Below are 288,358 nucleotides of genomic sequence, written 5' to 3' on the forward strand. Positions count from 1 at the left end.
ATGTCGGCTATTATTACTCCCTGTTGGTCTCCAATGACCGTCATCTGACTGTTTTCTGGAAAATGCTAATCGCGACAAAGTAGGACTGCACTGGATATCTGATTGTAGGATTTCTTTCTACTTCCAGATTTTGACTTTGGCTGGAGTCCTAAGCTGAAGTTCTATTCCCTCTCCAGAAGAGGAGTAATGGAGCCTGAAATCCAAAGGCTTCCTTCTATCGGTCTTTTAGAAGGGCAGCACCTTTATACAGTCATCAGAATGAGGATTAGGGAGGTGGGGGAAACTATGTGGGATTTCCTTCCATAAAAAGGATCTATTTCCAGGTCTTGGTTAAAATAGAAGCTTTCTCTAAAAAGGGAGATTCCTCACCCCTAAAAAGCTTATTATAACACAAAATAGTCCCAGATATCCAGTAGATGCTGGCTTAAATCTACTTTTTTCCCTCTGTTTCTTGATCACTAAGGGCAAGCAAGATATCTCATAACCCTCATTCTAACTTAGAGTTAGAAATTAGAGGTGTGAGCCCTTTGAGTGATTAACACTATACATGTTATAGAATGAGGTCACAGTATTGGTTGGTTTTCCTTAATTAGCTTTGGGGGGGGGTTGGTTTGGTTTGGTTTGGGTTTGGGGTTTTTTTTGTTTTTGTTTTTCAAGGGATAGGGAGGGAGGAGAAAAGATAGAAAGGAGTATAACCAACCAACATAGGGTTATCCTGCAGCATATACAACATCAATTACCCATAGCTCTTGCTTCCCCCAAGAAACAATTTCCATTGCATCTTCTTACATCCATTAATACTCTTCTCCTTCTACCATGTACCACTTAGCTGCTAAGTCCTGATAGTATCCAGTATACCTCTGGAAGCTATCAGTGTCTTGTCAGGAGATAACAACACCCAGAGCTCATGGAGAGAGCTCCAGAGTTATCAGGGACCCAGTCAAAGTGAACTTCCTGCTTCCTCAGGTAGTGATGCCAGCAAAGGGCAATTTGGCCAGATTGGTATTAGAGGCATGGAAGAAATAAAAAGAGGGACAGGAAGTCTGGGACTAGCCCATTGGCTGACAGGGCCATGATTATATGTATAAAAGATATCTCTAGCTGACAAGTAAATGCAAATAAAGGCTCTAATCTTATCTTATATAATTTTCTTTATGGGGTATTGATTCCATTTATCAAGTCTTTGGTATTATTGGTTTATAAATAAATGTATGAACTTTTTACTTGTCAGCCACACATCTTTATGTTATTTTTGTATTTGTTTTCCACAAATTCCAGAGTGACCAGTCTGCTTAGTCATAGCTACCAAAACACTTGGGCACCTATCAGCACAGAGGATGAAGTGTTGAGTCAAGAATGATTCTGAGGCTACAAAACTAGGTCAGTGGAAGGGTAGTAATACTCTCAACAGAAATAGAGAAACTTGGGAGAAGTTTAGGGAAAGAAGATAGTGAGTTCTGGTTTGGACATGCTTAGGCTAAGATGCACACAAGATATCTGGGTGAAGATGTCTAGCCAGAATTTGGCAATATGGTTCTGGAATTCAAAAAAGAAAGATAAGCTGTCTGTTTGGACCTGGAAGTCCTTTGCTCTGAGATTCTGATACTAGGATTCACACCAACCCTCTTTTCCCCTTACTACATCATCATTATCATCATCATCATCATCGTCTTTGTCGTCATCGTCATCATCATCATAGCTGGTGGCAGAAAAACATAAGGGGATGTGGTCAGATTCTCAGATAGGTTTAGAAGGGCTTAAATAAGAATTACCTCAGGCCTCTTAACAAGAATAATAGAACACTGGACACCATTCACAGTGCCCATTAGTGACAGGCACCACAATAGCAAATAAGGAGATATACATTGGAGAAGATAACCTTTCAGAACCTCAGTGGCCTCATCTGTAAAATGAGGATGTTGATTGACCAACTTGTCATCTGCAATCCCTTTTCCTCTCCCCTATCCTCTCTCCAGCCAGTTTCTCAAGGAATGACTCCCAGAGACACACCAAGATACAAAATTGACCCCCTCTCCTCTACTGCTTGCCTACCTGTCTACCCCAAGCATCCTTCTGCAGCTTTTTACAAAAATAGCAACTGCATTTCAAAGCAAAATTCTCCATGAAGAATAAGTCCCCAGTTTTGCCCATGGGAGCACTGAGAGAAAGAATGCCCTCACCCAAATCATTGAGTGGTCCTTCTTGTTGTTTGAGCCATGCTCCTGTTGCCAAGGAATAGACCCACCTAGAAACAGAATAGACTGGGAACCAGTGCATGTGTACGTATGTGTTTGTGTTGGGAGTGGAGGTAGGGGATGCAAAATGTCTCCAGAACCTTACCTGGAAGAGGAACCTAAAAGGAAAGGTTTGGAAGACAGAGTGGAAGGCAGCCAGACCTGGTCCTCACTGGCTCAGAAACTCAAGAGTTTTTGTGACTTAGGTTCTCCAAGGGTGATGAGAGACAAACTAAGTAGCCGTTGGGCTTTGACCTAAAATTGGTGACCTCCAGGGGAGTGCAGTACATCTGAAAAATTGCTTCAGAGCACTTCATATCAATAAGGCAAATAATTTAATGGGCCTCTCAGCTTCAGGAGGGGGTACAGGAGGCAGGGTATATAAATAGGGCTCCGGAAGCACTGAGATAAATCGGTGAGCCATCAATCCACAGTAGGGGTTGAAGGAAGCCAGAGATACTTGGGATACCTCCAAACTTTTTGCTGTCAATATCATAGAGGACACTTTCCACATCCTCTCAACTCTCTTGATTTAATTCAATTCAATTCAAAGAGCATTTGTTCAGCATCTGTTATGAGCAAAGCACAGTGCTAGACTGGAGACACAAAAAGAAAAAGAAAACAAACACTTGCTGTCCTCAAGGAGCCTACGGTCTTGGACGGAGAAGGGGGGAAGGGGAGAAAGTCAGCCTATAGACAGAGAGGGTAAAGATAAGCTCATTTGAGGAGAGACAGAGAGCAATAAAAAGCAGAGTAGGGACTCAGGAAAGATAGCACCTCAGTGCAGCCCTGGGGGAAGCTGGGGCTTTTAAGAGGCAGAGGGAGGGAGACAACACAGAGGTGCTTGGTGGAATGTCAGGTCCAGGGAACAGCAAGTTGGCCTGTTTGGCTAGGAATCAGAGTGCGTGAAAGAGAGTAACAGGAAACAATTCTGGGAAGCTAGCTGGCAAACAGCTTATTATGGCTTGCAAATGTCAGGCTAATAGTTTGTGTCGTATATTAGAAGCAATAGAATTTTGAGAAGGAGGATGATGTGATCAAATCTGCATTCTGGGAAAATTTAATTTGACAGATTGTGGAGAATGGAATGAAGAGTAGAGAAACTGGAAGCAAGGAGAACAATGACGAGGCTACTACAACAGTCCAGATGAGGGGTGATAAAAGCCTGACTAGAGAAGTGAGCAGGTGAGTGGAGAAACAGAGGACAGGAGGGAAATACGGTAGCAGCAGCAGAAATAAAACTTGGCAACTGAATGGCCAAGAGGGAAGAGGCAAGGATGCTTTTGAGGCTGAAGTGGAAGGATACTAATGCTCTCAACAGAAACAGAGAAACTTGGAAGAGAAGAACATTAGGGAAAGAAGATAATAAGTTCTGTATTAGACTTGATTAGGTTATGATTTACACAGGACATCTAGGTGAAGATGTCAAGTCAGAGGTTAGCAATGTGGTGCTGGAATTCAAAAAAGAAAAATAAGCTATTTGCACCTGGAAGTCATTTGCTCTGAAATTCTGGTACCATGACTGGCATCTACCATCTTTTCTCTTTACTGCATCATCATCACCATCACCACCACCATCATCACCATAATCATCACCAACATCACCATCATCACCACCACCATTATCATCATTATCATCATCACCATAATCATAGTTGCAACTTGGGTCCCACAAATAGTTACAGATTGGTTTTCATACAACAGCTCATTTGATCTACATAACAACTTTGTGAAACAATCTGGAAGGATTATTATCGCCATTTGATAAATGAGGAGACTTGAGCCAAGAAATGGTAAATGATTTACCAAACCAGTCATACAAATAAGAGACAGAGTCAGAACTCAAACACGGTCCTCTAACTCCAAATTTAGGGCTGTGATTAAAAAAATCCTCATCTGAGGCTCATTTGAGCCATCTTGAATACAAGTAAGGATATTAAGGTCCTGCTAAAGCAGCAGGAATTCAGGGCAGAGGTTAACAGCTCCAATTTAGTTCCTCCAGTATTGCTAAGTGTCCTCTTTAGACTTACCTAAGTTTCCAGGGAACTTGCCAGGTTCTAGAACTAGCTATCAGGGTGTTATGGGAGTCAAAAGGCATTTACTAGCCTTATCCTCATGGTAAGAAAGGCTTAGAAGGCTTCCATTGATAGGGAGTGAGTGAAGTCAAAAAGCAGGGTTAGGGTTTTGTAGTAGCAAAGAACTAGAAATAAAAGAGTTGCCCAACGTTGGGGAATGACTAACCCAGTCATGGTACATGAATGTAATGGAATATTACTGAGCTGTGAGAAATATTAAATATGATGAAATCAGAGAGCATGGGAAGACATATAGACTGATGCAAAGTGAAGTAAACAGAACCAGGGAAAGAATATAACTACTGCAATAATGTATGTGTAAAGAAATTGAATGTGATGAAATTCTAATGATCAAGGATGGCTCCAAAGGAAAGAGAGGAGAAGGTACCTCCCTTCTTTTTAGAGGTGGGTGACTATGGATACGGAATATGCAGACATATAGATAATGTCAGCCTTTTTTTCATACATTGGTTAGTTTTTCTGAATTGCTTTAAAAGTTTTTTGCTATGAAGCAAGGGTGGGCAAACTGTGGCCCACCAGTCATCTGGCCTGCCACCTGTTTTTTGTACATCCCCAGCTAAGAATATTTTTTACATTTTAAAATAAAGGTTTTTTTGCATTTTAATATAAAAGATGCCTCTATAGGAGATGGGGGGGACAGGTCTACATTACAAAATGTAAGTGATGTAAAAACAAAAGATATCAATCGAAATTATTTTTTTTAAATCTAAAATACAAGACATAATTTTTAAAACCCCTAATAAGCTTTTCATTTGAGCTTTTTGATTCAAAAATTTTTAAAGGGAGATCTTGGCAGCTGTCTAAGGGGCACTTTTGTGTCCTGGTTGATCATAGCTATAGGCCTGGTATTACCTCCTAGGCCTCTTGACAGGGGCTGTCTTATAAAAGAATGATAATATTTCCTTTAAAAAAATAAGAAGCTCCAGTAACAGATGACAGTTCCAGCAGCAACACCTTGCTAGAGAAGTAGTAAATGGCATCTTGGGAGGTGGAGTGAAATAGTTGCTGGGAGACCAAGGCATCGCTATGATGCAAGCAAAGCAGAAAGAGTTCAAAGCAGGAGTTGTCATAGGATAATAAAAGCAAAATTTAGAGCTAGAAAAGATCCTCATTTCACACATATAAAAAGCTGATGCTCCGAGTGATTAATCATGACCTTTCTCAAGGTCACACAGACAGTAAATGACGAGGGTAGGACTAGAATTTCAAATCCAGCATTTTTTCCACTATACCATACTGATTAGGGAGAGCCCAGGAGTGTTCCCTCTCCTGCAGATGCAGATCTGTGGGAAATTATACCTCTTTGTGTATGGGTGGGTGGAGAATAATTCTAATCTTTGATTTCCCCTTGTTATTTACTTTACTATTCTGTCCTAATTAAAAGTTCTGCTATTTGCTTTATTATTATTCTCTGATTTGTTGGTAGAAACTGCACGGGGTGTTGTATTCAAGCTGTACTTGCTTAACCATGATGAACCAAAACCCTCCCTCTCCCCTTCCCCCTCCCCAAACCCGGGAGAGTAAGCCATTATAGAGTCATATGGTAGCCAGGTTGCATGTATTTACAGGAAAGTGCCCTTTGTAAGCTACATAAGTGTAAGCTATTATTGTTAACAAAAGAAAAGAGAATATTAGTTAAATAATACACTAGGGTAAGGTAATTAGGAGTGCATTTAAAAGAACTCTACTCAACCTAATTAGAGTTTGCAACAATGGTGGGGGTGGAGGAACATAGCTGGGGCTATGCCTCAGAATTGAGCTTTCGGGGCTCCCCTCCGAACAGGTTTAGGTTTAGCTAGTTTGTCTTCAGTGCTAAGGTACCCTGCTCAGACTGGCCTGTCTCCTATGAGAAGCACAGTATGGAGTATGAGTGGAGAGGCAAACGGCAGGTAGACGCTCACAGAAGCTTGTGATGGCTTAGCTGTGACTGCGCAGGTTTCACCCTTCCACCTCTCTGTTTGGCCCTAGCTGCTCTATCTTTGGAGGAGGCAGGCAGGAGCTCGTGGGACATGTTTATGACTATCTTGTGGGGTCCACATTTGGAACTTGTGCCATTCTAGAATATGGGCACAGAGAATATCTAAGAGAAAATAAGACATGGCCTGCAGATTTGACATAAGGACTTTTATACAACAAAAATCCACCAGCTCCCCACCTGGGGAAGATTTCTCAGCAGTGGGCATCTTTATGCCAACAAGATGGCTTCCAATTTGCTAGTCTCACCATCTCCCTAAAGTTACCCTGGCGGAGCCCATGACTAGGATGGCTCCCTTCTTTGTGCAGAGCTCCTATAACTGTCATTCCTTTGTGGCTTAAGGATAACAACAACAGCCTGTGTGCCAGAATGTTTCCATTCATATTTGGAATTCCTTCACCTGGACACTCTGACTTAAGCTCATTTGCTTTCACTCGGAACCAGGGCCTGCCTGAAGATAACATCTTTTGGGATATTCTACCCATAGCCTAATCACTGGCTAACTTTCCTTTCCTTAAGACCAAAGGAAATAAAAACTAGCAAATAAGACAATGTTCTCATCAACTCAATGATCAGATAATCCAACATGATCCACTGTCCTCCCTAAAATTTACAAAAGATTTTCAGTTACAATGTTCCACAATGAAAATCTGCAGCCATCCCATCCCTCCCCACCCCCAGAGCCGTGGAGCAATCTAGGGGCACCCCACATATGAGACTGGGATTGAGTATGAAGGCAAGAAGAGTAATGGGAGGGGCTAAATATACTTCTTAAAATATGGTACCCATTGTAGCAGCAATCGTCACAGCACCAGATATTTATTTAGCACTTCTAAGGCTTACAAAGAACTTTAGACATCTTATGGCTTTTGATTTTCACACCCTTGAAAAGTAGGTGTTGCCAGTATCATCATTCACATTTTACAAATTAGAAAACCAAGGATCAGAGAGGTTAAGTGATTCACCCATGCTCACACAGCTAGTAATTAAGGGTCAGAGACTGGATTCAAATCCAGATAAATCCTATCCCAAGTCCAGCACACTTTTCACTACAATGAGCAGACCACAATAATCTACTTATGGTCTGACCAGGGCAGAGTACAGTAGGATTACCACCTCCTTAGTCTTGGACACTATGCTTCTCTTAATACAGTCCAAAAATCTTTTGGGACTTCCATATCACATTCAACTCAAGTGCAAATTACAATCCACTGAAAGCCCCCCCATTAGTTTTTCTTATAATTTGTTGGCTATCCTTGCCTCCCCATTTTGTTTCCTCATGATGTTGGTTTGTTTTTGTTTTGTTTTGCTTTGTTTTTCATCCCAAATGTAGAGCTTTACATATATACCTATTAAATGCCATCTTATGATGTTAGGCAAGACATTAACCTCCTTGGGTCTGTCTTCACATCTATAAAATGAAAGGGAGTAAAACTCAATGGTTTCCAAGGTCCCTTCTAGTTGGGTCAGTCCCAGCTTCATGTTTTCTGTATATTTGATAAACAAGGTAACTATGTCTTCATCCAAGTCATTGATAATAATGTTAAACACCACAGGGCCAAGGACAGAGCCTTGAAGCACACCACTGAAGACCCAATTGAAACTTGACATTGTCCTATTAATGCCTACTCTTTGGGTCCAGAGATTCAATCAGCTCCAAATGTGTGCCATCCACTAACCCATGTCGTGCCATTTTCGCCCCACAATAACAGCATGGGAGACTGTCAAATGTTTTGCTGAAATCTAAGTGTACCACAGCTAGAGAGAATTTGCCTACAAATGAGGTCAATACAACATGACCTGCTTTTGATGAAGTCATGCTGCTACTTAGTGATAACCATTTCCCTTTGTGAATGTTCACGGACCATCCCTTTAATGAGATGTTCCTGAGTTTTACTAGGAATTGAACAAACTCACCGACTCCCTGAAGTTTGAAGGCTTCGCTCATTTCCCTTTTTGATCACTGGTCCAACATTCAACCTTTTATTATAGTGCTCTGGCACTTCTCTGGCTCTCTGCAATCTTTCAGAGGTCACTGACAGTGAAGAACCAATCACGCTGGTCAGTTCTTTCATCGTCCTGGTTCTTGCATCTGGGGCTGGTAACTTAGAATCATATGATGATAGTTTTTTGATACAAAAGGAACTTTAGAAGTCTTCAAGTCTAAACCTCTCATTTTACAGATGAGGAAAATGAGGAACAGAGAGGTTAAGTGATTAACCCAAGGTCACATACTTAGTAAAAATCTGAATATGACCTCGTTGAAGACAGCTCTCACCATCCCTCACTTATCTTGGGTTTCCATTCCAAGTCAACTCTTTTCCTCCCTATTCTTCTGTAACATTCTGACAGATTCAGCAAAGTGCTAACCATGTCAGCTATGCTAGTCCAGTTGATTGTTTGCTAAAGATTCAGCCAAGGGAATAATGCAAACTCATCACTTGGTTGACCAAACCCATTAATTGGCAACTCTAGCTCAATGATCCCATATATTTTCATATAATACGTGTGTGTGTGTGTGTGTAAATATATATAATTATATATGATATAAACATAGAAAATATATAAATATATATTGAGGATTCTAAAGTAAGTCTCTTTATTATTTTGATATCAGAGACCAAAATAAGAGTTAACAAATTGAGACACAATGGGGAGGCTGCAGACCTACTGTGTTGTTTATTTTAGGTTAATAAATAGCTGCTTCTGTAACTCTTATCAGGGAGGCATGGGCTACCACTAATAGGTTCTTCTTCCTCTGAGCATTATGAAAAGATCTGTCTTAACGTTCTTGGCAGACACACTCTAGCACTCCTCAAAGCACAAAAGGCTGCTTCTTCCAAAGGTGGTCTAAGTCCTCCCTCCACAGAGAGAACCCCAGCTCCTTTCCTTTCCCATTCTACTACCCTCCAACCTCCTGACACAGGTTAGGACTCCTTTCTTTGTTTTCTCTTTGAAGCACTCCTTTCATTATTTCAAGGAACACTCCATTCTTGCTGATAATAGGAAAAATAAGAACGTCTTTCCCCTTGTCCTGTGGGAGGGAGACCAGCCTATACTTTGTGCATGTGTATGTGCTCACTCCAGCCTCCACATTGAGACTGATGGACGGAGGGAGAGAAATTGACTTGTTTTTGATGAGTACATCAGGAAAGGTAAGATCAGAAGAGAACTTATCAAGACCCAAGGACGGCCAGTCCTTCTTTATGTGGAAGAGAGATCAGAGACGCTCTGCTTGGACCTAGAGGAAGGAATGAGGAACTATGGGCAGAAGTTTCAGAAAGACAGACTTGAGCTCAGTATTAGCGCAACATCAATAAACCTGGGAAGGAGAGGTCCCTATCTCAGCTCCCATTGTCACTGGCAAGTAGGTCCCCATCCCTAAGCAAGCTTAGGTGTAGACTCTAGGATCCCAACTCCCACTCACTAGCCAGTTGGGTTCCCAGAGCAAGGCTCTATCACCCCTTCAGAGTTTTCGAGGTATCCTGAGCAGCTGGGGTCCTTCTTTCTAATGCTATCAACTCAAGTCCCCGATAAGAAGTGTTTTCTCCAGTATCAATTATCTAATGATTAGAGACCCAATATCATTTAACCAATTAATATCAAGTAGCAAGAACCAAAATACAAACATGCCCCAGGTGTGGGGTCCATTCTTCCCCAATACTACCTCAGGTCCTGGGGAGGGTAAGGTCAAACATAAGGCCTTCTCCACACCAATTTGTTTCAGAGTCACTTTACAGAATCAATGCCTTACTGTTGTTACAGGCATCTTGGTGTCAGTCGAGTGCTGAGCTGTGTCAAGCAGATAACTCCTGACCTTGCGGACACCTCACCAGGCTCAGATAAAGACAAACTGTGCTACACACTCCAGTTCCTGGACTGCTGATGGCTCTCTCTACTTTTCAAAGCTTACGAGTCACAACTTAATTCATCCTATCTCCTTTACCTAAGATGGATTCTTAACCATTTTTGTGACATGGACTCTTGGCAGTCTGATGAAGCCTCCTCAGAAGTGTTCTTAAACACATAAAAGTAAAATACTTCGGACTGCAAAGGAACCCAATTATACAAAAATACACTTACGGAAACGTTTTCAAACAAGCTCATGGATCCCCAGGTGAGAAAGACTAAATGTAACAAGGCAAAGAAACAGAGGCCATGTAACAGTTCAGATGGGGAGAAAGGCAGCAGGTGGCCATTGCTACTACGGCTACTACCTCAGTTCCCACCTGGAGGCTTATTCCCATGTTGCCTCACTCACTACCAGGGAAGAGAATGTGATTTGTATAGTTAGTGTAGTGCATCACATTCAATTTTGGCTCAGCAGCTAGAAACAGTCAAAGAACAGCTGTGCATGTCTTGAAGTAGAGAATGGGGCCCTTCCACTACAGGTTATCACACGTTTCCAGAAGGAAGTTCATGCAGCCGCCCCATATGGTCTGGCAGCAGATAGAGCACCCTTTGCATGATCTGAGATGGGGCTCCCACTGGTCAGTCCTCATTATATACGGGATAGTTTCCTAAAAATTAGTGCTGTCCCTAAGTGGACCAGGCTGCAATTTGAGGTGGCAGTGGGTTCCTTTTTCACTGGAAGTCTTCAAATAGACGTGATAGACAGACTTCATGCTTGGGGTATAGATGGCCTAGATAAGTTCTGACATTCTTTTGGTTCTGAGATTTGGGGACTCCATGATTCCATCACTAAAGTTCATTGAACCAACTGAAGCCTTAAAGATTGTGCCATCAATGAGGTTTGTCTGTGCCCCCTTTCCAGCAGTAGTCCTGACCCTGAGGAGCTCTTTATATGCGTCCCTCTTTTGGGGATCTGCTCTTAGCAGACACCTAGCACAATGGCTCAAAGGTGTCCTTTCTAGAGGCACCTGCTTTGTCACTAAGACCTCAGAAAAGTGAGAAGCAAGAATGAAGCTTTCTTTGAGGGATTTCAGACAAGTGGTAGGAGAGATCTGTTTCACTTTAAGCACAGGGATTTTCCTTACAACCCTCACATCACAGCAGCCAGCCAGAACCTCCTCTGCCTTCCTATAATATGAGCTTTGTAGCTGCAGCCCCTGCATTCCCCAAGGACCTACAAGAGAAGAACAGACTTGTTAAACAAGGTTGCCCCAATGTGTTGAGGGCTCAGATGCACTAGGCACTAGTCAATAGAGCACTGGGCAGGCAGAATGTGATGTTGCCACAGAAAAGGGAGAGAGCTAATTGTATATATTGCATTTATTTGCATGGGCACATGTTGCCTCCCCTATAGAATGTAAGCTTCTTGCGGGCAAGAGCTGTTTCATTTTTGTCTTTATATCCACAGTGCCTAGCACAGTACCTGGCACATAATAAGAAGTTAATAAATGTTTGATGATTGATTGACTACTTCTAGGCATATAAGTTACAATGGACCACGAAGGGAAATTTCTAGCACAATACAAACATACAAATACATAAATAATTGACTTCAGTGTGATGAAAATTGAATTCTTAATTTATAAACATATGAGGAGCACAATTATTTTTTAAAGAAAGATTTATTCTATTTATATTTATTCTGTATATACTAATGTAGCATTAAGGCTCTGACCCTTCTCTCTCAGAGCTTGGCCTACCACATCTTCTCCTCGAGGTCCGATGGCAAGCTGAGTGGTTAGGGTTTTTCTTTTCTTTGCCATTGGTTTAAGCTCCTACCAGTCATGATCCCTCCAATTGGAAAGGGCCAGTGACTGGCATACTGTTCCATTTAACCATTTAACGCCAGATACCTTTTACAAAAATATATCAAGAACAAATGTTGCCCTCAATACCTTCAGAGCACACTCTCTCCTACACTACCACCTCAATCTCTGAGAGGGTAGGCTCAAAACTTAACTCAGTTCCTACATAAAATTTGTCCCACCAAGCTCATGTCCAGGTGTGGCATGACTGCAATGTGAGTCTTCTTACTGGGATGGCATCTCAGAGGTCTCTGCTTGATCCTCAGGGCCTTGGTGCTGAGCTGGCTGTGATACCCAGCCTACGCTCCAATGGCCAGATTCCTTTGGCTCATTCTCCAAACATCAAGTCTAGACACTTTGCTCTCTGCATATAAAACAGAAAAAAATGAAAAGGCCAAGAACCCAGGACCATTTTGGGGGGGCCGTATGGTCTCAGAGGGGATGAAGGTCCTGAAGCCTTTCCCCTTTCACTAGAACCTCTCCCTGGATAAGAGAGAGGAAGAGTCACCAGGCTCTCCCAGATATGAATGGAGCAAATAGAAGCACCCACAATTGCTTTTTGAAGATGCCAACAGTTTTGGCTACATAGCCATATGGTTAACCAACTAAAACCAGTTACAGAATGTCCACATATGCTCCACAGTCTCTCCAAGGCCCTTTCTTTACATGGCATCACTATTCTCCTAGAAGTCATCTCCCTAGTGTCCTCTATGTGGAGAAATTGCACCAGCCAAGTGAGCCGATGAGGTCTGCACATGTCCCAGACCCCCATTACGCTTATACACATACTTGCTGCCTCCCCATTAGAATGTGAGAATAAGGATTATGTCCTACTTTGTATTTATAGTCACAGAAACTTGCACAGTGTTTGACAAAGTAGGTGCTCCAAAGTTTGTTGATTGACTGAACTTTGTTCTCTAATGAATGAGAAATGAAGGAGACATGAATGAGATGAAGTACCCAGAAAGAGACTATCAGTTTGACAGAAATGACAGAGGTCAAGTTAAAGAACATAAGGACAGGTAATTATTTCCAGGGCCTTCCCTCTGTTAATTATTTCCTATTTATCGCATATATCCTTGCTTTGGGTATATTTGTTTGCATGTTGTCTTCCTCATTAGACTGTAAGTCCTTCGAGGGCAGGGACCATCTTTTGTCTCTTTTTGTATCTCCAGTGCTTAGCACAGTGCCTGACATAGTAGATATTTAATAAGTATTTACTGATTGATAGATACTAAGTCTATGAGATATAGGGATCTTCCAGATGAGGAAACTCCTTTTACCAATGCCAGTCATCAACTTCCCTGTAACTTTTAGTCCTAGGAAGCTGCCTAGAACACTGAGAAAGAGGTAAAGTCACATATCCAAGGTCACACAGGTGTTATGTTATCAGAAAGGTATATAATCCAAGGGGGGGAACTGAACACAGGTCTTCCTGGTTCTGAGAACAGTTCTCTAGATACTATACTACACTGTCTCTCAAGGTAAAGAGAAGACAGCAGAAAACCTGTGTCTTCAAGCCCTATCTGCTACTTCTACCCCAGCCACTTTTGTCTAGCCTTCTTGCTACAACCTGAACCTGATCAGATATGATGATTTCTTAAGTCAAAATTGTGTACCTTCTACATTTCTATTTTTGCTATATCTGAAAGTCAGTATGCCTCCTTTTCCAAGGAATAGTAATCTTTTAATCATGAGAATCCTGCCTTATTCATAAAAAGCTGCCCCTCCAATTCAGCAGAAATGGCTCCATAAGGCCTACATGTTGTTCTGTCTCAAACCCAGTGGGGAAACACTGAGGCATTATGCCCCACCCCTTTCCAAAAAGCCAGAAGGTAATTGGATGTCAGCTGTTAAGTTACCATATTGCCAAGGGTGGCTGAGCAGGCAGGTTCCTAACTCATGCCTCCAACCCACTGGTGGGTTGCTAATGGCTAATCATCATGCTCAGCATATCATAGAAAAATAACCATGTTCCTAAAATATTTTGCAGGGGACATAGTAAGCATAATTTGGCTTGGAATCCTTAAATTTGCATTCTCTCAAAAACTCCTCTATCCATGGAGTTATACAAATTGGAATATGAAGGAGAAAGACATAAAAGGTAACATGATACAATGAGAAAGACCATCTAGAAAGGAATCTAGATACTTGGTTTATAGTGCCAGCTTGGGGGTGGGGGCTGGGGGTACAGAATAAGCATTTATATAAGCCCTAGTATGTATCAGGTTCTATGCTAAGTGTTTTTACAAATATTATCTCATTTGATTCTCACAACAACCCTGAACTCACTCATTCACTCAATCATTCAAGCAATATGCATTTATTAAGCACTTATTATGTGCCAGGCATTATGCTGTTTTAACAAATATCTCATTTGATCCTCAAAACAAACCTGCACTTAATCAATTAATCAATCAATTAACATTTTATTAAGCACCTACTATGTGCCAGGCACTAGGCTAAGTGTTGGGGATACAAAAAGAGGCAAAACACAGGCCCTGTCCTCAAGGAACTTACAAGGTAGATGCAATTCTAATCCCCATTTAACAGTTGAATAAACTGAGAAAAAAACCATACAAGTGACTTGCCCAAGGTCACACAGCTCGAAAGTGTCTGAGGCTGGATTTGAACCCCAGTCTTCCTGACTCTAGGATCACTGTTCTATCCACCACACCACCTGCTGGGCCACTTGCTTGCTAGGTGACCCTGGGAAAGCAATTTCCTCTCTCTGGGCCTCAATTTCCTCCTCTATCAAATGGAAAGATGATCCAGCTAGATGACCAGTAAGGCCATTTCCAGTTCTTGCATTCTCCAATGTCTTATACTGGGGGTAGGAGTTTATCTTTCCTGCTCTCTTGGTGCGTGTCTGCTACACAGTTCAGCTCTTCATTACACAAGCCTTTCTATCTCTGTTCCAAGAATATATCCCAGCGATGGGTGTGGAGTAAAAAATGTAAATATTTACTTTTCAGTGTCTCCAGTGATTTCACTCCACTAGGAAATCCTGATACTTTTCTCCCCATGACGACAGACAACCAAAACCTTTGGTTATTTCACCTTGAGATTAGCAGGCTAATGCCTGCCCTACCCTGGTGTTCAGTTGGCATCACAGGCAGGGTGTCAATCAACCAGAAAAGCTCCAAACAAGAAGGTGGCACCCTCCACCATTGCAGGTGGATTTGGCCAAAGCTTGTCTCTTTCCAATGTCCTTGGCTGTCACAAGGAAGAACGGTAACAAGGAAATATAAGGCCAGCTGTGAGCTCTTAATTATGGGAGAAATGTCCTCCCCCTTGAAATCAAATGTTTCCTGCAAAGTTCCTGGTTTTCATCCTTAATATTCACAACCATTTCTGTCCTGTAAAAGACCCTGAGCCTTGAGCCTTGCTGATCACATCAGCTTCCGGAGGTATCAGGTGCTTCTTGGGACTGATCCAAAGGACTCCTGCCCTTGGCCTGAAGGATTCCTCCTTTACTATTTTATGAACCTCTCTGATTCCTAACCTCTGACTGCACCAACCCCCATCTGGCCTTCTTGGTCCTTGAGCCTGATCAACTCCTTAGCTTTTTAGAAATCAACCCCACTTATTTACTGATGCACTAACCCAATTGTCTGCACCGACAGTATAAGAGCATATCAAATTATAGCACTCCACATTTTGCCTTCTTCACTCTGAAGTCGTGCCCTAGCAATAGACCACAAAAAGCATATTTTATAGGAATGTTCACATCCAGAAATAGCAAAACTTAAAAAGATGTGCAAAGGCTCATACCCAACCTTACCTTACCCAAGGGGCTGAGTGTGCCTGAACATGCTAAGTTATTTTCAATCTAAAGTTTTCCAGGCCTGGCATGGTACTCATACTCTGCCATGCTACTTTTCTCATCACCCAACACAAGAATGTCATCTTTTAATGAAACTAATATGGAATTCACTCCTACTTGCCGAATTCCCTCTCAACCAATCAGAAAGCCTTTTGAGCGTGGCTTTTGGTCTTATGCTTCATATTCTTATTTAATTACTGGCTACCCTCAGGAGTGATTAACCTTTTCTGGGTCATGGACCCCATTAGGGGTAGACTTGGCAATGGCACACTCTTAGTTCAGGTTCAATACTGTGATGAAACTAGATATTCATAAATCATTGAACAGTTAACAAAACGTTTACTTAGGCCTGGCCTGGAAAGATATACATTAGCACACCACCTACCCTCTCAGTTCCCATATGGAAATGAGTCAGGTCAGCAAGGTAGGGTATGGATGACTCACCTGACCTTGGGGCACCTGCCAAGTCTGAAGGGCAACAACATCTCTTGGACGGGACCTTTTACGCCCCTAGATGACCAACATCATCCAAGCCAGAGGCTATCAGGAAGCTGCATCAAAGGAAGTATAGCTTGACCCTTGACCCTGATAGTGAAGAGCTGGCTTTCCTGCCTTTTAGGAAAAATCTAGCGTAATCTATCTTGGGGGCAGAGACTAGGGTAGATATTGGTTCTGTCACAAACAGAATATCTATAATGGAATACACAGATATTGGCTGGATGTTGAATAGTCTGATGAAGCCTATGGCCCCTACTCAGAATAATGTTTATAAATGCATAAAATAAAATACAGAAGATTATGAAGGAAATCAAAGGTTAGTGAAAATAAAGACAGAGATAGACAGACCGAGGAAGTAAGAGACAGAGACATAGCTGTTCCTTTATCCCCCTCCCACCAGTACTTGGGGAGAACTTCTAATCATCTACTTTTGACCCAGGGAACAAGTCATAGCAGTAAAGGAGATTGGACTTCTCCAGAGGTAATTGAGAATCTCCCTGGCACTCTTTGCAGTAACTATCACTACACTTGGGGTGGAGGAGAGAATTAAAGAAGAAGCAGTATTGACATAAACTCCTGGAAAACAACTCCAGTGGGCTGACTAGCACACTTCAGTTAGGAGTTGGGGGAAGCCCTTCTTCTCATCCTCCAGGAAACCGAAGCCTAGGGTGTCTTGCTTTCTTTCCTGTTGCTGCTCCATCTCCTTCTCCCAACCTAGAAAATCACCCTCAGGACCGAACCTTGCAAAGTGATTCCTTCCTCTCCCCCAAAGTGATCTACTCAACTTTGGAATCCCACCTTGAGGCTGAGCTGCTATCTTGACTGGTGAGTGAGATAGTACAAACTCACTTAACCCACTCTATCTAGCCAGTCCCAGACCATGCTTCATATCTCAACCACTCATTTACCAGGAAACCCAGGCCTAGCTAAGCATCTTGCCATATGCCCTGCCTCTTGATTTCTCACCCTACCCACCTCCATTTTCCACCTCTTGCTCTGAGGACAGTAATCAAATCAGTATTGCCATGCTACTAGAAAAATCAATAGACTGCCATATGGCTTTGCTCATAATCCTTTTGCCCACAATCCATACCAAAATTCCCCTGCCTAGCCACTCTTCCCCTCTATGTTTCCTTCCCCTATTAGAAGGTAAGCTCCTCAATTTGGAACTATGCCCAAAGGGCTATAAAACTGTGCACACCCTTTGACCCAGCAATAGCACTTCTAGGGCTATATCCCAAAGAGATCATAAAAATGGGGAAAGGACCCACATTTACAAAACTATTTAGAGCAATTGTTTTTGTGGTGGCCAAGAATTGGAAATTGAGGGGATGCCCATCAATTGGGAAATGGCTGAACAAGCTGTGGTATATGGATATAATGGAATACCATTGCTTCATAAGAAATGATGAGCAGGCGGACTTCAGAAAAACCTGGAAAGACTGACATGAATTGATGCTGAGTGAAGTGAGCAGAACCAGGAGAACATTGTACACAGTAACAACAACATTGTTCAATGACCAACTTTGACAGACTTAACTCTTCTCAGCAATACAATGATCTAAGACAGTTCCGAAAGACTCATGATGGAAAATGCTATCCACATCCAGAGAAAGAACTACAGAATCTGATACAGATAGAAGCATACTATTTTCTCTTTTTTTTTTCTTCTCTAGTGATTTTTCCCTTTGGTTCTAATTCTCTACAACATGACTAATGTGGAAATATGTGTAATATGATTATACATATGTAGCCAAATCAGATTGCATGCCGTTGCGGGGAGGGGGACCGGAGGAAGGTGTAGAAAATTTAGAACTCAAAATGAATGTTGAAAATTAAAAACAATAAATAAAATTAATTTTAAAAAAAAAAGAAGGTAAGCTCCTTGAGGGCAGGGACAGTCTCACTTTTCTATTTGTATCCCCAACACCTAACACACTTCAAGGCACAACACAGTCAACACTTTTAATACTTTTAATTAATTGTCATTCCTTTCCTGGTCATTTTCCTTTGTTACTTTCCTACTCTCCATTATCCTGTCCCATGACTTGTTTCTCTCCCCACCTACTTCCACCCAGAAAAATCTCTATAATCTCTTGACCTTCCCTGGATCCCCTCCAATACGTATATCAGCCAGGGAAGAAGTGGAAATGGAGTTTCAACTTGGAATATCTTGTGAGCAGCAGGTGGCAAGTGACAGAGACAGCTGGTATGATGGATAGAGTCTTGAGACTAGGAGATTCAAAGCCCTTGATTCTAGATACAGCTGTGCCACTGACTCACTGTATGACCTTAAGTGAGTTACTTTATCTATTGGCCTCAGTTTCCTCATTTGTAAAATGTGGTTACTAAGACGTGACTTAATAATCACCCTTTCATTAATGTCTTTCAATGATTCAGCATTGTATGGAGGTGAACCTACATTTTCCAGTTCTACCAGTTAAGTCAGTTCTTACCAAACTGGAAAGACTTCAGAAGCAGGCCTGGCAAATGTCCTTCAAACATCAGATTGACTGAGCATGGAAAGATTCATCAGGAGAAAGGGAAGAAGCAGGTGATGGATTTATGTTTGCCACAGCAACTCATGAGCCATCTTCTAAGACCAAGGCAGAGCATCTGCACCAACATAATCATGGATCTATTGAAATATGAAAAGATTAAAGCATTAACAATCTCATAGGTTTGCCTGTGGATAAAATGAGAAATTGTCTGTGTCAATGTTTTGCAAACTGTAAAGCCTCATACAGAGTCCAAGGATCCTTATGCACTGATTAAGCTAGCTTTGGGGAGGGGAGGACAGGGAGGTAGGCCGGTCTGTGAACAGCTGGGTTTGGGGTTCCCATACATACTGAAGCCATTTTTGTCATTGTCACCTGGGGCCAAAGCCAGAAAGGCGCAGGGTGTCATGGGACATGAGTCAAAAGGAAGGAGAGCTCGAAGGTGGGAGGAAACTTCACCTCCTTTCTTTGTACAAATAAAACAACAGCAATGCTTGAGTTTCCTCTAGGCCTATTAGAATGCCGGGGGAGAAACTGGGAGAGGTCTACATTTATATATCACACGACAAGCATATAGCACGCATATTGAAGTGTGTAGAAATGTGTAAAGGTAATGCGTTACTGATGTGTCCAAGTCCTCACATAGAACGTATACCTGTGCGTCTGTGTGTTCCTGTCAAATTCTACCTGCTTGAAATTCTCTTTATACCTGCCATACCCTTTTTTGCTCATCATTCTGTCCCTTCCTGTCCCATTCTGTAACTGCGCGTCCCGTTCGGTCTTAGGCTACTGCAGCCTGGGGCCCAGAAGGAAAATCATGAATGAAATGGATGCTCCAGTTCTCACCCTATTCAGGAAAACGCGGGTGCGGGGGCGGTATCTCCTGTCGCTCAAGGCAGAGAGAAGAGGAAGAGGGGGCGGCTCCGGCCCCAAGCCCAGCCCGGCCGAGGGTCCTGCCCTGGGCTCGCTCTGGCCAGAGGACCGCCTCTACCCCATCCCTGGCCCCCCAACCCAAACCCCACAGTTCCTGCGCAATTCCCCAGGAGAAAGGGAGGTGAGGAGTGCGCCCGGGGGCGGGGGCGCAGAGACAGCCCCAGCGGCTGCGCCGGCGAAACCCGCAGCTGAGCCGCCGCGTCCCCGCTGTGCGGAGGGGCGGGGGAGCGCGCACGGACACCAGGACCCCCGGAGAGACATACGGCACACGCAGACGCACACAGCTACACACGCACAGCCGGTCGGACCCTGTCGCACACCGCAGCTCGCTCTCCCTCTCCCTCTCTCTCCCTCTCTCTCCCTCTCTCCCTTTCTCTTACACACACACACGCGCACATACATAGATACGCACAAGCACACACACACACACACACACACACACACAGAGATGCGCACACGCACACACCCCCACTCTCCCTCCCTCCCTCCTTCCCTCTGCGCCTGGAGCCCGCTCGCTCGCTAGCTCTGTCCGGTGAGTGCTGCGCTTTCCTCTGCGCCTTTGTGTCTGGAGCCTGGGGGCGGCGGCGGAGGAGCCTTGTGGAGGGGAGGAGAAGGGAGGCGAGGGGAGGGGCTGGGGCTCGGGCTGGGGCTGGGCTGAGACCGTAGGGGACTGGACGGCGGAGCCCGTCCCGAGGGGCCTCTCTCTTTTTTTTATCCTAGGGCGATGCCCGGGGAGGAAAGGAGAAGGCGGCACTCCTTTGGTTCCCTTCCTCTATTCCAGCCTCGCCCTCGGTGATTGCTCCGACCCGGGGCCAAACGGGAGCGTCTTAGGCTGTGGGGGAGGGAGTAGAGGGACTGGTTAGGGACTGAGCTCGGAACCCGGGCGCGCCTGCGGCTGTCCTCCCCTGAAGCTGGAGCGCGGGGGCGGCCTGGCGGGGCCGTCCTAGCTGAGCTCCTAGCCCCGGGGGAGTCAGCTGCTCAGTGGATGCAAGGAGGGGCCGAAAGAGACCAGACAGGACAGGAAAGCGAGTACTCCCCCGACATACATGCTGGGGATGGGGGTGGGCGGCACGGAACAGAGACCTCTGAGGCAGCGGGAGCCCAGACAGATGGGGAGGGGAAAAGGGGATGGCTTTCGGGGTCTTGAGGGCCCCAGGTGTTTCCTAAGAAATGGTATCAAAGAGTGCCCAGCCAAGTGGGAGGGAATGGCAGGGCACCCAGTGGGGAAGTAGGGATCGCTTTTGCGGGGCAGTCTTCTCAGGTTGCGGGTTGTGGGACTCTCCTAGATGGCTGTGAAGATGAGTGCGTGAGCAGCTGCTTCTACCCACTGAGCACGCGTGGAATGTCCCCTCCATTGGACTGTTGGCAGGGACTGCCCTGTTTCCCCACGGATGTGCCATCCCCTATTCTCCCACCTCATCCTGGGTCTGTCCTGAGCCCAGCCTGGCTCCTTTTGGGTTCGTGGTGTTTTCCAGGCTAAGCTGCCTGCCTACCAGTTAAAAGTTATACTTCCAGCATTTCATGCGCTTCAGCTCCTGCTGTCATTCAAGCTCTCAGTCAACCAGGAAAGCTTCAGGGCTGATTGTTCAGCGATCACTGGGGAGGTGGCCTGGCCACAGCAAAGGCAAGAATTGTCACCTGGAGTCAGATCCTTGGTCCTCCCAGCCCAATGTCCTGGGCAGGACGGCAGCCAGTGTGTACGAGGGTGTAAGGGAAGGGGAAGTGGAAGGAGGAAGGAAGGTTCAAGGTTAGAGCTGGCCTCCCTAAAGGTAGTTCATAGCTTAGGGACCCATTCCCAAAGCTTCCAGGTTTGTTTGTTTTTTAAATAGGTAGAACCATACAGAGATGAAAAGGAAATTTGATCCAACCCCTAATTTTATTACATTTGAAGAATACCATGTCCCAAAAGGTCAAATGATTTTGCCCAAGGTCACAGCAAGAAATAAGTATTTGAACTTAGGATAGAATATAATAGTTGGAAAGGAATTTCAAAGCCATCTAATCCAGTTTATACCTGTACAGGAATTTATAACATTCTCAACATACCATTAATAACTATTAGATTTGGCAGTTAGATCATTGGAAACTTTAGAGAGAATAGTTTCAGTTGAATGGTAAGGTCAGAAGCCAAACTGCAGAGGGTTTAAAAACAGTGAGAGAAGAGGAAATGGACACGCCAGTTATCCATGGCTTTTTTCAAGGAGTTTAGCTGATAAGGGGAAGAGAGATATAGGATGATAGGATCCAGTAAGAGTTTTTTAAATATGGAGGAGACTTAGTCATGTTTGTAGGCAGTAGGGATGGCCAATATAGAGAAATGAAGATTGGAAAGATATTAGGGATTATGATTGTGAGAACAGTCTTCCGGAGAAGACAGCAGGGGATGGGATCAAGAGTATACCTAGAAAAGTTGGCCTTAGCAATCAAAGGGCCACTTTATCGTAAGACATTGGAGTGAAGAATAAGATAGTAGACCATGATGTCAGAGGTACGTGAGATAAGAAGAGGGAGCGCTCAGAAAATGACCTCAATTTTATCAGTGAAATATGAAGTGAAATCTTCAGCAGAAAGTGTGGAAGGTCAAAGTAGCATGGGAGACTTGAGAAGAAAAGATTAGATTTAGAACTACTGTGGTGAGTGGGATAAGGGATCACTTAGAAGTAGTAGATTGCCTTGCTGTAGTGAGGGCCCAATTAAGATTAACTTGCATAAATTTATAGTGACCTTAGTAGGAAGTTTCCTGATTTCCTTCAGTTCCATTCCATAGAAACAAAGGAGGCAGATGGTGGGAGTAATCTAGTTGGTATTTGGCAAGGTGGGATCCATAATAGGATAAGGGAGCAAGGGATTCAATAGTAGAGCATAATGTAGTATTGAACTCTTTCACCAAGAGGTCAAGATTGGGAAGATAGGACAGAGTAACAAAAGTCAGGGTGAGAGCCTAGTATATTACTGAAAGATGGAGGGATTGTCGGTAAGGATGGAAACTAGGGTCAGGAGAATGAGGCATAAGGAAAGATAAAGGGAAGTGCAACAGTTGGGGGTAATGGCAGGATCAAGGATATGGTCATCCCTGTGTGTAGCTGAAATGGGGGGGGGAGGAAGAGGTCATGGGAGTTCAATAGATTGAGGAACTGGGAAGTTAGCAAATTTGAGGTAAGATCAACATGTATATTGAAGTCTCCTAGAATGAGGGAAGGAGTTGGGGTTGAGAAGAAGACTGATCTAGGCACTGAACTCATTGAGAAAAAAGGGGAAATATTCCCAGAATTGGTGGATAACAGCTGCCAGAATCTGGATTGGATGATAAATTTGGATTGAATGACCCTTAAAGGAGGAGAGGTTACTGAGTAATAGTGCTAAAGGGAGAGTCTGGGGGTGGCAATGGGGAGCAAAGAGTATTCTAACTCATAAATAGAGGAGGGAGGATTATATGAGGGAAAGCCATGTGATCTTGGAAAAGTCACTCTAAACCTCAGTTTTCTTGTCAGTAAAATGAGAGAATTTGATTCAACTTCTGATGTCCTTCCTAGCTCTAAAAGTCGAAGACAGTGATTTCAACCTCATCGAGCATCAGACTAAATGGAGACCCTAGCCTAAGGCATACTATCCAGCCCTTGATCTCCCTATTTAAATGAATATCTTTGCTAGTCTAAACTTGTGGATGTAATCCGTGCAAAATATATTGGTGATTTGAGTTGGTGATCACGAGTCTAAGATTTCCTAATCCACGCTTGTCTCTAATCCTTTTAATATAGAAGGGAAGATAACCACCATCTTCCCTTCAGTGTTCAGTATGATGCTGAATATGCTACTGAGGACTAGATATGGCCCTGAATATCCAGTTCTGAAACCTCTTTCTTTCTCTCTGTCTCTGTCTGTCTGTCTCTGTCTTTGTCTGTCTGTCTCTCCCTCCTCCTCATGTCCCCTTTCCCCTTTCCTTATCTTCCTGTTCTTTCCCTTCCTCTCCTCCACTCACCCTGTGTCTCCTCTCTTTCTCTTTTATTTCTCCTTCCCTTTCTCCCCTCCTGTGTCCCTCTCCTTATCCTAACTCTCCTTCCTTACCCTCTCCCCCTTTTTTCTTCTCCCTTTCCCTTCTCTCCCTTTTCCTTTTTCCTCTCACCTGCTCTCTTTCTCCTCCTTTCTTCCCTCCCCTTTTCTTTCCTCCACTCCTCCCCTCCTCTCTCTTTCCTCTTACCTCTCCACTTCTTCCCCTTTAGCTTCTCTTCCTTTTCCCCCTCTCAACTCACTTTCCCTTCTTTCCTTTTTCTCTTTCTTTTACCTTCTTCCTTTATGCATCTCTTCTTCTCCCTGTCCTTATTCCCTTCTATTCTTCTCCATTTCTCTTTCTCCCTTCCTTTTCTCTTTCTTTCTTTCCTTCTCACCTTTCCTTCTGCCTCTCCTTCCTCTGTCTTCTTTCTCCTTCCTATTCTCCTTCTACCTTACCTTCTCCATCTGTCTCCATTCACCTCTCCTACTCCTCTCTTTCTTTCTCTCTCTCTGTCTCATCCTCCCCCTCTCTTCCTTTCCATTCCTTTCCCCTTATCTTTTACCTCTCTTCTCCCTTTCCTTCTGCCTCTCCTTTTCCCTTTCCCTCTCTTTCCTTTCCTCTTTCCTTCTCTTTTCCCTCTCTCTTCTCTTCTCCCTTCCCCTTCCCTTCTCACTTTCTGTCTCTGTTATTCATTCCCCCTCTCTCCTCCAGTCCCCTCTTCTGACCTCTTCTCTTTCTTCCTGTTCTTCCTCCTCCTTCCCTTCCCTACCTCTCCTTCTGACTTCCCTTCTCCCTCTCCCCATTTCCCCTTTCTTCTCACTCTCTTCTCTCCCTTCTCTTTCTTTCTCCTTTCTTCTTTCATCTCCCCATCTCTCTCCCCTTCTCCTCTCCATTCCTCTCTCTTCCACTTTCTTGTCCTCTCCCCTTCCTTTCTCTTTCTTCCACCCTCCCCTTTCTTTCTACCTTTTCTCTTTTCCCCTTCCCTTCTTTCCCCTTCCCTCCCTCCTTCCTCTCTCTCACTCTACCCCTCTTTTTTCCTCTTCCACTTTCTCTCCCTATTCTACTCTTCTCTTTCTCCCATCTCTTCCCTTTCTCCCTCCTCTACTTTTCCCTTCTCCTTCCCTCTTCTTTCGCTCTACCTCCTCTCTATCTCTCCCTTCTCCTCACTTTCTCTCAATCTCTCCCTTCTTCTCTCACTCTTTCTTTCTCTCCCTTCTTTTCCCCTTTCCCTCCATTTTCCCTTCCCTTCTTTCCCTCTCCCATTCCTATAGACTCTCCCTCTCTTCCTGAGGTGAAGTATGTCTATTACCCATCTTTCACCTTCATCCTTTACAGAATTACTCTCCTAGGACCAGCCCAGCCAGGTCAAATTTTAAGGCCCCAGAAGGTCTCTGATAGCCCCAAATACCTCCTTGTTCATTCCTTTGGTTTAAGAGTTTTTTTACAGATGTCCCTGAGAAGAAGAACCTTTCCTGCCTTTTTTTCATTCACTCAATTACACAAGCCATTCATTTGATCAAATACTTTTCTAGAACCCAGATCTGATAGAGGGAGGAGGGAAAAGTTAAAACCCTGGAAGAGGGCAAGAAAAAGAAATCCTAGAAACTCTGACTTAAACCCACTTTACAGTTTTGCCAAAGGCCAGCCCTCTTTCCATTCCCCTGTCCCCTCCCCCCCCAATTTAGACCTTCCGTTTTAACCCCGTCATGCCACGTGTGGACCTCAACCCCTCTATGGCCTCTGCTGCCTCCCCTGCTTCTACATAACTGTGTTCAATGGCTGGAAATTACCCTGGTCCCCCCAGCTTTTTCTGTTCGTTGTTCCTGTGTCACCTTATGAGGCATGAAGTAATCATTCCATTCCTGAGAATCCAAAGTACATGTAACCCAAAAAATACAAAACCACACTCACAGACACACAGGCACTTCTGAGCCTATAATTCAACAGATACTTATTATGAATCTCCTCTATACAGAGCATTATGTTAGAAGTTGAAGGTGATACAGCATTTAAATATGTCCTTATCCTTGCCCTCAGGGAGCAGATACACAGAGGTTTGTGCATACTTAAACATGCACATGCAAATATACACCTATATTCATATCTTTACATCTATTTATACTTATGTGTGTATACACACACACAGTGACTTTCATAAATGCAAATACCTTGAAAACCTCAGTAACTACAGGAAAAACTGCAATGACAAAAATTCCAAAAGGAAGGCAAATTCTTTAGAAGCTTTTCTATTCACTGAAATGGGGAGGTGTAGGAGGGACAAACTGAACCGAATGGTCCTGTAATATCTAAAGAGCCCTGGTCCCAAAAGTTTCATCAGCTAATGTGGTTGCATTTATGTATTCGCCAAAGGCTTCTAGCATTAACTCACTGTGTTACAAATAGAGGGTAGAGGAGGGAGGGAAGTATAATAAGCATTAGACTAGATTTGAATTCCAAGGTTGGGGAGAGAAAGAGAGACAGAGAGATAGAGACAGATAGATAAGAAGAAGAAGGAAGAGGAGGAAAAGGAGAAGAAAGAGGAAGGAGGAGGAGGAGGAAAAGAAAAGGGAGAGGAGGGGGAGGAAAAAGAGGAGAGGAGAGAGCATTTATTAAGCTCTCATTTTGTGGCAGGCAAAGGCAGCTAGGTGGCTCAGTGGGTAGAGTACTAGGCTGGAGTCAGGAAAACCTGAGGTCAAATCCAGCCTCATACATTTACTAGCTGTGGGATGCTGGGCAAATCATTTAGCCTCTATTTGCCTTAATCCATTAGAGAAGAAAATGGCAAACCACTCCAGTATATTTGCCAAGAAAAGCCCATAATGAGGTCACAAAGAATCAGACATGAACAACATGACAGGTACTGTGCTAAAGGGCTGGGGACAGAAACATAAGGAAACAACCCAGTGCCTGTCCTCAGATAGCTTACATTCCAATGGGAGAAGACAACACATATAGGTGAGCTGGAAAGTGGCAGAAGGGAAGGGTAGCACCACTGAAGACACGAAGAGGGAGGAGAAAGTCCAGATATGAACACAACTAGGGCCCTTCTCTAAATGGTTACACTAGGGAGTGAGTCTCTAGTAAGGAAAGCAGTGCCTCAGGGCAAAGATTTTTCCAGGATGGCTGGACAGCAGGTGAGTAAATCATTTGCTTTCTCTGGGCTTCAATTTCCCTTTCTATAAAATTAGATTGGACTAGCTGATTTCCAAGTTCCTCTCAGATATTCTAGAGTTCTGGACTAGACCTAAGCCTGAATCCTTCTTCAGACACTTACCAGTTCTGTGGTCCTGGACAGGTCACTTAACCTCTGCCAATCTATTTTCCCATCTGTAAAAAGGGATAATAATAGCACCTACCTCAAAGAATCAAGTGAGATAATACATGTAAAGTGCTTTACAAAACTTAAAGCACTATTTAAAAGTTAACTGGTAGTATTATTACTGCCATCCCAGAAGTCAGGAATCATGTCTTTACATTGTTGTACATAGTCCCCAGGCCAGCATCTTCTGTACTCTGTGCAGAATCCAAATGCCTGGTGTGAGGAAGAAGCTATAGCAGCAGGATATCCCAACATTGGAAGAATCTGGGAAGTTGGGGTCACATCATCCAGGTTTGGGGCTTTATCCTCTGAAAGAAACATATTGATAATTTCTTTTGGTCTCCTTTCACCTAGTGTTTTGTCAGACAAGATTAGTCCCCATTCCCAGTTTTCCTTTGGCCTTTTCCCATCCCTGAGATGTGTTAGTAACACATCTGTCACTGGGGTCCAATCTTTTTATTCCCCTAAGGGCTGGAGTTTTCCAATCAAATTTGATTGAAAAGACATGAATAAATGTGTCCATGCCTGTGGCCTGGAGAATGTGGGTGGCATATTCCCGCTGTGGTGAGAGCTGTTTACCTTAAGTGGAGCCAATGAAAGGGATTGAAAACCTGCAGATGCGGACAGCTGCATAAAAGCAAGAATCTTGTTCAAGGAAAGGCAGGCGGCTGCTTAAAGCTCCCAGGGAAAAGTGTCAGTGAGATGGGACAGTACCCTGCAAAATGAAGCACATTGGAGTTAAACAAAATAGGAAAGCAAGAAGGTCGGATTTCCCAAGTTTTGCCCTAGAAGGTTTGCTTCTAGAACAGAGGTTTGCTCAGAAAGGCATTCTGGAACATTGTAAGAACCGGCATAGCTGAAAGTAATTATACCCATGCAAGTGATGAAATTCTAGAACAAAGGAGCTTGGAGGTATTAGGCAGAAGAGATTTTGGAGACAAGAGTTACCTATCCTAAAGTGTTGTTTTGGAGGGAGGAAATTCTTTTGAAATTAAGTAATTAAGTGTGTGTGTGTGTGTGTGTGTGTGTGTGTGTGTGTGTGTAGATATAGATACATTTCATCATTTCTGGGAAGGAGAAAACTCTAACTTCAGCAATAATCATTTTTAAGGCATCCTTGGGACAAAGTACTGTGGATGACTGGACCAATTATGAAAATTAATAGGGGGGGAAAGAAAAGAGATGGAGAAAAAAATGTGGCATCTGTGCACAGATGGTAGCTGATCTCAGGGAAAGCATAGATTCTAGCCTAGAGTAGAGACCCAGGAAGGGCCAGTCTGGCCTGAGAGGCCTCCAGGTCACTGACCAGTGGTTTCTAAAGGAGATGCTAAAGAAAGAGGGACTCATAGAAGGAAGAGGCTTGGGAAAGCCAGCAGTAGCGGATAATCCATCACACCAAAAATTACAGAGATTGAGAAAAGAATGGTTAGCATTAATGGTTAAGCACCTAGTGGAATGCTTAGCATAAAAGAGGTAACCACTGGCACCATCCCCAAAAGTAGCTCCTGAGAAGTGAAGGTTCCAAAAAAGAGGTATCTGTAAGGTAATGCAGACTGGGGCACCTCCAGGGCCTGGGAAATGATGCAGTAGGAAGGAGAGGAGTTGGGAGAAGGGAACGTAATTAGAAATACCAATGTATCCAACCTCAATTTCTGGAAAATTGGTATGGTTAGGGGAACACATTTGTGAATAAGAGAAGGCCCTAGAGGGGGTACTGTCAGTACTTTTAGTAGGTGTTAATTCAGATGTTCTAGTTTAAACCTGTAGAGTTCTCCTCTACTCCATGAGTCTAAAAGGACAATGACCATCATCAACCATTTAGCAACCATTAAGCACCTACTATATACCAGGCATTGTGCTAGGCCTGGGACTACAAAGAAAAAAGTGAAACAGTGAGAAATGAGTGGTTTTTGCAAAACCAAACATATTGGAGTTAAGACAAAGTAGGAAAGCAAGAGGGTAGGATTTCCTAAGTTTTGCTCTAGAAGGAAAACTCCTGGCCCCGAGAAGTTTACATTCTAAGTGCATGCAAAATATATACATATGTCTCCACTTGGCTTTTGGTTCAGTTCAGCAATTATATATTAAGTGCCTACTGTGTACAAGACAGTGAGGATACAATGGAAAACAACATTTGAAGACTCTAGTATGAAGATGCAGTACTTACATGAGTAATGCATGTTAAAAAGATTAGTGTATAGAAGAGGTAGCAAGAGAATCAGAATAGAATGAGAGTCAAGGAGGGAAGGCTATACTTGTAATAATCAGGTAGGGCAGCTTTGAAAGAAGGGAAGGTCACTAGGAGATGGAGGTAGTGTGGGAATATGTTATCATGTATAACCTATATCAGACTGCTTGCTGTCTTGGGGAGGGGGCAGGGAAAGGAGGGAGGGAGAACAATTTGGAACTCAGAATTTTACAAAAGTGAATGTTGAAAACTATCTTTACATGTAATTAGAAAAAAATACTATTTAGGAGGAGATGACAGTGAGGGGAGGGGACTGGTAGGAGGAAGTTTGTTCCATTCATGGGGAATGACAATGACAAACGGAACAGAGGATACCATGAGATTGGGAAAGCCTGAGTAGTTTGGCTGGAATATCCAGTGTGTGAAGGGAAGTATTACATATTAAGAGTGGAAAGTCATAGACTACTTGGCCACTCCTAGATCCGTCCCATAGGCTTTCTGTATATAAGGTCCATCTTGTCTCCATTAAGATGCTTAGATTCTTAAAATCTAGCCACTGTTCATTCATGTTCGGACTCCTCAAGAGTCTGCCCAATATCTTGGTTCTAATAAACCTTGTCTTTGGCTGAAAAAAAAAAAAGAGTGGAAAGGCAGGTTGGAGCTAAATTGCAGAAGACCTTGAATGTCAGCCCAAGGAGTTTGCATTTTCCTTGATAGGCAATGGAGAGCAAATGAATATTTTTTTTTAATTTTAATTTTTTTTATTTTAATTTTTTCCATATGCTTTTGAGTTGAAAATTTTTTCTCCCTTTTTCTCCCCCCCACCCTCCCCAAGACGGCACAATCTGATAGGCTTTACATTTTACATACCCATTAACATATTTTCACATTAGTGAAGTTGTAAGTAAAAATTAAAACCAATAGGAGGAACCATCAGAAAGATGAAACAAAACTCAACAGAAGGTAAAAATAAGTGAGAGCGATTCGACTTCCATAGTTCTTTCTTTGGATATGGACAGCATTTTCCATCCCGAGGCCTCTGGAGATGTCTTAGATCCTGGTAATGCTGAGAAGGGCTCAGTTTAACATTCTTAGTCATTGCATAACGTGGCTGTGTTTATACAAAGTCCTCTTGGTTCTGCTCACTTCACTCAGCATCAGACCATATAAGTATTTCCAGGTTTTTCTGAAGTCAGCCTGTTCATCATTTCTTATAGCACAATAGTATTCCATTACATTCATATACCACAACTTGCTCAGCCATTCCCCAATTGATGGGCATCCTCTCAATTTCCAATTCTTTGCCACCACAAAAAGAGCTGCTATGAATATTTTTGTACATGTGGGTCCTTTTCCCATTTGTTTGATCTCTTTGGGATACAGCCCTAGAAGTGCTATTGCTGAATCAAAGGGTATGCACATTTTTGTAGCCCTTTGGGCATAGTTCCAAATTGTGACCCAAAATGGTTGGATCATTTCACAACTCCACCAACAATGTATTAGCGTTCCAATTTTCCCACATCCTCTCCAACATTTATCATTTTCCTGTTTTGTCATGTTGGCCAATCTGATAGGTGTGGTGTGGTACCTGCGAGTTGTTTTGATTTGCATTTCTCTAATCCATAATGATTTAGAGCATTTTTTCATATGACTATAGATGGCTTTAATTTCTTCATCTGAGAACTGCCTGTTCATATCCTTTGACCATTTATCAATTGGGGAATGGCTTGTGTTCTTATACATTTGTCTTAATTCTCTATATATTTTAGAAATGAAGCCTTTATCAGAGAGACTGGCTGTAAAAATTCTTTCCCAATTTTCTCCCTTCGTTCTAATGTTAGTTGCATTGGCTTTGTTTGTGCAACAACAAATGAATATTTTTGAATATTCAGCGGGAGAGTAATGTGGTCAGGCCTATGCATTAGGAAGATTACATTGTGATATGTAAAGTGGGGCAGGGAGGGAGTGGAAGTGGAAAGGCTGGATAGGAGGCTGGGGCAGTAGTCCACATGGGTCCATCCTGTGTTAGGATCCATAAGAATAGAGAGGGAAGGACAGATGTGAGAAAGATGCTTGCAGACAGACCCACCCAGCACAGACACCTCTTGGAAAAGGCATCAGGATAGTCAGAGTGCCGGATTAACCATCAGAAGTACTAAAGAGAGAGCGGAGGTGGATGCAATGATCAGTGTCAGACCTTGGGTTTGTCACAAAAGGCTTCAGGGAAGAGGTGGGTTTTTAAGAGGGGTTTTGGGGGGAAAGAGGACCAGATTTGGCACAGGGGTAAAAGCAAGGCATTCAAAACTGGAGAAATGATGCATATGAATGTACCGTCTCAGGAATGAGCAAGAAACAGAACCGTGAGGCACGGGAGTGCTGAGGAGGGGAGGAAATTAACTTGTCATGTGGCTTAGAAGTAAGTCAGGACTTGGCTTCCATCCCTGTGTCAGATTTCTGTGTAACTTTCCCTGAGAGTAATCTGTTCAATGACATCTCTCACATGGGGACAACTAAATCACCTTCAGGAACTATATAAATATAATAACTCATACATAAATGTGACAAGTCATATATAAATGTGAGTTGCTATTGTTGTTACACCTTAGCACATTTTTGCTCCAAACGAATTTTTTCTGTTACCTCACACACTATCAAGATGTAGCAAATTTTGTGTGCTCAGTGACTATTAAAGATCTCCAAGCACCCGCTGAGCTCCCATGCCCGTCCAGTGTGTTGGGATCAAAGAGAATGAATCTCAAGGCACATTAGCAAGCGTGCTTTAAACGTCTCCTGTGAGCTTGTGCTAGGCTCAGTGCTGTAGGGATACAAGAGAAGACTTGGCTACTGCCTGAAGGAGCTGACAGTTTCCTTGGGGATGCAGAATTTAGCAGAGATGAAAACACTCAAGAATGCCGCATGACAAAACAAGCTAGATGATTAGATGGGATTGCACAGGACTCAGGAAGTTCAGAGGAGAGAGAGCAATCACTGGGGCCTGGGGTCGTTGGAGAGGGCATCATGGAGGAGGTGAGGGTCAGGCTGGGCCCAAAGAAAAGGCAGGGAGGGAAGAATGGGAAGGGCATTCCAAGTGTGGGAAACTTTGTAAGCAAAGGCACCGAAGTGGGAATGAGCCCAAGATATTTCTCTAGGTCCTCAAGCATGGCCCTTTGACTGAAAGACCCTTGACACTGAAAGACACTTGAGGACCTAGAGGGCCACATGTGGCCTCAAGGCCTCAGGTTCCCTACCCCTGATCTAGACTCAGGGACTTGGGAGAGGGAGGAGAGACAGTTTTGTAGCTCGTAGTGTCTCTTACCCGGAGAAACTTTCATTTATTCATCATTATAAGTACCTAAAGCTCTTTACAGAGCCTAGGTTAATAGGAAACCATGTTTTAGTTAGTTATTTGCCCAGTGGTGCCGACAGAAGTAGTTTCATTTGTGTTGAATTGAATAGAATAGAAAAACTGAAATTAAAATGTGGAACCGAATCACTGATCAAAGCACCTAGAGCTTCCAGCCAGTGGAGGCCTCACAGCTTTGGCCTACGCCAAAGGGAGCTCACATCCATCAGAGCTTCCAAGTCTAATGGAGTTAGAAACACAAAAGAATCTGCTTTGAAGGCATTTGCATTCATTACAAATCCTGACCAGACCCAGTGGGGGTCCTAAACCTCAGGGCACCAAAACCACTAGAAGGCCTGTCATTCCAGGGACTCAGAGACTGAGAGCAGAATGCGAGTGCAGCAGACAAGATGTCTTCTCATCTTCTGCCATCATGGGATGAGACTCTGGGTCTGATGAGAGATAGAGATGATAGAGTGCTCACTTAGCTTGCAAAAGGTAGCAGGAACATTGCCCACATCCCCTACTTTAGAGGCAGCGTGGTATAGTACCAAGGTCCACCACACTCCCAAGTGCAGCCTGAACCAGATTAAAATGTAATTGGGAAATATTTAACAAAATAAATAAAAATACAATAAAACACAGATAATGTTAGTGTGTAGTTTTCTAAGGCAACATGCAGCCTGCAGGGATCCTTAGTTGCCCCTGTTTCTATTTGAATTTGACACAACTGGTGTAGTAGACTTGGAATCAAGAATAACTGAGTTTAGATCCTACTTCAGGTACTTACTAGCTTTGTGATCCTGATCACATCATTTAACCACTCTGTGCCTCAGTTTCCTTATCTGTAAAATAAAAGGTTGGATTCAATGGCCCTGGGGGTCCCTTTCAGCTCTAAACATATGATTTTCTGATGCCAGCTCTAAGTTCAGTCCAGCATAGTATACCTGAACAGCATGTGAGAATTTCCTGGTGCCTGCACTGGTTACCTAAACCCTCAGCTCCCCAGGGTTTGGAATGGTCAGCCACAGGAGATGGATGACACTAATACACTGGGTGGGCATGGAAGGGTTGGGGTGCTTGGGGATCTTTAATATTTACTCCTTATACCTTCTCTGCTTTCCTTGAGCCCTGTCTGCCAGCTCCTTCACTCCCCAACAGAGGACTTTGCCTTTCTTTAGATAAAACTAAAACCATCTGCAGTGAGCTTTCTCAGCTTCCCTCTTCTGCATTTCAAAACTTTCTCTGTCATTTCATGTTCTCTCCTTTTTTTCCGAAGTTTGAACAAAAGGTGGCCCTTCTTATTTACAGTCCCATTCCCCATCAATCTCCCCTGGGAGCTGCTTTCGTTCTCAAAATATTCCTTCTCATCTTAAATCTCTTTGTATCTTTTGGCTCCTTTCTCCGTTTTCTACAAGCATTCTCACATCTCCCCCACCCTAACAAAAAAAAAAACTTTCATTTGACCCAGACATATTCTCAGGCTTTCATTCTTTATCTCTCTTCCCTATTAGCCAAATTCCCAAAAAGAGCTGTCTATACTCATAGCCTCTAGAGCTCCTCACCTCTCACTTATCTTTCACTTATGACAAGATGAATTTCCTTTTCTTTCTTTTCTTTTTTTTTTGTGAGGCGATCGGGGTTAAGTGACTTGCCCAGGGTCATACAGCTAGTAACTATTAAGTGTCTGAGGCTGAATTTGGACTGAGGCCCTCCTGACTCCAAGGCCAGAGTTCTATTCACTCTGCCACCTAGCTGCCCCTAACAAGATGGATTTCCAAACTGACCTTTTGGAGCTAGAGGAACAAAGTTCACACCTGAGTCTCCTGTCCCTGTCCCACCTCCCCTTAGCAGTACCTGGCATATAATAAATGCATAATAAATGCTGGTTAACTGACTGAGCTAAATCCATGTTTCCCTACATCCTGCCATGGCAGGATGTGTTCAGTCAATCAACACGCATTTATGTGCTAGGCACTAGAGTTATAATAAATATAAAAATGGAAACATTTGGCTGGGAAAGAGCTAACATTCTATTGGGGGATACAGTGTGTGTGTGTGTATGTGTGTGTGTGTGTGTGTGTGTATACGCATTATCTATGTATGTGTGTAGGTATGTACATGCCTGTAAACATAAGGATGAGCCCCTTTCAGATTTGAGTGTATTGTTTCGCACCTTGTAAAGGCTGATTTTGGCCTAGTGGCTGAAGAGCTAGCCTTTGAGCCAGGAAAATTTGGGTTCATTTCCTAACAGGCACACAAGCTGTGTGACCTGGCCAAATCTCTCAACCCCTCCATACTCTAGGCAACTCACAAAGATTATAACTTGCAGAGAAGGTGGCAACCTGCCTTGGCAGAGGGAGTTTTCCATTTGCATATGATTTTCCAGACAGATACCTTGCCTCAGCTGCCTCCTCATTCCACTGGTGAGTTCTTCCCAGGAATCTCAGTTTTGGAGTAGGGTCCTGACCAGCCCCCCTCGATTCTCCAGACCACCTTGCACATCCCAACCCCCCCACATACATACCTCCCCCCACCCCAACTAGATGTATCCTCTTCAAGAATAGGAACTTTTCCCCCCTGTATATCTGTCCTCTGCACTTACCCCAGTGCCTGGCACATAGTAAAAGTTTAATAAATGCTTGTTCACTGACTGACTGACTGACCTGGGCCAGATTGCTGTTTGATCCATTTCCCATATCTTCATCTCTGCAAGCTAGGCCGTAATCGAGCAATGGCCACTTGCCCAATAATCACCAAACAGCTTCAGGGTTCGGGGCTTCCTAGTTTTTTAAACTAAAATCTCTCCTCCCCAGTCTCTGTAAGTAAGCTGGCAGGAAAAAAGATAAGGTAACTGTCTATGCCCTAAGGGCAAGTTCATTGTCTTTAGCTGCTGGAGCAGCAGCTTGCCTGGTCTTTTCATATGCAGATGAGCCAGTCAAAGCCTTCGATCCTTTACTAGGTGCAAAATGATCCACTTTCCTCTGAAAGGGGCTCACTCTTATATAACTACATACAAAATATCTGTAAAATGAATTCAGTGTAACGTGGGAGGGGAGAGGCACTGGCAGCTGAGGGATCAGGAAAGGCCTCGTGTAGGAGGTAGCATTTAACTAGGAATTCTAAGATGAGGAGGTGGGGAGGGAGTGCATTCCAAGCACGGGGGACAACATGTACAAAGGCGTGGAGATGAGAGATGAAAGGTTGAGTGAGGAGCAGCAAGCAGGTCAATATGGCTATTCCTGAAGGGATGCTATGTACATTATGGCTGGAAAGGTAGGCATAAGCCGGGTTATGAAGGGCTTTAAATGTCATCCAACTACATAGAGACAGAGGTGACTTTTGGCCATCTGTACAACATAATAATGTCCACTATCTGGGATTTTCAGGACTTAATATGGTAGAGTAGAGGGCGGCTAGGTGATGAGGTGGATAGAATGCCAGCCCTGAAGTCAGGAAGACTCATCTTCCTGAATTCAAATGTGGCCTTAGGCACTTCCTAGCTGTATGACCCTGAGCAAGTCACTTAACCCTGTTTGCCTCAGTTTCCTCGTCTGTAAAATGAGCTGGAGAAGGAAATGGGAAACCACTTCAGTATCTTTGCCAAGAAAACCCCAAATGGGGCCATGAAGAGTCAAACATAACTGAAAAACAACCGAATAACAACAACATGGTAGAGTAAGAGGAAGCCACATGGCTTGGACAAGCAAGGTCCCGTCCCAACCTACAGATGCTTCTTCTAACAGACTGAATGACGACTTATCGGTGCTACTGTAATAACAATAATAGCTAATATTTATATAGCTCTTACTATGTGCCAGGCACCGTACTACACACTTTACAGTTGTCTTATTTACTTTACAGTTGTCTTATTTAATCATCACAACAACCCCGGGAGGTAGGTGCTATTATCATCATTTTACAGAAAAGGAAACTGACTCCAGGCCAGGTACTCTATCCATTGTACTATCTAGCATGCTGTAGAAGGTATTCTTACAGTAAATGGGAGTTGGACTATATTATCTCACCTAAAGCAGGGATTCTTAACCTTTTTTGTGTCCCGGACCCCTTTAGCAGTCTGGTGAAGCCCGTGGACTCTTCAATAAACGAGCATTTATTAAACACGTGCTATGTGTGCCAAACTGTACAAGCCACTAGAGATCCAAAAAAAAAGATAAAACAGTCCTTGCTGTCAAGGAACTTTTAAATGTATAAAATAAAGTACATAGGATTTTAAGGAATACTAATTATTTTGAAATATAGTTATCAAAATATTTTAGAAATATGTTCACAGAATGCTTCTTCTGTGGTTCCTCCCAACTCTGAGATTCTTGGAGCCAACTAATCACTGATGTCAGCATCCATTGAACTTCAACCCCTCTTCCAAACCTATCTCACATCCACTAGGGAGGAGAGAAGAGCACAGAAAGGGGAGGATATAAGTACCACGCTGGTGGTTGGGTGCATTGAGGTTCTTTAAAAATGTGGGAGAAGCCAGGACCTTCAGTTCTGAGATGGCTTCATTTCCTTCTCATGGTGAAATGGACTCTAGGGTTGGAGCTTGCTGCTAGCCCTAAGGAACTATTCAATGAGAAGTGATGCTTTTCGCCCCAGGCTTCAATCTGAGGCATCACAAGTCTCCCCAGGATTCTCTGGCCGCTGGACTGTCTGACAGGTGTCTTCCCTGAAAGCCTGAAGCCCAGGCATTTGTGAGCCTTCTTTGGCCTCCTCCTTGGCTCACAAATTCTCTGATCCAGGAATTCTGCTAAAAAGGCAATCCTCATACTCCCATCAGTGACGTGGATCCAGGATGAGCTGGCAGCCTCCTCCCACTGCATCTTAATTCAGCCAAATGCAGGAGGGGGATTCAGGACTTTGGGGATGTCCCTGAAACAGATGAGTCTCTGAAGATGCTGGAAGCTGTCTTTGTGCCTGAGCAGGAAATACCCACTGCCGGAGAGAAATAACAAGCCTGCTGACTTTGCCCCAGAAATGCGCTAGTACCTTCAGCCTCAGAAAACCAACTTGAAGTTTTGAGTCTCCCGGCAGCAAGCTCAGGGCCATCTCTTTGGGTATTCCAGGGGTTCTTAACCCTTTTTGTGTCAGGGAACCCTTGGGCAGTCTGGTGAAGCTAATTAACCCCTTCCCTAAATCATTTTTAAATAAAATGCATAAAATTACAAAGGAAACCAATTCTGTTGTGATATAGTTATCAAAACAGTTTTTTAGAAAGGAGTTCATGGATCCCAAGTTAAGAATCCCTGAAAACCCAACCCTCAAACCAGACGACATCTCACTCTCCATCAGGCTAGCTGACAGACACCAGCTGTGAGACTTGGCCTCTCTGGGCTTCAGTGTCCTCATCTGTAAAATGGGGATAATACCAACACCTACCTGACATGGTGCTTGTGAGAATCAAATGAGAAGATATATGTAAAGCCCTTTGTAAATCTTGAAGCTCTGCTACATTCCAAGAAGGACCGTGAATGCAGGTGGCACAGTGCCTACTCTGAGTGTTTGTCTTACTGACAGTGGGCCATGTGCATACTGGTGGGTTCACTTTCCATGGGACCAGCTTGGCCTCTGCCCTCATCCAAACTGTATGGGCTCCCACATATCCCTCTGTGTGTCTATGCAGAAGATAATAACGAACCAGCTGGCATTCGCACGGCCCATTGGAGTTACAAAATAAGTGAGTTTTCACATCCATCTGATCCTCACAGGATCCTAGTGAAGTTGGCAGGGCAAGAATCATCATCTGCATTTTAAAGATGATGAAGCTGCAGTATAGAAGGATCCCGTGACTGGCCCAGGGTCATACACCCAATCGATAACTGAGCCAGGAGAGAGCTTAGACTTCTGACTCCTAAGTCCCGTCCTCTCTTCCCTCTGTGCCATCATACTGTCTTGGCCAGGTCTCTCTGGCCTTTTGCCCTAAAATAGGAAGCTCTTTAAGGTCAAGGATAGCACAAAGAAAGGGCCTTGTGACCCCGCAACCCAGAACCAATGAGGGTGACAGAAAGGAAAATCCATAGCTGGACCCAAGGCATGGAGGACATAACTTCACACATGTTCTTTACCCTCACCCCATTTGTGGCAACAGATGATACTGGGGATAGTGGATACTGGTGAGCATAAGATAGGACTGAGCGTTATGTGCAAAACAGAGGAAATTGCATTTGATCTTGTGCAAGCAAGTGACAGACCCAGGCTTTCATTCAGCAAATATTTACTGAACACCTACTGTGTTTAAGGCCTTGTGCTTGACACCGTGGGAAAGTAAGAGAGGGAGAGAGTAAGATAGTGTCCTTCAACTTTGTGGGAGCTCTAACAAGACTTATCCAGGTGAACTGAGGTTAAATACTTAATGTTAAGTAGAGAACCTAAGAGTAGTAGGAGTTCAGGACAGAGAAGTCAGATGATTGGGCAATGAGTTGACCAGGGGAGAAGGAAGGGCATTCCAGGCAGGGCCCACAGAATGAACTTTCTATGATCTTAAGACAGAGAGACCTGACTAGAGCAGAGGGCCCATCGTGGGGAATCATAGGATTATGGTTACATGGTTCTCATCAATTCATCTGGGTTCATCAGTGAGAGCTGCAGGTGACGCCTCTCAGGGTTTATTGAATAGATCAACTGTTGAAGACAGAATACATCCTTATAATTCAGTGTCAATACATATATATCTATACTTGAGCACTCCACAGATCTTTGATGCCTTTGGTGTGGGCACTTCCTTGACCAACACAGATGGTGTTCCATGAGGAAGCAGTTTTTGAGACTTGCTAGGATGGAAAGATTCATCTTCCTATGGCCAACCTGGTGATGAACCTCTCTGAACTTAGCTCTCAGAAACAATAAAAGAATTTCAGAGTTGGAAAGGACCTCCGTGGCCAGCTAGTATAAGTCATACCTGAAATGAGAAATCTCTCTGCAGTGCACACGCACCAGGTGGTCATCTGGCTTTTGCTTGAAGGTCCCTAGTAAGGAGGAATCCAGTATGATTAGCCCCCTCTTCTCCCACGGCTATTGTTTCTCTGGAGAGAATGGTATTATTGCCTGTTGACTAGCCAGAGGATTGTAAACATTTCTGAAAAGGCCCGAGAGGAGTGTGGAGCTGTGACAGGTGAATGTGCTTGGGGAGTAGGGAGATCTTTTTTGGCATGGGCACCTTCATTTTTCAAGAATCAAATCCTGCAGTCCATCAGCTACAAATGGAGGCAATTTATAAAGAACAGAGGAGTGGGGTGTGGAAGGTGGCTCAGGAATGTTTCACGTTCACTCGGAGGCATGATCTTAGAGGAGTTCTGGGGTCCAGAGCAGACATCCCCACATCAAATCCACATCACAGAGAGCACAGAGCCGGTTGGAGGGTGGGGTTGGAATGTACACGTCTCTGCTCATCACCAGGTCATTTCTCTGCTATTATTATGAGACTAAGTGAATCCAAAGAAGTAGTCTCCTGCAGTAACCTAAGGAAAACAGCTATTATAGCTCTTAACACAGGTGGGAAATGGGGCCAGGATTGAACCTTGCATTTTAGTTAAGGGTGAGAGCATCTGTTCTTCTTGAAAAATTAATAGATTTTTCAAACCATTGTAGGCAGGGACTAAACATCCACCCAATTGGTCAGGGTTTGAATACACCCAGCTGCAAGGGGCAGAGATAACCAAGGCTTTCACTTCATCTTCACTGCTACTCTTTCTGCCTTTCTGATAATGAAAATAGTTCTTTTCTAGGAAGCATGTTTCTAGAGAGGCAGCTTCCCTCACTGCATTGTTTTAAGTACTTTTTGTGCCTGGGAAGCACTCCTCTGACAGATCACTTAGATTGTAGGAGAACCCATTGCAAAGAGTATGGAAAAAGAAGATAAAGTAGAATCCCCTAACCCAAAAAGCTGTGGTAAATCTGCCTGATGGGAAGCTCTCATGAATGGCATCCTAACAACTCAAGTACAAACAGTTCAGATGAGGAAGAAAAGGGGGAGATGACCAGAGAGATGAATATGGATACATGGAGAATTCACTGGACAAAAGGCGTGCATAGAAGACACACTCAGACATAGGATGGACACAGAAACATAATACAGCCCTGGAAGGATAATGTCAGAAGTGCCAGAGCTCAGAACCAGCCAGGGTTGGCAACAAATGCCAAGGAAACACAAGATACTTTTTAAAGAGCTAATATAGCTGAAAAAAGGAAGAACAAAGAATGGGTAGGACTGTGGAAAGGAGGGGATGCTCTTCAGGATATGAATGCCTTATCCTTTTAGGAGAGGAACGTTTTTTGTACATGTGCAAAACAGCATATGGTCTGAGTTGATCCTTTAACCAAAAAGCTGTTATCTGAAAAAATGCAATTCAAGTGTGTCCATACTTAAGTTCTTATTTTAAATGAGTGAAAATAGTATTAAACATTTTTAGAATTAAAAAAAAAAAGAATAGGACTTCTGTTTAGAGTGGGTGGTATGAAAACAGATGATGGGTGGAGAGAAATCATACTTATTTAAGCTCTTAATTTGGTTTTGTTTTTTCTCCTAAGGATAATGATCTTCAGACTCAGAAGGATAGAGCAAAAATGGTTAACAGGGAGTTGAAAACCCAAATCAGTGAAAAGGTAAGAGTTGTTTTCAATGAGCTAAAGTCACTAAACTGCAATGAACTCTATCCCAGAAAACTAAATAAACTGTGTATCATTGCTGAATGATGTTAGTGATCTTTGAAAAGCATTGAAAAATGGGAGGATGCCACAGGACTAGAGAAATGGGAATGTTTCCCAATATTCTGAAGTGGAAGAGGGCAGGGGTCTTTAAAACATTTACCAGTGAATTTGACTTCAGTTCCTAGCAAAATTCTAGGATATTTTGTGAGCAAGGAGAAGTCATGATCACTAAGAGCCCAGGTGGTATTGTAAATAGTGTTGGATTTTGAACCAGGAAGACTTAAGTTCAAATCCTCCTTCTAACGGCTAGCCTTGTGACTCTGGACAAGTCACAGTTTCCTTATTTATAAAATAAGGCTTACAATAGCACCTAACATGTGCTTTGCGAGCCTTAAAATGCTACATAAATGCTAGTTATTGTTACTCTTGTTATTATCGTCATAATCGTTATCATCAAGAATAGCTCATATCAAACTAACCTCATTTCCAGGTTTTACAGAGTTGCTAACCTCATAGAGCAAGAGAATCCCTATGTAGAGTATACAGTGTTTTGGCAAAGCGTTTGCCAATATCTCCTGTTAGTCTTGAGGAGACGATGGGGAGGTATGGCCAGATGATAGTATAGTTAAATGCATTTGAAAGCATTTGTTGAAAGCAGTTTTAAAGAGTAGTCCCTAATAGATGATTGTCAGCTTACAATGAGAATTCTAGTGGATTGATCCAGGGACCTATCCTTGACTTGGTGCTGTTTGTCATTCTAATCAATGACGCTAATGTAGTCACTGGAAGTATAACTTCCATCATCAGATTTTTAGATAACACAAAGCTGGAGGTGGGCGTAAGGGAAGGAGATATCTAATGCTGGATGACAAAGAGATTCAAAACAAAATCCAAAATAAAAGGCTAATCTAATAAGGGAAATTTAATAAGGGTAAATATTGAAGCCTATATCTGGGTTCAGAAAATCAACTGCATAAATATAGGATGCATAGAGCAAGCAATAATTGGTATAAAAAAAAAACCCTGGGTTTTAGTGAATTGTAAATTCAGTATGAATCAACAGTGTAATATCACAGCCAAAAAAAAGGTTAATGTTAGGTTGCATTAAAAGAGGCATAATGTTTATAATCAGAATGCGTCTGGAATTTCCAGCCTTCACATATCAGAACAAGCAAGAGTATGTCAGGAATAGATTGGCCAGAATGATACTGAATCTAAAGGTGATTCCATAATGGCATTTGGTAGGGGTTTAGAAACTATTGTCATAATGAGGTTGGTTGAAAAAACTGAAGATGGTTAGCCTGAACCAGAAACACGTAATAGTTGTCTCCAAATACTTAAAAAACAGGCCATGTAGAAGAAAAGGAAGGAAGGAAAGAAGACTTTCTTAAGCATTTGCTATGTGCAAAACATTGTGCTAAGTGCTGGGGATGAAATAGAAAAGCAAGGCAGTTTTTGTTTTCAGGGAGCTCCTGTTCTCAAGAGGGAGGCAACAGAGAGCAGGTTTCAGCTGCAAGTCAGATGGAAAGGTCCCATGGTCCTTAGGGTGCAATAGCAAAGCAGATGGTGATGCATCTTCTTAAATGTCATTTCCTTGATAAATCATCTCCATTTTGACGTTGAACCACTTGACAATGCCAAGGACTTCAGTGGTGAGGACTTTCTTATCCTTGTAATCAATGAGTGGCTGAGGAATTAAACTTATTCTGCTTTCCCCTGGCTAAGAATAACAAATGTTTGTTCACTTAAAATGATGGGTAGGAGTTGCACAGAGGCTGATGATTAATGTAAGGAAATACGTGTAGGTATTTGAGCTACCAAAAAGTAAAATGGGCTGCTTTGGGAATTAATGTGTTCCCCCTTGGAATTTCTTCCAGCCAAAGCTGAAAGACCACCTGTTGGGGATACGGTAGAGGAGATTCTTGTTCAGGTATATTCTGAGGTCCATCCAATTCTAAAGTTCTCTCACTCTGGGATTGTGGGAATCCAGAGTTGAGTCATAAGGCCTATCCTTTATAGATAGATGATGAAGGGGAGGAAGGAAGGAAGGAAGGAAGGAAGGAAGGAAGGAAGGAAGGAAGGAAGGAAGGAAGGAAGGACGGAAGATCAGCCTGACAGCCTTATATGAAGAAAGGGTTCCTCTACCTTCTTGGAATAAGGGGAAAAAACTGTCCTGGGGAGAGGATATAATATTTTCATCCCCTTTCATCCATTGCTTAGGTGAGATCTAAGAAACAATCTATAGGATATGCAAAGAAAGAACTGATAAAAGAATAACTGAAGGCCCCTCTACCTGTTGAAACACTAATGCTACATTGCATAGGTTTAAATAGGCCAAGAGAGCACCAGTCTTTCTGCCAAAGAGAATAGAACTCAGGGTACTTGGCTATTCGAATTCTATACCAATGTGGTATGAAGACTTATAAGACCTTAGAATTTTAAAGGATATAATCCTAATTTATCCAATCCAACAAGTTTTTGTTAAGCACATGTTCTATATGGAATTCACTTTACTAGGTTTTCTCAGTATAAAGACAGAAAGAAAACAAGCCCTCCCCTCAAGGAATTTACATTCTACTGGAGAGATAGGACATTTGAACAGATAAATACATACGTGATGACTTGAGAAGTAGGGAAAGAGCAATAATAACCGAGAGGATCAGGAAAAGCTTCTCATAAGGCATGGTGCATGAGCTAAATTTTGAAGGAAGCTGGGGCTTCTAAGAGATGCAAGTGAGGCAAGAGAACATTCCAGGCATTGAGTATCACCTGTGTAAGCCCAGAAGCAGGAAATGGAGGGACAGTTTCAGAGCAGAATAAGTAGAGAGCTGGGCTAGAAAGGAGACATTGTAAAAATTAATGATATTTGGCAAATCAAAACAACTCGGAGGTACCACATCACACCTGTCAGATTGGCCAACATGACAAAACAGGAAAATGATAAATGTTGGAGAAGATGTGGGAAAATTGGAACACTAATGCATTGTTGGTGGAGCTGTGAAATGATCCAGCCATTTTGGAAAGCAATTTGGAACTATGCCCAAAGAACTATAATAATGTGCATACCCTTTGACCCAGCAATAGCACTTCTAGGTCTATATCCCAAAGAGATCATACAAATGGAAAAAGGAACCACATGTACAAAAATATTCATAGCAGCTCTTTTTGTGGTGGCAAAGAATTGGAAATTGAGAGGATGCCCATCAATTGGGGAATGACTGAGCAAGTTGTGGTATACGAATGTAATGGAATACTATTGTGCTACAAGAAATGATAAGCAGGCTGACTTCAGAAAAACCTGGAAAGACTTGTATGGTCTGATGCTGAGTGAAATGAGCAGAACCAAGAGCATGTTGTACACAATAACAGCCACATTATGCGATGACTAATATTGATAAACTTAACCCTTCCCAGCAATACAAGGCTCTAAGACATCTCCATAGGCCTCATGATGGAAAATGCTATCCACATCCAAAGAAAGAACTATGGAAGTTGAATTGCTATTTTTTTTCTCTTCTGTTGAGTTTTGTTTCCTCTTTTTAATGGTTCCTTTTATTGGTTTTAATTTTTACTTACAACACCACTAATGTGCAAATATGTTTAATAGGAATGCAGATGTATAGCCTATATCAGATTTTGCGCCGTCTTAGGGGGGAGGGAGAAAAATTTTAAACTCAAAAGCATATGGAAGTGATTATTGATAAATCAAAATAAATTAATAAAATAAAAAGATTAATAATATTTGATAAGCCAAGAGCCAGTTTGGGAAGAGCCTTATATGCTATATAGTCTGTTCCCCACACCATACAGGATTCCTTCCTACAACATCTTGATATTTTACCTTTCCAACAGAGAAGTCATCATGTAATAAGGCAGCCCATTCCATTATTGGGCAGATCTGATGGTCAATTCTTCCTTAGATTTGAACCAAAATGTTCCTCTGTGTGATTTTATCAATTGACCCTAGTTTTAACATCCTTTGCACCTTTGTTTATGCCTTACTCCATACCTAGAATGCCCGTCCCTGTCCTTTTACCTAATCAAATTTTACTCATCTTTCAAAGGCCTGGAATTATTTACTTTTACGCTTTGGGGATATTTAACCTGAAGAAAAGACAACTGAGGACATGATTGGTGTCTACAGATAGGGCAGTTATGAGGAAACAAGATAAAGTCAGTCAGTTAAAAAGCATTTATTAAGCACTTACTATTTGAGTCATTGTGCTAAGGTATAGCTAGGGCTACAAAGAAAGGCAAAAAATGCTCTCTGCCTTCAAGGAGCTTATCATCTAATGGAGATGATAGCGTGTAAATAACTAGGTATATCCAAGATATAAATGGGATAGATGGAAAGTAATCTAAAATGGGAAGGCATTAGCAGCCAGAACAACCATAAAAAGCCTTCTCCAGCAGATGAGATTTGTGTTGAGTCTTGAAGGAAGCCAAGGAGACCAAAAGGCAAAGATGAGAAACAGAGCATTCTAAGCATGGGAGATAGCCCAGGCAAAGGCACTGCTGCAAAAGTGGGAGACAAAGGGACATGTTCAGTGTACTGCAAGTGGTCTGGTATAGCTGAATCATGGAAGGGAGTGAAGTGGAAGAAAGACTAGAGAGGTAGGAATGGCTCAGGTTAAAAAGACCTTTAAATTCTAAACAGAGGATTTTATATTTGATCTTAGAGGTAATAGGGAGCCAGCGGAGCTCCCTGAACAGGAGGTTGATGGTTGGACTGCGCTAGTAAAATTACCTTGGCATCTAAGTGGAAGATGAATTAGAATAAGGAGAGACTTGAGGAATGGAGGTTGATTAGAAGGCTGTTACAAATGGCAGAAATGGCACTTGAACCCAGGTCTTCCTGACTCTGTGGTCAGTTCTCTGTCTGCCATATCATAACTACCTCTCACCTTTGAAATTATATATTTTAATTTTTAAATTACCCATATTCTTTAAAATATCATTTCACTGAAAGTAAGCATTACTAGAAGGGCAGATTTACTTCTGGTTTGTAAGTGACAATCTGTTTTTAAGCTCTCATACAATCATACAAACATTGTTAATTCAGGAAGAACCAGAAAGAAAATGACCATAATATTCCTCTTCTCTGATCCATCAGATGAAAAAGACAAATCCTAGAAAAAGAAACTGGAACTTCTAAGACATCAACAGAAAAACCCATTCCTTAGAAGACCTTACTTAAGAACACCAAAGTTGGCAGAGCCAAGATGGCAAAGTACAGGCAGCAATCCAGCTGAAATTTCCCAACATTACCTTCCAAACAACTTTAAAATAACTCCTCAAATCAAATTTTGGAGTGGCAAAGCCAACAAAAGATCAGAGTGAGATATTTTTCCAGCCTAAGACAACTTAGGAGGTCAGCAGGAGAGGTTTGTGACATGAGGGTGAGAGCTGGTCCAGAACATGGCAGGAGCACCAATTGTGGGCCTTGGATGGGGGCAACAGGAGCAGCAGTTTGGGGAACTCTCAGCCCAGAAATGGCAAGGGAATCAGACAGTTGATCAGAAAGAGATTACAAGGGACTCTGCTGGCACTGGCTGCAGCTGGTGCTGATTGGCACCTCTATTGCCCACAAGCAGTTCTGGGTCACAGTTCTAAGGCACAGGGAGCACTAGTGCTTGTGATTGCAGGACAGCCAGAGACATAGTCACAGTTTCAGGGCATAGAGGAGTGGCTTCAGAGGAGCTGGGGCCCTTCCTGGGTAAACACCAGAGCACAGACCAGAAGAGCAATGACCATATTTCTCCATGAATCACATCATCTTGGAAGCACCCAAAACTTACACACACACACACAACACACACACACCCCAATACTTAGGACAGTGCCTGCCCACCCACAGGTGAGCAGAGCCCAACTTTAATATGAAGTTAACTTTAACATAAAGTTCAATGTCAAGAAAATTAACAAATAACAAAAAAAGAACTTGACAGGGAAGACCAAGACATAAACTAAGAAGAAAATAACAATGTGAAAACAGCTACAAACAAAGCCTTAAAGAAAAATGCTGATTGGACCCAAGCCCAATAAGAATTCCTGGAAGAGTAAAAGAGAGAGATAAGAGTGGTAGAAGAAAAATTGGGAAAAGAAATGAGAGTGCAAGAAAATTATGAAAAGAGAATTGACAGCTTGGTAAAAGAGGCACAAAAATACTGAAGAAAATAACACCTTAAAAACAATTAGCATAGTGATAAAGAGACATAAAAATTCAGTGAAGAAAAGAAATCCTTAAAAATCAGAATAGGCTAAATGGAGAAGGAAATACAAAAATTCACTGAAGAAAAGAACTCTTTAAAAAGCAGAAGATGGGCAGAGCCAAGATGGCAGAGTAAAGATAGGAACTCATCTGAGCTCTCCTCCAAACCCCTCCAACTATCTTTTAAAATGACTCTAAACAAATTCTAAAGCAGCAGAACCCACAAAAAGACAGAGTGAAACAGATTTCCAGCCCAAGACAACTTGGAAGGTCATCAGGAAAGGTCTTTTACACCAGGGTGAGAGAGGAGCACCTGGCCCCAGAATACCTGGAGCAGGCCTTGGAGCATTGAATTACTGGCATCAGTGGTGGTTTCCAGACCTCTCAGCCCACAAACAACAAACACAACTTGGAAGGTCAACAGGAAAGATCTGTCACACTTGGGTGAGAGTGGAACACAGTCCAGTGCAGGCCATGCCATCACTGCCCTAGTCATAGCAAACCAGGAGCAGGCTTTTATAGTGACTGAATCAGCAGCAGCAGCAGCAGCAGCAACAGCTGCTTCCAAAGCTCTGAGCCCATAGGCGGTAAGGGGGTAAAAAAACTGGTCAGAAGGAGATTACAGGGGTCTCTTTGCTAGCACTGAGGCAAGATTCTGTTTCTTTGCCCATACTTCCATCCAGGTCTCAGTCCTGGGTGGCAGTCCCGGGATGAGGAGGAGCATTACCATAGCAGAGCTTGTAGCAGCAGTGAAAGAGGGACTCTTCTCACAGTTCCAGGGCACAAAAGAGTGTTTGTGGTTGCTCACAGACCAGAGCACAGGCCAGGAGAGTAGTAAACACCTCTCCTTAGATCATACCACCTTGGAAGGACTGAAAACTTACAGGCGTTTAGAAGGATCTCTGGAAACAGCTGCACAAAACCCCTGAAGCTTGAGACAGTTTGCCCTCTATCCTGGAAGCAGAGCCCTACTTTGACAAAAAGTTAAAAGTCAAGTAATAGGCTGGGAAAATGAGTAAACAACAGAAAAAACCTCTGGCCATAGAAAGTTATTATGGTGACAAGAAAGATCAAAACACACACTCAGAAGAAGACAAAAAAGGCAAAGCTCCTACATCCAAAGCCTCCAAGAAAAATATGAATTGGTCTCAGGCCATGGAAGAGTTCAGAAAGGATTCTGAATATCAGATAAGAGAGGCAGAGGAAAAATTAGGAAGAGAAATGAGAGTGATACAAGAAAATCATGAAAAACAAGTCAACATCTTGGTAAAGGAGACACAAAAAAAGACTGAAGAAAGTAACACCTTAAAAAACAGACTGGGCCAAATGGTAAAAGAGGTCCAAAAAGCAATGAGGAAAAGAATACATTAAAAAGCAGAATTGACCAATGGAAAAGGAGGTCCAAAAGCTCACTACAGAAAAGAATTCTAAAAGCTCACTGAAGAATCCTTAAAAAGCAGAATGGGACAAATGGAAAAAGAGGTACAAAAGCTCAAGAAAATAATTCCTTCAAAATTAGTGTTATGTAAGTAGAAGCTAATGATTTCATGAGAGATCAAGAAACAATAAAACAAAATCAAAAGAATGAAGAAGTAGAAGAAAATGTGAAATATCTCATCGGAAAAACAGCGGGACCTGGGAAATAAACTGAGGAGAAATAATTTAAGAACTATTGGACTACTTGAAAGCCATGATCAAAAAAAGGGCCTCGACATTATATTTCAAGAAATTATAAAGGAAAACTGCCCTGATACCTTAGATCCAGAGGGTAAAATAGAAATTGAAAGAATTCACTGATCAGCTCCCAAAAGAAATCCCAAAATGAAAACTCACTGGAATATTATAGCCAAATTCCAGGGATGCAGTGGTCAGAAGCAAAACAGATTATTGAGGAGGGACAGGATAAAAAGAGAGAGAGAAGGGTAAACAGAAGAAAATAGGGTGGAGGGAAATAGACAGTAATCATAACTAAATGTGAATGGGATGAGCTCACCTATAAAACTAAAGTGGGAAAAAACCCAGAATCCAACAATATGTTGTTTATAAGGGACATAACTTGAAATAGAAAGACAGAGTTAAAATAAAGAGCTAGAGCAGAATCTATTCTGCTTCAGCTGAAGTAAAAAAAAAATCAGGGATAGCAATCATGATCTCAGACAAAGCAAAAGCAAAAATAGGCCTAATTTTTTTAAATAATAAAGTTTTGAGTTCCAAATTCTATACCTCCCTCCCTCCCCTCCCCCCTCCCTGAGATGGTAAGCAATCTGATATAGGTTATACATAGGCAATCATGTAAAACATTTCCATATTAGCCATTTTATACAAGAGTGGAACCAAAAAAAGTGAAAAACAGTATGTTTCAGTCTATATTCAAACAATATCTGTTCTTTCTCTGGAGATCAATAGCATTTTTCATCATAAATCCTTTTGGATTGTCTTGGATCATTGTATTGCTGAGAATAGCTAATTCATTCACAGTTCTTCATCATACAATTGTTACTATGTACAACGTTCTCCTGGTTCTGCTCACTTCAGTTTGTATCAGTTTATTTAAGTCTTTCCAGGTTTTTCTGAAATCATCTTGCTCATCATTTCTTATAGCACAATAATATTCCATCACGATCTTATGCTACAACTTGTTTAGCCATTCCCTAAGTGATGGGCATCCTCTTGATTTCCAATTCTTAGCCACTACAAAAAAAGCTGCCATAAATATTTTTGTACAAGTAAGTCTATTTCCCTTTTTTAAAAATCTCTTTGGAATATAGACCTAGTAGTAGTATTTCTGGGTCAAAGGGTAGGCACAGTTTTATAGCCCTTTGGGTATAGTTCCAAATTGTTCTCCAGAATATTTGGATCACTTCACAACTCTACCAACAGTACATTAGTGTCCCATTTCCCCCACGTCCCTTCCAACATTTGTCATTTTTCTTTTTTGTCACATTAGCCAATCTGATTGGTGTAAAGTGATACCTCAGAGTTCTTTTAATTTGTATTTCTCTAATCAACAGGGATTTAGAGCATTTTTTTCATATGGCTATAGATAGTTTTGATTTCTTTTTCTGAAAACTACCTGTTCATATCCTTTGACCATTTATCAGTTGGGGAATGACTTGTATTCTTATAAATTTGATTAAGTTCTCTATTATATATAGAGACCTGTATATTTAAGAAATGAGGCCTTTATTAGAAATACTTGCTGCAAAAAATTTTTTCCCAGTTTACTGCTTTCCTTCTAATTTTTGTTCCATTGGTTTTCTTTGTGCAATTTTTTAAAATGTCATATAATTAAAATTAGCAATTTTACATTTTGTAATGCTGTCTGTATCTTGCTTCATCTTAAATTCTTCCCTTATCCATAAATCTGATAGGTAAACTATTCCATGCTCTTCTAATTTGCTTATGGTTTCACCCTTTATATCTAAATCATGTGCCTATTTTGACCTTATTTTGGTATATGCTGTGAGATGTTGGTCTATGCCTAGTTTCTGCCATACTGTTTTCCAATTTTTCCAGTAGTTTTTGTCAGATAATGAGTTCTTGTCCCAAAAATGTGGATCTTTGGGTTTATTATGTAACGGATTACTGTGGTCATTTACTACTGTGTATTATATACCTAATCTCTTCCACTCATCTACTACTCTATTTCTTAGCCAGTACCAGCTTGTTTTGATAATTACTGCTTTATAGTACAGCTTGAGATCTGATACACCTAGATCAATTTCCTTAACATTTTTTTGTTGATTACCTTGGTATTCTTGACCTTTGTTCTTCAAGATGGATTTTGTTATTATTAAAAATAGACCTAATTAAAAGAACTAATCAGGGGGACTACATCATGTTAAAAGGTACCATAGATAATGAATTTGTACAGCGAGTTTCTCAGATAAAGGCCTCATTTCTCAAGTATAGAGAGTACTGAGTCGAATTTTTAAAAATAAGAGCCATCCCCCAGTTGATAAGTGGTAAAGGGATATGAACAGGTAGTTTTTAGCAGAAGAAATTCAGCCTGTTTCTAGGCATATGAAAAAAATGCTCAAAATCACTATTAATTAGAGAAATGCAAATTAAAACAACTCTGAGATACCACCTCATACCCATTAGAAATGACAAATTTCTTCTGGAGGGGGTGAGGAGAAAACAAATACACTAATGTAATGTTGGTGGTGGCAAAGAACTGGAAATTGAGGGAATAGTCACCAATTAGGGAATGGCTGGACAAGTTGTAGGATATGATTGTGATGGAGTACTATTGTGCTGTAAGAAATGATGAGAGGGAAGTAGTTTCTGAAATAATCATGGCAAGACTCATATGATGCAAAGTGAAATGAGAAAAACTGAGAGATCATTGTGCATAGTAACAGCAATATTGTAATGATGATCAACTGTGAAAGACTTGGCTGCTCTGATCAATACAGTGATCTGAGATAATTCCAAATGACTCATGATGAAAAAATGCTATCCACCTTCAGAGAGAAAACTGATGAATTCTTAGTACAAATTGAAGTCTGCTTTTCTTGCTTTTTTTTTGAGATATAATTAATATGGAAGTGTTTTGCATGATTTCATGTGTATAATTAATTTTATCCCTCTGCTTATCTTTTCAGTGGGTGGGCAAAGAGTAGGAGGGAGGGAGAGAATTTGGAACTAAAAATTTAAAAAGAAAAGACTTCTAAAAATAAATATTTTTTTGAAAAAAGGAGGCTATAGGGGCAGCTAGGTGGCACAGTGGATAGAGCACCGGCCCTGGATTCAGGAGGACCTGAGTTCAAAATCTGGCCTCAGACACATAACACTTAACTAGCTGTGTGACCCTGGGCAAGTCACTTACCCCCATTGACTAACCCCCCCCCAAAAAAAAGAAAGGGAGCAAATACTAAAATGAAAAAATGAGCAAAAGTTAAAAAATTAAAAATAATTAGAAAAAGAAGAAATTGTATAACAATGGGCAATTCTCGTAACATCTCAGTTCCCCAAGCAACTGTCTAAGATATTAGGTTACAGATGAGTAGCTGATATCTATATCATTAGAGGAAATTTCCATACAGGGAATTTCTTACACAGGTGTTATAATAGGTTCAGGACTGTCCCTTAAAAAATGTTCTAAGTAAAAGATCCACCTCTACCTCAGTTCACAGCTGTAACTCAAATAGCTTTTTTTGTGAGCTACCATTATCATTAGAGTCAGAAGGTCACCTTGGAATCTCTGTTGCAATCAGTAGTGGTCGCTGAAAACCTGGAGAGGTAAACCCTCTATCCGCTTGGCCACTCATACCCTCCAGGATGGCTAAGTCCAAGGCATGAGACTGCTGATCATTTTTCAGATCAGTAACCCTATAGTGCAACTGCTGCTGCTGCCCTGGAACACTTGAGCTCCATTTGCAGAGCCTTCACTGAAAAGGTAGGATCTGGACTGGACCTTGAAGAATAAATAAAATCTGGACGTGAGGAAAAATGGAGGGCACTCTTCCTTTGTGAGTATCCAGGGTTTTCTCATGAGTGATGGGAAGCCAGTCTGAAATTAGCAGCTTTCTCAAAGCATGGTCATGAGAAATTGAACATTGCTTCAGTGAACCTTCATAACCTCAGCTGATCAATTAAATTGCTATGTTAAAGAAGTTTGAATCATAACAGGGTAGAATTTTAAAGGTAGAAGGGACCTTGAAAGTTACTTTTAAGTTGATGATACGTTATAATGACCCATGGTCCAATTGCTAGTCATAATGGTTTGGTTTTTTTTTTTTTATTACCTATTTTATTGTTTAGTAGGCAGCAGAGAGAGAAAGAGCTGGCTTTGGAGTCAGTAATACAGATTTAAATTCTACTTGTGGTAGGTACATACTAGCTGTGTGACATACAGTAAGTCACTTTTTTCTCCCATCTTATTTTTCTATTGTATTTTCATTTTTATTTTCAGTTCCAAATTCTCTCCTTCCCTTTATCCCTTCCCCTACCTACTGAAAAAGCAAGAAATGTGATTCCCATTATACATATGAAGTCAAGCAAAACATTTTCACATTAGCCATGTTATGGGGTGGGGGTGGGGGCATGGAGGAAGCAAGAAAAATAAAGAAAGTGAGAAAATATCCTTCAATCTGCACTCAGAGTTCCTCAAGTTTTTTTTCTGGATATATACAGCATGTCTCGTCATGAATCCTTTGAAATAGTCATGAATCGTCTTGATCAGAGTAACTAGCTGTTCACAGTCGATAATCGTCACAATATTGCTGTTACTGTGTACAATGTTCTCCTAGTTCTTCTCCCTTCACTTTACATCAGTTCACATAAGTCTTACTAGATTTTTCTAAAACCATCCTCCTCACCATTTGTTATAGCACAATAATATTCCATCACAATCATATACCACAGCTTGATCAACCATTCCCCAACTGATAGGCATTCCTTCACTTTTCAATTCTTTCCCACCATGAAAAGAGCTACTATATTTTTATGCATATAGGTCCTTTTCTTTTTTCTTTGATCTCTTTGGGGTACACATCTAATAGTGGTATTGCTGAGTCAAAGAGTATGCACGGTTTTATAGCCTTTTGGGCATACTTCCAAAGTGTTCTCCAGAATGGTTGAATCAGTTCACAACTCCACCAAAAGTGCATTAGTGCACCTATTTTTCCACATCCTCTCCAGCATTTGTAATTTTTCTTTTCTGTCATGTTAACCAATCTGATGTGTGTGAGGTGGTACTTCAGAGTTGTTTTCGTTTGCATTTCTCTAATTGTTAGTGATTCCAAGCTATTTTTCTATAACTATTGATAGCTTTAATTTCTTCTGAAAACTACCTGTCCATATCCATTAACCACTTATAAATTGAAGAAATAAATGGAGAATGTAGAACAAGTAACTTAACTTCTCAATACAGAAGGCAGCTTCTGGACTGTAAGTTACATGATTGTGATGATCAATTTGAAAGATTTAGCTAATCTGATCAATACAGTGGTCCAAGACGATACCAAAGGACTCATGATGAAAAATGCTCTCCACCTCCAGAGAGAGAACCAATGAACTCTTTTCACTTTCTTCCATTGCTTTTCATTTATTTATTTATTTTTGCGATGTGGCTAATATGGAAATATGTCTTACATGACTTCACAAATATAATCAATATTATAGATACATATCTCTACTTGTAGATAGATAGATAGATATAACTATAATCAGTATATTTCTTGCCTTCTCAATGGGTGGGAAAGGAGCAAGAGAATTTGGAACTCAAATTTTTTAAAATTAATTTTTTTTTAAATTAAAAAGGACTGTAAGATACAGAGGATTAGCCAGTTTGTATCAGTTGAGAGAATTTCTACATTGGAAACTGTTAGACAAATGACTTAATTGTAAAATAATAATAATAATAGCTAACATTTATATAATACTTTAGGATTTGCAAAGCATTTTACATATGTTGTCTCATTTTATCCTCACAACAACCCTGGGAGGTAAATGCCATTGTTAATCCCATTTTACAGTTGAGGAAACTGAGGTTAAGTGACTTGCCGGGGGTCACATAGCTAATTAGCATCTGAGGTTGTATTTGAACTCAGGTCTTCCTAACTTTGAGAAAACAGGTCTAACCATTTACATTTTATTTTATAAAACTAAAGCCCTATGTTGATACTTCCTCAAGACTCAGGGGTAATCCTGAGTTCCTGAAGACTAGAGTGAAAAGAACAAGCCCTAGTGGGGCCTACCACAGTAGAAAATCTTCAAGTATGTGTCCAGTGATAGCCCATGCATCCCTGTTTATTGACTGGCCCAGCCAAGTTCAGAGATGCTAATCTCCAGGTGGGCTATTGTCCAGAATCTTTTGGCTGTGGGTAGGTGGCTCGGTGGATAGAATGTTGTACTTGGAACCAGAAAACCCTGAGTTCAAATCCTGCCTCAGATGCTCACAAGCTATATGACCCTGGACAAATCACTGAAGCTCTCTTTGCCCCAGTTTCTTCATCTGTAAAATGGAGGTAATGATAGTAGCCACCTCCTAGGGTTTTGTAAGGATCAAATGAGACAACGTGTAAAATACTTTGCAAACTTTAAAGCACCATATGACTTAGCAACTTTCAAAAAAGCACTAACTCAGTCATGAAAGGCTGTGATGTCTGTTGAGCCAGGGAGTTTCCCATACCAATGAAATCATAGTTCTTTAAGTATTGAAGGTATAGCTATGTATTGTATTTGAATAATGGAAGTTCATTGCTTTTTAAGTAGTCAGAGGTTGATTGTTTCCTACTATGTGGGAGGGCCTGTGCAAAGCACAGTGGGAACAGAATCACAACCTTTCAGAGTTAGAGGAAACTTTAGATGCTGTCTATTCTAACCGAAACCTGACTTATAATGCCTTCTGTGCCATTCCCACCAACAGGCACCCATTCTTTACTCAAAGATGTCAAGTGAGGGAGAACCTCTTGAAGCAGTCCATTCCATCTCTGGATAGATGAGATTATTAAGAACTTTTTCTTTGTCTCCAATTGAAACCTGCCTCTCTATGCCATAACTTCTGGTTCTGTTCTCTGTTGATAAACAGAATTAGCCAAATCCCTCTTCCCTCTGATAGCATAGTAAATAGCACAGGACCAAGGACAGGTCTGGAGTCCTTCCCTAAAAACATCTTTCTCAAGCTGACTTGGGTTTCAAGTTCTTCAGTCATTAATGACTAGTCTTTGGGTCTGAACATCGAATCAGTCTATAAACCACATAACTGTACTATAGTCTAACCCAGGGGTTCTTAATCTGAAATCCAAGGGATCCGTGGATAGATTTCAGGAGGTCTATGGATTTGGATGGGAAAAAAATGAATTCTCTCTTATTCTCACTGTCCCTAACTGAACGTGAACATTTCCTTCAGTATTTAAAAACATTCTGAGAAGGAGACTGTAAGTTTCTCCAGGCTGCCACCAGGGTCCATGATGTAATAAAAGGGTAAGAACCCCTGGTCTAACTCATTTCTCTATCTTGTCCACAAGAATAATATGATGGATAACATCAAGGGGCATTCACCTGATCTACCAGTCTAGACCCTATCAACGACGAAATGAGATTACTCAGTCATGACCTCTTCTTGATTCTGGAATTGCTTTGGACTTTAATTCAAGACAGACCAGGGTTTGTACCCTCCTCTGACATTTAATAGGTTTGTGGGCAAGGGCAAGTCACTTAAACTCTCTGTATGTCAGCTTCCTTATCTGTGAAATACAGAGCTTAGACTTAATGGCCTCCAAGGTCCCTTCCAGGTCCAGATTTATGATCCTCTAGCCTTCGGTACTTAACCTCACAAAGCTTTTTGTGAAAATAAAATGAGAGTGAATGCACGTAAAGCCTTCTGAAAAACATTTTCTAAGTACTGTAGAAATGTCAGCTGCTATTATTATTAGTTGTTCATAAACCATCCCTTTAATAATACCTCCTAGAGTTTTTCCAAGAATTTAAGATCAACTCACTAGCCTATAGCTTGCAGACTTTTCTCTTCCCGTTTTTGAAAATCATAACATGATAAAGTTCCGGGCTTACTCTTGCAACCCACATTCACAATCGCGAATCAGTTCATCAGAGCAAGGCTGGCTACATCCACCCCTCTGGGTTCTAGGGATACCCCAGGGGCAAGAGAGTTCTGCTAATACTGGTAGCTTGAGTCTCCAGTGTGGTGTGTTTGTCCCACATCATCTGCTTGTGTATATTTACATGCTACATACGTTTAGTATATTTCCTGTACTGACTGACCCAATGATTAGCAGCCTCATATTAATTTGACCAATTAACGCCAATTAGGGTTTTACAAAAGAATATTTACTGAGAAGGCATAGCAAGAACAGAAGTTACAAAGTATTTCTCCCAATACCAAGGGCATACTCCTCCTGCTACCATCTCAGGAAGAGCGTGCTCAGCATTCGCCTCTGCAAGTGGATGTCCAAATGCAGCGTAGCCAATCAAGAGGGTTAATCCCTTGCCTGGGATTCAGTGTCTCATCTACCAGGTGACTTTACTGCCACACTAAGTAAAACAGAGTTGCTTTTCAGGACTTCACTTGTACTTCACTGGGCCCAGCTTTCTGAAAAGTCTAGTATGGACACCAGTTCATGGACCTCCAGTGGCTTACTTTTCTGACCTTTCAAAGCCCACCAGGTTATAGCTATCTCTAATATTTTCACCTAAAAGAAGAGAAAAAATAAACAAAAAAGAGACAAAAAAAAACTCCAAATAATTGGCCTCTGACTCTTGGGCCATGTGTTGACCCTTATGGGAAGGGCCTGAAGCCTCTGCTCTAGCAGAGACTAAAGTCTCAGCATACTCAGTTCTGACTCAGCAGTCAGTCAAAAGACCTCTCTTCATTTAGTAATCGGACAAGAAACAGTCCTAGAATACCTGTATGTGGTCGGAGGCAGGGAGCAGGATCTTTCCATCACATGACATCACTCACCAGGCTCACCAAGCCTTCTCCACCTTAACCCTCCCCACAGTTAGCAGTAGGCAGAGCAAGCTGTGCATGCTCTGAGGACATTTGCCCTTCCCTGGATCTGTAGAACCTCTCCCCTATTCTCTATAATCTCTCAAAGATCTTCTGACAATGGCTTAGCAATTGTGTAGCCCAGGTCTTTTGGTGTTCTGGGATGTCGTTCATCTGGGACTAGAGACTTGGAGAGAGAGAGAGAAAGAGAGAGAGAAACATGACCCGCAGTCCTTAAGACATTTGAAATTTAATTTTTTAAATGCCAAGAAAAGAAGGAAAGTCAGTAGGAAACACAGACAAAAAGGACATTTTTGAAACTGATATGTTGAATTTATTATATGCTTTAAAAGAAAAGCACAGTATATGTAATAATCACTGTGTCATGTAAAACATACTGTTCTACTTTTCATATGAAAAAGTCCCTTTTATTTGGTGCTAAGTTCAGAACAAAAAAATCTGCAGTGTAGTCAGGAAGAATAAAATACCAGCATTAGTCATCCAGCAAGCATCTATTAAGCACCTCCTGTGTGCCAGGCACTGTGCTGTTAGCTAGGAATGCAAATACAAAGAATGAAATAATCCTTACTCTCAAAGAGTTTACATTCTGTGGAAGGTAGGGGGATATAAGATGTGTGTATATACATATATGTGCATATACAGGATAAATATATGCAGAATACAAAATAAATACAAGATAGTTAAATACAAGGCAGCTAGGTGTACAGTAAATAGAGTGCTTAGCCTGGAGTCAGGAAGAGTTGAGTTCGAATCCAGCCTCAGATACTTACTAGCTGTGTGATACTACAAGTCACCTAACCTCTTTTTGCCTCAGTTTCCTCAGATGTAAAATGGGGATAATAATAGCACATACCTCCCAGGGTTGTTGTGAGGCTCAAGGGAGGTAATATTTGTAGAGCATTTAACACAGTTCCTTACATATCGTAGGTACTTAATGAATGCTTGTTTCCTTCCTGCAAGACAAGGAGGGAATATGACACATAGTAGGTACTTAATGAATGCTAGTTCCTTCCTTCCTCCCTATAAAATAGAAGAGGGAGTATGAGTAACTGTGATACAATGCAGGATATAATAAGCATATGGAAGATCTACAAGGTGGTAAGAAAATTCAGAGGATGGACTTCTACCTAAAGAATCATTGACAGCTTCATGGAGGGGGTAGGATTTGATCTGGGCTTTGAAGAATAAAAAAAGACTTGTAAATGCTGAGGGAGCCATTGCAAGAATAGGAAGCAATGTGAGCAGAGTTACAAAGAATGGGAAAGCAAGGGGACGTGTTTGATGATTGAGGGAATGGAGATCAGTCAGATATTCTTGGAGCCTACATGTAACTGTAAAGGGCTGGTTTTTGAAAATCTATTATTCCAGGCTGTAGAGCTTGGATATTGTTCTGTAGGCACTGGGGATCCATTGCAGGGAGTGACATGATCAGAGTAGTACATTAACAGGATTACTCTAGTAGTATGCATAGGCTAGATCAGAGAGCCTAGTTGTTGAAGGATGGCTAATTAGAAGGTTATTGAAATAGTCTAGAACATGGGTTATGAGGATCAGTGCTTGGGTAATAACAGCGAGAACGATACGAAGAGACGTGAGACATTGGGTCATTAAGACTTTTTGGCTAATTGGATGAAGGGCAAGGAAGAAGCAAGAGCAAAGGAAGATGCTGAGATCTCAACTTTATGTGATTATGAGAATGTTGGTGTCATTATCAGAAATAAACAAATCATATGGTGAGGCAGTTTTTGAAGGGGACATAATGAGTTTCCTCATTGGTAAAATGGAGGAGTCAACTAGATAATCTTTAAAGTCCCTTTCAATTCTAACACTGGTTTTGTAATTCTTTGAGTTCAATTTTAGACACATTTAATTTGAGATGATAGCAAGATATCTAAATAGAGATGTCCATCACTCAGCTGGAAATGTAGATCCAGGGCTAACAACACCAGCGAAGGCTGTAGATAGAGGACCAAACTCAGATCCTTGGCAAACACCTATATTAAGTAGAAGAAGAGATTGAGGAACCAGCAAAGGAGACAGAGATGCTGAGTTTAGAGAGGTGTGAAATTTAAGAGAAAGAAAGCAATGAAGACACACACCTGGCCTAGAAAATTTGAAATTTGGAATTTGGCTATGACATCCTTTGGGGTTTCCTTCTCGGGGATGAACAGTGTATTCTTTCTATTTTCTCTTTGTCTTCTGGTTCTAGTAGATCTGATCAGTTTTTGTTTATGATTTCTTGAAATATGGCATGTAACCTGGAAAGACTTACACGAACTGATACAAAGTGAAGTAAGCAGAACCAGGAGAACATTGTCACAGTAATGGCATTATTGTATGATGAATTGTGAATGACTTAGCTATTCTGATCAATATGATGATCTAAGACAATTCCAAAGGACTCATGATGAAAAATGCTATCTACCTCCAGAGAAAGAAATGATGGAGTCTGAATGCAGATTGAAACATACTTTTTTTACTTTGTTTTTCTTGAGGTTGTTTTTTGGGGGGGTTTTTTAGTCTGTGTTTCTTTCATGACATGACTAATATGAAACATGCTTTTCATGACTGCACTTGTATAACCTATATCGAATTGCTTGCCTTCTCAATGAGTGGGGGGAGGAGAGAGAAGAGGAGAAAGAATTTGGAACTCACATTTTTTAAATGTTTTTAAAATGGCACATGTGATTGGAAAAAATATTGACATGGATTTTTCTTTTGTCATAGTTTTCAGGTAGTTAACTGATGATTCTTAGATTATCTCTCATTGAACTCTTTTCCAAATCATTTGTTTCTGATAGGTGATACCTTATATTTTTCTTCTATTTTTTCAGTCTTTCACCTTTTTATAATTTCTTGTTATCTAATGAAGGTATTTGTTTCTATTTATGGTCATCCGTTAAAATGCTGTCTGTTTGGCGTTTTCCCAGTAGAAGTCCCAGTAGTTCAACTCTAAAAACCAACTCACATTTTAATATAATTGAGAGAGCTCACTGGTTCTGAAGTCAGAGGACCTGAGTTCAAAGCCTGGCTCTGCTACTTACTAATTTTGTGACCTTGGGCAAATCACTTAACATTTTGGGGCCTCTGTTTCCTCATCTGTAAAGTGTAGAGGTAGAGTTAGACATCTAAGGTCCTTTCCAGTTTTGAGTGTGAGTGTGCATGTAAGAGACAGATTTTCCTATAGTAAAGGACCATGTGGATGTCCTGATGGCCATTCAAACTCAACAAAACATGTAAATGGCACATTGAGTGTTCCCTTCATCTCAAAGAATCAGAACAATTCAGCTCAACCAAGAGTTTACGAGAGAGCTAGGGAGGATCACATTGAGTAGTCTTGATTTCAGTAGAGAAGAATGAGGAGGATGGGAGTAAAGCTCATGGGGAATGTAAACAATTAGAAGCTGGTAGAAATTTACGTCATTAGTTCAGACTTTTCACTGTCAGGATACTCTCGATTCAATTCAAAAAAACATTTATTAAGCTACTGTGTACAAGGTACCATGCCAGGAGAGACAAAGCCAAAAACAATACAGTCTATGCTTTTGAGTTGCTCACATTCTAGCAGGCACATACAACATGTACACAGGTGAATAAAAAGAAAGTAATATAAGGAGAGAACGTTAACAAGTGGGGAGAAAGAGGAATCAAGGAAGCCTTCACATCTGAAGCTACATCTGAGCTGAGCCTGAAAGAAAAATACAGTTTCCAAAATATGGAGATGAGGATGGAGTATATTCCTGAAAAGAGAGACAGCCTATATGCAAAGACATAGGAGCAGGAGATAGAATGTTGAGTTTGTAGCCCAGTTTGGCTGGAATATTCGGTTTATTAAAGGAAGTAATATTAAATGAGGCTGGAAAATAGGTCAAAGACAAGTTATGTAGCCCCTTGGACATCAGGCTTAGTTTGTCTTTTATCCTAAAGGCCACAGGGGCCACTAAAAGTTTTTGAGCAGGGAAATGACATGATTAGATATTAGGGAAATTATCTTTGCGTATCTTGGGAACATGGATTGGAGAAGGGAGAGTCTAGAAGCAGGGAGACCAAATAGAAGACTATTACAATAGTCCAGGTAACAGGGGATGAGAGTCTGAGTAAGAGTAGTAGTCAAATGAGTACAAGGAAAGGTACAAATGTGAGAGATGTTGTGGTCGTAGAATTGGCAAGACTTTTCAACCTGATGGTCATGGAGGAGGGGTAAGAGAGAGGGAAGAGAGAAGGATGATTCTGAGGTTATAAACTTGAGGGATTGGGAGAATGATGGTACACTCAACAGAAATAGGACAGCTCCTGGTGTCACTGGACGTTCACTACATCTTTGAAATCACAAGTCAAGGGGAGAGGGGAGATGTAAAAAGGTCAATTTCACTAAGATAGGCTGAATTTGCAGTGTCGAAGGGCCATTCCATTGGATTTGTCCTACTTCTGCTATTCCAGAGTAATGGTTCATTGTTTGCTGTCATCAAAGATCTGGCACTTGGGCTCCCTTGGGTCTGAGTATGGTGAACCATTGGATTCCTGGTATGATGGTTTTGAGCAGATGATGGGTAGAATTTGCAAGCCTGGGGAAGACTTATGCCAGTGTATCTGTCATAGTTCTTGTCCATCAAATCAACCCTTTTATGTTTTTTGACTTTTCTCATCTTAGTGGTATATTTATTTAGTCTGTAGTCAGGCCTAGCTTGGCAAAAATCAGGTTAAAATAAGGCTAACCAAATGGCAGATGTGCTTACATTTCTTCTTTTGTTCCCATGGTTTCTTTTTATTTTAAACTTGTCACTGAGGAGAGGGGAAAACTAATGGCACCTAGTAAAGACAGGAGGAAAGGGAAAGAGAATAGAATAGGACATTTATAGAATCATAGACTTGGAGATGTAGATTTCTAAGGGATCTTAGGGATCATCTAGTCTAACCCCTTATTTTACAGATGAGGAAACTGAGTTCTAGAGAGATTAAGTGACTTGCCTTAGGTCTGACTTCTCAGACTCCAAATCCAGTACCACATACTAGACCCTTTCAAACAACTAGGGCTGCTTAACCTGGAGTGAAGAAGGTTTGGGGGAAGGAAATGAGAGAGACAGCCCAGTATAATGGAAGCCATATAACCCGAGTATGTGCCATGTGACTCTGGGGGAGTAAATTCATTTCTCTGTCCCCCAGATTCTTCAGCTACATAGTGAGGGAGGTGGATTAGATACACGGTCAAGACACTTTCAGCTCTACATGTGTGATGGTGTCTTCAGATGTCTTCAGAGTTGTCATCCATCACACTGGTTCTGTTTGACCACAGAGAACAGAGGAGCAAAGAGATGGGTTGCAGAGAGCGAGGTTTGGGCTTAATGTAAGGAAAAATGTCTTCCTAGGTAGAGCCACTCAGAAGTGGAACTGGCTGCCTCAAGAGTTGGGACTCCCATCATTGAGGGGGTCTTTAAGCAGAAGGCCTCAGCAGAAGTCTTGCCCAGTTTATTGTAGAGGTGATTCCTATTCAAGTACATGTTGGTATAGATGCTTTCTGAAAGCCCTTCCATCTCTGAAGATGCTGTGATGCTGACTAAAATTATAGCTGAATCTATTTTACAAGGTGGTTTCGTGGGCTGGAAAACTGTACTTCTGTTACACACACACACACACACACACACACACACACACACACACACACACACACACGCAGAGCGACTGCTCCAGCTCTTGTTAGAGAATAATTTAGAATAAACCTTCACTTCCATGAGGTAGTGTCCTATTAACAAGTGAAGGGATAGGCGGCTTCCCGGGAATTGAGCCACGGTATTTAGCTCCCTTGAGAAGGGGCCACGACTGCCTGGTACCCCCATGCTCTGAATGTTATGGAATTCTTCCCTGACAAACCTGGAGAAGCCTTTGGGATAGATTGCAGATTGGTTCCTAGTTTGGCTGCTCTTTTTCCATCCCTCCCTCTTCCCTCACTTTCCCTTTTACATTGAGGAATTGTATATGAAGGGGCATTGAGTCAAAGAATTATGGCGGGTATTCATTGTCCCACATTTTCCTTTCATGGTTCTTTAGCAGCAACCTCTGCTTTCCTTCCTGCTGCAGGAGACAGAGCATCACACTTCTGATGACTCCGCTGGAGGGTCCCTGGACATGTGCTGCAGTGAGTGGCTTTCTGGTGAGTCCCCTCCTCCATTCTGTATCCAGGTTTTCCACTGGGGTGGAATGCCAGCTCAGAAATAAAATGCCTTGCACTCAGTCTGGAGCAGACTGGTCGAAAGGGCAGCTTTTTCATGTATGGAGCTGCTGATTACTCTGATAACCAGGACCACTGATGCCAAGATTTGTGTCTGTCTTTGTTTTTAAAAACTCCTGAAGCTTTCCCCTCATCCTGATTTGGATGATTCATACTGACTTGGGCAGTAAAGCATAATAGAAAGGGCACAGGTCTAGGAGTCAGTACACCTGAGTTTTAACCCCAGCTCTACCACTTACATGTAAACATGCATGGACATGGACATACATGAGCATAAACATGGATATATAAACATGAGTCTGTATAAACACAGCTGTTTGTGTCTGCATGTACAAGGGTATGTATACATGTATATGTATGCATGTGTGTCCCGAGGAGGGGACTAAGACAAGGAAAGTCGCCGCTCTACGCTTAGCTTTGTCTCCCTGGGAGCAGGAGGAGGCCCTGAGGTATGTGCAGTGAGGGTGGGTTGGAATGTGAGGGCCCCCACGGGGAGTGAAGCTGACAATTATATAATGATGGTGTAAAAATACAGCTCGTGAGTAATCGTTCTCTATGCCTGCCTGCCCCATGGGAGAGGAAGGCCACGTGCTAGGCAGGTCTGCTCTGGATGACTAACACAGCTCCCACACACGCTGTGCCCGTAACGCGGCTGCCACACATAGCTTGATTCCAGCACAACCCACTGGACACCAAGTAGGGGCAGGAGTCCAAGCCTGTGGTCAGGGGACTGAAGGAAGCACATACATACACATATGTACCTGTGCACACTAACACACACACATTCCTGGACACACTCATACTCACAGACACACACACACACACACACACACACACATTCACCCAGGCCCACTCCATACATGGTCACCCAGGGACATTCATAGATACACACATATACACACATGTTCATTCAGGCACATTGGCAAATACACACATAGGCACCATTGAATACATGCACACATACATATTTATACGTGTATGTATAGATATAGATATACATACACACACCCCATAAATTTTCTGAGTTGTATATATATGAACCTGCAAGAAGCCAGGCAGTGTTACTGAAAATAAGAAATCTGTTGGACCCTAGTGGTACTTGTTCTCACTCGGGGAGCAAGAAAATCTCCTTTCCTGTTTCATCCACCTTAAATCTCATAATTTGATCCATACCTACTACCATAGACCACTTACTTTCCTCCAAATTGAGATGCCTCAAGCCTTCTAAACCCCTTCCCTAGCAGCAGCTATTCTAGCCCCCAGACCCTCATCTCAGCCCTGAGGAGCAACTGAATTTTTTTCTTTAAAACACTCATTTTCTAAAATTTTGAGTTCTCAATTCTGTTCCTTCCTCCAGCTCTGCTGTCACCTATAGATAAGGCAAGAAATGTGAAATTCATTATACATGTGAAGTCATACAAAACATATTTCTATATTAGCCATGTTGCAAAAGAAAAGCAAGAAAAATAAGGTAAAAAATATGCTTCAGTCAGCATTCAGAGTTCATCGGTTCTTTCTCTGGAGATGTATGGCATGTTTCATCATAAGTCCTTTGGAATTGTCTTAGATCATTGACTTGATAAGAGTGGCTAAGTCTTTCACAGTTGATCATCATTACAGTATTGCCTTACTGTGTACAGTGTTCTCCTGGTCTGCTCACTTCACTTTGCATCAGTTCATTAAGTCTTTCCAGGTTTTTCTGGACCTATCATTTCTTATAACAAAATAGCATTCATCATAGTCATATACCACAAATTGTATAGCTTTTCCTCGATTAGTAAGCATCCCTTCAATTTTCAATTCTTTGCCACCAGCAAAAGAACTTCTATAAATATTTTTGTCTATATGGGTCCTCATATTTTCTTTAATCTCTTTGGAGTACAGACCTAGTAACAGTATTGCTAGGTCAGAGAGAGGCATGCACACTTTTATAGCCCTTTGATTATGGTATCAAATTATTCTCCACAATGATTGGACCATTTCACAGCTCCACCAAAATTGCATTATTTTACCTACTTTTTCCACATCCCTTCTAGGATTTATCATTTCCTTTTCTGTCATGTTAACCAATCTAATGTATGTGAGATGCTATCTCAGAGTTGTTTTAACTTGCATTTTGAAGAGCAACTAAATTTCAAACAATACTCTGAGAGATATCTGGAAGCCTCCCATCTTTGTGAGGACTACCAGGAGATAAGAATGGATGAAGAATCAGATCTCATGGATTCACATACCTGAATAACCGTGGGTCTCTAAACCACCTCTTATCAGTATCACAAAAGTGCTAAACCATGCCATACCAAGCAAACTACGAAAGAATGATTGTATAGAGCTAGAAAAGAATAATAAAACTCATCTGGAAGAACAAAAGGTCAAGAATATCAAGGGAATCAGTTTAAAAACATACAAAAGAAGGCAGCATGGTAATACCAGATTTCTAGCTCAGTTACAAAGTGGTAATCGTCAAAACAATCTGGTACTGGCTAGGAAATAGAGTGGTGAATCCATGGACTAGATTAGGTGCACAGTTCATAGTAGTAAATGACCATTGTAATCTAGTGTTTGATAAATCCAAAGGTCCACACTTTTGGGACAAGAACTCACTTGATAAAAATTGCTGGGAAAACTGGAAAGCAGTTTGGCAGAAACCAGGCATAGACCATCATCTCATACCATATACCAAAATAAGGTGGAAATGGGTAAGTGATTTAGACATAAAGGGTGATATCATAAGTAAATTAGAGAGCAGGAAGAGATAGAAAGATAAGTTCCATTTAAAATAACTGTAGACAATGTACTTGGGAGTCTGCCTGCCAAGACAGACTCAGGGATTATGTAAGCACAATTACAAAACATTTTTCACACATATAAAGACAGATCTAGACAATTGGAGAAATATTGGTTGCTCATGGGTAGGCCAAGCCAATATGATAAAAATTACAATTCTATGTAAGCTAATATACTTTTTCAGTGTCATACCAGTCAAACTTCCAAAAAAATATTTATAGAGCTAGAAAAAATAGTAACAAAATTCATCCAGAAGAACAAAAAGTCAAAAATATCAAGGGAATCAATGAAAAAAAGTTAAAGAAGGCAGACTAGCAGTTCCAGATTTCAAAGCATTACAAAGAGGTAATCATCAAAATAATATACACAATATACAGTAGTAAATTACCATAGTATTCTGATGTTTGATAAAACCCCAAAATCCAAGTTTTTGGGGTAAGAATTCAACATTTGACAAAAACTGCTAAGAAAACTGGAAAGCGTTTTGTCACAAACTATGCATATAGATCAACATCTCACAACGTATACCAAGATAAGGTCAAAATGAATAAATGTTTTAGGTACTAGGGGTGATATAAGTAAATTAGAGGAGCATGTAAAAATGTACCTGAAGATCTATTGTTAAGGGAAGAGTTTATAACCAATAAGAGATAGAGGGGGTTTGGGGAAGTAAAATAGATAACCTCAATTACATGAAATTAAAAAGCTTTTGCACAGACAAAACTAATGCAACCAAAATTAGGAGGAAAACAGAAAAGTGGTGGAAAAAATTTACAGCAAGTTTCTCAGATAAATGCCTCATTTCTCAACTACATGGGGACCTGAGCAAAATTAATAAAAACAAGAGCCACTCCCTAGTTGATAAATGGTCAAAGATATGAACAGGCAGTTTTCAGAAGAAAAATCAAAGTTCTCTATAGTCATATGAAAAAAAAATGCTCCAAATCACTGTTGATTAGAGAAATGCAAATTAAAACAACTCTGAGGTACCACCTCACATCCATCATATTAGCTAACATGACAGAGAAGCAAAAAAGATAAATGCTGGAGGGGATGGGGGGGGGAAGGTACATTAATGAACTGCTGGTGGAGTTATGAACTGATCCAACCATTCTGAAAAACAGTAGGGAACTATGCCCAAAGTGCTATAAAACTGTGCCTACACTTTGACCCAGAAATACCACTACTAGGTCTTTGTCCCAAAGAGATCAAAGGAAAGGGAAAGGGACCTATATGTACAAATATATACATAACAGCTCTTTTTGTGGTGGCAAAGAATAGAAAAGTGAGGGAATGCACATAAATTGGGGAACAGTTAGACAAGTTGTAGTGTATGAATGTGATGTAATATTATTGTGCTATAAGAATGGTGAGCAAGATGCTTTCAAAAGAAAACCTGGGAAGACCTACATGAACTGATGCAAAGTGGAGTGAGGAGAACTAGAAGAACATGTCCACTGTAAGAGCAATATTGTAACAGCGATCAATTGTGAAGACTTAGCTGCGCTGATCAAAACAATAATCCGAGATAATTCCAAAGGACCCATGATGGAAAATGCTATCCACCTCCAGAGGGATAACTGATGGACTCTAAGTGCAGACTGAAGTATATTTTTTTTCTTTAGTTTTCTTGCTTTTTCCCCCCACAACATAGCTAATATGGAAATATGTCTTGCACAATTTCATGTGTATAATTGATATTATATTGCTTGCCTTTAGTGAGTGAAGGTGTCTGGAATGAGGGAGAGAGTTGGAACTCAAGATTTTAAAAACTGAATGTTAAAAATAAATGAATGAATAAAGGACCACAAAAGTGCTGAGCCACAGCCCCTGCTGCAGGCCATGTTGCTGCCTCTGCTGCTGCTTCCACCTAATTCATGTCACAGGAACCCAGAGCAATTCAACTCCATTCAACAAACATTTATTAAGCACCTGCTGTGTGCAAGTATATAGAAGAGGCACATTCTAGAGGCAGTGTGGCTCAGTAGATAGAATGCTGGCCATGAGTTCAAGAAGACCCTGGAGGTTCAATTCCCTTCTCTGGCATTGATTAGCTGTATGACCCTGGAGAGGGATTATTTACCCTTCAATACCTCCAGGGACTCTTTAAGGCATGTCAACAACTTGCAGTCTGGATCATGAAGGGAGTTTCCATATCTTTCCCACACCAGTGATCACCCACTCGGACAAGATCACCTTTCCTTCTCATACTCAGTGTTAAGCAGTAAAAATACAAAGAGGAAAATAAGCCAGTCCCTGCTCTTTGGGAGGTGAGAATCAATTCCCTGACCCTGTTAAGCTCAATATCCTGCAGTAGGGGCAAGGAATCAACTAATCACTAAGTGTTTAGTAAGTACCTACTGTATGCCTAACATAGAGATAGATACTGCACAATTGCAAGAAAAATATGAAACAGGTCAGTCCCTATCCTCCAGTTTCCTGCCCCATACCGGAGACAGATTCATACACTTCAGGAGTTAACTAATAAAACAAGACAAGTGCCAAGTGAGTCATTTTTTCTGGTTCCTTACTATTTATAACCTGTCTTTGCCATTCATCCTCTTATTTCATCATCACACCAGCCCTATGTGGGAGGCAGGAAAGGGATGACTATCCCCAAAGATGAGGAAACAGAGGCCCCACATGCTATGCCCTATTCCCTGAGCCCTCTTTCAGTATAGGAAGTGAGCAACAAGTTAAGAAGATGGGAGTGTAAGAACAGTATTTGGATTTTCAGAAGCACAGCTTGAGATACAGAAATTAAAGGGTTTTGGCCAAGAGCAGAGTATACCTAACACACTGGTAAAATATATTTGCTCTCTTCTTCCTTTCTGTTAACAAATGGCAAAATATAAAACTAGAAAATGGCATATATTATCCATGGCAATCATTCTACAAGAGGGTTTTATACTTGGGAAGGGGTGGTATTTGGGTGTTTGTTGGGCTAGTTGTTGCATCAAAATAAAGTGTATCAAAAAAGATATTGTAAAATGTAGACTTTTTGGCCAGAGATTTATGTATCTAATGAAGAGGACTTTAAACTGAAAATTAAGAGGAAGGAAGAAAAACGATCGGCATAAATCCACCAAGCCAGAAACCATAGAGGGTCATAGGTATAACGTAGGGGAAAGTACATCAATGAAAAAGATCAGTGATTTACAGGAGGCGGTATCAAGAAGAGGAACAATACTAAAACTTTTGGAATCGAATATCAATATACAAATAGTGTATGAGTAATAATTTAATTATTCTATTAGTTTAATTAATAATTTGAAAGGTGAACAAGCTCTCCGGGCAAGAAGGTAAACTCATCTTCATGGATATGACTAAGACTTATGTGATATAGCTCCTTCCTGGAAGGTATACCTTCTTCAAAAGGTATCTAGATACTCTAGACCAGAGATATCAGATGTGTGGCCCAAAGGCAGCACGTGGACACCAATACTCCTTAGTGTGGCCTGTACCAGATTAAAATGTAAAAATTTGGAAATATTTAACAGAATAAATAAAAATGCAACAAAACACAGATAATGTTAGTATGTGGTTTTCTAAGTCACTTTGTACCCACAGGGATCCTTGTGTATGGTTTAGCAGCCCTGTTTCTGTTTGAATTTGACGTTGCTCTCAACCACCTAGTCGGTTGGTTATAGAAACAGATGTTGAGTTCAAGAAACAATATAAACCAGGCATGGAAACATGATATAGTAGTAATTATAATAAATAATAATAATAGTAGCTAGCATTTATATAGTACTCTATAAGGCTTATAAAGCACTTTATATATGCTGAATCATTTAATCCTCACAATAACCTTGAGATGTAGGTGCTATTGTTATCTTGATTTTACAGATTAGGAAATTTGAACCACAGAGAGGTTAAGGGATTTGCTGTATCACACAGCTAAGAAAGTGTCTGTTGTGGAATTCAAACTCAAGTCTTCCTAACTCTGAGTCCTGAGCTTTATGTACTGCACCTGTCTAGTGATGAAGGACTTTGATTATTTGGACTGCTGAATCTGTCTCTGCCAAAAGCAGGAAAACTGATAAATTCTTGACTTATTTTAGTGACTAATTCTTTAATATGTTGATATAAATGTAATAAACACACACTAACAAAAAAGGGTAGTTCCACAAAAATAGTTAAAACCACAAAAAGAGTGGTTATGATTCATTGTACATGGAACCATACACTTTTTAAATTTGCCAATTATTAAAAGAAGGTAGCTTGGCATAGTGGCTAGAGAGCTAACCTCAGTGCTAGAAAAATCTGGGTTCCAGTCCTGCCTCTGACATCTGCTGACTGTGTGGCCTTAGGCAAGTCACTTAACCTCTTAGTGCTCTAGGTAACTCTAAATCTAGAAGATGCAGAGAAAATGTCAGCCTTTATTGAGAGAGGGAGTTTCCTAATCTAGAAGTACTCTATATTATTGAAATTAAAAAGTACAGTCTCTATCCCTTAAAAGAAACAAAGGCTTTGGCTGTAATAATCTCCCTTGTGTTTTACCAAAGAATTGTTTCATTTTAATGTCAATTTCATTTCATGTAGATGTGATCTATGTTCATATCCTTCTTTTGGATCTGCTTTCTCTACATCACTTCATAAAAATCTTTCCAAATTTCTTTGAATTCTTCATATTCATTGTTGTATAATAATATTATAACAATATAATAACATTCCATATGCCATAGTTTATCATCTTTTTGCCAATCAATGGACACATAGTTGGTTTCTAGTTTTTTTGCTTTTACAAATAGTGATATTATTATGTTCTGGCATAGATAATTTTTTTTCCTGTCAGCAAAATCCTAGGCGTAAATATTTTGTATTAGAATTTCTGGGTCAAAAGCTACACATAAGTTTTATAACTTTTAGGCATTTTATTCTTCAAAAGGTAAAGGAAGTCATGAGAGGCATTTCTATTCTGGACTTGATTCTAAGCAAAAGTATATAGTCCTTGTAAGCTGTGAGAATCCTGATCCCAACTTCTGCTCTCACAGATGAATCTCAGGTCCAGAGAAAGGCTACATGTCCCACTCAGAGTTTCAGGGGTACTCATAAGGAGATGGTAGTAATGTCCTAATGCCATTTGTTCACACATACCCCAACCCCAGTGTGTTTCCCTCTAAGATTAGAATCAGTTAGTCAGCTAGTCTTAATAGCTTTTAGAAAGAGATATTACTAAGGAGGTATAGTAAGAATAGGTGTTACAAACCATTGCCCCCCAAAAATCTGACACGTTCCCACAAGGAATACGGAATCCAGGGGAAAGCAGACTCAAACGTAGAAACCACATGTGACAAAAGGAATAACTCCAAGTTCCAAACTACAGGAGATCCTTTTTTTCCATTCTTGGGATGCCCAAGAAACTGTCCTGAGATGCATCGTAATTTTTTTCCTGGGCTTCTAATGGAGCCAGGAATCTATGTCCAGCCTGTCCCTGGCCCCAATTGCAGACACTGCCATCGGGCTGATCTGGGGAGACTGCCATCATGTTGATGGGAAGTCCAACATCCTTTGGACATGTCAAAGCTTGAAGGGTCCAGGCAAAGGGAAAGGGGGAAGGAGACCCAAGGCCAAAGCCAAGGCTTCTCTTCTTCCCCACCACCTGCTTCCATGGTTCCTTCTCAGGGGATTTGGCTAGAATGCTATGTTCTTTCCAATTTCTGGAACTGCCAATTTCAATAACTTGATGTTTTTATACAGTATTCAAAGGTGTGATGAAATAAATCCTTCAGACCCTTGGAGAAGACTTCCTCTCTGGTCTTGGTTACACTTCAACTAATGGCTTTCAGGCACTTTCCACGCTTAGCCTAACACCTGTATTGATTGACTGAGAAGTGTTCTCCCCTACTAAAGGTATCAAGGCTAAAGTAGGGTGGGGTAGGGTGAGGTGATTTCAACTCTATCCTTACAGATGAAAAATTGCTTAGAAGGTAGAAAAGATTAAAAACTTTGGAGAAAGTGACCAAACCATCTTATAATTTGTAGTAGATAAGGAGAGGAAAGCTGGGTCTGGCTTAAAGTGTACCATGCTTTTGGGGAGAGTGAATTTCAAAACATTCAGAAAAAATAGGTGGATTCCCATGCCTGAAAATTCCTGATAAGGAAGACATTCCAGGATGAGTAAGATGTTCTCATCCTTTTCTAAAACCCACACCTGTTAATGCTTTCCTCTCAAAATTGACTTGTTATCTGTTAGTGTTTTGGGTTTTTTGTGTAAGTATAAATATATATATTGTTTCACCTGAAGTCCCTTAAGTCCTTTGGAGGCATGTACTGTTTATGTACATGTCTTTTTATCCTTAGTACCTAGCACAATGCCTGGGACATAGTAGGCTGGTTGATTGATTGTGAGTTATTGAGAAATTTTACAGACTGTGGAAGTCCCCAGAAGTGGAGAGGGAAAGCATGAGTTGTTAAAGGATGCTTTATCTAGCAGAGTTTAACCACTTAATTTAAGATACTTTTCTCTGGTAAAAACAAACAAACAAACAGTTCTTTCTATGGGAAAAAACAGACAACCATGAATGAAGGAACAAAACATAAATTGGTTTGTTTTTTGTTTTTTCCAAGTGCAGTGATATAGTAAGCACTGTGCCTCAGAAGGGTATTTAACACAGTGTAAATCCATAAATTTAGATTGAAGCAGATGAAAAACATTTGGGAGAGGAAAAGCAGAAGGATAAAACTTCAGATATGGTAAAAAAAAAATTACTATGCTTGCTTATTAGAGGTGTCTGAGAGAAAATAAACATAGTTCCAAGTCCATAATGTGTCTATGATTTCTTGTTAGGAATTATGGTAAAACAAGCAAAAATTATGTCCTGTAAGATGGGGTTGAGAAAAGGAGTGGAGTGCAGGGAATCCAAGTAAGATAAACGATTTATAATCCTAAGATTACTGTAAAAATGAGAATGAAAATAATACGTATGTTCCAAGGTCAATGTAAGAATCAAATGAGGTGATATTTTGTAAAGCACTTAGCACAGGTGCTTGATAAATGTTTCCTTCCTTCCTTCCTCATATCCTAGCTGAGGAGAAGAAAGAAATGTACCTAGTCTCTATTGGCACTGCCATGTCTGTGAGATTAATTAATACCATGGGTGTGGGGGGTGTTCAGGGAGGACTAGCATCTCTGATGTGAGGGCTTCCCAAGCCCTTTTCAGGGCAGCTCATCCACCTTTAGTGTCCACCTATCATCTAACTCTCACCTATGGCTCCAAGAAGCTGTAGCATGTGCAGGGGCCATACCCTGGTAAAAACCAACTCAGCAGAGGACTAAAGCAGGTTAAGGGTAACTGACAGGCGTCTAACGTGTCAGTGGCTTAAAGGGATGTCTACCCAAGCATGTAAAGACCACCTGGCAGAACGGGTAGATGAGAACAGTTTGTTTTAAAGGCCATGAAGGTAGCCAAGGCAGGTGCTGGGGAGCACTTAGAGCTTGGTCAGACGTCAAAGACTGCAAGGTCATTCAGTGTATCCTGGGCCATCGCCAGTCATCTCGACTTTTGTCTTGCCACTGGACTTTGATGAGTCTGGAAGAAAGAGTGAGGCTGGTGACTTTGTGCAACTCTACCTCACTTAAATCCAGTTTACTCAAAAGTCAAGACCTTGGCCCTGTCTTTGACCCTCTTCAAAAACAAAGAATAACAGCAACATGTTTTCAGAAACAGAATTCTGGTGACGTTCACTTCAGTAGCTCGCTTCTCTCCTGGCTCTGCTCTGACTCTCTGGACTTTTCCACCTCCACCTTCCAGTGGCCTTCTTACCCTGAAGAAGCCTTTGCTTCTGCAACTGGCCCCTTCTTCCCATTGGTGAGTTCCTGCCTAGTACCTGCATTTGAGGAAATGCCCAGGCCAGCCATGCTCTCTTCTCTGCCAGCTCCACCCCTGACTCTCCAGATTTTCCCAGCATCCCTCCTCCAACCCCTGCTTTTCAGCTTCCTCTTATGTGTCTTTTCCCATTCAGCTATAAGTTTCTTCCTTTTTGTCTGTATCTGTATTCCCAACGTTTAGTTCAGTGCTTGGGTATCTATCTATCTGACACAAATCTGAAGAATTCCGATTCAGCAAAAAAAAAAAGGGGGGGGGCGATGGGGCAAGGGAATCATCCATATCAGATACATAGGGTATTCACTGATATATTTTTAAGAGACCTGTAAAAATGATGGAGGCAAGGGCAGGTAGCTAAGAATGGATACAAGAGAGTGGCAGTTTCTTGTCATGTTAGTATCGGCAGTGCTAAACCTCAGAATGACCAGAAGTGAGCAGTGTTCACTAAAGACAACCAAAATAACATTTTGTTTGGGTGTTTATTCTTTTAGCTATGTTATAAACAAGAATATGATCAAAGAAGTAACAGATCACTTGAGATAGATGAGTCTTCATAGAAAAGTGCAAGAAGGTAGAACTATTTCATTCCTTTCCTGTTTCTGTTTTCTCTATCTGAGACTGGAAAGGATTGAACAAAAATGGCTGAGAGAATTAGAACCCAGGTAAACGAAGATATAACAAGAAGGTACCTGGTTGCTCTAAATGAGACTGGACCAGTTGGGAATGGACAACTTACATCTAGGGGTATTAAAGAAATTCTCTTATGTGGTTGTTGAACCATTATTGATGATCTATGAAAAATCTTAGAAAATAGGAAAAGTGCCACAGGACTGGAAATGGACAAACATTTTTCTGATTTTCAAAAAATGGAAGAGAGTGAATTCTTCAAACTGTAGGCTGTTGATAATGGTGTCACAGTGAAAAGATGAGGGTTTCTACTCCTACCCTAATTAATATAAACCCCAAAGACTCAGCCTTTTCTATTGAATCAATCAGTCAATGAAAGGCACAGACTAAATCCTAAATCAGTTTGAATGGAGTGAAGCTCCATTCAGATGATATCTTTCGATTAGCTAAATGGATCAGAAACACTTCAAGGGCTGTGTGTAACATGGCAAGCCAGTTTGGAATCATTCCTTCCAACAACAATAAGTAGAATGGTGGTTAAATCCAGAACTTGCCTATAAAAGGATTTGCTGTTGGTTGGAAGGAACCAACCTTCTTGTTGTTGGAGGAAAGGAGGGTTGACTTTCTTTCTCTCCCCCCTACAACCTACCATCTTCCAAGTAGAGACTTAGAAATTTCAAAAGATCAGAAGATAATGTAGTTCCCATTAGCACCAGTAGCAGTGTCCCAAAAGCAACAATGAATGACAAAGGAAGACAGCTTAAGGACTCTGCAAGCACATTGACTCTCACAGCTCAGCAGAGGACTATGCCTCAGAGGACCTTCATGAAGACTGCTCAAAGGGGAAAAAGGACTTACAGTAGACCTGTGAGCTTACCCTTTGATCCTATGTGCTCTCTAAGCTTGAGCCCCCTCTCCCTGGGGACTTTATATATGCAAGGGGAGAATGATCTTCTAGAATGGTGAGATGTTTCTGTAACAGCTGTCCTTGCTAACTTACTTAGAAAATACCCATTCTAAAAGCTAATTAACTCTGGCTGCTGATCAATGGGAAACACTAGAGAGGAGCTGCTCGAACTCATATTAGGAACACCAGACCCTTATAGAATCCTAAGGGGAGAGTACTTAGCTTCCCTCTAAGGACCTGACCCACCAGTGCAAGTGAGAATTGGGGAATTAGCCTTAGAGGAGGTGTTATACTGTATGGGCTTTGCCTAGGATAAATTTTGGGTCCTTCAAATTTGCAAGGATGTACTAGACAGATTCTCCATTCATGACTCTCATTCCTAGATACCCTAGATCCACTAGAGAAAAATTAGTATTTTTCTTCTTTTGTTTTGGACTATGTTGAGGGAATCAATTTCTCAACGTGTTTTCCTTACAAATCAGATCAGTTTCTTAGTGCTAACCTTCGCTTATTTGAATGCTTAAGTACTCATATCTGTTCTGTTACTGTACCCTGAGGCATACTGAAGTTATGAGCCATATGAATTTTTACATCCCAAAATACTGGTGTTTAACAGTTTGCCTAGAGTGCCTTATGATAGTTAAATATTTCAGTTTGGTTCTTAAATTTTTTACTTGTAAGCAGCCTTGGACTGCTTTCTTTATTGTGACATGAGTTCAGACAGCTCATCTGAGATCCTTATGGATTGCAGGTTCATAGGATAAGGTTTTCCTGCTGGCCTAGAAATCCTAGATGCTCAACCCCAAACGCTCACTCCCATTTTGAGAGCCCTGCATTTCCTTGAGGTTTTTCTGAGTTTATTTTCATTTTAAGTTAACCTCTTGTACTAGTGATGAGTGAGTTAAGGACTGTCTTTGGATTACCCTAATGCATTGTCAGAGATCCTTTGGGGAAATTTCAGGTGCCCTGTGGTATGTGTGTGAAAGGAATCACTGAAGATATTTAGGTATGCTTTGTATGGGAAAAGACACATTCCAGTTGGATCACCCTCTATGCTAAGGAAAATCATGAAAGCATTTTCACCTAAGACAGTTTGGTTTCTTACCTAAAGATTAGGGGATTGACTTCTGGTAAATCCCAGATCCCTAATGCCCTCTGGAAGCTCTCTAAGGACCAGTTCTTTCCTCTAAGAATTATTTTTTCTTTATTGCCATTTAAAAATTTTTCTTTATTGCCTTTAGGTTGGGGAATGTCTTTGAAAGCATCAAAAACAAGCAGAAATCTGTGAGAATTTTGTAAGATTATGTATGTTTGCTTAGTTGTATCATTGTGTATTTGGAAGTATGGAAGAATATTGATTTCAGAGTTGACTTGGTTACTCCCATGCCTTGAATCAAGGAATGCTACAGATATAGAATACCTGTATTTCAGCAGAGGAGTTAAAATCTCTGTTGATATCCATAAGGAAAAGATGGGAAAATGTGGGACAGATCGTAACAGAATTCAGGGGATTTCATCACTGGTTGAATCACTGGACCCAAAGAGTAATCATTAATGAATTTATTTCAACCCAGAGGAAGATCTCTACTGGAGTTTCCAAGGGATCTGTCCTTGACCTTGTGCTGTTCAACATTTTTATCAATGACCTGGATAAAGGTATAAATTGGTACCCTTACCAAATCTACAAATGATATAAAGCTGGGAGAAATAGCTAACATGTCAAAGCACCAGGTTCAAAATGGCCTCAATGCTGTAGGACAATGAGCAAAATTTAACAAGACCATACTTACTAGGAATAAAAGTAAAATTATATACAAGTTTTACAAAATCAGCCTTTATAAGTACAAAATGGGGTAGGCTGGTAAGACAAGTTTGTATGAAAAAGAGATCAGGGGTTTTAGAGGGTTGCCAGCTCAATGTGAATCTGTTTGACAAAATAGATCCCCCAAAAAGCTGATGCCAATCTGAAGATGCAGTAATGATAGCCCGGTGCCCAGAACAAAAGGAGATGGTCATCCCCTGTGCTCCACTCTGGTCATATCACATGTGGAGGATTGTGTTCATTTCTAAGTGTCACATTTTAGGAAGAATGTTGACAGACCAGAGAAGGGTTACCAGGGTGGTGAGAGGACTAGAGATGATGCTTTAAGATCAGGTGAAGGAAATGAAGTTGTTTAATCTGGAGAAGACAGGGAAAAGTCTGAAAGCAGTTTGCAAGATTGGGAAAGACAGTCATGTGGAAGAGGGAGTCCTGCTTGGAGCAGATGGAGCAGTGGGAAGAAGTCTCAGAGAAGCAGATTTCAGCTGAACTTCAAGAAAACTTCTTAACAGTTAGAGCTGTCCAGAAGTGGAACTGGCAGCAGTGAATTTCCTGTCACTAGAGATCTTTGGGTAGAAGCTAGGTGATGACTTCTTAATGGAAGTGTACAGAGAAGCTTGCTGTTTAGGCATGAGTTAAATTGCATGACTTCTGAAATTCTGTGATTCTGTAATACAATCCCTGAAAGAAGGATTTGGGGCAGGGGTGAGAACAGCTGCCTGCCAGTGCAGGTGACAGTGACATCAAGTGTGGGGAACACAACAGCCGCCTGCAGAGTGCCTGTCATTGAACATCACTCAGAGTGCCTACAACTGGGTGTCTCGTGGGAGCACAGGTGATGTACATACCCACAGACCTCCAGCTGACATCAGCTTCCTGCTTCCCTAGCAGCTGTCGTGTTCAGATTTGGAGTGTCTACATTGAGGGCTTGGCTGGGATGTGGTGGGGGGAAGGATGGTCTTGCGCTTTGTTTTAAAGGAGGGATGAGAGTCAGAGTCCACCCCCATTCTGTTTACAGATGATGATGTGATATGATGAAGAGAACACTGGATTCACAGTCAGAGGATCTGGGTTCAAATTCCAGGTCTGCTTCTTACTACCCAAAACTTGACCTATGAGTTTGGGATTCCCCATCTGCACAATGATGAGGAGTTTAGATTTGATGACCTCTAAGATGCTGTCTAGCTCTAAAATTAATATCTTACGAGACAGAAGTCCCTGACTCTCCTGTCAACCCCAGACTTCTTCTCTGTGTTGGCACAGCTCCCTAAGTGAGATTCTGTGTGCACTGCCACTTCAAGGCATTTGTGTGCCCCCAACATAATGATGCTGCTGGTGGTGACAGCTGATTCAGGGGAGGTAGGCAGGTCAGGCTGGCCTCATTTACCTGAGCAGAAAAGCTCCCAGAGGCCAGGAGGAAACTAACGAAATTGTCTTGGACTCTGCTAAACTCCAAGCCCACCTCATTCCCCTAGTTATGTGGCCTTCTGTCTGCCCCCAACGTATTGTTTCACCTTCTACTCAGATTTTGTTGATCCTAATATTAACTCCTGACCTCCCGTCTATTGCCCCTCGGCTTTTAAACCTGTGGTAGTCAGCCTCTGGCTCTAGCTGATCCAGTGCTTCTGCTTCTTCCCTAGAAAGGAGCTGAGCAGCCTCACCCTCTCGAGCTACCCTAGCTGAATGCCTAAGCTAGCAGTGTGGGAAACCCCTAACATCCATGAATTGTGCATCCAGGAGTATTACTAAGTAGAAACCTGTCTCAGGAAAAATGAGATTAGGGTCAGGGAGAGGATGGCAGTGGCCGGAGAGGAGAGAGAGCAGAGGGGCAGCATGGTCTTATCTCCTCCCCTTCTTTAAAGCCTCTGTCCTCAACCTCCTGTCATCTGCCAGACCATGGTAGAGTTGACACCAATTAGCTGAACTGCTTCAATCTGTCACAGCAAGGATGATGTTTTCTTTATCTTTTGTTCTTCCATCCCACTGCCAAGGCCTTGCTCTAAAAATTAACATGGGCTGGTTTGGAACGACTACCTGGCACTGTTTCTCATCCTCTAGAAACCTAAGCCCAAAATTATGCTTAAATGTATAATCTTGTCTTTCTCAAAGTGGACTTCAGCACCATCAACCAGCTCTACTGCCCAAGGCCCTCTGAGCTTTTATCAAGTTTGAATTCAGGCGCAGGTGCAATGGGTCTGAATACTAAGGCATAAGTCAGACAAATGGAGAAAGTCCCCAAATCATTGTCATTGTCATCATCATCATCACTATGATTGTGAATATCAGCATCATTATATGTGTCAGTTATGGCTGGAATGTCAATACTCAGCCTAGTAGATTGTTTTGACCATATTTTCTTGGCAGAATGGTTGGTTTCTTTAAAGAATGGCTGCTATCTTTATTAGGGGCTGTTAAAATACCACATGGCATGTTCATTAAGCCTGACAATGTAATGAAATGTGCTTGTGTTTCCAAAGTGAGTTATTCACTGAGGGATAGTTATTTTGCCTTGTTTTCTTTCCAAAACACCTTTTAGATGTAATAACAACACCAATAATAATAGTTACAATTAACATTTATGTAGCACTTAAGGTTTGCAAAGCATTTCACATATATTCTCTCATTTGAGCCTCTTAACAAACTTATAAGATAGGTACTGTGGGTATTATTAGCCTCATTTTACAGATGGGAAACCTGAGACTCAGAAAGGCGAAGTGATACATCCGGGGTCACAAAGCTATAAAGTGTGAAAGGTGAGATTTGAATGCGTATCTTCCTCATTCCAAGGTCAGCACTCTATTCATTATTAACTAGAGTAAAATAAATACACTGTCACACTAATAATGATAATAATTATATAACTAGCATTTGTATAATACTTTAAGGTTTGCAAAGTATGTTGCAAAAAATATCTTATTTTATCCTTGCAACAGCCCTGAAAGGTAGATGCTATTAACATCTCCATCTTACAAAAGAAGAAACAGAGACAGGCAAAAGTTAAGTGACTTGCCCAGGGCCACACAGCTAGTAAGTACCTGAGTCTGGATTTGAACTCATGTCTTCTTGACGCCAAGTCTTGCTTGCTTGGCACTATACCACCTGTTTCATAAGTGAAGAAATTTCTGTCGTCTTTTTTTTTTTCACGAGGCAATGGGGTGAAGTGACTTGCCCAGGGTCACACAGCTAGTAAGTATCAAGTGTCTGAGGCCAGATTTGAACTCAGGTCTTCCTGAATCCAGGGCCAGTGCTCTATCCACTATGCCATCTAGCTGCCCCAAGTGAAGAAATTTCAACAGAATCTCAGGTTCCTGATCTACTGATGGGGGGTGGGAGCTAACAACATGGTGGGCACTGATGGGAGATAGGGAAGCAGGTTTTCAAAGCTGTGGAAGAAGCTTTGGGACCTCCTAGATTAGTAGGATAGATAAGTCTACTTGCCTTGACTTGATGTTCTCTACACTCAAGACCCAGTCACTGAAATCTAGGCTGGTCAAAGTGGAAGGCATGGACAACGTGTACTTCCCAGCAAGGGACCGCTAAGGAACAGACCACGCAGGAACTTTGCATTCCATTCCCTCATGAGACAGGGATGACCCTAGAATCCTTTGAAGGCATGCAGAGCATAACCACTGGCCAGAGAACTGGAAGCACTTGGAGGCTGGTTCATTTCCACATGAAATTTCCGGCATTTGAACCATGTCCAACAGATGGCTGTCCATTGCAGCCCAGCCCAGTCTCCACAGTAACAGGATGGAAACTCCATAGGGAGAGAAGATTTTTTGACTTCCTCTTTAGCCAGTTCTCAGGAGCTTGTGTCTCTTATGTCTTATTTAATTTCTTTCTTTTCTGGCAGTATAAGCCCATCTCATCTTGTAAAGACTGTTATGAAGGAGGGCAGCTAGGTGGCGCAGCGGATACAGCACTGGCCCTGAAGTCAGGAGGACCTGAGTTCGAATCTGATATCAGACCAAACACTTGACACTTACTAGCTGTGTGACACTGGGCAAGTCACTTAACCCTAATTGCCTAAAAAAGAAAGAAAGAAAGAAAGAAGACTGTTATGAAGAGGAAAGCAAGGTATCATCCTCCTCCTCATAATAATCCTCCTCATCTGGTCAGAAGCTCCATGGTTCATTCTGAACTGACCCTTCTCAACATTGAGTGGATCACCCTTTCCTGTTTTTCTTTTCCTCTCCTTCCTTCTGCTGCTTTTCCCTGGATACTTCCTAGTTTCCCTCCTATCCTGGCAACAGAGGTGAATGTAGAACTCTAAGTTAGGGCATAATTAATGTCAAGTTGAATCTCAGAACCACAGAATGTTGGAAGAGGAAGGAGCCTCTGGTTCAGTCCTCTCCATTTATAGATAAAGAAACTGAGGCACAGTGAGGGGAAATGACTTGCCTAAAGTCACACTGCCAGTTACAACAAACCTAAGTCTCTTCTAATGCCCTCTCCACTAGACTATATTGCCTGAAAGTTTTAGCAGAAATATGATATTTGTCTCTTATACTCCTGTTAATGCAACCCTGATTTTTTTAACAGCCTGATACGTTCAGTTTGGGGTCTTCTATGACTTCTAGATCCTTGTCTTCTATTTTAGTGCTTAGGCAGGCTTTCATTTAGCCTCTCTTTGTGCAGTTGTCTTTTTACCTCCTAAGGATACCATCTTACACGTCTGCTGATCTTCACCTTGTCTTTGGAAAACTATTTCTCTGTCACAGGTGTGGTCACTTCAGATTCTGTCCCCTGACTTCTGTTTGTCGTAGTTCCATCACCTGACAACTTAGACAGCAGTCTCAATGTATATAGGTCATTAACAGAGATACTTACCAATGTCAGCACCAGCACTTGGACTGATGCAGACCTGTGGCTAAATGCCTTGTGAGTGGGACCCTCCTGGTGCCTGTGCCTCTCTGCAGGGCCATAGATCCATGTTTCAGAATGAAAGCATCAGAACAGAAGAGATCATTTTGTCAAACCCTTTCATCATACCAATGAAGAGACTAAAATCCCAAGAGATCATGTGGCTTCTCTTTGGTCACATATTTAATGAATGGCGATGCTAGGATTCAGAAGCAGACCTTCTGATGTCAAAGCCTGTCGTTTTTCGACTTCACCACATTGCTGTTTTATCAACACCAAGACCTTCATGATGTCTGGATAGACCACAACAGAGGCTTTATCTTTCTGTACAAGTAGATCCATAACTAAGGCAGGGCATCTGGGTCATTGCCTTGGATGCACACATGGCATGACTTTTCTCTCAGTGTTCTGGAGACCTCAGACCCCACACATCATGGTCTGACACAAGCTGTACACCCTTGGGGTTTGGTGGAGAGGAGAGAGAATGGGCGTGAGGGTCACCGAGTGGAGGATTTTATGGGAATAAGTTGCCCCCTCTCTTTTTAAAGTTGTCACTGGACGATAGACATCAGGCAGGGATTTGGTGCATTGAGGCCCTTATTCTGTCTCAGCAATGCATGGTCAGGTGAAGTAAGTGCTTTGTCATCAGAGTTCTGAAGGTGGCAGGGAGGAGTTGAAATGCCTTGGCTTTCCGGACAGTGCCCCTGATCAAGAGAAGCAATAATTCCTTCCCAAAAAAAGCCTAACACCGAAGAACCAAAGCTCCCAGTGCCCCCTTTGTGGCCTTCTCTCTGTTCAGTATGCAAGTCAGCAAGCATTTATTAAGCACTTGCTATGTGGCAGGCACTGGGCTAAGAGCTGGGGATACAAATGCAAGAGCAAAGAACGTTCCTGCCCTTTAGGAGCTTACATTTCAATGGGGGAAGACAACACACGAAAGAATGCTGGAAAGTGGGTAGGCTGGGGAAGAGAGGTGTCCCTGTGAGGGGCATAGCAGAGAAACTCCAGAGTCAGGAATACAGCCTGGAGAAAAATAAAGACATGACTGGCTTGAGCGTTCTCCTTAAAATGGAGGTTCTGGAAGGAACCAGACAATCAAAGGAAAAGGTTACAAGGATGGTAGGTACTTCAGGTGTGACAAGTGAACTTCCAGGGTGAAGAGGTTTCTGTGGTATGGTAGAAAAAGTCCAGACAGTCGAGTGCAGCCTGGCATGAGGTCCATAAAAGCATAATCCTTCCCTAAATCGGCTCAACCTCTATTCCTAGGGGGTCCAGACCTTGAAGTGTTCCCATGATGGCCAACTCCCAGTCTACAGAAGTACCTCAGCCTTACCCAGAGAAGTCCAGCCTCTGTCCAAGGAAAGCCCTAGACTGATGGGTGGGTGTTCCACAGAGACAGCCCTGCCTGAGGTCATTCTTAGCCTGGCAGTACAGTTCATCTGTAGTCAGATTATTTTCCTTTGGTTTGGGCACACCTTTTTAGCAGCCACTCCATAGAGGCTGGGCTACTCATAGGCTGCTTAACGCCCTCAAACCACATAAGTAGGAATCAGGAGCAGCAACAAGGAATTATAGGTAGAGTTATGAAAGGGGGAGAGGCGATGATAGGGGAAGGACAAGTGAGGAAGAAGTGGGTATGGCACACAGATGGCACAAAAATAGCCATTTTCTTTCTGCTCAGTAAGGCATTTACCTCTTACCAGTCTCATGGTTTAGTTTGATTCTTGAGTCAAGATACCCAGGTATTAAATCCTGGCTCTGCCTTTTACTGGCCATGTAACTTTGGGTAAGTGACTTCACCTCTATAAGTCTTGGTTTAATCCTCTATGAAACGAGAATTATGATCCCTGTACTAGTTCCCATGTTGGAATGTTGTACAGAACAAGTTGAGTTTTGTCAACACGTATTGAGTGTCTGCAGTGCTGTGTTCAGAGCACCAAGCAATGCCCTGAAGGAGATGCATTGTTTTTATAAGCTGTGATCCCTGCCTCATGGAGCTTACAGTCTAGTAGAGAGATGTAATATGCATAGACAATTGTGATACAGAATCATAAAAAATAAAAGAGGATTGATAATAAAACATGCTATCCATGACAGAAAAGTGATGGATGGATTCAGGATATAGAATGAGACACACACAAAGGTATGTGTGTATATGTATATGTATATATATGTGTGTGTGTGTGTGTGTGTGTGTGTGTATGGAGAGAGATCTCTTTATACAACTATTAAAGAAATTTGTTGATTATGCATATGTTACAAGGAATTTGTTTTTCTTTTTTCAATGGAGTTAGGGGTTTGGAAAAGAGAAAGTAGATTTCTGTAAATTTTTCAGATAGAATTGGGAGGTGCTACAGATGTGGAATGTTGCAGGCACTCTCAGATGAGGCCATTATATTATTGGTTTTACTTATTCATTTTACTTTGTTGTAAGAGACATTTGTAAAGACCAGCAGAAATCCGTACATGTTTGTAATATAAAAACAAAACACCAACAAAATATGCTTTTTCCATTTAAAAAAAGTGCATTTGAAAAACATGAACGAAGTTATATGAAATCTCTGGGAGAAAATAACCATTACCAGCTAGGGATATCAGGAAAGATTTCATGAAGAAGTAGCCTTTGAGTTGGACTTCAAGCAATAGGTAGGAATTCCATAGCCCAAGAGGAGTAAGAGTATTTCAGGCACAGAGAAGAGAGTAAACAATGCTGGGGTTGAAGGAAAGGGAAAGGCACAGTGTACATTTTAGAGACAGTAATACAGTTTGACTAGAGCATAGAGTAAGTGGAAGGTAAGTTCTGCCTTAGACCACATTTGGAATATTGTGTTCAGTTTAGGTAAACACAGTGTAAGAAGGATATTAAAAGGATTATTATTAGAAGGATATTAAAGCTGAAGAGCAGCTAGGTGGCACAGTGGATAGAGCACTAGTCCTGGAGTCAGGAAGACTCCTTCATCTTCCTGAGTTCAAATCTGGCCTCACACATTTACTAGCTGTATGATCCTAGGCAGGTCATTTAAGCCTATTTTGCCCCAGTCTCCTCATCTGTGAAGTGAGCTGGAGAAAAAATGGCAAACCACTCCAGTATTGTTGCTAAGAAAACCCCAGATGGGGTCACAAAGAGTCAGACACAACTGAAAAATGACTGAACAACAAAATGAGCTCAAGAGCGTCCAGAAAAGGGCAGCTAGGATAGTGAAGAGCCGTGAGTTCCTACGATGTGAGGAGTGATTGAAGGAAGTGGGACATTTAACCTGGAGAAGAGAAGCCTCATGGGGACATGGTAGCTGTCTTCAGGTATTTGAAGGGCTCCTTCGGAAGAAGGAGTGGACTTGTCCTGTTTGGCCCAGGAGGGCAAACTGAGAGCCGGGGATGGATGTTGCAGAAGCGAATGCAGCTGACTGTCAGGAAAACCTTTGTAATGATTAGAGTTGAGCAGAAGTGGAATGGACTGTCTTGAGAGCTGATGGCTTTTCCCCTACCTTGGAATTTTAAGCCAAAGCTGGGTGACCATTTGCCAGGTATATGTTATCATAGGGATTCTTTTCGTGTATGGGTTGGATTAAATGTCTGCCGAGGTCCCTTCCAATTCTAAGTGATCTGATTCCTTGTGATGTCAGTTGGAGAGTTGGGAGGAACCGCTATGACAAGAGGTAGGCTAACGTTTGGAGGAACCACTGTTAGCAGAGGTAGATTAAAGTAGTGCATTGGCATTATGAGAGGGGGATGTCTCATTGGGCAGAATTTAGACTCCAGAGGGATCTATAATAATTCATGTTTACGAAGGATTTTAAGGTTTACAAATATGTTTTCTCACAAAAGCCCTGTGAGGGAGGTGGAGCGAACATTATCTTACCCATTCCATGGATAAGAGAACTGAGGCTCACAGAGGGTAAGTTACTTGATTAGCATCAGACAACTTAAGCGTTAGAGCTGGGACTTGAACTTGAATTTGGCTGTTAAAGCATTAATCCACCCACATATGAAATTATTTATATAATCATTATTTATAAGAGTCAAGTACTGTATAGATGCAAAGTGCTTATCATCATTATCATTGTCATATCATAATTTGGTGATTGTTCAGTCTAAGTTAAATTACAGTCTCTAATGGCAAAACTGTCCCTTGTTTTTTTATTTTATTTATTTTACTCTGAACTTAAATAAAACAAGCATTCCATGATATAGTAGAATCGAAAAAAAAAAGATGATTGCACATGAAACTGCAAGTCTATTGTATATAACTTGCTATTCCTTTTAAAATATATAATAAAGTTATCTTGTAATTTTTTTTTCCTTTTTTTCTTCTCTTCCCACCCCAAAGATGGCTACCATTAGACATAAGTACGTGTATATACAGATGTGTGTATGTGTGTGTGTGTGTGTGTGTGTCTGTGTACTTTCTACATACTTCAGTTCATCAGCTCTTTCTCTGGATGCAGATAGTATCTTCCTTCATATGTACGCAAACAATTACATCTTTGTCTTCTCCCTCTCAAGGCCATCCTTGAATGCTCCAAGCATTCTTAAAAGGAGCAGCATTATTTTTTTTAAAAAAGCAGTCATGAAGACAAAACACCCACACTCTGTGGGCCTATTCACTATTTCCAAGATAATTCAATTCCTTGTCCTGAGAATTGGGGTGGGGGGCCCAAAGAGGAGGGCTGAGGAATGGAACCAGAGGAGAATCTGAGGAACTAGCTTCAGTTAGAAGGGATGGGGGGAGAGTAAAGTGAGGAGCCATAACAACCTTGTGAGCCCATCTTAAAGATGAGGAAATTAAGGTGTAGAGAAGTTAAATTATTTCCTCAGGGTCACACAGTTAGCAAGTTCAAACCCAAATCTACCTTCAACTCCTGCATTGTTTCTATTATATCACAGTGCTTCTAACACAGACCATTAGGATTCCTAGGTGGCTAAATGCATATATAGTCTCCTTTCTTGAAAATCAGAAGCTGCCTTAACTGAAACTGACCCTTTAAAGCTGAGGAAGATCTTCCTCAAGGGAAGACTGGCTGGAAAGAGGAGATAAAACATTTCCCTGGGTTAGCTAGCCAATTAATTCATTCAGGGAGCTGTCTTTGGTGCTGCCCCAGCCAGACACCCCACCCCTACCTCAGAGCCTTCCTTACCTGCTTTTCTGTCACTGATCTACTTATAGATAAAGTCTGTACCTGTTTTGTCTTCTGGTACAACCCCAAGATCTGTTTGTGACCAGACTTTGTTCTCAGCGTGCTAGTGATCTCTCCAGGTCCTGCTATCTGTATCTTGTACCCAGTCTGGGTATGCTTCACCTTTCCACCCCAATTTGCCTGATTATCCATGGCTGGGTTTGACTCTCAGCTTCAGATAGGGCAGAAGGGTATGAGTTGTTCTGCTGCTCCCACATAAACCACCTCTGTTCCTGGTCTTCATCCTTGGTCTGGCAGATCACCAGAGACTCTGCACAGTGAACTTCCTGTAATTCCAGGTTTTCAAGAGGAAGAGTAGACCTTATCATCCTGTCCTTACCATCCCATGACCTCAAGCTTTGTTTTGTTCACCTTGGATCCCTTGAATTGTGGGTAGCTTGGGGCCCCTTCCCCAGAGCTGCAGTGGCCTGTTCTCAGATATACTCTCTGTTGTTCCCTTCGAGAGTGAGAGTAGGGGCCCTTTGTTTGTAGAAACAAAGCTGTTTGCCATTTAGAATATAATCTTTTTATTATTTCCTCATTCAAAGAGTACTTAAGTTTTGGGGGGGAAAATCATTAGCATTCCAGATTTAATTAACTTTGCAAGACGAAACCGCAGCTCTTATCTTCAGGGGCCGTGCCCATGCCATCTGCCAAGCCCATGGATGGAGATGTACACTAGATTACCAAAAGCCTAAAAGCCCCTGATCAATACAACAACAACAACAATAGTTAGCATTTATATAACACTTTAAGGTTTGCAAAATGCTTTAAATATATTATCTCATTTGATCCTTACAACAACCCTGTGAGACTGGTGTTATTATTAGGTTCATTTTACACTGAGGAAATTGAAGTAGACAGGGTCAAACAGCTAGTATATAAGGCAGGATTTGAACTCAGATCTTCCTGACTCCAAGTCCATTACTTTCTCCACTGCCTCATATTGTAATGCAATTTAAAATTAGCTTGGGTGATCAACTCGCTAATTTCTCGGTATAACAATATCACACTACCTCACCTTTGTGGCTACCTTCTTGTCATCAACCTGTCACGTATCTCTGTCATGTAGTTCTCTCTGTCTCTCTCAGCAGGTAGGAGTAACAACGTAGATGCATGTCCACTTTTGCCCACAGGACAACCCTCACCCTACAAGCTCTGTGTTGGCTTACATTGCAGGTGGATGTAATTGACACCAGGTTTCTGAGAGATCAGGATGTTTGCAGTGTGTCTCCATGTGCACATACCACACCTGTCCTAGTTTGCCACCTACACATCCCCAAGCTACAGAAAAAAGGAGGGTTGGCTCTGAGAAGTCCTTTTGAAGTCATAGTACAATCTCAAGTCCTGTGGGAAAGGGAGGCTCCTAATAGTCACATAGGCCATGAACTTTTCATGTAGTCAGACCTCACCAATACTCACAGAGACAGTGAATTTTCCATGCAGTCTGGCCTAGAGACCAGAGGAGAGCAGTCTTGCCATTCAAAGGCATAAAAAACATGATGGGAATGATGTTAACATCTGCGTCATGGTTGATATGTACTTTTCTCCCATGAATTTGCTTTTCATTACTTTAGAGTAAGAACTCCCATTAATTTTTTTATAATATTTTGATAACTCCATTTCAATTTAAATAGATTCCTTTATAATCTTATGTGTTTTATGCATATAAAAACACTAATTTGAGGAGGGGTCCATAGGCTTCACTGGAATGCCAAAGGGGTCCAGGAGACAAAAATTTAAGAACCCCTGGTTTTGACACATCTCTTCAGAGACCTCTTTTAGTTCTCTTAGGAGTTGGGGACTTCCCAGTAAAAAATAATGAGCATAAAAAGTTGGTCTTTCTCCCACTAGGATTAGCTTTGCCTCCCCAGGATCCTGTTCTACTTTGCATCCCTTCCCAGCTTTGCTCTCAGCTCTCTTTCAACTAATGTCCCCAAAGGTTAGTTGAAAAGAGCAAAAAGTGTTACCTCTCCCAGAGGAATTTATGTTGCAGAAGACTCCAATGCCTTCAAAAGCTAAAGAAACAAATCTCTGATGGAGGAATTTTAGGTGATAGGACCTGAATCTCAGGTGCTTAGGAGGCAATAAATTATTGTTTGCATGGAGTGGGGGAGTGCCGTTGTCCCTTGGATCACAGCATATGAGTGACCGTGTACTCTGTCAAATTGTAAAGCTGGCCCTAGATATGTTCTACATGCAGGCTTGTCTAGAAAGTCAGTCAACAAGCACTTGGGGGCTGCAGAAAGAGCACACAAGAAGTCACGTCAGCCAGACCATGACTTTAAAGTGACACAAGTCTCTGCCCAGGGATGAGGAGGAGGATGTACACGCATGCTTCAGACGCCCTCATGGCCCCTGGACCTTGATGACTCTGGAAGAGAGAGTGAGGCTGCTGATTTTGTGCAACTCTGCCTCACTTAAATCCAAGTCAAGGCATCACCCTGTGATGTCATTTGTCCTCTTCAAAAACACAGGATGGACAGCAACAACGGCATTTGAAAAATCTAAGTAGAAAAAAAAGTGGTAGGGAGCTGGAAAGCACTTTGAATCAGAAGTCAGAAAACTCAGATTCTTGATCCAATCTGGCAATTGACCAGCTCTGTGAATTTTGGCAAGTAATTTACACCCTCTGGGCATCAGTTTCTTCAGCTATAAAATGGATTAGATGATTTCTAAAGTCCCGTTTCTGACTTCTGTGAATTCTACTTGCTCAGCCATGGAGGTGGAGATGGATAGAGGTGACTGTGACATTCTAATCATAAGCAGTCCCATGTGGTAATGTGGGGACTGAGCCAGGAGGTGTGTTCAGCAGACTGTTCTGTTGTGTGTTTGGGAAAGGAGGAAAGTTGAATGGGACAAAGCCCCACTCTGTGTGTAAATATGGGCAGGCTCAGCAAGCTGTCTGTACCAATTCCCCACAGGGCTGGAAGCCAGGGAGGCACCATGGGGATAGGAGTGAGCTCCACAAAGATGAGTCACAGAGAAAAGCAGCAGTTTACATACAGATTCGATCCAACTAGCGGGGCCTCCACCAGAACCACCATTCGCTGGACCCACAGTGCCAAAGCCAGGCCAGTCTGGAGCACTTAGGAGGCTCACAAGATCATACCTCTAGAGGTAGATGGGATATTAGATGTCAATGAATCAACCCACTCTTTCAACAGATTAGAAAACGGAGGAAGACCTGTTTTCAATTCCTGCCTTGGAAACTTACTAGCTCTGTGGCTTTGGGAAAGTAATTACGCTCTCTAGGAGTCAGCTTGCTCATCTCTAAATGAGGTCAGTCCCCATGACCTCTAAAGATTGCTTCCCATTCTAAATCTATAATGCTATTATCCTAAATGATTTGCCCAAGGTCTTACAAATAATAAGTGAAAGAGGCATAATTTGAACTCAGATCTTCTGAGCCCAAATCAGTATTCTCTCCATTGTATCATTCAGGGGAATTTCACTGAGTTTGACCTTAACAGCTGATGACGTCTAATGTGGCCTCTTCATTATTGTAACCCAATGCATTAATCGTGCAAGTCTGCGCTTGGCTTTTCATCACTTTCCCTCTAGGGTAGCAGTTCTCAAAGTGTAGTTAGTTCCATGGACCCTTCCCGAGATTCTCCCTAGGAGTCTGAAAAGTCAAAGCCATTTTCATAAGAATACTAAGATTTTATTTACCTATTAAAATACTCCTCCCTTTTCCAACTTCATATTCATATACTTCTTCATATACTTCAACCAAAATAATATTGCAACAGATTGAATACAGAAGCAGCTCTTAGCCAGACCTTAAAGAGACATGCGAAAATGTGGCCCTACACAGGTAAGTGGTACAGTGGATAGAGCCCTGGGCCTAGAGTCAGGAAGACCCTTTAAGTTCACATCTACATGTTTTGCAGGACTTCACATGTATAATGGGTATATTACTGCTTGCCTCTCAACTAGAAGAGCTGGAGAAACAGAGGAAGGCACTTGGAACTCAACATTTAAAAAAAAAAAAGTTAAAGTTAAAATCCAGTCTCTGACACTTAACAAGCTATATGACCCTGGGCAAGTCAGTTAACTTCTTTCTGTTTGCCTCAATTTCTTCGATTGTAAAATGGGGATAATAATAGTATCTACCCCTGACAGTTGTTGTAAGGATAAAATGAGATATTTGAAAAGCACTTAGCACATGCCTGGCGCATAGCATATGCTTAATTAATATTTGTTTTCTTTCCATGATTTGCTTCCTTGTATAATACAGAGTTCCAGCCTTGAATTACTGACCCAATAACCAATTTTCCAGATTGTCTCACACCCTTAGATCTTGACACTTTGCAGACAGCCTGTTTTTGACTCTAGACACACCTGAGTTGAAAAGCAAACAGCTGGATGAGGAAAACAGCAGGGAAATACAGCCGTTCACAGCTGCTAGTTATGTCCATAAATTCCCCCACTATTTCAACAGTATGGAAACATTCCTTTGATGTTGATGATTGCTGTTTAATGAGGTAGGAGATCTAGGCCCTGAATGTTTGTGATTGAGCATGTCAGACATGGAATGTGAAGAGAGTGGAGCATGGATGGAGGGTTAACATTATGGTCAAGGATTAAGCCAATGCTGAGGTTTCATGCCAAATCCAACATTCTTTCCACTGTACCATGTTGCCTTCCTAGAGAACAGTTTTGTGAGTCAAAGGATAAGAGACAAAAGATATGATGTAAATAAACATAAGCGTGTTTGGATGTGTATTCTTGGAAATTTATGAAAATGTATGTTGTGTATCCCTGGAAGTTTGTAGGGAAAATATAGGTGTGGTCCCCAGAGGGTGGCTTTTACCCTTAGAGTAAACCTTGATTTAGGGAACATAGGAAGAGCAGGGATTAGGGTAGTTCAAAAAGGCCATCACCAACTGACTGCTGGACATTTTGAATTGGATGCCCCCATAGGCATCTCAGACTCACATGTCCAAAACAGAACTCATTGTCTTTATCCCAAAATCCTACCCTCTTCTGAACTTCCCTATTACTATGGGGGTATCACCACCCTTCCAGTGATCCAGGCTTATAACCTTAGTGTCATCTTCAGTTTCCCTCTCATTTACTCCACATATCCAGTCAGCTGCAAAATCTTATCATTTCTTTCTCTACAGCATCTCCTACATACCTTCCCTACTTTCCACTCACAAAACTGCCATCCTACTTCACATCCTTATTGCTTCCCTCCTGGACTATTCCAGTGGCCTTCTAATTGGTCTCCCTGCCTCAAGTCTCTCTTCCCTCCAGTCTAACCTCCACTCATTTGTCAACATGATTTTCCTAAATTGTCACTCTAACTATGTCTCTCCCTTGCTCAGTAAAGTCTACTACCTCTCTATCACCTCTAGAATCAAATATAAGATCCTCTGTTTGAAATTAACAGCACCTCATAACCTGGGCCCCTTCTACCTTTGCAATCTTCTTACATTCTCCTCCCCTCCATGAAGTCTACAATCTAACTATACTGACCTAACTGCCATTCCTTGAATATGACATTCCATCTCCCACTAGTTGTTCAGCATGCTTGGAATGTTCTCCTTCCCAGCATCCAACTCTTAAAATCCCTGGCTTCCTTTAAGACCCCAAATCAGGCACTACCTCCCCTATAATGCCTTTCCTAGTTCCCCTGTCCTCCCAGATGGTCCCCTCTAAGTTTACCTTCCATCCACTTTGTATAGTCTAATTTATATGTTTTTCTCCTCCATTTTAATACAAGTTCCTTGAGGACCTGGACAGGTTTTTGCTTTTCTTTTTTACCTTCCCTAGTGCCTAGCACAGTGCCTGGAACATAGAAAGTACTTAATGAATGCTCATTGATCAAATTGTCTGAAATGAGAGTGAAGAGGGGAAAAAATGACCAATAATTAGGGAAATGCAAATTAAAACAACTCTGAAGTTCCACCTACTTTCCAGAAAGACTGGACCAATTCACAGGTCCACCAACAGTACATCGTTGTACCTATTTTCCCACAACCTCTCTAGCATTTGTCATTCTCTTTTTTTGGTCAGTTTTGCCAATCTAGAACTTCAGAGTTTTGGGGAGGGGTTTGCATTTCTCTACTAATGATTTGGATATAATGGAGGAGACAACATATATAAATTGGATCATTCTTTCTCTTCAATCTCATTTTAGCCAGTCGATCAATAAGCATTTGTTAAGTACTTTAGGTGTGTAAAAAGCTATTAAACTGTGCATATCCTTTGACCCAATGGTATAACTACTAGGTCTATACCCTAAAAGAGATCCAAGAAAGAAGAAAAGAAAACCCTACGGACAAATATATTTATAGTAGGTCTCATGGTGGCAAAGAATTAGAAACTAAGGAGATGCCTATTAATTGGGAAATGGCTAGACAAGTTTCGGCATATGATGTGATGGAATATTGTGCTATAAGAAATAATGAAAGAGATGGTTTCATAGAAACCTAGGAAGATTTGTGTAAACTGATGAAGAGTGAGGTGAGCAGAAATAGAAAAGAAATGCATATGATAACAACAGTATTAAGACAAGCAACTTTGAAAAACATGGAAACTCTGATCAACATAATGACTAACCATAATTCCAGAGGACTGAGGATTAAACATGCTGGCTACCTGCTGATAGAGTTGTAATAGATTCAGAATGCAGAGAATTTTTTTTAACACGGCCAGTGCAGAAATTGTTTTTGTTTGATTATATATATATTTGTAACAAAGATTTTGGTTTTCTTGCTTTCTCATGGGAAGGAGGAAGGAGGGAAGAAAAGAAGGCAGATCTTTGAAAATGAAATTTAATTTAAAAAAAGAAATGAAAGTAAAGAATAAAGTATAACTTTGAAATAAAGTATAACTTTGAGGTTGAGAACCTGGATTACTGGAAGAATGGTAGTTCCCTCAACAGAATTAGAAGGAGGGGTGGGTTTGCAGGGGGCGAGGTGGGGGGAGAGATAGAGTTTGGTTTTGAATGTGTGGTAATATCCAGCAAGTACTTAGAGATACAGAGTTGGAGGTCTGTAATCACTTGAAAAAAGTTTGGCCTAAATATATATTCAAGAAAATAATGAAGAATGCTTATTGTCCAAATAGTGATATGCAGTTAGATGGACTACCTGTAGAGCTTTCTAACAGTATGTTTATTTTGAACAGCCAATGTAGACAGAAGATGGCCTCAGAATTGAATGGAAGGAAAGAAGCAAGCTGGATTGCTTTTAGGAAAGTGCTCAGTGATTTAATGATCCCAAGTTTATCGCTGAAACAAAGGCCTATTTTTTAAGATACCAGTATCCTTCAGATTTATGCTATATAGCCATAAATCATGGAATGGGGAGGGAAGGGAATAAGCATTTATATGGTGCTTACTTTGTGCCAGGTGCTGTACTGAGCACTTTTACAAATATTATCTCATTTGATCCTCACAACAGGTCTGTAAGGAAAATGCTAGTAAGATCGCCATTTTACAGTTGAGGAAATTGAGACAAAGAGAAGTTAAGTGATTTGCCCAGAGTCACACACCTGGTAAGTGTCTGAGGCCGAATTTGAACTCAGTTCTTCCCGCCTCCAGACCCAGCACTCTATCCACTGTGCACCGGCTGCCTCAGTCTCCAAAATCTCCAAAGAATTAAAGCTGTGAGTTAACCAAGGGATGATGGAAGGATAGATATATGGTAAGAGTAACCATGATATATTACCAACAAAGTACTGCATCCCAGGAGAACAATTTGATGTGTGATTAAAGAGAGCAGGAAATCTAGTCAGAAAATGGAAATGCCGCAACCACGTAGGGAAAGTGAGGGACAGTGTGTGTTCTTCTGATGCCTACGTAATGTCAGAAAATCTGGAGGAAGGCCCTAGCACACTATGTGGACCCCAATGAAGGAATAATAGAAGGACATAGACAAGGGCCCCACAGGATAAGAGAGAGGTGGGTTTTGATCAGCCTCATTGGAAAACATCCAAATTCATGAGACCATAGATCCATCAAAGTCACTTGGTCCACTCGTCTACCTGAAACACATCCTTCTCTTACCCACATACTTCCTCAAGTCATCCCAATCACAGTTCTCATGTTTAATGACTACCTGGAGAAGTGGAAGCAGCTCAGAGTTTTTTACACTCTTACCAGCAAACAGCTGAGGTAGCACACAAATGGAGTTGACTGCCATTCCTAGGGAGCCCTAGAGCATAGAATAATAACCTCCATTCTGATAGCACTACCTAGGACTTAATGGAAAAGGCCAAAGGCTCCTTCCTTTCCCTTCCCTCAGATAATCAGACCTTTGGCCTGCCTGCTGGGGATCTGGAACACTATTCACCCCATGTCCTTTGGTATGATGAGTTCACCTTGACGTCTAACTACATACTAAGTCTTCACCCACTCCTACTAATTGTGGGTTAAGTAGGAAGAATTCATTGTTCAAACCCTCCTAGAATCACAAGTGGTAATGAGGTCTCCTGTGGGACCAACGGAGAGCATATGGCAACCAACATGGAGGTCTTCCATCAGTTCCATAATATTCACCACAGCCTTGAGAAGCGGAGAGACATCTCCTGAGGAGGCATAGTGTGGGATCTCACAGCAGAGTTTGAAAGAAGAGTGATAAATCCTCCCCCCACAGTGCCATCATTTAGGCGTGATATTGGAGTTGAGGTTGGGGGGGGAAGGATAGGATAAGGCGAGCAAGTAATATCAACAGCTTCCATGAGAAGACTCAAGCTTTGAGGCTGAATCAGACAATTGGTCAACTCCTGGCATTTCCCTTAGTTTGCTTCACAGCTTTATGTGGATTTCCAGACACAAATCTCTGCTACAACTGGTCTTCTCACTAAGTTTCGGCACTCTATAGACACACTGCCAACAGACCAGCCTAGTGTTTGGGGTTTGGTTTGGTTTGGGTTTTTGCCTAATAATTGATCTCCTCCCAATGTGGACCCTGTCTCTTCTGTCCTGAATAAATATTGCCTTATCCTTAACACTGGCTTTGCCTAATCGCCTGCATCTGTTGGCCTTTGAGAGGGGATGACGATGGTCTTTGGCCATGATCATGAGCCTTGGACAAGGCACTAAGCCACTTTTCCTGAATAGCATTGTGTTTCTTCTATTTTTACTATCTCAGTAGAGTCAGCTTAACCAGTCTCACACTCACCAGTGCTAGTAGACCTGCTGATGCCTGTGATTGCCCCCAGTGGCGTACTTACCGATCTCAGCTTGCATATGTTTCCCTTTGCGTCTTCTCTTGCTTAAGTTGACAGCAGCAAAATTGCCGTGACCTCCAGAGAATTGTGCCTATGGACTCATTCAGCTTTGACTGCTAACTGGCAAGTAGGAGGTCAGTGATCCCCACCTCTCGGTCTCTGAGGCTCTAAGCTAAGCTCCTAAATCCGGAGACAAAGGTAGAGATGGTACCTGTTTCCTTATGATACTTCCTTACCCACTTTTAACCTGTCTTATTCCCATCATTAAACATCACTAGGGAGAGAGATAAGGGAGAATTGGGGGCAGAGGGGAGGTATAACAGAGGAGGAAGGGCTGACAGCCCCTCTAGGCCAGAGACACCAAGGCTTGTGAATAGGCAGTGACTTGCCCAGGTCCATAGAGTGACTGACTTGAAGAAGAGATTAAAAATAAAATTCAATAAGACTCCATCTCTCTACTTAGCAGTCTCTATCACATCCTATAAAGCCACCTAACCCCCCTCCCAAGAAAGCATTTCACTCCACACCTGGAATGCTGTAGGCATTCAATAAATGTTTGTTGATCTGATCTGGTCTATTCAGTACCCAGTTCATTCTATCAGGCTCATGAAAGCAAAATATGTCTCTATTTCTGTATACATTCTCATTCGAATACTGCTTCTACACAGCTCAACAAGCCAACGGTAATAAATTATGGTCAATGTTATTAATATGGCACCTTTCACAGGCAAAGATGACATTAATTAACAGGGCATTAACAAAAACATTATGTTCTTGGGGGGGGGGTTCTACTCATGGAAATGTCTCTTATCTCTTGCTTCATTTCTCATATCCAATCAGCTGCCAGGCTTTGTGGATTCTGTCTCCATGGTTTTCATTCATCCATTTCTCTCCACTCATTCCACAGCTACCATGTCACCACTCACCTGGATTATTTCAATAGCTCTGTTCATCTCCCAGTCTTCAGCCTTTTCCCTCTCTGATCCATTCTCTGAATAACTGGTAAAGTAATATTCCTAAAGCACGAGCCTAACCATGCTCAAGCGGCTATAATGGATCTTTCTTGCCTCTAGAATAAAATAAACTTCCCGACCTGACATTTAAAGCCCCAACCTGTCCTTCCAGGTTTATTACACATCATAGTCTTTTGAACACTCTATGATAGAACCAAACTGGCTTAACGTGGTGTATCTTCCGCACAATATTCAACTCCCTCCCACCTCCGAACCTTTGCACAGGCTGACCTCCATGCTTGAGACTGATTCCTTCCTTCTCCTCTTCCTCCTCCCTCCTTGCCTCTTGGAATCCCTAGCTTCCACTCAGGTAGCATCTCCTATAGGAACCCTGTTCTGCTCTCACCAGCTGCTCATACCTTTTTCCCAGAAACCTACTTGTACATATTTTATAATTTTCAATATACATACTGTTTCCCCTGAATAAAATGTAAGCTCTTCCAAGACAGGGACTTGAGGTTTTGCTTTTCTGTCCTCAGTACCTGGCACAAAGTAGCCTTTGAATTGTTTATTGAATAATAATTGAATAAAATTGGAATAAAATATTGAAAAATTATTGGATGATTGAATAAAATTGAAAAATTTGGGAGGAAAAATGAAAAAAATTAAATATTGAATAAATTAATGAGTTATACTTAATCCATGCTTTCACCCAGGTCCTTTTGCCTTAAATTGGGCATTTGAAAACAATTGGTGAGGGGCTTTGGGCCCTCTTCAGAACCATAGAACTGGACAGAGGTAACAAGCCATGTGAGACTCAAACCCGTAACCTCAACCCCACTAGCACTAGGGTCAAACCCTTTGAGCTAAGCTGCTGTGCTCGGTTGTGCTAACCAACGGGGAAAGGCCTGAGTTTGTTTCTTCCCCCATTGCCATGCCAGTAAAGCCCCAGCTATGTTGTCCTGGAGCAGGTGTATTAAGTAAGACCATTCAGCAGCCACTCACCTGCTGAAGCCTCAAGCTACTGAATTAGAAGCACAGGCAGAAATGAGTGGTGACTCAGTGACTGTGGGTCTCTCAAGAACGCAGTGTAATGGAAAGAACACTAGGTTTAGAGTCAGTCGGTAAACATTTCTTAAATGCCTACTGCGGCCCAGCATCCCACACTGTCTTTGAATGCACAAAATATAATGCATAGGATGACAAAGGAAATCAATTATATTGAAATGAACTTACCAATTTTTTCTTCAAAGTTCTCAGACCCTTGACCTAGTAGAACGTTGTGAGCAGGAAACAGCAAGTTAGGTCCATTTGACTCAACCACAGAGTATGTGTAGTAAGCCTAGAAAGGTAGCCTCGAGGGTAAAGACGATCTCATTTTTTCTTCTGTATCCCCAGCACCTAGCATCGTGCCTGGCACGTAGAAGGCGTTCAGTAAATGTTTTTTGACTTGGTAGTCCCCATCAGGCATAGAGCTTTTAACACAGTAACCTTCAAGAACCCAAAGTCATTTCCATACTGTGAATAAGCATCAGAGTAAGACCTGAGCAAAGACAGAAGATTAGCAACCTTTTTCCAATGGACTTTTGAACCATGCAGACTGAGGCTCCTTTTCTCTGGGACGTGGCTGTCAAAGTTTTGAATGAGACAGCCAACGATCACAGAAAACCTAGCCACAGAACACTTTGCTGCAGGTTTAAGGTTTTCTCCCAGGTCCACCAGTGGGCCGTGAAATCACAGAGAGATCCATAGGAGGGAAGGGAAGAGAAAGGAATCAGCATTCATTAAGTGCCTACTATGTGTCAGGCACTGTGCTTAGTGCTTATTTATAAATATTATCTCATTTGATCCTTTACAAATATTAACTTATTTGATAGGAAAAAGACGGCTTGTCAGGAACCATGGTCTTTTGCATTCCAGACAATTTGAACAAAGGAATAGACTTTCCTTCTCCGTGGATAAATATTTCTCCCATCAACCATGGTCTTTGTCCCACACAGCCAGTCACTGATCTATGCCAAGGAGATCCATAGCCCAGTGAGTGCTGCTTACATCAAGAATATGTGTGTGGATTCAGGAGGACGTGAGTTCAAATCCAGCCTTAGACACATAACACTTACTAGCTGTATGACCCTGGGCAAGTCACTTAACCCCATTGCCTAGCAAAAATATATGTATATAATGTATGTGTGTATATACACACACACTCACACACACACATGTGTGTGTGAGTATATAACATGTGCCTAAAAAGTTACAAGAATGGTTTCAATGTAGAGGCTGTAGATATGGTCTCCTTCCCCAGTAGCCATACCTCATATGCGTCTCTGGATATGTGGACAGGACAGCATTCACCTGGTTCTTATTTTTCTAATGACAATCCCAATAGGGCATCAATCTTTAAAGCTATTTCAGGTAGCAGTTAACAAATAGACATTTATTAAGCACTTACTATGTGCCAGGCACTGTGCTAAGTGCCAGGGATACAAAAAGAGGCAAATGACAGTCTCTGCCCTCAAGGAACAATGAACGAAGATCGCATGTGTCAAGGACTTCTCTAAGGGGGTGTATGTGCCACTTCCAAACCCCTCAGCTTGCTGGGAGTCTGGCTGCTGACATGGCCATGGATCTGTTCTTCAGCCTTGGGACAAGAGACCCTGAGGGCCTGGAACCCCAGGGACAGGTGTAGGTGGGAACAGAGAAGCTACACAGGCTGTGTGGGGCCAGGCCTTTAAAAATTGGGTTTGGGGAGGTTGTTTTTTGTTTCCTTAAGAAATGAAAAAGAATAAGGCTGAATAAACATGACTACATTAACTCACTGAAAAACCTCCTGCCATTTTAACTCTGTTCCTGGAGAAATAAAAGAAAAATAATTTGTCCACCCACACTCAGATCTTTCTGACGAAGGTAGGTGAATATTGCTTTGCTAATCGAGTGTGACGGCTGGATGTGAAGCCACACTGACGGATACAGGATTGAAAGGAATCAACAGCTTTTAAAAAAAAAAAAAAAAGGAAGTAGCTGCTACCGGGTCCCAACAGACCTGGGAGTCACTAAGCCTGACTGTGTTCCTGGCTTCTGCAGGTCTCCCCCAACCCATAGCAATGGAGGCTATCGATGAGAGTGAGGGGCACCCAGACGAGCAGGGGGAAACAGCAGCTCCCCCACAGTCCTCGGAGAGAGAAACAGAGCCTGCCCAGTGTCCCTGGGGCCAACCTCTGACTGGGGGTGGCAGTATGTGCTTGTTCGCCATCTCCCAATTCTTGGTAAGGACGTGGGATGCGCTAGGCTGTGGTGGGAGGAAGGGGGGAGGGGAAGAAGGAAGCTGAGGGACATCCCCATCCCCACCCCCCACCCCCATCCGAGATGAGCCCTAGAGGAACCCAGGGGCTCTGCTGTCTCACCTGTAAAGATTTCAGCCCAGTGGAATCCCTAGGGCTGGGATGAGGAGGAGCCAGGAGACCTGAACTCCAGCATCTACTCCCGGGCATCCTATGCCACTCCTGATCATAACCAGGGTCCTCTCTGGCGGAGCCTTGTCACAGTGGGATGTCCTCTGTAAGATCTTCTTTGTGAGGGCAGCTTTGTGGTTTCTTTTCTGTAGGGAGCTCTTGTGTGGCTAATCTTGGGGAGTCACATTCTCCCTGTAGGCCTTTTTTCTCTGGGAGTCTTCTGTTAGAGGTTGTGAGACCCTTCCCATACAGCTGGGCTCTTGCCTTCACTTTGGTGAATCATGTCTGTGCTGCTTCTGCAGATGAAGAGATTCCAGATCTCACCTTTGGGCTTTTCCTTGGTGTAGGCTGAGGGAGGGAAGAAGTTTGGGAATGTGTTCTTTAGAGTAACAGCCGAAATAAATGCAGAGGGATAGAAACACAAGGGTCTCTGAGGGATGAGCCAGGGGAGCGCCCTACAGCCCTTACCCCTGGCTCTGCCTTCTGGGCTCGGGTCTATGAGCTAACCTTGACCCCCTATCCCTTCCTTGTCCAGCTCGCCTTAGGAGTGCTCTGGCTCAGTGGGTATAGCTCTATTGCTCTGCAAGGGGTCATGGATATGGGCTCCTCCTTACTCACACCATTGGGACAACTGTTCATCGTTCCAGAGGTAAGTGGGCTCTGAAGGGACCAGGAGGGTTGGGAGGAGGACAGGTCAGGCTCTAATCCCATCCCTTCTCTACTCCCACTTCTTCACAGTTCCAAGGCTTCATTAATTCCAGCATTCAATATTGGGCTTCCGAAATCTCTCATTTGATTCTCTCTCCCTGTTTGGGAATCCTCCAGGGAACAGGGGATTAGCTTTCCCAATCATCCAAAACTTTCCCTCCCCTTGTCCTGTCTCTGGCAGCCCAAGCCTTGGGATATACCTCCAAGAGCCATAGGCCCATCCCTTCAAGGACTCTGAGACTTCAGCTTCTCCTGCTGTGGACATAGACTATCCACCTTCTTTCCCTAGTTCAACTAAAACTAGGCTGAAATTTTCAAAAGCAAGTTTTCTAAAAAGCGGATGAAAAGTAAAACCCAATACAAAAACAGATTTGACACGGTATGGATCGTAGATCTCTCACCCTAGGGAAACTCCAGTCTGACCACTGATAGGCAAAGCTAACACAGTTTACAGTCCCCCGCCCTGCCCCACAGCTCAGCCTTCTCCCTGAGACTTTTACCCATCAGCGAAGCCACTTTCTCATTTTTTTTATTCTTGATGAGTATCTGAGCCCGGCCTCTTCACGTGACTGTGTCCTTGGTGACAAGTGGCATCAGTTCCTTCCCAGGGCTAGAAACCAACTAAAGGAACTTCTGTTGACCTCTCCCCTCTGCTCCTGTCCACTGTCTGAGGGCAGCCATTGGTTCTTAGATCATTAGCAGACCAAAGTGAATTGCAGGCTTCAGCCCATTTTTGTCACCATCCTCACCCGTCCTGTTCCCTCAGGTGTGTGCCTCCCTCCAAATCACTCCCATGCTGACGCTCTCTCTAGCTCTCTGCGCGCGCACACACACACACACACACACACACACACACACACACACACACACTCTGACCTTCCAGAATCCTATGGTAAAATTTTTATAATCTCAAAAATACTTCAAACACATGATTTAAGAGTTTCTCCCAATAATGAGAAGTTTTGGCAGCACACACACTTCATCCAGAGGTAGCTGTCCACTTGACTGGCTGATGGAAGGTATCACTCGTATCTATAGGCCTCAGATGTCTTGCTACTGAGCCTCAGTTTCTTCTCCATGCTCCCTTCACCACCACCTTCCACCACCCTCCTTAATCCTGTCCCTGCTGACTAATCACTCTGTCTGATGTTCCCTAGGTCTGCCTAAGGATGGCAAGCATGGAAACATCTGGATTTCTGGTGGCCTTCCTGGCTTTTGGCCTAATCCTGACTATGATCTTGGTAAGCTGCCTCCTGACCTTCCCTTGGGTCTGGGACCCCTATGCCTTTCTACTCTCCTCTCTCTGGCTTGTTACTCTTACCTGTCTGACCCCAGCTCTGGCCGAACCCTTTATGGGCTATGATATCTTATCTGGGGCAGTCCTTCTCTGTCTGCATGTTTGGTCGGGGTGGAGAACATTGGAGCGTGGTTGAGTCAGGGATAGGGAACAGCATTCCCACAGGACAGTAAAAGGTAGCAAGGCAAACACAGGGACCTTCCCAAGCGACACATGAACATCTGTGACAAGATAGGTGGTGCAGCAGATAGGGTGCTGGACTTGGAATCAGGATGACCTGAGTTCAAATCCTTCCTCAAATACTGGTTTTGTTACCCTAGGCAAGTCACATAACCTCTCTCCCAGCCTCAGTTTTCTCATCTGTAAAATAGGGGTAACAATAGCACCTACTTCACAGGGATGTTGTGAAGCTCAAATAAAATAGTGTAAATAAAGTATTTTGCAAACCTTAAAGCTCTGCATAAATACTAGTTATTATTATTTATTATTAACCATAACCCTAGACAGTAGTTCTAGGCACATACACTGAAGCCAACAGCTATTAATCTCCAGCTTGCTGGCTCCTTTATGAGGGAGGGGAAAAAGAGAGGAAATAGGTGTTAGAGGTAGGAAACCAGATGAGGGGACTGGCCTAGAAAAGGGAAAAGTTCAGGACTGCAAGGGAGAGACAAGGAATTGGAAAGTGCAGGGGGTGGGAGGTGGGAAGCAGCAGAAACAGTAGACATGGAATCCCCTCTGGGCATAGGCTGTGGTAGACCACTTACTACCTAACATGGCTGAGGTAAGAATATTCCTGTATGGGGCAGGATCATGGGACGTGGCCAGGTTAGACACATGAACTCCTGAGATAGCCAGTGTAGGCACACGCCTAGCAGTCCGTCATGCTGCCCTGCATTTAATTAATGATGTTGTATGGTTAATGGCCCTCCACTAGGCTATGACTGTGTGTCTTCCTCTGTCCCTCAGGTTTGGCATCTCCTGGGAACGTCCCCAGAGCTTCCCTCAAAGCAGTCTGAGGACAGGCGCCAGTCTGTGAGCCGCCAGCCATCTTTCACCTACTCAGAGTGGATGGAGGAAAAAACTGAGGATGACTTCCTGGATCTAGACCCTGTCCCTGAGACACCAGTGTTCGACTGCACGATGGACATCAAACCAGAGGCTGACCCCACCTCGTTGACAGTCAAATCCATGGGCCTACAAGAGAGGTGGAGAAGGGGCTTTCCCATTCCCTACTTCATTCCCTGCTATAAATATCTCTGGTAGTCTGTGTCCCAGGACAGAGCCATAGGCAAGGATGGGTCTGTGTTTCAGAGAATGGTCAGTATAGACCTTCTCACTATGGGCTGTCATCCAGTAGACGTAATTCAGTAATGGAGAGGCAACGGTGGGAAAAACTCAGAACTTGGAATAAAGAGTCCTGGGTTCTGATGCTAGATCTTCCTGTAATTCCCTGCTACCTGGAGAGAGTCCATTCCTTTTATGATCCTCAGTTTCCTCATCTGTAAAACAAGATTAGATGAGATGACATTCAGTACCCCTTCCTGCTGCGTCATTCTTACATACTCACTCTGGGGCACTTAGGCTGTGGAAGACACTCTCTGTTCTACCACCAACCCTTCCCAAAGGTTTCCAGGAATAAAGCCATTTCCTGAGTGGCTCTGAATGACTGCCTTCCCTCTCTGTGCCTAGTACTCAGAGACAGGCCAGGAGTCAGCCCAGGGGGGGATAGAAGGAAGAATGGAATGCAAGGGTCATCCTGAATAGGGCCAGGGGGTTAGACATTGCTCCTCTTCTAGGGGCCCTCTAACCTCATATATAAGGCCTCTTTCCAGGCAGACAGATGACCCAGACCTAAGCTTTAGGGACTGATATCAGGGTGAGAATTTGGGCTCTTCAAGAGAACAGGACACATCTTTTTTACAAAGAAGTGTTACTTTGTCTTACTATATCCCCATGAGAAATGGGGATCCCCATCTCTGAGCCTGGACCATAGTCCCTCATCTTGGAACCCTCATCTTCCATCTCTGAGCTCATCCCTGAGTGTCCATCCTGTATCCTTTAGCCTTCACCTTCCATTTTTGGACTGGGTCTCATCTTCATCTCTGGGCCCTCACCCCTCATCATGAGGCCCCCATCCTCCAGCCCTGGACCACTGTCATCCGTCTCTGACACTAGGACCTTGCTTTCTAGGAGGGGCTCGAATGTGTCCCTGACACTGGACATGTGCACTCCAGGCTGCTCTGAGGAGGGCTTTGGCTACCTCATGTCTCCTCGTGAGGAGTCAGCCCGTGAATACCTGCTCAGTGCCTCCCGGGTCCTCCGAGCTGAGGAGCTCCATGAGAAGGCATTAGACCCATTCCTGCTGCAGGCGGAGTTCTTTGTGAGTATCAAACTAAAAATCACTTTCTGTCCATGCTGTGAACAATGTGTATTTCACTCATTCATTCAGGAAATGCTTCCTAAGCAGCTGTAGTGGACCCATGCATGTGAGTCCAGTACTCTCCACAGGAACAGTGAGGGATCTGAATCAGGAAGTGTGGTACGGTGGGAGGGGCATTGGATTTGCACTCAGAGACCCTAGAATAAAATCCTGCCTTTCAGTTGCTGCCTGTGTGACCTTGGATGAGTCACTTAAAAATCTAGGTCTCCCATTTCCTCAGCTGTAAATAAGGGTGTTAAACTAAATGACCTCTGAGGTTCCTTCTTCCTCTTGATCTGTGACCCTATGATTCCTAAAGCCCCACCTCAGATGACATGCCCCTGGTAGTTCCAAATGCTCCCCTACACAGAGAGACTGTCGAAGAAATATACACTAAGTCTCCATTCAGCTTTTAAGAGTAGAAAACACTGGCTCACCCTCCTGACTTCCCTTTGCCTTTAAATAGCACCACCAGGCTTGTAGTGACCAAAACCTGTGAGTCATCCTCAATTCCTTAGTCTCCCCCTAGGCCCAGCCCCCCAGCCCCCACTGTCCATATTCAGTCATGAAGGCTAGTTGATTTCATCTTTGAAATGTGACTCAGTTCCAAACCCTTCTTCTCCAGCCTCAGCCCCATCCTAGTCCAAGCCCTATCACCACCCCCCTTGGACTGTTGCAATAGCCTCACTGTACAATACTCCCTCATGGGTCCCGCTTTAAAGGCCATTGACAGATTAACTTCCCTAAAGAACAGCCCTGCTCAAAAACTTTCAATGGCTTCCTATTGTCTAGAAGAAACAGTCCATTTTTCCTAAGCCTAGCAGTCTCTCTCTAAACTATTTTTTTAGCGTAAGAACTCAATACACCACTTACAAAGATACACCTCGACTTTCCTGCCTGTGTCTCTGTTTGCATCATTCCTGTCCCCATTCCTCTACTTTCTCATTTTTCCTTCCTTTGTACAAACTCATTTAACAGAGAGGCAGGATAGAAAAGACCAGTGGAGCCAGGAAGGACCATGAACCAAAACTCAGTTTTTTCATCTCTAAAATAGGGATAAAAATAACCATAGTACCTCCCTCCTGGGGATACCTGGAGGTATGTTTTAAAATATGTTAGGGGGCAGCTAGGTGGTGCAGTGGATAAAACTCTGGCCTTGGGAGTCAGGAGGACCTGAGTTCAAATCCAGCCTCAGACACTTGACACTAGCTGTGTGACCTTGGGCAAGTCACTTAATCCCGATTGCCTCCTCCCCCCCCCAAAAAAAAGCTATTTTATATTTATATGTCACGTTTTATATTGGAAGGGGCAGCCTGGATTAAGAGATAGAGCATTGGATTTGGAGTCAAGAAGACCCAAGTTCAAATCCTTCCTCACACACTACCTGTATGACCCTCTTGTGATCTCTCTGTGCCTCAGTTTTCTCCAATGTAAAATGGGGATAATAACCCCTACCTCACTGATTGTGGAGAGATTCAAATAAAATAAATTGAGTAAAATACTTTGCCAACCTTGAAGTACTATGTAAACGTGAACTGTCGTGATTATGATGATATTCTCATAAATCTAATCCATTCTACAAAGTCCAACCCAAATCCCAACTCCTACATGAAGCCTTTCCCAGCTAATCCAGCTGATATGAAGCTTTCATTCCTCTGAGCTCCTAGACATATATTGTCTATAAAAACTCATTTGACAATGACTTTCTTTAAAACTACCCTTACATAGTGTGGTTAGGAGTCCCATCACCGTCCTGGCAGCACACCAGTTAGATGTCTTCCTAAAACATGGCTCCCAGAACATATACCCTATTACAGAGATGACCTCACCAGGACAGAGGACATCAGGACAATTGCCTCCCCGGTTTTGGAAACTGTGCCTCTTTTAATGGAAATTAAGATCACATATGCTTCTTTGGCTGCTCTGTGTACCTGTTGACTCATCCTGGGCTTGTGATCCAATACAGCTCCTAGATCATTTTCATACATATTGTGGTCTAGCCACGCCTCCCCAGTCTCATACTTATATGACTGGTTTTGTTTTGTTTTGCTTTTAAACATAAGTATAGGATTCTTTAATTGTCCCTATGTCGTTTTATTAATTATCTCAGCCTGTCAAGAACTTTTTGGATCTTGACTCAGTTGTCCGACGAGTTAGGGCTTCTTCCAGGGTGGTGGAATTTCCAAATTGTCTTTTATGCTGTAATACGAGTTATTGATAAAAAGTGTTCAACAGAACAGGACCAAAGACACATGCCTGAGGTACTCCGCTAGAGGTGCTCCTCCCACTGCCCGTGACTTTGGGAGTTTGGTCATTTGACCCATCCTGAAACCAACTAGCTTTACTACCTACCGCTCTCTGTCTTGTCCACAAAGACAGCCTGAGAGATTGAGACTCAGATACCTTGCTGAAATACAGGTATGCTACATCTACAGCTAAGGACAGCTACGTGGTACAGTGGATAGAATACCTGATCTGGAATCAGGAAGACCTGAATTCAAACCTGGCCTCAGACATCTGCTATCTGTGTAACCTTGGGCAAGTCACTTAACCTCTATTTGCCTCAGCTTCCTCATCTGCAAAATGAAGATAATAATAGCATCCACTTCCTAAGGTTGTTGTGAGGATCAAATGAGATAACTATAAAGTGCTTGGTACAATGGCTGGAATACAGTCTTCAAACACCGAATTGGAAAAACAAAGGAGCAGTTAAGTAATCTTAATCTCGGGGCAGGTAGGTAGTGCAATGGATAGAGCTCCAGCCTTGGAGTCGGGAGGACCTGAGTTCAAATCCGGTCTCAGACCAGACACTTGACACTTATTAGTTGTGTGACCCTGGGCTAGTCACTTAACTCCAATTGCCTTGCCAAGAAAAAAAAAAAAGTAATTTAATCTCTTCTTGTTTAGTCTTAACACTGGTTTCTAGAACACAATCAACATTTTAGAGCTTGCAAAGACCCTAGAAATTATCTAGTCTAATGGCCTGTTTTTGACAATGAGGGTCACACAGCTAGTAAGTGTCAAGTGTCTGAGGCTGGATTTGAACTCAGGTCCTCCTGACTCCGGGGCCAGTGCTCTATCCACTGCACCACCTAGCTGCCCCCAATAGGTGCTACATAAATGCTAGCTGCTGTTGTTATTATTATAGCACTCCTCTGACCTATCAGTCTGGTAACCCTGAAAAAAAAAAAGGAAACAAGCGCAGTCTAACATGGAGTGTTCTTGAAGAACCCTTGGCTGGCCCTTAGGGATCACCGCTTCCCTTTCTAAATGCTCACAATCCCCCCCTCTTTAATAATACATTCAAAATTTATTCCAAAATCCGATTCAGACTGACCTCCAAACACACAGTGTCTGGCATATAATAGAGAATAATAATAACTAGCATTCATATTTCATCTAGATTAACAAAGCGCTTTACTAATATCATCTCTCATTTGTTCCTCACGACAACCCTGGGAGGTATGTGTTATGATTATTCCCATTTTACCGGTGAGGAAACTGAGGCATGTAGGGTGAAGTGCGCAGAGTCACATAACTAGTCATTGTCTGAGGTCAGACTTGCTCTCGGTCTTCCTGACCCCAGGCCCGGCACTCTATCCACTGCACCACCTCACTAAACGTGTGTTAGTGATAAAGGATGTGATCCCTGCCTTTAAGGGACCTGTGGTCTCATGGGAGAACCCTGAAACAAAAGCGTAATTGACAAGACAGTTTATGATCAGAGACTAAGCTTTGGAGCTGTGACCAGCACTAAGGCCTCCCCCAGCTAGTGAGCACAAGGAGAGGAAGGAGGCTCAGTTCCAGACAGGCAGCGGGTGCCTCATGGAAACATAACCAGCCACACAAAGAGATCACTGAAGCTGAAATGCAATAGGAACTCACAGCACATGGCTTTTCCCCTATAGGCTGAAAAGTCGACCTAGTATATAGTCATGTACCTACGAACTTTTCATGTGACCCGTCTTCCGGCAGGAAATACCCATGAACTTTGTGGATCCAAAAGAGTATGACATTCCTGGCCTGGTGAGGAAGAATCGCTACAAAACCATCCTCCCCAGTGAGTACACATACCTGCAGACCTGAATGCCTGGCTCCATTGGTTGCTATGCTTCTCTCTAAATACAGAATGGCCTGGGAGCCCCAATGGCAGTGAGGTGGTACAGTCTATCAATTGATAAACATTTATTAAGCGCCTACTATGTGCTAGGCACTGTGCTGAGCACTTGGGATACAAAAATAAGCAAAAGATAGTCCCTGCCCTCAAGGAGTTTACAGTCTAATAGGGGAGACAACATGCAAACAAATATATGCAAAGCAAGCCATATACAGGATAAATAGGAAATTATTAACAGAGGGAAGGTACTGAAATTAAGAGGGGTTAGGGAAGGCTTCTCTGCAAAGTGGGATTTCAGTTGGGACTAAAAGGAAGCCAGGAAGGTCAGTAGTTGGAGTAGAAGAAGGAGAACATTTCAGACATGGGGAACAGACAAGAAAATGCCTGGAGCTGAGAGATGAAGTGCCATGTTTCTAGAATATCCAGGAGGCCAGTGTCACTGAATCAAAGACTACATGGTGAGGAGTAAGGTGTAAGAAGATTGGAAAGGACTAGATTGTGAAGAGCTTTGAATGCCAAAGAGAACATTTTGTATTTGCTCCTAGAGGGAATAGGGAGCCACAGGAGTTTGTTAAGTAGGGAGGTGACGTGATTGGACCTGTGCTTTTGGAAAATCATTTTATTAGTGGTCAAATAGAGTGGGGAGAAACTTGAGGCAGGCACACCCACCAGCAAGCTAGTGCAATAGTACAGGCATGAGGTGATAAGGGAATGGACCAGGGGGGTGGCAGTGTCAAAAGAGTGGGGTGGGGGGGATTTCAAGAGATGTTGCAAAGGTGAAATCAATAAACTTTGGCACCAGATTGGATGTGGGAGGTGAGAGCTAGTGGGGAGATCAGGATGACTCTTAGGTTGGGAGACTGAGGCTCTGGAAGGATGGTGTTGCCCTCTGCAGTGATAGGGAAAGAAAGAGAAGGGAAGGGTTTAGGGGGAAAGGTAATGAATTGCGTTTAGACATGTGGAGTTTGAGATGTCTATACTGCATGCACACCCAGATCGAGATGTCTCAAAAGCAGTTGGAGATGCGAGCGTGGAGCTCAGCAGAGAGATTGAGGGCAGGCAAGGTAGATTTAAGAATCATCAGCATAGATATGGTAACTAAATCTGTGGAGCGGAAGAGATCACGTAATGGAGAAGAGGAGAGGACCCAGGATAGAACCCTGAGGGACACTAATGGTTAGAGGGTGTGATCTGAAGAGGATCTGGGAAAGGAGACAGAAGACAGGTGGTCAAATAAGGTAGGAGGAGAACCAGGAAAGAAAAAAATATCAGGGAGAAGAGTGAGCAACAGAGGTTCAGGAGAATGAGCAATGAGAAAAGGCCATTGGATTGGGCAACTACAAGATCTTTAGTAACTTTGGAGAGAGCAGTTTTGGTGGAATGATAAGGTCAGAAGCTAGATTGTAAGGTTGAGAAGAGAGAAAGTGGAGGCACAGAGTGCTGGACTTGGGGTCAGGAAGGCCTCAATTCAAATCCTGCTTTAGATACTTCTTACCTGTGGATCTATCCCAAGGCAAATCAGTTAACCTCAGTTTCCTCATCTGTAAAATGAGGGGCTTAGACTTGCTAGAACTCTGCGATGTCTTCCAGTTCTAATCTATGGTCATATAAAAGAAAGGTTATCTTAATGTATATATAGAGCCTATATCAGATTATACATCATCCTAGGGAGGGAGGTGGGGAGGGAAGAGAAGATATGGAAGTGATTGTTGAAAACTAAAACATTAATTAATTTTTAAAAAAAGAAAAGAAAAGAGATGATCCTAGTTGGCTTTGCCAGGCTAAGACCTGGTGAAGGAACAAGGGGAGGAGATCTTGGATTTTCTTGTCCCAGTTTTTTCCTTATGTTCCGAAGGCCCTTATGTGTAGACAGGCAGCATGGTACACTGGAAAGAGCACTGGCTTTGGAATCAAAGGATGTGGGTTCAAATTGTGCTTCTAATACTTCCTACCCCTGTGACCTTGGATAAATCCTTTAGCTTCCCTGGACCTCAATGTCTTCATCAATAGAATGAGGAGGTTAGTCTATAAAGTCCCTTCCCACTCTCGATCTATGATCCTGTGATCTTCCTAGGGTCCACTACCTTGAGGCCATCATCTCCTGGGAAAAAGAATATCTGGCAGGGGCCCAAGACAATAACAGCTGTTGAGGAGTCACATTTAAGTCTTAAGACCTAGCAGTAATGTCTGTGGACCATTACTGAGTCCCCCATAGCCTTAGGGAAACACCTGAAGGGGTAATTGGCATGATCCTTATAGTGGAAAATAGACATTCTCCATCCCTTTCCCCTGCCCCCCAAGAAAGAGCCAAATCTAAGTGAAATAAAATCAGAGAATCCCAGAGTCGGAAGTGACTTTAGAAGTCATTTAGTCTGGCCTGTGCCTTAGCAATAATCACTGTGGCAATATCCCTAACAAGTAAAAACAAGTGTTTTCTAATTCCTTTATTTTCTTTGTGTCCTGAAGGCCCATCTGACTGCTTGGAAATCTCCGGTGACAGGGAAGTCACTATATCTGAGGCAGTTCATCCTACTTTCGGATAGCTGTAATTGTTAGGAATTGTTTGGTTACTGACATGGAACCAAAATACGCTTCTCAAAAAAAAAAGGCCAAAATATGCTTCTCAGTATCTGCCACCAATTGGTCCTTGTTCCGTCCTCAGGACCAAGTAAAACAAGTTGAACTAGTGATCTGATGACAGTCCTTCAAATCACTGAAGTCAGGTACCGTCCTGCTGTGTCATAGCCTTCCTAAGTCTTCCCTCCTCCAGGGTAAATCTCTTTAGTTCCTTCTGTAAATCTGTGTTAGGCAGATTTCTACTCCAGTCACCATTCTGACCTCTAGGTATGCACCTGCCTAAATTATGATGCTCAGAAGTCAACGCAGAAGCAAGGTAGGGAACGGTACCCTGCATTCTAGGCACAGCATAGTGATAGAGAGCTAGCCAAGGGGTCAGGAAGGCGTGGGTTCAAGTTTCCACTTTTGTAACCCCAGGTAATTTAAACATTCAGCGTCCCCTGGCAACTAAGTCTGGAAAAGTTGCAGAGCAAATTGCAGACCTGTATTGGTAGAGGGAGCCATCTTACCAACAAAATCACTAGTCCAGACCTGAACCAAAAAAAACCAAAATCACATTAACCTGTTTGGAGTGCCTTGTCACACTGTTGACTCTTAATGAGCTTGAAGTCCCTTAAAAACTTCAGGTCTTTTTCACACTAACTACAGTCTAGCTCATCTTCTACTTGTAGAGTAAATTATTTCAGAACCTAAATGCAGGACTTTCAATTTATCTCTGTGGGATGTGGTATACAGCACCATGGGGCCTTGGTTCAAATTCTCCCTCTTCTTCCTACTTCTGTAAGCTTTGGGCACTGAATTTCTCTGGGCTTTGATTTCTTCATCTTTGAGATGATAAGATTGGACTAAATGCTCTTTAGTGCCCATTCTGCCTCCAAACTGTATGTATGATGCCATGGAATTTCATGCTATCAATTAGATCTGGCCCATCCTCCTAATCTAGTTCTAGCCCATGGAGATCTTTTGGGATTCCAGCCTTTTGGTCATCCAGCCTCTTAGTTAGCCATCCAAGTTTTGTGTAATCCACAAATATGATGAGTGTGCCATCTTTTATTTCATGTCCATTGGGTAAAAATGTTGAAGAGACCAGGGCCAAAGAAATGTGCTTAATGCTATCCCATAGAGACGTTCTTAGAGCTTACCATCACTCCATCAACCCTAATTCTTTAGGTCTGACCTTTAGTCACTTCTGAAATCACCAAATTGTAATATAAGTCAATCAAAAAGTATTTATTAAGCACCTACTATTTATCACGCACTGGGAGTACAAAGACAAAAACAAAACAGTCCCCGCCCTCTTGGGAACTTACATGCTATTGGGGGCAAATAATCATGTGCAAAAATAAGTAAATATTGTATTTTGTATGTAGCAGTAATGGGGTAGGACAGTAAACAGGATTATTCAACCTGTTTTGACTGTCCTCCACACCCCACTATTGACTCATGGCTTAGGTGGGTTTCCTAATACAGTATAAACTATTTTTCAGCCTATACTCTATATGTCATTTTGTTTTGATTTGGTTTTAAACCTGTGAGCCCCCAGCCAGAGACAGTATTCAGGTAAAGCTCCCTCTACCCCTCCTACCCCTCCATTGCCCCTCACAACTGAATTACCCATTATTAGTATACCCAGACTAACAAAAACCTATGGCTTATTCTATTTATAAAGGCAAAGTAAATGTTTAAATCCTAGAAAGGTAAAAAGGACTCTTTCCCCATGCCCAAAGTGAATGACTTCAGATTTCCTTGAGGGCACCTAAGAGGAGAAAGGAGATAAAAAATTACCAGTTTTGGGTCTGTAGTCCTTGAGTTTCAGCCACAAAGCTTCAGTCTGACCTGCCTTATGCTTGGCCCAGATAGCCTCACTCTTTACCCTCTCCAACACTATACCTCTTCCATGTGTCTGGTAAAGAACTGAGTTCCACTTTCAGTCTGGTTTCTGCTCAGACTCACTGGAATCAGCTTCAGTGGGCCTCTTTAATCTCCAGTGCTTCTGGTATAGGCTCGACTGTGTTATTCAGCTGAGGTACTACTGGGCTCTTTGCAAAAGAACGAGGACCTTTACCTTAGACATGGCAGAAACCTCCCCAGGTCTGCTCTCTTGATAGGCCAACCTGGAGGATTTGGAAGAATAGGATCATCCTAGCAAGCTAATACCCTTTAGGCTGTACCCTCTCCTTTTCTTTCTGGTACCAGGTTGGTTCTCCTCAGTGACAGACCTCCCCCTAACTTGTAGGAACTATCCAGTGTATTTCCCAGCCTTTATCTCTTAAAGCTAGGCCATAGCCAGGCAGTGATCATATGCCCACAAATCACCAAATGTTTCTGAGGTTCAGGGTTCTCCTGTTTTTTTTTTCTTTAATTGTCCCTCCTGTGGTCCATGAAAAAGGTTGTTGTATTTGCTTATCTTTCATTCTGGAAGAGGACCACGACATCAGGGAGATGATGACATGACTTGCAATCGACTTTGATTTGAATGAGGGAGGTCTGTGCAAGGTCACCAGCCTCACTTTCTCCTCCAGAGCCATCTGGGTACAGTGGCCAGATCAGGACCAGTAGAGATGGCCCAGCCCATGAAAAAGAATAGGAAGGGAAAAGGTAACTAAGCTAGTTCATTATTTCTGCTGAACACTTTCCTGGCCTTTCATGTGCAGATGAACTCCTTAAAGCTTCAAACCCTTTATTAGATGCATCTTAGTGGATACAGAGCAAAAGACCTGGATTCAAATCATGCTCTGATACATACTGGTTGTGTGACCCTGAGCCAGTCAACTTTCTGAGTGCTCCAGGCTGTTATCTTAAGGCTGTAAGTAGCAAAGAAGGTGCTGACCTGCACTGTTAGAGAGGCTTCCTCATCCAGAGGTTCCCTCCATCAGTGAGATCACAGATATAGTTTCTGTCCCCTCTAAGATGAAAGCAGATCCACATAGATCTGAAAAGTGCTTAACCTTCCCAGTGTGTAAAAAAATGAGGTCTGAATGGGACATATTTTAATGTATACAAGGTAATTTTGTAGGGGGAAGTACTAGCAACTGAGGAATAAGAAAAGGTCTAAAAGACTGCACTCCAGCTAAGCTTTGAAGAAAGCTAGGGATTCCAAGAGATGGAGTTGAGGAGAGACTGTATCCCAGGCAAGGGGAACAGCCAGTGCAAAGGCATGGTGATGGGGAAAGAAGCATTAGGTAGGCAACACATTGAGAAAAAAAGTAGAGCTAGTTTGAGGAGGGGAATACTGTGTTAACAAGAATGGAAAAGTATTCAGTGGCCATGTTGTAAAGAGTTTTAAATACCCACTAGAGGAGTTTATATTTGATCACTATAAGGCCACTGAAGTTTATTGAGTAGGGGAAGTAACATAATCATACTGGTATCTACGTGAAGTTAGGGGTTGGAGTGGGAAGAGGATTTAGGCAGGGAGACCAAAAGGAGTCTATTGCAATAGTCCAGGTAAAAGGTGATGAGCGTCTGCCCCAGTGTAGTAACTGTGGGAGTACAGAAAGTAGGACATATGGGAGATAGGAATAATAAGATATGGCAAGCGGTGGTATATGTGGGTTAAATGAAAATGAGAAGTCAGGATTGAACTAAGATTGGGTCACCCTGGGTGACTGGGAGGATTACAGTGCCCTTAACAATAATAGGGAAATTCATAGGGAAGGACAGTAATAAGGAAGAAGAATGGTCGGTTTGGGAGAAAAGATAACAAGTTCTATTTTCAACATGTGGAATTTGAAATGCCTCTAGGACATCCAGTTCAAATTATCCAATAGGTAGTTGTTGATGTGGGACTGGAGCTCTGGAGAGAGACTAGGGATGGATATATAGATCTGGGAGTCATCTACATAGAGATGATAATTCAACCCGTGTTGATGAGATTGCCAAGTAAGAGAAAATGGAGAGAAAAGGGAAGATGAGCCAAGATAGAGCTTCAGGGTACACACCCACAGATAGTGGCAGTGACGTGAATGAAGATTGAGCAAAGGAGACTGAGAAAAACTGGGCTGACAGGTAAGAGAAGAGCCCAGGAAAGAGGGGGGGTCATGAAAACCAAGAGAGGACAAGGTGTTCAAAAGGGGAGTGTAAGTGATGCCATCAAACACTGCATGGTGATAATGAAGAAGAGGATTGAGAAGAGATAGTTTGGTGATTAAGATATCAGTGGTACTTTCAGGAGAACTGCAGCTAGAGTACAGAAGGGAGTAAGATGGGGCAGCTAGGTGACACACTGGGCCTTGGATTCAGAAGGACATGAGTTCAAATGCAGCCTCAGACACTTATTATACATATATATAACCCTGGATAAGTCACTTAACCCCAGTTGCCTCTTAAAAAAAGAAGAGAGGAAGTAGAGGTGCCAAGTAAAGAAGGAGCTGAGAAAAGGAGTGATATAGGATTATACTGAGCATGGTTGGAGTCTAAGAGAGGGATTTTTAAAAATGGAAAAGACCACCACTGAGAGGGTAAGTTAAGGTGGGAGTCTTGAGAAGGGAAGAGAAGAGATTTGGAAGGGCTGTAGTGGGGAGTGTAATATCCAAATCTCATTCCCAGATACCATCTTTTTTCCAATTGTTCCTTTCCCATCATTGCCTTTTTCTTCTAAAACCCATATATTCAACTGGAAATAATGATAAAAATATCACCTCTAACCTCAGGGCCCACAAAGCTACCTTCTCTTCCTTCAGGGAGATCACCCTGTGTTCCATGAATACATAGCAATTTCTTGCCTGGGACTTAATCATTCCTAAAATCTTTTTCCAGTTCTTTCTGGGGATGTTATTGGTTCCTTCATAAATAACCAGAAGTGGGCATTGGTCATCAGATTTAACATCTTTCAGGAGGTATTTTACCACATCCTTTATAATGTCCCAGACGGACAGCAGACCTCCCGATAAATGAGACTAATGAGGCATTTCACCAATGCTTTCAACTTCTCATCAACCTGTGCACGACGTGCATACAGGGCACTGGCTAGGCACACAAAGTCACTGTGATCTAGGCAGGTCGTCATCACGTTCTCTGAACATGCTGAACGTACTGAAATGCAAATCCCAGTCTTCTGTGATGACTGTGGCGCAAGGCCTATTCTCTACTCTACTATTCTGCTTCAGAGCCTCTGAGTGACACATTTTTATAGCAGGCTTTCCCATCTTCTGTGGGGCTATATCAGCAGCTACTTGCTTGGATGTGTTTTATGATTGAATTGAAAAATTCCTGTCACTGACCCACTGCAGCCAGTAGCTGCCTTTAACGATTGTCTGCACAGAGGGCTTCTTTAGACTCCAACTTCCAACCTCATCTTAGATCTCGGCTGATCAGACACCAGACACACTTGACTTGCATATTGCCGGTTCTTTGTTACACTATTTTCTGCCAACAGTCCTTCTGCTTTGGGGTTGCCTTGAGCAAGTTCTATGAAGGCAGCATTCTCTATTTGGAGTCAGAGAGAACACACCATGTGCCAGGTCCTCGCCCCCCAGAGGTGGGTTGCAAGAGGGATTTGAATTTGTCTGATGTGAATCTACATTTCACTAGTCATCCTCAGTTTTGGTGGGGGGGAGGGATGCTCATCATCATCTCTACCAATATGTAAGATGTCATGACTTATTTTTAACTTTTAAAATATCAGCTTGTGGTTGCTATGGTTTCACGTGTCTCTAGGTAGTTTCACTTAAACAGAACCCCATTTAAGGTTAAGATGAATTAATCAGAAGATCTCAGAACTGGAAGGGGTCTCAAAGGTCATCTACGACAACCCCCACAGAGCAGGAATCCCTGCAGCAACATTCCTGAATCCATGTCCCACAGACTCACCCTGAAGATCTCCAATAATTGGCTGCCCACTACTTCCCAGAGCTGCCTATGCTACTGCAAGGCAGCTCTAATTGTGAGAAAATTTTTCCTTACATTGAGCCAAAATTAACGTTTTGGGAGCTTCTATTGCTCCTCGTTCTGTCCTCTGGGACCAAGTATGCTCTCACTTCCCCATGACAGTACTTCAAATAATTGAAGAGCTATTATGCCCTTCTCTTTTCTTATCCAAGCTAAACATCCCGTCCCTCCAGCCAATCTCCTTGGGCTTCGTCTACCAACCTCTCCTCATCCCAGTCACCCTCTTGTAGACACACTTCAGCTTATTGATGTCCTTCCTAAAGTATGGTGCTTGGGCCTGAACACAATAATCCAGATGTGGTTGAACCAGGCCAGAGTATAATATGACCATCAATGCCCTCACTCTGGACACTGCCTTTCAATACAACCTAAGATCTAGTTCACTGTTTTGCATTCCATCAAACCAAATCAATGAGCATTTATCATATACCTACTGTATGCCTTAAGGCACTGTGACAAGCTCTGAGAATACAAAGAAACGGAGGGAAAAAAAAACTATCCCTGCTCTCAGGAAGCTCACAAGCTAATGGGAGAGACAGCCTGCAAACAACTATGTACAAACCAGGTACAGACAAGGTAAACTGGAGAAAATCAACCAAAGAAAAGCATTAGCATAAAATGGGATCAGGAAAGGCTTCTTGTACAAGGTAGGAATCACGCTGGGACATGAGGGAAGCCAGGGAAACCTGGACACAGTACTGATTCATGTGGCTTACAATCCATGAAAAACCCCACATCTTTTTCAAATGATTGCCTAGCCATACATTTTCCATCTTGTACATATGCAGTTTTAAAAACTACGTGTGGGGCTTTGCATTTATACAAGTCAGTCTGTATATAGCTTCTTTGCATGTAGTTGTTTGCATGTTATCTCCCCCATTAGACTATAAGCATCTGGAAGACAGGGACTTTCTTTTGCCTTTCTTTGTATCCCCAGCACTTTGGCACCCTGCCTGGCACATAATAGGTGCTTAACAAATGCTTATTGACCGACTGACTGACTGAATTCAGCCCATGTGGTCTTCTAGATCCTTGGATGCAGCCTTTTGACTGAGTCCAAGTTTTACAGAACAACCTTTATTAAGGGGATTTGTTCTGTGAACTTTGGAAAGGGCCACACTTGAGGACCTAGAGGGCCACATACGGCCTCAAGGCCACAGGTTCCCCATCCGTGGTAGCCCATAGAAATGTATTTTGTATCCTGTTATCCAACACTTTAGCACTTCCTCCTATCTTCATGCCATCTACATATTTAACCCAACATGATATTTACGCCTTCATCCAAGTCACTGATAAAAATGTTGAAAAGCACAGGGCTAATTAACCAGAGACTTAACTTCAGATTGACATTGATCCATTAATGATTACTGTTTGGATCTGGCCGTCCAAGCAGTTCTATATCCACTTATCATCTGGCCAATATCTCTTTGTCTTGTCCAGAAGAATAATATCGGACATGCTCTGCTTTTGGCAGAGAGAACCCTAGCAACTCTCTGAATATTTGAGTTCACCTATTACTACTGTATTAACACTCTGGGTCAGTTTGTGATCTGGTTTTGAAACTTTTCATCCATTTCTTTCTTATGATTGGGTGGCTCCACCAGTACATTGCTATTTCTTCTTCCACTGAACCTTACCCAGATGTTCTTTACCATGATTCCCTCCTTAAAGGCACTCCACCCATAAGTCCTCATTCCCCTGTCTTAATTCATGATTCAGAATCATAAGTCCTGTTTTCAGAAACCATTTCCTTAACAAACTGCTTGTTTTCCAGGTCTGCTTTTCTCTTCTAAGAAAGTGCCCCACCCTCAATCAAAGTGCTTTGATTTTTTTTTTCCTTTTCCATCACTGAGGCCACAAGGGAAGTTGTGAGATACCCCCTCTTTCCCTTGGGACATATTGCGGTGGAAAATATGGGCCTAGAACCAGAGCTGCGACTGGGTCACGACTATTGGGGCTTTGTCTAAGAGTACCAAATGTTGCGCTGACAACATTCACAGTCCTTTGTCAGGGAAGAAACAATACAGTTTAGCAAATTAATTAGCAAGAATAATTAGTTATACAGGAAGCTACCAGATGGCAGACTGGGGTGAGTTTCTTCTCCTCCTTGTCCTGTCCACACAGTGGCCTCCTCAGTAGTGGTTTTGTTCCTGATGTCCCCAGGTGTTTGACTCCCCCATGACTTTGACTGAGGGCATGTTTCATTCTGTTTGCCTTGGGCACCGTCTATGGTACTTCACATGAAATGATTCCTACTTATAGCTCTGTCTATAACCCAGGTAAGTCACAGCAACCACAGGCCCCAAACCCATTGTGAATCAGGAGGGTGGCAGCAGATCTTTGTGCTCTCCACTGACTTTTCCATGTGGCCCATACTTTGTCCTGCCTCCCCTCTGAGCCTTGGACCTCTGTGTATCCTACAGAGACTAGTCACATACTACATGATGGCTTGGCAGGGAATTGACGGCCGGGGTAGGAAAGGCCAGGGTTGAGACACACCATCTGTATTCAAAGCATACCCCAGCTGGGGACACTTATGCATGTATATGTATGTGTGTGCATGTGAATGGAAAGAAACTTCTGTCAGAGCAAGCACTGTTATGACAGAGAGCTCTCTATGCCAAAATTAATTTCCTGTCCCAGTGGACAGAACATAAAAACAATGTTTAACTGTTCCCATTACAGTGAGTAACCTGGGAATGAACATGCTGTCACTAGCCCATCTCCAGCTCTGATTCCCCTTTGTAACAGAAAGATCCAGCTATGGGACTTGTGTATTTCCAGTGGGATCAGAGCCAAAGAGAACAGAGGATGTTTAGTCTGAAGAGGAAGAAAAGACTTAGCAAGAAAACAAGCAATGCCTTCAAAATCTGAAGGGAGTGTGGATGTGGAAGAGGGGTAAAACTTATTCTGATTGACTCAGAGCAATGGAGAGGAGCTACAAAAAGGCAAATTTGAGCTGCCCCCAAAATGGAATGGGGCAGCCAGGTAGCTCAGTGGATGGAGTGTGGGGGCCTGTAGTCAAGAAGGCTCGGCTTCATGAGTTCCAGATCTGGCCTCAGACACTCAGTAGCTGTGGGACCTTGGGCAAGCCATTTAATCCTGTTGGCCTCAGTTTCCTCATCTGCAAAATGAGCTGGAAAAGGAAATGGCAAATCACTCCAGTATCTTTGCCAAGAAAACCCCAAATAGGGTCATGAAGAATCAGACATAACTGAAACAACTGAACAATAACAAATATAGAGGTGTGTGTGTATATTTATAAATAAGAAATGGGCGTAAAAATATACAAGTATGCACATATACATATATATAGTAGTATATACATTGTGTGCCTACCATATGTATGTACTGTGTGTTTATACTATGTATGTATGCAGTATATACATAGTTTGTATGTATAAAGGATGGGAATGAAAGGAAATAAGCATTTATTAATCTACAGCTAATGAATGTCTGAGAATTTGAATGTAGGTCTAATATTCTACCCACTGTGTCTGTGTGTCTGCCTGTCTATCTATATGTGTATATGTATAATGTGTATAGACTATGTGAGTAGTGTGTGTGTGTGTATATATATATATATATAAAATGTGTGAATACTGTGCACTTATATGCATATAGTGTTTGATTTCTTGTGCATGCGGATGTGTTTATATATATTTTGTGTGTTTATATAATGTGGGTGTGTACAGCCTATACAAACACTCCATGTTGTTTGTGTGTGTGCGTACATACTGCATGAGACTAGGAGAATTGTTTAAACATATATCTTTAATTTCCCCATATCCCCTCTTTTAATCTCCCCATTATACAGTTGGGGAAACTGAGGCAGATAGAGGCTAAATAACATGCCAAAGAACACACAATTAGTATAGTCTGAGGCTGGACTTGAACTCAGGTCTTCCAGGACCAGAGCTCTATCTACTATGCCCCTCATTATACACTTGTATAAAAATATATACATATATATATACATACATATGTCCATACAAATATATAGTGAGTAATATATATATATATATGTATATGAATTCTGTGTATATATTATGTGTGTGCAGTGTTTGTGTTTACTGCACATGTGGGCGTACTTGTACATTTTTGTGTGTCTGCATAATTCCTGTGAGTATAATCTGTGTATACATTCCATGTGTGTGCCTGAGGATAGGAAAAATATTGTTTAAATACAGATCTTTCATAAGTTGATATATTTAGAATAAAAAGGGATTTAGAGGCCATCTGATCTACCACCTCTTCTTATTTTACAGATGAAGAAACTGAGGCCCTGGTAGTTAAGTGACTTGCCCAAAGTTGTATAAATCACAAGCATCAGTGTTTGGATTTGAACCTAACTCCTCTAACCACTGTGTAGTTGGAGTGCCTTCCTTTAAAAAAACTGAAAAGCCCTAAATTTAGAGTTAGAGGGACTAGGTTTGAATCCTGCCTTTGTTACTTGCTGGCTGTGTGGCCTTGTATCATCTTGCTGGACCTTGGTTTCCTCATTTGTAAAAGGAGGCAGCTGAACTGCATAATCTCTAAGGCCTCTTCTAGCAATAAATCCATGGTCCTATGATCCTAGAAATTCACCCATTCATTCTACCCAAGGGTAGTATCCCTGGGTGTTCCCCAGTATTCCCCACTGTTAAGCCCTCCCCCTCTGAACTGAGGTCCTCTGTGGACTCTCAGAACCTGACAGTATGAATGGTATCCAGAGAAAAGAATGAAAGTGAGGGATGGGGGATTGGAGAGTTAGAGGCCTTGTGGTGTTTCTCTGAGTTTCTCTGAGAAACCAAACCTAGGAGGTTGAGATGACAGCAGTAGCCTTTCTCCCCCTCTTGGGGCCCCTGGAGGCAGAGCAGAGCGGGGATGAGTAGCAATAGTGATTACGTGTAGGCAAAGTTGCCTAAAATGCATCAGACAGAAGAAGCGCACACCTACTGTATCTATCCTGGCCGTGGAAATTAGGGCCACTAATTACAGCATTTGGATTAGGGTTATTTCTGTGGGTTCTCAGTTTTAAAATAAGACATGGACTTTATCACTTGCTCCTATCCCTTGCAGCCCCTATATTCAGTGGCAAAGGCCTCTCCAAATGAGCACACGCTAAAGGAGAAAACATACACGAGATTTTTGTTTCCAGATGAGATTGATTAAAGTACACTCTTGAGGTCCCCCAAGTCTGCATCCAAATCAGGGTGACAGTGGGGCAGCTCTGTAAACCGTGGCTTCCCAGCCTTCCCCTTTTATACAGGAAAGGCCCCATCTCTGAAGGGTACTAGAGATGTTTCCTCACATTTCAGAGACTCTATGGTGGTGATTGGTTGGCAAGCAAAGTTATGTTGCTTCTGTTTCCATATCCATGCTTTAGAATCTTAGAGCACTGTAACTGGTTGATGACATAAAAGAGAAAAAGAGGGAAATGAGGGAAAAGAGAGGTTGACTCACCTCAAGGCTGCCAGAGGAATCTGCTCTCTGTGGACTTGGTTAGACATCTGAGGAACTGTCCTCTGTACAGGAGATCATGACATCATACAAAGAACCAAGTGCCAGTGTTTATTCAAGGCCTGAATCTTACCACTTAAACTCTCGAATAAGTCTCTAGATTCTAAAGCAAGCGGTAAATAACATCATGTTCAATTTGGGCTTTTAAAAAAATATTTTATAAATTGGGATATCTTGCTTCTGTAAGATGGAAGGCAGGCATTACATATTTACCTTTCTTTATATCCCCAGCACTTAGCACAGTGCCAGGCACAAAGTCAACATTTAATACGTACTTGTTCACTGACTGTTAACTAAGTGGACAGTTGTTCAAAGCTAGAAGGCTTCCTTCCCCACTGTTAAACCTCCCCCCTCTGAACTGAGGTCCTCTGTGGACTCTCAAAACCTGACAGGAATAGTACCCAGAGACAAGAATAAAACTAGGGAATGGGGGATTGGAGAGTTAGAGGCCCTGTGGTATTTGCCTTTCTCCCCATCTGAGGCCCCTGGATGCAGAGCAGAGAGGGGATGAGTAGCAGTAGTGATTAGATGTCGGCAAGATTGCCTAAAGTGCATCAGATAGAAGAAGCACACACCTACTGTATTGTTATATCCCTCGTAGGGTGTAGCAAGGGAGGTGAGGGTGTGGCCAACATGATTAAAGAAATTGTTGAAGCTGTAAATGGCATAGCATAGCGGCAAGAATCCTGAATTTGGAGTCCAGAAGTTCAAATCCCATCTCAAATCCCTGGGCAACACACCTAACCCATCTGAGTCTGTTTCTTTATCTATAAAATTGGGATATCATCTGCCTCACAGAGCTATTATGCAGACAAAATAAGATATTGTGTCATATAAATGTAAGATATTAATAGTAGCAGTATTATCATCATCATTACTCTGGGGAAAGATGAGTGAAGTTAACTTGGGATCCATGTAAGTATAAACCAAAGACCAGGCCAGGGTTTCTCTGAGGCACCAAACCTAAGGGGCTGAGATGAAAGCAGTAGCTGGATACAGGAGCAGAGATTTTAAGCCAAGAAGATCACTCCCACATTAGAGGATAAGCCAAATAAATGTCAGTTATCATACTGTGTTTGATTCTGGGCCCTTGAAGTTCTGTTTTTTCATCATGTAAGACCCTACCTCACCCTACAATGTCAGAGGAGCTTTGGAAACAAACACCATCCCTCCTTCCTTAAACATCACCTCAGACCTGGAACGGTGGCTTGGTAGGGTAGCATTCACAGAAGGCCTTTAACAGAAGCACATGTAGAGTGTACACCAGCTGTCCTGTATTCTCCTTGGATAGGAGATGACCCTAGCCAGTCTCCTCAGTCCTGGAGACAGCCATCACCTCCATAAGTCTAGGATTTCTTGGACAATGAATTCTTACTGCTCATCCACAACTAATGATGTTGGACAAAGTATGGATAGGAAAGGGGGAAGAAATTGAGGTGAGTCCTTTATGACAAAGTTTATCACCTCTACCAGGATGACTGATCCATTGGGTGCCCAAATTTGGGCTTTCACAACAGCACATTCACTGGTAGATTGCAACATCTGGGAATATGGATGATATCAAACCTTGACCTATTGAAAAGCATTGCTCAACAGAACTTGTGTTGATTGAGCGTGTGGGCAGTGTGACGTTGCCCTTGGTTCTTATAGTTTGTGTGTATGATGAGGAGAACCACTCTGCACTCAAGATGGTCCCTCGAAGCCCCAGATTTAGCTTTTACTATCTAATAAATAGCTCTTTCTCAGTATTTGGTTTTCTTCGGCATTGAGCAGCTTGCAGAAAGAGCCTGAAAGAATGAGAAAATTAAAGCAGAAAGTGCTGTCTATGAAGAGACAGGCCCCACAGTAACATTGGACGCATCCTTCTCTATAAAGTGCTGTTTCTGGGGACCCAGCAATAACAAGGTAGAGATAGGTGAAGTAGGCCTCCAGGTCTTCAGGTGTATATTCCGTGCTCAGAGAGCCTGGGGATACTTTAGCAGATTGGTAAGAGGTGCCATCAGGATAGAAAATAGGGGGATAAAATGATAGTAGTGGTCCATAAAGCCAAGGAACTGGTATCGGTCTTTCATAGAGGCAGAGGTCCCCTGCTAGAGTATCACCGTCACCTTGCCAGCCTATTACATACCCAAGGAATTCAACCTTCCTCCTCAAATTAACATTTCTCTGATTGGGCAACTCACTGGTGCTGCCATTAACACTGAAATAAGTTAAAACTAGTTTGGTGTATTGGTCAAAGTCCTGTAAGTATATGAGGACATCACCAAGGCAACCCACAACTCCTTGGTCCAGTTATGTAATATCAAATCTGTAGATCTCTGAAATGTCGTGGGGGCCTTATACAAACCAAACAACTTAACCTTGTATTAATATAAACCAACCCGAATCTGGAAGACTTTTTCATCATCCTCCTGTATCCAGACAAGGTTGTAGGTTTACCAGAAATCCCATTTTGTTGAATGTCGGTGACTTGGCCATCTGTTCTATTGGGCAGGGTATGGAGAACCATTCTTAGATGGTGATATAGAATGGGATTCTCTGGTCTCAGCAGTCATCTTTCACTATATTTCTCTTAAGCAAATGCTAATAGGACTCTGGGCAGAGAAATGAAGGGCCAGACAAATCTCTCTTTCAGTTTTTCTCCAAGAACTTTCATAGGGCCCCAGTCTTGGTCCTGGTCAGTAAGCAGATCAGGGCAGGCTTAGGGTTTCTAGAGGGAGATTATCACGTGGCCTGCACAGGCATGACTTCTCTGGCCTCGCTGTGCTAAACATAGCAGTCCCAGGAAGAAAACTCTTATTCAGGATCCAATTCAGTGCCATGGCTAGATGCAGTATGCATCTATTCTGGACAACATGTTCAGAAGTACAAAAGTAGAGGGTGACCTTCTGCAGGTCCTGTGATGGTCAGATTTACCAGGACAGCCAACCAATCCCTGCTGTTACTAGTAAAAGAAAGAGAGAGAGATCAGATTATATTCAGGGTTAGTACCTTGTACTGTTTCCCCACACCCAATATGGCTTGGTCTTCTGGGTCACTGATCCAGAATGAAGTGGATACCCATTGGCTATATCAGCTGTCATTAGAGTGTTATGCTATTCCTGTGATGCCTGCTTTCTGTGGACTGGGACTAGATCCATGAAGTTCTAAGAAGCTCATTAATCTGCCATTACCAAGACCCAAGATTTGCAGGGATTATGGCAGTTTAATCGTGAAGGTCAAAAATGGGTGAGCCATAGGACAAGATGTAGGGATTGGTTGACCTGGGGAACAAAGGGACTTTCAGCACCTCCCTACCTCCTTCCCTATAGTCTGGCAGTCTGTAGTATAAATGACTTCCTACCTGAGTGAAATGCCATGCTTTAATAACATGGGCAAGCTATGCAGTACCCCCCAACTTGCACCAGTTCCTCACATCAACCAAGAGATTCCCCAAATGTGGTTCGGGCAAGTTCTGGGTAGAACTGTAACTAGCTATATCTGCTCCTGGAACAAATTGGTGGAGCCAGAAGTGGTGAAGGGATAGGGCACAGTGACACAATTCTATCCACATGGAACAGAAAGATGACAGAGAAGTCCAAGGTATGGGATACATGGTCATGCTATGGAGTATCTGATTGGGGAGGTGGAGGGAAAGGGAAGATTTGGTGAGACAGTGGTGCAAAGGTGAGTTCTACCTTGGATTTATCTCTTCAAGAAAAGATGGGGATTCTTTTCTCCCTGGAGGGATGGAGGGGAACACTCCAATGGCCACCACAGGGACAGAATCTTGGCAGGGTGGTCAGGGATGATTATACCACAAGATTCTAGAAGTCACTGATTAGTGATTGTAGTGAAAAGAAAGCACCCGCCTTCCAAGATATTATTACCTTGAGGCAAAGTAGCACTTGCCCCTCCTTAGTTACAAATCTGGTGTTAGATGGGAGTAACTTCAGCCTTTAAAGCAAAATTCAGCACTCACACATTGTTGGATAAGTGCAGACAGGTTGATGGCTTTTTCATTCAGGCTCATTCTTTTTGGATTGGAATCACAAAGTATGCTAAAAACTGATCCACCAACTTCTGACTTTGGGTCTGGAACGAATAGGCATAGTCTCCCATGGTCCCTTGCCCCTTCTGGAGTCCTCAGTGGAAGCTACACAGGCAGCCAGTGTTTCCAACATTGTCCACCATGACAGTTGGTTTAGGGAGCTAGATAAAGTTATCTCACCCTAGTAGAGGTAGAGAGGACGATCATACCAGCTGAGTGCAGTCCCCTCTTGAGAGTCAGATCAAGACATAAGATCAAGACGTAAGAAAGCAAAAGCCAAAGGCCACCAAAAGTAAGAATTGGGGTTTTTCTGGAGCATCCAAATCCAAGGCTGAGGTATACGTGAGATCCTAGCACAGAAGCAGAGATTTCAAGCAGACGAGGTTAGTACTGGAATAGAAAGATAAAATGGAAGAAGTATCAATAAACTCAAAATGCGACTCATCTATCACTTGAAATGAATGCATGTTCACCATTCCCACCACCCTGCACCTCTGAGTTGCTTTTGGCCCCTCAGTGCCCCCAGGATCCCAGAGGAGTTTTGGGGAACACTTGTCTCCACTTTGGCAGGCAAGGCTGTCCTCCCATCATTGAAAGCTAAGGTTCAAATGTCCCTGTTCTAAATAAAAGGGCACCTGAGTGGTTAGGGTCATAGCCTGCAAGCCCAGCACAGGGAGGGATGAGCCAATGACTTCACCTCTTTCTCTCCTAGACCCCCACAGCAGGGTATGCCTTACCTCGCCAGACCAAGATGACCCCTTGAACTCCTACATCAATGCCAACTATATAAGAGTGAGTATCCCTTGCCCCTACAGCCTTTTGTCAGAGATACCCTTGCCCCAGACTGCTCCATCCCAACCAGTATATCATCCATGGGGAGACGAGCTAATAGGATGGATCTGTTCTCTTTCCCTAGTTAGTGGCAAGAAAGAGAAAATCAAAATAGCTCTGGAGGACTAGATTATTAACTCATCCTTACTTCAGGGCAGAGAAAGGAGGCCTACAGTTCCCTACAACTGGAATATCCCCAAAATTAGGATAAAGAGCTAATGGAGGGAGCTACTCCTAACCCTTGGAGGCTATGGGAGAGAGGCAGACCTCACCACTACAGTCAGGCTTAGTTGTTTGAATTTGATTCACCCAGACTATATAATTATATTTACAGGAGTGTACATTTCTGAGGCAGCTAGGTGGTACTTTCAAATCTGGCCTCAGATATTTATTAGCTATGTGACCCTGGGCAAGTCACTTAACCCTGCCCTGTTTGCCTCAGTTTCCTCATCTGGAAAATGAGCTGGAAGTGGCAAATACACTCCAGTATCTTTGCCAAGAAAACCCCTAATGGGACCACAAAGAGTTAGACCCAACTGAAACCACTGAACAACATTTCTGGAATTTTTGCCTTTCTTTTTTGCTATTTATAGAAAAGAATTCACTAAATGACTAGAAAACATTAACAAGATTTCTGAGGAAATTTCAATTTCAAGGCATCTATCCAAAAAAATTATTCAAATGCTAATTACAAAAACATTCTTCTTTAAGATTGAAGTAGGTCTCTTAAGGACTTGTATTAGGCAACATTTTGTTAGCCTTTTTTAATTACTGCTCTCTCTTGCCTGGGCTGTGTCAGTCAGTGAAGGATAACTATAGAAAGAGGGCCTATGTGATGATGATACAAGCCTCCCTCCGCTACCTGTGGCTGTTAGGGCTATGGAGGGGAGGAGAAGGTGTACATCGCCACTCAGGGACCCATCGTCAACACCGTGAGTGACTTCTGGAGGATGGTGTGGCAGGAGCACGCCCCCATTATTGTGATGATCACCAACATTGAAGAAATGAATGAGGTAGAAGCAACAGTATCTTTGTGAAGGGGTGGAGGAGGTGGGAGGAATGAGGTTGGGCTAGGGTGGGCATCGCCGGAGAGCTGTTCCACCAAACATACCTTGTATCCTCCAGAAATGCACAGAGTACTGGCCAGAGGAGCAGGTTGTGTATGACGGGGTCGAGATCATCGTCAAGCAGGTCATTCAGGCTGATGACTACCGGCTTCGTCTTATTACCCTGAGGGTGAGACCTTGGGCTGGGGGGTACAGGGGGGCAGAGTTGGTGGTGACCAAGAAAAGACTGCCCAACCTGAGGGAGCAGAGAATAGGCAGCGTCTGTCTAACCCACTCCCACAGTGGATTAGAATGGAGCCCCAGGAGCCATTCCTTCAGAAAAGTGGGTTTGGGGGAGGGGAGCCGGGGAAGACCACCTGTATGGGCCTGCCAGGCCTATCCAGGAGCTCTAGGGAAGAGGATCCCAGATAGTGTGCCAAGTAGGGACGCTGCTTTTCACTCCCTTCCCCCATGGCAGAAGTCCCAGTTCATATCACATCTGACAGGTCAGCCTCACTTGTGTGTTGTAATTCACCTCTCCCCTGTGTACAATGCCTTCTAAACTCGTAAAGCCCATTATCTTAGCTGATGAACACAACAAACATACCTTGAGTTAGATAAGGCAAAAGGTTAGTATCTTCATCTTACAGCTGAGGAAACAAAGAGCCCAGAAGAAGTGACAGGACTTGCCCATGGTCATAAAGTGAGTTACTGGCAGTAACTCCCAACTTCTAGTCTCTTCCTGCTGCCCTTGTATTGTGGCCTCTCTTTCATTCCATACACGGAGTATTTGGAATCCAAAGGGAAAGGCAGCCCAAATGGGGAGACTCCAGTAACCTGTATCCATGAATCTTTAAATAAGATGGCCCCAAAGAAAGCTAGAGGGGGAGGGGCACATCAGTGATCTTGCTCTTCCAAATCCTCCCCCTTCTAGCTCTCTTCCCACAAAAGGGAATCGGGAATTATCTTCCATTTTTTGAAAACAAAGAAAAGGTTGTGTGATGAAGGCAGGTTCCTCTCAACCTGGTGGAGATTGGACGGGCAGAATCAAAGGGAAGTTATTGTGATGTAGTAGAAAGATCCTGGGATTTAGATTCAAATCCCGGCTCTCAATCACTACCTGTGTGCCTTTTAGCAATTTATTTAATATCCCTAAGCCTTGGCTTCCTTTTCTGTAAAACTAGGTGGCTGATCCAGATCAGAAGTGACAAACCCTCCCTGGTGTGGCCAAGCCAGATTAAAATTCAATTGGAAAATATTTAATAAAATAAATAAAAATGCAATACAGCATAGATAACGTTACATTTTAAAACGAAGTTAATATGTGGCCCGCAGGCATCCTTAGGTATGAATTAGTGACCCCCATTTCTATTTGAGTTTTATATCACTGGACAAGATGATCAACAAGGTCCCTTTCAACTTCCAGTTGGGGTGGGTTTCACTCTGTCCAGAAATAGCAGGAGATAGCCATCAACATCAGAATCTACAAAGTCCAAGGAAAAGAGATCAGTCTGGGACCTCTCCCCACTGCCCCTAACTCTGAACTCTTTTGGGGCTTCCATGGGGTCCAAGGCAGGCAGGAGTGAGGCACAGGTTAGGGGGGTGCTGACAGGGGCTTATACAACCTTTGCCTAGGACACCACTCCCTGAACCTACAGAGTAGCTCCCTAACCATTAAGTTAGCACAATAGGACACAGTGCCCAGAGAGAGTCTGGCTGAGCTGGAAGACTGAGCTGTCTGCCAATTAACAGTCTGGCCCTACCGGGAGAGGACAGACAGCGTTGGTTATGTACAGCCTTGGAGAGGGGAAAGAGAGAGAATGGGAGAAGGTTCAGAGAAGGACTTCCCACTATTCTTCATGTTGGGGGCGTAGGTAAACGGATGGACTAAAATCAAGTCAGGGGGTCTCACTCCCGGGTACCTGATCCTGTTGCAGAGTGGGACTGAGGAGCGTGGCCTAAAGCATTACTGGTTCACTTCGTGGCCAGACCAGAAGACCCCAGATCGGGCACCACCGTTGTTGCAGCTGGTCCTGGACGTGGAGGAAGCAGCTGGCTGGGAGGGGCAGAGCTCTGCTCCAATCATTGTCCACTGCAGGTAAGTGCCTCAGGCGGTGGGCTTTCCCCGCCCCCTCCTCCCCAGCCGGACCTTCAGGCACCTCCCCTTCGCCCATTCGGTGCTCTGACTCTCCCTCAGAAGCCTTTCTCTGCCCCCAGTGCTGGGATCGGGAGGACTGGTTGCTTCATCGCCACCAGCATCTGCTGCAAGCAGCTGCAAAGAGAGGGTGTGGTGGACATCCTGAAGACAACCTGTCAGCTCCGGCAAGACAGGTCAGCACTGTGGGCGGGTCTGACCTAGCCTGCTATTACTGAGGCCAGGCCTAAGGTGAGAGGGGGAGGTGGAGAGAGGGAGTCTCAGGGATAATGAAAATCAACTCCCAATCACTCAGTCAGTCATGGAGCAGTACTCTAGGTGCTGGGCAGAGAAAGACAATAACAAACTATCTCCAAAGAGCTTCCTTTTTTTTTTTTTAAAGGGCAGTTGGGGTTAAGTGATTTGCCCAGGGTCACACAGCTAGTAAGTGTCAAGTGTTTGGTCTGAGGTTGAATTTGAACTAAGGTCCTCTGACTCCAGGGCTGGTACTCTATCCACTGTGCCACCTAGCTGCCCCTCCAAAGACCTTCCTATAGAAAGGAAGGGCCGATAGTTCTGACTGCCTGGGGAATAGGTGGGGATTGTGGAGGTCTTGGAACCCAAGGAAGTCTCCTTTCTTCTGGTCATGCCTTCCGGGTCCTGCCACTGGTGCCTGCAATGCAGGCTAAATGGAGAAAAGACTAGCTTCCTTAAGTGGAGACAGAAAGATGGTGCCCCCTTTTATCCCCCTGGACAGTTAAAGGCCCCCTCTTTCAATGCCTCATCCACTGCTAATACTCTCCAGGCCCTGAACATGGCTAGAGCCCAGGTGCTGATGTGGGTCTGGTCTCAGTAACCATCACCTCCTAGGGGAGCCACCAATTCCACTCCTTGCCTCCATGCCCCCTATCCCTTTGACTCTCCCTCCTTGCCCTCTTCTGCTCTGCCAGGGGCGGGATGATCCAGACCTGTGAGCAGTACCAGTTTGTGCACCACGTCATGAGCCTGTATGAGAAGCAGCTTTCTTCCCAAGCCAAGGAGTGACCACTCCTAGGGGCTGGATAGCACAGCCCTGGCCTGAGACCTGCCTCGCCTGGGTAGAGTCCAGCCAGGGCCCAGGAGCATCCTAAGCTCCTCCTTCAGCTTTGTTTTGTTCTTTGCTTCATCTGCTCTGTCTGCACCAGCCGTGAGAACCCCCTCCAACTGCAGCTCTCTCTACTGTAAATACCAGAAGAGGGGGTCCTGGGGGCAGACGCAATCAGGCGGCTGGCCCAGCCCCCACTCCCCACCCCCTGCTGAGCCCTGCCCCAGCTCTGGCTTACCCGGCTTATCCCAGTCCCATTTTTTAACTTGATCCAAATACTGTATGTGCTGGGCTCCGTGTATCCCACTGTCTGTCCATCTGTTTCTGATGTTTTAACCGGACACTGTGTCTCCTCTGCCTGGGCTAGGAGCCCACTCTGGGGAGCAGCTCATTCCGGGGAGGGAGGGGGAGCTTGGAACCCGGCTTACAGATGGGAGCCAGGTAAGGAGTGAACTCAGGGGGGCCTAAAGAGTCTGGGAGAGAAGGGAGGGGGCCAGATTCTGTCCCCTGATCAGATCTTCTGCCTGCTCCTCCTACCCACAGCCTTAGGCGGCCCCCTCCCTGCCTTAGGCTTCCCCTCCAACCACAGGTTACCCCCTCCTCCCCTCCCCTAATTCTAGGCTGGCTGTCCCCACCAATCCCCAACCCCAGCCTTACACTTCGCCCATCCCAGCCTTGTGCTGCCCAGCCCACTCCTCCCTTTCCCCACCCCCAACCTAAGGCTTTCCTTTTCCCCAATCCCGGTGTAAACAACACCTCTACATTAGTCTTAAACGTTCCCTTCCCCCATCCCATTCCCAACCTTAGGTTCCCCTTTCCCCAGTAATAGGTCACTCCCTATTCACCCGCCTCCTACAGCTTCCCTACCCCAAGGCTGCCTCTGCGGAACAACAATCACAAATTTTAATTTACTCCCCAGCACCCAGAGAAGGGGCGCTTCCCACGAGGCAGTCCCATCTCCTAGAGGAGAGAGAAGAATGGGAGGGAGGGGCAGTGCTTTTGGCCACAAGGACTCCCCCAGAGAAGAACTGATGCCCCCGGGCCTAGCCAGTGGGGAGGGCTTGCGGGGAGGGGAGGCGTAAGGGCTGGCCCCAGTTCTGTGCAGAGTATTTTTCTGTGTCACTGTGGGGAAGTTCTTCCCAAATCGTGTATCCATGGGTATGTCCCATGTCCGTGAGTGTGTAGAGAACGCATCGGCGGGGTGTGCATGATTTTGGCAATATGTGTTATCCTGGAGCCACGTGGTTTTATAGCTGACTTTCAGTATTTAATCTATGGCAGACAGAGGCGTCTTTTTATAACTCTGCTCGTGGTCACTGAATAGAGCAATAAACACCGCATTTTGAGCAAACTCGGCCTTGCTCTGTGTGACTTACCCACACATACGCACATTTCACAGCCTCTGCCCAACCCTGGACCACTTCTCTCTGGACCTTCTTTCTGGATTCCCCCACCCAACAACTATCACATATTCATTGCCTGGTCAGGCCTCTTGGCCACCTCTTTCCTCCCTTCACCCTGGGACTGGTGGACGTTATGGCCATTCGTTGGCTTGTATCATTCAATTAAGGAAATTTTCATACTCCACTCTCTAGTGTCCCAAGATGAATTCCCACAAAGCATTCTTTACCAGATACCTACTCCTGCAAAGGCCAGGGAATCCAGAAAAGAAAAGTTACTCCAAAGGAGAGACCCCTGTAACTCAGAACAACTTCCACCTACTCCCACTTACTGGCTTTCGGAACTCATTTGTACACAGATTAGGAAAGAAGTGGCATTGTGTAGAGAGGGAACCAGGGTGGATGGTTTCTGTTGCTCCAAAAGCCTGGCTTTGAACTCAAAGGGTCCAGATGAAATGAAGCATCAAAGGCTTAGAAGACCAAAGTTGCTACATAAATGTCAAATTATCTTCAGTGGCATGACCCCCTACTCTCCCTAAGTCCCTGCAGGGCTCTTCCTCCTTCTTCTGGATCCTTTCCCAAACCTTTGCAGGCATCTTCTTGGCTCTCTCCACCCCTATCCCATGTCCTCCCCTAGGGCCTCAAAGCAGCTGCAGCCTCAGGTTTTTTCCCTTTTAAGGCCCTGATGGAAATGTCAGTGTCACCTCCCAGGGCCTGGGGGAATCCACCAGGCTTAGATCCCAGCTCAGAGAACTATTCTAGCCATAGCCTTCCCCAAAGGACAGAGCAAATGTAGCTCTGATGACTGAGGTCAGAGTTGCCCAGAAGGGTGGGCCCTACTCACTAGGATAAGGGGTGAGAGATAGGAATTACAGAACTGGAACAGAGTGGGATGGGGTGGTGGGGAACTTTAACCCATGACTAGAGCTAGACCCACTGAAGATGGGGGAGGGAGGGGATGAATCACACACTTTGGCCAACTTTTCCCTGGGACACAGTTTTGGCCTGCATCATGAATCTTCCAAGGAGGTCAAAATGGGGACATCTATTGACACCCAAACATACTTTGACTCATGGTTGGGGAGGGGGAGGGCAAAGCCCAGTAATTCATTTTCCAGTTGTTCTGAATACAGATCATTCCTAATGATAAACCCCAGAAAGGGTGCCACCCTTGGAGGAGGAAGTAACTCTCCTGCAGAGTTGGCGGGATGCCTTGAGATAAATTGCCCTCATCTGAATAACACCTTTAATATCTCATGTTTGCCTTTTGCTCCCTGAACTAATTTGAGGTCCCCATTCTCTTCCCGTGTCAGAAACAGACCTGGGGCCCTAATCCTTTTTAGAAATGGATAGAAGTGGGTAGCTGAGGAAAGGAATGAGAAGATTCCCTCTATTATTCTGATCTGTTCTATCGTTCTGTTCTCAGTCCCTGCCAGGATCTTCATTACCTCCTACCCCTCCCTACCTCACCTGGCCTCCCATCCTATCTGAAAGAGAGTCCCTCAGGACAATCAGCCTGCTTTCCAGTAAAAAGCACTGGATTAATACAGTCAGTAGACCTGTATTAAAATGATGATTCAGACATTTACTAGCTCTGTGATTCAGACGTTTACTAGCTCTAGGTATTATGAGGCTGATTGAATAAGTACTGAAGTCTGTCTTGTGGAAGAAAGAATTGTTCTCCTTGGCCTCCGAGGGCAGAACAAGCAGTTCTCTGCTTGAGGTAAGAAAACACTTCCTAGCAATTAGAGCTATCTAAAAAAAAAAAATTGGAATGGTCTGTTGTGGGAAGGAATGGGTTCTGCCTTACCACATATCTACAAGCAGAGATGAGAAGGCCTCTTGTACGGTGTATTGGAGAGGATTCTTTCTCAGCTATAGGTTAGACCTGTGAGGTCTCTTCCAAAGTTGAGATTTGGTGACTTGACCTCACCAAGCCTTGATTTCCTCATCTGTAAAATAAGCCCAATAATACTGCTACTACCTACCCCACCAAGCTGTTGCGGGAAAAAGACTTTGTAAACATTAAAGTGCTAAATAAATAGGATTGTTATCATTGTTATTGTAAGAAAGGCAAAATCACAGATCCTCACAGACTCCAATTGCTTCTGGGAAGTTGTCCGATAAGCAGTGTGGATGCCAACCTCCAAAGATGTCCCTGCCGTCCATTTGGGGAAGGGGTCATTCCCGGCCCACCTTCAGCTGCTGGCTTTGGCAAGGACTGGGTCCCATGGGAAGGAATATTTAAAGTGCTGCTGACTCCACTCCCTGTCTGTCCAGAGCTGAGTGAGGAGGCACCCACGGCAGGGAAGTGTGAGGTGTGAGGCTGGGAGCTGAAGATACAGAGAGCCTGAGTGTGGAACCTCCAGGTACAAATCAGAATCCAAAGCCACCAGGAAACAGCTCAGAAGGTAAAACGTCTGAGAAGCTGGAGTTTATATTTCCACTGGTATGAGGCTGATCCACCCATCACCACCATCCTTAGGGAGGGCAAGGGAGGGGAGAAGTGGAGGGGGGAGGAGAGGAACAAAGATAAGAGGGGAGAGTCAAAAGATGGGGAGGGGGTTTGAGAGGAGAGTTGGGGCTTAACTGCCGACCTGGGCATAGGTAATATGAAAATAGGTAGGAAAGGTAGGCAGTTTTAAGGTATGTTAGAGTAGTATCCTAGGATTGGCAGGCTTCAGCAACAACCTTCATATCATACATGGTGAGCCAGCTTCATTGCTCACAAGGTCTTGGTCACCCTTTGAAAAAGCCCTATCCTGGGAGTCAGGAGACCTGGGTTCTAGAGATGGTGCCGCCATTGACTGTGTGACCTTGGGCAAGTCGTAGGAATGGGAAAGGGAGAGATAGAGATACCTAGAACCTAGGGTCATGGCCTAAGCCTGTGAACTACAGGGCAAGACTCAGGATAAAGCTACTGGAGCAGAAGGCAAGTCATCTGTCTGAGCCTTATCTTCCTGTTCTGTAAAGTAGACCTCAGAATCCCTGCTTCACAAGGCTGTTAATAAGACTCCAAGGAGACTGTGTATATTACAGTGCTTTGTAAACTTTTAAGCCCAGCATTCACTTGAATTGTTTTTATTATTCTTAAAATTAAGGCTCTTGAGGGCAGGAAAGAAGTCTGCCACAGCCTCTCTTCATCCCCTGATCCAGTTTGAGTCACAAGAAGGTCCTTCTCAGGTCTATCTTTCTTTTCTACTACTTTGATGCCAAGCCATCTCCCCCTCTCTGTCCCTCAACAGCTACACCCCAAGGGCCATAACTTGTTAAAGAGCCCTGCCTCACTGCACACTTCTACCCCACAGTATCTGAGTTCAAATCCCAACTCTTTCACTTACTACCTATATGACCTTGGGCAAATCAGCTAAACTCTTTGGGCGTCAAGTTTCCTCATGGTTGGATTCTAAGGGTCTCTTACAGTTCTAAAACTACATAGAGACTCTTCAGACTTCCTGGGAATGAAAATCTTGCTGATTCAGCAGAGTTGCCCTCACCCCTGAGTCATAGATGTTGGAGAGGGGGGAAGGGCGGGGAGTAGAGTCAGCTGGCATCTGTGGTCCTCCCTTCTGAGAAATTGTAAGAGGCTAAGAGAAGCCCTTGGGTAATATCATGGTCTAGTACATGTGCAAGAAGAGGAGGCTCTGTACTTTTTCCAATCCCCAAAGAATGTAGAGGAGATGCTGACCCAGCAAGGAACACATGACTGGGCATGGAAATGAGTGGGGTCAGTTTCCTTTTTAGTCTTTCCCTTAGTGGGGAGTGGGGATTTGGGAGTAAACAAGATGAGCAGAGCTAGGGTTCCCTCAGCCACCTGGGGTCCAAGTAGGATTACACTTCCAATTTAATCCCAGTTTCAGATCTTTCTGAAGGAAAAAGTCAGAAGCCAAATGTCTCTGGGCTAGTTGAACATTTTCAACTCTGGGATCAGAATGACTGTGAGCTATTTAGTGCTTTGGGATCTTTGACAGAGACCCCTCTCTGGGGTTTCTTCATAGAACTGTGGGAACCTCTCTTTTTGCTCTGTTCAACCAAAAGTTCCTATCCGCACTCCTGTCCAATAGGACAAATGATTTTCTCTTCCTTTTGCCAAAGCCCAATGTGCCTCCCATAGGTTGCCATCTTCCACTAAGTCATTTGGGCCAAGGAAAGACACCTGCACCCCATTTCCATTTGCCTGTTTCCCATCCTTCTCCTTGGCAACTGGGCCAGGCCATGCCCATTTCCCCAGGGCTTCTCTAACCCTCTCCTATCTCCAAAGAGAAGAAGAGAAACAGCCAACTGCCCCCAGCCTCTCCTGCATCTTCTCTCTGGCAAGATTTGTATCCCCACTAAAATGCTATAATTGGGCAGCTCAGAGCTCCTGCCAAGTCTTACTCTGAGCAAGGGGGGAGGTCCTGCATCAGAAAAAAAGAACTAGGGTAGGACCAGCCCTGGCTTTCCTGATCTGGCCACTGGTTCTTCCCTTTCAATCTTTTTTTTTTTTTTGCTAGGCAGTGGGTTAAGCGACTTGCCATGGTCACAGCTAGTAATTGTTAGGTGTTATGTGTCTGAGGCCAGATTTGAACTCAGGTCCTCCTGACTTCAGGGCCGGTGCTCTATCCACTGCGCCACCTAGCTGCCCCTGACCACTGGTTCTTAACACAAGCAACTGACTGCCACATATCCATTCCCCTATCATGCCTCCCCTACCCATTTTCTCCATATTTCCATACCCTCACCCCACTTTTTCAATTATGCTCTTTTATTTTTCCATTTGGGTTCCCTTCTTATCTCTCCATCTCCAAATCTAACCATCCCCCCTTGTTCCCACAGGGCTATACTCCTTGTTACCATGACGACAACAATCTACCGGCAGCAGATGGTGAAGGAACATGTATCCATGGAGTTCTCCAGCTCCACCACTACCAGTGTACAGACATTCTCTCACACCACTCAGGTCATGGGAGGCAACAACAGATTCCTAGTAGTAACCTTTCTTACATTAGAACCGGAGAAATTGAATGTTCTCAAGAAGATCCCTCAAGAGGGCCAAAGATACCAAACCCTGTTTCCATCTACCCTTAATTAATCCCCTCAAAAGCCAACCCTTTCCTCCAGGGCTGCTCTTTCTAGAAAATAATGACTAGTGGGATTTTAGTCATGATTTCCCTTTGTATTGTAATTGGGGTCAAAGCAACAGGAGTCATAGTCCAAAGGAATGAAGTTCTAATGGTGGAATCTTGATGCAGGGATGTGCTGGTAAATGTTTAACAACCAACTCTCTAGGGAAGAAAATGTACACATACTTTTAAGTTTTTAATTAAGTTATTAATATTTTCTCCATCACTTTCTTACCCTAGGCAATTAACAAAACAATAAACCAATCCCTGACTTGCATTATTTACTAATTTCCAAGGTGTAAATGATCATATTGAAAGTTTAACAGTCAGCTCTGGAGCTGGCTCCTGCATACCCCTGAGAGGCACCAGGAGTGGGAAGAGGGTTGCTTTGGGTAGGAAGGTCTTTCTGAAGCTTCTTACCTTCCACTGAGCCACTCTACCCCACCTCTGCCCCCCCTTATTCTGGGTACGGATACCTCCCAGAATGGAGGGAAATCCTGGTGCTGCTTCTGAAAATGAGGTAAGAAGCAGCATAAATAAATCATTAATCAGACTGGAAACATGCACAGAAAATGACCCAAAAGGAAATCAAGGAACACAACTTGGGACCCTGTGCTCCAAGGGATGACTAAGTAATGAGCTTACAGCTCTAGACAGGCCTTTTAGGGGCCCAAAGTCCCATCCATCATCTACCTCCAACAGGCCCAGCGTGCGTGCGCGCGCACACACACACACACACACACACACACACACACACTCGCACACACCCCTCCCTCCCTGACTGACCTTCATCCTTCCTCCCACAGAGGAGATATCTCGGAAGTCTTCCAGCCACGTAGAATTCTTTAGTTTGGTTACACGAAGCTCGGAAATCCCAGCAGGTGAAAGCGTCCCTGAGTTAGTGGAGAAGCCAACCCCTGTCACTTCACCAGAGGGTGAGCCCTTCCCCTTCCCTCTCTGGGGGTCATTTAGATGGTCTCTGCCTCCCTGGGACTGGCCCCCATATCAGTCTTACCCTGTGCATAGGCACTTTAGCAGGATCTCAGCTCAGTCTGAGAAGACAATTTGGGCTCAGGGAGGTACGATTCTCTGGGAATTCAGTCCAATTCACCAAGCATTTATTAAATACTTACCCTGTGCTAGCCGCTGAGGTGGCAAAAACAGATATGACATTGACCCTGCTATCAGGAGGCTCACAATGAGACAGGTTGGGATGGTGGGAAGAGGGACGAGACGAGTACCCAAGTAACTATGCTATATGAGAGAGTGATGTGTCCCAAACTGAATTCTTTGTCTTCTCCATAGCGAGAGGGCTTCCAAAAGCCCTCTAAGAAACAAGGTGGAGTATTGAAGTGCATCAGAGCAAACTATGGCCATGCATCATGGTGGAGTGGAAATAACACTTAATTTGGAGTCAGAGGACCTTGGTTTGAATCCCAGCTCCCCCACTTTCTACCTATGTGACTTTCAGAAAGTCATTAAAACCTCTCTCTGGGGCCTCAGTTCATTCATTATTTTTAAAGAGGGGTTGGATTAGAGAGACTCTAATTTCTCTTCCGACTCCGAACCTGTGCTTCCCCTAGGTGACAAGGCTGTATTCCGGGCCCGAGTACAGGGCAACCCAAAGCCCAGTGTCCCCTGGAAGAGGGAGAGTGGTATCCCCATCAAGGAAAGTGCCAAAATATTCTATGACAGCATGAACAAGGAGCATGTGCTAAAGGTACAGGCAGACCCCTACCCTCCCAAGAATTTAAATGTTACTGACCCAAGGGCAGCCAGGTAGTAAAGTAGACTGAACCTGGTAGATAGAACCCAGGGGCCTGGAGTCAGGAAGACTTGAGTTCAAATACAGCATGAGAGATTTACATTCTGTGTGACCCTCGGTAAGTCATGTCACCTCTGCCTGCCTCAGTTTTCTCATCTGTAAAATGGAGATCATATTAGCACCTACTTCCTAGGGTTGTTATGAGGCTCAAATAAGATAAGATTTGTAAAGTGCTTAACACAGTGCTTGGCACATAGCACTATATAAAAGTTATTATGATGATGATGGGAAGAAGGGAGGAGGGAAGGAGACATACCTGGTAAACGCCGTAGCTTGAGTCCAGTGGATTCCTTTCCCTCTCAGCATTCATTCACTCACTGACCAGCCCTCCACACACATTCACACATACCGATTTCTCCCCTCTGCTTCCTATCTAGTTAGAGCCACTAACCTCAGATGACTCAGACAACTATAAGTGCACTGCAACCAAGGAGCATGCTGATGCCATCTGTACCATGTTGCTGACGGTGACTGAGAGTGAGTTACATACTGTCTTTATCATTAGGTAACCACAATCTCTATTAGGGAGATGATCTGTCCTACCCTCATTAGTGGGTGTGATGGGTCATGAGTGTCATGAGTCCCCACACCCTCATTAACGGGGTCATACCAGCCTTTCCTCTTTTAGGGGAGGGGAGGAAGAGGTCATACATACCCAGCCTTCATTGTACTTACTGAGTCTTTCTCTTGGTTCCCAGGCCAAGAAAAGATGGATTTCAAGAAGATGATGAAAAAGAGGTGAGACCCAGACCCCTCTTAGACTGCCCTCCTCCATGAATGTTATTTCAGTGTAGGACCCTTTGGGCTAGAGTCCCCCTTGTCTCCTCCAGAAAGAGCCAAGCTCACCTGGATCCCAGGGCAGGGAAGAGAAGGAAGGAGTGGGTTGTTAAGATTCAGAAGGGACTAAACTAGTCCTGGCCACACTCAGGGCATCCTCTGCTCCCAAGAAGAAGCAGAAGGTGACAGATGAGAAGGAGATGCTGGAGATCTTGTCCAAGGTGCCTAAGAAGGACTTTGAGAAGGTCTGCATGGAATATGGCTTCATGGACTTCCAAGGATTGCTCAAGAAGCTCAAGGAGATGAAAAAGAAGGTGGAGGTGGAGGTCACTATGGAAGGCCCGAGGGCCAGGGAGTAAAAGAGCTAGATGGAGTGGGGACACCCAGGAGGCAGGGAGGTAGGGGAGGATAGGTGGGGTGCTGGGACCCATACACAGCTCATGATGGTGACACTTGGATATGAGGATTCCCTCACTCCTAGAGAGAGGGGTTGGGGGGACACCTCAAATTATAGGCATCACCACAGCCCATGGGAAGAGCTGCAAACCTTGCAGAAGGTTTGAATTATTTGATGATAGTTGAGAATAGATTCCTTGCACAGAGTAATTTAGTCTCCTTTTGCTTACTCTAGTCAGTTGGCAGTGGGGGCGGGCACAGAGGAAAGATGGAATATTACTATAGCATGAGCGTGGGAACATCAGAATCTGGTTCTTCATCATAATAGCTCGAATTTATGTAGTATTTCTAGGTTTGCAAAGTGCTTCACAAATATTTTCTCATGTGACCCTCACAATAACCCAGGGAGGTAGGTGCTATCATTATCCTCATTTTACAGATGAGGAAACTGAGGCAGGAAGAGGTGAAGTGACTTGCTCAGGGTCACACAGCTAGTATGTGTCTGACTCCAAGTCCCTTGCTCACCCAGAACAATAAAGGGAAGTTTCCAGGAGCTATACACAGGGCAGGGATGTCCTTGGAAAGCTAAGTGGCCCCATCTTGCCTATTTTATCCTTGAAAACTCTTAGGCCATCCGGATCATAAAGCCCCTGGAGGATGTGGAGGCCAAAGTGGATAGTACGGCGACCTTTGACTGCATATTGGAATTGAAGGACCCCAATATAAAGATGATTTGGATCAAGGTTTACCTCACTCCAGAGAACGTAATTATATTGTTCGATCTTCCCCTTCCCCTGAGTCAGCACCACCACTTTGAGGGTCTCTTCTATCTTATGGCCACTATCAAACAGTGGTCTGTGTGCTCTACCCTTCCCCTTTAAGGATCTATCCCTTCTGAACCGTATCTCTGATGTCATTGATCTAGGAAGCCCCACCACCACTAATGCAGATGGGCACCAGCTCTGCCCCTTGTAGGCTTAGAGAGTTTCTTTGGGGCACCAAGAGATTACTGGATTTGCCCAGGGTCACAGCCAGTATGTGTTAGAGATGGGATTTAAACCCAGGTCTTCTCGACTCTGAGCCTGGCTCTCTGGTCACTATGATCTCTATACCTTCTTTCTGGGAAGAAGGGATCTGATAGACTTCTTCACTCTAAGGCAAAAAGGGATTTCAGATGTATCCCTCTAAGGGGAAGTGGCATTGTAAATGAGGACACATGGAGGGAACAATGTTTAACCTAAAGGAATGAAACTCAAATGGAGGAATTTCAGGCTGTTCACACGATCTTGGTGGGGGGGAGGGTACTGTATGCTAGGGATGCTTCCTAGACCCTGTTTATGACTGTGTCTTCCAAAGGCCCTTCAAGACACATTCCCTGTGGTTAAGTATCCTGGGGAGACATGTCAGGGTTTTCCCTTCTTTAACCTTTCTGACTCCTCCCTTCCCCCTTTCCAGACCAATAAGGAGCAGGGAGACAAGACCAGAATAAGTCACATCCAAATAAACTCATTTGATGGGCCAGTTCCCCATCAGACCAACCCACCAGCCTTGGGTGTGCATCTAGGGTGGGATAGGGGCATCCAAAGAGGGTCTTGAGCTTCTGCCATTTCCTCCTACCCCACTCTGTAGGGAATGGAGCCTCTGAGGATCCAGTACTCCCTGGGCAAGTATGACGTGAAGCAGGTGGGTACCAAGTACATGCTGATTATCTCCAACGTGAACATGAATGATGCCGGTATCTACACACTAGCTGTGGGTGACAAGCGGCTGAGCGCAGAACTCATTGTTCTGGGTATGAAGGGTCAGAAAGAAGGGGAGAATGAGGTCCCCTTGGTGGGGAGAGAGAAAAGAGAAGGAGAAGACAAGGAAGGAAGGGGAGACGAGTATAGAGTGGGGGAAAGTCACCCACACTCTGAATATGAGGGAGAGACACTCAGCTATGCTGGGTACAATTTGGAAAGGAAAACTGATCAGGGAGAGTGAGGAAATCAAAAGGTGGGAGGGGCATTGTTTAACTTTTCTTCTCTTATATTCTCCTCCTTCCCCCTTGTTCCTTGGGACCCTTACATCAAACGTGGAGCCTAGATGTATCCTGGCTGCATGATGGATCCTTTCGTAGGCTTAGAGTTGTTCTTTGGTTTAATTTTCTCTGACCTCACCCAGCAAGGCTGAGTCCCCCCTTCTTTCATTTTACTCCTTCCTTTCCCCTTTCCCAAACCAATAGAGAGGGGGAAGAGGAAATCAGAGTAACTGAGGTCCTGTACACTGAGCTTAAGTCAGGAAGGCTTGAATTCTAGCCACACCTCAGACATTTACTTAGCTCAGTGATTCTGAGCAAGTCATTTACTCTCTCTGGTCCTCAGTTTCCTCATCTGTAAAAATGAGGAGGTTGGATCCAATGTCCTTTAAGGTCCCTTCCAGCTCTAAATTTATGACCCTATGATCCTGTATCCGATTAGACCCCACCTTAGGGTGCTGGTGGACATTCCTAGCCAGAAAAGACCCTATCTCTAAGGGTATGATATGTATCATGCATGCAGAAAAATGCCCCAGCGCCACCTTTAGAGTAAGAACCAGGAGGACCAGAAAAGAGAAAAACATAACAAGAAAAATATCTTTCCTTTCTACTGTCCCCTCCCAATGTTTGCCCAATTAAAGAATGACTTTGTTTTTTAACTCAAAAGTCTATGGCAGATAGATTTAGAATCTATATCATACACTGTCTTCTTGAGTTCCACTTAGACCTCAAACTCTTGAAGAAAGAGGGGTTGCCATTGTGAGTCAGAGTTATTATTTCTCACGTTTAATTGGTTCGGGGCCCAGTGGCCTGTGAGTGATGAGAGAAGCTGTCCCAGAGGCAGGAATTGATCACTAGGTGGCGCTCCTGCGGTATGAATTTCTTAAGCAGGCACCAACAAATGTTTTCTTATAGCAGCTAGTGGGGGAGGGACCTGGGATGTAGCTGGAAGTCAGTCCCACTCCTGCCTGAGCTGTTTCCTTCAAGTGATAAAGAGTGTGGCTTGTAGAAGATGGGGGGAGTGGTTTGAAGATTCTACTAGGTGCTGTGACTACTGTCACTTCCTTCCCATGTGGCTGTTTGCCTGTGGCCCGCACGTCCCTCCAGATGAGCCTCTGAAGTTCGTTGGGGAGATGAAGCCAGTGAAGGTTACGGAGCGCCAGACAGCAGTGTTTGAGATCCGCCTGTCTAAGAAGGTGCCCGACTGTGCGTGGAAGTTCAGTGGGAAGGAGCTGAAGAGGGATGACAAATATGAGATCTCTGTGTCAGAAGATGGGCTGACCCACACGCTTAAGATCAAGGATGCAAGGCTCTCTGACAGTGGAGAATTCTCTGTTGAGGCTGGGGGACTGGTTCAGAAGGCCCTTCTTACCATTGACCGTGAGTGGCCAGAGTTATACACAGAAACTACATCACAGAATAGTCTCTTAAGGAAGGAGAGGCTGCTACTGTAATTCAGAGCTGATGTTTCTCATGATACTTAACATATCCAGTAGTCCAGTATGAGTTTTGAGAGAGGCTATCTAAAAGGGAAGAATCCAATTCTCTCTCTGTTCCGCCCCCCCCCAGTCTCCCCTGAGTACATGTGCATATCCCATGGGCTCACCTGGACACAGGTATTTGCCCTTAGGGGTATGCTAAGATATGTGGGCATATATGAAAACATCGATGACTGTCGTGGGCTCCTGAGTCCCAGACAGTGTTTATTTTTCGGCGGGTATGAGAGAGAGAAAGGTATACACGGACCAGGGGTAGCAAGTCTAGAACAAGCTCCGTTTATTGATCTGAGGGTTAGGGTTTTTATACCCCATTCGTGGGAACAGAACCCAGAGTGGAAAAAGCCAACTATCAACAATAATTTTTCTCATGGTAACAGTAACTGGGGGAAGTCCCCCCAGAGTCATCTCCTCACTTCCCGATTATCTTTCAAGGTTTGTTGAAAGTCCTTCTGTTCTCAAGGGAAAGACAGCACCTGGGAGGGGTTGGAGAGCCTATGTTCTGACCTAGGTGGCTCTTGGATAACTGACAGGCAACAGGAAAAACCTGCCTGGCCTAAATCCTCAAACCCATCAACAGATGGTAGAATGATAAGAATCTGTACACACGGGATAGTGAGAAAGGATACAGGTATATAGAGACACACATGAATGCAAGATGCATGGACTAGCATGTACACAGGCACTTGCCCCCCAGACCTCTGAGGCTAGAGAGGTAGTTTCAAGGAACTCTCCAAAGCAAGCTGTTGGGGCATGAGGGAAGGAAGGGAAGGCCCAGTGGGTGTCTCTGGTATTGCAGGCATTCCCATCAAGTTCGCGAACACCCTGAAGAATGTTCGGGTAAAGGAAAGGAGCCAGGCCTGCCTAGAATGTGAACTGACATCCAAAGATGTGACCTTGAAATGGAAGAAGGATGGGAAGCTGCTAACGTGTGGGGCTAAGTACAGCATGAGCCATGAAGGCAAGAGGGCAAAGCTCGTGATTGAGGATGCACAGCTCAGTGATGGAGGCGAGTACACCGTGGTGGCGATGCAGGATGGGGACCCCACAGAATACTGTAGCACTGCCATTGTGACAGTAGAGGGTATGGCTCTTTAATCCTCTGTCGATCCCCACCAACTCTCCAATCACTCTATTAACCTCCTAATGACTCTGTTGACCAATCCATACTGACTCTGCTGCCGATCATACTACTACCATACACTAAGACCCAACCATCTATCCCACATGAAATATCCTATACTCATTATCCTTTACCAACCCTCCTCTTACTTAACATGTGCACATAGCTATAGTCATGCCTGTCCCTGCTGACCACCCAGATACTACTGGCTCCCTCTGCTCCTATCTACCTCCCTCCTCCCCTCTCAAAAAAAAAAAGACCCTTGTTGTTCTCAGAACGTTTGGCCACCGTGAAGAGTGGGATGTCAGATGTACATGCAGCCACGGGGACTCCAGCAGAACTGTGTGTGGTGCTGAATGATGAGAAAGTGGAAGGAGTTTGGCTGAAGGATGGCAAAGAGGTAGAAAACGGGACTGAAGTAGGGTGAAGACAAGAGGGCAGGGGTCAGTTTGAGGACTTCCGAAAGGCCTTGATACCCTCTCCCATCATCTCCAGATCACAGACTTGAGTGGAGTGCAGATTGTGAAGCAAGGAGCAGTCCACAAACTTATCTTCCCCAACACGGGCCCAGAACATGAGGGCAAGTACACATTCCGGGCCAAAGGTGCTGAGAGTGAGGCTTCTGTCTTCATCGCAGGTACTGTCCTCCATCCCTATATCAGCTCCCTTTTCCTGAAAGGAAACATTCACCAAAGTATCCTGGAAGGCAAAGTTGAGAATTTCTCTGTAGCCTGTCCCTCAATTCCATCACTGAACAAATACTTCACCCTTCTCTCCCATCCCCCCTCCAGATGAGAAGCATCCAATCTGCCTTTAAGGGTGATACATGGTGATGAGTAACACTGACCTCTTTCTCTAGGGGGCACAGGCAGCACTCACACTTCCCTCTGATAGTGAAGTTGGATCTGCCCCCATATGGTAAGTGTTGACACCATTCTCTCCTCTAGACGCCCCTACAATTGACCCATCAGTGCTGGAGGCACTGGCTTCACATCCTATTACCGTGAAGGTTGGCCAAACAGCCAACATCAAGGTTTCGTTCTGGGCCAAGCCATTGCCCAAGGCAACAGGGTACAAGGATGGGGTAGAGGTGACCAAAGAGGAGCATGTGACCATGGAGTGGGGAGATGATCAGGCACTGCTGACGATTTCCACCTGTGTTCCTGAAGATAGTGGTGCTGTTCTTCTCAGGCTCAAGAATGGCCACAGCCACGTTGTACCTGAGCGTGCTTGGTGAGGCACCAGGGATGGGAGTGGGATAGGAGAAATGGGATCCCTTGCACAAGAGAACATTCAGTGAAGGGAGATAGGATGAGGCTAGGGCTTTTAAGTGTTAGCATCCCCTACACACACACACACACACACACACACACACACACACACACACACACACACACATTATGTCACTTGGGGGTCTTCTACTCCCTCCTATAGCACCCTGTCCTATGATACTAGCAGGTATCAGGATGGGAAGAGGAGTGGAATGGACTTCAAGAGGTCAGAAAGGAGGGGATCAGCAGAGTCAGAACTCCCAAAGTCTACAGTTTACCTTTTCCTGGGCAGATGAAAGATTTTAAGAATAAGAGTCAGAGTATATATCTGTACTCCAACTCTGATCCAGCTGTGGTGGTCACTCATGATCAGGGCCTTCTCTATAATGACAGAATCCTCCAGGGCCCCCTTTCTCCAAGGATATCAGTCTTAACCTTCTCTACTGCTTGGACTTCATGCCCATGGGTCCCATTTTCTTTGTGTTTTCCTCAGACCGGCCCAAGCCTCCTCAGGGTCGTGTGGAGTTCCTGGAACTCTCTGGCAACTGTGTCCATATGAAGTGGAAGGCCCCAAAGGACAACGGAGGTCAGCCAGTAACACATTTCATTATAGAACGAAGGGCAGTTGGGAAGAAATCTTGGATCAAGGCTGGGGAGGTCAGCGGTAAAGTGACCAACTTCTCCAGCAACAAAGTGGAGGAGGGGAAGGCTTATCAGTTCCGCATCCGAGCTGTTAACTCTGAGGGTGTGAGTGACCCACTGGAGACTGAAGAGGTCTTTGCAGGAAATCCCACTGGTAAGTGTGAGGACTCATCAGTTACTGTAGGGAATTGTTCAGAATTAGAGAACATAGGTTACTAAAGGACATTGGGCAATGAAAGGGTTTGTTGATCACTGGGAGAAAGATGAGTAGGCCATTTGGCTCTCCCAACAAGGAGAGTCCTAGACAACACTGATGGATTTAGGATTGGGTCAGCAGAATGGTAGGGTGGGAAGGTTGGAGATTTTCCTTTAAAGGAGAGATTCACACCGAATAGGTAATTATTCTCACTCCACCTTCACATTCCATATGACTTACCACTTCCTGTGGCTCTCGCAGAGCCCCCTGGCCTGTCCTCTCAGCCACAGGTTTCAGATGTGACCAAAGAAGCAGTGACCATCACATGGAGTCCACCAGTCCAAGAGGGTGGAGCCCTAGTACTTGGCTACATTGTAGAAAGAAGGAAGAAAGGGAGCAGTCTGTGGGTGCCAGTCAACAAGGATCCCATCCAGGGTGAGGGTGCTAAGAGGTTGTTAGGGGAGACCTCGTCTGGGTAGGCCCAGAAAACATATTCCTATTTCACTCCTATCAAACACCATTCTACACTGGATCTCGACGCCACTCCTTGTCCTCCACAGTCACTGGGTTCTGCTGGTTAGAGGCTGTACGTTTGGTTGGGCCACACTGTGTGGACTCTGCTTCTGTGGACTCTGTATTTGGTTCCCCCCCAGTTTCATACTTGTGCTACATAAGCTTTGTGTCTTATGTGGCTACCGTGATCTTCTGGTCTCTCTTTGGTCTGTTTTTCCAGACACCAAGTGCGAAGTGGATGGTGTCCTGGAGGACACTGAATGTGAGTTCCGGGTAACTGCAGTGAATCGAGCAGGACAAGGACAGCCAAGCTTGCCCTCCACGTCTGTGGTAGCCAAGGATCCTATCAGTGAGTCTAGGTTGAGGATGTCCTTGCCCTGTTCCCTCATAAACATGGGGGGAGGTGGATTTCTAGGGACTGTGTTGGTGCTATGTGGGATAAAGGCAGAAACATAGTTTCTTCTCTTGGGGAGACATAGTCCCTGCCCTCAGGGAGTTTCTGATCTAACAGGGAATAGGATGTAGACACAATGATTTAGAGGAGGAGGATGAAGTTTTTGAAAGTGGGCATTGGCAAGAGTTGAGAACAAGGATGTAGTGGACTGGACAAGGAATAAACATGGAGGCAGGTGGAGGAATGCCATGAGTATGGGACCTGAGTAGGGGTCTAGTAGGTGGTTGGCTTAGGGGACTTCAGTGGGAGTCACTTCATGCTTTGGGTAAAAGAGAAACATATGGATTGAATAAGTGGAGGTTTTGTTGGGAGTTGGGTAAGAGGTGAGGTGGAGGGTTGGCTACGATCCCTGAGTGAAGGGTGTCTGTGGTTGCCTCAGAGCCCCCTGGGCTGGTGCAGGGTTTACATGTGGCTGACTCCTCAAACTCCAGTATCTCCTTGACCTGGCGAGAGCCTATAGAGGGGGACCCTCCATCTGGCTACCTCTTTGAGATGAGGCCAGAGGACACAAAGGAATGGTCTAAGTGTATGAAGATCCCCATCTCAGGCACGTGCTACACTGTGGGGGGCCTGACAGAGCGGCAGAAATACTTCTTCCGCATCTGCGCTGTGAATGAAGGTGGCGTGAGGCACCTGTTGAGCTGGACAAGGGTGTCCGGGCCATGCCTCCACCAGGTAAGAGAACACAAGGAGCTCAAGTATCTAATTCACTCCCCCACTGGGCTTCCATCACCTTTCAGGGAACACTGGGACTCCCTGAGACAAAGGAAGAACATTATGTGGTCGGTCCTGGCCTGAGCTCCTACACGGGGCCAGCCTCCAGGGACAGGAGAGTGAAGGCTCATGCATGGCTCTATTCATCCTCCCCTGCTCCTCCCTATATAGCATCAAGAAACCAAACCTGCCATCTATAGCCTAGAGTGCTGTGGAAAGAAGCAAGTTGGGAGGGAAGAAATGGCTTCTCCTTTTGCTTGCTTAAATGTCTTTGAACAAAGAACCCTGATCTCACTGTTGGTGGGAATCACATGGGGTTATGGCTGCCCAATGCTGCATAGATAGGTTGGTGGGGACCTTGGGCTCTCTGAAGCTATACCAGTGGAATACTGATGTTACTGAGGTTGAGATGATCCCTGTGTGGGCATAAGTTCAGAATGCATACATGTGGCCAGAGGATCAGCCCAGCTAAGTTCAGAGGCTCATCACCAAAGGTTAGACACCACAGAGGAAGCTTTTTGGCCACAGCAGCTCATGAAACTGTCTCCTAAGACATGGAGGGAGGGGTTACGATCTAGATCTATGGATAAATATGGCATAAACCTATGTGGGACTTCTAGTGAACATTTCCCTACTGAGCAGGAGGTCCTCTGAATTATTGGTTTCTGAACTATGCATAATTCAATAATTCAACCCAAACAACAATTATTAAACTATTTTGCAGCATTAGATGCCTTTAGTGGAGGAAGGATTAAAAAGTTTAAAAAGACATTATCCTTGCCTTCATGGAGTTGTTGTTCAGTCATGTCCGATTCTTCATGACTCCATTTGGGGTTTTCTTGACAAAGATACTAGAGTGGTTTGCCATTTCCTTCTTCAGCTCATTTTCCAGATGAGGAAACTCAGGCAAACAGGGTAAAATGACTTGCCCAGGGTCACACAGCTAGTAAGTGTCTGAGGCTGGATTTGAACTCAGGTCTTCCTAACTCCAGACCCAGCGCTGTACCACCTAGCTGCCAGCCCACATGTAGCTCATTATCTAAATAGGAAAATGTCACTTATATACAAATAACTATGATCTAAAGTAATGTTTGATAAGTGCAATACAAAGCCAGTCAATCAATAGCATTTATTAAATGTCTGCCATGCCCAGGTACTATGGAGAAAATCAGAGATTACATTCTCGGTTCTCAAGAAGCTTACCATGTAACAAGGGACACAACACAAAAATAAGTGTGTCCAAATAACACACAGGACAAATTGGAGACAACCTCAGAGGGAAGTCACTAGCATTTAGGATAAGAAGGAAAGGCTTTGTGTAGAAGGTAGGATTTTAGCTGGGACTTGAAGGAAGCCAGGGAAGGCAGAAGGCTGAGAAGAAGAGGGAGAGAATTCCAGGTATGAGGGACAGGCAGTGAAAATGTCAAGTTGGGAGAGGAAGAGTCTTGTTCAAGGAACCAAAAGGAGGCCAGAATCACTAGATGGAAAATTATGTGGGGTGCAGGTGGGGAGGGTAAGATGTAAGAAAAGTGGAAAGGCAGGCAGGGGCCAGGTTATGAAGGGCATTGAACACCAAAGGGAGGATTTTATATTTGATCTTGGAGGTGATAAAGAGCCACTGGAGTTTATTGAATAGGGGTGTGACAAGGTCACACCCTCTGTTTAGGAAGGTCAACTTGACTAATAGCTGAGTACAGGATGGGCTCGAGTGGGGACAGACTTAAGACAGGGAGACCCACCAGTTGGCTATTACAATAGCACAGGCTGAGGTAATGAGAGCCTACGCCAGGATGGAGGCAGTGTCAGAGAAGAGAAAGGGGTGTATACAAGAGGTATTCTGAAGATAGAATCAACAATACTTGGCCACACATTAGATACAGGGATGAGAGAGAGTAAGGGGTTGATGATGACACCTAAGTTATAAAAGCCTCAGGGGACTAGGAAGATGGTGGTACCCTCAACAGTAATGAGGAAGTTCAGAAGAGGGAAGTGTTTGAGGGGGAAAATAACAAGTTCCATTTTGGACATGTTGAGTGTGAGATCTCTATGGGACATCTAGTTTGAAATGGCCAATAGGCAATTGAAGATCTAAGTCTGGAGTTTAGGAAAGAAGTTATGGCTGACTAAGTTTATTTGAGAATCATCAGCATGGAGCTATGCAAACAAAGCACAGAGAAGTATAAGCAAAGGCCTATGAAATATAGGCCATGATCCCCTGGGGGAAACAGGGAAGGTTTCCTGGAGGAAATGGTACTTGAGTAAAGTATTACAGGATGGATAAAAATCCTAACAAGCAAAGATGAGGAAGGAAGACCTTCTAGGCATAGCCTGATCAAAGGCCGTGAGGCAGGAAAGCACAGGGCACATTGGAAAAACTGAAAGTATTCAAATCCGGTTGATATATAGAGTATGTAAAAAGGAGTGATGCAAGATAAGCCTGGAAAGGTAGGTGGGGTCCAGATTAAGGAGGGTCTTAAATCCCAGGTACTGGAGCTTGAAGTAAAAGAGTCAATATGCAGGTGAAAAGGGGCCAGCTGACAGGGAGAAATTTTAAAATGGAGACAGGGATCTGTGGTAAAGTAGATAGAGAGCTAGCTCCTGAACTAGGAAGACCTGGGTTCAAGCCCTGCCTTTGACACATGCTGGCTGTGTGACCTGAGGGAGGTTCCTTAACATCTCAATACCCAATGAATCTCTTTAAGTTGTAGAGTAGGTAAAAGAAATTTCCCATATTAATAATATCACAAGTCCATGTCCAAAATGAAAATGAATGATTACTAGAAAATCGGTCTAAAATGGGATGATCAAGCAGAGCATAGATAGATTAACCTTATGAGGGAGTAAGGACACTATAACCTCATCCTCTGCAAAAGAAGAGAGAATAGGTTAGAAACTTTGAAGGATGGAGGAGAGTTGAAAGTGCTCCCAGAAGATGGCCTCAATCTTCTTAAGAAGAGAAAAGCCAAGGGGCAGCTAGGTGGTGCAATGGATAGACCACTGGCCTTGGAGTCAGGAGGACCTGAGTTCAAATCCAGCCTCAGACATTTGACACTTACTAGCTGTGTGACCCTGGGCAAGTCACTTAACCCCAACTGCCTAACCAAAAAGGAAAAAAAAAAAAGAAGTGGAAAGCCAAGTCTTCTGTTGTTAGTATGGGGTGTGAAGGTATAGTTGAGGGTAAGAAAAGGTTTGGAAAAGTTGCTATGGGGAGCCAATAAGAGCAGAGTAGAAGAATTGTTGAGCTCTTATGAGGGCCCAGCTGAAGTCTGTACCTTAGAGCCAAAACCAGATTAAAAAGTAACTGGTAAATATTTAACAAAATAAATAAAAATACACTAGGACATAGATAATGTTAGTATGTGGTCAATGTGAGGCTAACAGGGATCTTTGTGTACAGTTTAGTGCTCTCCCTTTTCTGTTTGAGCTTGACACTACTGTTGTGTGAAGGATTAAATCTGCTCAATTTTATTACTTTCTCAAACAATACTCAACAGCCCACAGCATAAGCAGAGATATAGGATGTTGAGGGTCACTCAAGAAGATGAACAGTTCAGGTATGGTAGGAAGTCAGAGGAATGAGGAATTCTAGAGCAATGGCTAGTAAGCCACGGAGATAAGTACCACAGAGTAGGGGTAGGGGTGGGGAATACACTAGGAACCTGAAGAAACATTAAGAGACCAGAGGTCCTAATGAAGGCAAAAGGCCAATTTATTATGGGCAGAAACAGAATGATAGGAGGTTGTGACTAGGAGGCAGAATTTTAAGGGTCAGGATCTTGAAGTCATTTTTATCAATGATTTGGATAAAGATTTAGAAGGTCTGTCAATCAGGTTTGCAGATAACAGGAAACTGGAAGAAACAGCTAACAGAAATAGCTAAGACACTGAATGACCAAGTCAGGACATAAAATCATCTTGACAAGCTGAACCTGACTCTAAGGAATCAACCAACCCAAATAAGATTAAATTTGATAGGGATAAATGTAAAGTCCTACATTTGGGTTCAAAAATTCAACTTCACAAATATAATGTCTCACTAGATAACAGTTCCCATGGGGGGAAAAAAATCTGGGGTTTTTAATTCAACATATGGTGATATGAATCAGCACTCTGAGAGGGCAGGCTAATTCTCTCCCAGGCTGTGTTAGAAGCGCAGTGTACAGAATGGAGGAGGTGACAGGCTGACTACACTGTACCGTGATGAGGACCATGTTTTAGGAAGGACAGTGACAAGGTAGAGCGCATCTAGAAAATATTGTCCAGGATGGCAAGAATACTGACCATCATGGTCGATATGGATCAGTGGACCCAACTGAGGAGACTCATGTGGTACATGTTAGGTGTTTTCAAGTATTTACAAGGGATTAGATATATTCTGCTTGGTCTAAAAGAAGAAATGGATGCCCAGGATTAAAACTGAGAAGAGAGAGATTTCAGCTGCACCTTCCTCACAATTAGAACTGACTCAAGAGTTAAACAGGCTGCCTTGGGATTTAGTGGCTTCCCCCTCACTTGAAGTCTTCAAGCAAAAGTTGAATGGTCACTTGCTGACAATGTTGTAGGGGGTATTTTTAGTCAGGTACAATCATGGTTTCCTCTCTTGTAACTGGGATTCTGTGATTATTGAAGTGGTCCGGTTCCAGGTGAGGTCTAGGGTGTGACTATGCTACCACATGGTTGAAGTGAGTTGGAAGAGGTCATTAGAGTTCAAGAGGTTAAGGAACTGTATGGTCAGGATGATAGAAGGGTTGTCAATATGAATAATGGCATTCCTAGCCATAACAGATAGTGACAGGGTGGAGAGGAAGATTGTGAAGTAGGTGCTAAAATTATTGAGAAAGGAACCCAGTGGTCAATAAATGAAAGTAACAGTGATGACATGATAAGTTTGCATTCATCTAAAAGGAGAAGGGGGTCATTCAGGGATGCATATTTTAAAAATGGATTGAAAACAGTAGTGGGACTTAAAGAGAATATCTACCTTTTCTTCTGTCCCTATGAGTTGGAGAGAGGTTTGAATTTTCCCTCTAATCAGGAAAATTGTAAGGGACAGAGGTTTTCTCTGAGGAAATCCAGGGTCTGCTTACAGAAAGGAGTTGGAAGGCATACTGATGGAAAAGTTCAAGGATGTTAAGGGGAATTTGCTGAGAATAGAACTGGAGTTTCACAGAGCATAGTGGAATGAGGGGAAACCCAAACTGTAATAAGCATGGGTTGGGCGAGAGTATGGCTGAACAGAACACAGGTAAGGATGTGGGAGAAGGCAGTGATATCGGGTGACTATGACTAGGGAACAATGTAATAGGAGGTAGATTGGCATGACATATCACCAGAATGGAAAGAGGACTGCACAGTCAGCAGAACCTAAACAGGAGAGGAAGCTGAAGAGACAACATACCCCCAAATTCTAAAGCAGTCATAGGGCATCGATATTTTGGAATGGCTGACCCAACATCTCATCCTCAGAGTGTTCTTTTGCCACTTCACCTTTACTAGACCCCTCCTAAGCTACCCCCATATCTCTACAGCTGCCACCAGTCTGTGCCTGGCTTCCGAAAGACTTCACCTCCCTTAGATTTTCACCCCCTCCTCAGCAATCCTTCTCAGTGCACCTGAGACAGAGGTGGGGGTTTTTTTTAAAGGATTCAACAGAGAGACAAACTGATAGAACATAGAAGTTTGGCCACCATATGCTGAGATATTTCAATCTAAGCACAGAAGCCAGCAGCCCCACTCTCATCTAACCAGCCTCTTACTTCTCTCCATCCCACCCCCAATGTGTCTAGGGGAAAAGACTCTCTCCCTGGCCTTCCCTCAACCCCAGGCCTTTCAGATTCTGAGGTGTCCCCTACTGGTCCATCCCATCAGCTTCCTGGCTTAGTGATTTAGTTTTCCATATTAGCAATGCTACAGATAGATTAATGAACATCAGCTTACATCTTTCCCTCAGGGCAGAGTTCACCTGAAGTCCCTCATGGGTTCACTGTCACCCATATAGTCACCTATATATAATAAACATATAGTCAAAAACGCATGTAGTTCAGTAGGCAAAAAAAAAAAGTCACTTCTGCACTCATCTTTTTCTTTTCACCTTTCCTCATTCCTCTCCTCTGTGTCTCTTTCCTCTGATTCTCACTCCTTCCTTCCATATGAACCCTCTACTTCTGTCTCTTATCCGCTCTCTTTTCTTTCTTCCCCTTCCCTTCTTATTCCAACTCCATTCCAGTGGCTTCCAGGTTTGATCTTAGTGCCCGGCTGAAGAGCCACATGGTGGTGCGGGCTGGGACAGCCCTGTGTATCCATGCCTCCTTCTATGTGAGTTCCTTGAAACCAGCCCCATTCCATGTATATAAGAAGAAAACCCTTCTCCCCAGCTGTGGCCATCACAGGCTCTCCTCCTCCCTGAGAACTCCCCTTAGAGGACATGTTCACCCCCCAACACCAAAGGTCCTGTGGGAATCAGGAATACAGATCAGCTGGAAATGACCAAGTGGTTTTAGGGAGAAAGGGAAGTTGCTGCCACAGGGTGAGGGTGATAACTCTAGTCTAATCTATGGTTCCCACCTAGGGCTCCCCTCCTCCCACTGTGATCTGGCAAAAGGATGGAATCCCCACCAAGGGCTGAGAAACCATCACCAAGGGCAAGAATCACTCCCAGTTCTTTATCAATAGCAGTAAGCGCTCAGACTCAGGCATTTACCACATCCTGCTCCGGAATGAGTATGGAGAGGCCCACTATGACATCCATGTTCGTGTGGCAGGTGTGGATTCAGCAGTGGGAGGGGAGTAGGTGGCCATCCACTTAGTACACTTTGAGGAAAAGCTTCCCTGCTCACTTCACTCTAGTAGTGTTCTGAGAGGGAATATAAAAGAGCTCTACTCTCAGAAACCTGGGTTCGAATCCTGTACCTGGCACTTACTAGCTATGGGACTATGGGCAACTCCATCTCTGAGTTTCTATTTTTTCATCTGTAAAGTGAGTATGACACATGTAGCATCCACCTCACAAGGCTGTCTGAAGTTCACATGAGATAATGTAATGTCAAGTGTTTTACAAACTTTAAGGTGGCATAGAAAAGTCAGTTATAATTATGCGTGAAATTTCCCCCTTAGAGATTCATTCTTTTCAGGTCTTGAAGGCTTTTGAGCTGCCAGTGAAAATGCACATACCTCTGGGAGGATGTCTCACGTTAAGGCTTTATTAGCTGATACCACAGTGGGAACTAGTTGTTTATTAAACTATTTCCAGCAGGTAGGACTCAGAGACAGAGGAGGTTCTAGAATGATAATCCTGAGATGGGATTCAGGAGATGCCTTGGGAAGTCAGTTACAATTTTGCTAAGAATCAGATCTTGGGGGAATGTAGGAAAGGCCAGCAACAGGGTAGGGTGGGCAGGAGAACATGAGCAGCAGCTGGATTGGGTCACTTGTCAGGCACAGACTATGCTAAGAATCCACAGTTGTGAGGGTCAGGAAGGCCTCGGAAGGGAAGCTAAATATGGAAAGGAGGGGGAAGTGAGTTCATTCATTTTAGGAGGGAATATGCTGGTAGAGGATGGGAATTGGGCAGAGGAGGTGGAAATTAAGATTGGGTAACAGGGCTGCAGAGGAGAAAAAGTTGTTTCCTCACCACTACCTCTGGAAGACAACAGAGAGGATTTTAGCCTAGACAAAGGAAGGACTTCCTAATGGGGACATGAACACACATAGAGGGAGGCTTAATGATTTCCAAAGTACCCCAACCGCCTGGTTGGGGCAGTTGCGGGGGAGCTGACCTAGGCCTGTGACTTCAGATTTCCCACGGCCACCAACAAACCTGAAGTTGTTTGAAGAAGTGCCAGACACAGTGATGCTGGGCTGGGATCACAGTCCAGATGTGAAGGAGGATGGTGAGGCGCACTATGTCATCATGAAGAGGGACGCCAGAACTGCCACCTGGCTCATGGCTGCTGATCGAGTCTTTAGCAACAAGTATGCTGTCACAGGGCTCCTGTCAGGGAGAAAATACTACTTCCGAGTCCTGGCCCGGAATGAGACTGGAGACAGTGACCCGCTTGACTCGAAGGATACCTGGCTGGTCAACAAGGATCAGAGTGAGTGTGGGCAGGGAACCCAGAAAGCACTAAAGAGATCAGGGAGGAAAATGCCAAACAACCCAGAGGGTAGGAAGAATGTTGCCGGGAGTGTGGACACTGTTGGGACACCTTGGGGAGCATGGAGAATATTGCAGGTAGCACAGAGAAAACTGGGGAACCCTGAGGAGTGTGGGGAGCAGTGCCAATGGGATGGAGAATGGCAGAGAACCTCAAGGAGCGTGTGGACAATGGCAGGAACCCAGGGAGTTTGGAAAATATCAGAAAGCTTTAAGAGCATGAGTAGAACACAGAATGTATGAAGGGAAGGTTGAAAGCGCCTCAAGAACAGCCAAACCTTAAGGGCTGAGGAAATGCTGGAGAATTAAGACCTCAGAGAAATTAGGGAGTCCAAAGAATTCCACTTCCTCTCCAGTTCACTGGCTCCAGAAGTCCAGTGCTGTGACCCTCCAGGGTCCATGACTTTCTCTGGCTCCTTCAATCCTCTCTTCCCCCCAGTTGAAGACTTCAGTACCAAACTGCGTCCCTATCAGCACAAGGACTGGCGCCATGCACCTCGCTTCATCACCGTACTGAAACCCCATGCAGTGGTACGAGGACAAGACTGCACCATGAGCTACACTTTTCTGGGGTCCTACAGTAACTCTGTACAAAGTGGATGTCAACATCACTGCCAACTCCAGGTTCTGGTACAATTCTACCAGTGGGGTTTGCACTATTGTCATCCCCACCTGCACCCTCAAAGACAGTGGTGATTATAGTGTGCTCATTGAAAATGAGCTGGGCAAGGACAAATGCAGCTGTACATTGACTGTCTATGGTGAGCAATAGTCCTAGGGAGGAAGGGGACTGTCTGTAGTGACCTGGTTAGATTGCGCCATACCTGAATTGGGAAAGGTTCTCCCAGTTAAGTAGGTCTACCCACACACAGGAATGTACATGCATCCTGCCTTGACATGACAGACAATGTTTGCTGACTTGTTCATGCTTTCCCCCCCCTTCTCCCTCCTTCCCCCTCTCTTCCCCTTCCTTCTCTCTTCTCCTCTCCCTCCCTTGTTTCCTCCCTTTCTTCCCCCCATTCTCTCGCTCACTCATACACATACACACACAGTGTCTCATATTGCTTGGGTATACATCCCCACACCCTGATGTTCTTGGAGATCCAGGAAGGGCTTGGGCCCCATATAACCACTCAGGATAGGTCACTCATGAGGTAAAACTTAGGGTCCCAGAAATAGGAAGCCCTAGTTTTCCTGCATAATCATTGTGGGGTTTGCAATGGCTGCGTCAGTCTCCCTGATGTTCAACCATCCTAGGACATTGCCCTTTTGGCCTGAAGGAGACAGGGGCTCTCAAAGATTAGGTGATTTGTCAGTAGTTATCCTGACTTAGCCGACACTACTCTTGGCCTTTCAGACAAAGATGACAAATCCATCCTGGCCTCTGTGACTGAGAGTCTACAGAAGAAATCAAAGCATCTCATGTGAGGCCCAGCCCAACTGCCATATTAGCCAGGATGATGAGTGTGGAGCTGGGAAGCCTGCCCCTTCAGTGGAAAACACCCACATATGACCCTGACCTTTGCTTAGGGTAATTCTGAAGCAATAAATAAACCACAGATCTCACCTCTTGCCTGATACTGAAGAAGTTCAGGGGAGGGAAAAACACTGAAGGCTTATTTAACCCCTGCCCTGTGCATCCCAGTCAGGAAAGCATGTGACCTTTGGGCTTGTCCTGGTGGCTGCCTCTTCTTCATCCAGAGTTCCATTATACTTGCAGCCCACACCTGAGGCTGTGGGGGATGGGACTGAATTAAACATACCCCTCCCCTGTCATCCTCTACCCAATTATCTATAAAGGGTCAGTTTTAAGTACTCGAATAGATAAAACCATGTCTCCCTACCCCCTAAAAAGTACCTGTAATTCTCAGCATACAGAATCCATTCTTTTGGGTTAAGGCATTGTTATTTGAAAATGCAGTTAGGCATGGAAAAGCTGTCCCACTACCTTCATCGACCAGATCTCTTTTCTCCAACAGAATTGGCCAAGATGGGGACTAAGGGAATGTCAGTCTTTAGATAATTTGTGTGTATATGGAGTTGGGGGGTCAGAGCCCTGAACACTGTCCAGGCAGGGGACAGATCTGAATGGGGAGGCAAAGTGAAGGATTCGAAGTGTTAGAAACAGACTTGACACCAAAAATTTAGTATCAAGAAAATTTATTATAAAGAAAGTCCAGAGGATTTAGACGTTTCTGGCCAGAGTGTAAGGGCAAGTGTGCTGTTATGCAGTTGAATTCCATGCGAAACCTCCCAAGCCAGGATTGGTCCATCCCTTCCCGGATTACACCTTTCCTTACATGTTTCCCCTTGATATGCTCAAGTACGTTCCCCGTCCCTTGGTCATATGTCCCATGACTCGTTAATGAGGCTCTCATTTTATGCGGGGTGTGTCAGATAATAGTAATGAAGTTCATTAAGCAGGCATACTAACATTTTTCAGGTGTCCTCAGGTTGACCCTAACTGGTCTGATCTGACTCGACCCCTATCTTGATTTTGGGGTCTTCTTGGAACAATCCACTTACTTCCTATTGGTCAAGCCCAGCCCACCTACAGTGTACCACTTCCTGGGACCTTTGTTCTTTAAATCTCTGCATTATTCTACCTGTGGAAACACAAGCCCTTCTAACTCTAACATAAGTAACCAAGAAGCAGCATCGGGGCACGGGGCACAGGGCACTGGGGACATTAAAGGGAAGCCCAGCAGCAGGCTGTGGTGCAGGGTGACGCAGTTTGCTAAGGGTTTGCTCTGTAGCTGTGGGTGGTACGTGGCACACTAAGGTCTGACACACACACACACACACACACAAAACCAGGGAGTAGACTCCAATTTTCACTGGCCTCCAGGAAGCTGGAAGTCCAGCGTATTCCTACAGTATAATCTCCTGCAGAGAACCTGCCGGGCAGTTAACTGTTCTGTTCGAGCTGAGATTATAAGCCAGGGCTCGCTCGGAGAGTGAAGTGAATAGCCCTTGGTCCCTTTCCTCCCAGCTGGCTCCCCAGGGATAGCACAGGACACAGTAGTCAGAGCAGGATGGACCCAAGGCCCCAGTTTTATTGTTTTCCATACAATGGAGCCAGAGCCCGTTCCACCCTTCTCTACCCATTTGCATTGAATGTGCCTCAGTAACTGGATTCCTTACAGCCACTAGAACATAGTCCCCCATCAGCCCCCAAGGAAGGGAGAAAGGAAAACCTATTGGGGCTGGGGTAGGGAAACAGGAAGCGGAGGAAAAGAGTCCCAAGTGCATTGATCCAGATTATAGCTTGGGCTAGGCCTGGAGAAAAGATAACTTCTAGTGTTGCTGTCCAAGTCAAGAGACAAGAAACAGACCCAGAAAGAGGGGGTCCTGCCAAAGGGAACCCATGAAAGAGTAAAAAGATCCCCTTGCTTTGGCTGCTGTCCCTCCCTGATATGAGCTGACACAGACCACTAGGCCTACAGCATTAGAATGGGAAGCCCAGGTCCTTCTGCTCCTGAGGCCCAACCTGAGAAGACAGGTGAACTGTCTGTCAGCTTCTCCAGAGGAGGAGAGGATGGCTCAGACGTGGAAGAGCAGGGTTGTCCAGCTGTAGGGAGAGCAACCTTGAAAGAGCACCAGGAAGACTTCAGGCCAGAGCAGACTCCTTCCCCAGGCTGAGGGTCCTCTCCCAAGAACTTGTTCAAGTATAAAAGAAGCAACCTGAAGGCTGCCAATCTTAAGACAAACCCACCACCTTCTCAAGAGTGGCTTAAAATTGGGGTAGGGTAGCACCGTCCCCAGCCATCTCTTAGCACAGAATCCTCCTTCTCCATGAGTTCTGGATGTGAGGATGCACCCTTCACCAGTTTAGACAGAAAAAGTGGGGTAACATCTGGAAAATGTCTTTCCATCTGTCGCCACACATCCTAAGTCATCTATGCTGGCCAAGGGCCACAGAGTTGTACTCTTGCCCTGCTCCCTACCCTGTGCCAGAGAAGAGAACAAAGGAGCTGAGACCTATAGGGGCCTCCAACAGGCCCAAGGAGGAGAGGCCTCCCTGACTGCCCTCCCCCTCCAAAACATCTCTTTATTTGTCCAGTTCCCAATTCTTGAGCTCCCCTCCAAAGACTGTGCTGGTAAAGATCACCTTCCCTGGAGATACCCAGAATCCAGGCCCATTTCAGCACCTCTCACAGTCCAGGGATGGAGCTCCACATATTCTGCCCCATTCCAGAAAACCCCTGGGACCTGGGACCCACTGCTGGGAAGAGAGGGGAAGAGGGCAGGAAGGCTTTGGGTTACCATGACCCGGGCCCCCCTGCCCAGCTCAGTCCACTTTGCTCAATCCCAAGTTCCCACCCAGGTCTCGGCTCTCTACAACAGAAAGTGCGATGAGCATCTGTGCAGCATAATAGGTGGCCATGATAACGGCTCGAGAGTAGGGGACAGGGAAGCAGAACTTGTTGATGGCAATGGTCAAGTCGGAGATGATGAAGAGAAGGGCTCCACTGCCCGCCGCCAGTTCTGTCCAGCGCCAGTGTGCCCCGACCAGTCGCAGGCCTGCCATAGCCCTCCAGCCCATGAAACCAATGAGTGCCTCATAGGCTCCCACTAGGTAGATGTAAGGGCCTGACAGACAGGGGTAGAGGAGGGCATAGCAGAGTCCAGAAAGCACTGCTATCACTAGGCCTCTCTGCAGGGCCAGGGGCTGCATGCCAAAGGCTGAAGCATAGAGTATGTGGGTCACTGCAAACATCAGCAGTCCTAGAGAGAAAGAGAGAGAGGGGGCCACTGAGGAGAAGGGTCATGGGGTGGGTGCCAGAAGGGGTGACTCAGGGGAAGGAGGAGAAACCATAGACCTGTAAGTACCAGGACACACAAGGTCAAGGGCTTATAAACATACAGAAATAGATGCATATACAAACATGAGTACATACTTCAGTATACCCACATATATGACTCCAGGAGAATTCTCGCTGGACCCTCAGATGATCTAGCCCTTTGGCCAATCATCCTTTACCCAGAGCTCCCCAGGAGGCTTTCCAGCTACTGACCATGCACGAAGTAGCCCTGGTCCTGCCAGATGAGGAAGGCATCACCCACAGCAGAGAAGACGAGTCCTGCGAAGATTCGGGTGGCGCTGGGGTGGGCAAGCAGGAAGCTAAGTCCATGTGCCAGCAGGAACAGCCAGAGGCAGAAGATGGGCAAGCATTTGATGAGCGCACTGAACCAGGAGGGATTGGAGGCTGGCAGCCACAGGACAAAGTAGATGCAGGTGGCCTTGAAGAAAGGGACCAGTTTAGGCCCTTCACTCTTTACCTAGGGATGGACCCAAGGATACCTAGTCAGTATCACAGAGAGAGAGGGTCAAGGGAAAGGAAAGAAGTAGCCTAGAACAGGGTTATCGCCACCTTGGGAGCTATCTGCCACTTTGGGGGTGGCTTCCCTGAGCACCCTGAATGGAAAGTTGGCCAGCCTGAGAAAAGGCATCTGATCCCACCATACTCTGCCTAGGACTCAGACCACTTTGCTAATAATGATGACAACCAATATTTATATAGTGCTTTATAGTCATTATCTCACTTGATCCCCCTGACCATCCTTGTGAAGTAAGTCCTACAGATACTATCCTAATTTTACAGATGAGGGAAGTAATGCTTAAATGACTTGTCAGCATCAGAGGCAGGATTCAAACTCACAATTTGATGATCTCACTCCCCCTAGCTGCCTCTACCTACCCAGAGAGCAGCAGTTCCCAGACAGCTCATTTTATGGGGTAGTGGGAAGGGGCAGCCAGGGGAAACCCCACTAGTTTCATGGCCTCGGCAGGCCATGTCGGTGCTGGGAACAAGCAAGAACCCACCTAAGCAGGTCAAGCCCTGAAGGCCTTAGGACATTTACCAGGGTCTCTTCCCCATTATCCACCAATGGCCCTCATTTCCCCCTCCCCCAGTGTCTCTTCCTCCTTTTTATTCCCCAGCAAGTTTCCTCCCCCCACCCCTTTCTCTTTTAAAGTGTCCATTAGTTTACTGTGTGTTAGAAGGAGGGAGGGCTCAGACAGCAGCTGTTTGGAACAAAGCAGAGTCAGCAGGGAAACCACCGATATGTCATAGCCATCTCATGATCAGCAACAGTGAGGCCAGGGAGGGCTTTCGGGCCCTGGCAGTACTAGGTGAGTCCCAGGAATGCTTGTATTTATGTGTGTACTTTGCCAACAAGCTCCTTTCCTACCTATCCACACGCATTCATGTGCCTACCTACAAAGGACACACACTCCTGGGCTCACATCCAGGAAAAGTCGCTCCTTCCCAAGGGTATCGAGGCTGGAGCAACCAGGCAGCACGAAGTGCGAACGAAGAACCAGTCCCAGGCCCATTCACAAGGTGCTTCTGGAAACTTCTCCTTCAAGGGGAACTGAAGGAAACTGTAACCTCAGTGTAATGGAGCAGAAAGGGTATTGTGCTCGGAGACAGAGAAGAGCTCAGCAGTTTGAATCCTACATGTGACACTTCCTGGCCAGCTGTGTCACTGTGGTGTGGGCAAGCCGCTCTGTCCGAGTCTCAATTTCCCCTCAGTAAATGAGGACATAATAACATTTGTAGCAGTACCTATCTCATCGCATTGTTGGGAGGCCTAAATGAGATAGCATGTAAAGTGCCTTCTAAATCTTCAAATGTGATCAGTATGAATATCTGATATGATCTAAAGCAGTTGTGAAAACTGCTAAGTGGGAGATAGGAATGTAGTGTCACCTGGATCAGGATCCAAGAAGCAAGACTGAGATTGTATCTGAGGAGTCACTGACAGGGAGACTGCACGGGAAAATGCCCCTCTCATATCCTAGAAACTCTCCAGACAAGGAGCAGATGAGGGAGTCACTAGAAGTCAGAGACAAGGAACTGAGAGAGGGAAGTTCGAGCAGCTGATCAGCCAGCCAGCAGCGGCAGCACAAGGTTGTGGGCAAGGCCACACTTCTGGGAGAACCCCAGGCCCTGAGGATACCGAGAGGGAAAGGGAGAATGAGAAGCAAGCAGATTTTGCCTCTAGAACGCGGCGAAGTGCTTTGCACATAAATGGCACTTGAAACATCTGCTGAATTCAGGAGAGGCTGAAGACATCAGCTCTGGCTAATGCTCTGAGAGCCGAGAGAAGCCTGGCAGAGCTCATGCCCCTACTGCAGAGCTGCAGCTGTCTGCTCCTGTGTCTCCCCAATTACCCTCTGAAGCTGCATGACCTGGTCTGGAATGGTGATACCCCTGGCTGATAAAGCTGCCTGGCCTCCAGCCTCATGGGTCACCTAATAAATCCCAGGTTCACCTAATTCCAAATACACAGACTGGCCAGAATATATAATCACAATGCAAGGAGAGAGAGGGAGGGGGATTGAACTGAATGTCACCACCACGATCTCCCCCCCCCTCCCCTTGCTTCTGAGAAGGAATGTGACTGGGGGAAGAGGTAACTGTCACCTCCAATGAATCTCACTGGAAAGAGGGAGACATCCCCATCAGAATTTGTCTCTGTTTCAGGACAACCTACTAAGAGGATCAATCCAAGTGTCCTTCTCAAGGGTCAAAGGAGCTGTCCAACCCACAGCCCTGCTCAGACTTCCTTGAGATCTATCATTGCGGTTACTTTAAAGCAACAACAACCAACCACTCCCTGACCCTGACAGTTTCAAGGGTTTCCCTTGGCCACCTATTCCAGTCCCCTTCCTATCTTCTGGAAGAAGGAAAAAAAACCATAAGCAGTCTTAGTTCCCCTAGAACACTGACCCTGCCTAGAACCCTAGAACCTCTCCCCTTAAATGGCTGGACACTAGGGGAAGGGAAGAGGAAGGGAAGGGAATGAGGGGCTTGAGTACCCAGAAAGAGTTCATGAACTCCCGCCGCAAGAGAAAGCTTTTGTACTTATGCGACAGCCCCTCTGCAGGAGGACAGGAAACAAACAAGTCAACATATATTCCCGGCCCGGCCCCCCTTGTTATACACAAACATCGCCATTCCACAAACACACCTGGGCAGAGCCTGTGGCATCCCTACAACTCTCTGCCCCCATGGCACAGGTGGTCTCGCTCGTTGCTTCCATGCCACGTCCTCCCACTTATCACAGACATCCCTCTCTGTCTTGGTCTCACACACACACACACACACACACACACACACACACACACACACACACACACACACACACACACACACTCACCTTTTTCCCACCCCAGCCCCGTTCCCGAGGAAGCCCGACACCCAGCGATGCTAGACGGCGCTGGCCGTCTGGGAGCTCGCCTCCCTTCCCGCCCCCCTCTCCCGACCCCGACCTGCAGGAAGCAGAGAGAAAAAAGCAACAAATCAACAAAGTCACTCTCCCGAGTCACGTGCTGGCTGTTTTCCACCAGCTGACTTTTCCGGGGGGCGCCGAGGTGGGGGGGTCGGCAGGGGGCGGACCCGGGCCCAGTCGAACCGAGCCCTCCCTCGGCCCTAGGCGCCGAGCCCTCGGAGGACGGTTATTGGAAGAATAGGGGCGGAGGGAGACATGGAGACCCCCCGCCAGGGCGGGGCTTTCCCTCCCCACAAAAAGGGGTCCAGACCCGGGCTGGGTCTCCAGGGAAAGCCGGACACTCACCACAGTGACCGGGGACACCATGTTGGCGGCGGCGGCGGCAGGCCCACAGGGGGCAACGGCCCCCGCTGCCGGCTGCGGCTGCGCCCCGGCCCAGGCTCGGGCTCCGGCTCGGGCCCTGACCCCGACGTGACACGGAGCCGGGAAAGAAGAAAACAACGTAAGCGTGGAACAACGTGAGGGACAATGCAGCCCCAGCCGCCGGCGCTCGGGGGTTCTCTTAGAGAGCCCCGTGACGTCACAGCGGCGGCGGCCAATGCGGGGGCAGCAGCCCCGGAGGCGGGGCCCGGAGCCGGCCCGAGCCCCGCCCCCTTTGCCTTCTATCGCTTTGGAAGCCTGCCCGGGTGGTGGGACCTTCTTCCAGGACCCGAGGGCGGAGGGTAGGCGAGCTGAGCTGTGCTGCCCCGGCGTCCAGAGAGGAAAAGTCAGGTCAAGTCAGGGCCCGACGTGTGTGCACAAGCACACACACCGCACTCAGCGTGCAGGCGAGTAGCACCAAACACAACCAGCGGCACAGAAGGAAATCCACGCTCGGGACACACAACGCGGAAAACACCCACGAGGACACACACCTCCAAAGGCATCAGGCAAGGAGCTAGGTGTGTGCTAGGAGGCTATGAACAAACCGATCGAGGGGCCTCACGTGAGCCTGCAGACGGACGTGGAATTTGCAGAGACGATATCGTGCAGAAGTCAGGTTGTTGAAGTGAGAATAAATGTCAAGAGACCTGGCAACAGTAATTACAACTAACATTTACGTAGCTCTTAGTAAGGCTGGCCAAATACCTTACATACACGAGCATTTATGTTGTATTCTTTTCATTTATTTTGTTAAACATTTCCCAATTACATTTTTCTTATGTATGTATACCTGATAGTTTAGCAAACTCCTAGACTATAACTCTTTTGAGGCAGAGATCATTCCTTTTCTTGGAATATCCCCCAAGGGGAATGCAATAGACACTTGGTGTAAACGGAATGAAACTATACCCTTTTTCTCATGGTCTGGGCTACTGCTCCTGGAGATGGCCCAAATCTCTTCCTACCTTCTGTCGCCCCCCAAAACAGAGTTTGTTCTAAGAAAGAGACAATCGGATTAGAATGTGTGTCCACGTTTTATTTCTCTCAAGCTGGCTTGACATGCATTGCATGGGAATTACAGTCCAGAACTAGCCCCCTCCCCCTCCCCTAGAAGGCCAGTCTAGAGCCGGCTGCATTTGGGATTTGGGGGTACAGAGAAATATACCTTTTCAAAGGGGCTATCAACCCGCCATCATTCCAGACCACCCCTAGCCTTGGTCTATCTAGGCAGAAGAATCTGCCTCCACCCAAACCTGAGTAGGATAAAATCAATTCAGGCTTGAGTCAAGTTTGACCAGGTTTGACCAGGATAAAAAGATTCAATGCAATCTTGTTATCAGTAATGTCCTTCTGAAGAACTTTGGAGCATAAAGCGGGGACTCTGAGTCTCCAAGATAGGGGAAAAAATCATTTTTCATACTTCTAAGTCCATTTTAAAGGGGAAGAGGGACCAACCCTGTACCCCCACCTGCAACAGGATCTCAAGACAACCAGTGTAACCATCCTAACCCTAGAAGTAATAGGAATGAGTGAAGAATCAGGGCGTGGGAGATCAGATGCCACACATCCTGGACAGAGCCATTAGTTCTCTCAGGCTCTGCCTGTTTGGGCTCTGAGTTTTGTTTTTAGACAGGGTCACATTCCAGGCTGTTATTCTTCGACAGGGCTGGAGGACATGAATGAATGTCTCCTTTAGACACTGGCATCGTAGAAAAAGCATTTAACTTGGAATCCGGAAGAACTAAGTTTGAATTCTTCTGACGCTATCTGTGTGGCCTTAAATAAGTCATTTAACCTGAACCTCAATTTTCCTACCCCTAAAATGAGGATAATCATATTTTCTCTATACAAGATTGTTGTGGGATAAGAACTTTCTTTGTTGTAAACTACTATATATGCAGGGTGTCCCAAAAATCTTAGTGTAGTTTTAAGCTTTAGCCTTTTGAGACTGTGGGGGGGGGGGTGCTCTTGCACAACGATGACTCTCTGTGGATCATCCTATCAAGCTCTAAGGATGATGCAGGCTCCTCAATGAGGTCCATAGGTACTCAAGAGATTGGCTTAGCCATCTTTGTAGGAAAAACAAAATAGATGAGGAATACGTATCCCCCAAATTATATCATGCAGTTCCATCAGCACATATATCTTAGATAAGTACTGCATATGGACAATGAGCTAGCCCCAGAATTAAATACAAGAAGATCAAGCTGGGTTACATGTGGGAAACTGTGCAACACATTTTTAGTGATCTCCAGTTTCTCACTGATGCAAATGCCAGTCTCTTTACCATCAATAACTTTGATGATATTCTGTGATTATATCATGCAATGCCATGACCTCAGAGCAATCAAAATTCCAGATGACTCAAAGGTTAATGGAATGATACTCAGTGGGAATGAGTAGGCTGAAGCATATTACCAACCATGACTAGCATGAGTGAAGACATATTTAATGACATATATGCCTAAAAATAGCCAGACTGATTATGTGAGAATGAGGATTAACGAATAGCCAACCAGGGTGTTGCAGTGGTAGCCCCAAATATGAAAAGGCCTCTAAGCACCTGAGTGAGAGCTTCAGTGGAAGACCTGAAGTGAGACACGGACGGGCATCCCACAAGACAAAAAGACATGGATGGAGGAGAGTGACCTGCCCCAGGGAACGAAGGCCTGTAATCATGGGTTTATTAACATATGTGAAGTATAAGATAGATAGAACAGAATGCACATACGCAGGCAATTTAAGCCTTAGCTAAAATCCTACCCCCTACAGGAAGCCCTCCGATCCCCTCAATTCATTATTTATTTCCTGTTTATCCTGTGTACAGCTTGTTTGTGTTTACCTGTTGTCTTTCCCCATTAGACTGTGAGTTCCTTTAGGTCAAGAGCTGGCTTTTGCTGCATCCCAGCACTTGGAACAGTGTCTTGCACATAACAGGTGCTTACTAAATGCTTACTGATTGACTGTCCTGATCCACAGCTCCACATCCACTTAATACTTCATTAGTGTGAGTATTCCCTTATTTCATGCAGGTTATATAGCTTCTCTGTGGCTTAGTATATCATCTTTGTGGGTTGCTTTAGCAGAAAAAAAAATCCATGACTTGTTGGTCAACCTAGTGGTGATGAGCCTTTCTGAACTTGAGAGCCAGGCTGGACTCTGATGGGCTAACTCCCGTCTGTCACTCAGCCCGTACCTGAAGCCCTTCCAGCTTGGGTAGGGCCTACAGACGGTCATGCCCCAGAGACATAGCCTTTGTGAACCCACAGTCATCAGAAAGTACTGGCACAGGACTTTATCTATACAGGTTCATAATAACACCTTTGTACATTGCTTTAAAATTTTTATAAAATGTTTTCACGATATTTCCCATTGGAGCTTTACGATAACTCTGTGAGGGAGGCATATATACTCCAATGCAAAGCAAGCTTCAATGGATCCGTGATCTCTGATCAAACCCAAGTTCCTCAAAAGACACTCTTGTCTTTGTATCCACTAATAAATATTTGTTATTGATTGACTGTGCCCTCTCAGAGCTATGACTAGGGCAGACCTCTGCCCCTGGGCAATGAAATATAGAAAAATTTAAAAGATTATACAGTTGTTTAACATGTTACCTTTACTTGTTGACATAAAAGCAATAAGAATAACTGAACTTAGGGGGCAGCTAGGTGGCGCAGTGGATAGAGCACCGGCCCTGAAGTCAGGACAACCTGAGTTCAAATGCGGCCTCAGACCAAACACTTGACACTTACTAGCTGTGTGACCCTGGGCAAGTCACTTAACCCCAATTGCCTACTATTAAAGAAAAGAAAATCATAACTAAACTTAGCACCTAGCTAGCAAGAGTCATTAGTTAAAATAGAAAACTATCATTTTTAATAGCACCCATCTGTGAGAGCCTGGGTCTAGTGGCTAATACTCAATATAGTAACTAATTTCCCCTCCCTAGCAACTGAGTTAGTATTGCTTCTTATATTATTTTCATATCACGAATTATAAAGTTGATTGGAAGGCACTTGATCCAGGTTGCTAGCTATAGGTGAGGCACTCTTGCCCAAATCCTCTACTAAATTATCCACAGCAGATCCACCTGTTAGCAGACTTCCCCAGGTCTTTTGATATTATTCCTGTGGGTTCCAAGGCAGCACGTGGATCATCCATCTGTTTTCCCTTGATCTGATTACATGACTGCCCCCACATACTGTTGATATTTTAGATGTCTTTTTGTACACAATCCACTAGTAACATGCTGCTGCAGCCTATTTATGTCCACTTTGCATTGTTATATTGCTTTTTTAGATAACCTGCAATTTTGATTCCTTAGGCATTGTGGTATTCCATGATTCACAACCATCCACCATCACTGGAAGAATCCTAACACTAAAAAGAGGAGGGTTTTAGTTCATTTTATGTTTATGTTTCAGGCCGTTGAGAACGCTGCAGAATTTATGCAAATGCAATCCAGCTAGGTCTTCTTTCCATTCAATTCTGGGACCAGTCAATTGTCTATCTGTAATATGTGTCCAACACTTATGTGTAGAGTGCCCAGGTATGCCTCTCCTCTCTCCCTACCTGTTGGCTGAATGAGGTTTGAAGTTCCCTAGCTAATGCCCTTTGACTCTTTGACTAGGTATAAAATTGCTTTGACTTGGGTACTAGATGCCCCATCAACTCCTTTGTTCTTACCTCCTATGAACTTGCCTTCCTTTGGGTAGACTGGATATGGGAGATGAAGGTAACAAAAATAATAGTAAGATTTTGATATGAGAGACTAGGGGAATAGCAGAGCCAATATTCCATGATTCTGTGATTTCTAATTTCTGCCTGACAAAATGCCCAAGAAATTGTATAAAAAGAATATCTAGAATCCACAAGTACTCTGACTTTACCGGGGAATCTTGAGAACTCAAGGACAACTGAAAATCTCAAATCCAATTGTGTCTGATTTCACTTCTCTATTCCCTGGCTAAGCCTAACTGTTGAATCAAACTGAATCAGAAGAAGCTTCTCTGTTCCTGTATCAGGGGAACCCCGAGATCTTCAACCATTAAGGCCAATGGATCAGGAAGACCCTGAGACTCCCTTGGGGTACCTAATTTCAGAAAATACCAGAGCTAAAGATACAAGTGTACCTCTTTCCCCTCTCCTTCCCATGAACACTCTCCCCTCTCCCCCACCCCCCAGTCTTATAGCACTCTCCCTAATCTAACAAGACCCTAAACAGGGAAAGTGGACTTACAAGTTTATCTTATCATTTCTCTGCCTCCAGTCCAGATATCAGAACTAACAAGAGGCTCCCCCCTTGGACTTCCTGACCCACGTGGCTGTAAGAATATAAGGTTCCAAAAAGGAAAAATAGTTTCCTTGAGTTTATAAACTTTTATAAAGCTCTAAAAACTTGCTATAGCTCTTCCACTGGGGAGTCAGGGGAACTGGGGAATGAAAGTGGAGTGATTGGGACAAAGTAGTTTTAAGGGCTTTCTTCCTAAAGGTGAATATTTAGGTCGTGGGCAGTGGGATTGACTGGAGAAGTTGTCATCAGATTGGGGGAAAGATCATAGATATAAGAAACTATTTCACTCAGGTAATAAGGTCTATGGCTCAGTGATACTTCAAATAATAATTTATACCTTGTTTCTAAGTGGGAACCCTTTAATTGAGTACCTACTATTTTTATTCTTTTTCTCTTTTAGTGCCCTTAAGTAACTATAGAGAAGTAATCGCATACATGAATCAACCTGTAAATTTATTTGTCATGGCACTTTAGGGAGCAGGAAGTACAATGGAGTAGAAATCATTAAAAGACCCAGGTTCTAGTCTTACTTCTGCCACAAGCTCAGTGAGTGATCTTAGGAAGTCATTCACCTCTGGACTTGTCTCATTTGTAAAATGGACAGAGTATAAGATGGTCCTTCCCATAGTGCTATTCAGTGATTCTTTAATTGATTGTATCAGAGAAGAGCAGAGTGTGAGTGATTGGGGCTTTCTAGAATAGGGAAAATACAAAATTGTGCAAGGTGTAAGCAAAGTGATCACATGAGAAGGATAAAGATATTCAAGTCATGAGTCCTGGCTATGTTGTTCTCTCCTGACCAAGGATTCCTCCAATGAACAAGTTTCATGTAAACCTCACTGATTTCTTATCAGATCTGTTCCTTCATTGATATTGGTATAAGAAACTGACACTGAGAGGTTAAAGCACCCAACCAGTGCAACCAGAGGAGGTATATGACTGTAGGTTTTCATGACCCTAGGGTCAGCTCTTGCCCCTTTACCTCACACCTGCCTCTCATTAAACCTCATTAGAGTCTCAGAAACCTAAAGAAAAGCCCAGGTGTAAGGCTATCTTGTTGATTTAAAGAGGCATGTTTATTGATTTCTCCATACTCTGGGCAATAGCTTCTAGGGCACTAGGGGATGACTGGGAACCCAAGGTGGGGGCTACAGGATATGTGGGTTATCTTGGGCAGCATGAACTTTCAGGAACTCTACAAATGTGTGAAGTAGTGGTGGTCGTCTTCAGCCCCTTTATGCCACTATCACCTCCTTTGAACAATTCCTTTCCTAGACCTTCCTAAGATTTCAAACCTTTTCTTCCTTTTCTTCTTTTCAAGAGAGAAGTAGTCTGATAGAATCTTAGGTTTCATGATTGCAAGAGATCTCATTCACTGAAACTTTATTGTAAAGCACAAATACCCCCTCCAACATCTACAAGATAATGATCACATCTCTCAAGTTCTCTCTTCCTCTGGGCAAAACATGCCTGGTTCCTTCTGATGGTTTCCAGGCCTCTCACCATCCTGGTAGCCCCCTTTCTGTAATCATTCCAGCTTATTAGTGATCTTTGTCATAGTACTCCTGATGTGTCTGATAAGGACAAAGGATAGTCAGACTACAAACTCCATCATTTTGTGCGCTTCTCCTACACCTCAAAGATCTGTAATTGAATTGGTGTATTCCTTTTCCATAATGGATCTCAACCTCCTATGTCTCTTTAAGACCCTGGGCTTTGAGATTTTTCTGTGGTCAAAAAAATTTAACACCCTGTGGTCAAGCTGGTAAAAAGCCTCTGAACACTACAATTCTCTTAATTTGCCTTAAAGTCCCAAAGGCCTTTTGGCTGTCAGTTCATGCTTGCTGAGCTTAAAGTCAGGAAAGCTAATAAAAACTAACACTAAAGATTCCAGGAACGCTAACATCTTATGACAATTAGCTTAATGTGTGAACTCCAAGGAATATCTACCTTATAAAAAAGGAGGTGCTCTTAACTCTTTATCTCCCATTGTAGATGCCACTGAGGCATCTGGATAGAGCGGGTATTTGTGAACATTGAGTTATCCAGGGAACCCTCAAGTTGTACTTCATAAACAACTGAATGTTCTGCCTTCTCATAAAGCTGGATGGATAAAGCTAGGCAATAGGGATGGCAAAAACATATTCTCTACTAACCTAGGATTGTGACTGAGTTTCTTAAAGGTTAGAAAGCCAAAGCCAGACTTTGCAAGTTTCCATTCTGCCATTGCCTGTCTTTGGAACTCCATTCACTCACCTCTACCAACCCCAAAGTATGTGTGAGAGAGAAATATCCATATACATAAAATATATATGTTCAATTTAATATGCATTTATTAAGTCCCGACTATATTTAAGGTAGACAGCTAGATGGCTCAACCGATAGAGCCCAGGGTCTAGAGTCAAGAACACTTGAATTCAAATCCATCCTCAGACACTAGTTGTACGACCCTGGGCAAGCCACTCAAGTTCTGTTTGCCATACTCCACTGGAGAAGGAAATGGCAAATCACTCCAGTATCTTTTTTTTTCCCACTCCAGTATCTTTGCCAAGAAAAACCCCATGGACGGTACTGGCGTGGAGTTGGGCATAACCGAACAACAAAGAAAGTACAATGTAATAAGTCTGAGAAAGCCTAGAAGAGGGAGCTTACAACAGATGGACTTAATTTTGTCAGTAAAGTAGGGGCAAGGTCTTCTGAGAGGAAAGAGAGAGAATGGTGGTGAGCAGTTAAACAAACAAAGTCTTGGAATATCCATGGAGAGGAGTTGCATACACAAAAATATATATACACACACACAACCGCTTGAAAATAATTGTACAAAAGTGATAATTAAAGAAGGCTCAAAACCTCATTTCTGCCCCCTGGAATCCCCACCCCTGGCCCCACACATTTAACCCAGGCCCCAAATGCCACTCCCTCCTTCTATTATCTCAAAGAACAAAGACTTTTCCCAAGCTATTAAGTAAGCATCCAATCCTTTTCTCTCCCCAGTCTCATTAACCCTACTTCTCCCAATCTTCCTTCCCAACCCCAGTTTCCCAAAAAGAGACAAAACACCAGATACAAAGCCTTGATTAAAAGTCCAAAAACCTTTCCCAGTATTTACAAAAGCAAACTTTTTTTTTCTTTTTAAACAAGTCATCTTAACAAAGTAAAAGTCCTAATAGAGATGATAGGGAAGGTTTTCATTTGAGCAGGTCTCAAGCTCACTTGCAAATTCACAACACCAAGTACAGAAAGAGTCTTTCTATGGACTTAAGCAGAGCTGGCCTGCATATTGGCAAATAGGTATTTTTTGTTATTGTTTTATACATGTTTTTATATGGGTAATAATATAATACCAAACAGTCTCTCATATTTGTACAAGGCTTTATGGTCATAACTTCCATTAATGTCTTCCTTGGGGCAACAAGGGGGTGACCAGGATTCTTGAAGGTTCTGTAAAGTGGACTATAAACTCTGACTGGGCCTCTCTTCAGGCAAAAGGGCTTTGAAAAATTAACCAGTCAACCAATGACTCAACCAATAAGCATTTCTTAAGCACCTCCTATGCCAATGACTGTGCTAAGTACTACAGATACAAATCAAAAACAATATCTGCTCTCAAGGAACTTCCACTCCATCATGAGAGACAACATGTACATGTAACGTTTATTCAGAATACATGTAAAATATACACAAAGTAGTGAAAAACAAGGTAGCTAGGGATCGATAACACTGGCAATTTAGTACCCTCCCAGCCTCCGACTTGTATTTGTCACATCACAGGGAGATAATTTTTTTTTTGTCCATGATGACACGTAAAGACCAACTCATAGCATAGAGAAGTTGTAGTATATATTGGTAGAAGGAGAACCTGAACCGATGAAACCAGAGAGTTTTTGAAATGCTCAAGTATTATGGCAACAAAGTATTTTCACATCCTTGATCTTGGTTAATGGTAGCACAGGGGATAGAGTGCTGGACCTGGAAGACTTGAGTTCAAATCTGCCCTCTGATACTTATCGGCTGAGTGATCCTGGGCAAGTTACTTTAATCTCTGGCTGCCTTGGTCTACTCATCTACAAAATGGAAGTAATAACAACACCTACCTCCCAAGATTGTTGTGAGGATAAAATGAGATAATATGGTCAAGCATTTTGTAAACCTTAAAGCACTATAATAAATGCTAGTCATTATTATTATCATTTGATCCAAATAGCACTGGGAGAGAAATGAAGCAGATGCTATCCTGATTTGACAGGTTAAAAAAAAAATAAAAACTGAGGCCCAGAGAAAGGCAGTAGCTTGACAAAGATTATCTAGCAAGTTAGTGGCACAAACCAGTGTTAGAAATAGACTTGACACCAAAAATTTAGTATCAAGAAAATTTATTATAAAGAAAGTCCAGAGGATTTAGACGTTTCTGGCCAGAAGTGTGTAAGGGCAAGCGTAAGGGCAAGTGTGCTTTTATGCAGTTGAATTCGGGCGAAACCTCCCAGGCTGGGATTGGTCCATCCCTTCCCAGGCCACACCCCTCCTAACATGTTTCCCCTTGACATGCTCAAGTATGTTCCCCCTCCCCTGGTCATACATCCCATGACTCGTTAATGAGGCTCCAATTTTATGTGGGGTGTGTCAGATAATAGTAATGAAGCTCATTAAGCAGGCGCACTAGCACTTTTCAGGTGTCCTCAGATTGACCCCAACTGGTCTGAGCTGGCTTGACCCTTATCTTGATTTTGGGGTCTTCTTGGAACAATCCACTTACTTCTTATTGGTCAAGCCCAGCCCACCTACAGTGTATCACTTCCTGGGACCTTTGTTCTTTAAATCTCTGCATTATTCTCTTTCTCTGTGGAAATTTAACCTTTACCTAACTCTCACACCAGCATAGCGCAGAAGCTTCCCAATCCCTAAATCCAGTGTTTGTCCCCACTGTGCTACAATGCCCCAACTAGAATCCATATGTCCCGATTCCTAGACTAGGCTCTATTATTATTTTAAATTAAATTTTACTTATTTTCAAATGAACTTCTTGCCCTCTCATTTTTCTCCCCTCCCCCCCACTGTTGCGGGCTGAGAGGTTGAGAGGTTGTGACCCCTCAAAGACCGGAGTACAGGACGGGTCGTCTGGAATGAATTCACAGACTCAAGCATTCTTTAATCCAAGGTGGCAAAGATTTATTGTTACGTTTTTCAGCGGGCAAGGATTCTTAAAGGATCCTGCAACCTTAGAGAGGTACAGTTAAAGTTTATATAGGATAAAATACAATAAAACCTGTGCCAAATATGCTAACTAGGGGATTCAGGGTGAGATTAGGGAGTGGTTAAGGAGTGGTCAGTTCTCAATTGAAACTCAATCCCAAGACATCCTGGGCCCAGTGATAACAAACAGGAAGAATACTGATCAGCTCTATCTGGTCCTGGAATTTGCTGACACAGGAAGGGGTGTTTTTAGTTCACTCAGACAGAAAAAGATTAATTTAGGTTTTTGGCCCTTATTGGGGCTCAATTGATCTTAAATGATTATCAAGGGACAGTGTTTCTGAGGCTAGGGAGAAATTGGGGCCCAAGTACAAGCACCCAAACATAGGCACCCAAGCACCCCAACACAACCACCACTGAGAAAGTAAGAAAAACTATTCAAGCATGTATTTGTTGTTCAGTCATTTCAGTCATGTCCAATTTCTTGTGACCCCATTTTGGGGTTTTCTTGGCAAAGATATTGGAGAGATTTGCCATTTCCTTCTCCAGCTCATTTTACATATGAGCAAACAGGGTCAAGTGATTTGCCCAGGGTCATGCAGCTAGTGTCAGAGGCTGGATATGAATTCTGGAAGAGTCTTCCTGGTTTCAAGCCTTAACCAAGATTTGCCTTCTCACCTTCCCACCCCCATTCCACAATCCCACTGAGAACATAAGAAAAATAAAACCCATTATATACATGTATAATTAATCAAAACAATTCTCCACAATGGCCATGAGCTGAAAAATATTTATTTCATTCTGCATTCTCAGTCCTTCACCTCTCTGTGTAGATAGCATGTTTCATCATTAGTCCTCTAGAATCCTGGTTGGTCACTATGCCAATAAGAATTCAGCATAATAGTATTCTACCACCTTTATATACCATAACATGTTCACCCCAATTTATGAGCACCTATCTCAGTTTCCCATTCTTTCACCATCTCAAAAACAGCTATAAATATTTTTGTAAATACTTAGAATTTGTTCAGCTTCCTCCCTTAATCCACCCTCCCTCTTAATTCATACTCCCCCTTTCTCCCCTTTCTCTTGGCTTCAGTATCTAACACTGTGTGTTGTTACTCTTCTTTCGACCATTTCAGTGTGAGGTTCAAATGTCAGCTACTTCCCCCACACCCTCCTCATTTGTATAGATGTTTACTTGTGCACCCCTAATATATGAAAACGTCCTATTCCCTTTCCACTGGGAGAAAAGTCCAAGAGACATAATTTCTGGGTGATTAATAATCAATTTATTAATAATCAATTTGTTAATTAGGCTAGTAGATAATCAATAAATTGAGGTCAGTGGTCCTCTCAGTAAACAACGACCCCAAAAGGAGGATTCGAAATGTTTAAAATCCTTTAGAAATGGGGATGTCCCTGAGTTTGAAAAGCACCTTTGAATGGTTAACAATTAACAAGACAACATATGTTATAATGAGGTGGATATTTCTAACGAGGGGCTGGAGGACATGACTCAGATCAAGTCTGCACTTTTCTAGAGCATTCTGCCTCCAGTAATCTATACAAAAGAATCTATTCTCCACCCAGTCCTACCTGAATTGAACTATGGGCTGGAATTCACCTAGATTAAATTCTCTTTACTCTTTAATCAAAAATAAGCTCTCCTTGTTGGGTGGGGTCCAGCCAAAATGTCTCATCCCTATCCTTCCCAAGAAGGGGCTTTGAGTGAAGAAATAAAAAGAGAAAAAAAACCTACTAATAACTAACTTGCTAATAATTGGTTATTAACAATCAAAAAGGATATTTGGGTTCATCTATGAAATTGGTTATTAACATAAGAAACTAATCATTTTTCTCACCCTGAAGTGTATTCCTCCTCCTCTCCCATTCTTTTCTTTAGATCACCAAGACTTAACCAAAGCATCCTCAGGCCTTGTCTAATTGGACTTTTTCTGTGAATCTGATGATGACAGGGATCAGAGGGGATCCATATGTCATCTCCCCATATTTAACTATAAGCAGTTTATCCTTGGTTACCTTTATCATTATTCATTCATGTATACCTTTTTATATTTCTCTTCACTCCTATACTTGACAATTTCTCCACAGCTCTGGTCTTTTCACCAAGACTGCTTGGAAGTTGTCTATTTCATTAAAAATCCATTTTCCCTCTGCATTATACTCAGTTTCACTGGATAGGTTATTCTTGGCTACAAGCCCATATTCTTTGCCTTTCTTTGCCTATTCCAAGTTCTTTGTTCCTTTATAATGGTGGTAAATCATGTGTAATCTTGACTGTGGCTCCTCAGCACTTGAATTTTCTTTCTAGCTGCTTGCAGTATTTTTTCAGCCTGGAAGGTGGATTTTGGCTAGGATTTCCTGGGAGTTTTCATTTGGGGTTTCTTTCAGGAGGACTAGTGAATTCTTTCTATTTCCACTTTACCCTCTAGGTCTAAGAGATCTGGACAGTTTTAAGATTTTTTGAAATAGGAAGTCTAGGTTTCATTTGGTCTTGGCAGTCTGATAATACAGTGATTCCTAATTTTTTTCTCTTTGATCCATTTTCCAGGTCATTTTTTTGGTAAGATACCTTATGTGCACAGCAGAGAGCAAAAGAAAACTTATAAATAAGCAAAGAAAAGATGGACAGCTCTCAACACGTGCAGTATTTATCATACAGGCTTTCTTGAAATGAAAATTTATTGCAGTATATTTTGAATCCTCTCATGTTCTGCTGTGAACATGACATGCTTTTTTTTTCCTTTTCTTACTTGGTATTTAAGTTTCAATATTTAAGTTGATGATATGTTTCTTTTCCTTTTCTCTATTCTGTATTTGAGTTCTGATGTTTGAGTCCAAAAGAAAAAAGAAAAAGAAAAGAGATACCTTATTTTTCTATTTTTTCAGACTTTCGATTTTAACATTTCTTGTTGCCTTATGAAGACATTGGCTTTTGTTTATTCCATTTGAATTTCCAGGGAGTTGGTCACTTCAGCAAGGTTTTATTCCTCTTGTGACAAGCTGTTAATTCCCTAATTCTTTCTTCCATAGGTCTCATTTCTTTTGCAATTTTTTCCCTCAAGCACTCTAATTCCATTTATGCTAACCTTTCTTTTTGAAACTTTTAAAAGACTTGCTTTATCTCTTGTAGGAATTCTGGTTAAGTTTGTGTCCAATCTGTGTTTTTCTCTGAGGCAATGTTTATAGCTGTTTTGGAGTCGTTCCCATATGTCTTTTGTTAAGCATCCCTACCTCCACAATAACTTATTATGGTCAGAGTTTCTGCTTGCCCATTCTTTTAACCTACTCCTGACTTTGGATCTGATATGAAGACTGGGCTCTGCAGCACTTCTGAAGGGAAGATCTGGGAAGGTCTGGGCTGGTCCTCTCGCTGCTCTCTTGAGGTATTTAGTGTGTTATTCCAGGATCTCGGGGCAGGCCAAGCTGGCTCGCTGTGCCTCCCTCGCCTTCCTCCCCCTTCCCTCCCTGTCAGCTCTGAGTTTGCTGCTACTGGACTCTGTTCCTGTCAGCCAACTGGAAAGCTCTGCTGGCTGTGATCATCAGAATCATAGTTTCCCCTTCAGTCTGGGATTCCTGCCCTGGTATTCCTCTGCAGGCTGGCCTAAGTGTTGGAAGGGACACCCTGCTTCGAACTTAGATCTGAGCTACAACACTGCGGCTGCTAGATTCTGAATTTCCTCTCCACCCAGGACTCTCCTACCAGGAACACCACTGCCACTCACAGGTCCTCTTTCTCACTCCAGCCTGGATCTGTGACCCAGGACTGGGTAGGGGCAACAACAATGCCAGCTGGCACCCATTCCCATCATAGTGCCCTGGGGCAGCCTGAGACTTCTTCTTGCCCTAGTATAGTCTCTCCCTCTACTGTGTGTGGGGTATGTCCTAGGCTGACCCTGTCTCCAGTATCCACAGACCTCCTTATCTGTCTCCCTATGCCAAGCTAGGTTGAACAAAGGACTCACTGTGATTTTTTCTGGATTTTCCCCATCAGGATTCTGTCTGATGCATTTTCTACATCTGTCAGGAGTATGTGGAGAGGACATTTTTGTGTTACTTCCTATCTCCACCATCTCGGCTCTGCCTCTCCATGCTGTACTATATCAGCTCTAATTATCTGCCTTATTTCAAGCCAAAATCTGCTTCTCTGGACCTGCCATCTATTGCTCTTAATTCTGACCTCTTGGGAAATGCAGAATAAATTTAACTGCTCTTCAACATAGCTTTTCAAATATTTAGAGGAAGCCATCACCTGTACTATAAGCCCTCTCTTCAGAGTAAACATTGCCAGGTCCTTAAACTGACCCTTGTACGTCATGGTCTCAAGTCTTCTTACCTCCTCTGGTGATGTTCCAATTCGTCAATGTCCTCATTAAAAATATGGCACCCAGGACTGAACACAGTACTCTGCCTATAACCAGAGTTAAACCAGAGGGACCATCACCTCCCTCATTCTAGACAGTATGCTTCTATTAATGCAGCCTAACTCAATATTTTTAGCTGCTATCAATTGGCTCATTTAGGGATCTTGCAATTCCCCAACAAGTTCCAGATATTTTTTGCCCAAACTCATTATCCAGCCACACTTTCTGTATCCTATACAGTTGATATGAATCCAGCTGATTTTTTTAACCTAAGTGAAGGATTTTACATTTATTTCTGCTAAAATTTCACACTGAATAGCTGTGTAAACCTGGGCAAGTCACTTAACCTCAATTGCCTCGCCCCCTCCCCCCCAAAAGAAATTCATCCTGACAGTAAGTATAGTTAAGTGGATAGAGAGTTGGACTCAAAATAAGGAAGAACTGTGTTCAAATTCTGTTCCTGTTATATATGATATGACCAAGTTAAGTCACTTAACCTTTTCTCAGGCAACATTCTAAGATGAGAGGAATTTATAATCAGTTTCAAGAAGTTGCTCATACCAATGAAATCACAAGACTAGACCAAAACACATTTTTTTATTAGATTTGGCCTATAATTCTAGCCTGTTGAGATATTTTTGGATCCTCACTCCGTCATCCAATGTCTTAATGATAATGCCTCCCAGTTTTACATCATCTACAGATTTATTATCTGAACATAAACAGAAGGTAGAAATATTAGTAATGTGCAGAGAAAGAAAGAGTTAGAGACAGAAAAGATGACAATAAGGCATCAGAAGTGGAACTCACAAAGACACTTGTGCCTGGTGAGAAAACAGAACCCCCTCTTACAGACAGACCCAAGACAAGATCCTTGAATTTGAACCAATCAGGTATGGGAAAAGGCCTCTATTTCTAAGAACAGAAATTAAAGTTGTGGCATGTGATTGTGATGGAATACTATTGTGCTATAGGAAATGATGAACAGGTGGATTTCAGAAAAAAATGAAAAGACTTACATGAACTGATGCTGAGTGAAGTGAGCAGAACCAGAACATCGTACATAGTAACAGCAATATTGTGTGATGATCAACTTTGATAGACTTAGCTCTTCTCAGCAATACAATGATCTTAGATAAATTCCAAAAGACTCCTGATGGAAAATGCTATCCACATCCAGAGAAAGAACTACAGAGTCTGAATGTAGAACGAAGCATACTATTTTCACTCTTTTGGGGTTTTGTTTTTTTTTTCTTTCTCATGGTTTTTCCCTTTCATTCTGATTCTAATGTGGAAATATGTTTAATATGATTGTACATGTATAATCTATATCATATTGCTTGCCATCTTGGGGAGGGAAAGGAGGGAGGGAGAAAAAAATTTGGAACTCAAAATCTTATGAAAGTGAATGTTGAAAACTATCTTTACATACAATTGGAAAAAACAAAATATTAAGTGGGGAGGGGTAGGAGAGGAGGAAATACATTAAAAAATAAGACTAGGGCCAGCACTCCCCCAGAAATCAGGAAAGAGACAGGTAAGATGGAAAGAAAGGAGATTTTTCTGAGAGCAGTCATTCCATCCCCACAGAAGACTCTGCCATGGTCTCGGAATTATTAGGTCCTCTTAGCAAAAAGCATGGATTTTACTTCCTTATGCTCTAAGTCTCAGAGAAAAAGGAAAGAAGGCTTAAAGCTGTGACCAGATGGACTTGAACAGATAACCTCATTTCCTTCCCATGTAAGATTCAACTATGTCCGTCATTCCAAACCTTTATCTCCTGACTTCCTAAATCTGTCCTAGACTGTCATGTTCTTCCTACCAAGTTATCCATTCTTTCTACTTCTTCTTCCTCCTAATCCCCATATCCATCCAGGACACCTATGTTGTTCCTTTTTGATTTCTCCATGATGCTACTTAAGTCTCCTCCCAGAATATAGATAATAGATACAAAGATAGATAGGTATAGAGATACACCTACATAAACATACATATATATAATATATCCTCCTAGGCTCCTATGTTCCTCTGACACCAGCACCGCCATTCTGATCCTTCATTTAACCCCCACCTGGCCCTCCATTTTGCCCTCACACCCAGACTGCCCCTCCTCACCCATGCTCCTCTCCAGGGTCTCCCATATTCAAGTAATTTGTATAGGGAGAGAGCAGTATGAAAAGCCCTGGCAAGGAGATTCCTTCCAGACAGTAAAATAAACACCACCAAGGAAGGAAAGCAAAGTGGAGAGGCGAAGGCCTCAGAACTTTACCCTAAGAATCAAGTAGACCTCATAATTGCAAACATATAATTCTTTTTCTGTAATTTTAAACCTGTGGCTAGACCCTTTCCTTCTCAATCAATCATTCCAATTCCATAAATATGTACCAAGTGCCTATATGTGGACAGGAAGAGGGTGGGGAGGAGACTGGTGATGTATATCAATTATAGTATCCAATAGGGCTGGAGGCAAAAAAAAAAAAAAGAAGAGAACTAGAAATTTTCTTTTCTTCATCTAACTATAACTGGTCACCCCAGAAAGGCCCTGTTCTAAGGGGCATGGGGGAAGGTGGGAGGGTAACTCAGGGCAACTTTCACCCTCAGAAATAAAATAATATTCTAACTCTCCAAAGAGTAAGAATACTGATCCTCATCACCATCTGCCCCATCCCCAATCCCATCACTGTACCCCCTCCTCCCACCGCAGATGCTGATCTATAGGTCTCTGAAGGACCTCAGCAGGTAGATATAAGACAATTTAGCCATTGGTTTCCAGTGAGGACATAGGCTCACAGCACATCATGAAGGGCTCAGGTTAAAACATTCAAATGTCACGTTCTATGTGAAGCAAATGAGAGGTTGGCTGGCTAGCAGAGATCCCTGTACCAAACCATGGACACAGAAAAGATTTTCATTTGACTGAAATGGTTTGGCTTTACCTGAAATTGAAAGCACAGAGACAATCTGATTCTCAATCAACCAACCTTTCGTCCTTCTTGTCCTACTATTTTGTCATAAGAGACAGCACACATTTACATAGTGCTTTAGAGTTACAGGGCATTTTATACATAGCTCAGTTGACACAACTCCTCTAGGGAGTAGGAAGCACAAGTATGTTATTGTAGGTGATTAATGAATGAACTAAACTGAATTTTAGAGATTAGAAACTGAAGCTCACAGAAATTAAACAATTTGTCCAAAGTCTCCTTGAGGTAGACTACTCCTGGTCTACCTGAAGAGGTGATTTATTATGATCCAGCAATGAGGGAATCCATCCCAAAATGGGGCTTGCAGTTCCGTTGTTCATCCTTGCTTTCTCCCAGTGGATTCACTGCTTCATGCTGGTTCACTTCAAGGTGTGGCTATAAAACACACTAACTCTCAGCCCTCGTGCTTTCAACTGAGAAGTAAAGGAAGGCAACCACCCTAAGGGTTCCATTCGGTCAGGGCAAATATGCCCAGTTCTTTGGATGCTCACAGGAAAAGACCACACTGGCAGCAATAAGGGAATAATGCATCAATTACACTTCAGTAAGGCACAGAGAATACAGAGGCAGACAGGGCATGGATGGGGAAGGGGTAGTGGAGACAGGCAGACAGCATGGGGAAGAGAAGGGAGAGAGGAAGAAGGGGCACAGATAATCACTTATGTAACTGGATAGGATTTGAGAGCACTTGGGTGGCAGGGACCCATATCAAATAGAGAAGCAGGAGTCGGGGGTCCCATTTTTAAGGTTTTGGTAGTGGGGGACAAACTGTTATCCATTCCACCCTAGGCATAGTTCATAACATATCAACATCACCTTAGGGATCTCACCTTAGGGATCCCTCATTTATATGATATACTGCTAGTTTTACTGTGCATATCTGGAGATTATCTGCAACTTACAGAAGGCAGTTTAGTGGGACTAAGGGGTCATACATTGGAGTCTCTCTGGCTTTCCCTAATTAAGCATATGGTCTTAGGATGTGGCCTCAGTTAATTTATGGCAGTTGTAAGCTGCTTCTAGGCTTCCCTTTTTTTTTTTTCTTTTTTGGCTAGGCAATGGGGTGAAGTGACAACGAGGGTCACATAGCTGGTGTCAAGTGTCTGAGGCCAGATTTGAACTCAGGTCCTCCTGACTCCAGGGCCAGTGCTCAATCCAGTGTACCACCTAGCTGCCCCCAGGCTCCTTTAATTTTTTGAGGCAGTTTTCAAGTGACTGCTATGTTCTCCTTTACATTCTTATTTCCTACTATAGTTACCTTATATTAATTACCAATATACTTACCATACTAACTGGTTGGAGGGTGGTTGATTAGGGAGACCAGAACAAGATACAATTTCAATACCAAAGGCTTCTCTACCTCATCCCCCAGAGGCAGCATTCAGGCTTTGCTTGGAGATCTTCAGTGAAAGGAAATCCAATCCTCCTAAAGTAGCCTATTCCACCACTTCTGGATAGCTCTGTTTGGAAGCTTTTTCTATATTAGCCTAAAGTTTCTCTCTCCAATTTCTATTCATTGCTCCTGGTTTTGCTTTCTTAGATTAAGCAGAACAAGTCTCATTCATCCTCCAAGTGATAGCTTCAACTTCACTTCACGTAAGGACAACTACCACAAGTCCTCATAACCCCCCTTTCCTTCCCTTCCACGTCACCGAGTGTGTGTGTGTGTGTGTGTGTGTGTGTGTGTGTGTGTGTGTGTGTGTGTGTGAATGAATTGAGGTTAAGTGACTTGCCCTGAGTCACACAGCTAGTGAGTGTCATGTATCTGAGGCCCAATTTGAACTCAGGTCCTCCCGACTCCAGGGCCAGTGCTGTATCCACTTCGACACCTAGCTGCCCCTCTAGTTTTTTTGTTTTTTGTTTTTTTTTAAAGTAGGCCTATGAGTTCATCAATGTATAGAGCTCCTGGTGAGAAACTTTCACTACCAACGAGGATTAGCACCTTCTTTCCAACTTATAATCTTAGAGAATTACCTGGGGGAGCACTGAAGAGTTCAGTGATTTGCTTGGGTTCACACAGCCTGTATAAAAAAACACCTAGATGCTTGAATGTCACAGTGTTCATTCCCAACACCATACTGATTGCTTTCCTCTGGAAGCCTCTTCAGCAGGTAATGACCTCTTCCTCAACTTCCCCCTCTGATCACAAGCTAGCTCACAAAGTAGTACCTGGTGTCCAATGCCTTATTTCTTCTACCCTCATCTACCCTAGATGACAGGCACCTTGTCTTTGTATGCTGCCTTCAGTATTTTATACTCTGTATTTCTTGAATGAAATATCACTTTCCTCATGACTATGCACATAGATACCCTCATGAAGACATGTTTTAAGCCTCTCAGTTTCATAAACAAAGGAACAAAGAGGCCAAAGAATTTAGTCTTGGGACCTGAAAAGATTCTGAAAGGAGTTATATAAACATTACAATGGGAGCAAAATTTTAAATCATAACCAAAGAGGGTTTTTGGTGGATAGTTACTGCCATCCTTGGTGAAGGGGAGGGGGGATATTAATTTACATTGTTTGCTCTAGAAAATATACATGCATTTATGCTGAGTTGCATTAATCATTAAGGCCTTTCTCCTTAAGTTAGTAACTTGGTATATTGGAAGTTTATCACCCCCCTCAGAATCCTCAAATAAATCTCTTTAGAGAAACGTCTTGAGTGTGGCTTTTCTCCTTTTCCCATTTCTAGTGCAGATGCTGGGTTGCCATATGAGGTGAACTCTCAGGGGAAAGGAATGATCTGGCAAAATTTGGAACTGAAATGGGTAAGAGAAACAGATCACATTTCCTCCTTTTAAAACTCTCCAAATACATTCCATCTTCTGTGAGGGGCCCTCATTTAACAGAGCAGATATTACTCTATGGGAAAAAATAAACATATTCATAGTGATTGGATCTTGAAGGGTGTGGGTTGGTAGCCTATGCACTGTTTTGTTTTGTTTTTTAAATCAACTAGAGATGCTACTGGGTGATTCCCCAGAGCCCTGCCCCCAATTCCAGAAAATAATGGTCACTGACAATCTGAATCAAGACCACAATTCCCATAATAGCTGCAAGTAATGGGGAGAATGATAGCTCTGGGTGTCTGTAAAGATTGCACCACAAGTTAATAACCCAAGGCTTCTGTAAGCTGACTCCTCTTCAGACCAGGCTCTGGCACAGTTTTTCCAGAACCCCTTAATATTGCCCTTCACTCAGATGAAGAGATGAAGTATAATTTATTGGACCTAAGTACATTTAGGTCTAGCAGATACAAGCTAAGTCTTTATTAACAAATTCCATAATGTTAAGAGTGGGAAGATGCTCTAAAGATCATTGAATCCAGCCCCCTCGTGCTACAGGTAAATGGAAAGAACAAAATGGAAACATAATGCTGTGCAACATTGTAGTGAGATCTATACTTTTCATATTAATTGCCATAATATATGCAATGATCATACTATTTATAACTATACTATTTAGATGACTTTATCTGTTGGATAAAGCTGTTGGAGCTTTCCCACTTTCTGGGGGCTCTGACTTGGAATCTGAGGTTGCAGCCTAAGTGATCAGTCAGAACCCCTGACATGCTAACAATCCCTGCTTACAAGCAAATCGAACCAGGTGCCTGGCTTCTGCCATGCTAACCCTGGTTCTGTGCCCTGTTGAACAATCACAAGGCTCAAGGACCCTAATGATTTGGAGACTGTTCATACAAGACCCAAGAATGCCTGAATTATGGTCCCACCGGTTGCGGTTTTCACTCTTAAAAGCCCTACCCTGGCAGCTAGATGGCGCAGTGGATACAGCACCGGCCCTGAAGTCGGGAGGACCTGAGTTCAAATTCGGCCTCAGACCAAACACTTCACACTTACTAGCTGTGTGACCTGGGCAAGTCACTTAACCCCAACTGCCTAAAAAAAAACCAAAAAAAAGCCCTACTCCTGCATAATCTGGTAAGCCCCCTCCCCTCCCTCCTTCTTCTGAAGGAGGACTTAGCTTCCAAGCCATTTCCCTCACTTTGAAATTAAACTTGATTCCTGACTCTCCTGTCTCGGGTCTCTTCTGTTCCACTCGGGCTGTCCACAAGTTTGACGCTGTTCTGGTCCCACTGATATTAATGAAAATGAACAAGCTTGGATCCAAATAAAAGATGCAGTTTCTTCCCTTCCTTGCATCAGATATGAAGGTCAATGGAGGTGGCATACAGCATGTACAGTGATAACTGACTCAGGTGGTTGGTTTTGCTGAAATGTTTTCTTTCTCTTTCTTTTTTTTATTCTCTTTTATGAAAGATGGCTCCCTAGTTGAAGAGGATAGATTTGTTTGGAAATCAAAAGGATATTAAAACAGAAGATGTCAATAATGTTTCAAAAAAAAATAAACTCCTCAAGTTTAGGGATTTTTGATGTATCAAAATCCAGTATTTATTGAAGACTTTTCTCCCTGACATCTTGTGGCCACTTCTCGAACTCCCCCTCCCACTCCTAACCCCCTCATCAATTCACCAACCACTCCCGCACTGCCCACGACGACTTTTTAAAGCCCCTTTAGCACTGCCCACCACGACTTTTTAAAGTCCCTTTAGCACTGCCCACCACGACTTTTTAAAGCCCCTTTAGCACTGCCCATCACGACTTTTTAAAGCCCCTTTAGCACTGCCCACCACGACTTTTTAAAGCCCCTTTAGCACTGCCCACCACGACTTTTTAAAGCCGCTTTCAAGGTCCTTGGCTTTACTTAACAGCTTCCGCTTATTCTGAACTTCAGTTGGAAACCTAGGAGGGGCCTGGAGCTCAGGTGCTCCTACCTTCGGGCACCAAGGAAGGAGTGGGCACTGGGGAAGGTTCACGCGAGTTTAAGACAGCGCACGAACGCAAACGTGAAGCCGGTACGGCTCTCGAAGGAGTGAAGCCGGTAGGCGCGCGCAACCATTGTCATCTAAGTGGGCTCCTCGAGATACAGTTCAGTTCAGCTCGCGACTGCAGCCGATTCGGATCGCGGCCCCAGCAAGACCACCACCGGAGCCCACGATTCCGCCGGACCGAACAGCGAAGCTCAAGCCGGCACAGCCGTGGAGATTCCCCTCCAATTTCCGCAGACCAGAACGCCTGTGCACCACTTTCCTCACTCACCTCCCCTGAACCGCAGCCGTAGCGTTTCATTGGTCCACGAAAGGCTTGGTCCCGCCCCTTCAGGCTGTCGCCAAAGGCCGAAAGTCACCTGACCCTCTTTAACGTGTATCCGGCGCAGAGTACGGAAGCTCCCCCGAGTGACGCACGAAACGGGGTGACGCAACTGAAATATTATAGGTTGCCCCGGAACGGGGGAGGGCAGAGTGCGGGCTGAGGGGGTCTTCCAAATTTGGAAGGCGCCGGAAGTAGACGTGGGGTGGAGGGCGCGGGTTGGAGAGCTCAGGGGGCCGCTGTAGCCGCCCGGGCGCCCGGCTGCGCCCGCGAGCCTCCGTGCTGCCCGGGCCCGGCCCGTCCACAAGGCTTGGCACCATGGACTTCCGGGACATCCTGATGGTGGCGTCGGAGCAGCAGGGACTCAACATCATCCCGGTAAGTGGAGCCTCCAGCAGCGCGGGGAGGGGGGAGGGTAGCCGGGGGGGCAGCTCAGCCGCTGCGCTCGCTCAGGGGCGGCCGTGGCCCGGCCGGAGCAGGGGGTGCTCGGAGCTGGGGGGACCCGGCCGTTGCCGGGCGCCGGCCCCGCTGCTAACGGCCGGGGACACAGCTGGGGCCGCTGGCGGGGGCGGGGGGACAGTGGTGTCGGAGGGAAGGCTCCTACTAAGTGTTGGTTGCCTTGGTTCTGCTTGGGGCAGGTCCTCTTCCCCGGTCTCCGTATGAAACGAAAGGGGCATCATCTCCCAAGTTGCTTCCAGCGAGAAACTCCGGGCTCCTCTGGAGTCGGGGGCTGCTAGCGAAGTTCTAAAGGTTCCCGGAGAGAGAAAAGACGGACAGGAAGTTTGTTCTCTCTTTCCGCGTGTACCCCCAGCGCTCAGCACCGTCTGACTCATTAACAAGCACTCCGTGAATGCTCGTCCATCCGTAGATGGGTGGCTTTGCTATGCCCCTGGCTTGATGCGCTTTTTTTTTTTTTTTGTCTCCATCTGGTCGCGTGATAACCGAGGCTTGCTGGTGGCAAGTCGGGGATGGCTTGGGTCTCACTTTTTGCGTTCCCTCCCACTCTGATGCAGCAGCCAATAAGATGATGAGCTCCCCCCCACCCCGGGGTTGTCACCTTTTCTGCTGAGCCTACAAAAGAAATGTAAATAGTACATTTAATCGAGTTAGGAGTGAGAAACTTGTTGGAAAATTAAGCAGCTTTTGGAGTCCACAAGCATCTAAGTACCCACTGTGGGCAGAGAGCTCTGTGCTGAATATACGGCAAAAAGTGTAGGTGAGACAGTACCCAACCGCCCTGGCCATCCCATCTTACCCTGGAATAGAATACAGACACAATTAGCCGTGATAAAAAAAAAAATAGGTAAGAGCATTAAAAAGATGCAAGAGAAAGTGCTACATGAGTTCCTTGGAGAGAAAAGTAATTACTCATTTGTAACCGTAGAATCTTGTAGGTTCGATTCATGTCGGCCCTGAGCTATGGGAAATTGTCCTTCCTATGGGACTTTGCTGTCTCTAGGTAGAACACCTGCTCAACTTGCTGTAACCATGTTACTCGTTCCCATAATGATATAGGGTAGCTGGGTGGCAGTGGATAGAATTCTGGATCTGGAATCTAGGAAGACTTGAGTTCAATTCCATTTACTGTGTGACAAGTCACTTAACTTCTCTCAGCCTCAGTTTCCTCATCGGTAAAGTGGGAGCACTAGCACCAACCTCCCAGCATTGTAGTAAGAACCAGATGAAGTGTTTTGTAAAGAGCTCACTGGCTTTTCCTTTGCAGATGTTAGAATAAAGGATGCCTTGATGAAGAAAATTGCTACTCTTGTTTTTGAGGAGGTAGCATTTGGGTTCTGTGCTTTAAAGCACAGAGGGGAATCCGGTAAGGCAAGAGGGTAGGCTGCTTCAGGCACAGAATACATGAGTCAAGACACTTGAGGTGAGAACGTGCAGGAAATATCTGGGGGACAGTGAGGAGTCCATGCTAGTTGAAGCAAAAACATTACCTACTGCTTAACCAAGTAAGGAAGTTTTAACTTTGCTTGGTATGCATTAAAAAGTAGGAGTGGTAAGCCCATGTTTGTACATGAGTTAGGAAGTTGTTTGGCAGTAATGAGAAGAATATTGTGGGGGAGGGCAGCAGCAGCAATGCTGGTGGTGGTGGCAGTGGCTGCGGTGGTGTTTGGAGTCAGAGACAGTTCTTGTGGCTGTTAATGAAGGACCTGCAGCATTGGGAATAAGGAGTGTTGGTGAGACTTCAGGGGAGGATTAAGTGAGAATGAGTGAATGGTGGTTCTGCTGACAGTGACGTCAGAAGAACAGATCTGGGGGGAACATGAGCAAGGTCTGCGCTGAAAATAGCTAATATAATGATAGTGGTGAGGATTTATATAGCGCTTTGAGATTTGCAAAGTGCTTTTTGCAAATAATACTTCATATTATCCTCACAACATCCTTGGGATCTAGGTGTTATTATTCTCATTTTACAAATAAGGAAACTGAGGCAGGGAGCAGTTAAGTGACTTTCCCAGGGACCTTCAAAAAGCAAGAATCTGAGGCTGGATTGGCACTTAAGTCTTCCTGACTCCAGGTCCAGCACTCCATCCCGTGAAACCACTTAGCTGCTTTAAATAATTTGTGTAGAGCTGATAGTTGAGGTACACATTTAAGGGGGTGGAAAGATGATGAACCAGAGAAGGAACAGTAGAGAAAGCTAGGAGATCCAGCAAGGCTTGTGGCCTGCCTGAACCCAAAGAAGGAGAGAATCCCAACAGTGTCAGATACTTCAGTGAGGTCAAAGGAAAGAAAAAGTCATTGCAATATTTGGGTGATTAGGACACATTTTAAGCTAGCAGTTTTAGTGTTCTTATGGCAAGCTTTGTAAATCTAGCCAGTGTTTCTTACTTCTTCAGGATTCACTGAATGCATGCTGTGAGAATAGGTAAAGTCTTAAAGCTCAGTCAAGGAAGAATAAAACATGGGTGTCAGCTGTTATCTTTTCCCATACAAATTGGGTGATGAGCACCACCAAAAGGATACAAATTGGCCATTTCTGTATCCTTTTGGTGGTGCTCATCACCCAGGTGTACTGTAATAAAGCTCATGGTGATACTTGTGGTTTGAGTAATCAGGAATAGAAAGCAAACATCAGTGCTAGTTCAAATCAGCTGATTATTTATTGAGCACCCTACGTCTCTATCTGAAAGACAATTTGTAATTTGCAGTTTGTCGTTAACTTTTTTTTTTTTACCTTTGAGGGCCCCCAAAATTTCTCTTGAGAATTGTGCAATGACCAAATAATTTTTAGAAGCACACATATAAGGGGCAGCTAGGTGGGGAAGTGTACAGAGCGATGGCCTTGGAGTCAGGAGGACCTGAGTTCAAATCCAGCCTCAGACAGTTGACACTAGCTGTGTGACCCTGGGCAAGTCACTTAACCCTGATTGCCTCACCAAAAAAAAAAAAGGCCAAAAAAAATACACATATGCCCCCCCCCAAATCTTACCTATCAGTTTTTAAAACAAAGTTGTTTTTTGATTTTGTTTTTTTCTGAAATGCTGTGATTAATCCTTTTCCTAAACTATTAATTCTGCTGGTCAAAGCTGTAAATCATAAATCTCGGGAAATAGGATTATTTTCACCTTGTATGAACTTCCTAGATAGGTAGTATTGAGTCCAATAAACCTTACTTCCTTTTTTTTTTAAGTCAATACAAAGGTTCAAGGAATGGAATTGTATTTTTCTAAACAACACATCTTGTATGTAAAATGGCTCTATATTTCCACTCAAAACTGTTGGCTTTAATACTGGAGAGTCCATTGATCCAGTTTTCAAATTAAATATTATAGGCCTGTCTTAATTAGTTGCTTGAGTGACTAACTGGTGATGATATGAGTAGAAAAAGTCCTGGACTGAGAGGAGACCTAGTTTTGCTACTAACTCACTGTGTAACTTAAGCATAATTTAACTTCTCTGGTCCTTAGATGCCTTCACTGTAAAATCAGGAAATTGTGCTAGATGTCCTCTGAAGTCTCTTTCAGCTCTAAAATTCTGACTTTACAATAATAATGAGAACAATAAGAGCTAACATTTATATAGAGCTTACTGTGTGCCACGTACTAAGCTAAGAGCTTCATCTGTAATTTTCCCTTCATGATTTTGGTTGGGTTTTTTGGTGGGTTTTTTTTTTTGGTTTGGGTTTGTTTTATTTTGTTTTTACCCCTAAGCTTCCCATATACAGAGCCATGAAGTTTAAAGCCTACAAATCCTGATTGCCAGGGTCTGCTCTTGGGGGGGGTGCCTAGCTTCAGAGATAACTAGAAGGGACTGGCCTGGTACATTAAAACCAAGATATAATGATAGTTTCATTTAAGGGCCCGAGTGCCCAGCTGTCTCAAACACCTGCACAGACTCCTCAGACCCTTATGTTACATTACTTCTTTTTACAGTTGGTTGTGAGGGGAGTGGTTACTGCCGCGGTTGACTTCAGAAACAAAACAAAGCTTTCCAAGAGGAAATAGCTCTGCTTCTCCCCCCCCCCCACCTTTTTAAAGAGAGAGAAAATTCTTAAAACAAAGACAGGGTTGCATCATGCCTGAAAAAATTAGGTACCCTGAATTATTTCCCAGTGGATAGCTAAGAAAATAACAGTTGATTCTAAGATGATGTAACCAGTCAGACTTTTTATTAAGGGAAAAAAAACCTGTTAAAACTGAGTAAACTTATGAAATTTCCCATTTCTGGTTTATGTCTTACTGGTCTTCCCATCCTCTCCCCCTCCCATACCAAAAGACCCTTAGTAATTATAAAGTAGTGGTTTAGATCCCTCTGAAAAGAATCTAATTAGATTTCTTCTGCATGGTCCCAGAGGTCAGAACTAGAACCATTGTAGGGGGTGGGGGACAGTGAAAGCTTCTAGGAAACGATTTCAACTCAGCGTAAGGAAAAACTTTATGGTAGTTTGAGGAATTCTCTTCGGAGGCATCCGAAGCCTGCAAGCTTGCTGTTGATAACATTTTTCTCTCTGCTTTTGACAGCTGTACTACAGCCATAAGAGTGTGGATATGGGAGACTAGCCGAGTACAAAGGCATGGAGAACTATGGAGGATCTTTCATGTGTGGAACGTCAAAAATAAGCCAGTATAGCTAAATCACCTAGTGCTGTAAGACTTGGAAAGGTATAGGAAAAAGCCAGGCTATTAAAAGATTTAAAGTTCAAAGGGAAAAAAAGCAGGAAAGTAAGGTGAAGGTATTAAGAGGAAGATAGTATGAGGGAGGAAATAGTCATAAGTAAAAGAAACTTCTGATCCTGAAGAGGGTATATTAAAAAGCATGAAAAATAAAAGAACTACTATCTACAGGGGGTGGCTTGGATCTCAAGGTCTCTTAGACAGTTGTAGAAAAGCCAAACCAATGGTGGGATATAACTATAAGGAAATAATATTGTACTGAAAGAAATGACAAAAGAGACTATTTCAGGGAATCCTGAATGGCATGGCCTGACACAGTGAAGTGAGCAAACCAGGACAGAAATTTATACAAAGACAGCAGTAATAAAGAAAAACAATTTTTAAAGCCTTAGGATTTCTGATCAAAGCAGTGACCAACCATGTTTCTTCTGGAAGCCATATGATGAAGCTTAGTAACCACTCTCAGACAGGAAGGTAATAAACAGAGACATAAAATTTTGGACATGGCTATGTTGCGGTGTGAGAGATTGAGACCCCTCAAAGACTGGAGTACAGGCTGGGTTGTCTGGAATGAATTCACAGACTCAAGCATTCTGTAAGTCAAGGTGGCAAAGATTTATTGTTACGCTTTTCAGTGGGCAAGGATTCTTAAGGAACTTGTGAGAGACTGAGGATGGAGGTAGGGTTTATATGGAAAAGGGCATCAGAAAGGAATGCCAGGGACACTGATGAGGTAATCTAAAGGTCCAGGTGTCTTTGGTTTGTTTGTTTGTTTGATTTTTTTAGGCAATTGGGGTTAAGTGACTTGCCCAGGGTCACACAGCTAGTAAGTGTCAAGTATTTGGTCTGAGGCCGGATTTGAACTCAGGTCCTCCTGACTTCAGGGCGGGTGCTCTATCCACTGCGCCACCTAGCTGCCCCTCCAGGTGTCTTTGGGAACTATGGATGAGAAAGTACAGGGAGTATACTGGACAGGGAGGGAGATGACAGAGGTATGGATCTTTGGAGTCTGGCAGGAGGAAGAGTCCTTGGGCTGGCCAAGGACAAAACTCCTTGGCCTGGCCAAGGCATCCCTCTCCCTCTGTCTTGATGAGAGAATGCTCTGCAACAAGGGAAAGCTTTCTCATAAGACAGGAACTTACTAAGGAATTGGGAGGCTTCCAGAGACATGATCTGAGGGCTGGGGCCTGAGCAGCCCAGCTCTGTATAGCTGTACCAGGGAGAGAGAAGGGTCTTGCTGGGGCCCATGCATAAGTAATTGCTAGGCACAGCGTCCTTGGGCTGGGAAGTGGTTGCCAGAGACAGTGTTTCTGAGACTAGGGAGAAATTGGGGTCCAAGTACAAGCACCCCATCAGCTACTCTGAATTCATTTTGCATGACTATACTCATTTATTTGTAAAGGTTTGGTTTTTTTTCCCTTTCAGTTAATTGGGGGTAAGGGCAGAGGAAGACAGGGTAGCAATAAATGGTGCCCCCCGAAAAGAGGGTCATTGTAACATTTTTTTAAAATGTGCAGAAGGGAGCACAGACAGGGATATTTTTAAAATTAACATGTAGAATTATATACTTTTATAAAAACAAGCAGGGTGAAATGGAGATTTATGGTTTTGTGTAGACTTTTCTTTATTATGAAAATGTTCTTTTTTGATGGTTAGGTTTTTTTGGGGTTTTTTTAAGTAAATTTCAAAGAAAAGGGTTTATATTTTATTCTAGAGGCAGTATGGAGCTTCTGGAATTGAGGGGAGTGGAGTATGTCATGATGAGACCTGCACTTTAGGAAAATCACTTTGGCAGTCATGGAAAAGAGGCTTGAGGCAGGGAAACCAAATTAGGAGGTCATTGCAGTAGGCCGGGGGAGAGGTTGTAGAGAAAGAGATGAAAGAAGCGGCAGTGTAGATTTGATATGTGAGGTAAGAGCTTGGAGGATGTGACTGTGGAAAGATAGCGCCGCCCTCAACAGTAATAAAGAAATTCAAAAGAGGGGCGAGTTTGGGGGAAGAGAGGAGTTCTGTTTTGGCTGTGTTGAGTTTGAGGTGACATCCGGTTTTGAATGTCCAATAAGCATTTGATGTGGGACTGGAGCTCAGGAGGGAAACTAGGAATGGATAGATTGATTGATAGATCTGGAAGTCATCTGCATAGAGGGAACAACTGGACCTACCTGGAAGCTGATGAGGTCATCCAGAAAGAGATTTAAGTAGAAACCTTGGAGTGCGCTCACAGAGTAGGAGGGATACCGATGACTCAGCACATCAGATTTAGGCGAGAGCTGAGTGATGAAGACCTGAAGAGAAAATATGCAAGGAGAGAACAAATGAGTAGCACTCAGATGCTGCAGTGAAGTCGAAGAGGAACGAAGTCTGAGACTCTTTGGTGTCACCGGAGCGCACAGCAGTTGAGTGAGGGAGGACGACTGATTGCAGAGGATTAAGAAAATAGTGAAAAGGGAGATGAATTAGAGGACAGATCTAATGACTTTTTCAAGGAGTTTGGCTGAAAAAAAAGAGGAGACATATGGGACAATAGTTAGTGGGTATGGTAGGGTCTAGTGGGGGGGGTTGTTTGTTTTTTAACCATTAGCAAATATTCAGCTTTGTCACGATGTTCTTGGAAGGATTGCCAGTCTGCTGTGGTCCCCACTGATCATCCTTGCCATTTTCAGCACCAGAGTGCCCCTTTCTCTGCCCCTCACTATTAGAATGAGAGCTCTTTGAGGGCTGTAACTGCCTTTGCTTTTGTATCCCCAGAGGGTAGCCTAGTTCTTGGCCTGTAACGCTTAAATAGTTTTTCATTCATTGGAAGTACATACTGACTATTTAAGAAGAAAAGTGAACAGGATTGAATGGACAAGGAATCTTGATGAAAACTTGGAGGTAGTGACTGAAAAATTATTACAATTTATTTACGTGGTAAGGATCCAGGAGGAGAAGGTTGTTAACGGTGACGGATGCTTCAGAGGGTCAGGAAGAAGCCGTCTGGCCTGGTAATAAGACAAATCGGTTAGCTTTGAGGAGAGCATTTGCAGTTCAGGCAGGGGCCTAGCAAGGTTGAGAACTTGTGACACTTGGAGGGGTGGTGATACCCTCAGGGGAAGAGGGAAGAGACGTGGATTTGGATGTGTAATGCATATCGTATAATCATAGCCTGAGTTCTTTCCCACCAGAAAATGAAAGTGTCCATTCTGGGGAGGCCTCATCATTCTGCTAGACTGAGCTACCACCATGGTGGAGTATAGGACAAGAGCGAACAGGAACAAGGCTAGGAAGTTTGCTGTTTTGTCTGTCTAGTTCAGGTTAGGTTCTGACCTCTTGAGGGCCCCGCTTCTGGGCCAGGAGTGGGAGGATTAGAGTTAGGGAATATTGAAGCAGGAAGGATTCTTCAGTCAGTTGAGATCAACCCTCAGTTCTCTCTTGGGAGACAGCCACTCTAATGGCCCTTCTGTTTTAGGGATGGGAATCTCCCAGTCTCACATTCCCCAAAGTCTTCACCCTTCATCCTTCCCCTATAATAGTTTCTTAAGTTCTTTGTGAGCTGGGGCTGGTTTTATACTTTTTACATTCCACATAAACTAGTACAAGGCTGCTGTTGTGTCATTTCATGCATGTCCCAACTCTCTGTGACCCCCACTTAGGGCTGTGACCCCATTTGGGTTTTTCTTGGCAAAGATGACCTAGTGGTTTACCATTTCCTTCTCTAGCTTATTTCGTAGGTGAGGAACTGAGGCAAACAAGGTGAAGTGACTTGCCCGGAGTCACACAGTGAGTAAGTGTCTGAGGCCAGATTTGAACTCAGGTCATCAGAGTTCCATGCTCTTCGAGGGCCACCTAGCTGCTGCCCCAGTAGAGGGCCAGGCCAAGTAAATACTGGTTACTTAATTAGTACTTTACTGCCACGGTCGCCACAGCATTTTGCTGTGAATTCAGGAAGCCTGAAGTACTAGAGGACTCAGCATAACCACGTGGATACCTCCGCTGGGATATCTGTTGGTAGAGTTGTTTGGTGCTGGTGGCATTGCTGTCGTTACACTCGATGTGCTGCTGAGATTGGGTCTGGCTTCATGAACGAACTCACTGACCAGGCACTTTGAAGTTGTTTCAGAATGTTCTCTGTACCACATGCATCTGTAATGGAGCCTTCGATTTTCCTCCCCAGGCATTCTGGGCACTTCTGACTTGAGATTGCTCCTGTTCGTTGAACTTGCTCCCTTATTAATATTTTTCATTTCACCTCTTTCTCTCATCTGATACAGTTCCATGAATGAGATATGGGATAATCCTGGAGCTAATTCAAACCCAGGCCCGTATAGTGATTAGTTTGATATTTAACATAGGTCTGCAATGAGAGTGCCACATTTTGTTTTCATTTTAGTAATTCAAATAAACATTATCTCAGTTTTCGTCATTTCATGACTGTATTGCATAAGAATCAAAACCCAAAGAAATGCCATCTGTCTAAGTTGGTGAGGCATTCAGCAGGAAGGATAGTAGCCATTTGGAAGTAAAATATAAACCTGGCTAAGAGTCAGGCAGTTGACTTTGCAAATTAATATTTAACTTCAGCACAAACCCTGCACATAGATGCTTTAGAAATATTTTTTGAATTGAAATAGAATCTTTATCAGAACTGTAGAGAACTCAGTTTACAGAGAGGATTCACTCATTATCCTAAAAGCCTAAAGAAAGATGATCTTTATGCAGTTAGAAATGGTCATCAGCTCCAGTTTTTTCTTAGTATTCTTTCTTATCTTAAGCCAAGGACAAATTTGAATGTCTCTATTCAACTCAGACTGGCCATTATCTTTCAGTTATACTGTGTGTACATTTTTCCAGGAATGAAGCAAAGTAATAGGGAAATATTTATTTTGCAACTTTATCATTTTTGAAAGGTGGAATCTTAATTATTGAGAACTCTAGAGGCTGAGAACCCATTACATAATACCTGCTAGAAAGAAATTCCCCTTATGGGTCTAGTGTAGGGGTTCCCAAGCCTTTTTCAATACCCATACTGCTTTGCCTTTGCATAAACTGTACCATAACACCATCCTCCCTTTTCAGTACAAAGGGAAATAAATTCTAGAGTTTACTATGCATTTACACATAAATAAATGGGTTAATTAAGCTTGATAGGATAATATAGTTGTTTGCCAGATATTCACAGTACTCTCCATTGATAAATTTCTCTTGCCCCAGGATGCATATGCTAGGTTCTGAACCCCTGGTCTAGTGAATTATTTGCCTTCTCCTTTTGCTACCTAAGACCCTCAAGTATTTAAAGATGAGTCCTCTATCCAGAATGGGGAGAGATTTGTTAAATTTGTGTTTTTAAAAAATATGATTTTAGGATCTTAAATACATCAAAGCATGCTTTTTAAAATAGCTTAGTAAGTATTCATATAGCGGAACTTCACATATCCTGCCCTTGCCCATCTCTATCTTCAGTGTAATGACTGTTTTGGAGAATGAGAAGAGGAAAAGGCTTAGAGGTAGAATTGAAGTGAATCTTGCAAGGAAGCCATGGATGCTTAGAAAAGTTGTGTCTGTGTGTCATAGTGGAAGGGAAGCAGGCAGAGGGACAGTGAGGGTTACTGGATAGTCGTAGCATCATCGGGGGGAATGTCAGAAAATAGAGATGTCAAATAAAAGTTACAGCAAACACTAAATTGTCCAGATTTCCCAAGTTTGAATTGTTGCTGGTCCTGAATGATCCAAATATGAAGTTCTCCCTTCATTTTGTTTTTGTCTTTAGAAACACCCAAATACGGGACAGAATCTGCTCATTCAACTCAGGCATGGAATACCTCCTATTATATAAACAAGCAGATATCTTAGGAAATAAACGGGCTAGGGGATGGTTCAGAGGCACAGCATGCTTATTGTAACTTCTCCTTTTTTCCTTTCAGAAAAGATACAGTTTGGCAGTAGGTCCTCCTAAAAGAGATCCCAAAGTCAAGGGTGTACAGTCAGCAGCAGTGCAAGCTTTCCTCAAGCGGAAGGAAGAAGAGCTGAGGAAAAAAGGTGCTTCCCCATTTTGCCCTCAGCTCTCTCATTATCACAATTCTTTTGTACTTACCGTTTAATGTACTTGTTTGTTCTTGTCATTCTTGTTTATGGTGTAAAGGATTTTAGTGCTTGTCCTGTGATCCTTATTAGATTATAAATTCTTTAAAGCCAGAGACTGTGCCCAATTGACCATGGCTCTCCCTGTCTTATATTTCAGCTTAATGCGTTTGTTTGTTTTTTTTTTTTGCTGAGAACTGCCTTCTTTTGAGACTAGCTATGGGCATGATGTACTTTGTGTTCTTAAAACATACAACTAGATGAGAAAATCAAATGAACTCTGCATCATTTTTACAATTAATCCTATTTTGTAACTTACTCTCTTGTATAACTCTGTTCTGTATTTTGTATAACAGTCTAAGCCCTTTGCCCTGTCTCTAAATGAGGAAGCTCATGAGTTCAGAAGTTAAGTCTTTCCATTAAAATGCAAAAGTTCTGTTTTCTTATCAATCACTTTTAATTGAAGAAAAACTCTGAAATAAGTTCAAAAGTCCAGTACTCTCATAAAATACTTTAATTCAAAGGGAATTGTTATCCCAGTACTACCTGCAAATCATTTCATATCAAGGAAACTTGTCATCTTCTGTACCATTAACTATACTGGTTCAATTCCAGGACGTATTGTTATCTTTGTCGGCCAGCATGGGGCCATTCCAGGAAATATTTTGTCTAGCAGTTTTTGTACAACTAGAGGAAATTTATCTACCATTAGTTATTCCTGCAAGATTCAAGTGGATAATATCCATCAACATTGGGTGGAAAGAGGGGTTACCTGCCTACATTCTAGACTTTTAAACAGTCATATTAGGCCTGCCCCCATTATGCTGTAACTCCTTTAACCAATTCTGTTGTTTTCCCTACCTCCCAATTTCTGTTCTTTGTCCTATGCTTATGAAAAGAGGCTGCCTGCCTCTCCTCCTTAAGGTCTTTGGGCTTGGTGAAGAAGGCCTTGACCTCTTTATTATTAAATTTACACTTTACTAATAAACTGATAGTGCTCAGAGCTTTGTAACTCAATCTACTTGATTTTACTTGCAACGTAAAACATATAGTGATATAAAGTCAATGAAGCAATTAAGAGATACACTAAATCTTAGTGACCATGAAGTCCAAGAAATAGTCATAGTTCCTTCAGAAGGCAAATGATTAACTTGAAGGGTCTTGGAGACTGAGTTAATTTGTGAAATCAGCTTGCTAAACCATTTTGTTTTGATTGACTAAGTCTTTCATGTGCTTCGTCATATAGAAAACCATGTGTAACCTACTCATTATGTGAATGAATGACATGTAATACGTTAGAATAACTTTCTTACTCAATTCTTAGATGTCTGTGAAGTTATAGCTTGAATCTTGTTTCTCTAGTTTCAAAATGGCAAGTAGTTGTCTTTTGTTCTGTTAACATATTCCTATATATCATTTTTAGCCTTAGAGGAAAAGAGGAAAAAGGAGGAGCTGGTGAAAAAGCGCATTGAGCTAAAGCATGACAAAAAAGCAAGAGCCATGGCGAAGCGGACAAAGGACAACTTCTACGGTTATGATGGGATTCCTCTTGAAGAGAAGTCAAAGAGGAAGCAGGTAGTCGAGGGACCTGCAGGCCAGGGAGCAGACCAAGAATTTCTGAATGAGGAAGAAGCAGAATCTTTGGAATATTGTCAGACAGAGTCAGAGCATGATGAGTCAGAAGAGTATGAGGAGCAGGAACCTCCTCTGAAGGCTGTAACCAAACCAAAGGCCCCCCTCAAAAGTGCCCCTCCACCTATGAACTTCACAGACTTACTCAGGCTGGCTGAGAAAAAGCAGCACGAACCTGTGGAGATTAAAGTAGTAAAGAAAATAGAGGAACGGCCCAGGACTGCAGAAGAACTGAGGGAAAAAGAATTCTTAGAGCGAAAACACAAAAACATAGATAGAGGAAAAGAGAAAAGGATACTTGAGAGAGAGAAAAAGCTAGCTCCTCCAACTATGCCTAAAAAGGTTCCTTCCTCCAAAGAGAGTGTTAGTGCAAGACACAAAGGTCCCGGGGACAAACATTCCTCTTCCAGGGGGAGCCACCTTCCCCAAATAGGTGCTGAGAAAAAATCTAGACCTTTTGCAGCCGGTGAGAAACCCATGAGACTGCCGTCCAATAAGCCCCAGCCAGGAGAGAGGACCAAAGTGGGGTCTGGAGACGGCTTCCAGCACTCACCAAGTGAAAGCCACAACCTCTTGCTTAATGGAGCAGAGAAGTCCCGCCCCAGCTCTCATTCTATGGGCACAGGGATCTCAAAGACTGTGGTTCGTGGGACTCAAAAATTCAATGAGCACAGGCCTCCCAAATCCCCTTCTTCCCATCCTAGTCATTCCAAGTCTGGGGCTATCTCTACTCCACATGACAAGACAAGAAATTCAGGTGCCAAGCAGCCAGGGAACAGTTCTATCTCAACCTCAGGGCGGCCAGGCATAGGGACTTCTCGGCCCATCTTAAGCCCAAGCCCTAAGAGGCACAGTGGCAGCTCCAGCTCAGGAACCGAACAGCAGACCAATGGATCCAAACGCTTGATCAGTGGCTCAGGCCCCACTGGGCGACCTGTGAGTGGCTCAAGTGGCCGTGGGCATTATAGAAGCAATTTAGGAAGCTCTGGCCGGTTAGCCAGTAGTACAGGCTCTACAGGGCGGACAGTGACCCAACCCAGGCGACCTGTCAGTGGCTCAAGTGGGCCGGGGCGACCCGTGAGCGGCTCGGGTGGCCCGGGGAGACCCCTGACCGGCGCGGGTGGCCCGGGGAGACCCCTGACCGGCGCGGGTGGCCCGGGGAGACCCGTGAGCGGCGCGGGTGGCCCGGGGAGACCCGTGAGCGGCGCGGGTGGCCCGGGTCGCCCCGTGAGCGGCGCGGGTGGCCCGGGTCGCCCCGTGAGCGGCGCGGGTGGGCCTGGGAGACCCGTGAGTGGCGCGGGTGGCCCTGGGCAGACAGTCAGTGGCTCAGGCCCCCCTGTGAAGCCCAGGTGCACAGTTGTTTCAGAAACTATTTCTTCCAAGAATATTATCAGCCGGCCTAGCAATGGGATGATGAATGGGGTGAGGTCCCCTCCACCTGGCTACAGACCTGCAGGATACCCACAAGGTAAGACCTGAACCCCTAAGGGAGTGTTGCCCACTATGGGGGAACATCTACATCGACATCTATAGCTAGGGATCTGTTGTACAGTCTCTTTTCAATGTGCTTGTGAAGGAGAGGGGCATGATCTTGCTCATTCATCAGAGTTGCTTCAAACCTCATGGATAACAATATGAGATTTTAACTTTTGCCTCGAAAGGTGCCTTGGAAGCCACCCCTCTGGGAGAAGCTTTGGCTGCTGCACTTAAAGCTTTGTAGCCCCAAGAGATACCTCTCCTGGGCTCCTCCCACAGAGCCCACTGGGGCTCTGATTCTGGGGGTTGAGTTTCCGGAGTGCCAGCATGAAGCACTTGGCTGTGTGCTGGAGGGATAAAGGTGCAGAAGACAAGGATTCTTACCCAAACATACATATTAAAAATAGCTGGAGAGCAGTGTAATAGAATCCAGGATGAAGTGGTAACATAAATCACAGGTGAGTTGTAGAAGGAAATTGTGGGCTGGGATAGATTCATTCTCTCCCTGCTGACTTGCTTACATCCTAATACATAGTTTGATCACTGAATAATAATTATTTTACGCTGAGGCTGGCTTGGTCAACCCTCTCTGTCTCTCGAGGGCACCTCTCATCCTGCTGAAAAATTATCTTTCTTTTAAAGAAGATTTGATAGGTACATTCTTAAATAAATGTGGAAAAGGTTTGTCTTTGTATTTTATTATAAAACAGTTACCATCCCCTTAGAAGTATAATAGTTTTTCTGTGCCTAGGTACTCAGAGATCCCTGTTTCCCCCCATGGCCCGGAAACGGTATCCTGAGGAAGATGAGGATGAGGAGTATGACTCAGAAATGGAAGACTTCATTGATGATGAAGGAGAGCCTCAAGAAGAAATATCAAAACATATTCGAGAAATCTTTGGCTATGACCGTAATAAGTAAGTTTAGTAAAGATCCAGCTATGTTGTATTTGTCAACTGTGAGTAATTAAAATCATAGAAAAGTAGAATTTAATAGTACAGGCATTGAACCTAAATGTCTTAACATTTGGGGAATGGATAAACAAATTGTGACATCTGTATGTTAGAGTGGTTGGGTACCTAAGTACCTAACTAAATGTGTATTTACCGAGTCAACTAATAGACATGATTTACTTTTTTAAAAGAGATTGTGTGATTTTGTTAAATAGTTGATCTTTAGTTACTTTTGTAACATTAATTTCTCATTTTCAGATACAAAGATGAGAGTGATTATGCCTTACGTTACATGGAAAGCAGTTGGAGAGAGCAACAGAAAGAGGAAGCCAAGAGGTATGTATCAGACAACACAGTTGTGCCAGTAATCTATGGAAGTCCTTTCTGCTTGTTGCAGTATGACTAGCTTGATGTTCATACTTAGAGCACAGACTTCATATTGCAAGAGATCATTGCTGGTAATTAACAAATATTTATTAAGCTCTTCCCCTGTACGTGACACTATGAGGACGTGGATTGAAAAGAAGGATGGAAAAGAAGTATAAAGAGGGTTCATGCCCTCGAGCTTACAATCCAGTCAGAGAGAAGCTTTTACTCATAAAATAATTTTATTTTGTGGCGGTTATTTTTAACATTTTGAGAAAATCAAATTGATTTTTGTAATTGATAAATTGTGTATCACCACTGACATTTTGTTTAACTACCTAAACTCTCATTCCTTACTCTTTAAGTTCAGAAGTTCATAATTTTAAAAGTTCAGCTTTCCTATAATGACCAGTTTTCCTCTGAATTCAGTTTAAATGTTTAGGTGTTGTGTATATGTATAGCCTATATCAGATTGTGTGCCATCTTGGGGAGGGTGATGTGGAGGAATGGGGAGAAAAATTTTAAACTCAACAGCATGTGGAAGTGATTGTTGATCAAAATAAATTAAAAAAAATTAAAAAGTTTAGCTGTCCTATAAATTAAAAAAAACTTATTATCTACCACTAGTTGTACTTGCACAATTAAAGGAAGTATGTTGTCTGTATATTATTAGTTATTCTTGTAAGATGCAGGTGGGCTTAGTCAGCAGTTTTCTGGTGACAGGGTGGTAGGAGAGGTTGCTAGCTCTACATTCCTAATTCCCAGCCAATCATATTGTTCCCCAAACCTACAGCGCTTCCTACTGTATCTAATCATATTGTTTTCTCCTGTTTACAATACTTCAGGATTTGTAACCAATCATTGTTTTTCCCATCTATGATGCTGCCTTTTGATTTTGGAATGCTCCTTCTTTTGTCTATAAAAATAACCTATCAGCCCTCACTTCAGGTTTTTTGGCTTGCTGAGGAGCTGATACCCCCTTTTTGATAACTGCTAGCCTTACCAATAAATAGATTGTGGTTGGAGCTTTGTGCCTTAGTTTGATTTCAGTTGCAACAATTTATATTGTTATCATTGTGTATATTGCTTTCGTGGTTCTGTTTACTTCATTTTACATCAGTTCATATACATCTTCATAGGATTCTCTGTATTTATTATTTCTTTTTTTTTTAAAATTTTTATTTTTTAGGTAATTGGGATTAAGTGACCTGCCCAGGGTCACACAGCTAGTGTCAAGTATTTGGTCTGAGTTCAGATTTGAACTCAGGTCCTCCTGACTTCAGAGCTGGTGCTCTATCCACTGCGCCACCTAGCTGCCCCTGTATTTATTATTTCTTACAGGATAATAATATTCTATTACTTTCATATACCACAACTTGTTTGGCCATTTATCATAGGCCATCCTCAATGAACAGGCACCTACTTTATTTTTAGTTTTTTGCTATCAAAAAAAGTGCTGCTATAAATATTTATTTTCATGTATTAGGACCTTTTTGTCATTGACTTCCTTGGGGGATATGCCTAGCAGTGGAGTCTCTGGCTCAAAAGTAAATACATGTCACCACCATTTTTAGTTATCCAGGTTCACAACTAAGGAATTAACCTTGAGTCTCTCACCCTCACCCTTTCTTTATTAAATCAGTTGCCAAGCGATCAATTCTACCTCCACAAGATCTTACTTTCATCCCCTTCTTTCCACTCAGACCAAAACCACCTTAATGTTTTCATCACTTCTTGCTTGGACTATTCAGTAGCCTTCTAGGGGATGTTCCTACCTCCATCTCTACCCTCTCCAATCCATCTTATCAAGAGCTGCCCAATTGATACTCTTCAAGCACGGTTCTGACCATGTTATTCCTCTGTGGCTCTAGATTGCCTCAGAATAGAATACAAACTCATCTGTTTAACAATAATTGACTTTCACAATTGGCTCCAATCTACATTTCCACCCATTATTCCCTGCCCTCTCCCCACTCTACATCCCTACCAACCTGCCAGCTTATTATTTCCCACACACAACATTTTTTCTCTCAGGTGTGTGCCTTTGCACAGGCTGTCTGCCAAGCCCAAGATGCCCTCCCTTCTCACCTGTCCCTTCCTCTGGTACCCAGTCCTACTACATTTCCCTTCAAGGCTCAGCCTTTCTAATTCTCCCAGTTGTTCATGCTCTTCCCCGCCAAAATAATTTTATTTTGTATTTACTTATCTATGAATGCCATTCCCATGGAAGAATGTAGGCTCCTTGAAGTTAGTGATTGTCTCCTCAGGCATTGCCTAATGCAGTGCCTGGAACTTAGAGGATGCTTAATGCTTGAATTTTAATTGTATTCATCCTCCTAGTGAAAGTGGAGAGAAATACTTTTCTTCCTACCACTCCCCATGGGCTTTCATGATAGGGTGAAGCCTCAGTTTTCCAGCCTGTTTCTGAGAGTTAATGACCACTTCTAGGAGCATCAGAATAAACAAGATGGAATATTTAGGGGAACATCTTTATTTAATAAAGATTTATGCAGGCAGCTAGGTGGCACAGTGGATAGAGCACTGGCCCTGGAGTCAGAACCTGAGTTCAAATCCGGCCTCAGACACATAATACTCACTAGCTGTGTGACTCTGGGCAAGTCACTTAACCCCAATTGCCTCACCAAAAAAAAAAAAAAAGATTTGTGGTCCTTATTCTTAATTGTAAAATCTGTCACATGATATTTTCTCTCAAAAGAATAATAAGCTCTCTTTACTTATACATTTTCTTCCGTTATGTTTACCTCCTCCATCAGGTGGCCCTTGACAACAAAATGGTTTGTCTGCCATTCCTGAGGCAGCTTGACGCTTGAGCTCCACTACCCAAGTGAACTTCCATTTAGCATTCTCAGTGTGGTTCATTAATTTCATTCCATCCTCCCTTTGAAGAGGGCATTTGTTTTGCATGGCATAATAAAAGAGTGTTATTTGTATTCTTTTACAGCCTGAGACTTGGTATGCAAGAAGACCTTGAAGAAATGAGACGAGAAGAGGAGGACCTCAAGCGCCGGAAAGCCAAGAAAATGAAACTGCGCTAGTTGCAGGTTTTTACCATTGGGAGAAAACACTTTATCGAGAACTCTACAGACTGGAAAAAACCCCTTTTTCCCTTTGGTTTTAATTTGGGGACTAGAGAAGGCGATATGTAAAGGAAGCACTGGAAAACAAAGCTGTGGTTTGAACAGAAAGTATTTATTTTTAATACTGGCCAGGGTTAAATCTGTAATGCAGATGAGATGTAATATTCATTTGAATGTTTATATGAAATGAGCTGTTCAAAGATGCCAGCAATGATACTGATGAGCTATGCACACTGATGTGGGAGTCCACTCACCAGTTGTTAGCTAGTCACCTGTTATTTATTTGACACTTAAAAATCAAGTGAGGATTATTGTTCTGTTTTCATAGTTATTGCCCAGATATATGGGTAGGACATCCCTGAACCAATAAGATCATGTCATAGGCTTCTCTTAAGAATAGTAACCTGTAATGTCAGTCTTTTCCACAAATGTTGCCAGCAATAAAGGAATCTGCCCTGGCCTATGTTTTTGAGAATCCTGGGGTCTTAAAATAATAATTTCACAGTATAGAATAGGGTTCATAATTTCAGAATGGCTGCTATTCTTGTGAATTTGAAATAAAAAAGTAATGAATTATCTTGGACTGCACATTATCCAAGGATTGGATGCTGAGCATTTTCAATCACAAATGTATGTGTTATATTGGAGTTATATAAGCTATGCCTCTTGATATAAGAATATTCTTTACCCAGTTTTCTTTACAGCTTTCTTATGATTACCCTGGTTCTAAGCCAAGGAAAAGTAGAAAAGGTCACTATGTAGACTAATTTTATTTTTAAAAATCCACTTTTATATTGAAGAAAGAATATTCCTAAATAAAGGAGTTCCTTTATTCTAACATTAGATTTGGGAGCATTATATCTAAAATAGAAGCTAAATATGGCTTGGTTTCCCCCTCAGCATTCCTCTAAGATGCACTTTTAGTGCCTCTCAGTATTAAAAATTTGCATTAAATAACCTAGTACCAATCATTTAAACAAAATGTAAGTTTTTATATCAAAAACATCACCTCTTTTGCTGGCATTGCACCTTTATTTCAAGCTATGCACTGTGAAGAAAGCCCATGAAGTCTGTCCCCAGCATTGCTTTCTCACTAAGCTGAGGGGTGATTTCACTCATTTTTGTCCATCCCACCCATCCCCCAGTCCATATGTTATGTGCTTTGAGCCACTTTTTCATGTGTTTCCAGCAAGAAGACTTTAGCTTCCAGAGAATGACTTAAGTCTCAAGAAATCATCAAGAGAATTGAACCATGAAATAACATTATAGAGGGAAAAGCCTGGCACATTTAATCGTAGAGCACATTCTCCATTGACCTGTATTGTCTTTAGGGGGGTAGGGTGGAGGAGTCCTAGAAGTATTCTCAGTCATCATTATATTCATTTCTTTGAACAGATCTTGCTGTATCCATCCTTTGGTTCCCCAGACCTTCCTTTTAGTCTTCCCATTAAGCACAGAGAATAAAGAACCTGTGTGAGTTTCTCTCCTGTCGAATACATAGATTGTGGTCCTATATTAGCATCACTTAATGGGGCCAGATGATTCTGTTTACAAATTAGTTTGCTCAAGGCAAGTTCCTTCTGAACGATGAATACACTGACATTCATTTTGCTGCGGTGAAGTTATAAAGTCAGGCACCAGTGCCTGAGCTGCATCATTAAAAGTTTAAAACTTTGAAAGATCCTATCTCATTTAGACGTGGTGACAACTATGCATTTTCTTTGTCACTAGAAAGACATCCATTCATCTGTCCATTTAGAGCATTCATGAGACACTGATGGTGTAAAATCCTGGTGGCTCCTTTTCCTCTCTCTTCCATGCAGTATCCACAAAGAAGACCAGTGCAGCTGGTCCAGAAGACATCAGAGGTTTTTCCTGTTCCCTTACCACTTCTGTGCTGCTTTTTTCCTCTTACACAGTAGATTATTGTTTATTTTCCATGTAGACTTGTAAAATATTGAGGCTCTGGAATAGTATGCTACTAATACTTTGTGACTTAGTTGACAGATTGTTAGTGGCCTTTCATTTTGTTTTAGATTATGAACTTTTAGTGGTTTTGTGCAGTTATTACATACAGTAGAAAGAAGCCCCTCATGTAGGCTCTTGGATTTGGTTGATTGCGTCAAGTTACTATTCCTCCTTGTCCATGGGAACAACATAGCTCTCATCGTAATGTGGTCAGCTTGTGAGGCAGATTTCAGTCTTGCCCCTCTCAACACCAGTATTACAATAGGGTGCTTCAGCTACCAACTCATGCAGTTCGAGGAGGCCTTGGGGTTTGAACATTCATCTGGACTTTGTTTCTAAATCCTGTTTGCTACTCACCAGAAAATTCATTTTAAGTCGGCCTGTCAAACTTTGCGAAAAAGTCATGTACCTTGAAAAGCTAAGAAACCAGAATAGGCTGTTATTCATAAAGGATCATGCATTGAGTGTTTAATTTTAATGTATATTCTTTTTTTTTATTTGGGGATATTTTTATTCAATATTTGAAAATGTGCCTTTTTATTAGGTAAGGTTAATTTGTGAATGTAGTAAGTACTAAAACCATAATGGGTGCAGCATTTCTGAAATTACTAATGTGAAAGTAGTTTTCATAAAACCCCAGTGTGGCTTTGATTGCACAATTACAATACTGTCTATGCTGTTGCTAAGTCAAAGTAAGGGCACTTTCTATTTAACGCTTCTTCCAGAAATTGTCTTTGTATACTGTAAATGTAATGTAATGTCTACTTGGAGGCCAGGGTACTGCATATCGCAGGCAGCCTTAGATAAAGAAGACTGTATGCTGTGAAGAAGTGGGAGTTAGAGTATCTCAGATTACCTGTCTATGAGAAGCTGTTAATTTTTTATGTAAATCTGGAGATTTTCTCTGAGAAATTATTTTTATTCTGTTTTGCATTTTGTAATTTAAAAGTGGCTGCAGGACATTTCTGAAGTATAGTAGGAGACCAAAACACACTTGGAGAGAGAATAAATATATGAAGAGAGACTGGTTGTTTTATTATCGATGTTTGAATGTATCAGACTAACATTTGGTGAGTGGACATGATGCAATATGTTTGTATAATTGAGGGTAGCCCTAGATTTTCCTTGAGGTTATTGTTCAGAATCATTGTGTCTTGAACACAATGTGACAAATCAGGTGTAAAAAAAAAAACCCAACGAAAAACCCTTTTACATAGCTGTCTTTCTGGTGCCGTTGGAGTGCGAGAATACTTTTGCACATACCGAAAATATAGGTGAAGGTTTTTCAATTGATGTATAAAAGAAATTATAGGCATTAAAAATTTTATTTATACTTTCACTGGTTTGCTTTTATTTACCTAAAACTTGAGGTTTTCCATAGGCTACCTCTTAATTCCAGACATTTTTGCCAGATAGAAACTTCAGGGGAGCCAGAGGTCTGATGTATTCTAGGTGAGAAATCAGAAGCATAACTTCTTCCTGCCCTCACATTTCTTCCCTCTTTGACTCACTGATCTGCTGCTGCTGCTGTTTCTTGGCAGCCAGATAACACTTGTCTTCTTGACCAAAATGGGAAGGTGTACCTGAAGAAAAGGGGCAAAGCTAGGAAAGCAATGGGGTTGGGAGGTTGATGGTCCATGATAGAGGGAGGAATGGGAGCTGGGTTTAATAATGCAAAGGAGTTCTCATGGAATAAAATCAGATCATCCTTAGAATGTGAGAACTGTAGGTATGTACGTGCTCATAAGTTGCATGAAGTCTATTTTAAAAGATGAATGCTAGAGTCATGAGCTTGAAAACAGACCTTGGCGATCACCTAGTCCAAACACCCTCATTTTATAGAGGAAACTGCCCAGACAGCAGAAGAGAACATTCCTTGAATGCTTGGAACTTTGCCATATATATAGTTTTCTTCACAGATTACTTTCAGTTCCAACACCTCTCCCTCCTCTGCTTTTTTTGTATTAAAAAGGGGTGAGAGTGATGTTCATTGGGTGCAATGAGGTTGTTTGTAAATGTGTCAAGCTTAAGTATTGATCACATTTTAATATAACATTTCAGTACAAATTTTTCCAAGCTCCTGCTTTTGTTTGGTCAAAACACAACAACATGCCCATGAAACTAAGGAACTCATTATAATGGAACCCAACTTGTATTATTGTATAGGGGTCTGCAGGCCCACAAACTACCTTTATACTGATGGCAGCTGGGTGTGACAGTGGATGGTGCCTAAGACACACTTAGGAGTCAGACTGACCTGAGTTTGAATCCTGTCTTAGCTGTGTTACCCTGGGCAAATCACTTAATCTTTCTGTGTTAGTTCCTTCACCTGTAAAATGGGGATAAATAATGTCATCTACCTTATTTCCTCATATAAGGTTGTGAAGATTAAATGAGTTTAATACATAAAGCTCTTTGCAAACCTTAAAGTACCATATTAGTACTTCTATATTAGCTTTTACTCTTGTCTATTTTTAGAAAATGATACTTTTTAGAAAAATGATACTGGTTCAAAGAGTTCAGGGTAGAATTGGCCTGTAATTTCTTGCTTCTTTGTCCTGCTCCATATCAGTCCTTCAGTGTCTAGTCTGACCCCACACCTTCTCATCATAAGGACCTTGTATTCCTAGTCAGTCAAAGAGTTTCTCCGTCCTAACTTGACATATATCAGGACACACTTGAGCAACAGCAGTTGGTCTTGTGCCCCCAAAACAACTTACCAGCCCTAAGATGGATGGGTGATGCTGAAGACCAAAAGGAAATTGCTATTTCTGTGGGTGTCCTTATAATCTTGGACCCTAATGACCACATTCAGACCACAAATGGATTGTTGCCCAGTTCTGGTTACATACGTATTTTGGGCTTTCGAATCTGGTCAGTAAGATTCGGGACTAGCTTTGTGGCTACAAAATAGGTTATTCTATGGATTTTTTAAAAAGCATCCCCTTGCTAAGTAGCACCCAGCTCTGAAAAAGCAAATCATACTGCTCTGCACCTAGGCTCACGTGTTACCACTGTCTTAGGAAAACACTTCCAGCTAGCCAGCTAGCATGCTGAAAAAGTTGGTCCTGTGGGGTAGCCAGGTGGCACAGTGGATAGAGAGCTCTGGCCTTGGAGTCAGGAGGACCTGAGTTCAAATCCAGCCTCAGACACTTTATAGCTGTATGACCCTGGGCAACTCAACTCACATTGCTTCCAAAATAAAAAGATGAAAAAAGTCCACCAAAAAAAAAAAGAAAAAGTCCTGAATTCATTCCATTTTCCTTCACACTTTGATTGTGCCTCAACCTCTGCATATATTTAGGATTGCTAAACATCCCCAACCCCAGAAGAAAAAGTGTATTTGCCATGGGTTTTAAATGGCACCTCAAATACTTTCTTCTGGAAGCACATGCCACATTCATTAAAAGTCTTGGCAGAAATTACCATTGTTCAATACCTAGAGGCATTTATTTGATTAGTCTTCTAATCTTACAGGGGGGGGATGATAAGCTAGAAGAAAACCAGATCACAATTCCTGTCCCATAGCACCCTCTACCAGATGCTTCCGGGGATGAACAGAAGGTTGTGAAACCTAGAAGAACTAGCACCATTTTGTTCCCTGAGGAAAGAGCATCAGTGTAGGGACTCTGCCAGCCACCAACATCCCCCATCCACCCACACCACCACCACCACCAGTTGCGGGCTAACAGAATACCAAGTGCTCATTCGTCTTAAAAAGTTCGGTAACTTTTACATAAAATATGACAAAATCACTTGCAATTGCTTTATGTGAAACCAACAACAGGAACCGTACAGCTGGCCAGGTTTAGCTTCATAGTTGCATTGGTTCACCAGGATCTTTGCCTAGTTCCAGCTGGGTCTGGAAATAGGAAGTTGGGAGATCAGAACTGGTTTGGGGGTACTGTCTGTGTTGCAGCTGGGCTGAAGGGAAGCCTCCCCTTTAGGTTTGGTTCTCTTCAAAAGGAAAGGGCACCATGTCTATATCTCCCTTCCCCAACCCAGTGGTTCCACTCCAGCTCCAAGAAGGGAGGGACAACAAAATTCATTAGGAAAGGGTTAGAAGGCATGGGCTTTCAGGATGAGGTCAATTCCAACGAGGTTTACAAGGGAGTATAAAATTGGGGCAAATTATATTAAGGTCTTTAGCCTTATACAGAAAGGGCCTCAAGGGCACTTAGAGATACTCTCTGGTCAAGGACGGAAGTACAGTTCAGGAAGTGCGCTCCTCAATTCTGGGTCAAAGTTCACATTTGGGTCATTCTCTTAGCAAGGGATTTTCTCCTACATCATTTTAACCCATTACTTTGGGAGCCACTAATATTTCAGAATAGGGGGATGAAGCATAATGTAAAATGTGCACTTACCCCTCCTGGGGGATACTTATACCCCTTCCATATCGTTCCTGCAATAAGAACCATCCAGAAAACCACAATCATTGTGGTTTCCTTGCAGGGTAGGGGAGGTGGTGTGTGCAGTAACGATGAGTGGTTTGTGGAAGGTCAGATGTGTGATTCCCCGCGTCGCTGGAGCTGAGAAGTCCTCATCACAGAGGAAAGGGTGGGAAGCCTGGCATGGTAATTTTAATCCCTGACCGGGCAGGCCTGTGGTTTCACTTGAACTGAAGTGGTCCCTTGGGCATCACTGGGAGCATAACTGGGCCACCAATTGTGACATCTAACATGTGGCACAGAGACTGTGACTTCAGCATCCTACTCAGGAATACCAGACTAATGACAAAGGGTCAGGGCAAAAGACTGGTGTTGGGACTCAGGATGGGCTAGTTCCTGGGCAAATGACCTCTGGCTAAGTTATCCTAGCATGGCTGGAGAAGAGTTTGCTTTCCCACAGATCAGCTCCATTAAAGAAACTGCACGCATTCAGGACATAGCCAAAGTACCCCCAACCCATTCACCTGCCAACACTTTTTACCATCTGTATGAAATTAGATATCTAAGATTCTTATATGAGTGATTTAAATGGGCCAAAAACAGTCACCCTCAAAATGTCCAGTGGAAGAAACTAAGATAAATTGGAGGCCTATGAGAAGTAATTCTACCTACTTCTATGAGGCTTGGCCAAAAGGGGAATAAAAATCTGGTATTTCTGAGAATACACATTTTAAGAGTTCCAATCTCACCAGCCCAGGGTGGGAGGGCAGGGTGGAGAACTGTTCTCTAGCTGTAAAATGAGGATAAAGTGACAACTGGCCAGATGCCTGATGCCCATGGTTCATTCTCTTTCCCCCATGCAGATCTGATTTCTCAGAGGTTACTCTACCTTCCCATTACTCTGTATAATTAAAGTATAAGGGGATGAGAAGATCTTTGGGCATGGAGGTCAAAATCACCTACTGCCCTTTGAAGGATGCCATCCTGATTGAGGAGAAGAGTGAGCTATGAAATCTGGTGAATTGTTAAAACCCAGAAACCCACCACTTTATCACTGGGAACCAGCCTGGGGTAGCAGTTGTGAAAGACATCAGGGTAGGATGGGAAGAACTTTGGGCCAATGGGAAGTAGATAGGATGGGGTCTAAAGGTATAGGGAATACCTTACAGACCATGATATAACGGAAAGAGTCTCCCAGACTAGCCATCTAGAGACCTGTTTTCTAGCGCCAATTGTGCTTCACCTGCTACATAACCTTGGACAAGTCATCCACATTGGAATGTCTTTCTGCCTCAGTTTCTCCATCTCTCAAAAGAGGATATTAATACTTAGCCTCAAACAGTTTCTGTGGGGCCCACAGGCAACAAATGGATGGGATGAAAATATGTTTGGGAAATACGAAGGAGGATGACTGTGGATTCAGACTGTATCATTTAAGACTAAGGTCAGCATCTACAGGTCACTGCTTTGTCCCATGGTTTCCCCACCAAAGTGATATGTCATAATGTGTTTTTCTTTCTCTGCTTCATCAGATCAGAAAAATCACTGTACTTACTGCTTCTGGGGGATACTTATGCCATTTCCACACCATTCCTGCAATGAGAACCATCCAGAAAACCATAATCACTGTGGAATTCCTTGCCAGATAGGGGAGGTGGGATTCCCCACCAGGAAATGAGCTTCTCCAGACAATGTCTTTGTGTAGCCATATAGGGGGAAGGGAAGCATAATAGGATAAGTTGGGGGTAAGGAGAATGTGAAAGGCCTGAGTATTGACAATACTCACTTATCCTTGTCTTCATCCAAAAGCACACTTCTTAGTCGACCTTTGCGCTCACAAACAGGCTGGACAGGCTTTCTCTCTATCCATTTTAATGTTGGATGCTGGGCCAAAGGGAAACCAAGAGACAGGATCTGCTCTACCCAGAGGCAGAGGGGGCTGCCCCTTCTATGGGAAATGGTTGGGGACAGTGGGAGGGAATGGGACCGAAAGACCCTGCCTGCCCCAAACTCCTCCCTCACCAGCTCTTCATGATGGGGCTGGCCCACCCTCCTCTCTCAACACTGGGCCTAAAGTTCCCACCATTAGAGTTGCCCCAAAGGTCAAGTTTAGGAAGGTGGGGCATTCATTGACTCCTCCCTCCAAAAAAAAAAAGGTTGCCTGGGGACCAATGGTCTGCTTTGGAAGGGTAGGTGACGGTGGCAGATTCAGGCAAGGTGGATTTTGTCTCTTCACAAGGTTGGCAAGGCCCCTCCTTCTCCCTGCCCACCACCCCCAGGATCTTCAGAGGCTAGTGCAATAGCTACTTACCACTGCTTTAGGAAATGCCCCCAGGTAACATGCAAGTCCAACAAAAAATATCCAGCCAACCACAATCATGATAGAGGAGTTATTTTTTGGAGCTTCTGCACTCCAAACATGGGTGCAGACAGAGATTATTCACCAAGACCTCGTTTATGAACTGTCCTCATCAAATTCTCAGTTGTTAGAAATTTCATATGTCAGTTCCAGTCCCTTCGGGGCTCCAAAGGCCCCTCTGGCTCACACGTGCAAGGGTCAGGCCTGAGGGCATTGTGATGTCACTGGTCACATGGCCTAGGCTGCATGACCTCATCCCCACCCCCCACCCCAAGAGAAGCAGCCTAGCTGGGGATGGAGCAGCCAACCCATCCAATGCTGTTAAAGAAGGAGCTCCCCATCCCACTCCCTACTCGCTGTGGGGTGAAGGGGAGTGCTGGAGTCATGGGGTTCTCAGTTTGAATCAGCTGTGCCACTTAGCTGTGTGACCTTGCCACCTATACCCCCTCTGGGGTGAGGTGATGTAGTGAGCTTTGGAGTAATGAGTTCTAATTAGCATTGCCACTTGAACAAATCTCTGGACCTGGTTGGATTGGACTAAATAAGGGAGGGGAAAAGGGAAGAGGAAGAAGTCTTTCTAAAGCACCTAGTAAGAAACTGTCATTATAATTGGACCCTACCTTGTGAACCAGATCAATTACTATTCTCTATTTTGTGCTGCTTCTTGTAAAAACGTGCTGTCTGGTAAACTTGGGGGTGGGGCACAAACAACAGAGTTCCCTATTCCCCAAATGCGCTTATCACAAGGCTGAGACAGGGAGCTGGTGCGCAACAATACTCTGGGCAAAATGGAATGTTCCAGCCACTGAATTCTTTGTTCTATCCACACCCTCCCTGTCCCCAAACATTCCGACCTCAACATCTTTGTTTAACTTCTCTTGTCAAACCTCAATTTCCCCGTTCTGATCAATCAAAAAGAAGCTATGCTTATGTTGCCTAAGATTATGTAAACAAGCTATGTTCCTCATTAATGACTATAGAGATAGTCTGTTAGCCCTCAAGGCGTGTCCTTGACTTCTGAGGAGCCTGGGATCCCATTTGTGGGTAATTGCTAACTTTGCTAATAAATTGATCATGCTGAGAATTTTGTTGCCTCACTTTATCTTTATCTCAGATTTCTATTGTGACACTGATGTGTGCCAGGCATAGTGCTAAATTCTTTACAAATATCTGATTTGACCCTCACAACAATCCTATTAAGTGCCATTATTTGCCCCATTTTTAGTTGAGGGAACTGAGGCAAACAGAGGTTAGTTAAGTGATGTGTCCTGGATCACACAGCTACTGTCTGAGGCTGGATTTGAATTTAGGTCTTCCAGACTCCAGGCCCATCACTCTATCCACTGCACCACCTAGGTTCCTTCTAGCTCCAGAGCTATGACACTATGATCTTTAAACTAACTTCTTTGCCTATGTCCTGTTTCATTTTGGACCGGCCCCTCCCCCAACCTTCCTCTGCACTCTCTTAAAGGAATCTTCAATCTGTTTTCCACCTGGCTCTTTCCTCTCAAACACATTTAAGCCTCCCCATTTGGGGTTGGGGGGGAAGAGAGGGACAGAAAAATAGCTTTGAATTATTTTTACTTTGTCTCAGAACCTAATTATTTCCTCTTACAAACAAAATTTTCAAAGGAGTGGTCTAGGATCCCCTGACTTTATTTCCTATTCATTCACTCCTTATTCCTTTTGATTTCATTCCTACCACGAGCCTAGAAATTCTCTCTAAAGTCAACTAGGACCTCAAGGTCCAGTTCCCAGTTCTCATCTTCCTTCATTTCTATAGCATTTCTCATTTGTCAACCCCTTGGTCAAGATCCTCTGTCCCTTGACATTCCTTCATTCATTACTTCATTCAATAACATTTATTAAAAGCTTCTACATCGTGCAAGGTACAACACTAAATTCTGATAATACAAAGAAATAATTAAACAGCCTCATCCTCAAGGAATTTATATTCTACTGGCTTCTATGACACTGCATCCTCTTGTTCTTTTTAATCCCATATTCCCTTTTCTGGTTCCTTTGCTTTCTTCCTCCTGCTACCCCTCCTAATACAAGCTCCCTATCTTTGGTTTTCTCTTTTCTATCCATAATCTCACTCAGTAGGAGTTTGTCCTTAATCACCAGGCTTTAAGTCTCCTATTAAGATGACTTCCCAAATTTTATCTCCACCTTGACTTCTATTCCCATATCTCCAGTTGTCAATCTGACATTATTTCACTTATTGATGAATGAATCAATGAATTAGTGGATGAATAAAAAAAAAACCCCAAAACATTTATTAACCATATTCAATGTGCCAACCACAATGTGGATGCAGGTACAAAAGCAAACAGTTCCTACCCTCAAGTAGGGTATTGCAATTGTATTCTAATAGATAGATGTTATAGCTATCTATCTATCAATCTATCTATCTAAGAGATGGTGACCAGGAAGTGATATTTTGGTTTGGAAAATTGCTGGGATGGTGAGTTTAGCTAGAGGGGAGCAGATTGACACATCCTTTTCCTTAGAAGTGGCTATGTTGATTTTATTATGGTTCTAGTCCTGAAAGCAGTAGGGGTGTGTAGAGGGCATATGCTGCATTAAGGGAATGTGCACTGGGAAGTCAATTGAGGAAGCATGGCTGGGACCTGTCTACATGTCAAACAGATTACATCAAATGCACTGGGATGATGGTTAAATCTTCAAGCCAGGGTGTAAAAGATAAAAACATTGACTTAGCCCGGATGCTAGCTACTCTTGGGATTGAGGGACTTTCCTTCTGGGATTTCCCCTCAGGCCTTCCTTTCTAAACAAGTGATATCTATCTGGGAATTATGGTATCCTTTACGTTTTCCATTACTGTCGATGGAAAAAAAAATCATTCTCCGTATTGTCAATTAAAAAAACCCCCACAATCTATGAAGTGCCAGACAATGATGTGCAAGGTTGTACACATATTCTCCTGGACCATCATTTCTCCCGAGGACAGTTTCCAGTCTGCTATATGCTTATAGTCCCCTGTAGAGTCGAATTGTAGTTCCATTAACACTTAGGCTCCCCTAAATAGGGGATACATATGTAATTTACGTTCCATTAAGAGGTAAACTGGGCGGCTAGGTGGCTCAGTGGATACAGCACCCAGCCCTGAAATCAGGATGACTTATCTTCCTGAGTTCAAATCTGACCTCTGACATTAGCTGTATGACCCTGGGTAAGTCACTTATCTCTGATGGCCTCAGTTTCTTCATCTGTAAAATGAACTAGAGAAGGAAATGGAAAATCACCACAATATCTCTGCCAAGAAAATCCCATTTGGGGATCAGGAAGACTTGGACACAACTGAAAAAACGACTGAAAGGATATTAAAACAAACAAACTGCATCCTGCGTGGCACATTAAGCTAATGCTAAGTCAGTATGCCAAGGGGCAGGTAAATACCAAGGCTACTAGCCAGCAGATGGAACTGTTCTAAGTGCGGACCAGCCGCGCTTCGGCCGCGGCCACGTGCTCCACTAGGTGCACCAGCCGGCGCTCTACGCTTTCGTCGGGGGCGGGGCCGCGGAGCAGCGGGGTTAGACCCTCGTCGGCCGCCGTCGTAGGGCGGACCCGGAAGACACCTGGGCGTTGGAGGCATTCATTGAGGAGAAGGCAGTCTGCCTCGAGATGGAGTTCGACAGCGAGAGTCTGCGGAGGCAGCTGAGCAAGGTGCGGAGCCGAGGCGTCCCGGAGTGGGGCGCGGTGCGGAGGGCGTGCAGCGACGACGGCTGGGGCGAGGCTGGGGGCGGAGGCGGAGACCGGGGCGGGGGGCCGCCCACCCCCGTCCTTGAGTCTGCGTTCGGGGGCACGGGGCTTGGAGCCGGGGAGGCCCGTGGAAAGCCTCGGCCGAGCAGCCCGGGCCGTCCAAAAGCCAGCCTTTTAAATGTGGTCTTTTACATCGATGTCGTTTCCCACCTTTGGCCCAAGTGAGCAGAGTCAGTGACTCAACAAGCAAGTATTAAGGGCATACTACGTGTCAGCTAGTCACCAAGCGTTTAAGCACCGGCTAAGTACCACTCAGTAATCATTGAGTAAACTGACCAAGTAGCAGGATATATTAAAGGAAGGGAGGGAGGAAGTGGAGTCCTACCACAAAGAAGGCGTCCCCTCCCCCCACCCCAAGCCCCCAAGACCCGGTCCCTGCCCTCCGGGAGCTCGCTGTCTAGCGGGGCGGCAACATGCAGACCTCTGGGGGCAAACAGGATATTCTCGGCATGAACTGGAGGGAGTCCACCTCGGGAAGGCCCTGGCGTTGAGGGGATTGGGAAAGACTTCCAGCGCGAGGTGGGATTTTAGCTGAGACTCGGAGGCAGGGAGTCAGAGATGGGGAGGGAGAGAATTAAGAGGCTGTGGACAGACGTCAGGTGTAGACTGGAAGGGGCCGGGTGATGGAGGGCTTTAAAAATCAAAGACGGTTTGATATTTTATCTTGGAGTTTATTGGGGATGAGGGGTGTGACAGCTGAGTGGAAGTTAATAACCCGGAGTTGGGAAAGACTTAGGGAAGACCCCCTACCAGAAATCTGTTGCACTAGTCTGGTCCCGAGGTGATTGGAACCTGCGCCAGGGTGGTGGCAGTGTCAGAGAAGAAAAGGGAGCATATATGAAAGATGTTATGAACGTAAATTTATTTTTTAAATTAATTTATTTTTAGTTTTCAACATTCGTATGAAGGTAAATTTAATAGGAGTGGCAACAGATTGGATGTGGAGGTGATAGCAAAGAATTGAAGCGGGCACCTAGGTTTTGAGCTTGGGTGATTGAAAAGATAATGGTCTCAACTGGTAATAGGAAAATTAGGAAGAGGGAGGGAAGAAACAAGAATTTATTAAGTCCTTAGTATGTAGCAGGCACTGTGTTGAGCTCTGCAGATAAATACCAGCAATAAGAAAGCCAGCCCCTGCCCTCTAGGAGCTTACAGTCTAGTGGGGGAAAATAACACACTAAAGGGAGCTGAAAAAACTTCGGGGAGGGTGAAGATTAAGATATCTGGGGAGGGGGCACAGTTTTAAAATCCTGAGTTGGGCATCAGGCCTGACGGGGCATGAAGGTTGACTTTGAGCCCTTCAACAAAATGGAGGCCCCAGCAGGAACTTGCAGAAGGGGTTGGGCCTTCCAGAGGGATAATCTAGAAGGAATAGATGAGAGAATAAGGAAACAAGGTAGTTTCAGCAATCTAGAATGATAAAGTAAATGTTAGGGTGAAATCCTGGCCTGGTTCAAAAAAATCAACCTTATCAGTACAAAAGTGAAAATATCTCAGGGTTTTAGAGGATTACAGTATTTAGTGAGTAAACAGTGTAACCCAGAAGCCAAATAAATCAATCTTAGGCTGTATTAAGGGCTTGTGGTAAAAGATGAGGAGTTCAGTTTTAGACATGTAGAATTTAAGATGCCTATGGGATGTCCAGTTTTAGATCTCCAAAGGCAATTGGAAATGAAAGACGAATTCAGGGGAGAGGTTAGGGCTGGATCAATAGATGTGAGAATCATCTACATAGAGATGATAGGTGAATCAATGGGAGCTGATGAAATCAAGTGAAATAGTGTAGAGGACTAGTTACTATTTTATTGCAGGATAGAGCCTTGAAGGACATTCCCAATTAGCAGATGAGACTTGGATGAAGACCCAGCAAAGAAGACTAAGAAAGAGTGGTCAGACAAGTTAGGAGGTGGGAAGGAAAGAAAATAATTCTTGTTAATTGAAAAAAATTAATTTAAAAAACCTATTAGAATAGCCATTTAAAAAAAAAGATGAGCAAGTGGAGGCACTGAGTGTGGATGGCTTTTTCTCAAGGAGTTTAACTGCGAAGGGGAGGAGAAATATAAGATAGTCTGGATGATTGGATCAAGTAAGAGTTTATTAAGATGTGGAGACATGAGTATATTTTAAAAAGCAGAGAAGGAGCCAGTAGACAGATTAAAGATTAGAGAGAGTATGGATAATATCTAGGGAAGATCTCCCTAGATCTCCCATCTCAGAAGATAGGATCAAGAGTGCGCATAGAGAGGTTTACCTTGGCAGGAGAAAGGCCACCTCTTAATTTTATGCAGGGATGGTGGACAAGATGGTGGAGGTTAGATGTCTGAGTATTGTGAGAAGAGGAGGAGAGAAGGGGGAGCTCTATGGCTTTAATTTTTTTCAGTGAAGCAGAGTAAATGGAGAGGGTAGGATTAGGGGCTGCCGTGGGAGGCTTTTGAGGAGGTATGTATAAAAGAAAAGGCTTGGAACAGTTGATGATGTGAATGGGACAGTGAATCAGTTATGAAGATGTAAAAAAAACCTGATAACTTTATGGTCAAAGACAGGTGGTGCAGGTGGGGTGAAGATAGTAGCTGAGAAATTTGTGACTGGGACCTAGGTCTATTTTTTTTTTTTTGGCAAGGCAGTAGGTATAGAACACTGGGTTTGGAATCACAAAGACACATCTTCATAAGTTCAAATCCAGTATCAGTCACTTCCTAGATAAGTGACCCTGGGCAAGTCAGATGGAGGGAGTAATCCAAGGCTGGGGTTGGCAAGGCATAATTGATGATAAGATGGAGTGGCAAGGAATTTGAGTCTAAAAGATAGTGTACAGTGGAACTGGTTCACCAAGGTATCGAGATAGGGAAGGGACAGGAAAGTAGCAGATGTATAGGTGATGGCCTGGAAAAGAACTGAGGGGTAGAGGGATTTGGGAGGGAGCATCAGTATATACCTTGAAGTCCCACAGCACGAGGAGGAGTTGTGGTGGAAACTCTTAAGCCAGACACTGAATTCATTGAACAATAGAGGGGAATACCATGGGTGCAGATATATATGAACTACCAGAATCTGGATTGGGTGTTAAATTTGGATAGCATGAACCTCAAAGTAGGAGAAGTTGCTGAGTGATAGCTGTAGGAGAGTCTGGTAGTGTTGGTGGGAAACAAGAAGTATTCTGATTCTCTGACCTTGGTATGATTGAAAATGCTACTAATATTGGAAAGGGAGCTGTGTCTTAGAGAGTTCTAGAAAGTGGGAAGAGTGAGGAGAATAGTTTAAAGTGGAAGCAAGTCAGTTATGGAGCAGGCCTTCTAGAAAACAGTGGGAAACAGTGGGCAGATCTGGAATAGGACGTTGAGGGAATAGGAATTAGGAATAGGTATGGGGAGGTGGGGTGCGGAGGAAGGTTTGTACACAGCTAGGGGCTCAGAATCACTAGTATGTGAAAGATGTAAAGGGATGGGAGTATGCCAACCATTGAGGAATGAGTCCAAGCAGAGTATTGGTGGGTGGAAATAGGTTCCCTGAAAAAGGTAGCTGACTAGGTTCCTCAACTTCCTCTGGCAAGGTTCAGTTTCATAGCAGGTGGTGATACTGTATTTTAGGAGGGCTGCCTCATAGAAGGCAGCAATTTTTGGAGGTGTGGCCCAGGTGAATCCAGTCAGGAAGTAGGCCAAAGAAGGGCTGTGTGGATGGAGCTCTGGTGGAGGTTAGCTTCTGGAGAGAGGGAAAAGGCCCAGAAGCAAGGACAGAGGTGCCTGGTTTGGGGGTGGAGCAGAGCACTGGGGAAGTTTTGCCTCAAAGAGGACAATTTCCATCTGATAGTAGCTGAGAAATTTGATTGGGATCTAGGTCAATTTTTTTTTTTTGGCAAGGCAGTCAGAGTTAAGTGACTTGCCCAAGGTCACACAGCTAGTAAGTGTCAAATGTTTGAGGCCGGATTTGAACTCAGGTCCCCCTGACTCCAGGGCTGGTGCTGTATCACTGCACCACCCAACTGCCCCTGATCTAGGTCTTTTTTAAGGCATGTTCTACCTCTTTGGCCAGAACATGTCATTCCTGTATAGCCTTGGTCCAGAAGTTCAAGTCTTGTTTTTAGATACTATCTCCTTTAACCAGCTGTTCACTTCCTAAATCTGCCTTTTTTCTGTTGCACCTATTTTTGATCAGCAGCAGAGATAAAAGCACTATCCTCCTTTGGTCTTTCATTTCTTGGCCAAGACTTTATCATCTTTAGCAGTGCTCTCAGGATTGCTCTGGCAGTCTAACTTGTGTCTGTGTAGTTGTCATCTAGTTGGACAAGTTTTGGGAGATTCTTTGTCATGTCCTGAATTTGTGACTCAGGAAGACAGCATACCTCTCTATTGTTATCAGGTCAACAAATAGCTTCATTAGTACTCTTTTGCAAGGAGTCATATACCACTACTTCTTATCTCTTCTTCTGACTCATGGAATCTTCTTGTGAAGCCAAATCATCCTTCACTGGAAGATAAGCAACTGCCTTCTCCTCAGAAGGTTCAGCTCCCCTGTCTCTACTTACTGCTTTGCTCCAAGTGTTTGTTGCTGCTTCTTCCCTTCTTCCTTGTCATCACATTCTTTTACCCTCCAGCGTCCTGACTTGTCCAAGAGGCCCTATGTCTGTGTTTTCACATCTGTTGGATTCTTTATTTGCACAGTGAAGCCCTTCTATTTTTTAGGGACACTTGCCTGGATAATCTAGGCAACAGGCATTCCTAGAGCCTTTTTACCTTCTCTTCTAGAAAGGAAACCTGGTCTCTTGGATGTAGCAGAAATACAAACATTGCCTACTCTCTCTGTGCACTTGATAATGTTTTTATCTTTCCAAGGTAAACCCTAAATCCATCCCTTTAAGAACTCTTCCATAATTGGCCTAGGTATACATACCTTATGCCAGCTGATAATGTTCATCTGGCCCTTGCTTTTATAGGTTTGTGATTTCACTACTTTGGTTATTTGCTGCAGCAAATACAGTCTGTCTTATACAATTCCTGGCTGTATCCTCTCGTAAATCCTGTAGGTAGCATCCAGCATTTTAGAAACTCTCCTCTAGGTTTTTAACATTCTTTTGATACTGGTATAACACTTATTCTGTATGTCTGTTACCCTTTCCTCTTAGTACGTGACCGGCCGAACTGTTTTTGCAGTCATACCTCTCTTGCATGATATATTTTAGGCCACTTTTTATACCAAGTCATCATTGGTAATATTTTACAGCCCACTTAAAACTACCATCAGTCTCTCTCTTCTGCTTCTTTTTGTCACCCACAGTTTTGAGTTTTTGGAGATTATAGTGTTTAATGACTTGTAGCCATAACAGTATTGCCAGAAGAACATTGGTATTGGAAAAAACAGTATTTTCTGCCAGACGGTATTTGGGGATTATTAAAATTACTGCAATTTCCAGAAGCATTTTGCCCTATTCACTTCCTCCTGTTCGGATGTTGAAGTAGCTCACTAGCAGTTCTGTAGTGTCTAAAATAAATACAACATTGTGTTTTTCTCGTGCAGCTGCTTGTTAAAGCCCGGTCAATAGGCATTTTCATCCATTTTGTTTTCCTTTGTAGACTGTTAGATTAATCTGTTTTGAGTGGCCATGAATTTCATCAAGGAAGTACTATAGGATTCTGGATGAAAAAAAAAGTCTTTATACTTAGTTACATGCGTATTTCATCTAAGTTTGTGATTCTACTTACTGTTATATCGGTGTTGGTCTTTCCTACTCTGTAGTATTACTCTCTTAGACCTACATAACATTTCACAGCTTATCCTTTCATGTTTGTCATCTCATTTGAGCTTTGTGGCCACCTTACAAGGTAGGTAAGTCAGGGATATCGCCATTTTAACAGATGAGGAAAATGAAAGTGGAATAAAAGGAAAGGAGGAAGAAGATAGAATAAAAAAAGAAAATGAATATGTGATAAAGAGTGGTTACTGCCTCTAAAAATTACCTCAGAAGCTACACAGTACATAGGTATCATAAGATTCAACATCATCTAATCTGAATTCATTTTTTCCCCAACCGCAAACCCACCCCTGCTCTGTATACACCCTGTAGGCAGCTGTGGAGCCCCCAGCTAGCCAAGTATCTGGTCTCTGCATGCTTAGTAAATTTTAGTTGAGAGCAACAGTCTTGGTTATGATTTCCTTCTAATTTGGGGCTGTAATTTTTCTTTCTTTTCAGTACAAATTCAGGGATCTAACAGTGGAAGAATTAACGAAAGTAAATATGTCCTATCCAAATTTCAGATTCTCCATGGACACTTATGGTAAGAACCCCTTTTGTGTGTGTGTGTGTGCTTTTCTGAGTGTTGCTTTTAGACTTTTGAACTTAATATAATTTCTCTTTTTTTTACCATCTGATTTTCAATTTAACTATTTGTGTTCTGTGGTTTCCAAGGAACATATACTGTATGGTTTCTAAGTCAACACAGTTCATGTTATTAGTCTTGCTTGCTACTAACTTTTTAGTGAATTTGTATCACATTTTGTATCACTTAAGAGCAGGTTTGTGAATAAATGTTCTGATCCCAGTCTCCTGTCTTTCCATCTTTCTTATTGCCTAACTCTCCTAAGCCTGTTCTGTTTGCTGTCTCTCTTATCGTCTCTCCTTCCCTCCCTATTCACCTAGACTCTCACTGCCATTTTGGTTTCATTTCCTTTCTACGGTCTTGACTCTACAGTACGGCATTTCAGTAATGTACTGTGCCATTTGCTTGGAATGTATGCATTCCTGCCATCTCCTGGCCTCCAACTTTCAAGGCCCAGCTTAGATGGCACCTGTCCATGAAATCCTCTCCAGTCCCCCTGAAAGTAATTGCTCTCTTGTTACATTTCTTAGGCCACTGTGACTAGATTCCTTTGCTTTGATAAATCTTACCTTTCATCATTTATATCCTGTTCCCTTTGAAGTGTAAGCTCCTTAAGGGCAGGAATGAAGATTTTTCTTCTTGTATCCCCAGTGCTTAGCATAGTTCCTTGCACATACTAAGTATTTAATAAGTGTTTGTTGAATTGAATTATTTAAATTTACCTGAATACTTCTTTGCTTGTGGGGATACCAAAAAGATAGCTAATTCAGAGTCCTGCAGGGCGATGCTGTCAGAAATACTGCCTACTTTTCAAATGCATGTTCATTTTTCACTTGTGTTTGTAGCTTTTGTACATGTGGCACTAATTAAAGTGGGTGGAGCCCCTGGAACCAGGGTTGCTGTTTATTCCACATAAGAATTTCCTGGAATAAATCTTATTTTCAGAGTGATGGTTTATTGCTTCACTTTCATCTTAATTCATCTTCCCGCAAAGATTTTTTTTGTTCTGTTTTTTGCTTTGGATAGGCAATGGGGTTAAGTGACTTGCCCAGGGCCATGCAGCTAGTAAGTGTTATATGTCTGAGGCTGGATTTGAACTCAGGTCCTACTGAATCCAGGGCCAGTACTCTATCCACTGCACCACCTAGCTGCCCCTAACATATTCTTTTTTTTTTTCTCCTTTTTTGGTGAGGCAATTGGGGATAAGTCCCACAAAGATTTTAAAAAGATTAAGATTAACATTAGCAATCATGGTCCAGACTTTAATTTCTATTTTGATATAGCAGTAATAATGTACTGACATCTTCTCAGTCACCCTGGCTCATAATCTCTGATCCTCCACTTATTACTCTCTCTCACCTCTATATCTAATTTGTTGTTAGGTCCTATCTATTCTGCCTTCACAACGAGTCTTGAATATGCCCCTTCTCTCTTTTGACACCAACCATGCTGGTGCTGGCCTTCATCACCTTTAGCTTGTATTATTTCAGTAGTTGGCTGGTGGATCTGCCTGCCTCCAGTCTGTTCCCACTTGAGTCCATTCTCCATTCAGTTGCCAAAGTCATCTTCCAAAGGTGTAGATCTGACCATGTCAGCCACCTTCATTTTACCGCCAAGATCAAATATAAAATCCTCCATCTGATTTTTAAAGCCTTTCATAACCTGGCCCTTTTCTGGCTTTTTTAGCCTTATTCCACTTTCCTTCCCTCCTTGTATTCTATGATTCCAGTGGCATTGGCCTCCTTGTTAGTCTTTACACAAAGCACTGCATTTCCCAACTCTGGACATTTTCACTGGCTGCCCTCAGATGTTGGTTATAATCCAACCTTTTTCAAGAAGTCTTTCCTGATCCCCTTTAATGCTAATGTCTTTCTTCTGAGATTACTTCTAATTTACCTGGCATATATCTTGTATAAATATATAATTGTTTGCATGTTATCTCTATCATTAAAATATGAGCTCTTTGAAGGCAAGGGCTATTTTTGTCTTTCTTTGTATCATCAGCACTTGGTATAGTGTCAGAGCATATAACAAATGATTAATAAATGCTTCCTGACTTGGATGATAATAAATCTTAAAATTTCTTTACACTTGCAGAACATCATCCTGCTTAGTTAAAACATTTACTGCAAAATTTCCCTCTTATTATTCGCTCCTTAAAATTCTCTTTTTGTCCCTGAAATAACATTTATTGACAGCAGCATGTATTCATTCACATATTTACCTATCCATGTATTCAAGTTAAGCATTTTTATTTATGTTTATAGTGGGATTACAGTAATATGTGTCATCTAAACTTCCTCTTATTCATTCCAGGTATTTCTCTGTCATCTGATACTGATTATCAAGGCTTCCCTCTGATTAAGACCTAAGCAACCCCAACAATTTATATAGGGTTATTATTTCCTGATCAGAATCAGATTCTTTTCATTGTTTAAATCATTCACAGTGTCACCTAAGAAAATTTATAATTTTGCATATGTTTGTCTTACTGGTTTCTATAGTTTTATATATAGTTCTGTAGATTCTATACATTTCTCAGTGTCTTGTATAATATTTACAAAGTTAAACAACAGGGAAGATACTAAAATACTTTATTTACATGTAAAAAAGGAATTTATATACATATAAGAAAAGTAGGATACCTACAACAGAAGAATTCCATGAAGCATACCATCGCCTGCTTCTTAATAACTAATACAATACTGAGCTAACTGGAACCTTGCAAAAGTCTTCTTCTTTCTAGAGCAGAATTCATTGAAATGAGCCTATAACTGACCCCAGACAAATGGTTTGGTTATTAAAATAACCAAAATATTTCATTTAAGACAGTTTCATGATGACTCTGAGATAGAACTGTTATAAGAAGGCTTTAATATGTATTGGCCATAAACAAAAGACAGATATGTAAACCAGGAAGAACCAGTAGACTTAAGCTTTCCAAATAATAAACTTCAACCCTAAAAGCTCTTTGAAAAAGCAAAAAAGAAACCAGAGTTACCATGTAATAGAGGACCATTTTAAAAGACTTAATCACTGACAGGCTATGAGATTGGTTTTGAGAGTCATCAGTTTGAATAATATGTGACTGTCAAGTATTTGCCACACAATTGTGGAGTGAATTATTTCTTTATATGGTATGGGCCCTTGGAGATACCAAGGCTGAAAGTGCCGATTTTTGGCAGCAACACTAGGATGAATGCCTGTGATAATATGAACCTGTTCTAGTTCTGCCTCTATAATATGCTAGACTTTGGCTGACAGTATGAAATTCTTACACATTTGACTAATTTACCACCTGCAATTTGGACAGTTTTGGTTTAGCTGAATGATATCTACTAGTTCCCTTGTCCACATGTTTATTGACTGCTAGACCATAATCTTCAGATAATTTGTACTTCTTTTATTGTGGATTTTCTACTTTTAATTTTATGTTTTCTTTTTTTTCAGTTTTCAAAGACAATTCTCAGAAAGATCTATTGAATTTTACTGGCACTATTCCTGTGAACTGTCAAGGTAAGAGTAACAACCCCCAAAATGGGATGTTCTTTAAGTATCAAAGTATTCATATTATCATACTAACCTACATAGGTAGGCGTAGTACTTTCAGGTTTACAGAGTGCTTGCAATTCTATTTTCTAATTCAGTCATCATGGAAACTTTGTTAAGTAGTCAGAGGAAGAAATTTAGGCTCAGAGATATGCCTTGCCCAAGGTCACAGAGTTAGTATTAGTAAATCGTGGAGCATGGGCTCAAACTCAAGCCTTTTCATGGTCTGGAAAAGATACTATAAGATCTAAGTCTAAACCATTTAGTTCTCTTGCTCTGTTCTGTATAGCTTAGTAAATGAGGGTGTTCTGAAACCAACAGCCCTATCATTGCAGTCAGATCAGCTTCCTTGCCCTGGTACTAATATTAAATGACATATATTTTCTTTCTTTTTTAAAATTTATTAATTTATTTTTAGTTTTCAGTATTCACTTCCACAAGGTTTTGAGTTTTACATTTTCTCCACCTCCTCCCCCCCAAAATGGCGTGCAATCTGATATAGGCTCTGCATATACATTCATATTAAACATTAGTCATGCTGTAAAGAAGAATTAGAACCAATGGGAGGAAGCACAAGAAAGAAGAAACAAAACAAAATGAAAAAAAGAGAGAGCAAATAGTATGCTTTGATTCAGACTCCATAGTTCTTTCTCTGGATGTGAATAGCATTTTCCATTGTGAATCTTTTGAGTTGTCTTAGATTCTTGCATGGCTGAGAAGAGCTAAGTCTATCAAAGTTAATCATCACACAATGTGGCTGTTACTGTGTACAGTGTCTCCTGGTTCTGCTGACTTCACTCAGCATCAGTTCATACAAGTGTTTCCAGGTGTTTCTGAAGTCTTCTTGCTCATCATTTCTTGTAGCACAGTAGTATTCCATTACATTCATATACTACAACTTGTTCAGCCATTCCCCAGTTGATGGGCATCCCTTCAATTTCCAATTCTTGGCCGCCACAAAAAGAGCTGCTATAAATATTTTTGTACATGTGGATCCTTTTCCCATTTTTATGATCTCTTTGGGATAAAATCCTAGAAATGGTATTGCTGGGACAAAGGGCATGCACAGTTTTATAGCCCTTTGGGCATAGTTCCAAATTGCTCTTCAGAATAGTTGGATCAGTTCACAACTCCACCAACAATGCATTAGTGTTCCAATTTTCCTACATCTTCTCCAGCATTTATCATTTTCCTATTTTGTCATGTTAGCTAATCTGATAGGTGTGATGCAGTACCTCAGAGTTGTTTTGATTTGCATTTCTCTAATCAATAGTAATTTAGATTCTTCTTTACAACATCACTAATGTGAAAATAAGTTTAACAGGAATATATATGTATAGTCTGTATCAGATTGTGCATTGTCTTGGGGAGGGAGGGGAAGAAAAATTTAAAACTCAAAACCTTATGGAAGTGACTGTTGATAAATCAAAATAAATTAATAAAAAATAGTAATTTAGAGCATTTTTCATATAACTATAGATAGCTTTAATTTCGTCATCTGAAAACTGCCTGTTCATATCCTTTGACCATTTAATTGACATATTTTCAAGGTGCTGTTGAATCCATAGAAATTAGAATGTGTCTGTGTGTCTAAGGCCTCAGAGAAGCCCAAAAGATTTTGAGTTCTTCTTTTCTCCTTCATTTGTGTGTGAGCCTGTACTTTACCGACTTAAGGGAATAGATTCATTTTCTCTAATTTTGCAGCAGCGATCATCCACTTTTTACTTAAGTGCCAACTCATTCCCCTGAACATGTAAGAGATGCTTTTCCTTCTCTCTCCTTCTTTCTGGTTACGAATAGGTGGAAGGTGTGTGTGAAAGATGGCCAGCAAGGGCTTGAAATTATTAGTGATGACAGTGATTTCATAGAAATGTGGAGAGTGTCAAGGTTATGAAGTCTGTGAAATTGGGTTTTTTTTTGTTTTAATTTTTTATTTTGAGTTCTAAGTTGTCTTCCTCTCTCCCTCCCAACCCTGCATCAGAGAAGTCCAACATTTGATACATAGATATCCATGTAGAACCATACAATACCTACTTCTATATATCAGTTCTTTCTCTGGAGGTGATAGCATTTTCCTTCACAAGTCCAGTCCTTCATAGTTGACTTGAATATTCATATTACTTAGAACAGCTTAGTCATTTACAGTCTTCGAACAGTATTGCTGTTACTATATACAACATTATCTTGGTTCTGCTCATTATTTCATGCAAGCCTTTCCATGTTTTTCCAAAATCAACCTGCTCATCATTGCTTACAGCACTGTAGTATTCCATCACAATCATGTATCACAACTTATTTAGCCATTTCCCAATTGATGGTCATCCTCTCAATTTCCAGTTCTTTCCCACCACAAATGAAACCATTGACTATATACCTCAGGTTAAAATCAATCCCTCTCTAGCCAAACTTCCGACTGAAGAAAAGGTTGGTTTTGAATGCCATGCCATTAGGTTCCTCTCATGCGGCAAAGTGCCATTGCTGATTCTATTTCAGCTGAGATTTACAAGGTAGGAGGTCCGCTGCCCATACAATAGCTGACTGTAATTTTCCAGGTTACGTGGCAAGAGAAGATTATCACTCAGGAGTTCAGGGATTTCTCCATTGTTCATCTCTGTAAAGGAAAAGGAAATAGATTGTCCTGTGACAATCACAGAGGGGTCTCTCTCTTAGTCACTGCTGGCAAGACTCTTGCCAGAGTCCTCCTTAATAGGCTGATCCTTCACCTGGAAGATGGTCATCTACCTGAGAGCCAGCGTGGCTTCAGAAAGGGCCAAGGAATGGTTGCTATGGTGTTTGCTGCCCCACAACTCCAGGAGAAATGCCAGGAGTAGAACAGAGGTCTGTACGCAACATTAATACGTTGTGTACATAATGCACTAAGGCTTTTCTTCTTTTTTTTTTTTGTTAGGCAATGGGGTTAAGTGACCTGTCCAGGGTCACATAGCTAGTAAGTTACACTAAGGCTTTTGATGCTGTCGGTCGTGAGGGCTTTTGGAAGATCATGAAATATGTTTGCTGGGAGAAATTCCTCAGTACACGATGACACTCTTGCCCGGGTTCTGGATAATGGATGATGCTCTCGTGCTTTCCCAGTCGCCAGTGGAGTGAGGCAGGGCTGTGTGCTTGCTTCCGTGCTTTTTAGCGTGATGTTCTCAGTCATGTTGTCAGATGCCTTCAACGAGGACAAAAACAGAAAGCTACCACACTGATGGTAAATTATTTAAGTTGAAAATGCCACAAGCCAAGGTTAAACTGGAGGGAAGGGAGAGTTTGGTGCGTGACTTCTTGTTCACTGATGATTGTACACTTGATGCAGCCTCTGAGGTTGAGATTCAACGAAATATGGATCAATTCTTTTACCACTTGTGATAATTTTGGCCTGAACACCAAGAAAACAGAAGTCCTTCCCAGCCAGCGTCACACCATCCATATGTGGAACAATCAGTTACAGCAAATAGAGAAATTTACAGTGTTGTGGATAAGGTCACTTAGCTTGGCAGTATACTTTTCAGGGATGTACACATAGATGATGAGGTTGATGCACATATTGCGAGAGCTAGTTCAGTGTTTGGGAGGCTCCAAAGGAAAGTGTGAAAGAGAAGAGGTATTAGACTGCCTACCAGACTGAAGGCCTACAGAGCTGTCGTGCTGACCTTATTGTTGTATGCCTGTGAAACCTGGACAGTATACCAGCGTCATGCCAGGAAACCGAATCGCTTCCATTTGAATTGTCCTAGGAAGGTTCTCAAGGTCACCTGGCAAGATAAGGTACCCAGGGGCAGCTAGATGGCACAGTGCATAGAGCTCTGGCCTTGGAGACAGGAGGACATGAGGTCAAATCATGCCTCAGACATTTGAAACTCACTAGCTGTGTGACCTTGGGCAAGTCACTTAATCCTGATTGCCTCACCAAAAAAAAAAAAAGATAAGGTACCAGACACTGAGGTCCTTTCTCAAGCTGAACTGCCAAGCATTTAAACTCTTACTATGTAGCATGCAACTCCAATGTGCTGGCCTTGTTGTTCAAATGTCAAAAGTACATTTGTCTAAAAGACCATTTTATGGAGAACTCACACAAGGCAAGCACTCACATGAAGGTCAGAGAAGCAGTACAAGGACACTCTCAAAGTCTCTCTGAAGAACTTTGGAATCAGCCTCCCAGCATGGCATGCCCACATCAAAGAAGGCACTGTGCTCTATGGGCAAAGCAGAATTATAGTAGCTCGAAAGAAATGTTAGGTGCACAAATTTAGAGATATCTCCACTTGAAATGTGCGTATGGACTATTTGTGCCTGACCTGTGGTAGAGCCTTCTGAGCTCGAATTGGTCTGTCAGCCACTGTGGGACACACTGCACCTTGACCCCAAGATAGTGTTGTCATTTTGGTCTTCATTAAGCATGAAGGACAACCACCAAATATGTACATTTACATATAAGAATAATAGCTCACATTTATATGTTACCTCCTATGTGCCAGGCACTGTTCTAAGCACCTTACAAATATTATCTCATTTGATCCTCACAACAGCCCTTCGAGGTAGGTACTGTTATTATCCCTTTTTTGCAGATGAGGAAACTGAGGCAAACAGAAGTGAAGTGACTTACCCAGGGTCACACAGCCAGTAAGTATTTGAGGACAGATTTGAACTAAGTTCTTCCTGACTTTGGGCTCAGGCTCATATACTAATATACTTCAGACTCGGGCTTATATACTAATACTATCATATATAAACATATGTATGTATACTTTATAAATACCTAAATGAAAAGGAAAAAGTTATAAGACCTCAGGGATTGAATTAAAGGATTCCCTTGTACAAGATACATTTTTGTAGTCTTTATGTCAGAATGAGGGAGGGGTAAAGTGATAGAGAAGTTGTTTACTCAGTTATAAAAGTCTTGCAAAGAAAGATGAACTGCAGGTGAGAACATAATTAGTGTAACTGAGTGCAGGGAGTGGGAAGAGTCCTACACTGAATCAGGTGACCTGTAATCTAGATCTAGCCCTGTAGTTACTGACTTGCAGTGACATTGGGTGTAGTCACTTAGCTTCACTAGATCTCACTGTCCTCATTTTAAAATGTGAGATTTAGACTGATCGTGTGAAGATAGAGGGCCAGCTCCAAAATTCTGTAAGGCTAACCCAGCTGGTATGCCCACATGCTGTAAGGCCAGCCTCCATCTAAATTTGTTTCTTTCTAGTAGTGTTTATGGCAGTCCTTTAGGGGATATTTTCATTATAGAAACTCATCTACAATTTTGTAATAGAATTAAATTATAAATTTCATTTTCTAAATCTAATATAACCTCTCCTAAGATATAAATTCCACTTGACACATGTGGAATAACTTCTCCCACATCTCTGCCCTTTCAAATCCTTTCCTTCAGGATGTAGCTCAGGTGCCACCTTTTCCAACCAACCCCCTTCTCAAAACCACCTGACAGTCCTTATCTCAGATCTCTCATACCCCTCTGTTTGAATTTGTAGAAATCCACTTTGTGGCTTACTGGACAGGAAGGAATTTGTTTTACAAAGCTAGGCCTGCCTGTAGTATATCACCTACAATTTGTATTTTGTAATCTTTTAAAGATGAATTTGCGATAGATTTTGTTTTGTCTTAAATAGGTAATACATATAATATACCGATTCGTTTGTGGATTTTGGATTCTCACCCTTTTGCGCCCCCCATATGCTTCTTGAAGCCAACTCCAAACATGGGAATCTCAGTGGGAAAACATGTGGATGCCCAGGGCAGAATATATCTGCCCTATCTACAAAACTGGAGTCATGTAAGATCCACTTAGTTTTTGTTTTAAAAATTTTTGTTTTTCCTTAATATTTCTGTTCCATACTGACAGTGCAGATAATGAAAGTGCCACATTTTCCTCCAGCTGTAATGGTTGAATAGCTTACCTTCTTTTAAAAGAATGCTTTGAAAGTAAGAGAGAATAAGTGAGGAGGTGCTGTTATGACATTTTAAAGAAAGAAGGATAAATAATATTAAACTTGATATAGATTCTGCTGAGAAAAAAATTATCAGAGTCAGTAAGGATAATTAGATTAAATTTTTGTGACATGAATTTGCAAGATGGAGGGTTTTTTCATGATTTATTTCTTAATATGTTGTTCTTCAGCTAACTAAAGTGGATGAGTAAATATTTGGGTAAAGTTTCAGAATTTATAAATAGTAATGTACTAGTTTTAGGTAGGAAAGATCCCCATATTGGCTTTTGTAAGTTGACATTTTAAAGTTTAAAAAAATCCTTCCCGTTGAATTACAGAACAGTTTCACAAATTACTTCCCATCCTGACTTTAAGTATCTGAAGAGCCAAGAACTTCTCTGAGCTCACTAGTTAGGTAGGAGAATAGAATTTAAAAGTTGAATTTTTATACAGAAAAATTCTGGTTTGCCATAGACCTCAGGTTATATTGTTGTTCACAAGAACAAACCCCAAAATCTGAAATGGTTTTGGGCAGAATTTTATTAGGTCATTTGGTAGAGAAGAGTGAGCTGGAAAGATGTGGCTCCCTCACTTCCAGGCTCTAGAAAGTTTACATTATATAGTAGTATTTGGACAAGGGCACCCACACAGTACACAGTTAAGCAGTTTTGCTGAGAGAACAACTTGAAAGCAAGGTAGATTGATATGGATATCATTAAATATAAACAGTAAAATTTGAGTGAAGCCAAAATACAAGCTTGGAAGACCCAACACAAGACTTGGGTATTTTGGGTGGATCCAAGACCTGAGGGAGCCCAAAATTCCTTGTAGCCATCTCTGGCCTTCCTGGAGAGTTACTGAGGTTAGGGTGAGGTTTTAGGTTCAAACAATCTCTTGTCACATAAAGTTAGGTTTAAACAGTAGAATGATTAATAAGTTTTCCTACCAATATAATAAAGCATTTTCCACAATATCCATAATAAATAGTTTCATCTGGATTAAAACCCAAACCTTTGTATTTGACTATTATATTTGTCAAATAACATTTATTAGTTATAGGAGAAGGAAAATGTTGATTCCCCCAAACTGATATTTGTATTAATAGTTAGTCATGTCCTCTTAGAACTAGAACAATATATTTCTTACCTATTCTTCACTGTCTTTTTTTTTCACCTTTTTAAAAACATATTGCTCTAATTTGACTTGCTTTCTATAATATGTCTGCTTGATGACTAATCTTAATGCTTCCTTTTTTTTTCTTACAATCACTAGCATAACTGTTAACATGGTATTTTTTGCTTTGACGTGGTTCTGTAAGATATTTGAGACTGTTGCTCATTTGAAATTCATGCTGATTTTAAATTTTTATTCAGTGCTTCCCTGTGATAGGCCATTACTGACCTTGATAATACATTTTTTCATAATTTGGGAACTTTTAGGTCTTAGACATGGTAACCATTATCTTTTTGTTTGTTTCCTAGCCTAAATCAGTCATCACTGGGTTAATCAGAGAAATGATTATCAAGTTTCAGGAGGAGCTTCCTCTGTACTCCTTATCTTCTGCCGATGAGGCTCAGCAGGCAGAATTGCTAGCCTATATTTCAAAGATCACTCAAGGTTTGTATAGATATATGTATATATATAATTTTTTTTTTGCTTTTTTGGCGAGGCAGTTGGATTAGGTGAATTGCCCAAGGTCACACAGCTAGTAAGTGTCAAGTGTATGAGGTTGGACTTGAACTCAGGTCCTCCTGACTCCAAGGCCAGAGCTCTATACGCTGCTCAGCCTAGCTGCCATCAGGTTTGTATTCTTGTAAGAGATATTAGAATGTTGTTGGAACTTTGAAACCTTACTGTTATTCTCTTTCTTCCCTCCATATTTTTAATTAAAAGTCACTGTGTGTCATGTCTGTATAAGTAATATCAGATAATGTGTTTACATATAAATATATTTATTATAATAACTATTGGAAAAGTGGTTCTTTGTACTTGGAAGCATTTAAGAGTCATATTCAGCATTGGTGTTACTGGCATTTTCCCTTCTAACGAGCAGACAGATTGCTACTTTTTTCTCCTACATAAATACGGTACTTATTGAAAACCAAGCTATCAGGTAAATTTCATCTATCTTTGGAAATTTGGAGAGATGATGAACTGAACATGTCTGCATTGTAGATATTACTAAAAAGCCTTTACATTTTTATTTTCTAAATATAAATGATAACATAACTTCCTTTAGAGACTTTGTTATCTCCTAATCAGGAATCATGATAGATGTATGAGTATGATGGTACAAAGGATCACCAGCAGCTGTTTGAAGACTGGCTTCTGTGACTAGGATTTTGTCACAACAAATTGACAAAATCTGTTGTGACAAAACCACTTTGTATAAGTTAAAGTGCCAGGTAAACATGTACAGATATTAATTTTTAGGACTAATGTTTTGTGAAACTAAAAAATTTAAATTTGATCAGTTTTGTCTTATTTCCTGAGGTCTGATATATTTTGAAAAACATAACAAGATACAAAATTCAGAATCAGATGTAATATTTTGGACATAGCCAAAATGGGAATTTGTTTTGTTTGAACATATTTGATACTACTAGGTCTTTGTTTTTCTTTTATTGTCATTGTTGTTCACTTTAGAGACTGGATAGTAGAAAGAAGGGGGCTTTTGGGATAGGGTAGCCAAAAAAAAGAAAGAAAAAAGGTCATTAAGAATTTTTTTTAAATGCACAAAAGACAGCAGAAAGAAGACCAGAAAGAATCACAGGTAAGGAGGACAGCTTTGAAAGTTATATGTTGAATCTATTTTGTATTTAATAAGAAAAGCGAGCTTTACATGATAGAAAGTTGTGGTTTCATGTACAGTAATTGTCATTTTCTTTTCTACTGTGTACTTGGAAATTCACATTTTATTTAATGTTTATTAGTTCAGAATGAAAAAAAGAAATGTAAAAAAAGTCAAAGATTTTCTGTATCTTTTTAAAATTTTGCTGACAAATTCTCATCTCTTTTTTTTAGGTATCTCGGATGTAAATTCCAAAAATCAAGAAAACAAAAGTGTCAGCAAAGTTACTGTGGTTGGAGGTGGAGAGTTGGGAATTGCATGTGTATTAGCAATTTTAGCAAAGGTACAAGAATTTTATCATAGTGGTTACTGATGTCATTGTTGAATGTATTAACAGTTACTGGGTTTACTTTTGTTTCGATTCAGATATTTGATGTGCAAAAAAAAATTTCAATTTCTCTTGAAAATTTACCTTTTTCCCTTAAAATATACTTAGTAAGTTGATTAAAAACAACTGAAAGCTTTCATCAGTGATGTTGCATAGTTAGCAGTTAGTCATGAAATATTCTTTGAAATAGTCATTTGAACAGTGTCCTCATTGTAATCAAAAGAAAAACTGCAACTGAATATCTGATTTAGTCACATAGATTCTCACATAGATTCTTTTGTGTCTTTTGTGAATCATTCGGCTTTTATTGAGCTTGCCAGTCTAATATCATCCTTCTCCCTTGATTTGATTTATTTTAGCTCTTTCTGACATTAGCATTTTAGAAAATGGTGACTTTGTTTTTGGATATGGTTCTTTTTTCTTTCCGGTTATACATAGTCCAGCCTTTGTGGGGTGTCTCAGCTGTTTCCTTAATTAACATTCACTGACACTGTTAACTCTGACTTCATAGCTTATGATTTATTTAGCTGTATTTTGTGAATGAAATACAGCATGCAGATAAATTGTATTTCTCATAGAGTTCATGTCCCTTTCACTGTTTCTTCACTTTGTAAATTATGTTCAGATGGATTAAATCCATCTTCTAAAACAGCTTTAAAAAAGTAAAGGTTCCATTAGGGAATTTCTCAGCCTGAGTTCCTGGAGATTCCAGGTGGATTCTCATCCACCAGCTGGATCTACTGATTGGTAGTCAGCTAACCTAAGTAGCCAAAATGAAAAGAAGCAGATTTATTAGTTGATAATAGCTTCACATTCCTCTGGCACAAATTTGGTTTATTTGCCTCTCCAGGCTCACTTAGAATACACAGCCAATTAGCAGCATCCTAGGGCAAGTTAGGATTCCTAAGTCAAGCATCTCGCTTCAATATTAGGGGTAGAGAAAGGTGGAATCTGCCCAGGGAAAAAGGAGAGGACTCTGGGGGAGTAATCATTTTGCAACTGGTGGGTTATCTGAATAAGAAAGCACTCCTTGTTTGGGGGCCAAAGAAGAGGAGCTGACCAAATGCTTTTACATTTGTTAAAGAAGTCCCTTTGATCTAAGTAAGGTAGCTGGGTTGAGGCAACTATTTATTCAAAGCTATAGACAACAGATAGTTTTTGCAGCAGTGAATGGGGCCATCTGGCTTTATTGTTTACACAGTTCTGTTTTATTTCTCTTTCTCTCTACTTAGTCTCAGTGAAGAGTAAACCCTTAGGAATATTACTTATACCTACCTAGAGATGGGAGTTGTATTTTTCATTTTTATTAACATTCTCATTTGCCCTCTAAATTCTCAGTTTTCAGCCAAGGTTTACATAGTCCCAGGCCAATAGGACTTATTTCTTTGAACGACTTTGAATTAACTATGATAGCCAGAAAATTAAGAACAAAACCCTTACAATTATTTTATATGTAGAAGGTAATAGATTCACACTATTTTCTGAGAGGCACTATGGCTTTATGGATAGAGAGCTGCTTGGAACCTGGAGGATTTGAGGCTGGTGGCCTCCCTCTTCTCTCATGCTGTCTGTGTGACCCTAGGCTTGTTATTATCTTATTAATCTCTCAGTGATTGAGGCAATTCTCTGTCTCTTAAGGCTGTAAATTTCAGAGTGGGTACATTTGTTGATGAAGAGAGTTTCTTCTTCTAGGATCCTATTCCCTACATCAGTGAAATCATAGGTCTAGTCTTTTGCAATTGGAATTTAACAAAAAGGTGAAATGAGCCAAAACTCTGACCAGGATAACATTTATTAACAGGTAACAGAGCTGTGTGCCTGTAAATGAGTCAGTGGCTTGCCTCCCTTTATGCCAAAGACCCCAAGCAAAAGGACAGTTCCCCTATTATAGGTTTTTGGTAGTTGGTTGTTGTACTTTGTTTTTGAAAAGGACCAAAATGGCATCACTATGTTGGGATCAAGGTAGTGTGTTCAACTGTGGTTGCTCAGATGAGTACGAGTTCAGAAGGCTCTACCATAGGCAGGCACAAATTGTCCATGTGAACGTTTGGAATGGAGGTGTGTCTCTAAATTTTTGCATCTAATGTTTCTTCTCTTTTCTCTTCTTTTTTTTTTTTAAGGTAGTTGGGATTAAGTGACTTGCCCAGGGTCACACAGCTAGTAAGTGTCTGAGGCCAGATTTGAACTCAGGTCCTACAGACTCCAGGGCTGGTGCTTTATATACTGCGCCATCTAGCTGCCCCTAACATTTCTTTTGAGCTACTGCACTTCTGCTTTGCTCATAGAGCCCTCTTTGATGGGGCGTGCCATGCTGGGAGTTTCTGTGCCAGTGTTTCCCATGTCTTGTAGTCAATTACTGAGTTCCTCAGAGAGGCCTTGAGAGTGTCCTTGTACTGCTTCTTCAGAACTTCATATGAGTACTTGCCTTGTATAAGTTCTCCATAAAATAGTCTTTTAGGCAAATGTGCTTTTGGCATTTGAACAGCATGGCCAGCACACTGGAGTTGCAGTCTCCATAGTAAGAGTTTAAATATTTGGCAGTTCAGCTTGAGAAAGAAAGGACCTCAGTGTCTGGTACCTTATCTTGCCAGGAGATCTTGAGAATCTTCCTAGGATAATTCAAATGGAATTGATTCAGTTTCCTGGCATGGCGCTGGTATACTCTTCAGGTTTCACAGGTATTCAACAATGAGTTCAGCACAACAGCTGTGTAGACCTTCAGTTTGGTTTCTTCTCTCCCATACTTTTCTTTTTAGCCTCCTAAAAACTGAGCTAGCTAACTCTAGCGATGTATGCATCAACCTTCTCATCATATGACTATCCCTAGAAAGTATACTGCTAAGTAAGTGAATTTATCTACAGCATTCAGTATTTCTCCATTTCTTGTAACTGATGGTTCCATGTATGGATGGTGTGGTAGAGAACTTCTGTTTTCTTGGTGGTAATTGTCAGGCCAAAATTAGCACAAGTGGCAAAGAATTGATCCATACTTTGTTGCATCCTCAGCCTCAGAGGCTGCATTAAGTATACAATCATCTGAACAAAAAATCACGCACCAACTCTATCTCCACTTTAGCCTTGGCTTGTGGCATTTTCAACTTAAATAATTTACCATCCCTGCAGTACAAAAGAACGAAGAACAGAGCAGGATAGATGACATCGTGGGATGAAGGGTAACGTGATTGGTTACAAGGCTGAGGTGTGGGAACATCACAGTTGGTTGGAAGTTTGGTAGTGGAGGCTAGCAACAACCTCCATTCTTCTCTCATGAGAGTAAGAACTGCTCATTGTTTGAGTACAGGTGTGAGACAGCAGCTCAGACTTTTGTACAGCAAACCAGACATCCTGGAAAGATAACTTGGTGGAATAAAAATTTTAGGCCTGTCCCTTCCTTTCACATACATTCTTCAAGGTCAGTTAAATCCCTTGAGACCAGAAGAGCTGGGTTCTTAAACTTCATCCATTACAGGCCCCTGAACTCTGAACTAAGTTCAAAGAAGAAGAACCATGACTTAAGCAGTTACAGGACAAAACTAGTTAATTGTAAATAGGATCAACAAATAAATGATACATGATCAGTCTTAATCTTCTCAAGTCTCTTTGCCCCTCTTTTATCATCGTATTTCTGTAGAATTCATCTGGCAAAAAATAAACACAAACAGTATTGCTTCTAGTTACATCTGTCTTATTCCCTATTCTTGTGCTTATTCTTCTAAGATGATTACCTAAGTTGATTGCCACAGAGATGTCCCTCTAACAATCAACCAATCAATAAATATTAAGTACTTATTATGTGCCAGGCACGTGCTAAGCACTGGGAATGCAAAAAGCCAAAAAAAAACCAGTCCCTGCTCTCAAGGAACTTGCAGTGTAACCTCCCATCTTCCCACACCCCACCTCTTACTCTCTGAACCAACATTTTCTGTTGATTCCAAGGGCAAGCAAGTGGATTTTTTTTTTGAGAGCTGAAATATTTGTAATTTTCATTGTCTTGAAGAGGATTTTTGTTCTTTTTGAAATACTGTTCTTGATGGATGAATGTTCACTGAACATAAAGAATGCAACTTAGTCAAACATTTGTTTTTTAAGTAGTGGTTGGAAAAGTGCTAAGCAACTTCACTTGTCTCTACAAGCAATCTGGACATATATTCAACAACGGGAAAAGATTCAGAGTCAAAGGTGGTACCAGGGTCGTTAGGGCTCTGAGCACCTAGTTAGGTATGTAGGTGCCTAGTGGATGGAGTTCTGGGCTTGGAATCAGTAAGACCTGTATTCAGATCTTGTCTCAGATACTTCCTTGGCTGTGAGATCCTAGACAAGTCATTTCATATCTTTGTGCCTCAGTTTCCTCATTTGTAAAATGTGAGGATTGGGTTTATTGGCCTTAGAGCCCATTCCAGACCTACCTCTGATCCTCAGTCCTTGAATCATCCTTTGTTATAGAAATCCAAGATGGTTTCTTTGCTAGATAAAGTGTAGAATCGATTTAACTATTGATTTGTTGATGTTTAAGTGTAGGATCTTAAATTAGCAAAAACTATATAGTTTGAGAGTCTGATTTGGGCTCATATTGATACAGTATTATATTCTTGGAAGTTTCCACAATCATCCATTAGTAAATCACCAATGGACATTTTTGCTTCTCTTCATTGTTTTCACTTATGTTGATGAATACGGGATCTCATCAATGTGGGCATTACCATTAATGGTAAAATCACCACCCGTCCAGACCTTCTTACCTAAACTAACTCTTGTCCTTGTCCTCCCATAAATCATCCACCAAGAGTCCACTTAGTCTGCTGGGAGTCCTCTGCTAGCCCATCTTGATGTTGTGGGGGTGGGCCATCCATTGGTTATTCCTCTGCTGTGACTATCCCACTTCATACATGTCTTTGATATCTTTTATGCTGCCTCCCAGTTCTCCTCCCACCATTGTCCTGTGTGAGACCTGCAAGAATTCTCTTCCTGCTGTTGCAATACTGGTGATATCTCAAGCCCTTATAGAGTTATGTCTAAGCTCCCAATTACTAGGGAGGCTGACTAGCTCTATTCAAGACAATAGCTCATGCCAAGAAGAACAAGAACACTTTTTCTTAGAGGCAGCTGTTGGGGCAGTAGATAAAAAACAGAGCCTGGAGTTGGGAAGACCTGAATTCAAATGCAGCCTTTATTAAGCACTTGTGTACAAAGCACTGGAGATAAAAAGACAAAATGAAATATATTTAAGGAGCTTTCAGTTTTTGGAGAGGTAGAGGGAAGGCTACAGGTACATAGATAAATCAGTGCAAAGTAATTCGAGGAAGAAAATATTCCACAGAAGGTGTCGCTTGAGTTGGGACTTGAAGAAAACTAATAATTCTGGATGCCCATAAAGTTGGTAGGAACCTACCACTCATTCTTGGATTCGACGGACATTTTTTAGTTTTCAAAGTGGAAATTTTGATTTCGAAAGGAAGATATAATCCCTAAGATCAGCAACAAAAATGTAATAACTTCTTTTTCCATGTCATTCTCCATGTGATTTTAAAATGCATTGTTGAAGGCTAGCCTGTTATATCAACAGATGGACTAGATTTAGGGTCTCTGATTTAAACCCTCTCAAAATCCTGCTTTTGAGCAGCCACACCCAAAGAGATCACATTTCTTAATTTTTGTGTTTATCAGTTGTTCAGTTGGTAGTCTTTTGACATTCTTATTTTGCAGAAATGAAGTCCTTTTCATCTTCAGATATCACATGGAATCTGTCTGTGTTGGTCATTGTTTAGCATGTTCTAAAATGTGCTAAATCTGGACCTGATCATTTCTGAAGTGAATGCCATTGTTTTCTTGCAGTATTGATTTTTTTTTTTACACAGGGTATTACAGATAAGGTGGTCCTTATAGACTTCTCAGAAGGAACAAAAGGAGGAACAATGGACATGGATATTTTTGAGCTGCAAAATGTGGAAATCAGCAAAGGTATGGCTATTCTGTTTGAGAGAAACTTGCTCTGTGTCCTTTGGTACTCAATCTGAAGAATTTTCAAGGAGAAAGGGATCATTTTAGACATTATATACAAAGGAAATAGAGTGGGAGAGGTTAAGTGACTTGCCCCCAAGTCTCATAGCCAGTTAATGACAGAACTGGAATTAGAACCCAGATCTCATTCTTTAGCGTATTGATTTTTTTTCCTATGCAATCCTGCCTCTTGGCAAGTGACTTTGTCCCTGTGGATGATTGTTCTTGGGTTTTATGCTGCATAATTGACAGCATTTACCGGTGGTTCAGATACAACTCAGTGATGAGGATATGATCCCCACTGCAGCATGTATTAGTGCTTCAGGCTTCAGTAGCTGCTGAGATATTCATGTTCAAGCCCTACTTTGATGCTGCTTTTGTTGTGTTTACAGGAGGATGGAAATAAGTTATGTGGAAACAATGCTTGAGTCTTCTGGGAGCCAAAAAAACTATGTATTAGCCAGTATAGAGTTTATTTAAAAAGAACATTTATTTATTTATTTATTTATGTTGAAAATAAGATGATTTTGGTTTTTTGTTGTATTGCAGTTCGTTAAGATTGTCTACTCGGTGTAAGACTGGATACTGAACATAAAAGGGTTTTAATCTGCAGTGGTGAAAAGAGTAACCCAAAATGAAATAATGGATCCTTGTTCTATTGAAGTATACCTTTCTCTCTAATTTTTCCACTTCTCCTGAAGTCCTATTTCTATATCTTACCATATGGAGGTCCTGGGTTCTCAAAGGCTATGCTAGGGGTAGTCAAGCTCTAGCAGATCCTATCAAGCTAGAAAGGTTTTGAGGAGAAGCCCAGGTATAGATATATCTGGAAGATTATTTTGGCAGCTGTATAAAGAATAAATTAAATCAGGCAGAGGCTAGAGTCAGAGAGACTATGAAGAAAGCTATTATAGTAGTTAAGGTCCGGTAACCAATTGAATATGAGGAGAGGGAACAGGAAAAGTCAAAGGTCATTTCTGAGGTTTTGAGCATCAGTGATAAATGAATTGTTTGGTTGAATGGCAGAGATATCATCTTATATCTCTTCTTTTGAGTCAGAGTTGGTCATCATAATTTTACAGCATTTAGTCTTGTTGGTCCTGTATGCATATATCACAGTTTGTTTAGCCATTCCTTAATTGATGGGCATCCACTTTGTTTCAGGATTTTACTACTACAAAACATACTGCTATAAATATTTTGGTATATATGGTAACTTTTGTTACTGACTTCCTTGGGATATATTCTATCAGTGGAGTCTGTGAGTCAAAGGGTATAAATATCATAGATACTTTCTATGCGTAATTCCAAACTGCTTTTGAGAATGGACCATTTCATGTCTCTACCAATGATGCATTAAAATACCTGTCTTTCCACAGCCCCAGTAGGAGGTGCTGAATTAGTTTTCACTAGGTTGGTACCTACAAAAGGGCCAGGTATCCAGGTCTCCATACTTGTCCTGAGAAAACATCTTTCCTCTGTGTGCTAGGTTAAGAACCAGTGATTCATAACCTTGTGAATTAGTCAAGTCAAATCTACAAACATGTATTCATTGCTGTGGGCAGGCCCTGTGCTAAGCCTTGAGGATATGAAGAAAGGCAAAAGACAGACTCTGCTCTCTAACGGGGGAAACAACATCCACACAGCTATGTACAAACAAGGTATAGACAAGATAAATTGAAGGTAATCTCAGAGGGGAGGCACAAGGGTCTGGAAAGGCTTCCTGTAGAAGGTGGTATTTTAGTTGACACTTGAAGTAAACCAGAGAAGCTAGGCTGAAATGAGGAGGAAGAGAATCCCAGGCATGAGAGATACCGGTGAAGATGCCCAGAGTTGGGAGATGGAGCAAGGGGGTCACTGTCACTGGAACTTAAGAGTATGTGGAGGGGATATAAGGTGGAGAACGACAGGAATGGTAGGAAGTGGCCAGGTTATGAGTGGATTTAACACCTGATTCACATCCACAGGAATGGAGTAGAAATTTTGATGGGCTTAGGAGAATGAGAGAATAAGAAATAATTTTTAAGCATGGGACACTTGGGAGATGGGTTTGGACAGGGTAGTGAGAGTATGCTGGAATCCCAGAAGGACAGAGAAGAACAGGGTAGAAAGGGAGATAGGAACGGTTTTTTCTGGTTTGGCCTTTGCTTCTTTTTTCTGAAGGGATGAAAAGATTTGTCTTTTAATATGTTAGTTAACTTCACACAGTGCCTAGAACATAGTAGTTATTTCATAGATATTTGTTGGCTGACTGGCTGACTTCTCCAACCCAAGTGGTGATTTGGGAGGAAGTGAGGGGTCAGGGTCAAATCAGCTGCACTGAGTTGACTTTTTGGAGAAATTTCCTTCTAGAAACCTGAGGAATATTTCTTAAGGATAGGGACAAGATTGCCTGTGTGAAGTAAACATTTCTTTCACATAACTGTTGCTTAACAGTATTTATTGAATTGAATTAAAATTTGGAAATTTACCATTTGTTGGAGGGGAGTGTCATGCACAATTTTCCTGATACTGCTTAATGGGAACTATGACTGAATCCAGAAAGAGTACAACTCTATTATAGACATTACCAAAAAGAAGTCACACCTTGGGTAAAGAATCACAAAATTGGAGATGATGCACCATGTGCATGTCTTCCCTTTTATTTCACCTAGAGTAGGTTTGGTTTGGTGTTATATACTTTGTACTTCATAAAGATTCATTATAGTATATGTCTTATTTTCATTTCTGACATTTGAAAGTCTCCAGAAAGAATAGTGGCCTTAGTGAACTTTTGGCAGGCCTTATGTGGATTCTTCTTTGGGAGAGCCATGGGGAGCCAGATTTTCCCAAGGGCCTTAGGTTATATCCTGAGTTATTTAAAACACTCTTTCAAATCACTAGTGAGCCATTTAGTGGATGCACCCTAGTGGATATGTTGTCTCATATGACTTGACATAATTATTGTGTTTTCCTGAGTCTCTTTTCTGAGATGCTGACGTTCCATAGTTTGTAACCGTATAACATCAGGGGGAGAATATTGTTGTTAAAGAGATGAATTTTTGTAGCAGTAGTTTAGGATCATTGGAAGCATGGCACAATTTCCCAAATACAGTCTATCCTGATTTTCTTTCTACTCATTTCTTGGTCCAGTTCATTGTCCATCTGGCCTATTGTCCAAAATATACATATCGATAGACTAATTCACTTGGATACCTGTTTGGCTGCTTACTATAATGTGGGCAAAATGTACTTCTGTCCTTTTTGTTTTAGACCAGACTTTTTCATTGCCATGGATTTCACCGAGGAAGCTTTGTAGTGTTTCAAGGTAATTAGTACAATAATCAAAAAGGAGATTTTGAAGGACCTTATCATCAATAAATAGCAAGTACTTCTTTTGTCTGGAATCTATGTAAGACATCGAAATTAGGGCCACTTACTCCAGCAATTGGTATGAGGGCTTCCTGGATTTGAAGAGTTTAAAATTGAAAATACTTACTATTGTCTCTTCAGTTCTTTCATGTGGCTGCAGCTGTATTTCCAAGTAATTATTATTATGTGGTAACCCAAGCAGCTACATTAGAGAAGGAGGTAAAAGGAAATCCATGTAAAAGATTTATGTGTCCAAAATAGATTTTAAAAATTGATTTTACAACTTTTTGGAGATAGAAGTGGAATAATGTGGGCCTGCAGACCCCCTGATTGTAGTGAGGTGGCAGTTCCAAAGATGGTTTTCCATTTTTGTATGGGAAGAGTCCCATTTCTGACATGTTCAAGATGCAAGCTTCCTCCTTTTTAGGGGTTCCAGGATAGTGCTTGGTGAGGAACAAAGTGATATCTGTTACCTCTGCTTTGAAAACCTACACTTTGGGATCTTCAGGCCCAGTAATTAAGAGAGGGGTATGAGGGTATGGGACTGACTCAAGGTTAGCTAATGAGGGGGAAACAGACCTTCCTCTCTGTGATGCCAGGTGCTGTGATGCGGCATGGGCCCATGTAAAAATTTATCTATGAAGTTACCAGGAAAAGAAGGTGGAGAATTTGGGGGCTGTTTCTAGGGCTAAAAGTGAAAAGCAAGGGACAGTTAACACTTGCAGAGTACATGTCAAGTAACATGGACAGAATTCCCACGAAATTCAGAAGAAACGCCAGGTTGAATGGCTTTAGGTTACTCTTCCACACGAGAAATTAAACGCCTTATAAATGTGCTTGTTTTTTTTCTCCCCTTTTGGATTTTACGTGTTAGTGTTAACTCAGATTTCATAGGGAAGAAACAATAAATTTCCAATATACAAAGATTCTAATAAGGCCTTACATATTACTGTAATTATAAGGAAACATGTATGCATGTTTATATTCTGTAACAAGCAGTATTGCTTCAACACATTCTTCATTGTGAGAAACTGTAGCACTTGTAGTTATAAAATTCTATGGAGCAAAACCATATAATAAGGAGGAATATAGAATTACAGAGATCAGACATTATAGAAAGCATTAAAACAGTTAATGTTTTGTTGACATTGTCACATATTCATGTTGACATTGGCAAGCATTTTTGGTGAGCGTCTGTCTACTGTTTTGAACACCTCGCATGTCAGTGACACTAAGTCATTGAACGACAATCTTTGCATTAATGTCTATCATATTCATATATGATTTTCATATATTTATGGGAGATACCTTGCCTGAGGAGAGCTTTTAATGGTACATTAAGTTCTTTGTATTTACAGTGTTGTTAATATGTAAATTCTTTTCCTAGTTCTTCTCACTTCACTCTGTATTAGTTCATGCAGATCTTCTCAGGTTCCTCTGACACTGTTCTTTCATAATTTCTTGTGGCACAATAGCATTCCATTGTGTTCATAGACCATAGTTCAGCTAATCCTCAGTTGATGGGCATCCCCTTTGATACCACAGAAGGAGCTGCCGTAAATATGTTTGTACATTTTCCTTTTTCGATTTTCCTCCTTTTGATTTCTTTAGGGGTATAGGTCTAACAGGGGGATTGCTAGGATAAAGGGCATGTACAACTTAGTGATTTTTTTTGACATGGTTCCAAATTACTTTCCAGAATTGTCTGTACCAATTCATAGTTCCACCAATAGTGTCTTAATCAGTAAGTATTTATTGGGAGTTGGGGATACAAAGAAAGGCGAAAGACAATTCCTGTCCTCAAGGAGCTCACAGTCTGATAGGGGAGACAACTTGCAAACAACAATGTATAACCAGGCTATATACAGGATAAGTAAGAAATAATTAGCAGTGGGAGGGTATTAGTATGAAGAAGGATTGGAAAAGCTTCCTGTAGAAAGTGGGATTTTAGATGGAACCTGCAGGAAGTCAGGAAAGCTAAGAGGTTGAGATGAGGAGGAAGAACATTTCAGGAATGTGGGATAAACAGTAAAAATTCTAGAAGCTGAGAAATGGATTGAAGAATATATGGAGGGTGGGGAATATGTATAAGATGTAAAAAGAAGAGGTGGGGTTGGGGGGTGGGGAATACAGGTTATGAAGGGCTTTGAACACCAAACAGGATTTTATATTTGATCCTCGAGGTAATAAGGTGCTGTTAGTGTTTATTGAGTTGGGGGACATGGTCAGACCTGCCATTTGAGAGAGTCACTCTGGCAGCTGAATGGAGAATGGACTAATGTGCCTGTTTTCCTGTAGCCTCTCCAAATTTGTTATTTTCTTTTTTTGTCAACTTTGTCGATTTGATGGGTATGAGGTAGAACTCTTACATTGCTATAGTTTTCATTTCTCTAGTTATTAATGATTCAGAACATTTTTTTTCATGTGGCTTTGTAATGCAGAACATTATTTTACCATTTAGGTAGTGGGACCCTTTAGGCCATGGAAAGCAGAAGTTGCTGCTTAATCTTGCCCCAGACCTCTTTCCTCCTAAATCTAAACAGTAGTGAAATGTACTCTTGCATAGCTTAAGCACAACCCATACCTCCAATGCAAATGGATAAGAAAACTTGCAATATAATGGCTTTAGATAATTATATTTATACCAGAAACCAGGACACCTGGTCTGGTTTGTGTGATCCCTGACCTGTAATGATGGGGTGCTCGGATGCTTGTGCTTATACTTTTGCCCCAAAAATGCCTCCCTAGTCTCAGAAACACTATCTCTGACAACCACTCCCCAGCCCAAGGACATTGTGCCTAGCAGTATTCATTCATGGGCCTCAGCATGACCCTTATCTGGCTGCTCAGGCTCCAGCCCTCAGATCATATCTCTGGAAGCCTCCAAATTCCTTAGCAGGACCCTCATCTGGCTGCTCAGGCCCCAGCCCTCAGATCATGTCTCTGGAAGCCTCCATTGTGAGAAAGTTTTTTCCTTTGTTGCAGAGCATTATCATGTCTAGACAGAGGGAGAGGGGTGTCCTTGACCAGCCCCAAAACTCTTCCTCTTGCCAGACTTCAAAGATCCATCCCCCTCTCTGTCCTGTATACTCCCTATATAAACCCTAGCTCGACCCCTGATGGAGGCTGCTTGATTTGGATGTGAATACCCCTGGCAGCCGCGTGCTAATATAATAAAGTCCACAATTTAAATTAGTCTGGGTCTAACTCGCTAATTTCTCGGTATAACAGCTTTTTGATAGTTTGCATTTCTTCTTTTGAAAACTGTTCATATCTGTAACACAGGAAACACCAACCAAGCCAGTTATTGGTCAGGAGCCACTGCCAAAGGTTTTGGGCTCTAGCTTCTAGCAGGTTTACTCTTGATTTGAGCAGCCAGAAGGACAATGACAGAGAAGCTGGGGGGGTTATATAATAATTTAGTCTTTTCTATGGGTCCCTGATAATGGGAGTACCAACTCTTACAGGATCCCTTGATCACCCTTCTCGCAGGAGTTGACAAGAAGAGGAAGTAAAAACCCCTGCATCTTGATGGGGGCCAGTCGAGACAGGCACAGCATTCCAGCTATTATATTCTCCTAAATACCCCCCAAGCCTTGATGGAGACATGTCAAGGCGTGCGTGTGCGCACACACACACGCACACACACACACACAGCATTCCAGCTAGTCCACTTCCCACTAAGCTTCAGAGGGGGCAGGTTGAGGCATGCACGTTCATAAATCCCAAATCACTAACCAGTGCTCTCTTCATTTATAGAGAAGCATACAAAGAAGGCAACTTGCCAACAATAGCCTCACAATTTCACATTATCTCATCCTTATATCTCACCGTGCTGTTGCAGTAGAAACTGTTTACAGTGTGAAATCTTGGGAACTAATATACTGTTTTGGCCGTGGATCCTGGAAATTATTATCTGAAAAAGAATAACAATCCTCCTTATTTACAGTATCCTTTGGTCATTTGTCTATTGATGAATGGCTCTTATTCTTATAAATGTGAACCAGTTCTTTATATATCTTGGAAATAATACCCTTATAAGAGAAATTTGCTGCAGATTTTTTTCCCCAGTTACTTGCTTCTCTTCTAATTTTAGTTGCACTGTTTTTCTTGTTTGTTTTTTACAAAAACTTCTTAATTTTATGTAATAAAAATTGTCCTTTTTAATCTTCTGTTATCCTCTCTTTCCCTTGTTTGGCTATAAATTAGTTCTCTATCCATAGATCTGAAAAGTTATTTCTTCCTTGTTCTTCTAATTTGTTTATGATGTCACTCTTAATGTCTAAGTTGTATATCCATTTGGGGCTTGGTTTTTTGGGTTTTTTTGTTGTTGTTGTTGGGCAATGGAAGTTAAGTGACTTGCCCAGGGTCACACAGCTAGTGTTATGTGTCTGAGACTGGATTTGAACTCAGGTCCTCCTGAATCCAGGGCCGGTACTCTATCCACTGTGCCACCTAGCTGCCCCCCCCCCAGCTTGTTTTGATTAATGGTATGAGATACTTATCTGTGCCTACTTTCTACCAAATTACTTTCCAGTTTTCTCAACACTTTTTGCCAAATAATGGGTGCCTACCCCTCTATAGCTAGGGTCTTGGGGTTTATCAAGCCCAGTACTGCTGTGTTTGTTTACCTAGTCTGTTCCAGTTGATTGACTTTTGTTTCTTAGCTATTATTAAATTTTTTGGTGACTAATGCTTTATAATATGGTTGGAGATCTAATACTTCTAGATTCCCTTCCTTACTATTTTTTTTCATTTTTTCCAAGATTCTTGATCCTTTATTCTTCTAGATGAATTTCATTATATTTTTTCTAGTTCTAGAAAGTAATACCTTGGAAGATTAATTGGTATGGCACTGAATAAGTGAATTAATAGAGGTATTACTGTCATTTTTATTATATTGGCTGTGAGAAATTAATATTTTAAAAATTATTTAGGTCTGTCTTTATTTCTCTAAAGAGAGTTTATTAGTTGTATTCATATAATTCCTTTGGGTGTGTCTTGGTAGGTAAACTCTTAAAATTTTAAATACTTTTTTTGTTATTTTAAATGGAATTCCTCTTTCTGTCTCCTCCTGCTGGAAATGATATACAGAAATATTGATGACTTGTGTGGATTTATTTTATATTCTGCTACTTTGCTGAATTATTTTTTCAGTTACTTTTTAGCTGAATTTCTAGCATTCCATAAATAAACCATCCTATCATATGTAAACAGCAATCATTTTGTTTCCTCTTTGCTTATACATATTCCCTCAATTTTTTTTCTTATCCTATTTCCCTTACTAACATTTCTAGCACTATAGTAGAGGTAATAATGGGCATCTTTTCTTAAATTCTGACTTAATTAGAAAGACTTCTAGTTTATCTCTATTACATATAATGTCTTGGTTTTATGTAGATATTGTATGTCATATTAAGGAAATGTTCATTTATTACTGTATTTTCCAGATTTTTTCACAGGAAGAAGGGGTATTATGTTGTCAATAGTTTTTTTCTGCATCTTGATATTATCATGATATTTATTGTTTTATTATTGTATGGACAATTGTATTTATAGCCTTCCTGATGTTGAACCAAGTCTGTATTCTTAGTATAAATTTAAGCCATTTATAGTGTAATATCTTTATGATATGTTTTTGTAGTCTCTTTGCTAATATTTTATTTACAAATTTTCCATCAGTACTCATTAGGAATAGTGGTCTATAGTTTTCTTTCTCTGTTTTGACTCCTTGGTTTAGGTATCAAGACCATATTTATTTCAAAGAAGGAATTTGGAAAGATTGTTTTTTATATTTTTTCAAACACTTTATGTAATATTTGAATTAATTTTCTTTGAATATTTGATAGAATTCACAAGTCCATCTTATCCTAGGATTTTTTTTTCTTTGGGAACTAACTTATTTATGCCTTTTCCCATTTCTTATTATGAGATTGAATTATTTAAATTATCTATTTTTGTTTTTTCATTCTTGACATTTTGCATTTTTATAAATAATCGTACAGCTAATTTAGGTTATTGGTTTTATTGACACATAGGTGGACAAAATAATTTTTAATAATTTTGTTTATTTCATTTGCATTTGTTGTGAATTCTCCTAAAATCAAATTAGATAATAGTTTATTTTATTTTCAAAAAGAGCTTTTTTATTCAGTGGATTTTTTTTTTGCTTTCCATTTTATCAATTTCTTCTTTGACTTTGAGGTGGATTTTATTACAAATTACAAGTAACCCAGAAAGTAATGAAAAAAAGATACATTAGGGTTTTATCCTGAGGACATTTAAGAATGGAACTGAAATGAGGACCACAGTTGAAAGATGGGAAAATGTATAAGGATTTTTATAGCAAAGTCTTTTAACAGTGAAAAATAATGGACAGTTCAGGTAGTTCACGTCTAGACTGTAAAATTACAGTGTCAAATCTGCTTTATGAGAAAGTTAAAATGGTATTAAAGAAAATGAAAATAGAAAGGACAGTAGGGCTAGACCAAATATACACAGAAGTGGTCCGTGCTGGAAACAACACAGTTTGGAGGGCATTAGATTCTCAAGGTATCAAAGCCAAAGGCTTAGGAAAAAATCTTTGGTTTTATTACCCCAAAAGGGGAACTAGAAAATCTAAATAACTTCTGGCTCATTTACCTACTTTTCCATTTTTACAAAACTTCTTTACACTTGCATTATTAAATTAATAGAATTATTTACACTTGCATTTATTTAGACATTCCTGATGGAAGTATGAGAAGGGAACATGCAGACTTCTGCTAATGATCTTTTTTGAAATAAATTTTTATTGATATATTTTGCTTTTACATTTCCTGAATGTTCTTCTTTTCTTTCTTTCTTTCTTTCTTTTTTAGGGAATTGAGGTTAATGACTTGCCCAGGGTCATATTAAGTGTTAAGTGTTTGGTCTGAGGTCAAATTTGAACTCGGGTCCTCCTGACTTCAGGGCTGGTGCTCTATCCACTGTGCCACCTACCTGCCCCCTTTAGCCCTCTTCTTTTCCCTTCTGAGAGCCTTCCCTTATGACTAAGGTTTTTATTTAAAAAAAAAAAGAAAAGAAAAAATTTCAGCAAAGCCAATAAATATGTCTTTAAAATCTGACTTTATATGCAGTTTTTTCTTGTAACTGAGCACCCCTCAGGTCTACAACTTTATGTTATAGGTATGTTCTCATGTGTGTGACTGGGGCCAACCTTGTTCTTTATAATCGTGGAATATTAATTTTTTAATGTTTTGTAGTGATTCTTTCCATTTACATTGTTGTAGGTGTTGGGGAATTCTCTCGAGCTTTTGGGAGAGGCATACCTCTGAGTGTGAAGGTCTGGTTGATGACTGTCAGTCAAAGATAGGAGACCAATCTGAAAGTAAAGAGATTTATTGGTATGCTAAGGAATCTGCTTTTGCTAATAGCAAATTTAGATTCCTAGGAATCCTATAGATTCATACAGATTTGGTTTTTATAACTTTCAGACCCACTTAAAGTATACAGTTAATCAGAAGCATTCTGCTGCAACTTAGGATAGATAAATAAAATATTTCTGTCAACAGGCAATCACAATGACATGAAACTTATGTGAAAACCGGGTTTATTAATTACAAAAAGAGTGAGAATGTATGTGGAGCCCAAAGAGTTCATAATCCGTAAAGAAGTTTGCATTTTTATAATAGTTGGACAAAGGGAGGAGGAGCTACCAGGAAGGAATATGGCATGGGATGGGGAAAGGTGTAGTAAAGTTGGGAAAAAGTCAAAACCCCTCCTGAAGGGAAGGAGCAAGGTGATTTCAAAAACTGCATTCTTTTCCCTTACAGGGATGGGGAACTGGAGGCTTCCTGGCCACATGTGGCTTCGAGGCCACAGGTTCCCTACCCCTGCCTGGCTAAACTGTGAATATAGGAGGGTCCCCTAATCTGCAAAGGACCCCAGCTGCACAAGCATTTTCCCAGCCTGGCACAGACTGGCTGGTGCCTGTCTTGCCTCCCAGGGATACATAGGGAATCTAGCTTGGGGTGCAAACAACAAATTATGTCAGCTGGGGTGGGGGTGGGGAGCTTTGTTCTTGACACATTCAGGGCCTTCCACATGCTCTGGGTCCATTGTTTCTGGAAAATATGGCAACTCAAAAAGACAAGTTCAGAGGACCCCTTAATAATCCTTAACGTTTCCGAGGAGAGGAGTAGAGGGGAAAAAAGGATCAACTAAATAAGAAAAGAGGGAACATTTGAAATATACTTAGCAGGATTTATTATTGGAGTAAGAAAACATTCCTATTCAAGGTCAGGAGACATGGGAAAGAGACCAGACGCTTTTAGAATTGTAGAAGCAGTCATTTATTAGACAAAACTTCAGGGTCTTTTATCCAAGGACAGCTGTTACAACAGTGGATGAGACCATCTGTTTTACTATGTCCTCGCAGAGGGGTTTGGGGTCTTTCTAATATTAGGCCACTAAGCGATTGGAGGGATTTCCACTTTGTTAGTCTATCAAAAATGTAGTGAAATGTTTGTGGTTCCTATTTTTCACCCATATAGTCATGTTATATATTGTTTTTCTGGCTCTGCTTACTTCATTTGGCATCATTTCATATAAATCTTTACATGTGTCTCTGAATTCATTTTTATTTCTTACATCATGGTAATATTCCGTCATATTCATTTACCATGATGTGTTTGACCATTTCCCAGTCCGTAGATATCTACTTTTCCCCCAGTCTTCTGCTGTTACAAGAAGTGCTGCTCTAAATATTTTATTGTATATGGGGCCTTTATATTTGTCAACAAGCTGTCTGGGGTATATGTACCTAATAATGGAGTCTCAAAGGATGTAAACATGATTTGCATAATTTAAAATTTTTTTCCAGAATGATTGTACTAATTCATAGCTCTGCCAACAATTTGTTAGTGTGCATGTCTTTCCACAAGCCCTCCACTATTAATTATTCCCATCTTTTTGTCATCTTTGCCAGTTTGCTAGGTATGAGGTGAAACCTTAGTGTTGTTTTGATTTTTATTTCTCTTATTAGTGATTTAGCATATTCTTTCATATGGTTGCTAATAGTTGTTCATATGCTTTAATCACATCTCCTTTGAGTGGGGATTTTTTTGTCTGTTGCTTAATTATTCAAAGAGAACAAAATCAGAACTGGAAATTTAGATAGAAAAATCACCTTGGCAGCAATGTATAGAATGGATTGGAGTGGGGAGAGAATTGTTTAGGCCACAGGTAACAAGAGCTTTAAAATAAGGTGAGAGCTGTATGAATAGGGAGAAGATGAGAATGAGAAATGTTGTAAAGGCAGAAATAACAAGATTTAGCAACCTATTTGAATGTAGGGTGTGTGTGAGAGAGAGGGAGAGAGAGGGAGGGAGAGAGGATAAACTGGGGCTTGTGAACCTGGGAAATTGGAAGGGCAGTGACTCCTCATGCCTTATTCTTTTCCTTTAGAGTTTGCAGCTCTTTGCTCTTTCAGCACAGCATTTGATCACTCTAAATAGTGTTTTACGTAAGTCTTTCCTCATATTGACTAACTGGTCCCCCTGCCTCAACACAGCTGCTTTAGCCTCCTGCTAAAACATCAGTCCCATATACTGAGCCATTCTGCATTCTTATAAAACTTGCTACTCTTTTTAATCCTGAAGCTTCTGCCCTGACTTTTTATATGCCCTTCCTTGGTTCGTCAAACCTTAGAGCTTTCTTATTTACCCAGATGTGGAGATCTGAAGGGAATGCTGGAAGGGAAAGGGAAGAATCAAATTAAAATCAGAGATTTGCTGAGTATTCTGCTCGGTGCAAAGTCATATGCATGAATCCATGGCACCAAGTATGTAGCTTATCATTTAGTTGGGGAGATAAGACATAAGTGAAAAACTAAAATAATATAAGAATTAAATGACAGTTCAAGAGAACGCTAGAAGAGCTGTCACAAGGTGGCAGCAACTATAGAGGATTAACGGTACACACCGTAAAGGAGGAACAGATCCCTTCTGCTGGGGCTAGTAGGTTTTATGAAGGCAGTACTTGAACTGGGCCTCGTAGAGTAGGTAGGATTTCATGAGACAGAGAGCAAGGGAGAGGGCATTATTTATGGTGAAAACAACTTGAGCAAAAGGATAGAAAAGGGAAAATACAAGGATGTATCCAGGGAATAGTGGAAAATAAAGGTAGAATGATAGTGCCAGATTACCAACATAGTCACCAGTATGGGCAGTTTCTGGGTGTTCTTTGATGCTCTGGCTTTATTTATTGTCCACTGAGAGCTACTGTCTGTAAGAACCACTCAAAATGAGCAATGGTATAGTAGCTTTGTTAGCAGACTTAGTGGCCAGACCTTCACCTAAATGTTTTGAGGATGAGTAAGATTAGGATGATGACTATTGATCTTATATTTTTCCTGATCGTTACTGTGGTACGGTAAATGGAAAGCCAGCATTGGAGTTTAGAATTCCTGGGTTCACATCCTGCCTCTGACACATACTGGCTATGTGACCCCTAGCAAATTGTTTAATCTTCCAGTGTCCCAGGCAATTCTAGACTATAAGTTATAGAACAGATGCTTAGCAAGGTAATATCTTCACTGGAAATCCCCTATTACCAATGAAATCACAGATTTGTTATACCCTCCCCCCCCAAATTTAATTTTTCCTGATGTATCTGAGCATGTATTTATATACCATACATTGTGTGATAGGAAGGTTTTCTTTTTTTGATTATCTTACTTTTTTACAATTAATAAGCATTTATTTTCTCTTCTTCCTCACCCCACATTGAAAAAGAAAAGAAAAACAAAACCCTTGTAACAAATTTACAACGTGGTCAAATAAAACAAATTCCTGAGTTGACCACAATCAAAATTTGACATTTTGAAGAACTGGGTAGTGTTCTTTTTTTTTATTTTTTTATTTTTATTATTATTATTATTTTAATATAAATTTATTTAGTTTTCAATATTCACTTCCACAAATTTTTGAGTTCCAAATTTTCACCCCATCTCACCCCTCCCCCCACCCCAAGATGGCATGCATTCTGAATATCCCTTCCCCTAATCTGTCCTCTCTTCTATCTCTCCCCCCTTCTCTTGTCCCCTACCCCTTCTATTTTCCTGTAGGGCAGGATAGACTTCTATACCCCATCTCCTGTATTTCTTATTTCCCAGTAGCATGTGAAAACATTTTTTTTAAACATATATTTTTGAAACTTTAGGTTTCAAATTTTCTCTCTTCCTCCCTCCCCATCCACCCTCATTGAAAAGGCAAACAACTCAATATAGGTTATATATGTGCAGTTATGCAGAACACTTCCATAGTAGACATGTTGTGAAAAACTAACTCTATTTCCCTTAATCCTATCCTGCCCTCCCATTTATTCTATTCTTCTTTTGACCCTGTCCCTCCTCAGAAGTATTTCTTCTGATTACCCCTTTCCCAATCTGCCCTCCTCTCTATCATCCCCTGCTCTCTTGTCCCCTTCTCCCCCTATTTTCCTGTAGGGTAAGACAGATTTCCATACCCAATTGAATGTGTATGTTATTCCCTCCTTAAGCCAAATCCTATGAGAATAAGATTCATCATCATTCCCTCTCACCTTCCCTGTTTCCCCTCCACTGTAAGAGACTTTTCTTTTCTGTTTTTTTTTGTGAGATAATTTACCCATTCTACCTCTCCCTTTCTTCTTCTCTAGTATATCCTCTCTCATCCCTTAATTTTATTCTCCAGATATGACCCCTTAATCTTCAACTCACCCTGTGCCCTCTATTATCTATCTATCTATCTATCTATCTATCTATCTATCTATCTATCTATCTATCTATCTATCATACATATAATTTTTTCTCAACTACCCTAATACTGACAAAGGTCTCATGAGTTATAAATATCATCTTTCCATGCAGGAATGTAAACAGTTCAATCTTAATAAGTCTCTTATGATTTCTCTTTCCTGTTTACCTCTTCATGTTCCACTTGAGTCCTGTATTTGAAAGTCAAATTTTCTATTCAGCTCTGGTCTTTTCATCAAATGCTTGAAAGTCCTCTATTTCACTGAATGACCATTTTTTCCCCTGAAGGATTATACTCAGTTTTGCTGGGTAGGTGATTCTTGGTTGTAATCCTATCTCCTTTGCCCTCGGAATATTATATTCCATGCCCTGTGGTCCTTTAATGTAGAAGCTGCTAAATCTTGTGTTATCCTGATTGTGTTTCCAGACTTGAATTGTTTCCTTCTGGCAGCTTGTAATATTTTCTCCTTGACCTGGGAACTCTGGAATTTGGCTACAATATTCCTAGGAGTTTTCCTTTGGGGATCTCTTTCAGGAGGAGATCTGTGGATTCTTTCAATTTCTATTTTGCCCTCTGGTTCTAATATCAGGGCAGTTTTCCTTGATAATTTCTTGAAAGATGATGTCTAGGCTCTTTTTTTGATCATGGCTTTCAGATAGTCCAATAATTTTTAAATTCTCTCTCCTGGATCTATTTTCCAGGTCAGTTGTTTTTCCAATGAGATATTTCACATTGTTTTCTAATTTTTCATTCTTTTGGATTTGTTTTACAGTGTCTTGATTTCTCATAAAGTCACTAGCTTCCAATTGCTCTATTCTAATTTTTAAGGAAGTATTTTCTTCAGTAAGCTTTTGGACTTCCTTTTCCATTTGGCCAATTTTTCTTTTTAGGGCATTTTTCTCCTTGTTGGCTTTTTGGACCTCTTTTGCCATTTGGGTTAGGCTATTTTTTAAGGTGTTATTTTCTTCAGTATTTTTTTGGGTCTCCTTTAGCAAGCTGTTGACTTGTTTTTCATGATTTTCTTGCATCACTCTCATTTCTCTTCCCAGTTTTTCCTCTACTTCTCTTACTTGCTTCTCAAAATCCCTTTTGAGCTCTTCCAAGGCCTGGGACTGATTCATATTTTTCTTGGAGGCTTTGGATGTAGGAGCTTTGACTTTGTTGTCTTCTTCTGGTTGTATATTTTTATCTTCTTTTTCACCAAAGTAAGATAATATAGTCTGACTCTTTTTGCCCTGCTTCCTCATGATCCCGGCCAATTACTTGAGTTTTAAACTCTTTGTTAAGGTAAGAGTCTGCTTCCAATGTGGAGAATGTACTGTCCCAAGCTTCAGGGGTTTGTACAGCTGTTTTCAGAGATACTTGTAGGGACCTGTAAATTTTCAGTTCTTCCAAGATGGTATGATAAGGGGCGAGGTGTTTACTCCTTTCCTGGCCTATGACCACAAGTACTCCTTTCTGTCCTGTAACCGTGAGGAGGGTTTCTCTCCACAGCCACTACAAGCTCCACCATGCCAGTGTTCCTCCTCACCCCAGTACCGCCACCCAGAACTGTGGCCCAGATCCAAACACAGGCAAAGCAAGAGATTCCTGCCTCAGCACTGGCAGAGAGATCCCTGCAATCCCTCTGTGATCAGCCACTGGATTCCCCTTCAGTCTGTGGGCCAGAAGCTCGGGAAGCAGCTGACCGCCTGCCCCCCCCCCCCCCGCCCCAGCGCCAGGCTCTTGGGGAATGAAGCTGAGACTCCGCCTTCCTCTCTCAGCACTGATAGAAACAGACTTTTCCCACTGACCTTCTAAGTTGTCTTTGGCATTAGTGGGTTGAGGAGTCTGGAAACCTCCACAGCTGCCCACGATTCAGTCCTCTGAAGCCTCCTCCAGGTTCGCTGTGCCCTACGTGCCCACCACGCTGTGCTGTGCTCCCAGCCCAGTGCGATACACCTTTCTGATCAATCATCCAGGTTGTCTTGGGCTACAAATTTGTTTCACTCTGTCTTTTTGTGGGTTCTGCTGCTTCAAAATTTGTTTAGAGCCATTTTTTATGAGTATTTGGAGGGGTTTGGAGGAGAGCTCAAGCAAGTCACTGCTTTCACTCTGCCATCTTGGTTCCGCCCCCAGGTGGATAGCATTCTTCATCATTGGTCTGATCCCACTCATTTCACCCTGATAAAATTCATAAGAATAAGTTTTCCCAGGTTTCTCTAAAACTGTCCCTTTTGCCATCTCTTAGCACAATAGTACTGCATTACATTCATATACCATTGTTTGTTTAGACATTCCTCAATTGATGAACACCCCTTTCCCCCTTAATTTCCAGTTCTTTGACTCTACAACAAGGAGCTGCTATAAAATTTTTATACATATATGTCCTTTTCCTCTTTCTTTGATATCTTTGCAATATAGGCCCAGTAGTGAATGGTATTGCTAGGTCAAAGGGTATATACAGTTTAATAACTTTTTAAGTATAGTTCCAAATTGCTTTCCATAATGGTTGGACCAGTTTATAGTTCCACCAACGGTGCATTAATGTACCTATTTTCTTGCAGCCCCTCTGGTGTTTATCATTTTGCTTTTTAGTCACCTATGCTATTCTGATGGGTATGAAGTATAGCCTCAGAGCTGCTTTAATTTACATTTCTTCTATTTTTAGTGATTTGCAGCATTTTTTCATCTTGTTGCTAGCTTGTATTTCTTTTGAAAACTGACTTCCTAATAGTGATATTTTCAAGTAGTATTATATTTTTGTACTTTCTACCTCTCTGGCTGTGGTAACAAAGCCAATTTGTGTTCCAGGGCTATATCTATCTATCTGTCTGTCTGTGTATCTATCTGTCCTTTTCAACTAGAAGTAACCTCTTCTGGCATATCTCCCTGCCTCAGATTTCTCCCCACTCCAGTCTGTTTTTCCAGAGCTCAGCTGCCAAAATGTTCTTCCTGAAGTGCAGGTCTGACTGTGTCACACACACCCCTAATTTAATAAAGTGGAGTGGTTCTCTGTTACTTCTAGGATCAAACATAAAATCTTGTTTGGCATTTAAAAGTTCTTTATCACTTGGCCCCCTCCTCTCTTTGAGTCTTCTTACACCTTCCTTCCTTCCATGTACTGCCAAGATCCATTAACACTGCTTTTCTTGCTGTTCCATGAAGAAGACACTCCATCACTTGGTACTGGGCATTTACTTTGGTTGTTCCCCATAGCTGGGATGCTCGTCCTCCTCATCTCCTCTTCCTGGCTTCCCTGGATTCTTTCAAGTCTCAGCTAAAATCCTACCTTCTGCAGGAAAACTTTAGTGATCCTCCTCAATAATAGTACCTTCCCTCTGAGGTTATCCTGTTTTTATCTAGTTTGTACATAGCTGAATGTTCTCTCTCCCATTACATTGGGAGCCCCTTGAGGGCAGGTACTGTTTTTGCCTTTCTTTGTATACCCAGTGCTTAGCATGGCATTTGGCACTGAATTGGGACTTAATTAATGCTTTTTGGCTAGAAGACTTAAATGTTGATCTCTAGCTTAACCTTAATTGAAAGAGAGGACACTCTCCACTCTTTTTAGATGGATGGGGAGGCAGTAATCTTGTCTAGACTAGTCTCAAACTCTGTTATCAGAATCCATTTCCCTATGAAATGTCTTAGTTTTTGTTCTACTAATTTTTCTAAAAGGAAAAGTCTAGGAAAAGATTATACATTGGAGAAAAAAATTCTTAATATTTTCAGTTGAACTGAAAAGGTTTTTTTAATACGATTTCATTGTCCTCTGTAAAAATTCAACATTTTTAAAAGCAGAAACAGGAATTCCTTTTTTATTTTAATTATTGCCAGATTCATTTTGCCAAAGGATGCAAAGTTTCTTTTTCTGCTGAAACAGAGCTCTTCTTTATAGGTTCTGTATCCTAAAAACATCTACATAAGGGACTATATTGCAAAAGCAGAAGTTGTTTGCCATTTTATAGAATTTGACAAAAATGACAGAAATTGTACCTTGACGTCCAGATGTTCTCTTTATTCATCAGACTTGTCTGCCTCTTGGAATTCCAGAGTGGTGATCATCACAGTTAACTCCTTAGGTAATTCTCAGACCTACCTCGATGTGGTACAAAGCAATGTGGACATGTTCAGGGAGCTCATCCCAGTGCTGGGACATTACAGCCCACAGAGTGTCATACTTGTTGCCTCTCAACCAGGTAAAATTGACATCTAATTTCTTTTTGATTTATTTTAAGCAACATAGCAATAGTCATCTTCCTGTCTTCTTTTTCTCAGAACCATATAACTATGTGAATTCTGGTATAAAATACACAAACACATGGAAGCCAGAAGCACTCATACAACACAAAATTAAAATAGCCCCTAAAACATTGGGCAGTCTTAATTAACTACCCCTCAGTGATCCTTCAATACTGCTACCTCTTCTGCAAAAGGATTTCATGTAACTGTAGTCTGGTGCAGACCATAGATGCTAAAACATGACTATTTTTAGTGTCCTTGAAACTCCAGTAAGAATTGGCATGTATTTGGGCCTCCTCAAGTCTCATAACACATGGCCACTACATGCCCATCAGCTGTCATTTGACTCCTGAGAATAAGATTTGCTTGTGTATGTGCATATTCACAGTTATCAGCTAAACCTTCATCAGAAAGAAAATACTCAATTACTTCCACTAAAATATAATAGAATTGAGCATTTTCAAACATATTTTGTAAAGTACCTTTTAATTATTTTACTTCTTTAAAAAAAGTTTTCTTTCCCAAGGTGATATGGCATCTAAGTAAAGAGAACAGTTTTTTAAAATAACTCCTTTTATGGATGTTGTTTCCTGCTAATTTTGATTTGCTAGTTGAGAAACAATTTCATATGATCATAGATCGAGACTTCAGGGACCTTACAGGCCATCTAGTCCAACCCTGTTATTTCACAGATAAGGAAACTGAGATCTAGGGCAGGCCTTCCAGATTCTAGATTTCATTCTAGGACCACCTTCTATAGGCGCCCTTCCTCCCTAAACTATCTTATATTTGTTTTGTATTTGCTATATACATATTTGTATTGGCTTCCCTAATAGAGAAGCAGGGAGTGTTCAGTTTTTGTTTTTATACTTTAGTGCCTAAGATAGTGCCTGGCACAAAGTAGACACTTTTTCATTTATTGGATCCTGTGGGTTCAAGTATCAAACTGCACTAAGACTCTTAGGACACCATATGTATACCCAGCCTTCACTACAGTTATTATTATTATTGTAATATACAATAAAGGGGGGGGCTTATTTAATGCGATATTGAGAAGCAGTGTAGTCTAGTAGATTGAGAGCCAGCCATGGTGTCAGGTTGACCTGGATTCAAGTTCTGTCTCTAATGCAAAATAGCTATATGACCCTGGGCAAGTCATTTAACTTCCTAGGTTACTCTAAGACTATCAGTTGGGAAACAGTTGTTGACCTGTTTTGGTGGATAGAATTTCCTTTCGACGGATACCCTAAATTCATGAAATCATAGGTCCAAATTGTTTCCCTCCCTTTTCAAACAAAGCAAAATTCAGTGATATTATAATACTGCATAGTAATGAATCTCATTTTAAAATGCCAGTTTTAAACTGAGAAAAAAAACTTGATTGTTAAGAAGAAATTACCATTCTCTACAGGAATATTAGTTTTAAAACTGAGTATTCCACTCCTTGTCATTAACTTGTTCTTTCAGGCATCTTTAGGAAACTATTAACTTGCCGCTATTTTTAAACAGTTTTTTTGGATTAGTGATTTCATTGGTTTAGGGAACCTCTGGATGAAGAAAATCCCTCTTCCAAAGCAGATTTGCACCAGCTTTGCAATTTATAAGGCTTAGAGAGTTGCTAAATGACCCAAGAGGTTAAGTGATTTGCCCATTCACCTGCTTTAGGTCAGAGATGGAACTTCAGTCCAGGCCTTTTTGATTCTGAGGATAGCTCTCTATCCACTGTGCCCTGCTGTTCTTTTAACATCTTATACTATAATAGAATAATTTAAAGCAGTTTTGAAATGTAACTTCTACTATCAAACATGTGTAAAGTATATTGTTAAAACTTTATTTTAACAATATTCCTTGTAAAGCAGGGTTCTTAACCTTTTTTTTTATGTCATGGACTCTTTTGGCAGTTTTAGAAAACCTATGGACCTTTTTTCAGAACAGTTGCCTACATTCATCATTAAAAGAAAAGCTGAATTTCAGTTAGTGAAAATAAATATGTAATTTTTTTCTCACACAAGGTCACAGACCCACTGAAATCTGTTTTTAGATAAACCCAAGGTTAAGAACTCCTATAGAGTAAAACACAATATATGGAAGGTCTGTATTGGAGCCTGTCCCAATAAATTGGTTTCTGGTGTACCAAATGAACCCTGTTAATAGATGCCAAGAAAAGTGAGGCTCCAGTGTAATGTATTTCACAAAACATAACAAATCTTGATTTTCTTCATGAGCTTGTAAGGTGGTAGCCTACTGGGAAGTAATGCTATATTTTTCCTGTTTGTACCCAATGCTTAGTTGAAATCATGACATATGCAGCATGGAAACTGAGTGCCTTTCCTGAAAATAGAGTGATAGGAATTGGATGCAATCTGGATTCAAAGAGATTCCAGTATATTCTTACAAATATTTTGAAAGCACAGAACTCAGGAAAGGAAGTGTGGATTATTGGTGAACAAGGTGAAGACAAAGGTAAAGTAGTCCAGATCTATTTTTTAAAATTTGAAACATGTCATCACAAGTGGTCTTTGGGGTTCCTTTATGTTGCACCTGGGAACGTAGGAGTGCTGGGATTTCATAGCTTGTGGCCATTAGCTTTACTACCAGCAACAAAATGGGAGTTTCTAGGAGAGCTGTTCTCTTTTGCATATATTTATTTTCATGTAGGTTCAAGGGTAAGACCAAGCAATTTTGTCAGATATCTTATATAAGGTAACTATTTTCTTATGAAGCATAGTGCCCAAGACTTACCTTGATGCCAACTTTCCATTCTTGTAGTTAACTAGAATACATAAAACACCTGGCTTCTCTCACTGTTCTTCCCCTTGTAGGAACTTTCTAACCTTCCAGTCATCTTCCTACGCCTTGGCTCCCTTCGGTTCTCCTTTCCTGGGATGGTTTCAGTGTCATTCATTCTTCCTCCTTATGCTCCCCTAAACTACCATCCTCCTCCTTCCCCAGGCATTCAGTCCAAAGTGACTTGATGAAAAGTGTTATGTGTTAGCACTAATCAAGACCTTATCTTACATAAGTTAATATTCATTTAGCAAATATTTATTGAGTACTTTTTCTGTACATAGTGATACAGAAAATCTGAGGATTCATACATTTGTACTGTTGCCAATCATATTTATCAACATGTTAGAGACGTTTTAAAATCAAGTTTTTATTATATGCTCAAAACACAGATTCAGGGTTCTAAATGGCCACTGGACAATGGACAAAGTTCTCCTAAGACTTATATAGTTTCCAGTTACAACAGAGAAAGAAAAAAAAAGGTACAGCTGCCAAAATGGAAAAATACACATTTTAAAGATATACTTGGGGAATTTATAGTAAACTAATTGAAAAGGAGGCTTACATGTCAAAAGATACTTAAGGAAAAAAATTACCTCAGTTCAATTTGTAAATTGATCAATAAACACAGAGAGGATTTGTCTGGGATTTATAACTACCAAATGGCTATCATAAAGCTAAGCCAGAAATTCTTTTACCCCTGACCAGTTTCTTACCTTAGTTAAAATAACTAGAAGTCTCAGCTAAATTATACCATAAGGAAAGCTTTTGCTGGCTACATGATTTTTTGTTACAAATAAAATGACCGTGCTGGAGCTAAATAGAAAGGAAATTTAAAATTCTTACAGTAGTGTTGGAGAATATCTCAACCTAGAGGTCCTAAGATCTTTCTGGAGAATAATTCCTTGCACCGTGTTCCCTCTGTGGGGCAGCTGGGTGAAGTCGTGATAGGGTCCAGGCCAGGAGTCAGAAAAACTCATTTTCCTGAGTTCTAATATGGCTTCAGACACACACTAACTGTGTGACTCTGGGCAAGTCACTTAACCCAATTTGCCTCAGTTTCCTTATCTGTAAAATGAACTGGAGAAGGAAATAGCAAGCCATTCTAGTATCTTTGCCAAGAAAACCCAAAATAGGGTCACAAAGAATTGGACATTACTGTAAAATGACCGAATAGTTCTCTTTGACTGAAGGTTATTAAATCAAGAGGCAAAGATAGATGCCAAAAGTTTAATTAGCATCAGCTGGTGGGTACTTGTCAGGTGGCTAACAAGTCTGCAGAACAGTTTAAGGGGTTGAATAATAGGTACGGAATATTACATGATTTGGGGGAGAGAATATTTTGACCTTGGTGTCCCCCAAGATCAGGTCTTTTCCAAAGGGCATATTTCCCTGTAGTTAATCCCATCAGAATGTCTGTCTGGGACGGGATCTTTAAGAGAGTGGAGATCTCCCAGCTCAACCCTTCAGGCTCCATTTCTTTGATCTCTGAGATTCCTTTTAAATGTTGGAAAGGTGAGAGAAGATGGTTCCCCTAAACTCACAGCATATAGGTTTTGTCCATTTCCTCTTCAATAGCCCTGTTCTAAGCATAGTGAAGGGTACTGAAAAGATATGTTCCTTACCTTCAAATGGGAGTTTATAATCTAACTGGGAGGTCAGACATAGCAGTGAAATAAGACAAAGAACAGTGAGTCATCAAGGTAAGGTCCTTGGCAACTCAGCTCCTTCTTAACTATCTTGGAATTTAAATCGACACAAGCCTGTCAGTAAGTTCAGTGTTGAGGATATCAGGATTGTTATGGTAGAAATATCTCCTCTTTGAGTTCACTGCTGCTGAATAAACCTAGCACAACACAGAATTTAGAGAGGTAAACACCTAGGTTTTATTATGCTTAAGCACAGGTTCAGGAGGTAGAAAATTAACCCTGAACCAAGATTAGAGTTTCTGACAAGCCTTATAAAGAAAATTATGTCAGAGAGACAGAGAAATAATTTTTTAGCATTAAAAAAATCTTTATGGCCTCTTAGACCATCAAGGTCATACAGACCTAGTCAGATTCATTATCTTATGCTTCTTTGAATTAAGGAAGAGCAAAACAAAGTACCTAAGCAAACTAAGTTACAACAAATCAGTAAACAGACTGAGTTTTAGATTTAAGTACTGAGTTTACCAGGTCCTACATTTATAGAACTACAAGACCACATCTTAAAGAAGTCAGGTGAGCTAATTGAGGGGATTTACATGTCACAAAAATGCCAGAAGCTCAGAGTCAGGGAAATTCTTCCACAAATCTTTTTGAAAAATTTTAAAGATGTTGTATTCCCTTTTTCCTCCTTTGTTTCTTATCTCAAGAATGTGAAAAGCCTTCACTTAATACTATCCTTCCATGATTCAGGCTTTTTTTTCTTTAGCCATGTGAGGTTAATATTAACAGAAAACAAGCTTCAATTAACCAAAATATTTCAGGGAGAATGGCGTAATAAAATTGAATAAAAGGAAAATTACTATTACAGGATTCAGCCTAGAATTTCAATTTAAATAAAAAAGGAAAATGTCTCTCTGAGCCTTGTACCTTATCTAGCTTCTGCTTCTGGCCATGAGACACCAGAATGCTAGGATTGTAGAAGTCAAGAACCTAGAACTTGACATCTGTTCTATAGCCATCATGCTAGTTCAGGCCCCTGCAAGGCAATGAGGCATAGTATGGTGGAAAGAGCAGTGGTTTGGGAGCTGAAAGACCTGGGTCTAGATTCTGGTTCTAAAACTTAGGTGATTGAGGACAAGCACTTAACCTCTCTAGGTTTACTGGTAAAATGAGGATAGTTAGATTAAATGATTTCTAAAGCTCTAAATCCTAGGATTCTTGTTTCCTCACATCTGGACTATTGCAGCTGCCACCTAACTGGATTCACAATATCCAGGTTCTTCTTCATCTAATATATCCTGCACCCCTCTGTCCAAATAATCTCCCAGAAGAACCGCTTTCATCATGTAACTCCTCTATTCAAAACCCTTCAGTTGCCTGTAGTATAAATTAGCCTTTCATTCTTCCACAGTCTGGTCTCAACCAAGTTTTATTTGCCTTATCTCCTGCTTCTCTCCTAGCTTGATTGGGCCAAACTTGTCTGCTTGTGGCCCTGAGCACAACTGTACTCATTCTGTGAGCCAGGCCTAGAATGCCCTTCTTTGTCTGTGTGGATCCAACACACCCTTGAACAATTCATCAGCAAGCATTGTTCAGCACCTGCTATGTGCTGGGGTACAAATGTAAAAATAAGTAGTCCCTGTTTTTAAGGGACTTACATTCAGTCGGAGAGACAACAAATATGTGTGTGTGTACACACACACATACATATGTATCATCTACAATGCAAGGTGGTTTAAGGGAGGGAGAGCACTAGCTGTTAGGAGCCATCGTGAAAGGATCTGTGTAGAGAGTGGTGTGAAAAGAAGCAAAAGATTTATTAAAGGAGAGAGGGGAGTACTTCATAGGCAGGAGGGATGGCTGAGGCCCAGAAATCTGTCATTCCATGGTGGGATATGCTCTGTGTGAGGAGCAGCAAGAAGTCAGCTCTCCTAGACTAGAGAGTGCATGATGGGGAATAATGTAGGGCAGGGCTAGAAAGACTGGTCTGGGTCAGGTTTGGAAGGACTCTGATGGCAAGCTGACCGTTTCAGATCATGGTGGTCTTGTTCTCCTCTGAACTCATTTCATTTATTATTATCTATTATACTCATTTGACAGCTGATCCCTGCACAACCATCTGACATCAGAACTACTGTTATTGTAGTCTAAAATTATCTTCTTGTCTTATTTCACTGCAAACAGGCTGTTAATGTATACTTTGGTTCCCCATAGATCCTAAGGTACTTGAGGACAAAAGAATATCTTCTCCTTCTGTGGCTTCTGCAGCAGTGGTGTCAATCTCAAATGAAAACAGCCACATTTTTACTTAGCCATCAGTTAACATTATCTGTGTTCTGTTGTATATTTATTTTATTAACATTTCCCAATTACATTTTAATCTGGTTGGGGCAGGAGTTTTCCTGGGGACCTATAAATTTGATATCTTTGTTCTATAGGATTTAACACAATGCTATTATACACATGGGAAATGCTCAGTTTATTTAAAACAGTTCTTTAAATTTTATTTAAATCAGTTATTTAAAATGATGTTTATTGATTGATTAACTCACATCTAAGTGTGGGAAAAATTTCAGAGAAGCTCTGCTGATTTTACAGTAATATGGAAATGACTACATTTCCCCAGTACACACAAATTACTCTTAGTTTTGACTTTGTTCCTGTTAACATTATGTTGAGAGAGTCAATCCTAGAAATACCCTTGACAAACAAATGAGTCAATCAGTTAATCAGGTATTTATTAAGTACTTACTGTTTGCCAGGCATTTTGCTAAGTGCTAGAAATATAAAAATAAAGAATGAAAAAATTCCTACTCCTGTTGAAGCAATGACTCACATTCTAATGGGGGAAACAAGTACAGATAAAACATATATATATATATATATATATATATATATATATATATATACACACACACACACACATATACATACATATATATATAATAAAGTTAGTAAAACATATCGAGTGAATGAGTGACTGAATATTTATTCTGTCATATTTTAAATTTTGATTTGTTCCCAAATAGCAAGTTGGAAATGGAGAAAGATTAGTTTTGTTTAGGTAAGCTGGTTTCCATATGGATTTGAGAGGAGAAAAAATTTAGGAAAATTTATTGTCAACCTTTCGGACCATGATATAGGAAAAAACACTAGATGTTGAGTCAGAAACCTATGTTTGAGTCACTAGCTGGGTGACCATGTGCAAATCCTTTAATATCTATGAACCTCAGTTTTCCTTATTCATAAAATTAATATAGAATCTCAGAATCCCAGAGGCCATCTAGTTTAACTGGTACCTAAACAAAACCCCTATTGCAACCAGCTGACAAGGAGAGCATTCAGCCTTTGCATATAGACCTTAATTCGGAAAGACTTTTCACTTTAGTGGATTGTAAGCTTATTGTTAACAATGACGGTGTTAACAGTAATCATTAATAATAATTGTTAACAATAACAATGGTAACATGTCAGCCAAAATACTTATAGAATAATTAGAATAAAACATTGGAAGAATAATAGAATCTGAGTTATAATCTGGCCCTTATATCCTTATCTCAAAAGATTGCCTTCTAGGATTGTATGAGCTGCTTATACCCTGGTCCTCCAGTTGAAAGCTGGTTTTGCACGCCCTCTGCTGGTGACAGTTTTTGGGTTTAGCTCAGGGCTTGTTAAACTTTTTCCACTTACAACTCCTTCAGTCTCAACCCACAGTTTAAGAAGCACTGGTTAGCTGATGTTTTTATCTGATCATGTGATGAAACTAAGTGGCCACAGTTGTTTTTCAGGGATCTGGAAAAAGGCCAGGATATAAAGCTTGGAAAGGATGGGAAGGATGTCTCTTCATGAGACCCAAATTGACCCAAGCTTAGACACTAGGAAAAAATGCTATGGGCAGCAACCTTTTTCAATTTGTTGAGGTTTAAAGATATTCTAAACATAACAAAGATCAACAGATGTGAATATTTCTACATACAGACAACAGGAAACAAGGATTGTATATGAAACCTCCAATTTCTGTTGTGTACAGCTTATATAAAGCTGTTAAAGACAGCATGTTAGATTTAAAGCTGCCTTATATCTGGGGTGTTCAGGAGCACTAGCACCTCTGGTGTGAGGGCTTGCCCTTTTCAGGGCTGTTCATCCACCTTTTGTGGACCCTGATTCACCTACCTCTCACCTGTGGCTCCAAGAAGCCATAGCACATGCATAGGCCACACCCTGGTAACTGTCTATGGGCAGACAGGTTAAACCAGGTTGAGGGTAACCAGCAAATCTCAAACCTGTCAGTGCGCCAGGGGGATGTCAGCCCCAAGCATGTGAAGACTTTCCCCAGTGGAATGGATGAAAACAATTTGTTCCAAGACCATGAAGGTGGCTAAAGTAGGTGCTGTAGAGCGCTGAAAGCTTAGTCAGTCCTAGAAGACACCAAGATCATCTACTGCATCCTGGGCTTTTGCCAGTCATCTTGACTTTTGTCCTGCCACTGGACTTTGATGAAGAGAGAGTGAGACTGAGGACTTTGTGCAGTTCTCCCTCACTTAAATCCAATTCACAAAAAAGTCAAGACATCAGTCTGTGATATAGTTGTTCCCCTTCAAAAACCAAGGACAAACAACAATATCTCCCTTTGAACTTCTTTCTGTTCTCTTCCGTGCATTTTTAAAAAAGGTTTCATTTGTGTTTTTCCCCTTCATTTTTATCTTGATATCAGTATCAGTAACTCTCCTCTTCTCTCTAACTCCCTAACATTTTCTCTGGCTATCCCCATACCTGGAATGCTCTACCTCCTCAACTCTGCCTACCAGCTTCCCTTGAAGTCCCAAATAAAATGGAATCTTTTACAGGGAGCCTTTCCCAGCCTATCCTAATTTTAGTGCCTTCCCTCAGTTAATTATTTCAGCTTGCTTTGTATATATTTGTTTACATGTTGTCTCCTCCATTAAATTATAAACTCCTTGAGGGCAGGGACTGTCTTTTGCCTCTCTTTATGTCCCCAGAGATTAGCACAGTACCTGGCACATTGTAGGTACTTAATAAATGTTTATTGATTAAATCATATCTGTGTGGGAAAAGTTTCAGAAAAGCTCAGATGGTTCTACAGTAATATGGAAGTGACTACATTTCCCCAGGACACACAGATTACTCTTAGTTTTGCCTTTGTACGTGTTAACATTATGTTGGGAGGGTTAATGGAAAAAATACCCTCGAAAAACAAATCAGTCAGTTAATCTGGTGTCTATTAAGCACCTGCTATTTGCCAGGCACTTTGGTAAGTGCTGGGAATATAAAAACAAAGAATGAAAAAATTCCTACTCATGATGAAGCAATGAGCTTACATTCTAATGGGGGAAAGGAATACAGATGAAATATACATATAGCATAAATATAATGAATAAAAATACATACAAAGTAGCTAAAAATAATTTGGGAGGAAGGGTGCTAGTAGTTAGGGAAATTAGGAAAGGCATATGAAGAAGATGGTATTTAACCTATATCAGATTGTTTACCTTCTCAATTGGGGGGGTGGATTGGAGGGGAGGAAGAAAAGAATTTAGAACTCATAAATTTAAAAAGTGAATGTTGGGGGCAGCTAGGTGGATAGAACACCAGCCCTGTAGTCAGAAGGACCTGAGTTCAAATGCGGCCTCAGATCAAACACTTGACACTTACTAGTGTGTGACCCTGGGCAAGTCACTTGACCCCAGTTGCCTAAAAAAAAAAAGTAAATGTTAAAAATTGTTTTTACATGTAGTTGGAGAGAAAATAAAATACTAAATTTTTTTAAAGATGATGTTTGCCCTGCATCTTAAAGGAAGCACTTGTTAAGCACCTACTATCTGACAGGCACAGTCCTGGGCAGTGGGGTACGAGTAAAAAGAATGACACAATCTCAATTCCCAAGAAATTTACATTCTGACAGAGGAGATGATGATAATAATCCAAAATTTATATAGCACTTTTAGTTCCTGTTATGTCCATTTTATAGATGAGAAAACAGGTGGACAAAAGTCAAGTGACTTTCTCAAAGTAACACAGCTAATAAGTGCCCTAGGCAGAATTCAAAATTAGGCCTTTCTGACTGAAGTCTAGCTCTCTATCCACCATGCTACCCAGTTGCCTAAACAAGTATATAAGTATATGCAAAATAAAAATAAATAAACTAAATCAAAATAGTTAAGTACCAAGTAGTTTAGGGATCAGAAAAAAGCTTCATAGTTGGTAATTGCGCTGTGTCTCAAAGGAAGAAAGCAATTCTGAGGCAGAGGTGAGGAGGGAGTTCATTCCAGTTGCGTGGAATGGCCACTGCAAACGCACGAAGGTCAAAGATGGAGTGTGTGTGTGTGTGTGTGTGTGTGTGTGTGTGTGTGTGTGTGTGGTGAATACTGAGGAAACTAGTGTGGCTGGACCACAAAATGTGGGAGGGGGAGTCAAGATGCTGAAAAGATAGTTTGGAACCAGGTTTTGAAGAGTTTTAAAAATTAAACAGGGAGTGTGTGGGCTTTGGCATGGCAGCAACCCCCACCCCTCCACCCCCTACCCCGACTCCCAGAAATTGCCTAACATCTCTCTGGAGACCATCATGGAAATTATTGTGCTGGATCTGCCCTGGAAGCATGCTCCACAGACCTATAAGAACCTTGCAGAGTTGCCTTGATATGGTTAGTTCAAAGAAAACAAGTTTTATTGGGGCAGCAAAGATTTCATGGTCCAGAGTGATGATTCAGTAGGATTAATCAGTTGTACATCTCTGTGGAAAACAACTTGAAGATTAAATTCATGCAAAATTGAAATTCACAGGGACTAGAATTTTTTGTAGTAGCCAATGCAGGGCCAGTCCCCAGTGGCAGCCAGTTCTTTGTGACCTTGACCTCCATCCAGTGTCTTGATGGGAAACACTCCATTTATGCTAAGGCATCATTTAGAGATGGTGAATTGAGTGAAAATGGTGGAGACAAATTCTCAGGATGTGATGATGTGAAGACTATGGATTACACATATGGATTAAATTGGTGTCTAAGCAGATGTGTCCAAATGCTGGTCTGTCCCAGCAACTTGGATTTACATTTCCTTAGAGCTTATTCTGTTAACCATTCCCCAGAAGGACCTATGGACATCAGGGCTAAATGACTTCATAATTCTCATCTATTTACCCTTGAATCATCATTGGACTTATCCATCTGGTTTTAATTTTGGCCTTGCAGGTAGGTCTAGTGTCTCAGATGCACTAGAAATGGAAATATACTTTCCATCTCACTACATAAATACAAAATATTCATATATACATACATTATTGCAACTGATCAGAACTCTCCTGTATTTGTTACTTCTGATTCACCTGGGAAATAAATATAGAATGAGGAAATCTTGTTTAAAAAAAAACTGAACAGAGAATTTTATATTTGATGTTGAAGTAATAGGGGCTCCTGGAGTTAATCGAAAGGGGACTGACATGATCATATCTGTGCTTATGGAAATTTACTTTTGTAGCAACGTGGAGAATAGACTGCAGTGATAAGAGACTTGAAGCAGGGAGACCAACCCGGAGGCTATTGAAAGAAGTGAGGAAGGCCTGAGCTAAAGTGGTGGCTATGAGAGAAGAGAGAAAGGATCAGATATGATGGATATTAAGTAGGTAGAAACAGTAAGATTTGGAGACTGATTAGATATTTGGGTGAAGCAGATTGAGGATTTAAGGATAACCATTTGAGGTGAGTGGTCTTTCTCACTTTAAAGCAATCAACAGTGTATGTGGAAATTTCAAGGGGAAAAAAGGCAATTTTACTAAGTTCAGTACAGGCACTTCTTTAGCACAAAAGGTCTCTTATTGCTTCTTAATTCTTAGACCTAATAAATGTAAAAAATATATTTAATTTCCAGTACCTATGTGGGGTAGTCAGGAAGAAGCAGTGGCTCCCAGCTTCCAGGTGCAGCTGTCCAACAGGTAACAAAATGAGTTTTAAATAAACTTCATACTGTGTCAGAACTGTGATGGCCCAGTGGCCTGTGTCTGTGGCAACCTAACCTCTTTCAGTCATCCAGCCCAACTAATTTTTCATTAAAATGAATGTATCCTAAGGGATTTTTTTTTATCATTTTATTTGTATAGACTCTGTTTGTATCTGTGTTACATGCTAAAAATAAGAGTCCTTTTCAGTGCAGATTTGCATTTAGGGGTAGGGACTAGACCTGTGATTCATTGGTATAGGGCATGGGCTGGGAGAGGGAGGTTGTTGGTGGGAGGGGCAACTTTTTTCTCCAGGGCAAGTTGGCTTCAGTGCTGAGTACATACCTTGCCCAAGGTCCCAGTATATTTTAGAGGCAGGACATGAATAGCCAGGTCTTCCTGGCTTCAAGGCCAGTTCTCTTATCCTGAGAGGCCATGTAGCCACTCAGATTTGCATTTATCAAAATTTTTAAATGTAGGCTTCATAATTTATAATAATGTAACTTATGTGATAGTGACTTAAATACTTGTTTGGCCATTGCAAGTAAAATTAGTTAGCATGGACACATCTATAATTTGTAAGTATAACAGATTTTACAATTCTTTTGTCTTTGATCTGTGCTTTTCAGATTTTGTCTTAAATGTGCAGGTAATATTTATGGGACAGTAGAGTGAAATAAGCAGAGGCTTTATAATTTACCAGCAATAATTTATTCTTTTTACTGATTCCCAAGTGGCTATAAGTATTAAGCTTTTTCTCATGGAATTTTTGATGGTATGAGAGAGTGACTTTCCTCTCCACCCAGGCTGCTGCGCTCTAATTGCCTGTGCCCTAGTGAGGTTAGCCCATGTTAATGGCCCTGGTCTTTACCAGTCTACGCAGGGCACATTAGACTTTCATGACAGGAATCAAACTCATTGGAGGCTGACTTTTTTTTGGTTGCCTTTCTTTTTTTTTGATTAAATTTTTTATTTATGGAATAAAAGAAACATTTCTGTAACATAGTATAATAAAAATGATGATCGCACATGAAACTGCAGATCTGTTCTGTACAACTTGCTATTCCTTTTAGATATATAATAAAGTTATGTAAGTCCCCCCCCTTTTGTCTTCGTTCTCCCTGACCCCCACCTAGAGATGGCTACCATTAGACACAAATAGGTATGTGTGTGTGTGTGTGTATATATATATATACACATATATATATACATATATATATACATATATATGTATATATATGTATATATATACATATATGTGTATATATGTATATATATACATATATGTGTATATATGTATATATACATATATGTGTATATATGTATATATATGTATATATGTGTATATATGTATATATATATGTATATATATGTGTATATATATATGTATATATATATATAAAATTATTCTGTACATACTTCTGTTTATCCGATATTTCTCTGGATGTAGATAGTGTCTTTCTTCATATGTCCTTTATAGTTCTAAACCAGAACGTTAGTTTATTCATTTACAACATGGAAGGATTTTTTCAGTAACAAATGCTCATGTCAGCTATTCCCTTCCTAGTGTCAAGGTACCTGGAAAACTAAATTAGTAATCAGAAAATTGCTCGGTAAACCTGGGATCAAAACAAAGGGAATCATAGTCTTAAGACATATTTCTTCCAGAGTGTGGTAGAGTGTAGGGAGATCTCCCTCCTCTGTTACAGAAAATACCTTTCTTCTTATTTCTGCCAGATAGTCTCTACCCCTTGGACAGTGCTGGGTAAACAAGAGCAAATTTTTTGTCTTTGGCTTGCCTTTTTAAAATATCACACAAGTCACTATCCCATTATAACAATCTCACCTTGGGATAGATTACCATACAATGTAGTTTACTTTAGTTTGTTTACATTTTGGATTGGCATCTCCTGAGAGAGTTTTGGGAGATAGTCTAGTCCCCTTCACAATTCATTTACTAACCATGTCTTAAATTGGGTTACTTCTAATCTTATCCATATCCTATCTCTTGATAGTTTTGATTTCAGGATGATTTTTTTTTAATGTCCCTAGCTCAGGACTTATGGTTTCCTTTGCCCTGACTGCAGCTATCATAGGAAGATTAATGATATTCCTTGCTGTGCTATATGCCATTTGAAATGACTGCCTAGATCTTTAACTTTTTAATTCTGTCATCAGATATTTTTAGAATCTAACATAAGGACTCCCTATAATGAACTTATGGGAGAACGTGAACAGAAGTTTCACAGGATGGACAGAGATGGATTGGCAGCAATCTGCCTGTTTGGAGGAAATAACCAAATTGATGAGATCACAGACTTAATAGAGTATCTTAGTGACAATGGGGAAATTCTGGTCCAGTTCTAACTGAAGAAAGCAATATGTCTGCATAATGATTTATTTTCAAATTAATGAAGATCATTTTTAACTGGTAGGCAACTGCCGTTAAAGAAAACCTTAAATTATCATCAGATTCTAGGTAACTCACTAAATTATTCCTAAAGAAGTCATGTTCATGTGCCACAAAAGTTCTTATACTGTATATAATATGGAGAGCTAAGTAAGAATAGTTTAAATGTATCTTTTCTGACCTTTTTCCCCTTCTAACTTAGAGCCATGGAAATATTAAAAGTAAAAGGTCAAAGATCCTGGTCTGTTGGTCTGTCTGTATCCGACCTACTTGACAGTATCATAAACAATAAGAGGAAAGTTCATTCTGTATCAGTTTTAGCAAAGGTAAACTTTATTCTCTTTGTATCATGTTTTTACTTTTGTTATTAGTGTAATTTGATGTTTTTATCTGTATAAATATCTCCATTGTCATAGGATAAATAGTTATTGGGGACTTTGTGTTTTTAGTCCATTTCTTTTATATTAGGCACTTGAAAATTATAAATTATTGGATTTTTAAAAATCAGACTGCTTTATTAACTTTGTTCTCTGCCTTATCTGCATTTAAGACTAAACCACAGTTTAGGGTCGTCCCCCCCCCCCCACAGTTTAGTATTAATATGAACCTTGGAAAGGTAGCTAATGTGTTAGATGATAAGACTCTAAAAAGATTTCTACAGGCTGGAATCATGCTGAATTTTAACAAGAAATAACTCAAGGGACAACTGTGCAAAGTCCTATATTTAGGTTTTTTAAATTACATAAGTACACTATAGGGAAATGTTCTTTAAAAGCAGTAAATGCAAAGAGCAATGAATTTTAGGTGACTACAAGCTTAATATGAGTTAACATTGTGATATAGCAGCCAAAAAGCTGATAAAATCTTAGCTTATAGTAATAGATTTTTAATGTCCAGAACAAAGAAGGTGATATTCCTTCTTTCTTCTTTGCTAGTCAGATTACCTTTAGAACACTGTTTAGTTCTGGGTGCTGTATTTTAGAGAGGACATCAGAAAATTGTATTATGTCCTTGGAAGGATGACTAGCTTGGTGAAAGGGACTCATAATCATTTCATAGGAATGGTTGGAAGAAGTAGGAATGTATTTAACCTGAGAAAGAAAAACTTAAGAAGACTTGACACTTCCTGGATTTGTGACCATGGCCATGTCACTTATTCTTTCTAAGCCTCAGTTTCTTCATCTTTCAAGGGAGGTCTTATGACCTCTTGGTCCTTTCCAGTTCCAAATCTATGATTCTGTAAGTTGCAACATGGCAAATTCTGGCTCTCTATATAAAATAACTTCTTAATATCAAAACTGTCCAAAAAATGAAATGGATTTTTTTGGTATGATAGTAAATTCTCTTTCTCTGGAGGTATTAGAGTAGAAGCTGCATGACCCCTTATTGGGAGTGTCACAGAGCAGATTCATCCATCAGGCAGGGATTAGAATTCAATAATTCCTAATGTCCTTTCCACCTCCAGGATTCTGTGAATCAGAAACAATGAATGTTGAGGCTTACATACTTTGTGAGTACCATCAGTAATATATTACTTGTTTCTGATAGTGAGATCTTAGATTCAGAAAATAAATGAAGAAAAAGAAAAAAGAAAAATTCATCTTAAATAATTAACTTTTAAAAGAACAAAATATGCTAGCTCATATTTGAGATTTTAGCTGCTTTTCTTTGTCAGTGATATATATCTGCTATATAATCTTTATGTCTCCATTTCAGGGGTATTATAACATAAATAATGAAGTATTTTTAAGCTTGCCTTGCATCCTGGGAGACAAAGGTGTGTCTGAAGTCATCAAAGCCTCATCAAAGGAAGATCTGGTGGCTGAGAAACTCCAGAGCAGTGCATCATCAATTCATAGTCTCCAAAACCAACTGAAACTGTAAAAAGAATTTTCATTTTTGTAGTTTTTGGCACTAAAGTATATTCCTTTTATTCCTACGATTTCCCAATCCTTACACTGCTTTACTCAGTTTTTATAAAGAAAGTACATGCCATTGTAGCAGCTTTTTTGATTATTTGAATACAAATTAAAAAGAAAAATTATATCCTGGTACCCATTGTTTCTCCTGTGAAATCTATGCTGTACTTTAATCTTGGGGGCAGTGCAAACTATTTGGACACTTTACTTTCAAAATATTTCATTTTTAAATATGTATCGTAACACACACAAAATTAATACTTGGGAAATATTTTGAAAATGATGTCATTTTTTAGTTTAAAAGTAAAGTTTAACAATCTAAGTGTGTCATTTAAAAAATCTTGTATAACTTTACAGTTATTAGAATTGTACTAAGTTTCTACAGTTGATTCAAGGATTATGCAACTTATAATAATGATCTGTTTTGCTAATTATTGAACATGGTATTAGTAAAACACTTCATTCAAGTCAAACATTTTGTAAGCAGTGACTGCTATGTGCATAGTCATATTCTTCCTTTAATTGAATTAACTACCAAAAAAGGAAAAATATTTGACATACACTTTAGAATAATGAAATTAATTTTGCTGGTATATCTCAAGGAAAAGAAATAACTGTTTTAGTTTTGTTGGCCAGAAGCAATTTTATTTATTTTAACTTCAATTTAATATCGAAGTGTTTCTAGCTTGAAGAGAAAAATGTCCAAAATGCCACAATCTTCCCTGGTCCCTCCCCCTATGCCCTTGGACATGTCTCTACCTCAAAGCAATTTGATGTAATATTTATGGGAATGAATAAGCAAAATGTCATTAAGTGTTAGAACTTTATCATTGCAGGTTAACTCTTGAAAAAATATTAATATTATACTCTGTTTTAGGTCTGCCAGAAACAATTTTATTTTATATTAATTTAATATATCTAAGCATTTTTACCTTAGAAAATACAATTTTGGGTTAACACTGTACTTCAACAAATAGAGTAAACAATCATATAATAACTACTCAATTCTTTCCTTCACTAAACTACTCAATTCTTTCCTTCACTAGGCTAATGTAAGATTGGGATTATTAATATTTTAAATAAAATTGTTTCTGGGACTTGTGCCAGTTATTTGGTTGACAATATGTTATTTTCTTCCCCTCGAATGTAAACTCTTCAGGGGCAGGAATTATTTTATTTTTGTTCTTGTTTTCCCAGCTCTTAGCACAATCCCTGCACATAGTAGGAACTTGAGAAATGCTTGTTGAATTGAAGCAAGTTGCTATCAGAGGAGAAAAATATTAAATCATAAAGTTAATGCTTGGAGACCACTTCTCTGAAGGATTGAAGGGGTTCCTTTCCCTGGATCAATATAGTAATTATTTTTAAGTTAGGTGAATTGCTTCAGGGATGGAGAAGCCAACAAGTAAAATTGATTTTAACAAAACAAGAAGTTCTCTGTTAAGTCAGTTAACAGTCAATCACTAAATGCCAAATATGTGTGGGAAAGGCTTCTTGTAGGGGCAGCTAGGTGGCGCACTGAATAGAGCTCTGGCCTTGGAGTCAGGAGGACCTGAGTTCAAATCCAGATTCAGACACTTAACATTTACTAGCTGTGTAACCCTGGGCAAGTCACTTAATCCCAATTGCCTCACCAAAAAGGCAAAAAAAAAAAAACCCAAACCTTCTTGTAGAATGGGAATTTATAGCTGGGACATTAAGGGAAAGCAGGAAACTGGAGATGAAGAGGGAAAGAATTCCAAGTGTGAGGGATAGCCAATAAAAATGCCCAGAGTTTGGAGATGGAGTGTCTTGTTTAAGGAACAGATGTCATTGACTCACAGAGTATAGGGAAGAGAGCTATAAGACTGGAAAGGAAAGAAAGAGCTAGGTCATGAAAGGCTTTGAATGTCAAAGAGAGGAATGTCAAAGAGAGGATTTGATATTTGATCCTAGAGGTAGTAGAGAACCATTGGTGTTTATGGAATGGGGTTAGGATAAGGCTGGTGACAAGGTCAGATTTGTACTTTAAGATCAGTTTGATAGCCAAGTGGAGGATGGACTGGAGTAGGGAGAGATTTGAAGCAGGGAGATCAGAAAGCAGGCTAGTGCAGTAGTCCAGGTATTAAGTGATAAAAACTTACACTAGGGTGTTGACAGTGTCAGAGGAGGGAAGGAGGTGTTTTCTTAAGATGTTGCAGAGGCAGAATCAACAGGTTGAGAGTGAGGCATCAAGGATGACATCCGATTGCTAGCCTAGGGGACTAGGATAGTAGTGGTACCCTCAACATTAATAAAGAAATTAGGAAGAGGGGAGAATTTTGGGGGGAAAACAATGAGTTCAGTTTTGGACATGTTAAGTTTAAGATGTCTGCTGGACATCCTATTTGAGATGTCTAGCAGGCAATTAGAGACGTGAGTCTGGAGATTGTTGGTGAGGTTAGGGCAGGATAAATAAATCTGAGGATTATCAGCAGAGAGACAGTAATTGAATCAGTGGGAGCTGATGAGACCACCAAGTGAAGTAGTACAGAAGGAGAAGAAAAGAAAGCCCATGACAGCCCTGTGAGACACCCAAGATTAAAGGGCATGATTTGGATGAAAATCTAGCAAAGGAGACAGAGAGGCTTGGCAGATAGGAGAAGGAAGGAGAAAATAGTGTCATGAAAACAGAAGAGAGTATTCAATATTTAGTTTCCGCCCTTAATCCCTTTCTCTGTGAAAGACCTTTTGTTCTTAGCCTTCTAACACACTTTTGAAACAGGGAAGAGATCTGGAAAATATTTTTAGACTAAATCAATCCACATTTATTATGCTCCTGCTGTGTGCCAGGCAGTATTGCTAAGTGCTGGGGATAGAAATAGGGAAAGAAAAAAAAAAAGACAGCCCAGCCCCTGCACTCAAAGAGCTTACAGTCTAATGGGGGAAGACAGCAAATAAAAGGAAGCAAAAAGTGGGATTGGGAAAGGTGACTGACTTGGGGGCCTGATGAAGTCAATGTCGAAGTCCCAAAGTAGTGCAGCCAGGTGAGAACATTTATTTCTTAATATTTGTGTAGAAAATGAAAAGGAAATGTTTAATGTGTTCCCACAAGTATGGGAATACAAAATGTACTTTAATTTCCATTGCAAATTTTACCTCAAATTTTCTCTTAATATTTGATGAATATATATACATTTCAATATTTCATAAATGTTGAAAACTATATGAAGTTGATTGAATCACCAATCTGAATTGTTTTTTAATTTTAAAAATGCAGAAATCAAGGAATAGGTAGACTTAAGAATCAGCTAATATCAGTATTTTTTTCAAACCTTTGTAGCATGGACTAAGAGAAAAGTATGGATAGAGCAGTATAAATCTTCCACCATTCCTGGGAAAGATAACACAAAATACTCTTTGGTAATATGGGGGGAATTATTAATTATTGCATTATTTGAATCTAGCCTTCTATGGCAAGAAACCAGATGTGTATTGTTTAGAGACCAGACTAGTTTAATGCTTAATTTAGGACTCCAGGTCAGGCCAACCCCAGAAAACTTCAAGAGACCCAACGATCGACGGGTGGAATTTCCATTTTCCTCGCAATACATTTTATTTAATCTATGTGAAAACTAGTCTGTGTGCCTTATCTGGAAACTCATGCCAGCCAATCAGATGACTGTTTCCTTGCTCTTTTGTTTGAAACCTATATGACTCCTGGGGTAGAGAGGGAAGGGCAAGACACCCTGCAGTCACCTATTTCAACTCTCCCCTCTGCTGGACAATCTAATAAACTTCTTCCTAAATTTCTTCAGTTCTGGGTTTTGTTCTCAGCCAACATCGATGAATTAGTAGTATTATTTTCCCATGTGAAGCAACACCTCACTTGAAAGTAAAGGTAATAGGAGTCTGAGTACTCTCAAAAGAGCTTATACATTTCTAGCTCTAAAGCCGTAAAGTATACTTTAAAGGAAAGCCTTTTAGTCTCTGGCCCTAATTTAACATATTCTATGGTGGTCCTGTGGATCCTTGATTTTATTGGTGTGAATGTGCCCTCCACTGACACTGCGCAAAGACGTGATGAACACAGTGTAACACCCACAGATGGTTATTTGGTTTTCTGGCGCACGGGTAAGAGACAGTAAACTCGAATTTGGAAGTGTGTGGGACAGAGACCACTACTCAAAATCAAGATAAAGACTTAGATACCTTGAAAGCAGAAAGGAGTTTATTGCTTTCTTATAAGAAAGGGTACTGCCCCCCCTCAAACTAATGGCACCGGCAGGGAGTACAAGTTGGTTACAGAAAGCAAGGCTTATTTATACCCTAACGCAAATTCCTCCTCCCTAACCCCCTTCCCCTTATCCCATTGGCTGGGCTTCAGGGGGCACAATCTATTCACCGAAATCTTCCCCAGCAACAGAAAGGCGGGAAGTTTTGCAAGGGTAAACAGTTTAGGTTGGGGGTAGGGCTATTCTTTCTAATATGTGCTTAAAAAAAAAACAGGGGGGGTTGACAAGGTCAGAAGGGAGTGTGTTTCAACAACACAACTAAATTCCTTGAGAAGTCCATCTACAACAGGTGCCTCCAGTTTCTCTCCTCTCAATCTCTTCTTAACCTCTTACGATCTGGCTTCTGACATTTAACTGAGACAGCTCTCTCCAAATGACCAGTGATCTCCTAATTGCTGCACTTTGTGAGAACTATTAACAAGAACTATTAACCCTTTGAGGAGGCTTTACTTCTAAGAGATCATTTCTCACAGGAAGGAAGAGAACAGAGGGAAAAGGAGAGAGGTGGGTAAAAAGCAGATACACTGGGAGTACCAGCCTGTTGGTTGTTTTCCAGAAAAACTGGAAAATGAGAAATAAGATAGCATGGAATTGATTTTTGATGCCCAAGGCACCAAAAGACAGTTAAATTATGTTCATAATCATTTAATA

The 288,358-nt window shown here is 42.1% G+C and overlaps 6 protein-coding genes across 11 annotated transcripts; 4 read left to right on the top strand and 2 right to left on the bottom strand.

Annotated features, from left to right (window-relative positions):
* Window positions 1-19,765: 19,765 nt before the first annotated feature.
* On the top strand, window positions 19,766-134,775 carry PTPN5 (protein tyrosine phosphatase non-receptor type 5). Of its 2 annotated transcripts, XM_021005497.2 has the most exons (15): window positions 19,766-20,309; window positions 41,160-41,234; window positions 64,040-64,112; window positions 101,423-101,604; window positions 102,326-102,439; window positions 103,656-103,739; window positions 104,762-105,000; window positions 105,986-106,175; window positions 110,190-110,274; window positions 129,042-129,121; window positions 130,036-130,173; window positions 130,286-130,396; window positions 132,144-132,304; window positions 132,424-132,537; window positions 133,291-134,775. In XM_021005497.2, exons 2-15 carry the CDS (start codon window positions 41,196-41,198, stop codon window positions 133,382-133,384), a joined length of 1,704 nt encoding a protein of 567 aa, XP_020861156.1. In that variant the 5' UTR covers window positions 19,766-20,309; window positions 41,160-41,195; the 3' UTR covers window positions 133,385-134,775. The 2 variants fall into 2 exon arrangements, with proteins under 2 accessions (XP_020861156.1, XP_078004381.1); XM_078148255.1 differs by lacking the exons at window positions 19,766-20,309; window positions 41,160-41,234; window positions 64,040-64,112 and adding an exon at window positions 95,631-95,708.
* A 4,854-nt stretch (window positions 134,776-139,629) lies between these two features.
* On the top strand, window positions 139,630-161,054 carry IGSF22 (immunoglobulin superfamily member 22). Its single transcript, XM_021005524.2, is given in 25 exon segments — window positions 139,630-139,773; window positions 140,733-140,861; window positions 141,510-141,646; window positions 142,129-142,228; window positions 142,450-142,489; window positions 142,680-142,854; window positions 143,554-143,688; window positions 144,554-144,716; window positions 146,049-146,321; window positions 147,237-147,521; window positions 147,836-147,960; window positions 148,056-148,197; window positions 148,508-148,760; window positions 148,762-148,793; window positions 149,325-149,627; window positions 149,931-150,104; window positions 150,403-150,531; window positions 151,016-151,261; window positions 151,264-151,311; window positions 157,577-157,665; window positions 157,919-158,111; window positions 159,144-159,443; window positions 159,942-160,074; window positions 160,076-160,263; window positions 160,860-161,054. Coding segments are annotated over 25 exon segments (3,978 nt in total). The 5' UTR covers window positions 139,630-139,658; the 3' UTR covers window positions 160,931-161,054.
* A 1,473-nt stretch (window positions 161,055-162,527) lies between these two features.
* TMEM86A (transmembrane protein 86A) lies at window positions 162,528-168,285 on the bottom strand. The gene is made up of 3 exons (XM_021005499.2): window positions 168,089-168,285; window positions 164,521-164,785; window positions 162,528-164,230 (listed from the first exon to the last, which is right to left on the bottom strand). The coding sequence occupies exons 1-3, from the start codon at window positions 168,107-168,109 to the stop codon at window positions 163,794-163,796; spliced, it is 723 nt and encodes a 240-aa protein (XP_020861158.1). The 5' UTR covers window positions 168,110-168,285; the 3' UTR covers window positions 162,528-163,793.
* A 22,768-nt stretch (window positions 168,286-191,053) lies between these two features.
* On the top strand, window positions 191,054-213,211 carry SPTY2D1 (SPT2 chromatin protein domain containing 1). The gene is made up of 6 exons (XM_021005383.2): window positions 191,054-191,571; window positions 202,223-202,337; window positions 203,803-205,479; window positions 206,239-206,404; window positions 206,699-206,776; window positions 209,769-213,211. The coding sequence occupies exons 1-6, from the start codon at window positions 191,512-191,514 to the stop codon at window positions 209,860-209,862; spliced, it is 2,190 nt and encodes a 729-aa protein (XP_020861042.1). The 5' UTR covers window positions 191,054-191,511; the 3' UTR covers window positions 209,863-213,211.
* Window positions 213,212-215,357: 2,146 nt separating this feature from the next.
* On the bottom strand, window positions 215,358-219,077 carry LOC110221066 (mitochondrial sheath formation-associated protein). 2 transcript variants are annotated; one of them, XM_078148183.1, is made up of 5 exons: window positions 218,575-219,071; window positions 218,050-218,147; window positions 217,819-217,856; window positions 216,240-216,277; window positions 215,358-215,734 (listed from the first exon to the last, which is right to left on the bottom strand). In XM_078148183.1, exons 1-3 carry the CDS (start codon window positions 218,641-218,643, stop codon window positions 217,835-217,837), a joined length of 189 nt encoding a protein of 62 aa, XP_078004309.1. In that variant the 5' UTR covers window positions 218,644-219,071; the 3' UTR covers window positions 215,358-215,734; window positions 216,240-216,277; window positions 217,819-217,834. The 2 variants fall into 2 exon arrangements, with proteins under 2 accessions (XP_078004309.1, XP_078004310.1); XM_078148184.1 differs by lacking the exon at window positions 217,819-217,856 and having other exon boundaries at window positions 218,575-219,077.
* A 3,109-nt stretch (window positions 219,078-222,186) lies between these two features.
* Window positions 222,187-287,225, top strand: UEVLD (UEV and lactate/malate dehyrogenase domains). 4 transcript variants are annotated; one of them, XM_021005443.2, is made up of 12 exons: window positions 222,188-222,312; window positions 228,593-228,677; window positions 232,170-232,235; window positions 237,896-238,059; window positions 239,695-239,830; window positions 241,238-241,347; window positions 247,248-247,350; window positions 266,528-266,698; window positions 269,031-269,204; window positions 279,059-279,122; window positions 281,738-281,861; window positions 283,252-287,225. In XM_021005443.2, exons 1-12 carry the CDS (start codon window positions 222,271-222,273, stop codon window positions 283,417-283,419), a joined length of 1,407 nt encoding a protein of 468 aa, XP_020861102.1. In that variant the 5' UTR covers window positions 222,188-222,270; the 3' UTR covers window positions 283,420-287,225. The 4 variants fall into 4 exon arrangements, with proteins under 4 accessions (XP_078004762.1, XP_020861102.1, XP_078004761.1 ...); XM_078148635.1 differs by lacking the exon at window positions 281,738-281,861 and having other exon boundaries at window positions 283,252-283,369; XM_021005445.2 differs by lacking the exons at window positions 266,528-266,698; window positions 269,031-269,204.
* Window positions 287,226-288,358: the final 1,133 nt, after the last annotated feature.

Source organism: Phascolarctos cinereus, unplaced genomic scaffold, assembly GCF_003287225.1.
Source record: "Phascolarctos cinereus isolate Bilbo 61053 unplaced genomic scaffold, phaCin_HiC Scaffold_9;HRSCAF=440, whole genome shotgun sequence".
Lineage (NCBI taxonomy): Eukaryota > Metazoa > Chordata > Mammalia > Diprotodontia > Phascolarctidae > Phascolarctos > Phascolarctos cinereus.

Coding starts and splice junctions, on each gene's coding strand:
- SPTY2D1 (XM_021005383.2), top strand. CDS start 191,512: ATGGACTTCCGGGACATCCTGATGGTGGCGTCGGAGCAGCAGGGACTC. Junction 191,572..202,222: donor AGGGACTCAACATCATCCCG/GTAAGTGGAGCC, acceptor TTTTCCTTTCAG/AAAAGATACAGTTTGGCAGT. Junction 206,405..206,698: donor TTTGGCTATGACCGTAATAA/GTAAGTTTAGTA, acceptor TCTCATTTTCAG/ATACAAAGATGAGAGTGATT.
- TMEM86A (XM_021005499.2), bottom strand. CDS start 168,109: ATGGTGTCCCCGGTCACTGTG. Junction 164,786..168,088: donor TGGTGTCCCCGGTCACTGTG/GTGAGTGTCCGG, acceptor GTCCATCCCTAG/GTAAAGAGTGAAGGGCCTAA. Junction 164,231..164,520: donor CCAGGGCTACTTCGTGCATG/GTCAGTAGCTGG, acceptor CTTTCTCTCTAG/GACTGCTGATGTTTGCAGTG.
- UEVLD (XM_021005443.2), top strand. CDS start 222,271: ATGGAGTTCGACAGCGAGAGTCTGCGGAGGCAGCTGAGCAAG. Junction 247,351..266,527: donor AAATGTGGAAATCAGCAAAG/GTATGGCTATTC, acceptor TTTATTCATCAG/ACTTGTCTGCCTCTTGGAAT. Junction 279,123..281,737: donor CAGGTGCAGCTGTCCAACAG/GTAACAAAATGA, acceptor CTTCTAACTTAG/AGCCATGGAAATATTAAAAG.
- PTPN5 (XM_021005497.2), top strand. CDS start 41,196: ATGGTTAACAGGGAGTTGAAAACCCAAATCAGTGAAAAG. Junction 103,740..104,761: donor TAATCCTGACTATGATCTTG/GTAAGCTGCCTC, acceptor TCTGTCCCTCAG/GTTTGGCATCTCCTGGGAAC. Junction 110,275..129,041: donor CTACAAAACCATCCTCCCCA/GTGAGTACACAT, acceptor TTTCTCTCCTAG/ACCCCCACAGCAGGGTATGC.
- LOC110221066 (XM_078148184.1), bottom strand. CDS start 218,643: ATGATTGTGGTTGGCTGGATATTTTTTGTTGGACTTGCATGTTACCTG. Junction 218,148..218,574: donor GGGCATTTCCTAAAGCAGTG/GTAAGTAGCTAT, acceptor CCTTTGGCCCAG/CATCCAACATTAAAATGGAT. Junction 216,278..218,049: donor TTGGATGAAGACAAGGATAA/GTGAGTATTGTC, acceptor TTCTTATTGCAG/GAACGATATGGAAGGGGTAT.